The 276959-nt window shown below is 50.5% G+C and overlaps 12 protein-coding genes, 2 long non-coding RNA genes and 1 other non-coding gene across 47 annotated transcripts; 7 read left to right on the forward strand and 8 right to left on the reverse strand.

The window, feature by feature from the left end:
* Nucleotides 1-8415: 8415 nt before the first annotated feature.
* On the reverse strand, nucleotides 8416-24038 carry Dedd2 (death effector domain containing 2). Its single transcript, XM_052762788.1, has 5 exons — nucleotides 23910-24038; nucleotides 22926-23292; nucleotides 21647-21769; nucleotides 17449-17610; nucleotides 8416-9537 (listed from the first exon to the last, which is right to left on the reverse strand). The coding sequence occupies exons 2-5, from the start codon at nucleotides 23251-23253 to the stop codon at nucleotides 9146-9148; spliced, it is 1005 nt and encodes a 334-aa protein (XP_052618748.1). The 5' UTR covers nucleotides 23254-23292; nucleotides 23910-24038; the 3' UTR covers nucleotides 8416-9145.
* Nucleotides 24039-25723: 1685 nt separating this feature from the next.
* Znf526 (zinc finger protein 526) lies at nucleotides 25724-31318 on the forward strand. Of its 3 annotated transcripts, XM_052763526.1 has the most exons (3): nucleotides 25724-25821; nucleotides 28895-28985; nucleotides 29078-31318. In XM_052763526.1, the coding sequence occupies exon 3, from the start codon at nucleotides 29095-29097 to the stop codon at nucleotides 31090-31092; it is 1998 nt and encodes a 665-aa protein (XP_052619486.1). In that variant the 5' UTR covers nucleotides 25724-25821; nucleotides 28895-28985; nucleotides 29078-29094; the 3' UTR covers nucleotides 31093-31318. The 3 variants fall into 3 exon arrangements, with proteins under 3 accessions (XP_052619486.1, XP_052619485.1, XP_052619484.1); XM_052763525.1 differs by having other exon boundaries at nucleotides 28895-31318; XM_052763524.1 differs by lacking the exon at nucleotides 28895-28985 and having other exon boundaries at nucleotides 25754-25821.
* A 2159-nt stretch (nucleotides 31319-33477) lies between these two features.
* Nucleotides 33478-43206, reverse strand: Gsk3a (glycogen synthase kinase 3 alpha). The gene is made up of 11 exons (XM_052763528.1): nucleotides 42813-43206; nucleotides 40999-41186; nucleotides 39231-39314; nucleotides 38962-39072; nucleotides 37134-37264; nucleotides 36938-37044; nucleotides 35995-36092; nucleotides 35816-35911; nucleotides 35072-35258; nucleotides 34709-34801; nucleotides 33478-34154 (listed from the first exon to the last, which is right to left on the reverse strand). Exons 1-11 carry the CDS (start codon nucleotides 43093-43095, stop codon nucleotides 34081-34083), a joined length of 1452 nt encoding a protein of 483 aa, XP_052619488.1. The 5' UTR covers nucleotides 43096-43206; the 3' UTR covers nucleotides 33478-34080.
* A 4774-nt stretch (nucleotides 43207-47980) lies between these two features.
* Nucleotides 47981-55500, reverse strand: Erf (ETS2 repressor factor). Its single transcript, XM_052763527.1, is given in 5 exon segments — nucleotides 47981-49280; nucleotides 49282-50141; nucleotides 50244-50359; nucleotides 50716-50950; nucleotides 55353-55500. Coding segments are annotated over 5 exon segments (1650 nt in total). The 5' UTR covers nucleotides 55375-55500; the 3' UTR covers nucleotides 47981-48863.
* On the forward strand, nucleotides 53164-54778 carry LOC128125803 (uncharacterized). The gene is made up of 2 exons (XR_008223231.1): nucleotides 53164-53462; nucleotides 53693-54778. It is a non-coding gene; the product is annotated as an uncharacterized LOC128125803 (long non-coding RNA).
* A 16515-nt stretch (nucleotides 55501-72015) lies between the features above and the next one.
* Cic (capicua transcriptional repressor) lies at nucleotides 72016-99018 on the forward strand. 11 transcript variants are annotated; one of them, XM_052763518.1, is made up of 21 exons: nucleotides 72016-72130; nucleotides 75223-78028; nucleotides 89561-89710; nucleotides 89794-90028; nucleotides 90117-90246; nucleotides 90364-90546; nucleotides 90628-90793; nucleotides 91576-91778; nucleotides 91870-92095; nucleotides 92530-92633; nucleotides 92882-94106; nucleotides 94188-94375; nucleotides 95403-95524; nucleotides 95626-95792; nucleotides 95879-96169; nucleotides 96274-96596; nucleotides 96955-97211; nucleotides 97311-97465; nucleotides 97547-97678; nucleotides 97830-97961; nucleotides 98041-99018. In XM_052763518.1, exons 2-21 carry the CDS (start codon nucleotides 75238-75240, stop codon nucleotides 98406-98408), a joined length of 7548 nt encoding a protein of 2515 aa, XP_052619478.1. In that variant the 5' UTR covers nucleotides 72016-72130; nucleotides 75223-75237; the 3' UTR covers nucleotides 98409-99018. The 11 variants fall into 11 exon arrangements, with proteins under 11 accessions (XP_052619478.1, XP_052619477.1, XP_052619479.1 ...); XM_052763517.1 differs by lacking the exon at nucleotides 72016-72130 and adding an exon at nucleotides 72795-72920; XM_052763519.1 differs by lacking the exon at nucleotides 72016-72130 and adding an exon at nucleotides 73172-73420.
* Nucleotides 99019-99733: 715 nt separating this feature from the next.
* Nucleotides 99734-102877, reverse strand: Pafah1b3 (platelet activating factor acetylhydrolase 1b catalytic subunit 3). Of its 2 annotated transcripts, none has more exons than XM_052763532.1 (6): nucleotides 102766-102877; nucleotides 102285-102379; nucleotides 102008-102097; nucleotides 101223-101339; nucleotides 101022-101144; nucleotides 99734-100064 (listed from the first exon to the last, which is right to left on the reverse strand). In XM_052763532.1, exons 2-6 carry the CDS (start codon nucleotides 102360-102362, stop codon nucleotides 99777-99779), a joined length of 696 nt encoding a protein of 231 aa, XP_052619492.1. In that variant the 5' UTR covers nucleotides 102363-102379; nucleotides 102766-102877; the 3' UTR covers nucleotides 99734-99776. The 2 variants fall into 2 exon arrangements, with proteins under 2 accessions (XP_052619492.1, XP_052619493.1); XM_052763533.1 differs by lacking the exon at nucleotides 102766-102877 and adding an exon at nucleotides 102488-102616.
* A 190-nt stretch (nucleotides 102878-103067) lies between these two features.
* Nucleotides 103068-109020, forward strand: Prr19 (proline rich 19). 3 transcript variants are annotated; one of them, XM_052763531.1, is made up of 3 exons: nucleotides 103068-105432; nucleotides 107748-108375; nucleotides 108461-109020. In XM_052763531.1, the coding sequence occupies exons 2-3, from the start codon at nucleotides 107754-107756 to the stop codon at nucleotides 108940-108942; spliced, it is 1104 nt and encodes a 367-aa protein (XP_052619491.1). In that variant the 5' UTR covers nucleotides 103068-105432; nucleotides 107748-107753; the 3' UTR covers nucleotides 108943-109020. The 3 variants fall into 3 exon arrangements, with proteins under 3 accessions (XP_052619491.1, XP_052619490.1, XP_052619489.1); XM_052763530.1 differs by lacking the exon at nucleotides 103068-105432 and adding an exon at nucleotides 105439-105804 and having other exon boundaries at nucleotides 107701-108375; XM_052763529.1 differs by lacking the exon at nucleotides 103068-105432 and adding an exon at nucleotides 105439-105804.
* A 1644-nt stretch (nucleotides 109021-110664) lies between these two features.
* On the forward strand, nucleotides 110665-121468 carry Tmem145 (transmembrane protein 145). Of its 2 annotated transcripts, XM_052712676.1 has the most exons (15): nucleotides 110708-110921; nucleotides 111875-111949; nucleotides 112062-112139; nucleotides 112230-112316; nucleotides 112396-112497; nucleotides 112599-112683; nucleotides 112782-112853; nucleotides 113144-113212; nucleotides 113539-113619; nucleotides 113705-113783; nucleotides 113917-114010; nucleotides 114579-114751; nucleotides 116303-116423; nucleotides 119961-120167; nucleotides 120659-121468. In XM_052712676.1, exons 1-15 carry the CDS (start codon nucleotides 110802-110804, stop codon nucleotides 120905-120907), a joined length of 1692 nt encoding a protein of 563 aa, XP_052568636.1. In that variant the 5' UTR covers nucleotides 110708-110801; the 3' UTR covers nucleotides 120908-121468. The 2 variants fall into 2 exon arrangements, with proteins under 2 accessions (XP_052568635.1, XP_052568636.1); XM_052712675.1 differs by lacking the exon at nucleotides 120659-121468 and having other exon boundaries at nucleotides 110665-110921; nucleotides 119961-120652.
* A 662-nt stretch (nucleotides 121469-122130) lies between these two features.
* On the forward strand, nucleotides 122131-180053 carry Megf8 (multiple EGF like domains 8). Of its 2 annotated transcripts, none has more exons than XM_052760855.1 (41): nucleotides 122131-123029; nucleotides 130767-130930; nucleotides 131574-131780; nucleotides 132468-132648; nucleotides 132737-132825; nucleotides 134038-134453; nucleotides 134827-134972; nucleotides 135156-135278; nucleotides 137962-138116; nucleotides 138383-138502; nucleotides 139049-139193; nucleotides 139272-139435; nucleotides 142157-142357; nucleotides 142730-142930; nucleotides 143957-144193; nucleotides 144955-145073; nucleotides 145154-145285; nucleotides 145374-145487; nucleotides 145749-145997; nucleotides 146460-146659; nucleotides 146989-147199; nucleotides 147296-147545; nucleotides 148187-148319; nucleotides 150693-150940; nucleotides 151021-151131; nucleotides 151269-151387; nucleotides 151712-151919; nucleotides 152606-152786; nucleotides 153281-153444; nucleotides 154006-154150; nucleotides 163904-164135; nucleotides 165177-165300; nucleotides 165409-165625; nucleotides 165828-166042; nucleotides 170093-170300; nucleotides 170464-170623; nucleotides 170962-171154; nucleotides 171668-171838; nucleotides 172609-172739; nucleotides 174282-174414; nucleotides 177261-180053. In XM_052760855.1, the coding sequence occupies exons 1-41, from the start codon at nucleotides 122843-122845 to the stop codon at nucleotides 178527-178529; spliced, it is 8373 nt and encodes a 2790-aa protein (XP_052616815.1). In that variant the 5' UTR covers nucleotides 122131-122842; the 3' UTR covers nucleotides 178530-180053. The 2 variants fall into 2 exon arrangements, with proteins under 2 accessions (XP_052616815.1, XP_052616816.1); XM_052760856.1 differs by having other exon boundaries at nucleotides 165412-165625.
* A 1504-nt stretch (nucleotides 180054-181557) lies between these two features.
* Nucleotides 181558-185722, reverse strand: Cnfn (cornifelin). Its single transcript, XM_052760857.1, has 2 exons — nucleotides 182328-185722; nucleotides 181558-182219 (listed from the first exon to the last, which is right to left on the reverse strand). Exons 1-2 carry the CDS (start codon nucleotides 182637-182639, stop codon nucleotides 182130-182132), a joined length of 402 nt encoding a protein of 133 aa, XP_052616817.1. The 5' UTR covers nucleotides 182640-185722; the 3' UTR covers nucleotides 181558-182129.
* A 5870-nt stretch (nucleotides 185723-191592) lies between these two features.
* Nucleotides 191593-191663, reverse strand: Trnaa-agc (transfer RNA alanine (anticodon AGC)). Its single transcript has one exon. It is a non-coding gene; the product is annotated as a tRNA-Ala (tRNA).
* Nucleotides 191664-192459: 796 nt separating this feature from the next.
* Nucleotides 192460-242304, forward strand: LOC128094230 (uncharacterized). Of its 13 annotated transcripts, XR_008212899.1 has the most exons (11): nucleotides 192460-192587; nucleotides 200523-200670; nucleotides 202051-202204; nucleotides 202428-202552; nucleotides 204893-205026; nucleotides 205287-205477; nucleotides 205736-205916; nucleotides 206837-206938; nucleotides 211998-212408; nucleotides 239483-239670; nucleotides 240569-242229. It is a non-coding gene; the product is annotated as an uncharacterized LOC128094230 (long non-coding RNA). The 13 variants fall into 13 exon arrangements; XR_008212901.1 differs by lacking the exons at nucleotides 239483-239670; nucleotides 240569-242229 and adding an exon at nucleotides 242288-242304; XR_008212893.1 differs by lacking the exons at nucleotides 239483-239670; nucleotides 240569-242229 and adding an exon at nucleotides 210961-211142 and having other exon boundaries at nucleotides 211998-212982.
* Nucleotides 196489-217511, reverse strand: Lipe (lipase E, hormone sensitive type). 4 transcript variants are annotated; one of them, XM_052712435.1, is made up of 11 exons: nucleotides 212865-212979; nucleotides 207087-208080; nucleotides 204957-205492; nucleotides 202402-202492; nucleotides 202148-202293; nucleotides 201750-201935; nucleotides 201343-201634; nucleotides 200377-200604; nucleotides 200074-200250; nucleotides 197201-197640; nucleotides 196495-196869 (listed from the first exon to the last, which is right to left on the reverse strand). In XM_052712435.1, the coding sequence occupies exons 3-11, from the start codon at nucleotides 205470-205472 to the stop codon at nucleotides 196657-196659; spliced, it is 2289 nt and encodes a 762-aa protein (XP_052568395.1). In that variant the 5' UTR covers nucleotides 205473-205492; nucleotides 207087-208080; nucleotides 212865-212979; the 3' UTR covers nucleotides 196495-196656. The 4 variants fall into 4 exon arrangements, with proteins under 4 accessions (XP_052568396.1, XP_052568395.1, XP_052568394.1 ...); XM_052712436.1 differs by lacking the exons at nucleotides 207087-208080; nucleotides 212865-212979 and adding an exon at nucleotides 214776-217511 and having other exon boundaries at nucleotides 196489-196869; XM_052712434.1 differs by lacking the exon at nucleotides 212865-212979 and having other exon boundaries at nucleotides 207087-210963.
* On the reverse strand, nucleotides 216581-224945 carry Cxcl17 (C-X-C motif chemokine ligand 17). Its single transcript, XM_052712440.1, has 3 exons — nucleotides 219999-224945; nucleotides 219291-219392; nucleotides 216581-217650 (listed from the first exon to the last, which is right to left on the reverse strand). The coding sequence occupies exons 1-3, from the start codon at nucleotides 220096-220098 to the stop codon at nucleotides 217553-217555; spliced, it is 300 nt and encodes a 99-aa protein (XP_052568400.1). The 5' UTR covers nucleotides 220099-224945; the 3' UTR covers nucleotides 216581-217552.
* Nucleotides 242305-276959: the final 34655 nt, after the last annotated feature.

The raw sequence follows: 276959 nt of genomic DNA on the forward strand, positions 1-276959 counted from the left end.
ACTGAGCCACACCCCCAGCCCCTCACTGGGGGATTCTAGGCAGGGGCTCTACCACTGAGCCACACCCCCAGCCCCTCACTGGGGGATTCTAGTCAGGGGCTCTATCACTGAGCCTTCTTTGCACTTTGTAATTTGAGTGTGTTCATGCACCAGAAGTTGACTTTGGCAGATTTCTTAATCACTCTTCACCATATTTTTTGAGACAGTCTCTCCACTGAACTTGGTACTCACCAATTTGGCTAGACTGACTGGCCAGCAAGCCCCAGGAATCAACCATCTATCTCTACCTCCCCAGAAGTTGGGATTACAAACAGGTGCCCCACTTTTTCCATGGGTGCTAGGGATCCAAGCTCAGGTCTCCCTGTGCTTACATGACAAGCACTTTACAGACTGAACTATCTCCCGGGGCCCCTTGCTTTCTGAGACAAGGTCTCACCATGTAGTCCAGATTGGCCTTGAATTTTCAATCCTCCTGCCTCACTCCCCAAGTAGCCAGGATTATAGCCTGGCATTATCCATTAGCACTGTCTCCTTAGCACCCTATGAGACTCTCCTTGAGAAGCACCAGCGGGACCTTAGAGCAGGAAGATCAGGCGTTCCAGGCCTGTCTCCCACTCCAAGCTTTGTCAATACCTTCTGTCCGACAGAAGTCCCACAGCCCCAGCTCAAGGCTTCCATGGACTCCAGTAACACCATTTCACATCATGTTCCTGACATTTAGATTTAAGGGCAGTGTGGTCCATTTCCTGTGGCCTTGTCCTCCCTCCTAGTTCCCTCAACCCTGCTCACACCTCTGCCTGTAGTTCCTTCATTGAACTATCTTCACAATTCCAGCTGTGGTCACTTCTGTTTCCTCCTGGGGTTCTAGCTATCAGAGGGTTGGTGAGATACCATGTAGTCTGCTAAGACGCTAGCTGTGTGGTGAAGGGAGAAAAGCCAGAGAGGTCTGGCCCACTGGTACACAACAGAAAAACAGAAGGACTGAGCCATGGGCGTAACGGCCAGGAAGCCTTGTCACATCTAGACAGCAGGAGCTGGGATCAGAGGTCCGGATACTGGAGTTTGAAGATATGGAAGACAGTACAGGGCTGTGACTAAAATGAGGAATTTGGGGCCGGTGAGATGGCCCAGCAGGTAAGGTGCTTGCTGCCAAGCCCAATTACCTAAGTTTGATCCCCACGTGGTAGGAGGGTATGGACTTCTGCAAGCTGTTTGTAGACTTCCACATCTGCACTGTGGAATGCATGTACACATCCACACAATGCATGAACACACACAGGAAAGTAATGTAATTTTAAAAAATTTGAGGGACTAGAGAGATGGCTCAGGAGTTAAGAGTACTTACTGCTCTTGCAGAGGACCCAGGTTGGTTCAAGTACCCTCATGACAGCTCAACCATCCATACCTCTAGTTCTAGGGGACCAAATGTATCTTCTAAACTCTGTGGGCTCCTGCACATGTGGTGCACAAACACACACTCCAGTATACACACATATATAAGTTAAATTTTAAAAATTAAGAGAATAAAACCAATAATAAAAAATATATTATTTTAACTTTTTTAAAGTTTTTGTTTCATGTTTTGTTTTGGTTTTTTTTTTGGGGGGGGGGGTGTTTTGAGACCGGTTTCTCTGTGTAGCCCTGGTTTTCCTGGAATGAACTCTGTAGACCAGGCTGGTCTGTCAACTGCTGATACCAAAGTAGACCCTCAAACCCCAGAATATTTGTGTGTGATGCTGAGACTTGAACCCAGAGCCTTGGACATGCTAAGCAAGCACTTATCACTGAGCTACATCCCCAGCCTTAGGAATTTAAATCTGAGACTCAGCTAGTCCTGCCTGTCACCTCAAGGTGCCACTCAGACAAGTGGTCTCACCTGCGTGTGTTTAAATGATGAGGAAATTAATACCAGCCTTACAAGTCTGTGTGAGGAAAGAATGAATGTAAAGCCTTTGTTTGGCATAGTGCCTGGCATGTGGTGCAAGTACTCAGGAAGTGTCCTTCTGTCTGTTGTAGGCTTCCAGGTAATGACTCAGTTCAAAGTGTCGTCCAGGGAGTGGACGGCTGGGGTGGGATGGATGCTGTCAGCAGATGAGAATGTGATGACATGTAACAATAAAAATGGGTCATCACAGAGCAGTCAAGTATGCAACAGGATGCATCCACTGGGGTGGAGAGGAGGGTGGAGTAAATGCTTCCCCTTGCCCACCCTACCCTTCACAGAGACCTTACTCAAGAACAAGGAGAAACTGGGCTGGTGAGATGGTGCGGTGGATAAAGGCTGAGTTCAGTGCCAGGGACCCCCACACAGATAGAAAGAAGAGAACTAACTCCACAAGTTATTCTCTGATCTCCACAAGTGTGCCAAGTGCACATGACCAAATACAACACACACACACACACACACACACACACACACACACACACACACACACACACCAATCTTAGTAATAAAACATTTTCTTAGAAGAGTGGAAATTAATTAGAGAGAAGAAAAATAAGTCACAATGATACACTACTACATACCCAACAAATGAGCAAATTAAAGCATCTACAGCAAGGATTGATGAGGACAGGAAGCAGGGAATTCTCACTGTTGATGAGAACGTATCTGTATATTCACTTTAGGGAAATAGTTTCTAAAAAGAAAATAGTATAGCAAGCATAAAAAATGTCCCTCAAAGATGCTCACTGTTGGGCACTGGTTTTCAACTTGTGGGTCGAGATCTCCTTTAAGTCTAGTGTCAGACATTAACATCAATTCCTAACAGCAGCAAGAGTACAGTTAGGAAGTAGAAATGAAATAGTTTTCTGGTTGGGGGTCACCACAACATAAGGAACTGTATTAAAGGGTCACAGTATTAGGAAGGTTGAGAACCACTGTTATAGAGGCTCGAGGGATGGCTCAGCAGCTAAGAGCACTGGCTGCTCTTCCAGAGGACCCGGGTTCAATTCCCAGCACCCACATGGCAACCCGCAACTGTCTGTAACTCCAGTTCCAGAGGATCTGAGACCTTCACACAGACAACATGTAGGCAAAACACCAATGCACATAAAGTAAAAATAAATTATAGTTAAAAAAAAAAAAAAGGTGCTCACTGTTGAGCTGACAAGATGGCTTAGCAGGTAAAGGCACTTGCTGTTTAGCCTGACTGCTTGAGTTCAATTCTTAGGATTCACATGGTGACAAGGGAGAACACACCCTCAAAAGCTGACCTCCACACATGAACCATGGCACGTGTGCACCTAACTAGATAGATAGATAGATAGGCAGATATAGATATATAGATAGATGGTAGATAAGATAGAAATCGATGATAGAAAGATGATAGATATAAATAAATAGATGGAAGATAGATAAGATAGAAATCGATGATAGAAAGATGATAGATATAAATAAATAGATGGAAGATAGATAGATGATAGATAGATAGATGGATGTAATCTTAAAATTAGGTGCTAAAGAAAAGACTCAGCAGTTAAGAGCACTGGCTCTTCCAGAGGACCCAGGTTCGATTCCCAGCACTGACATGGTGGCTCACAATCATCCATAGCTCCTTCCAGAGGATCCCACACCCTCTTCTGCTGTGGGATGGTCTGTATGTCAAATGTTTTGCTGATTAGTCAATAAATAAAACACTGATTGGCCACTGGCTAGGCAGGAAGTATAGGCGGGACAAGGAGGAGAATAAAGCTGGGAAGTGGAAGGCTGAGTGAGAGAGACACTGGCAGCCGCCACGATGACAAACAGCATGTGAAGATGCCGGTAAGCCACGAGCCATGTGGCAAGGTATAGATTAATGGAAATGGATTAATTTAATCTGTAAGAACAGTTAGCAAGAAGCCTGCCACGGCCATACAGTTTGTAACCAATATAAGTCTCTGTGTTTACTTGGTCGGGTCTGAGCGTCTGTGGGACTGGCAGGTGAGAGAGATTTGTCCTGACTGTGGGCCAGGCAGGAAAACTCTAGCTACACTCTTCTGACTTCCACAGGCACCAGGCATGCACATGATGCACATACAAACATACAGGGAAAGCATTCATACACATGAAAAAATAAAAACATCTTTAGATTTTGTGTGTATAAATGCTCTGCCTCCATGTATGTATATGCACCACATGCATGCCTAGTGTCTACAGAGATCAAAAGAGGACGTTAGCTCCCCTGGGACTGGAGTTACAGATGACTGTGAGTTACCACAGGGGTGCTGGAAATTGAACCTGGGTCCTCTGCAAGAGCAGCCAGTACTTTTAACCACAGGACCATCTCTCTGCCTGGGTAAATTATTTAAATAAAAGAAAGTAAGTAATAGGAATCTGAAGCGGGTAGAAGGTTATGTGGTCACAGGTGGAGACTATGGTAAGGAATGCTGTCTGTGACCAGAAGCTGCAAGGACCCAGGAAGAGATCCCCTAAAGAGGTGGTGGCTCTGGTGACATTTGGTTTCAGCCTGGTGAGACTGACTTCAGAACTGTTGAAAATCTTTTCTCATCACTGAGAGATCCTGTCTCGAAGCAGAAGACAAAAGGCATTAGAGGAAGGACAGTGTCCTCCTCTGGTCTCTGCATGGGCACACAAACCTTGTATGCACCATGCAAAGCACAACAACAAAAGAAATATTAAAACCGGACTGGAGCGATGGCTCAGTGGTTAAGAGCACCGACTGCTCTTCTGGAGGACCTGGGTTCAATTCCCAGCACCCACATGGCAGCTAACAACTGTCTGTAACTCCAAGATCTGACACCCTCACACAGACATACATGCAGGCAAAATAAATAAAAATAAATTATTAAAAAAAAGAAACATTAAAACCAAAATAAGTGAATGAACATAAAATGAGAAAATTAGTTTAGCCAGGCGGTGGTGTTGCACGCCTTTAATCCCAGCGCTTGGGAGGCAGAGGCAGGTGGATCTCTGAGTTCAAGGCCAGCCTGGTCTACTAAGGAAGTTCCAGGACAGCCAGGGATACCCAGAGAAACCCTGCCTTGAAAAACCAATAAATAATAGATAATAAATATATAATAAATAAAGTCTGTTCAGTTAAGTCACCGTGTCTGTGGTTATAGACATATAACCAGGATTATAGGATGCAGTGGTAGACGGCATCTACCAAACCAGAGCCTATTCATAACCACGGCCAGCAATTCTACCTCAAGGGAGATCCCAGTGGAAAAAAGAATGTATTCACGAACAGAACAAATACACAAATATGCTCAAGAATGTTCACAGCAGGGGGCTGGAGAGATGGCTCAGGGGTTAAGAGCACTGACTGCTCCAGAGGTCCTGAGTTCAATTCCCAGCAACCACACGGTGGCTCACAGCCATCTATAGTGGGGTCCAATGACCTCTTCAGGCATGCATGTGTACATGCAAATGGAGCACTCACTAAAAAAAATAAATAAATAAAATGAAAAAAAAAAAAAGAATGTTCACAGTAGCTTCAAGTGGGCACAACACAAAACATGCACCCAGCACATGAATTAGTACCCCCCAGGGTACTACAGAGCAACCAAAACCCATCGATATCTGGTGAACACAACGTGGAAGAACCTCAGAGTATCAGAAAGCAAAATAAACCAGTCACGACACAAAATACATGAAAAAATAAATATATTTCAGCAGCCGGGTATGGTGGAGTACACCTCTAATCCCAGCACTCTAAGCAGAGTCAGCTGGAACTGGTAGGAGCCTCCTGGAAAGATGGTGTTTTTTTTTTGTTGTTGTTTGTCTTTTGTTTTGACATGGGATTACAAGATTTACATTATCATGTAGTATCACATGTACTTTTCTGCATGTGTATTTCATGACTCAGACTTTACTTGGTGATGTGGTGGGTTTTACTCTCATTGTTCTTTTTGATGCAGGGTCTCAAGTAGACCAGCCTGGCCTCAATCTTGCTTTGTAGTTGAGGATGGCCTTGAACTCCTAAGCCTCCTGCTTTCTCCTCCTAAGCTCAACGGGTTAACAGACATGCACCATGCCCGACCTGATGGTGCTAAGGAATAGGCAGTATCTCTCCACTCACTACCTCCGGGCTTCTCCAGCTTATGTTGAGGGCTCACTCAGTCACAGCTCTCTGGTCACTCTGGCCTGTGAGTCACGGAGTCCATGTGTTACCAGAACAGTGGCTCTTACAGCCCAACCTGGAATCCCCTCAGGGTCTCCAGTTCAACCCAGTGAAACCGAGGCTTCATGGAACAGGTGCTGCCAAGCCCCATCTGCACAAGACCCACCTCAGTCACCTTATATTGTCATTCCAAGGGCCCTTGTCTGTCTGTGACAGTTCTCAACTCACCACATACAAGAATGTGGAGGTAGAGGAATGTAGACCAAATGAAGGTGTAGGTGGCTTTATTCTCATTTAATGTCCAGTCTCTACAACTCATTCAGGAATGTTCTCTGAGGCCTTGGGAAGGGCTGTTCTGGCTCCTCACTGGGATCATTCTGGGGAACTCCTTATTCAAGTGCCAGCCCTCAGCTCTGTTCCTCTGTAGAATGGCAGGCCACTAGCCTCAAGCCCCCACAGGGTCCTATCTCCAGAGGTAGGAGTCTGTCCACACTCTGCCACACAAAATCCTGATTCTAGACTTTTGAAGCTCTTAGGCTGTCCCCATGGTCCTGGTCTAAGCCTCTTCTGGGTCTGTCAGTCATCTCCAGTACCCAACATTGACAAGTCCAGGAGGGCTCCATGGAGCATGCACCACTGTGGAAGGTTTCAGGTGCCAGGCAACGCCTCAGGCTAGAGCCACGACAGACTTCCAGGCACACACTGCACCTGTGCGGGTTCCTTCCCTCCAACGTAGGTTCATTTCCTTCTGGTGCACATGCCCGTCAGAGGTGATAGATGGGGTGAGGTGGGGGTGGGGTAAACAGATGGGAGGGGCCTCCTAGAGTGGGGGTGGGGGTGGGGGACACAGGACTGTCAGAGAGAGACATGGAAATAGTGGCGGGATTGGAAACCAGCCCAGGCAGAAGCCACAGCCTATAGTTGAAGGTCAGAAAAGCAGCCTCAAGGCTTGAACAGAGGCGTATACTGGAAGTGAGGTGGGAGCCAGACCTAGGCTAAGGCAGGTGGAAGCTTCCACCTCCAGGCACACTTAAAACTCAGGGAGCCTCAAAGCTAAATTGTGGTAAATTGTTCGCCTATGGGTGTGGTGCCACACACCTTTAATCCCAGCACTGTGGAGGCAGAGGCAGGAGGATCTCTGAGTTGGAGGTCAGCCTGGTCTACATAATGTTTCAGGCCAACCAGGGCTACACAGTAGACCCTGTTCTCAACAAACTAACAAAAGAAAGCCTATGCTCCTCTCAGGCAAGACTTAGGCAAGTCTCACCTCACTGTCTAGTCTACAACGGGCTAGAAATGATCACTTCACTGTTCACGCTCCAGAGGCCCTCCTGGAAGGACACCTAGAACTGTGCTCTGAGATGACAAGGAAGCTGGCTGGACCAGCCTCCATTCCTGGACAGAACTCAACCCCTAAGGTCTTCCCTGTTCACCAACCATCAGGGGTTCAGGAAGGGTTCCTAGGCATGGACAGGCACACTTCTTGCCCCAGAAAAGGGAAGCCCCTGGAATCTGTACCCACCCACCTCCCAACTGTCAAGCCCTTGCTCCTTAGGCCTAGGGATGGAAGCCTTGATTTTGTGTAAGAGACTCAAGCTCTCGAGTCTTCAGGGGGAGAAGGGTGAAAGAACTCACACAGCAGCAAGCGATGCTTCAACTTCAGGAAGATGAAGAGGGAAAACCCAGGTGTGTGTATGGGGAGAACCCTTGGCTGCCTCTCCTCTCCAGTTTCCCATCCCCAGGGCTCTGTCAGCTCCTCTCACTGAGTGGGCTGAAAATCCTGGGGTCCTCTTCCCGAGTTCAGTTCCCAGCTGCCATTTCGGGCAGCTCACAACTGTGGGGAACTTCAGCTCCAAGGAACCTGCCATCTCCGCTTCCATGGGCTGCACTCAGTGCACACCCTCACCTCCACCCCGACCCCACAGCTGAAAGGGCTGGAGAAATGTTCAGTGGTTAAGATCACTGGCTGCTCTTCCAGAGGACCTAGCACCCTCATGGCAACTCAATTAGCTCTAACTCCAGTTCCAGGGCATCCAACTCCCTCTCTGGCCTCCTTGGACACCAGGAACACATCTGGTGCACGCCTACATACATGCAGGCAGAACATCCATACACATAAAATTGAAAAAGAATTCCCCTCTGTGGACATACAGAGTTCTACAAAGAGCATATGAACAGGGTCGGGAGTCAATGACTCCGAGGCCTTATTTCCTTCCTTGACAGTTAAGGATGCCTACAGCGGCAACTAGCAGATGAACTGGCATCCTGCTCTCCTCCAGTCCTAACATGAGACCACCACAGGAGGGTCAATTCTTTCCCCTTGCCCACCAATAAAAAGTACTTAGTCTTGATGCCCACCTATGCCCTTTCCAGGACAGTTTTATTGGTGCGATTTGTAAAACATCTTGCCACCGGCCAAGTCTTTGCCTTCCCTTGAGAGAGTGGCTGGTTCTGGCCCTAGCTCTGTAGACAATGCTGACCTCGAATGGATGTGGCCACAAAACCCACGTGATACTCTGTGTCAAAGAGTCCAAGGGTAAGTCTGTATGGAGCTCCAGGGAGCAGGGGAAGGTGATGAGAGTTGGGTGTCTGTGTGGACAGCAGGCAGAGCCCTGGCTGGTTAGATGGGCAAGGTGAGCAAGCCCACAGGCACCCCAGCTCCAGGGCACACTGCTGTGACTGAAGCCCTGATGGGGACAGTAAAATCTGAGATCCTGAGAGAGAAGCCCTTCGGCTAAAGTGTGTGGGGCCAGCCAGCATCAGCCCAAGGTGAGAGACATGATGTACAGGGAGCTTTGGTGACTCTGGCTATGCCTTTCTGCTTTGGGGCTCAGCAAACCTGGCCCCCAAGGCTGAGGGGATCCACCCAGGAGTGGGGGAGTTTGGGAAGGAAGCAGCTGGAAGTGGTTTATGCCTCAAAGCCCACATCCTACAGGAGAGGCTGTCAAGAACCTGCAAACCTGACGCAGTCCTCAGAGCTGCTGAAGTGACAGTCGTCTGGGGGCGAGATGGTCATCTTCCAGGGAAGAAGGTGGCCCGGAGACTTGGAAGTGGAGTCAGTCCTGCCAGATCCAAGATCAGGATGCCTCTGTCCCACGCCGACTCCCTTCCTCCTCCATCAGCAACAGGCGGCGCCGGCCAGCCTCATAGTCAGCCTCGTCCACACTGACCAGCAAGCGGACAGCCTCCCGGCCCACAGCCTCCCGCAGGGCCTCAGTCAGGAACACGCCCCGAAGGGCCTGCAGCAGGGCACCGCTCAGATAGTCACCCCAGAAGGCGTCCAGGTAGGAGAGCTCTGAGAATTTGATGTCACACACCACAGAGCCCAGGTCCCTTGACCGCAGCACAGCAGTGGCTTGTCCAAACACATCCAGCTGCCGGGCCAGTGCCTGCGGTCTCCGGGATGCCACGCCCTGCTCCAAGGCTGGCCCATGCTCGCAGTATTCTGCTCGAACCCGGAGCCGGATGTCTGCAGAGAAGGAGCAGCTCATCAGTGGACACCACAGTTCCTTTCCCTCTGCCCCGCCCCCTTCCCACAGCCACACCAAGGAAGTCTGGACACCTACTCCTCTCTAGGAGGCCTGGTCTTCTACTTCTGAGATACTGTATCCTCTCTCCAATTTCAACACCTCCTCACCACTCCCTGAATCACCTGGCAGACTCCATCCAGCTCAACACTGCCTCTCCCCACTGAGGGGTATTCTTTCCCCAGTTCCTATAATTCTTTGCTCCAGTGCCCCCTCCCAGCGAGGCCCACCCAGATTAAGCCTACTCTATCTAGATCCACCCACCACCTCACCTCACTCTCCCACAGCACATTCAGCTCCCCAGACCCAGCCTGGTTTTCCCAAAGGTACGTGTCATCTTCTAACCCGCTCTAGCAGCGGCATCCTGAGTTCCCCAGATAGCAACACCCTGAAGGACCTGTACATTGCTCAGGCACACACCCTGGGGTACAGAGCTGGTACTCAGTATTTGTGACTGTTTGTGAATGAACCAGTGCATAAGCCAAAGTACCTGGCTTTCGGCAGCCAGCCTCACACCACCTCTCACACATTGAGAGTCCCTGATCAAACAAACAGCCCATCCTCCCAGAAAGCTCCAGGGAGCAAGGGGTCTCAGCAAAGCCCAACAGACCAGGCTCTGCTGAGGGTACAGTACTCTTTCCACAGACCGTAAGATGACAGAATAGTAAGCCCAAGGCTGCTAAGGGCCACTGGGTTACCCAGGGAAGAGAATGAAGCCCTCACAGGGCCAAAGAAAGAGGGAAGGAGACCCCTGAGTTCATTATGTATCAGGAAGAACCATCAGGAATGGCAGGTACCACCAACAGGACCAGCAGGCACCACCAACAGGATTGGCAGGTACCACCATTAGTTCCCACTTTCACCGAAACACTTTGAGGTGTGTTTCTGTTACGTAGCCACCACCTACATCTGCCCAAAGGAGGTGGCAGCTCTACCCAGGGGACAGAGACGGGGCTTCTACAGACAGTCCATGCTAGCATGAGTTTAGGCTTATCACTTCTCATCCACATCCCCGTGGGAAGCTGTTCAGTGCTGCCTCTTCATACCTGACACAGCTGGGCAAGGTCCAGCTGTGCTTGGGAACCAGGGCAGCCAACACTTCTAGAACACTGATAACTGCCACACATCCTGGACCCCAAGTGCCTAAGTCACAGAACTCAACTCACAAACAACCCTGTGAGGCAGGCCCTATCAACACCCCATTTACAGGTTTGGAAGTGGAAGCAAATAGGAGCAAAGTGACTAGCCCAAAGTCACACAGCCTGGCAGAGCCTCCTAGATTCAGACAGCACGCTTCTCCAAGAACAGAAATCATTGTAGCCAGGAGTCATTAGACCATTGCTGTACCCCAGGGCAAGTCAGAGCCTCTGCAAACACAGGTCCCCACCTAGAGCAGGGCATCTCTGCCTGAAGAGCTGTTAAAGAGAATGGAAAAGAAAAGAGTGGGCAGAAGCAAGGAGCCACTGGGGAGGCCATGGCACATTGGACGCTCCTGAAACCATAGTGGCCAACAGCTGTGAAATACCAAGTGACTGACACTGGGCATGCCCCAACCCTGAGGTCAGGGGCCACCTTCAACCCAACGGGAAATCAAAGCCCTAGGAGGATGAGTCTTAGCATTGTGGGCTCCTGTCACCTTTCACGGCAGTTCAGCAGAGAGCGGAAAGCAGAAGGCGGGTCCCCAGAACCCCAGATGACTTCTTACCACACTCACTTCCTCCCCCCACCCCAAACCCTTCCTCTTTGTGCCTTCAGGGGAACCCAGAGAAGTCAGCCCAGCCTCAGCTCCCAGGCCTCCTCTTGGACCCAGCTACCTCCATCCTCTGGGCCCCCATCCTTGACTCCTATAAGTCTCTGGCCACATCTTCCCAGCTGAGGGTGGGGACTGGAGAAGTGGGAGAAACAGAACCTGCCCAAGGCCACGCAGGGCTGGGTAAAGGCAGAGCCAGAGGCAGCTGGTAGAGTCCCACAGACCTGAAAGTGAGTCCCAGCTCTGCCATACTCTAGCTGTGGGGCCTTGGGCATGTGACCTCACCTCTCTGAGCCTGTTTCCCCATCTGAAAAACACAAGCAAGAGGTCCCTGCTGCATGGTAGTCACGAGGAGTCAATGAAGCAACTGCTACAGTGCCTGACTCAGGCTTCTAGAACACAGAAGGCCACAGAATCAGGAACTGTGATTTCAAAACCCACCTCTCCATCCACATGGCTCCCACCCAGGCCCTCACCTCTCTACTGGGTCTCTAAGTCAATCTCCTCCAACTCTCCCAACTACTGTCCCATCTTCCCACGCCCTGCCTTCTGGCCACCACAAAATACCCCTCATGCCCTCACAGAATGATCACAAAATACCCCACCTCCTCTGCCCAGATCACACACACTCACCCAGCAAAGCAGAGCATAAGGGACCCACTTCCAGCCCAGCCAGGCCCTTCCCTGACCCTTCTCCTCCACAGCACATAGATCACTGAATGGACATTGAAATCATCCATCTACTCAGAGTCACATGTGGGTGGAGGACAGAGCACAGAGATGCCTGCCATACACTCTCACTCAACAGAGTATGAGGCATCCAAGGATGAAGAAGGGCATGCCACAGGTGTGGCAGGGACAAGCTGCCCACTGTTAGCACTCCTCTCATGACAGGGCCACCCTTGGAGGCTTTTCCTGTCTTAGCCCATCTAATCCTCAGGTACTTTCATCACTGCTGTTTACAGATAAGGAAATGCTCTACCAGCCCACAATCCACCTCTGACCTGGAAACAGATCACAGCACAGGAAAGAGAAGGACAGGAGGTACACAGTGAGCTCCACCTGCCACAGTTCCACCCCAGCCCTGAATCACCTGCTCACTACCCAGGCTTCTCCTTGACCCTGAGCCAGTATAAACAGGTGCCACCCGAGTGCCTCTACTAAAGGCTGCCCCAGCACTGCGTGCATCATGTCCCTAAACCTTCTGATCATCTCCACAGCTTTACGAGGCAATGCTGTGCCTCCTGTTTGTGGATGAGGAAGCTGAGTCACACAGGTTGAGTCACCTAGACAGACCACTCCAGAATTCTATCTAAGGTGCCCAGCTCCGTTCAGAGCCCAAGCTCTTAACTACCCAATCCTGTCCACTGCCTCTCACACAGCGCATATAAACACGTAATTAGAAGGCATTCTAAGGCCAGGAGGGAAAATGATAGGCAAGACTAGAGTCCCTTTCTAGGAAATGGCACTTGAAGTGAAATGTGAGGAAGACACACTGGATTAGCCAGGAAAACCAGAGAAACAGGAAGAGGAGTGTTTCTGGAAGAGAAGAGTATTCCAGAATGTGCAAGGAGAAAGAGCTTAGGACGGTCACCAGCTGAGGTGACAATGCAGCTGAAAGGAGGCAGAAGGCCACTGGCAGCAGGGCTGGGAGCTCTGGTGTCATTTAGTAGCAAAGCAACTTGCTGCAGACATCTGGAGGTGACCACACCTCTGCACACATCAGTAGCACTACCCTCAAAGGTCCACGGTGACCACTGGGTCCTGAGCATGACTGACATGTGAGGACAAGACCACTGGCCTCAGTGATGACCACTAGAGCTGCTTCATGTGGGTGCTGAGTTGGTGGGAAGAAGCCGCAGAGAGGCACTCAGGAAGGAAGCAATAGGCCTGGCTCAGGCTGCAGTGATGGCCTGGTGGGGCTGGCTACAACAGCCCTGCCTTGGCCATGGTGGGAACATGCCTCTCACACACACGGACTTGAGCACCTCCTTGTTCCTGCCTCACTTTAGGGGCAGAAAAAGGTGCAGAAATGAGAGGGCTTCTTGGGTGATAGAGGGAGCGGGTTTCAGCTGGAGTGTCTGAGAGCCCTGAGGTGAGTTCCCTTGGGGTTCCTGGGTGGGTGGGCTGGAGACAAAGATCTAGACTCTCACAGCCCACGTGGCGTCCTTGGAAATACACATCATAGTGAGGGCTGGCAACTGCCCTCCTGGAGTCAACCGTGGGCTCCCACTCCAGTTGTCTGGCTCTGTCCTGACTAGAGTCATCCAGTCTTTTTCCAGAGTTATCTTTCGGAATGCCAACTCCTTCATCCCCCCCCTGAACTAGACAAGAGAGGCAGCTACCAAACCTCAAAGAAAGTAAGCAACTGCCTCTTTTTTTTTTTTTTTTTTTTTTTTTTGGTTTTTCGAGACAGGGTTTCTAATGTGTAGCTTTGCGCCTCTCCTGGAACTCACTTGGTAGCCCAGACTGGCCTCGAACTCACAGAGATCCGCCTGGCTCTGCCTCCCGAGTGCTGGGATTAAAGGCGTGCGCCACCACCGCCCGGCGCAACTGCCTCTTGATGGAAGAAAAAACACTGAGACCCCAGGAGAGAGCCTGGAAAATACAAACATCAGCAGAGAGTGCTGGCACATGTCTGTGATCCTAACATGTAAGAGGATGAGGCAGGAGGATTGTCACAAATTCAAGTCCAGCTTGGGCTTGTATATGTATATGGTGTTCCAAGCCAGTCTGAGCTAAGTGTGTTATCCCAACAAAATTTAAAAAAAATAAAAATAATTTTAAAAATCCAAAACTTAAAAAAAAAAAGGACATTGGATCTGTCCATGAAATAAGTAACAAGACAAATGACAATTGGGATGACTGCAAGACACACAACCCATGAGATGACATCAGCCATAATGGACAACTCATGAAGAGCCGCAGAATTATTAGGTCACTCCATCTGTTGTATATTTTTCATATACAACACTGGGCCGGGCAGCGGTAGCACATGCCTCTGACCCCAGCACTCGGGAGGCACAGAGGCAGGCCAGCCTGGTCTACAGAGCAAGTTCCAGGACAGCCAGGGTTACACAGAGAAACCCTGTTTCAAGAAAACAAACACAAACAAAAATGGAAGCTGGGCATGGCGAGACAACATGCTTGGAGACAGAGGCAGGGATGGTCAGTACAGGTCAAACCTTGGCTACATGGCAAGTTCCAAGGAAGGAAGGAAGGAAGAAAGAAGTGAGCAGAGCCAGCTCTGACAGTTCATGTCTGTAACCCCAGCACTCAGGAGGCAGAGGCAGGAGGGCCACCTGCCTAGTCCCCACAGCAAGACCCTGCCTGGCCTGCTTTCCACTCCGAGCAGTTTCTCCCATCTCTCCATCAAACCCTCATGGCCTCTGAGCCAACCGGTGACCACCATAGGCACGTGCACGCGCAGGCTTTAGCCCCTGCTCTCCTTCCATGTGGGGTGCTTCCTGTCTGAAACCTCTGACTTGTCTTACCTTCCCACCAGAAAAACAGCTCAAGAGAAGAAGGCCCCGGCAGGCACTCTGTAGACACAGAGGGGACAGCCACAAGAGTTCCCGCCCAGCTCTGTTGCCATGACCTCCTTCCCTTGCCCTTCATTACATTTGCATAATGGTGGACATAGGCCCTACTTCAGCAGCTATCTTGAGAATTGGAGGTCAGACAAGTATCACACCCAGCACTGTCCACTGGATGGCCCTGAAAAGTATGTGGACTCCTGCAGGGGCCTGTGTCCAAACCCAGGGCCCTGACCACCCTTCTCACTCCCTCAAGCACCCAGTAGTTTAGTTCTGTCTCTCAATGGCGGCAGCTGACTGGGGGTCAATCACTTTAAGTATGCTGGAGCAAGAATGGCCTAGCCCTTCCTTAGTCAGACCTGGAAAGGTTCATTGCCATGTTAAAGGTAAGTCATCCCCATTTTTCAGAAGAGAGAACTGGGGCCCAAGCAGGGAGAACCTAAGCCAGCCCCACCCCTGTTTGGTGACTCAGCATCAGATGAGCATTTCATGGTCCTTCAAATCCCAGCCACACCCTGACTAACAACCTCCTGGCCTCAGGGAAGAGACTTGAAGCCTGGATGGTCCTGCTCAGGTTCTCCCCAACCCTCAGGGCAGTGGCTCCCTAACCTCCCCAGTCAGCTGGGTAGCTGTGGTCATTGCCTGACTCCCTGCACTGGGCAGCCAGCCCCTCGAGCCAGCCCCTCGGAAGGACATGGGCTGGCTATGCTCTGTGCTCCTGGCGCAGGTATCTGCCACCTCATCTCTGAAGTGGGGGCAACACCCACTGCCTGGGAGGCCACACGGCAATGGGAGGGGCAGGTGTGTACACTGTGCTTGCTCTGTGGATGGGAGGGGCAAGTGTGTACACTGTGCTTGCTCTGTGGATGGGAGGGGCAAGTGTGTACACTGTGCTTGCTCAGTAGATGGGAAGAGGCATCCCAGGCCAAGGCCTCCTGCGGATCCTACAGATTCAGAAGAGCCCATTCTCCAGCTTCTGTGCCTACCCCATCCCTGGCCTAAGCATGTCAGCCACTGTCTGTAACCTCCAGCTTCTAGGAGCCCCTTCCGAGTATACTGGCTACTCATCTGACAACATCCCACTGAGGACCCCTACTAGCATCCCTTGGCCTCAGTCTCTCCACAAGGGTGTCCCTGCAGGCCCATCAGAGCACTTGGCCCATCCCTGGCTTTGTGCCAGCTAAGATCCCATGATACCTTGGTGTATTTTGGTTATCCACTTAACACACTACCATGTAAACTCCTAGAAGCCAGGGACTTCCCAACCTGGTCTAATTCTGTGTCCTCAATGCCTGATGAAGAAGAGACGCTCAATGAGAAAAACTATGTGAAAGAAATGGTAAGTGAGCCATTCTGGGGCTGCTACAACCCAGAATAAAATCTAGATCTCCAAGGCCCCTTCTGTCTCCACCCACAAAGCCTCTGCTTCCAACACTCGACCCCACTGGGCACTGCAGAGGTCACACAGGGCCACATCCCAGTTCCCGATCCAGCTTCCTCAAGCTCGTCCTGAAAGCAGTACCTCTACAGAGACTGGAGGGTCCTCCTGTACCCCACTGCCTCTGTGGCACATCAGCCTAGCTGCTGTTTCCCTCACCCGTGTTCCTGCAGCCTAGACACAGGATTCCAAGGTCGAGGCCAGCTTTGGGACTCTATAGTGAGTACCAGGCAAGTATGGGTCATAACAAAAGCCTCTCTCAACACAGAGGGGGAAAAAAATGAAACTAGAAGCATGGACAAAAATCCAAACTCCCAACCATGTTGGAGCTGCCCAGCCTTCTGCTAGGGCCTGGATGGCTTCCCCACCAGCCCTTGACAGCATCTCCCACTGCCTCAGCAATCCCAGTTCCAATGGACTATCACCCAGCTCAGCTGCGAGGTCAGCTCTACAGGGACAGGGCATCCCTGCTACAAGCCCTAGACAGCAAACCACACACACACACACACACACACACACACACACGCACACGGCTTGTACCAGGCACTTTTCCAAGTGGATTATGTGGTTGACTGTCTATTCTGACAGCAGCTCTAGGCAGGACCATTATCATCTCACTGTACAGATGTGAGAACATGATCCTCATGCAGTTACCTGCCCAGGGTCTGGCAGCTTCTTTAATTTAAGCTCAGCACTCAGGAGGTAAAGGAAGGAGGAGCTCTGTGAGTTTGAGGCCAGCCTGGTCTACAGAGTGAATTCCAGGACACCTAGGGCTACATAGTGAGACCCTGTCTCTAAAAAAAAAAACAAGGCTAAGCTATAACTTGGCAACTTGGCAGACTGACCTGGAGTACTCAATTCTCTATCCTCACCACACCCTTCACTGAATCAGAAAAGGCTGCATATGTCGCCCTTCTGTGTGTGTGTGTGTGTGTGTGTGTGTGTGTGTGTGAGAGAGAGAGAGAGAGAGAGAGAGAGAGAGAGAGAGAGAGAGAGAGAGAGAGAGAGAGAATGGATCCTTCACCAAACAGCACCAGAGAAGTCAAGAATCCCAGATGAATGCAGTGTGGCTCACCAACTGTGTAGTCCACCATGGGCACAAGTGCTGTCCAGGCCCACGGGTACTTACCACAGGTCACTTTGCCCTCTGATGAGGGCCTGCCCAGCTCCTGCTGCTGCTGCTGCTGCTGCTGCTGCTGCTGTGTGGCTGCTGGGCCCACTCGTCTCCGCCGCCTGGCACCACTGCTAGGGCGGCCCCGATTCCGACGCTGCCGTTTGGTTGGAGGGGAGCCTGAAGGACAGAGGACAGTCAGCTCAGGACCAGGAAGAAAGAATACCAAGGTGGGTGTTCAGGAGAAGCAGAAGGCTTCTCTTGGTGCAGTGAGCCTGTGGGGGAGCCTTCTATAACTGGTCTTGTCTAGAAGAGGGACCACCTACCATTATCTGTAAGGGTGAACGTGCATATGCCACTACACAGTAGACCCTTGCAGGTCTGACCCTAGAGAGGGGCCGACACGTTCACAGCAGAACTGGTGTGACCCTACCATTTCTCAGGAAAAAGCAGAGTATGGTGGCATACACCTGTAATCTCAGTACTTGGGGTACAAGCAGAAAGATTAGGAGTTCAAGGCCAGCCTGGCTCTAAGAGGCTCTGTCTTAACTTCTTACCCCCAACCCCCCCACCCAAAAAAGAGAAGCTGAGGATATAACTCAGCGGTAGAGTGTTATCTAACACACTCTCGCTCAGAATAAATACAAACCGATCTTGTGCTTCATCCAATGGATGCTGGCAGTGGAGTGTGAGGCTGAGTTAGAAGATCAAGGAATTCCAGTGTGGACTAGACAACAAAATGGTGCCTTACAACCAAAACAACACCAAAAAGAGCTGCAGAGACGGCTCAGTGGGAAAAGGAGCTTGCTGCTCAGACCCGGGTGACCAGAGTTCAATCCCTAGAACCACATGAAGGGGGAAAGAGAGGCCACTCCAAAGAACTGTGCTCTACATTCATATGTGTGCGCCACGAACCCCCACAGCATGTGCATGCAAATGAGCTCACTAGCGCGCACACGGGCACAAACACACACACACACACACACACACAAGCAGTAAGATTTTAAAGGAAAATGGAGTTGGAAAAATTTACAAAAAAAGGAGGAAAAGATATAAAACAAATGTGTATGGTTTGCAACTCTTGGCAGACAAGGGGAAATCAGAACGCTCCTTACATGTTCCTCCTCCTGCAAGTCCTAGAAGAATACATTAGGAACAAATGAACCTCTCCAGATAAAATCTGGTGTCACCTCACTACTACTGGAAAATAAAGGAAGTAAACCCGTTCCAGTATCAACGGCCAAGATTTCCACCATAAAAGAAAAAAGCCAGGGACCCAGGAGACAGCTCAGCAGTGAGTGCGCACATTACTCTTGTGCAAGGCCAGTTCCCAGCACACCTGCCTGAAGAGAACCACAACCACGAGTGACTGCGGCTGTAATCGTAACCAATACCTTCTTCTGGACTCCTTGGGGACCAGCACTCAAGCGCATAAACCCAAAACATACACGTAATTAAAAGCAAACTTAAAAGCCTCGAGGATTATAGGCATGGGCCACCAAACCCAGCTCGGAGGAACTTTTTCATCTGCTTTCCCATGCAGCTGAGAAGCAGGGCACACACCCAGCACCAGCTATTGGTCTCTAAATATTGAGGCTCTAACAGAAACCAGGCTCCTGGACAAGCAGATGACCTTGGGGGTGAGAAGTACCCAGGACACCTTGGAATGTCATAAAGTACAGGGCACTCAGAGAGTGATGCATACATGTCAACAGGACAGAGCCCAAGCAGCCCGAACGCTGGCAAGAGTGACTAATTGACTATAACAAAGTCAACAGAGGCAGGCCGTGGTAGGCAGGCCGTGGTGTGCACACCTTTGATTCCAGCACTCGAGAGGCAGAGGCAGGTGCAGCTCATGTGGGTTTCGGGCTAGCCAGGACTACTTAGTGATACCCTATTGTTAAATTGGAAAGAGAAAAGAAGGGCTGGAGAGCAGCTCAACTGTAGAGCTCCTGTCTAAAATCCCACCATGAGGCTCTGGGGGCAAAGCTTAGTGAGAGCAGCCTTGCTTAGAATGAACAGAGCCCTGGGTTTAGTCTCTAGCACCATAAACACAGAAAATATTTAAAAACAAAAACATTACATTGTTTAAATTACTCAATGTTCCAGCCTCATGGCACAAAACAGTAATCGAAGCTACTAGGTAGGCTGAATGAAGCAAGGGGATCTGGGCAACTGAGAACCTGTTTCAAGTTGATTTTTGTAAAAAAGCTGCCAAACAAACAAGCAAATAAACAAGTGAGTCACCGTTTACAAACATTAGTATGGTAAATGGTTCAGGCAGCGTTCACAGAATGATGTTACACGCCCCCTGCCCCTGCCCAGGGACAACTGAGCACAGAGCAAGCTAAAGAGCATCATCTTATACACTACTAACCATAACAAGAAAGTTACATCTCTTCACTGAGCCTCGCAGGTGGATAATGTGCCTGTAGCCCCAGTGCTCAGGAGGCAGAGACAGGATTCCCAGGGCAAGCGGGCTCTAGGGTCAGCCAGAGACCCTGTCCCAGTAAATAGAGTGTGAATTAGCAAGACAGCTAGTGCTTCTCCACACATTTCTAGCCTCTCCACATACATGCACACAGTGAACGTGGACCTACACACAGATACACATATAAGCACATCACACATCAATACACCCCACCCCCCAAAGCAGTCACTTCACAGCATACAAATTTGGCCAGAGCCAACTGACGACATGTCTCTATTTCAGTGAAAACATGACAGGCGCCACACAAGGAGACCACACTGTGAATCAAGGAACATTCCAGCCAAAAATGTGTAACCCCAATCTAACCAATCCTTTGCACCTAAATCCCACTCCACAGGAAGACGGAGAGACAAGAGACAGGAGGACACCAGCATGTGACAACCAGCAATCGGAATGGTGTACACACCAAGGAGCCCTGTAGGTGGACAAGTCAGAACACTCTGGGCAGGGGAGGAGGGGTGGAGTTGTGGTTTAGTGGTGCAGAGGGCAGTCAGCAGCATATAGGAGACCGAGGTTCCAAGCCCAGCCCCAGAAGAAAAGAAGGTAGACAGGTCCATCAGTCCATCTGTCTGCCTGTAAGGAAGAAGTTTCTATTCTATGGAGGTTAGAAGACCACTGCATGCCAGTTGGGCATGGCGGCTCACAGCTCTGATTCCAATACTGGGAAGGGTGAGGCTGGAGGATCGCCTCTAGTTCAGTGGTTCTCAACCTTCCTAGTGCTGTGATCCTTTAACACAGTTCCTTATGTTGTAATGACCCTCAACTATACAATCATTTTCGTTGCTACTTCCTAACCATAATTTTGCTACTGTTACGAGTCGTAGTGTAAATAGCTGTGTTTTCTGATGGTCTTAGGAGATTCCTGTGAGAGGGTCATTTGACAACCCTCCAAAGGGATAATGACTCACAGGTTGAGAACCACTGCTCTAGCTGTAGGTAACTCTGGGGTACATACAAAGTGAGTTCCAAGCCAACCTGGGCTATAGGACTCCATCTCAAAATAATAATCATTAGGATTTTTTTTTTAGCTGCATACACAACAAACAATATAAACAGACTCTGAAACCTCACAGATCTTAAGAAGTCTGAAAGTAGACCATATGTGTGTGTGATAATGATCTTGAAACAGTAGAGGAAAACTTATTCTCAAATTATGACAGCTAATTCAGAGGCAAGTCTACTGATGTCTGTAATTCACTACCAAAGAGCTCAACACAAACCTCAGAATTTTACACACACACACACACACACACACACACACACACACACACACACACACACACACACAGAGTACAGTGGCAGAATGTTAGTGATCCCTGAATCCAAGTGAAGATATTCCCTGTACCATCTTAACTTCTCTGGATGTTCGAGATTTTACATAATTAAAAATTAGGGGGAAAGGGATTACGTACATAGATTGGAATACAGTAATTGAACTAATGAAAGGCATTCGCCATAAAATAAATCTCAGAAATGTGCCCAGCCGAGGCTGCCAGGTCACATGCCTCAACATGATGCCATCTGAGTGAAACATGAGTCCCTGTGACATAACTCTGCCGCTTCAGGACACATGCTTCTTCCTATAGCAATAATAAACACAGACACACTGCAAAACAGACAGAGTGACCCTTCAGGCCATTCCCTTGATGGGCCAGGACGCAGGAGGTGATCACGGTTTGGGAAGAAGACAGGGACACCATCACCCTACCCACCCAGTGGACTCACCTGTGTCCCACTGACTCGGCTGAGCATCAGCAGAACGGCTTGACTGTCGCCGACGCCGGCAACTGCCCTCTGTCCTTTTGGAAGAAGAGCCGGAACTGCCATAACTGTACCGCTCAGGGGACACTGGGGAAAGAGAATGGAAGAAGTATTCCCACCTTCCCTACCTCCCAGGTCTAGCTCCGAGGAAGAAAGCCTGAACCATAGGATGCCTCGCCCTGGTCCCTCAGAGGTCACACTCAAACACCCACTCCTTCTCAAGCACCTCTCGTCCACAGGTTACTCAGAGGCCTCCCAGGACACAGTACCCATGGGGCTGCCTAACCCATGTCAGCAGCTCCAGCTGTCAGGCTTACTCTGTAGTCCCGGTTCCTGCAACACCCTACCTGCTCCTGGCCTACTCTGCAGCCCCCAAATGCAAGCATGCCTTTCTGCCTCTCTTCTAGAGCCTGGCCCTCAGACATAGTTTTCCAAAATCAGTCTATCCCTAGAGGTGCCCTTCTGTTTACGCAAATCCTACAGGCTTATTATGGGACAGGAAAGCTCATAATCACCCCTTCCCAACCGCCGTACTGTATCTACCAAGAAAGAGCCCAACCGCCTACCTATACACAGGCCTCCTGGTACCTGACCCCTCCCAGCTCTTCCCTTTCTGCCCAGGGATCAAGGGCCTCAACCCTGGAGACAGGACAGGCAGGTTTGAATCCTGGTCCCCTTACTTGCTACATTATGTTATGTGTGTGATGTATTTTCATGCTCCACACCATTTAAAACACCATCTTCTTCGAAGAGAATTCCTTCATCGTTACCCAGTTTAGGGCCACCTCCCCTCTTTTTGATCCATCTCACTCAATCTATGACTGTATCTAAAGCCAAGTTCCTTTTTTTTAATTATTAATTGACTCCCTCTACTAATGCAAGCTTCAGAGAACGGACATCTTGGTCTTATTTCCTTTGTGGCCAACATGAAGGATGCAGTTCTCACATGCAACAAGGTAACTTCTCTCAGCCTGCAGTTTTCTCCGTGCGGTAGCAGGCGATACGGTGACAGTTCACATGGAAGGTTTACCTCTGCCTGGCATACAAAGTGCCACACACAATCATTACTGATATGGCCCAATTCCACAGGTTCGCTCCTACCTAAGCCTGCCTTTTGAGTTTCTCACTTTAGAAAAGGGTTGCGGGGTGGGGGCTGAAATCGCTATCAGGGCACCACAGGGGCCCAGTTGGGAGCAAGGTGTTCTGGTCCCAGAAGTCCTGCAACCTCCCATTCAAACCTTACCTGGCCGGCGCCGCTTGCGGGCCAGATGTGGCAGTAGGTCGTGGCGGGCCAGCACGCGCAGGAGTTGGCTCAGCAGCCGCAGGTTGCTCTCGTCGCACTGCCCACGGCGTTCCAGCTCCAGAAGCAGCTCCAGGCCGCTGCGGGCGCGGGCCAGGCCTCCAGGGGCGCCGGGGGCCTCATCCAGCAGAAAGGCCAGGAGCTCCAGTTCGCACTCGGTCAGCTGCCCGCCCACCACCTCGAACATACGGTGAAGCGACAGCATGCCGTAGTAATCCAAACACTCATCCTCCTCCCAGCTCGGGGCCGGGGTCGACCCGGACAACGCCATTCCCAGGGGAGGGGTGCGGAACAAGCTCAGAACCAGGGCCTAGAACCCACACGGCGGGGAGGATGTCGTGGTCAGCGACGCGGTGGCCCACAGCCCACACAGGCCCAGCGTGTGGCCCCCGCGAGGTGACTCCGGGCAGGGTCGCCCCACACCCTCAACGGTCTCGGCCTCCCCCTCTCGCTGACAGGAATGGTATCGCCCGAGGTCCCCTAGTAACAGGTCGGGACGCCAGATCCCACCGGTCCACTGACCAGTCGGGCCGGCCAAGCCCAGACGCCCCTCTCCAGGTGGTATGTTCCGAACTTGCCACCGACCGACCCAGGACATCAGCCCCAAGGAGCCTCATGGCCCACTGCAGGGCACCTCGTCCACTGCCCGGTGACTCGGGGTGGCAAATGTCCAGCCGTGGCCCTGGGTTCTGACCACCAGTGCCTTCCAGCTAGCCCCAACGCCCCCACCCAAGTGGTACCGTGCAAAAGTGACCCTCGGACCTCTGCAAGTGGGACCCACAAAGACGGCCCCGAGCTCCGCTCAGGTGGTACCGTCTGAACCCGGCCCCTCGCCCGAGAAGGGCGATCTGTCCTGCCCTCACCCCAGCACCCAAGTGGCTCCATCTGCCCGCCACCAAACGCCCGAAGGCCTCTCTGGATCCTCACCAGATTCCGGCGTCCGATGACTCCCGGGCGACGGCCGCAGCCACTTGTTTTGAATCTTTCTGGCACCTTCTCTATTATTACGCCTGCGTCACCTCGCTCCTCCTCCTTTGCCCAACTCGCGCAGGTGCGACCGCCACGCCCCTACGGCGCAAGCGCAGAATGAGGCCGCCAAGCCCCACCCCGCCAGGCCGCCTGATCTGCCCCCCCCCCCCCAGCCCGAGCGTCCCTGGTCGCCCGTGCCGCGCTTGCGCAGCGGCAGCGCTTTGCCGCGTTGGGCACTCGATCGTGTTTTAAGTTTCGCCGTGTGTCCCTTGGATCCCACGACGTGACCTGTTGGAATTATCCCATAGACTACATCCCCCTCCTGATCACGACCTAAACGCCCACGTGACTAATGCCACCAGCTGCCGGCGCAAAGTACAGCAGAAACGACGGTCAGGGCTCCCAGGAGCTCGTAGAGCTAATAATCCGGACTTTTATTAAAGTACCACAACCCACCCCACGCCCCATTCTTAGGAATCTACACCTCAACTCTGCTGTCTCAGATCCTATCTGGAAATCCTCCCTCATCCAGCTCCCCAGCCCCAATGTATAAATCATTCCAGTCGCATGCACGAGAAAGATACCTCTTTGCAACAGACCCCTCACCCCTAGGTGCACATTCCGAAGACGTCCATCAGGACCTCCCATCACAGACACCCACACCCGGGGGTCGAACCGCTCGTCTATACAGTCTCTTTTTTTTCTCTGCCCTCTTGGGTCTCGGAGCTACTCAGAAGCTCCCCTAATCTGCATCTACGAGAGCAAGCCTGTCAGAGACGTGGAGGCTACAGTGTCTTCGAGTCCCCTACACGGGGCCTTGGGCGTGATGGCCGCTCCTCCTCCTCCTATACTTAGGTGACTCAAGGTCAGGGCCGGCACGTGCCTGAGACAGGTCTCTTCTCCGACTGATCTCCACCCCGGGAGTTATCTCCCTGAGAGGCGGGAGACCTTGGCTGGAAGCACCGGCTCTATACTGGCTGTTTCCTTTCTCTGGACCTTAGCTTTACCACCTGTGACACGGACGGCAGTGGAAACATAGTCCACTGTGTGCTGTGTGACTATCATTGAGTCAGCGAAGAATGACAGGAAGGGAAAGCCATTTATAAACGGGAAGGTTTCTATGATAGGTGGGTTATACTGGGTACCCACAGGGTATCGGGCCCTGAGCTGAACTTTTTTTTTTTTTTTTTTTTTTTTTTTGGTTTTTCGAGACAGGGTTTCTCTGTGTAGTTTTGGAGCCTGTCCTGGATCTCACTCTGTAGACCAGGCTGGCCTCGAACTCACAGAGATCCGCCTGCCTCCCAAGTGCTGGGATTAAAGGCGTGCGCCACCGCCGTCCGGCGAGCTGAACGTTTTTACCTATATGAAAATGTCCAATGCCTCGAATAGCCTTCCAGGCGGATGTGATTCAAGCCCACTTTACATATGAGTAAAACTGAGGCGGCCCAGAAAAGTACCTCAAGTGTGTCTGGCTTTGAAGCTATGCTTCAGAGACGCTCAGTCTCTTCCGCCAAGAGATGCTACCTGTCAAAGTCTCGCGTAGCCCAGTTCACTTATGCGACCTCGCTCTACAAGGATGCACACTTCTCTGAATTTTCAAACAGCAGGAGCAAGGAGCGGCACGGGAGAACTGCGCAGGCGCCTCCCCTGGACCCGGGCACCGCCCACAGGGCACTGGTGTCTGCGTGGAGAAACTCTGGAAGCCCCTCCTGAGGATCAACACGCAGGCGCAAGGGCGCGTGCCCTGCGCTACCAGCTCTGATTGGCTGCCTCGGGTGAGGGCGCCGCCCAATGGGAGGCGTGGATAGTGAGGGGTCCCACACGCCTGCTGCGGAGGGTCCGTGTCAAGAGCGGCAGGGGCTGCTTGGAGGTAAGAGAGATGGGTGAGGGCGCCGCGGGGCGGGCGGGGAAGAGAGCGCTAGGCGCAGGGGGAGAGTGGAGGAAGACGGAAGGGCACAGTAAGGGTCGGAGAGCCTTGGGGCCTGCGATTAGGGCTGGAGTAGCGCGGGATGATCGACAGCTCCTTCCTGTGTGCCCTGGAGGCGTCGGTGGAGCCCCTGGTGTGTGCAGGACCCAGCTTGAGCTCACTTGCACACACGACCCCTGCAGGGGGCCCTCACGCTGCAGAGGAGTCTGGTAGGAGAAAAGGGCAGTGTAGCGGGAAAGTTGAACTTTCCGGCCCCTGGTGGAGGTGCTCAGATCGACTTTCTGTATACAGAGGTTTAAGCTGAATTCCACCTACCCTGACTCAGTGTAGAATTGGGGGAAAGGAATGCAGGCAAGAAAAGTGGCAATTTCAAGTTACCTGGGCTACTTCCTAGAAAGACATTTCTTAGAATTGTGTCCGTGTTGTTAAATGAGTTTTGGAAGGGTTTTGTTTTTTAGATGAGATTCGTGGTGGATCGGCTCCTATGCACCATCTTTTTATTTGTGTGATCTCATCGGACTTTTTAAAGTTTGTCCATCCACTCCTTCCTGGTTCAAGCCAAGTAGCATGCTCTGATCCAACCCCCAGAAGTAGTTCTGTCTTGCCAGTAGGGATGTAATCAAGGCAACTTTCCACCTCCTGCCGCCACCACGCCCCATCCCCAGCCCTGTTTAACTGTTTTTAGAAAAATCCTTTTTGGAATGGTTCAAACCTAATGAGGAGCCAGGTGTAGTGGCACATGCTTTCAATGCCAGCACTGAAGAGGTAGAAGTAGGTAGATTTCTGTGAGTTTGAGGCTACCTGCTCTACATGGTGAGTTTTAGACCAGCCAGGGCTAGATGTCGCCAAACAAAACCCACTTAATGGGAGATTAGGAATTGGTAGATAAGGAAAGTTTAGCTCCTGGGCATTTAGCAAATCATTTATTCACAGAGCATTCATTGCGCATCAGCTAAAAACAGGGCCTTGTGCTGGGCTGTGCACTGTGGAAATGCATAGAATGGGAGAGTTGAGTTGGTAGAAGTGCACTGTGCACAGGGATGAGGAAGGTCCCAGCACCTCACTTCCTGTAGAGAGCCTTATTCAGTCACTGAATACTCACTCCTGTGTGCCTACTGTATGCTGGGCATTGAAAACATGTGCCTTTCTTGGCATTGGAAACACCTCAGTGATGAAGAAGCTAAAATTGCTGACCTCTGGGATCTGTCCATGAGCAGCTTCTATACCAGGGCTACCAGCGGAGTCTGCTTGCTTCAGACGCAAACGGAAGTGAGTAGGTAAAGAAGGTGGCCATCGGCACTTGGGAGGCAGAGGAAACAAGACTGAGAACCAGACTCTACTGTGTACATACTGAGGTCAGGGCCAGCCTAGGTACATACAAACTCCTGTTTCAAAAACAAAAACCAAAAGCAGGGGCCAGCAAGATGGCCCAGCAGGTAAAGGTGCTTGCCACACAACCCTGGTAACACAAGTTCAATCCTTGGAATCCACATAAATGTTGCAGGGAAAGGATGAACTCCACAAAGTTGTCCTCTGACCGCACATGTATGCCATAGCATGTACTCATACATACAGGCACACAGTAACATAAGCAAAAAATGGTGGGGGGGGGGCTTCAAGATGGTTCTGCAGGTAAAGGCAATTGACACCAAGGCTGATGACCTGAGTTTCGTCTCAGAACCTGCATGATAGGACCAAATCCTGCAAGTTGTCATCTTTCCTCTATACATTTGCCCTCACCTAATAAATAAGTGTAATAAAGTAAAAATAAACTGTCCTTTAAAAAGATGGGGATTGCCGGGCGGTGGTGGCGCACGCCTTTAATCCCAGCACTCGGGAGGCAGAGCCAGGTGGATCTCCGTGAGTTCGAGGCCAGCCTGGACTACCAAGTGAGTTCCAGGAAAGGCGCAAAGCTACACAGAGAAACCCTGTCTCGAAAAACCAAAAAAAAAAAAAAAAATGGGGATTGAACCGGGGGTGGGGGGGGTGGCGTGGCGGCAGCGGCGGCGCCCTTTAATCCCAGCACTCGGGAGGCAGGGGCGGGAGGATCTCTGTGAGTTCGAGGCCAGAGTGAGTTCCAGGAAAGGTGCAAAGCTACACAGAGAAACCCTGTCTTGAAAAACCAAAAACAAACAAACAAAAAAGATGGGGATTGGATCAGAAGGCTAGTTCCTAGGCTTAGGGAGGATTCATGAAATGGACTGTGAGCTCTGTTGTGTGAAAGGGGTTGAGACCAGACAAAGAGCGGAGAAAGTAGGGCACGGAGTGGCAGATTTGAGAAGTTTGGTTTGTTTTTCTTTCCTTTTTTTTTTTTTTTTTTTTTGTAGCCTTGGCTGCCCTGGAACTCGCTCTGTAGACCAGGCTGGCCTTGAACTCATAGAGATCCACCTGCCTCTCAAGTGCTGGGATTAAAAGCATGTACCACCACCACCCAGCCAGATCTGAGAGTTTTCTATCCTAGGTGCTAAGTGTGATAGTGCACACCTGTGATCTCAGGACTGGGAGGCTGAGGCAGAAGGATCACTTCAAAGCTATCCTCTACTGCATAGCGAGTTTGAGGCCAGCCTGGGCTGCATACAAACCCAGGTATTGGCTTTTGTTAACAAAGCACCTTAGTTTTGTGGTCAGTCCGTCTTTTAGTTCCATTTTACAGGTGAGAAAACTGTCTCAAGAGAGAGGAAGTAAAAAGGGAGAGCTCAAGAGCCAGGCAGTGGTGATGCATGCCTTTAATCCCAGCACTCAAGAGTTCGAGGCCAGCCTGGTCTACAGAGTGAGTTCCAGGACAGCCAGGGCTGTTACACAGAGAAAAAAAAGGAGCTCAGATTCAAGCTGAGGGAGGTGTAGTTTTCACTCTTTTAAATGCTTTGCCATGCGAGTATACCAGAACAGGAAAGGGGTTGCACAGAGAGGAAACCTCATGGGCAAAGGCTGAGAGGGGTGTGTGTGTGTGCGTGCGCGCGTCTCTGAGGGAGCAGCATCAGAGGCCAGGCTCCAGAGTACCCACTCTGTCTTGCAGATACCCTCCTGTAGTAGCTGCGACAGGCTGAGACTTGGGATCATGAAAGACTGAGGTATAAACATTGAAGTAAGACTTGATTGACAGACGGGTGAGTAATGGAATGAGCAAGGGAACGCCTGCAGACATCCCACTCCCCTCGGGCTCCTGGCGTACCACTGGCTCCTGCCCCTCTTTCTCCAGGCACTGCCTTCCCCAGAATGGCAGAGATGGTGGCAGAGGCAGCTGAGATGCCAACACAGTCACCGGGATCAGTGGAAATTTCAACCCCTGTGTCAGGAGCGCTGGCAGAGCTGGCAACAGCAGTGACTGAGATGACCCCTGGGGAGGCCCTTGCCTCGTCCCTCTTCTTCCAGCACCACCAGTTCATGTGCTCTGAGTGTGGCAGCCTCTACAACACCCTGGAGGAAGTCCTCTCCCACCAGGAGCAACACCTGCCCACCATGGCAGAGGAGGAGGTGATGACTACCCAGGACACGGGCCTGGAGCCTGAGCTAGTGCCTGGCACTGGGGAGGGACCTTTCCAGTGTGGTGAGTGCAGCCAGCTTATCCTCTCCCCCAGTGAGCTCCTGGCACACCAGGATGCCCACTTGCAGGAGTCTGCAAGCCAGATCCAGTACCAGTGTGGAGACTGCCAGGAGCTCTTCCCCTCACCGGAGCTGTGGGTAGCTCATCGAAAGACACAGCACCTTTCCAGTACAGCAGATGAGCCTCCAGTACTGCCTCCTTTGCCTCCCCCAACACCGCCACCCCCGCCAGCAGAAGTCAAGATGGAGCCCTATGAGTGTCCGGAGTGCTCCACCCTCTGTGCCACCCCTGAAGAGTTCTTGGAGCATCAGGGCACTCACTTTGACTCCCTGGAGAAGGAAGAGCGCAATGGGTTGGAGGAGGAGGAGGAAGAGGAGGAGGAGGAGGAGGAGGAGGAGGAAGAGTCAGATGAGGAAGAAGCCGCTGCAGAGCTCACTGCTGATGATATGGGAGGTGACAAGTCCACAGCCGATCCAGCTCAGAGCTGTGGGGATTGTTCCCAGCACTCTGCCTCTTCAGGTGCACGCCGCCGACACCGACGGGCGTCTCGTGGCCTAGCGTCTGCCACCCACCCCTACCACTGTAGCCAGTGTCAGCGCAGCTTCAGCTCTGCCAACAGGCTGATGGCGCATGGACGGGCCCATGTGGGTGGTACCCATGAATGTACTACCTGCTCCAAGGTCTTCAAGAAGGCGGCCTCTCTGGAGCAGCACCAGCGGCTGCACCTCGGGGAAGCCCGCTACCTCTGTGTGGACTGCGGCCGTGGCTTTGGCACTGAGCTCACACTGGTGGCCCATCGGCGAGCCCACACTGCCAACCCATTGCACCGCTGTTGCTGTGGCAAGACCTTCAGCAACATGACCAAGTTCCTTTACCACCGGCGAACTCACACTGGGAAAAGTGGCACCCCCACCAGGGTAGCAGCTGTCTCCCCAGCTCCGGCTGAGCCCACGCCCCCACCTCCACCTCCGCCTGCCCAGCTGCCCTGTCCACAGTGCCCCAAGTCCTTTGCCTCAGCCTCCCGGCTTTCCAGGCACCGGCGTGCAGTGCACGGCCCCCCTGAACGCCGGCACAGGTGCGGGGTTTGTGGCAAGGGCTTCAAGAAGCTGGTCCATGTGCGCAACCACCTGCGGACACACACAGGCGAGAGGCCCTTCCAATGTCACTCCTGCGGCAAGACCTTTGCTTCTTTAGCCAACCTCAGCCGCCACCAGCTGACCCACACAGGCGTGCGTCCCTACCAGTGCCTGGACTGTGGCAAGCGCTTCACACAGAGCTCCAACCTACAGCAGCACCGGCGGCTACACCTACGGCCGGTGGCCTTTGCACGTGCCCCTCGTCTTCCCATCACTGGTCTCTACAATAAGAGCCCCTACTACTGCGGAACCTGTGGCCGCTGGTTCCGCGCCATGGCAGGCCTGCGACTGCATCAGCGGGTCCATGCCCGAGCCAGGACTTTGACACTACAGCCTCCCAGGTCACCCTCTCCTGTCCCACCCCCACCCCCTGAACCTCAGCAGACCATCATGTGCACAGAGCTTGGAGAGACCATCGCCATCATTGAGACTTCCCAGCCACTGGCCCTGGAGGATACACTGCAGCTGTGCCAGGCAGCACTGGGTGCCAGTGAGGCCAGTGGACTGCTGCAGCTGGACACCGCCTTTGTGTGACAGAGTGCAAGAGAAATGATGGAAGGTTCGCTTACAAGATTGAGTATGGGCACCTCGGGAGAAGAGGACCCCTCTGGTGAGCTAACCTGGCACCCACATGGCAGAATCCACCCTGCTGGCCTCTTGTAACTGCTGACTCCTCAGAACAACCCTGCCAGGTTTCTCCTGTCACCTTTCTCTGCCCAAGGTGAAACTGAAGCTCTGTGAAGAGATGTGATCTGTCTCAGCCCCTGTTGCTTTGTTGCAGAAACAGGGTTTGCCAAGGCTCTTTGCACAGCATCACCCAGTGCTCAGCAACACCAGGTAACCTTTATGAGCACCAACCATATGCCTGCCAGGCCTGTGCCACACACTCTCATATACCTCTTCAGATCTGCTCGTAAACCCACCCCCACACACACCTTTCCCTGGACTTTGGGTGCCTGGGACTTAGCTCTGCTGGGTACAGGAAGGCACGTAGTTTCTCTGAGCTTGCTTTTTCTCAGTGTTGACAATATGAAAAGAAATCTGTAGGTACCCCCAGTACTCAGCTCAGATTGGGTGATGATGAAGACCTAGGAATGAACCAGACACGGCTCTGAACTCAGGCGTGCTCAGTCCAGCAGGAGCAACAGACTGAAGTACAGTTTGTCTGAGTGCTGCCACTAGTTCTTTCAGCCTCTGCTCAAGGCTTCCCTCACACGTGCCGTGGTGCTACAGGCCAGTGGCAAGTCAGGCCTCAGGATCTCTGGACTGATGGGAAAGTGTAGGGACAGTGGGATCTGAGAATAGGGAGCAAGCCTCCACAGGAGATGATCAGGAGTGAGACTCCTAGTGGCCCAGTTCCTGAAGTAAAAGCAGGAATCTGCCAGTGGAAAAGAACATTCCAGACAGGACATCCAGTTACAGTTGCAGTGAACACCCGACTGCCTGGCATTCTGAAGCAGGACACTTAGCATTGTCCATCAGGCCGGAGGCAGAACCTGTGTATCATCCCTCTTGTATAAGTAAGGAAACAGGAAGTCTCAAATTGTGAGATTTGAACGCAGTTCTTAGGACCATCTGTATTGTTCTGAGTAAGATCTAAAGCCCAAAGATGTCACATGTCCGGGGTTTATTCCCCTGGAGAAGGCAGTGTCATGGAGCATTTGGGATTTGAGGGGCCTTGGAAACAGGAAGGGATCCTGTTTTTCATAGGGTGTCCTTCCCCTCCCTAAGATGAATATAGGAGACCAGTGGCGCAGGGCTCCCCCAGACCTTGGCAGACCATGATGCTCCAACAAGAGAAGCAGAATGTTGCTGGGGCTGGGCATTGTGTGGGAGATATGCCCAGGCTTTGGAAGTTGGGGTGAGTCGTTGAAGGCATGTCACAGAGAGGGTGTCATGTCTCCCTGGATCAGAGCAAGAAGAGTGTGAGGCTGGCAGTGGTCCAAGAGAGGATGAACAGAATTGAGTAGGGACTTTAGGGTCAAGTTGGTAGACAATCCCAGTGACCATTGAACGAGTAGGTCCATCCCTTAGCCCAAGGCAGCCATTCCCACCCTACTTCATAACTGACTTGAGCAAAAGGACAAGGTCTGTGCTGCAGGGTAGACAGGTACCCCTGGGGCTGATGGAAGTGTCTAGCAGAGCCCAGAAATCTTAGAATCCCTCAAGGATATGTTTCAAAATTCCTTTCTGTGCATCAGTAGACTCCATCAGGAGGACCCAAAGTTGTTCCCTCCCTTTCTGGAGCCTCCTACCCACTCACCGCTTGGCACCATGTGGAGATACCATTTCCTTCTGCCCATGGTCCCCACCATCTGGCTCCAGCATATTTTAAAAGTCAAGGGGAAAATCCAGGCAAGGTGGCACAAGCCTGCAATCACAGCATTTGGGAGCCTAATGCAAAATCATCTCCAGTTCCAGGCAGACTTGGGCTATAATTGGAAGACCACCTCAAAAAAGAGAGAAAAACTAAGCTCTCTACCTCCACCCTCCCGAGGCTGCAACATCCCTAAGAGAAGTGAAGCAAGTGTTTCAGAGTTAAGCCCTGGGAATCTGCCTGTCCATACATACCCACCCCACTGAGTTTACAGACAGACATTTAGCCTTAGAGACTCATCATCCAGGGTCCCATTTGGACCCTGCAGAAGACATCCCTTTGTTCAAGTCCTGACTTTGCCTCTTACGTTCTGGGGTTTCAACCACTCTGAACTCCAGTCTCACTGATCACCCAGGACATTCACCCTTCCCCAGCTGAAGCAGCTGGTTTGTGCGAGGTCATGGGCAGGTCCCACATCTGTGGTGGATAAGTACTAGTGCTTTAGGGGTTTCCAGCCTCTTGGTGTCCCCCTGCCTAAGGTACAACTTATTCCAAACCCTGAACCCCCTCACCTCTGTGGAAACAGGCAGCCAGACAGGAAGAAGGGTTTCATGCCAATAATTTATTGAACGGAGGTCTGTACACAGGCAAACCTTACTGTGGAAACTAAGACACCAGGGGCTCTTCCCTACTCCCTCCTTCCAGGATGGGGAGAGGGTGGAAGCCTTGGGAGCAGAGGACAAGAGGGGGGTACAGCTGAAGGGGGGCAGGTTGGATGGTGTGAATCGACGTTTTTCTTTAAGAAAAAAATTATAACAATCTATTTACACCCAGGGGGCCAGGGAAGGGAAGAGGAGGTGGGCTGGGCTGGTTCTATTTACAAGGGACATGGGGGGGAGGGGGAAGGAGTGGTAGCCTGGGGGAGGGGAGGGGATCAAGGGGGTAGAAGGTCCTCATACCCCCAAATCCCCTGTCCATCCTTCTCTTCCCTCCCCACAACCAGTTAAAATCCTCTTTAAAAAGCCCCCCACAAAGGTGAGGCTGGTAAGGGAGGGAGGGCCTAGATGTTGGGGGTAGGAGTTCATTTACCTCTGCCCTCTAGTCTAGGGGCCCAGCCAGGGCAGGAGCTTGATGGGCTATGGCCCCCCTTCCCAGCCCCACTTGGGAGTTCCCAGATGGATGTGGAGGGGTAGTTGGTGGGGCCCTCAAGAAGAGTTAGCGAGGGTAGGTGTGGCATCAGGTGCCTGCCAGTCTGGGCCGGTTTGAGTCTCAGTTAAAGCTGAAGAAAGAGGGGAGGAGTGGACAGTTAGCCTTTGCCTTGTACCCCACCCCGTGCCCATGAGAGCACACCTTCCTTCAAGACACTATGCAAGAAGCTGACAGCTGTCACTTCAGGTGCAGGGCTACAGATTCAGATGCCAAAGGGCCAGCTTGACACTACAGTGGCTCACATCAGGGAGCCACCCTCCACAGGAGAAGGGGGCAGCTGGATAGAGCTCCAGCTGCTGTCAGGAGAAAGGCAGACCAGCGCTGCCTAATCCAATTTTCTTCCCCAAAGGAATGGGAAAGCTGGGTTTTTAACCAAAATGGCCCAGTCTTTAAATGTGGGCAACTTTCTGTGTATTTGTTCAGACCAAGAAATGTTTGGTCGTCTAGTTGGCACTTAAATGTGGGCAGTACTGCCCTATAAAGCTGGCTGCTGACATACTGTAAAATGCGCCTTCTGTGCATCAAATGTCAACAACTGAAAACCTGTAGGAAACTGCTGTCACCAAGGACAGCCCCCACTTCACATGCGCTGCTTTAGCCCTCAACACGTGCTCCCTAGCTTACCTTGTGAGGACGAGGTGAGGGCAGCAGGGCCTGCTGGGGTCCTCAAGTGAGGAGGGATGAGAATGGCGTTGAGAGACGGTTGGATGGAGAGCTCTAGACACAGGGATTCACATGCCCAGTCAGGGAGAGGCAGGGCATTGGAAAGCCAGCTAGGGTTAGGATGGGGTACCAACAGGGACCCAGTTATGGCAAGGCCAGGTGGTTAGCCACAGGACTCTTAAGTGTAAAACTGGAGAAGGCCTTGGCATCCAGCTACAATGTGGAAACATCTGGCTGAGCCCAGGGCCGCCCTATACTCTCAGCTCCCAGTCCTGTCCCTCCACATCCCCCAACAACTCCTCAAGGCCCAAGCTGTGCTCTCACCACCAGGGCTGAAGTTGAAGAGGGGGGGAAGCGGGCGGTTGTTGGGGAGCTGGGTTCCGAGACACCGCAGTTCATCAAAGAAGCTGTGGGCACAGGCCTCTAGTGGGGAGAGCCTCGAGGATGGAGTGTACTCCAGCAGACTCGAGCAGAGCGCGATGGCCTCAGGTGGTGTCCGGGATTTGAACACCTGTGGGCAGAGTTCAGTGGGTGGGTGCTGTGGCACCAGTGTGGTGTGCCTCAGTGCTGCCTGCCTCCCTGACAGTCCAACTCCCCAATAAGGAAACAGGCATAAACACTGAGCTGGGTTTCCTGGCCACTACATAAATGGGAATCTTGTATTTACCTATGGGTTCTCAACTTTTAAAATTCTATAAACTTCAAAATCTCAAAGTGTTGTTGACTGACTCCCTGGATAACTTCAAGACCCCCCCCCCCTCGTCATAACTTATTTTTATGTCTTAGATCTGTTTATTTTACTTTATGAATGTTGTGCCTGCCTGCATGTGCCTTGACCACCTGCATGCCTGTAGGATCCCCTGGAACTGGCTTACAGGTAGTTGTGAGCTGCCACGTGGATGCTGGGACTGGAACCCAGGTCCTCTGTAACAGTAACAAGTGCTCTTAACCACTAAGCCGTGTCTCCAACCCCACAAGCCATGATTTTTAAGCCAGGTCCCCAGAGCAGTTGGCCTCCAAGGGGACCCACCCTTTCAGCCATGCTGTGTATGTCCCTAGTTCTGCTACCTTTGTCCAGGGGTGAGCTTTGATCTGCGGGAACTTGAACTCTGTGTAGTTGGGGTTCATCTCTCGGATTTGTTCCCGGGTTGGTGTTCCTAGTACCTGTAAAGGAAAGGGAGGGGTGTGAGACAAGGGCCCTTTCCTAGGCCCACCCCTGCCCTCCCTGGCTCTGCCCCTGCCTTCACCTTGATGATCTCCACAAGCTGGTCCACCCCACTGTCCCCAGGGAAGATGGGCTGGCCAAGCAGCAGCTCAGCCAGTACACAGCCAGCCGACCACACATCTGAAGGGAAGGGTAGAGGTTCAATACTAGGCAGCCCGAGCCACCAAGCCCACTCCTTTGCGCACACTGCTCTGCATGGCTATCTCAGAGGTGCTGGCCCAAGACCATACCCAGTGTAGGAACACTGGAGCCTGATCCTCAACTTCCAGGGCCACTTGGTTCAGCTGTGCTTAAACAGCCCCCATGCCCTCTGTGAGTGACCCCAATGAACCCTTTAAATCCTTCTCTGCTTCTTAGCTAGGCCCACACAAGGCCTGACCCTGCCAACTGGCACCTGTGTGCTCTGGGCCCCAAGACAGCCTCCAATCTTGGACTGGCTATCCCACCGCCTAGCCTGTTCTGCCCATGGGAAGAGCTGTGGCCTGGCCTGCTCACCCCATTCCTACTCTGTACCTTGACCTGCATGGTTCAAGTTCACATCTGAGGACCATACCAGCTCCTCAGACTGACATTCCCCTTCAACTCTTTCACAGTTCAGCCTTCCTTCAGGACAGAAAAGACAGGCCCTAGGAGCAGGCCATACCCTCCTGCTAACAGTTCCCTCAAGGTTACTGCCATCCCCTTCCCTCTAACAGAACAGGCTGACTGGGAGGGTCTAGAGGCAAGTCAGTTTTGAAATTTCAGCCCTGCCCTGGCCAGCTGTTGAGCCCCTGGAGGGGAGCTGCACAGCAGCCAGCCTTCCATTGCTTAGCTGCTCAAACAAGGTGCACCAGCGCCAGCCTCCTCGGCCTGTGAGGACCAGTGTAGGAACAGACGGTAAGCTTTAATCACCAAGCCTGCAACAGTGCCCAAGAGCTCAAAACCTGCCAAGACTGCCACTCCCCAGTCCCCGTCCCCTAACTGACCAATGGATGAGGTGTAATCTGTGGCTCCGAAGATGAGCTCTGGGGCACGGTAGTACCGAGAACAGATGTAGGAAACATTGGGCTCCCCCCGAACCAACTGCTTTGCACTGTGGGAAGAGACGGCAGGGTTAAGCATAAACCCAAGGCTGAGGTTCTCACCCCTTTAGGCACCCCACAGGCTCCAGGTCAAACCTACCTGCCAAAATCGCAGAGCTTGAGGACAGCAGTGTCGGGGTCCACAAGCAAATTCTGGGGCTTGATGTCACGGTGACACACACCTTGGGAGTGGATGTAGGCCAAGCTCCGGAAGAGCTGGTACATGTACACCTAAGATGGGCAGGGCACACACAGCTCAACTCCAGCCCACTGCTTCCCACACGCACATTGTTGGCCCCATCAGGCCACTGTCCCTGCTGGCTGTCCATGGCCTCAGTTCCTGAATCCTGTTTGAAACCCCTGGTTCTAGAACTTTAGTGCCTGCCACAATCACTTGGACTTACCAGAATAGGCCGGAAGGCCTCATTCCCCATTTCTGATTCTGCAGCTTAAGGATGGCATGCTGGGCTTGGGCCTGGCCCCCACATAGGGAACTGCTGACCCAGTCACCCCCAGCATGAGCCTTAGGAGTGGCACCAGGTCTTGCCATAACAGAGGGTGTGGGCCAGGCCCTCTGCTTCCCTCTCCCCAAAACCACCTCCTGCTGACAGCTCTTCTCCAGCTTCATTTCCTGCCTGCCTTCCTTACACCCACTGACTAGAACCTAAGTGAGGTTTTTAGTTTTGATTTGTTTTTAATTAGTATTACATTTCGATTGTGTGTACATGCCCGCCCCTGGGGGAGGGGGTCACACATTCGCCACAGACCACAACTGGCAATCAGAGGACAACTTGCTGACGTCGGTTCTTTCTTTCAACATGTGAGTCCCAGTAATTGGTTCTCAAATTTGGTAGCAAGCATCTTTACCCATGGAACCTTTCTGGAAATTTTTTTAAAATTTTTATTTATTTATTCATTTATTTTTTGGAGTTAGGGTCATACACTGGCTTCCAAGCTGGCCTTGAACTTGCAACCATCCTGCCTTAGCCTCCTCGGTGCTGGGATTACAGGCATGCACCACTACATGCAGCCAGGACCTTTGAGTTTGCATTCTCCTGCATCCCCTGGGCCTGATGTATATATACCTCAACACACAAGGCTGTTTCTGGGACCCCCCTCCTCCTGGGCCTGTGTCACACTACTCTCCTCCCAGCGTTCCTTGCTCTTTCTCACCCCCAGGCAGGGAAGGGGTGTTCAGTTTCCAGAACTCCCTGTGGCCCTCTACATTAGCAGCAGCTCCTCAGCTTTATCATTGTCTGTGATCGTGCCTAAAAATAACCTCATCAAACACAGGTCTTTGTTTTAAAGACAGCCCTGGCTGTCCTGGAGCTTACTATGTAGACCAGGATGGCCTTGAACTCAAGAGATCCTCCTGCCTCTGCCTCCTTGGTGTTGGGACAAAAAGTGTGTACCACCATGCCCGGCCAAACAGCTCTTCACAGGCAAGGCCTGGGTTTCAGTCAGCTGTGCCTCAGGAACTACTCAGCACTGGCTAACTGCCCTCCCAGTAGAGATAATCCAGCAGCAGCAGCAGCAGCAGCAGCCACAGGCACAGCCCACATCAGCAGCAGCTCACCTGGGTACAAGTGCTGAACCATGAACAGGCCCACAGGTGATACAGGGAGAGGCCTGCCTGGCTCTTCTGTGTGGCCGCACCCTTCCTCTGACTCTAGGCTTTCGCACTTACCCCAACCCCAATGGTCCTACTGTGTGGAGCAGTTCCTTTTCCACCTCCTTGGCAAGCTCTTGCCTTGGCCCTCCCCTGGACTTAGCCAAACCCATCTGCAAGCTACAAGGCTGAAGATGGGGAGCACAGGCCTCCAAAGACCAACCTAACTGGAAGATGAAGGAACCCATAGGCATAGTTGGCCCAGAGCCCCTGGTTTTGTGGGCCTGTGCTCCAGCAGCCTGCCTGCCTGCCTGCCTACCTTGACATAGATGATAGGGATGATCAGCTTGGCCTTGGTAAAGTGACGGGCCACCCGGTACACTGTCTCGGGCACGTATTCCAGCACCAGATTTAAATACAGCTCATCTTTCTGGAGGGCAAAGGAGAGATGAGACATTGTAAGGGAAGAGGGAAGGTGTGCAGAGAACAGTGAGGGACAGACAGGCCCTCCTGGGAAAGGCAGGCAGGAAAATGGACAGCATCTGAGTATGGCAATACCCTACACACCTTAGATTCCCAATGTCTCACCTTCTCCCCACTGGAGTAGAAAAAGTACCGTAGCCTCACGATATTGCAGTGGTCCAGCTTACGCATAATCTGCAGCTCTCGGTTCTAGAGGGCAAAGGGAGACTCTCAGTACATCCGATCCCCTGCCTCCCTCTGGCCCCAGTACCACCACCTCCACCCCACACCTATTTCTGCTAACAGAGCAGGCAGCTCTTCCCTGTGTTCCAAACTCAAGGCTCCAAGGCCTGGGGGAGTGAGACGAGGAGGATTAGTCCTTCACCCCTGGCCCCTTCCCCTCACATGCAAGCTGGTGCCTATAGATCAGTTAGTCCTGGGCCACCAATGTATTTACTTCAACCTGCTTCTTAGAAGTTTTCTAACTACTGCTGACATGTAAAGCTCAATTATTTCCTTCATAAAGCCAGCCCTCAGCATCTCTTGGAAAATTTACTGAAGCTAGGCCTGGTGGTGCTGGCCTATGAACTCAGCTATTCAGAAGGCAAAGGCAAGAGGATTTCAAGTTCAAGGACAGTCTAGGCACACCTTAGTGCAGCTCTGTGTCAAAATAAAGAGAAAAGAGTGCTAGGGATCTAGCTAGCTCAGTGGTAGAGCAATTGCACAGCATGCACAAACCTCTGGGTTCAATCCCACATACCACCGAAACTAAAGAAATGAGACCACATAAACATCACCACCAAACACGGACACAAGCAGCCATAGATAGCCGTGGTTGCCTGGTTCACCCCGACCCCCATCACCCTCTATCACCCTCTCAGTTGTGAGTACTGGGTACTCACAACTCTAGCTTAGACCCTAGGCTCCACACTTCCAATCTCATCTTCCACTCCATGCCTGAGCCTCCTGCCACTGTCTGTCCCCCTCTAGGGCCTCAGAAGATCCCAGATCCCTCTCATCTCTGCAGTTCAGCTCCATCAAGGTCTGACTGACACCCCAGAGCTCCTCCTAAGAGCCTTCACTGACCAGCCCCAGACCCAGGCTGTTACCCCATCTAATCTGGTACAGTCCTCCACTTCCCTCTCTTTCTCCTGTTAGTTCCCCAGGCCTCTGCTAGCTCACAGAGCACCCTTTCCTCCAGAGACAGAACCCTTCCCTGCACCCAGACAAGTGACTCAAGTGAGCATCAAAAGGCTGGATTCCATTGGGCACCTGCCGACACCTGGGACAGAGCACGACATTCAGAGCTACCAGCATCGGCCTTACCAGACCTTTGCTTCTGGAAGAGATGTGACCAAGTGGTTGAGGAGAAGGACTCGGGAGTCAACAGGCCAGAGCCTCCCCCTGAAGGGCCCCTTACTATGCAGCCTCATTTCTGCTGATGTAGGGCAGGAATAGCAGCAGTACCTGCCCTCAGAAATGCTTCAGGTAAATTAAATTAGAACTTGCCTGTCAAGCACTTACACTAAAGAAATGCCCAGTAAACATTAGCTCTCAGCTATTCTGGAATTTACATTTCCCAGCTTCCTCCCAGTTCATTCCCTTCCTTCCTTTCTCCTGAGGCCCATGCTCAGGTCCCACTGAAATCCCAGACTCAGGCTGGTGAGATGTTTCAATAGATAAAAGTGCTTGCCATGCAAGCCTGATGGCCTGAGTTCGATCCCTGGATTCCACAGTAGTAGGAAAACCAACTCCCAACAGTTGCCTGACCTCCACATGTGTATCATGGCACACATTACAATATTAAGAACATTAAGTTCCGGATACCATCTCTATTGCTGGGCACAACTGGCAGTCACTCCCAGTCCCCAAACCTCCAGTCCACCCAAGCTACCTTGAACCTTTTGTCCTGAAGAACCTTCTTGATCGCCACCAGTTCCCTCGTCTCTGCCAGCCGTGCCTGGTACACAACTCCAAACGAGCCATTGCCGATCACTTTGATGTCGGTGTAAGCCACCTCTTGGGAACGCTCTGGGCCTTGGCCTAGAGTGGCTACCACTGTGGTCACCTTCCCGCTGTCACCTAAGGAACAAAGGGGATACAATCCACTGATCTTTCCTCTTTGGCCACCACGGCCCAGGGAGGGAAAGCTGTTCAAAAAGCTCACTGCAGGGGAAGGGACAGCGATTACTCCGTGACAGAGTAACTGTCTGGCACACACCTTGGGTTCAATGCCTAAGCATGGGGAGGAGCTTAAGTACTCCAGTGACTTGGAGCCTCTCTCCAAGGAACCCTAAATTCTACTTCCCACATTGGAGGACACTGACATGCAAACATACTTTCCATTAAAGGGTAAGCACCTCCTAATTTCTCCTTCTAGCAAACATCAGCAAGTCACTTGGTGGTGGGGGCCACCAACACCTCAGGTATAGAATCCAGCCACACTGGGCTCCCCAGCCTTTGGCCCCTTCTGCAGGGCAGGCACAAGGTACCATCTTCCACTCAAAGGAACAGAAACTATGGGGTGTTCTTTCTTCAGGAAAACTTTGGCCATTCTCAGTCAGAGGGCACTGACTTTTCAGTCCTCCCCAGCAAAGTTAGGACCATTACCACTGCTCCTGAGTGACAGAAATGAACTGATCGAAGTGACAATGCCCTGACCCTCCCTTGGGGGTAAGGATGGGGATGCTGTTACTGTTACCAAACACTCTGCATTGGGATGGGCACTGGCCTGGCCTCTCCATCTGTGTGGTCCTGAGGAGCACCTGACCTGAGAATGGAGCAGCTGATCTCCCGGACTGCTAGGGGATATTCTGTCCTGGTGCCCAGTCTCTGAGGAGCAGCAAACCTTGGTGCCATTCCTAGTCACCCACGCCCTTTAGGAAACTTATCAACAAATTCTAATTGGGAGGGAGCAGTGAGTGACATTTTGAAAAATAATCCTATATTGCTTTTTTCTTTTTTAAAGCCAAAGACAGCCACTTCAAACCCATGTTTTATAGTAGGTGTAACCCATGCCATCCTGTTCCATTTTTGTTAAAGGGCCCCGCCCCCCCCCCATTTTTTTAAAAGAACACTGCCGAGGAGCTTGATTTGAAGCCCATGTTATTCCCAATCTGTTCTTATTTATAAACAGCAATGATTATTTGCTGTCCCCATTGGGGACACAAGTCTACACATTTTCAATGGGGTAAAGTGGTAATGTCAGGCCTTATGTTTTAAGCCTGGCCCTGTTCTGTGGGAACATTAGTAATCCTAAATCTGTATTTCGAAAAGAGATTCAATCCAAATCCTCATTTCTGATGGAAAGGAAATGAACACCCCCTTTTTGTATAGGATGGTGGCTGTGATCTTATTCTTGTCTCTTAGGGGACAATAATCCTAGATCACCATTGGCAAGTACTATGACCTCTGATCCTGTTCTCTGGTGGATGGCAACGTCGTCAAGTACCCGAGACCTTGATACTGGATACAGGAAGAATGGGGCCTGTGACCTCTGTTTCTTGGATGTTGGTAATTCTGATTCTAAACTCCAAGTGATGGTAACCCCGAAACTCCTTTATCTGGGAAGACAGAGAGCTCAGATCCCAGCCTGAAGCAGCACGGTGACCTCGAGCTTCTATCTGAGAACATGAAAGAATCTGATCGCCGTTTGATGGGCTTGGGAAACCCAGATCACCACCCCACAGGGCGCCCCTAAGTACTCACGGCCCAGCTTCACTCCGGGCGGCGGGAAGCTAGTGCCCGCGCCGGGGCCACCGCTGCCTCCTCCGCCGCTGCCGCTGGGGCCACCCCCGGAGCTCGAAGCTCCCACGCCCCCACCCATAGCCCCGACTGACGCCTTCCCGCCGCCAGTGCCTCCTGGGCCGGAGGCCGAGCCCCCGGGGCCGCCGCCACCGCCTCCGCCTCCGCCGCCTGGCTCCGCAAACGAGCTGGTCCGCGCCCGGCCCGAGCCCCCAGGGCCGCCTCCCGAAGGCCCGCCGCCACTCATGGCGCCGAGCGCAGGCCCAGGCCGCGGGGCTCGGGCTGCCTGGGCTGCCCCCGCCGCTGCCTCTGCCGCCGCCTCCCCTGGGCTCCGGCCTCTTCCAGGCCGCGCCGTTCGGGCTCCGGCTCCGGCCCAGCGCCCGCCGCGGGGCACGCCGGGAGATGAAGTCCCTCTGCGGTCGGCTTCGTTGTCGCCACCCACGACTCGCACAGCACGCCGGGAAATGGAGTTCTCAAGACCTCAGAGCCGGCAGCGCGGGGGGGGGGGGGGCTCCGCGCTGCACGTCGGGAAATAGAGTCCTGGGTAATGTCATCCGACTCTGCCAAAAGACAACATGAAACACTTCGGAAAACACAGCCAGAGCCACACACTCACTACACAGATGCAACAGCAAGCCCCATCGGGTATCAGAAATGAAACCTTATCTACTTCATTCTCGAGCGGCATCCAAGCCAGAGGCATGCTGGGAAATGGAGTCCAGTTACCCGCCAACTCTATGGGCTGTCGGTGACTTCCTGAGCCGGGTGCATTCTGGGAAATCGAGTCCAAACTCGTGAATACTCAGTTCTTGAACTGTGAAGCACACTGGGAAATGGAGTCGTCACCACGCCCTCACCGCATTGCAGGTGTAGACAGGCTTATAAAGCACGCTAAGAAATGAAGTCTCAAGTGGTCCTCAAACCCCAAGTACATACTGTAACTGGAAAAGATAGGATAGGAAATGGAGTAGGCATCGCACTCTCTCTGCCCAGTTAGCTGCGCCGCAGTTCCTTCCGGGAAATGTAGTCGACACCAAGAGTTAAGCGCGTTGCTTCAGTGAGCCTGATGTCTTCTGGGAAATGAAGTTCAAGACAGTTTTGAGGACGAGGATGGGAGCTACCATCAGCCAGAAGCATGCTGGGAATAGTCCATAGTGGAATCTGACTCTTTGTGAAGCTAGGCGCAGAGGCTTCTTGGGAATTGTAGTCCATAGGGAGCACTATGGCTGGGAGTGTAGGTGAAAGGTTAAGGACGGCAGTTCCCAAGGGAAACTGTAATGAGTTACAATGTCTCCTCCCTGGTCCCTAAGTCGTAAGAATGAGCCTAAGCCGATCAGTGACTGCTGGAAAAAGGAGTCCCAAGTGGTCACATATTGGGAAGAGAAAAACGTTTCCTCCCTGCATTCTCAAAGGATTGAATAAACAGTCCCGTGTCTCAGAACACTTGTTTTCAGATATTCTACCTTTCTCTAGTAATATGGTTAAGACCAAGAGGATGAGCTGCCCAATGTAAAAAAATATATAGGTAGGTAGATAACTATTTCTGTCCTGAACCCCCAATTTTCTAAACTACAGGATCCTAGAGAATCCAAAAGAAGGGAACCGGCTACAAAAAGCAGTTTCAGCTTTCCTGCGCCTGTTGAGGCGCCCCGTTTACCGACTAATACCCGGAAGAAAAGAAGTAGCTCCAAAGGATACTGGGAAACTGTGTGTGTATGATCAAAGTGCTGTCCTCTCTCTGTGCTTTACTCGCAACCTGTGTTCGTACTAATTGTTGGGGATTTTCTGAAGCCTAACGTCCAGTCGACTCGGTCAGTTCCCGACTGCAATTCTCACTGGACACGGAGACAGATTAGGGCTAACGCCTCTTTAGACTACGTTATCCAGAAGGCAAAGCGCGAGTACTTCCGCCCCCTTTGCAAGCCTGCACACTTCATGCTCGACTGGAGAGGGCGTTTCTGGAGCAGCACAGCCGAATGGATGGATGGCTGCCGCCCTCTGACGGCTGCTCGGAGTTGAAAAGTAAAATTTAAGTCAAGCCCTAAGGCATAGGACCAAGAAGTCTCACTCGGGTGTGCGGCAGGATATAACTGATTATTTAACCGCCAGGACCCGTGGGACCTGAGCAGTGGGCTGGTCTTTGCATTGAGCTCCGTGGGGCACTGGACGGAGAATGTCAGAGATGATCTGTAAAATGTCTCCAACTGTCTAAGAGGGTCCTAAAGATGTTTGGAGGAATTGATGGGGAGCCATGAAGAGATAAAAGAAGTCTTTGATAGACTCTAAGAGGCGGAAAACAACTGTTTGGGGCATGATGGAGAAATCTCAAGAGATCTCTGTGAAAGGTATGTGAGAGAATGAGAAATTACGAGGATCTCCGAGCAGCCTGAATAGGTGAAGGATGGCTAAGAAACACAAGGGAGAGACTTTGGAGTTGTGTAGGTTCATGGGAGGAGGGCTATTGTTGCAAATGGGATTTTAGGCGGAATGAATGCATCTGTAAAATGCCCTTGAAAGATTTGAGGACTTTCTAGTTGGAAGCAAAGATCTCAGGACCAAAGTCATGTGTCTTTTGTTTTGTTTCTTTTGAGAACAGGGTCTCAGCTCAGGCTGGCCTCAAGTTCACTACGAAGCTGAAGATGTCTTCCTGACCTTCCTGCCTAGGCCATGCTGGGATTACAGGCGTGTACCACTAAGACGGGTTTGTGATGCTGGGAACTGAACCCAAGGGTCTTGAACATGCAAAACAAGCGCTCTACCAACTGAGCCACATCTCCAGCCCTCCCTTCTTCTCTTCTGAAATAGAGCCTCCTCTGCCATGGTGGCGTACACCTTTAATCCCAGCACTTGGGAAGCAGAGGCAGGCAGATCTCTCTGAGTTCAAGACCAGCCTGGTCTACAGAGTGAGTTCTAGGACAGAGCCACACAGAGAAGCCTTGTCTCAAAAAACCAAAAAGGAGAAGAAATAGGGTATTGTTCTGTGGCAAGGCTAGCCTCGAACCAGAAGCCATCCTCCTACCGGCCTTCCCAGTGCTTGAGGCATGTGCCACTACACTGGGATCAGGGCATTTTGCAGGAAATGTTCCAGGCCTGCAAAGGGATTTAGGTGGGCGATTAAAAACCTGGGGAGAGCTGCTGTCCTTAAGGCCAAATATTACCTGTGACATCCCACACAGTTAAAATCTGGGGTAACAAGTTTGATTAGACCATGATCTGACCTCTGGACAGGTTCTGAAGCTGAACGCTTACCAGTCATGTGATTAGAAGTGCTTTGAAGGGTTCTGCTGAGGCTGCTAACCAGCCCTGCTTCTTTCTTGCAATGACAACATCCGCCTTCCTCTATCACCCCACTAGCCATTCAGCTCCATCTACGTTGCCAGGAGATATGTCTCATCCCAACTTCCAGAAATAACCCAGTGGTTCCCACCCCAGGGAATGGCTTACATCACCCAGGAGAGGGAGCAGTTGCCCACAGGCTGCCACAGGAGCCTGTTTCTTGCCAGTATCCCAGTCCTGGATCATCTCCTCACTGCCAACTGAAAGCATCATCTGGGACCACCCACCCCAGGGTTGGCACAGGCTGAAGTTTAAGTGCAGGAGTAGATAGCAGTTGCCAGTTCAATGTTGGTTCCCCCTCAGGGCTGCACAGGGTGGTGTTTTATAGCGAAGCCAGTCCAACAGGCCCGAGTTCTCAATTCCCACTCTTATCGCTTAGCAACTGTATGGCCTTGGGGGAACCCCTTCCCCCTTTCTGGGCCTCAGGCATCACACCTGCACTGCTCAGGTGGGGTTTGTATCTACCAGCAACCACAACCTGAATTCTTCATGATTGTTAAGAGTTCCTTCAGGACTCAGCTCTCTAATCTGGTTTTCAAGCTTTATGAGCTCATCATCGACCAAATCCTAAGATCTCGGACACCATGATCTGGACTCGGCCATCTTGGCTTGCCACTGGAAAATCCAGTTGTTGCAAGACCACAGGATTTGAAGCCACTTTACTGAATACAGCAGCTCTAGGTCATTGGCAAGTTTAATGAAGCCCTTTGTTGAATGCTTAAAGAACCAAAATGCTTGAATATATGACACACAGTATGTCAAGACCAGCCATCTTTAATGGGATAAAACCCTCGCAGAACCCGCTGGCTAGGGGTATCACTCTGGTGGGACAAAGATTACCAATTATCTTCGAGGGTTTAAGATTTAGTTTTATTGGGGCTGGAGAGATGGCTTGATGGTTAAGAGCATTAGATGCTCTTGCAGATGTCCGAGGGTCAGTTATCAGCATCCATGTGGCAGTTCATAACCATCCCTATCTCCTTCCAGAGCATCGGACACTCTCTTCTGACCTGGGGCACAGTCGGCACACATGATAACACGAATATGCATACAGTCCAAACACTCATACCAATTTCCTAAAAGATTTTTATTAATGTGTCATCTGTGTGAATGTATGCCAATTCTGCATGGGTGCCAGGAGCCAGAAGAGGGCAACAGGTGCCCTGGAGCTGGAGTTACCGGTTGTCATGACCACCCTACATGGGTACTCTGAATGGAACTGAGATTTTTCTGGAAGAGCAGACTCTCCAGCCCAAGATCTGCATTTCAAGACATTGCCGGGCTCGCTGCAGAAGGATCCCCAGCAGTGATAACACGACACTCCCCTTTTGTTATATGGCCCAGGCAGGCCCTAAACTTACCTCATCAAGTGCTGGAATTACAGGTACGGACCACTACACCCTCCTCCTTGTACACTTAAGGGAGATGAGCAGCGTACAAGACCCTCAACTGGGGACCTGATCAGGGTGTGGCTTAGCAGTCAGAGCCGGAGGGAAGAGCAATTCAGCTCAGCTAACAGGAGAACTAGGGACACCAGGCTCAACCCTGCTGAGGGTCCAAGAGGCAGCTTGGATGATAAGAAACCAGTCAAGGAATACAAGACTAGAGAAAGCCAGAGACCTTAATCATCAACTTTGAGGTTTGTGCCACCTGAGAGGAGGAGGCCAATAACTCCCCAGGCCTATTTGACCTGTTCAGATGGAAGCCGGTGTGTCCAGACCTGTCCAGAATTAAGGCAAGCCTGTGGTGATGCTGTGGCCGGCGGCACCCCGTACCTAGGACAGATTACCACATGCAAAGGTCCAAAGTTTTATTGTTCTGAATACATTCTCCAGCAGCCCCCTTATGTCCCACCCCACCCTCCATTCCCAATACAGAATAAGGCTTGACCACAGCCCTCCAGGCCACCCCGGGACCCCAGCTGGGAGGCAGAGAGGGGCTTCCAGTTTGGTTTCAAGGGACCCCCTTCCTGTCCCCTGACCCACCTGCCCATGGGCCAGACCGAGGAGCAGCTGGGGGTGGGTGTGAAGGGACTGGACCAGTACTGGGGCGGAGTGGGGAACAGGCACTTGTAGAGATTTGTGGCCCATAGGCGGCACCCCTCACCTTCCTCTGCCTCCCACCCCACCACCCCCACAGAATTTTTGGTTTATAAAATTGTCCCTCTGGCCCCTGCTGCAACCTTGTGGGGTATAAGAAACCCAGGCACTCACAGCCCCTGGAGGGGCAAGGAAGGCAGGGTTAGGGCTGGGAGGGGATATGAAGGGGGGAGGACGAGGTAAGAGGCAGAGAACAGGGAAGGGGACAAGGCTTTACTTCCTACGATTGTAATTTTAAAAAAAAGTTCCTGGGTGTTCAAGGCCAGAGCCTCTGTTCAAATAGAAATCCCCAGAATGGAGGTGCCCCCCCTTAACACCCTCCTCCCGCCCCCCACCACCACTTTGCCCAGAACTTAGAAACCCAGAGATAAGGAGATTAGCCCCTAGCCCTGGGCACCCACCCACCCTACCATTAAAAAAAAAATTTAAAAGTTTTATACAAAATGTGGGGAGGAGAAAGGGAGGAGGCAGGGAGGAGGCTGAGGGAGCTGCCCTCACCTCCAGGGCTTTGGGGGGGAGGGGGTTAAGGCAGCAAAAGCTCAGGGAAGGGGGGGGCACACGGGGCCCTTGCCCACAGCTCTCAGGAATCATGATGCTCCAGGGAGAGCTGCGCTGTGGCGTGCTGGAGGTCAGAGCTCACCCGTCGTGGGGTGAGGGGCCCCCCGGCCTCCCCAGGGCCTGTGTCCCCACGCACCTTCTTGTCCTCACCCTCATCCTCAGGGCCCCCGGAGAGGCCCCCGCCCCCCTCCAGGCGACAGTCTTCACTCCAGCGCCGCTTAAAGCGAAGTTTAAGGGGCATGCACTGGGCCGCCCCAGGTGCCTCTCCGGGCTCTGGCTTGGGGGGAGCAGGTGGGGCACGGGGGGTCTTGAACACCTCCCCATCTTCCTCATCCTCGTCACTGATGTCAGTCACCTCCACCTCCTCGGACTCGCCTTCTGAGATGGGCTCCACCTTGATCTGGGGTGGTGGCGGTGGAGGGGCCAATGCCGCTGCCCCCCTCAGCCAGCCCACCTGGGCTCCCGCTACACTTGTCGGCGCCTGCTGGAGCCTTCTCTCCAGCTGCCCGCTGCCGGCGTCCTAACGGGGGCGGCTGCAGCTTAAACTTGAACGGGGATGAAGAGGAGGAAGAGGAAGACGAGGCTGAGGAAGGGACCGGCGGGGTCTCGGGTGCCATGGGCGGCAGCGGGCACTTGTCAGGGCGCTGGGGCTGGGGCACCACCAGCCCAGGGTAGTGCAGGAAGGCTCGGGGACTGAGGTGGTAGTTGTAGACGCTTTGGGTGTGGGCCTGCAGGTACCGTTTCATGTCCTCGGGGCTGAAGGAGAAGTGGGAGCCTCCCCCTGAGCCACTAGGGCCCCCACCGCCACTAGGGTACATAGGACTCAACGTGGGTGAGGGTGTGTAGGCCAGGTGGGTGGGGGTCATAGGCAGAGCTGGGGAGAGCTGAGGGGGTAGAAGGGAGCCAGGCCCAGCCAAAGGTGACACAGGGAAGGGGCTTAGGGGTTCGGGGCCACCCCGGGGCCGGGGGTAGACACGGAAGACACCAGGGTCATGCGGGAGGCGGGCCAGGGGGGGCCCTCGGAAGGCACCCAGCTCTGGAGGGCCAGGTGGCCGTGCCCGGGGGTCCTCTCCCAAAGGCTCCTCCAGCTCTGACGTGCCATCACTACAGTCACTGACTGAGCCTCGGCCCAAACGGCGGGCTACCACAGCAGAGAAGAGAGAAGAGGAAGATGAAGAGCAGGCCGGTGGAGATCGGGGATCCTCGGTGGGGGACAGCACCTCGGAGGGCGTTGAGGGAGGGAAGCGAAAATGGCTGCCACCCGATGGCACTGGAGGGGCACTTTGGGGCACGGCACCCCCTGACAAGAGAAGGGAGATTTGGCATCAAGATCTCTGGTCCATGCTGGACACAGAAGACCCACCTCTTCATTCACTCCAGGCCATGCATCCCCCACACTCACCGGCCAGACCCACGTCGATGAAAGGGTAATTAACCAGCACCAGTTTGTTGAAGTTGAACTTGTAGGTGAACCGTTTCCCCTTGGTCTTGTGCAGAATTCGCTTGTTATAATAATAGCTGTGGGCACAAAACACCATGGGGCCATCAAGCTACACTCCACAAGACCTAGGCACCATGACATACATGTGGCTGGGTGCCACTCATAAAGGGTACCCAATAGCCAAAGGCCATAAAAGAGAAATCAAGTAGCCAGAGAGTGAGAACCACACTAGAAGCTCCAGTGTGACTACATTCTCTGCCTAGGATACCTCCGTGTGACCCATGAGCTCCAAGGGTCAGGACTTGCCCAGGGCCCGACTTCACGCAGCTAGAGGATCTTATAGATCAAACCCAAAAACCTGTCCTCATGCACCAGGGGTTTCCAACCATGGGGACCTGCCACATGTCCGCTGGGGTCCACAGCCCCTCCTCACCGCAGGGCCCGGCTCAGCTTGTCATAGTTCATCTGGGGCTTGCACTTGCGGACCCCCCAGAGGCGGGCCACCTCATCAGGGTCCTTGATGACAAATTCCCCGTAGTCCCCTTGCCAGGCAATGACGCCCTGGTACTCCTCCTTCCGTAACAGCTCCAGGATAAAGTGCCACAGCTGGATCTGCCTCGAACCAGGGGAGGACTCCGGCTTGTAGGCCCAATCTGGGAAGGCAAACCCTAGGGACAGGAGACAGGGAGTGGCCTAGGGTCAAGATGCCAGGTTGGGGGCTCTGGGTTGACATCCTAGAGTCCACCTCCTGCCCAGCCCCTCAGCCTTCCATCACCAGGAAAGCCCTCTCCCCTCAGCCAACTGAAGACTCACATCGGAAGGTGACAGTATGTGTGTCTGTGTGAAGGGGTTAGACAGGAGCTGGGAGGAGGGAAGCTGGAGCCTGCTCCAGCGACACCCGGAGAAACAGGAAACCGACGGCGGCGGGTCCCGGGGCCAGTGCCAGGGGGCCAGGCACCAAGCCAGGACGGCGGGCAGGGCTGCCAGTGGGGGAGGGGGAGGGGCAGGAAAGGGCACACGTGGCCAGTAGGATGGGGGTACAGCCCTCTCTATGTACCCCTACTTCCATTTAGAGCCAATAGTGCCCACCCCCCCCACAGCTTTTGTGATCCTCTCCTTAGAAACATATATGATCTTTCCTCTTAGACCCATAGAAGCTCTTCCTCCCTCCCAGAGCTGGAGAAGATTTTTTTTTTTTTTTTTCTTAAAAGGACCAGGCCGGGTGGGGTGGCTGGTTGACGATGAGGTCAGCGCTTGCACACACACAGAGGCTTCTGTCTTCCCTTGAGAGTGAAACCCAGACTGTCTGAGAGAGTCCCCCCCCACCCCCCACAGCACTGGACCCTCTGAGCCACAATGGCCTCCCCCAGTCCATCCTTAGGACCTGGATGGAGGGGACCTGGCCCAGACAGAGCCCAAGCAGGCCCAGAATTGTCACCTTCCTCCTTCTTCTGCCATCTCATCCTCAGTTTACTCCCTGCCCACCTGCTGGCCCGCCCCCAGCATTAACCTTGGGTAGAGGTTGGCAGTGGGCTGACTTGGTCCCTAGAGGGGGGTGGGCAGCCTGGGGTGGGGGGGGCTGCGGTTGTTATTTCCCAAACCCCCGGGTAATCAGGGGCCATCAATAATTCAGCACTAGGCAGCCGGTAATGGAGGGGTGGGAGGAGGGAAAGGGGAGGAAGGGAAGGAAGGAGGGAGGCAGATCAGGGGCCCTAGAGCCACTATAGAAAGAAGACCAAGGTATATGGCTAAAAATGGGTGGGGTCCCAAGCCCTAGCCAAACTGGTGTATGTCAGTACCCCCCCTCCCTTGGGCCCAGCTCAAGCAGAAACCAACTAAGTCTCGGTGCAAGACTGAGCCTCCCCAAAGCCTCAACCCCAATGTGAAATCCAGAAGAGGTCCCTTCCCCTTGAGAAGGCAGGAACCAGTAGTTCCACTCCTTCAGGGACCACGTTTTCCAAATGCGTTCGTTCCTCAGTGTTCCCCTGCACAGACTTCGGAACCCTGGGCCTAGGAAGGGATGGCCAGTTCAGCAATCCCCTCCCCTAGTCCATATGCCCCATTCAGAAATCCCCGCCTCAAACCAGCCAGCCACTGCCAGGTTCCAGGAACCTGATTTCTAGATGTTTGGGACCTGAGCCCAGAGTCCTGAACCAGCAGCCCTACTCAGTTTAGCAGGGGCAGCCCCTGACAAACCCTTCTAAGGACCCAGGCACCCAAGCCTCATCCTTCTCTTGGGAATCCAGGTGTTCACCCCATTATCTCTGTCCTGCTACAGAGAACCGAAGTCCCAGGATATCCTCTAGGGTTCAGGGGTCTTTGTGAACCCAAGTAATCAAATCACCCCTCCATATACCCTGGAGCCACCTCCAAAAATCTCCTGACTCCCATCAGTGAACCAAGCTCCACGCTACTCCCACCTCCGTTCCAATCTGACTCCCAGTCCCAAGGGGGGGGGGGGGGGCTGAAGTCCCTAAGACATCAGTCTGGAGGTGGAGGGGTGTACTGACTTCCACCCTCCCCCCCCAAAATTAAAGCCACCCTTCCCAGCCCACCAGCCCCAGCCTCCGTGTCCCGGTAACCAGGCAACGTGTGTGCAGCGACAGTCCTGGGAGCGGGGGAGCAGGAGGCTAAAAATAAACTTTGCAGAAGAGAGGGAGAGAGACTACATGCAACACAAAGGGAACTCGGAAAGGAGGTGGGGGGGCTCTGGAAAGCCCTCAAGCCCACATTCTGGGAGCTGTCCCAGGCCCCCTTGTTAACCTCCTTCCCTGAGCACCACCACCCCCAGGCCTAGACCTCGGCTGCCACTTCTGGCAGAGACCCCTCCTCAAGCCCAGGCCCACCCCAGCACCACCCTAGTACCAGCTTTCCTCATCAGGACACAGCATACACGAGGGCCTGTTCCCAGCTTTGGGGAGGGGACGGAGTGGGGGTGACGTCAGGGTGTCTCAATGGGGCTCTGTTCCCCAGGCCTTGGAGCCAGGAGCCAGGCACCGGCAAGGAGACCATGTGTGTGTTGTATACGGGTCCACGTGCTTAAATCACGGAAACACCAGCTCTGCAGCAAGAAAGCTTGAGAGTACAGGAGCTCTCCGGCATGGGGGTCCAGTGAGGTTGGAAAAAAGCAGCTGCAACCGAGAGAAGGGCTGGCTCCAGAAACACAGACAGGGTGTAGAGGTGGCTGCAGACAGGAAGGGCTGTGATGGCTGGGTCCCAGAAGGCACACCTGGATATCCCAGACTGTGCAAGCCTGGGTGGGGGCCTAAGTTCTGGGAAACCACCCCCAACTTAACATAAATGCCTAAACTTTTTTCTTATGGGATTACAGGGGTCAGATAGGAGGGTGGGGGGGGTTGAGGAAAAATACGCCTGCCTCCCGGGGGGCCTGAACACCTCCCCCACTCCAGGCAGACCTCGATGGCGCCAGAGCCGGGAAGAAAACAGGAAGTGGGAAACAGCCACGGCGGAGTAGAGAAGCGCCGGGATGGAGGATCGGATGGAAGGGCGCGCAGTGGCCGGCAGTCGGAGAGACAGACCGACCTGGAGGCGTTCTGGTCCCCCGCCTTCCCCTGAGAAGCTACACGCGACCAGGACCCCAGGCAGGGTTGCACTGGCCCTACAGGTCCCGTCAAGCCAAGGCCCGTAACACCGAGGGAAGACAAGGCGGGGTTGTCTGGGCGCCTTGGTCCCCTCCCCGGGCGAGGCGAGGCTCCGGCTGCCCCCAGGGCCCGGCAGCCCGTGAGCCTGTGGGAGTCGGGGAGTAAGTGGGACGCACGTGACTGACCCTACGGCACAGCGCACCCCTGCCCCACCCCCGCCCCCTCCTCGGCCCCAATCCCCTGGCGCCGGAGCCCCACTCCGAGCCCTTTAAGAGCCGCCCCCACCCGCCGAGCAGGGAGGTGGGGTGGGTGGGCCGGTCAGGGCACACACCCGCACATAGGAGCCCGAGCCGCGGCCGCCGCCGGGGGAAGGAAACAAGTTTGAACAGCGGCGCCCGGCCCCCTTCCCCCCCTCCCTCGTCCCCGCCCCGGGCCGGATTCCGACGGGGCAGACGGGCAGGGGGCGGCGAGGCCCCCTCCACCACCACCACCACCCCCCCCGCGCGCCCGGGCGCAAAGTCCAGCCTGTGCAAGCCCGGGGGCGGCGGGGGAGGGGAAGGGGGAAAAGTCCGAGTGGGAGGGGGGTTAATCCTGCTGCCCCCCGCCCAGCGAACGGGGGGGGGAGGGGAACCCTGGCCCCTTAAGGAGGAGCAACTTGGCGGGGAAGAGAGGGGCGGAGGAAAAGACGGCCCGCTGAAAGAGAGGAGCAGGATCGAGGAGGGGGAAGGACGACGAGGGAGCCTCTGCATTCTCCCCCCCCACACCCCAATCTTTCCCACCCTTCTCAACTCCCGGCCTCCGCCCGCGCCGGAGGAGGGTACCCAGGTCTCCCCTGAGCCACCTTAAAGCGGCGCGTTCTAAGGTCGGAAACAAAAAGTTCCTTTTTCGAACGTTCGGGCTGCGCTTTGGAACTTTGCGACTCAGTGCGGGCGGGGGAGCGAGGAGACAGACGGGGGAGGGGCGGTGCAGCTCGGACCCCGAGTCCCGTGCTCCCCACTCACGCCCTGCTCCAGGCTATCCAGTACCCCGCTCACCCGGTGCGGGGCACGCGCCGCCGTGAAGGTCACGGGCCGGACCGCGCAGCGCAGAACCCAGCATAGCGGCCCCTGTACCGAACCCCCACCCCCCGTCCCGCACACGTCCCGGCCCCCGGAGTGCAACGTGACAGAACGGCAGGGAGGGAATCTGCCACCCCAAGGATCCGTGAAAGCCCAGGTTGCCGGGTCCCGGCAGGGAAAGACCAGCACCCGCAGCACCCGCACCATTCCAAAAGGATCCACGGAATTGGGGTTCCCAGGCAGCACCCCAGCTCGCGCCGCGAGAAGCAACAGGTCTCGAGTGCTCGGGGGTCCCCCAGAACTGGGGATCAATCGGGCTCCCTTGAACCCCTTCAGCCCCCGCCCAAAGTTTTTCCTCCCGGTTTCCCGGGGCAACAAGTCTCCCCCACACGTGCTGCCCCCGCCCCCACCTGTGTCCGCCGGGGTCTTCATGCTGGGGGGCCCGGGGCAAGGCGCCCCGACTCCGGGCCGCTGCTCCTGGTGCCCGCGTTGCCCCGTCCCGTCCCGCGCCCGTTGGGACGCCCTCGCCGCCGCACCCGGCCTCGCCTCTCGGAGCCTCTCCCCTCCCCGCCGCCGCCTCCCGGGTTAATATCGCACTCCGGGGCCGGGACGCCCACGCCCCCCGGCCGGCGACGTCACCACCGCGTCGCCATGGAGACACTGTGCCCGCCCCCTCCCGCGCACTCACACACGCTTGCCGGCGCGCAGCCACTAAGGACTGGCCGGCTCTTGGCTTAAAGGGGCCGCGCGGCGGGGGAGGGAGGAAGAAGAGGGCGGGGAGGGGCTGGGGGGTCCTGGGGGTCACGACCCTTCTTGGAGGCTCTAAGTCAGCAGAACTTAAGTCTTCAGCACTCACTACCTGCTGCCTCTCTTCTGCCTTTTCCTGGCTCCAGAGTTTCTTTTGGGACCTTTCGGAGGAAAGGAATTTTATGAAGGGGGACGATCAGAAATTTTTGTGGGGAAGGGGCAGAATCTTCTCCGCAGGGGGCGGAGTCTGGATCTTGGAGGATGATCAAGAGCATAGCCATTTCCCAGCCTGGGTTTACCCAACCCCCCTCAACCCCGAGCCTGAAAGAGGGCAGCTGTCCAGGGGTGGGGTGGAATGGGTGGGAAACATTTCCCAGCATCGGAAATGGGGAGGCGGCTGTACCCTCGGCTCCTGTGGAGATGGGGTCTTGGCCTTCCTGATAGACCCAGTCCAGCTGGGGAGGAAGTGACCAGAGGATGCATTCGGGAGCCCCCACAATCATTACCGTCCTCAGGCTGCAGCTGTCCTGGGAGCGCGGCCGGAGGTACCCCCACCTCCACACCGGAGCAGGGGGTTCCGGAGATAGTGCCAGGATGCAGGGGGCGACCCAAGTCTGAACAAATGTGCTCCGGAGGAGCATTTGGGGGTGAGAGGAAGACAGGGCTTAAGACCAAAGGCCTGAGCGTAGGGGAAGTGTTAAGTCTGTGTTCTCTGCAGCAGATGGGAGGAATGGATGGAGCCTGAGGCTGGGAAACAGGAAATCGGGGTACCGATCGGATGCAGGTAGGCAGCCTGCAGCGGGGTAGAGGGCAAGTAGAAGCTATATTTTCACAAGCTAAACATAAACACAGTCTCAGGGAAAATGAAAAATAAACCGGAGTTAGCAACGCGATGTAGGGCTAGGAGACTGAAAAGATGATGAATCAGACTCAGCCGGAAAGAGGGAGGGCCCATCGGGTTCAGGCTATAGGTTCTTAGTGCTTCAACCCCAAACTTCTCCGTTGCTGGGTTCCTGTTTAGCCTTTAAACTAGCTCACCAGTGCTTCAGAGACGTCTCATGTGCCTCCTTAGGGAGACCGTTGGCCTCCAGGGAAGTGTCACCCCCTTGGGGAATTATGTAACCTTGCCTACGGACAGTGCAGCTCCCCACGGATATGTAACCCTCCGGGAGCAGCGTGGTCCAGCAATAATCACCATTGTTACAATAACAGCTCTCAATTCTGAGTGCTCACGATGTGCCAGGCTCTGAGCCAAGTATTGTCTGAGGCATCTTCATACTCCCAATGAGGGGGTTACTACTGTAACTCCTATCACAGATGAAAAATAAAAGGCTCTTTCTTATAGGGGAAATCATTCTGCCAAAATCCTATAGCAAGGAAGTACTGGGATTAGTATCCAAGCCTGTACAATTAATATCCAGATCTGTATAATTCCAGTTTTGCCTGCACTTCACTGTTTGAAATAGATCAGTAACAGGCCCAGTATCCCCTCTTCCCACCAGGAAAACAGACCTGAGTGGCAACCCTAACTCTGCTACCCTCTCTCTGACCTAAAACAAGTGAACTCACCTCTTTGAGCCTCATCTGTAAAATGGGGCTACTGGTAAACCCTAAAAGATTAAAAATTCTTATTAGAGCCGAGCGGTGGTGTCGCACGCCTTGAATCCCAGCACTCCGGAGTCAGAGGCAGGCAGATCTCTGTGAGATGGAGGCCAGCCTGGTCGACAGTGAGTTCCAGGACAGGTTCCAAAGCTACACAGAGAAACCCTGTCTCCAAAAGAAAAAAAATATTATTAGAAACCAGGATGTGATGTAAATGTGCAATAAATATTGGGCTGGGGTCTAGCTCAGCATATGTTTGGCATGCTTAAGACTCTATGCTACACTGCCAGCACCAATAATTAATTAAATAAAGCTAGGCATGCTAGCTAGCTCACTCCTGTAATCTCAGCACTCAGGATGCTGAAGCAAGAGGACTGGTCCAGTTCAAGGCCAGCCTGGGTTATTTGGGAGTTCAGGGCTAGCTTGGGCTACATCATGAAGCACTGTCTCAAGAAAACCTATAAAACAAGGGGCTAGAGCAATGGCTCAGTGGTTAAAGAACACTGACCGCTCTTCCAAAGGACCCAGGTTCACTTCCTAGCACCTACATAGCAGCTCACAACTGTCTGTAACTCCAACTCCATGGGATTCAACACCCTCATACTGAGTTACTGCTCTTGCAGAGAACCCTAGTTAGGTTCTTTTTTTTCTTTATTAAGAAACTTTTTGTTCATTTTACATACCAACCACAGATTCTCCTCTCATCCCTCTTTCTGCTCCCCCACAGCCTTCCCCAACTACCCACCCCCATCCCCCATCCCCTTCTCCGAAAAGACCTCCCATGGGGAGTCAGCAAAGCCTGGTACATTCAGTTGAGACAGGACCAAGCCCCTCCCCCCTGCATCAAGGGTGCGCAAGGTGTCCCACCATAGGTAATGGGCTCCAGAAAGCCATCTCATGCACAAGGGATAGATCCTGATCTCACTGCCGGGGGTGCCCTCAAACAGACCAAGCTACACAACTGTCTCCCATATGCAGAGGGTCTAGTCCAGTCCCATGGAGGCTTCACGGCTGTCGATGTTCATGAGTTCCCACTAGCTTGGTTCAGTTGTCTCTAGTTTTCCCCATCATGATCTTGACCCTCCTTACTCATAGAATTCCTCTTCCCTCTCTTCCACTGGACTCCTGTGCTGGCTGTGGATTTCTGTATCTGCTTCCATCAGTTACTTGATGAAGGCCCTAGTTAGGTTCTTAACACCTATATAAGGCAGCTCACAACTACCTGTACCTCTAGCTCCAGGGAAATCGAATGCCCTCCCTGTCCTTAGCTGACACTCACAAGCACACACACAATTAAAAAAAGATTTTTTTTAAAAATAGGGTCTCGATTTGTAGCTCTGGGTGGTCTAGGACTCACTCTGTAGACCAGACTGACTTTGCACTCACAGAGATCTGCCTGCCTCTGCCTCCTGAGTTCTGGAATTAAAGGCATGTGCTACCCAGCTAAAATATTTTTAAAGTAACAAAATAAATATACAAATAAAACTGATACTGGAAATAATTATAAACAGTGAAAAACATACATTATATATATGTATATATACATGTAATATATATGTGTGTGTGAATATATTAATCGAGTGATCATATACCTCATTGATGTGAGCACCCTATGCCCTGCAGACACCCAATTATAAATAACACATATCATTGGCAGTATGAAATTGTGCCAGTCATGGTGGTGTATGCCTGTAATCTTGGCATTAGGGAGACTTGAGACAGAAGGATCCTAAGTTCAAAGCCACTCTGAAATATATAGCAAGATCCTGTCTCAAACAAACAAAAAGGTAGGTGTTTTGGTTAACTACAATGCCCACTGCACTCTTACAATGTACTAAGTTAAGTGTTTTTTTTTTTTTTTTGGTTTTTTTGAGACAAGGTTTCTCTGTGTAACTGTCCTGGCTGTCCTGGAACTCACTTTGTAGACCAGGCTAGACTCAAATTCACAGAGGTCCGCCTGCCTCTGCCTCCTGAGTGCCAGGATTAAAGGGTTAATCACCACTGCCTGGCAAGTTGAGTATTTTTTAAAATAATTTTATTATTTTTTATGTATATGTGTGTTTTGCCTGCATGTATGTCTGTGTACCACATGTGTGCCTGGTCCCCAAAAGGCCAGAAGAGTGTGTCAGATCCCCTAAACCTGGAGTTAAGGATGATTGAGAGCTGCCAAATGTATGCTGGGAATTGAACCCAAGTTCTCTGGAAGAACAGCCAGTGATCTTAACCATTAAGCAATCTCTTTACCTTCAACAGCATAATGCTAAATTAAAAGGGGATTGGGCGGCCGGGCGGTGGTGGCGCACGCCTTTAATCCCAGCACTCGGGAGGCAGAGCCAGGCGGATCTCTGTGAGTTCGAGGCCAGCCTGGTCTCCAAAGCGAGTTCCAGGAAAGGCGCAAAGCTACACAGAGAAACCCTGTCTCGAAAAACCAAAAAAAAAAAAAAAAAAAAAGAAAAAAAAAAAAAAAAAGGGGGATTGGGCGCCTGGCGGCGGCGGTGGCACACGCCTTTAATCCCAGCACTCAGGAGGTAGAGCCAGGCAGATCTCTGTGAGTTAGAGGCCAACCTGGTCTACAGAGCGAGATCCAGGACAGCACCAAAGCTACACAGAGAAACCCTGTCTCGAAAAAATTTTTTGAAAAAAGAGGTGGGTGGGCCGGGCACTGCTGAAGGTGTAGCTCAGCTACCCCATGCTTGCCTCTTCTGCACAAAGTCCCGCATTCTATCCCCCAACCCACATGAAACAGGACTTGCACTCACTTGTAATTCCTGCACTTGGGAAGCCATGGCTGTTCGATCAGAAGTTCAAGATCATCCTTCGCCACACGAGTGGTTTGAGAGCACCATGAGCGACCTCAAAGTCACATAGACACATGCAGACGAAACTAAAGCCAAAGTTTAGGCGTGGTAATGCACATCCATAATCTGAGCTAGCCTCCTCCACCAAGCAAGCTTAGTTCAAGGCCAGACAGAGTTGCAGGAGACCTTGTCTCAAAAATAAATAAATGCTCAAGTGGCTGGTGGGGTGGCTCAGTGGATAAAGGTACTTACCACTAAGCCTGACGACCTGAGTTTTATCTTGGAACCACATAATAGAAGGAAAAAGGAGTTAACTCCTAAAACGTTATCCTCTGATGTCTACATGCCTGCCATGCATTCAGGCACACATATACACAAAAGTAATAAATAAATAGTTTGTATTTCTTAATGATTTATTTATTTTTATTTTATGTGCATTGGTATTTTGCCTGTATGTATGTCTGTGTGAGGAAGTCAGATTCCCTGAAATGGGAGTTACAGACACTTGTGAGCTGCCATGTGGGTGGGTGCTGAGAATTGAACCTCAGTCCTCTGGAAGAGCAGCCAGTACTGTTAACCACTAAGCCACCTCTACAGACCTAAATGTTATTTTTTTTTACTATTTTAAAATTTATTTTATGTATATGAGTACTCTATCTGCATGTATGACTTTATGCCAGAAGAGAGCATCAGATCCCACTAAAGATGGTTGTGAGCCATCATGTGGGTGCTGGGAATTGAACTCAGGACATCTGGAAGAGCATCCAGTGCTCTTAACCGCTGAGCCATCTCTCCAGCCCCTAAATGTTATTTTTAAAGAGCAAGAGAACGGGAGCCCAGGTGAAAATGTCTGTGGGTTTTATGACTTTTGCAGTAATTTATCCACGGATCTTATTGTAACTTCTCTCCAATCCATGTAACTACCATATGGTCACTCAGCCTAAGGTTGTACATGGTAATCCCAACGATCACTGGGAGATACCCAAAGAGTCAAAGCTATGTATTAATGACCATTCCTTGCAGGGAGGCCATGAAATCAAGGCCACTGAGTCCTAGTCAGCCAGAGTACCTCCTCACACATCCTTAGTGCCCTGTAAAACCTCTGCTTTCTTCATTTGTTTTTGGTTTTCTTTTTGTTTTGTTTTTGTTTTTTCAAGTCTCTGTGTAGCTTTGGTGCTGTCCTGGATCTCGCTCTGTAGACCAGGTCTCGAACTCACAGAGATCCACCTGACTCTGCCTCCCCAGTGCTAGGATTAAAGGCATGCACCACCATCGCCCTGGTGATCCTGGAACTCAACTCGCTCTGTAGACCAGGTTGGTCCTAAACTCAGAGACCCACCTGCCTCTATTAAAGATATACGACACTGCCACCTAGCCCCACCCCCTCACTTTTTTTTTTTTTTTTTTTTTTGAGACAGGGTTTCTCTGTGTAGCTTTGGAGCCTTTCCTGGAACTCACATGGTAGCCCAGGCTGGCCTCAAACTAACAGAAATCCACCTGTCCCTGCCTCCCAAGTGCTGGGATTAAAGGCTTGTGCCACCACGCCCCCCCCCCATGCCCCTTTTAAAGACCAAGTTTCTCTGTGTAGCCTTGGGTGTCCTTGAACTGGCTCTGTAGACCAGGCTGGCCTCCAACTCACAGAAACTCACTTGCCTCAGCTTCCCAAGTACTGGGGTTTAAGGCATGAGCCACCACTGGGCATGGTGGTGAACACTTTTAATCCCAGCACTCAAGGCAGAGACAGGCAGGTCTCTGTGAGTTCCAGGGCAGCCTGGTCTACAGAGTGAGTAAACAGTGAGTGGACAGCCAGATTTACATAGTGAGACCCTGTTTAAAGAAGAAGAGGAGGGCCGGGCAGTGGTGGCACACGCCTTTAATCCCAGCACTCCGGAGGCAGAGCCAGGCGGATCTCTGTGATTTCGGGGCCAGCCTGGGCTACCAAGTGAGTTCCAGAAAAGGTGCAAAGCTACACAGAGAAACCCTGTCTCAAAAAACCAGAAGAAGAAGAAGAAGAAGAAGAAGAAGAAGAAGAAGAAGAAGAAGAAGAAGAGGAGGAGGAGGAGGAGGAGGAGGAGGAGGAGGAGGAGGAGGAGGAGGAGGAGGAGGAGGACCAGGCGGTGGTGGTGCACAACTTTAGTCCGAGCACTTGAGAGGCAGAGGCAGGTGGATCTCTGTGAGTTTGAGGCCAGCCTGATCTACAGAACTAGTTCCAGGACAGCTAGGGCTGTTACACAGAGAAACCCTGTCTCAAAAACCCAAAAAAAGGAGGAAGAGGAAGAAGGAGAAGAAAAAAGAAAGCTTTGTGTCTGCTGCCATGAAAACCGATGTAAATAACTTCTGTCCAAAGGACAATGAAGATGACCTCTCTCATGGACCTGACTGTGGTGATATGTTGTGTACCTTAATAAATTTGCCTGAGGATCAGAGAATACAACAAGCCACCAGATCAAACATAGATGCCAGGCAGTGGTGGCACACACCTTTAATCCTCGCACCCCGGAGGCAGAGCCCCATCTGGATCTCTGTGAGTTCAAAGACATCCTGGACTACATGAGATCGATTCAGTCTAGGAGAGAAACAGCCAGGCAGTGGTGGCACATGCCTTCAATCCCAGTACTTGTGAGTCACACACCTTTAATCCCAGCACTAGGAAGGAAGTAATAAGGCTGGGCAGAGAAAGGTAATTAAAGCTTGAATAGACAGGTACTAACTTCTTTCATATGAAGCCTTTTCAGCTAGAGAGCTTTTTTGGCTGAGGACTTAGAGACATTCAGTCAGAGGATTTGTGGAGTTGTCGAGGTGAGACGTGGTAGTGGCTTGTTCCTTCGTCTTGCTGATCTTTCAACATTTACCCCAATATCTGGCTCCAGGTTTTTTTTTTTTTTTAATTAAAAGACCATTTTAAATATCGAGCAGCACCGGGCAGACTTTATTCCATTGCCACCTTGACACAGATCACATCCTCATATTGTCAGGGCATGGACAAGACCTGGGCATGATGGCCATAGCCATTGAGAAGATGCGTCAGGAAAATTGTTGCCATAATTGTTTACATAGTGAGTCATGGACAGGAACTCTGCCCACAGAAGTCCCCGCATTTCACACAGACTTGTCCCGTCCCCCACTCTTTTTTTTTGAGACAGGGTCTCTACATGTAGGCCATTCTAGCCTGGATGTATCCAGGCAGGGCAGGATAGGCATAGATAAAGCTCAATGGTTCAGAGCTGTATTCACAATTCCTTCATTAGTATGATTTACAAACCAGGACGACTTCCACATTACTTGGATTCCTCTGTCTTTGGTGTCAACTCTCATAACCAGGGAGACCCCGTGGGAACAATGTGGACAGTCGTAAAAGTAGGAGCACTCCTGTAAGCCATGTGCCTCATGAATATAAACCCCATGAGCAACATGACTATGTGGCTTCAAACAATACAACTCAAGGACACTGTACTCCAACATGGACAGTGCTACCTATCTCCTGGGTAGGCCACCAGTGGTAGTGATACAGACCCTGAACAGCCATCCACTGTGCCTCCAATAAACCACAGAGTATAGCAGTTTCATTACAGTCTTGGTTAATAGATACCTCATGTTCTAATTAAATTCCTTGGGCCTTTGTAACCATACAATTATGTGACCTGTTCCCCTCCACAGATCATTGAGGGAGTAACTCACCTCCCTTCTTTCTATATACAAGTTAACACAGTAGGATTCCCCTTAAAGGTGACATATCCTGTCCTTTCCAATGAGATGAAGGAGGTATGGTGGCAAAGCACCAATAATTAGCACACTCTAGAGGTGGAGGCAGGAGGATCAAGAGTTCAAGGTCATCTTCGTCACATATCTAGCTTGAGGTCAAGAATAATGTGGACAGAGCCAGGTGTGGTGGTGCACACCTTTAGTCCCAGCACTCAGGAGGCAGAGACAGGCAGATCTCTGTGAGTTTGAGGCCAGCCTGGTCTACAGAGCGAGATCCAGGACAGTCAGGCCTATTATACAGAGAAACCCTGTCTCAAACCAAAAAAGAAGAAGAGGAGGAGAAGGAGGAGGAAGAAGAAGAAGAAGAAGAAAGAAGAAGAAGGAGGAGAAGAAGAAGGAGGAGGAGGAGGAAGAGGAGGAGGAGGAGGGCAGAATTGGGGAGATAGGGTTTCTCTGTGTTTCTCTGACTGTCCTGGAACTCACTCTGTAGACCAGGCTGACCTCAAACTCACAGAGATTTGTCTGCCTCTGCCTCCTGAGTGCTAGGACTAAAGGCGTGAGTCACCACCGCCTGCTGATTTGTTGTTTTCAAAGAAGACCCAGGTTTGGTTCCCAACACACACATGGGAGCTAACAACTGTGAGTAACTCCCGTTTCAGTGGAACAGATGCCATCTTCTAACCTCCATGAGCCCCAGGCACACACACGGAACACTTGTATACATGCAAATAAAACACATTCAAAACAATAAAATGTTGTTAAAGAGGGCGTATGAAAAAGGAAAGGCTAGCCAGGCGGTGGTGGCGCATGCCTTTAATCCCAGCACTTGGGAGACAGAGGCAGGTGGATGGATCTCTGTGAGTTTGAGGCCAGCCTGGACTACAAAGTGAGTTCCAGGAAAGGCGCAAAGCTACCCAGAGAAATCCTGTCTCAAAAAAAGAAAAAGAAAAAAAAGAAAGAAAAAGGAAAGGTTAAACATGTCATTTTATCATCACCTCAACTTGATGATAGGGTCACTTATGTCCAATACCACTTCCTGGTGAACTGAAGCATGCCACAAATTTTCTAGGCCCTAGAATCCCTTCACCAGAACACACACAATATACAGATAAGATTGCCAATTAGATGTGACAGCGTAAATGAGATGTGACTCTTTGACTTTGAGACAGTATCTCACTGTGTAGACCAAGCTGACCTCAAATTCAGAGCAATCCTCCAATCCCAGCTACCTGAGTACCGAGGTGGTATGTGTGTGATGCTATGCCTTTTGCCTCATGGCTCATGTACAAACTCTTTAAATAATGTTAAAACTAGCCAGACATGAAGGTACATGCTTGCAATCCCAGCACTCAGGAGGCAGAGATAGGAGGACTGTCATAAGTTCAACACCAACCTAGTCTACATAGTCAGCTTCAGGTCAGTCAGTAGTACATAGTTAGGCCCTGTCTCAGAAAACAGACTTTTTTGTTTGGGGGTTGGTTTTTGTTTGTTTGGTTTGGTTTTTCAAGGCAGGGTTTCACTATGTAGCCCTGGCTGTCCTGGAATTCACTCTGTAGACCAGGCTGCCCTCGAACTCACAGAGATCCTCCTGCCTCTGCCTCCTGATTGCTGGGATTAAAGGGGTGCACCATCACAACCTGGTGAGACTTTCTATAAATGAAAACAATTGCAACACCAATGCTGGAGGTGTGATTCAGCAGTAGAATACATGCTTAGCACTGTGCGTGTGTGTGTGTGTGTGTGTGTGTGTGTGTGTGTGCTCGAGGAGACCAGAAGAGAGCATCAAATCCCCCGGAACTGACATTACAGACAGTTGTAAGCAGCCTGATGTGAGTGCTAGGAACTGAACCCAAGTCCTCTAGAAGAGCAGCAAGCATCCTCAACCACTAAACTATCTCTTCAGTCCAAGATTTATTTATTTATGTATGTATGTATATATTACGTATGTATGTATGTATTTATTTATTTATGTTTTTATGAGACAGGGTTTCTCTGTGTAACAGCCCTGGCTGTCCTGGATCTCGCTCTATAGAGCAGGCTGGCCTCAAACTCACAGAGATCCACCTGCCTCTGCCTCCCAAGTGGTGAGATTAAAGGCATGCACCACCATGCCTGGCTCCTTAAGATTTCTTTTTAAAATTATTTTAAGTTACATGTTTATGTTTGTGCATCTGTATTTGCATATGAAGACAGGTGCTCTGGGAGACCAGAGGTTTCAGATCCTCGGGAACTGGATTGCAGGCAGTTAGGAGCCACCTGACTGGTGGCTGGGAACTGAACTTAGGTCCTCTGGAAAACAGCAAGTGCTGTTAGCCCTTGTGCCCTATCTCCAGAACACTCTTTAAAGATTGGTTTATTTGCATTGCATGTGTAGGAATCTTTTGCCTGTGTTTTTGCAAGTGCATTGTGTGTGAACCTAGTGCCAGCAGAGGCCAAAAGAAGGTGCTGGAAGGGTTGGGGATTTAGCTCAGTGATAGAGCACTCGCCTAGCAAGCACAAGGCCCTGGGTTTGATCCTCAGCTCAAAAAAAAAAAAAAAAAAAAAAAAAAAAAAAAAGAAGAAGAAGAAGGTGCTGGATCCCCTGAACTGGAAATATGGAAATACAGACTGTTCCTGTCTGTCTAGTGAGTGATGGGAACCAACCCTGGTCCTCTGCAAGAGCAGCAAATGCTTTTAAGTGCTAGACCACCTCTTTTCTTTTCTTTCTTTCTTTTTTTTTTTTTTTTTTTTGAGACAGGGTTTCTCTGTGTACCTCTGGCTATTTTGGGACTTGATCTGTAGACCAGGCTGGCCTCAGACTCAGAGATCCTCCTGCCTCTGACTCCTGAGTGAAAGGCATAAGCCACTCTGCCCAGCTGCTAGGCCACCTCTTTAGCTCTCCAGAAATACTTTTAATTAAAAAGTGGTAGCTCATGCTTCCTATAACCTAGCACTCAGGAGGCTGAGACAGGAGGATTTCAGGTTTTAGGTCATACTGAGTCCAGATCAGCCTGATACATGGTTAAACACTGCCATGTTAAGGAACAGCAACAAAGGTGGCTAGAGAGATGGCCCAGTGTCCTTCTAAAGGACCCTGGTTCAGTCCCCAGCGCCCTATGGTGGCTCACAACTATTCATTTCCAGGGGATCCAACAACCTCTTCTGACCTCTATGGGCAGTGTACACAAATGGCATTCCTACATGCATATACATAAAATAAATACATCTAATAAAAAGTTAAAAGTTTAAGAAAAAAGGCAAGTCAAGCCTGGTGGCGCACGCCTTTAATCCCAGCACTTGGGAGGCGGAGCCAGGCGGATCTCTGTGGGTTTGAGGCCAACCTGGTCTACAGAGTGAGTTCCAGAATAGCCAGGGCTGCTTCATAGAGAAACCCTGTCTCAAAAAAACAAAAACAAAAAAAAAAAAAAAAAAAAAAAAAGAGTTGGGGATTTAGCTCAGTGGTACAACGCTTGCCTAGCAAGCACAAGGCCCTGGGTTTGATCCTCAGCTCCAAAAAATAAATAAATAAAATAAAATAAAAATAAATAATTGGACATGTTAGCCCATCCCTTTAACCCCAGCACTCAGAATCAGATGCAGGTGGATGTCTGTGAGTTTGAGCCCAGCCTGGTCTATACAGCAAGTTCTAGGACAGCCAGAGCTATAAAGTGAAACCCTGTCTCAAAAAAATGCCCCAAATTATCTTATTTTTTGTGTATGAGTGTTTGCCTGTATGTATGTCTGTCTTTCATGTGTGTACTTGGTGCCGGTGGAGATCAGAATGCGTAACAGATACCCTGGACTTGAGTTACAAATGTTTGTGAGCTTCCTGGTGAGTACTGAGAATTGAACTCATATCCTCTGGAAGAGCAGTCAATGCCTTTACCTGCCATTTTTCCAACCCCTGGTTTATTTGGTTTTTTTTTTATGTGTGTGTGGGGGACTTAGGGGGTGTTGAGACAGGTCTCATTTATAGCCCCGGATGGCCTAGAACTCAGAGAGATCTGTGCTGGGGACGGGACATGTGTGTACCCCAGCACACAGGATTAGAAGACAATTTGAAGGAGTTGGTTTTCTTATTCAAACATGTGGGTCCCGGGATTAAACTCAGGGACTCAGTCTTGGTGGCAAGCACCTCTACCTGACAGACCACCTCCTTAGCTCTCTTGTCTGTTGTTAATTTATTTATTATGGTGCTGGGGATGAAACCCAGAGCCTTGTCCATGCTAAAAATGAGCTCATCTACAAAGCTACATTCCAAAATCATTAAATAAAATAACTTATAACTGGTAATAGATTATAGTACTAGGTGATATTCTGAAATATATATGTATCGTAATGTACAAATCAGATTAAATAATCTCTCTTAAACATTTAGCTCCCCCCTTCTGTTTTTTCAGATAGACAGGGTCTGTCCATGTAACCCAGGTCTTGATCCTTCAGCCTCCGAATGTTGGAATTTCTTCTTGCCTTACTATTTCTTTATGGTGAACTCAGGTTGTTGTTTTTGTTTCCTGAAATAGGGTCTCATTTAGCCTCGGCTGACCTCCAACTCACTCTCTAGCCAAGGCTGGCCTTGAACTCCTAAACTCCTACTTCCAACCTCCCAAGTGCTGGGAAAACAGACCTGGGCCTGGGTTTCCTCCTCCTTTTTTTTTTTTTTTTTTTTTTTTTTTTTGAGACAGGGTTTCTCTGTGTAGCTCTGGCTTTCCTGGAATTCACTCTGTAGTCCAGGCTGGCCTCAGACTCACGGAGATCTGCCTGGCTCTGCCTCCCGAGTGCTGGGATTCAAGGCGTGCGCCACCAGGAAACAGCTTTCTTCCTTCTTTTTAAAATATAAGGAACTTCACCCTGCTGTGCAGAAAGCATTAGCTCTCGCTGCTCTAACTCACTACCTGGTCCTAACAAAGCCATCAAGTTCTTTTATTCTTTATCTTTTTTCCCCCCCTCTCTGCCGGGAATGGAACCCAGGACCTCAAACCCAGCTTGCAAATGCTTTGCCTCTGAGCCACACCCTCAACCCTATTTACATTTTAAAAGGGGTGGAAATCAAGGGGGCGGGGGTGGGGGGTGGGGGTGGGGGGGGAGATTAAGTGACCTTCCCAGTAGGGCACAGCTGGGAAGAAGAAGCCCAGCTGTGATTTGACCCCAGGCAACCTAAGGCAGTGCTGCCCTACCTCCTGCAACGTCATCCCTCATCCACAGGGGCGTGCAACTGGGTACGTAAGTTAACTACAGTTTATGTAATTCTCCCAGGGGCAGGGTACTGCTCTCTGAACACACACCTTTCCTCCAATAAGGCTTGGTCCATGTGCTTTCCCACTAAGAGCTCTCCTTGAGTGCCTGCTTGCTGTTGACTTTCACAAGAAGTACAGGTGGGTGAGTGCTGGGGGGATCCCCCTCTGTGGCTATCATAATCACATTCTATCCAGAAAGTCTGCACTACAGCAGAACACTTCCTTGGCAGGATGTGTTTGTTTAATCCTCACACCTGATGTGAACTGACTGGGGAACACAACTTCACCCTGACCCATTCACGTCCTCCCGCGCCCGCCCCCCCCCCCCCCCCCCGCCGCCGCCCCCCATGTGCCCGGGTAGACAGTGGGAACTGTGAACTGCCCAGCAGGAGTCTCCCCACAGACAGCACAATCTCCTTTGTATCCAAAGTTAACAAGGGCAGTTGGCATTTGCACACTTGAAGACTTCTCTGTAACTGCTGTAAACCCCTTGGATACAGCATGAACCATTCACTAGGGGCTATCCAAATGGTTTATCTGATTTCTGTCTCTGTTGTTTGTTTGTTTTGGGAACTATATAGTCGGCTGGCCTGGAACTTATGGAGATACCCTTGCCTCCCTCCAACTTCTTAAATCAGTGGTTCTCAAACTTCTTAATGCTGGGACCTTTTAATACAGTTCCTCATGTTGTGGTCGAGACCCACATGTTGAGAACCGCTGTCTTTTTTGTTGTTGTTTTTCGCATGTTTTTTTTTTTGTTTTTTGTTTTTTGTTTTTTGTTTTTTTTTTTTGTTTTTTGTTTTTTGTTTTTCGAGACAGGGTTTCTCTGTGTAGCTTTGCGCCTTTCCTGGAACTCACTTGGTAGCCCAGGCTGGCCTCGAACTCACAGAGATCCCCCTGCCTCTGACTCCCGAGTGCTGGGATTAAAGGTGTGTGTCACCATCTGGCTGATTTATTTTAATGTGTATTTCTTTTTGTTGTTGTTGGTTGTTTTGAGACGGGGTTTCCTCTGTGTAGTCCTGGCTGTACTGGAACTCTCTGTGTATGCCAAGTTGGCCTTGAACTCAAGAGATCCACCTGCTTCTACCTCCTGAGTGCTGGGATAAAGGTGTGAGTCCATGTGTGCATTTTAAAAATGTGCATTGGTGTCTTGCCTGTATGCATGTCTGTGAACAACTTGTGTGCCTTATGCCTGCAGAGGCCAGAAGAAGGTGTTTGATCCCCAGAACTGGAGTTACCCACTGTTTATGAGCCACCACATGAATGCTGAGCATCAAATTTGGGTCCTCTGGAAGAGCAGCCAGTGCCCTTTACCACTGAGCCATCTGTCCAGCACCAGGCATGGCCTTTAATGTTCAAAATCCTAGCATTTGGGAGACTGAGGAAGGAAGACTCCTCGAATTTGTGGCCAGTCTGGACTACTACTGAGTAAGAGCAGAGTTGGGTGCGTGGGGGCGGGGAGGACAAGAAAGTGTAAGATTTTATTAGTTCTACAATAGCAGGGGTAATAGACTAAGTTCTCTGCTCTGTGAACTTTTAAGGACAGTTAATTTTTCCTGAATTCCTGTAGACAGTGGGAAGTTACTATAGATAGTGTGGAACTGCCTCCATGTAAGTGCCACGGACAACTGGTACTTTTTGCATACCCTGTGTGAAGCAGCCATATACCACAGGACTTTTACAAGTCATCCGAATGTTAGGATGGTGTCTTAGTTAAGTTTCTACTGCTGTGGTAAAGCACTATGAGCAAAAGCCACTCAGTGATGAAAGGTTTATTTCACCTTACATATCACTAAGTCCATCTGAAGTGAAGCCAGGGCAGAATTGAAGCAGAAGCCATAATGGCTTTATCTCCATGGTTTGCTCAGGCTGCTTCCTTATACGCCCTAGGACCACCTTCTTAGGGGTGGCATCCACCCACAATGGGTTGGAGCCTCCCATATCAGTCACTAATTAATTAAGACAGTATCCCATAGACTTTCCTACAGGACAATCTTATGGAAGCAGTTGAAGTTCACTCCATCTCAAGACTCTAAGCCTGTGTCAACGTGACATAAAAACCAGCCAACGCCGGGCGGTGGTGGCGCACGCCTTTAATCCCAGCACTCGGGAGGCAGAGCCAGGCGGATCTCTGTGAGTTCGAGGCCAGCCTGGTCTCCAAAGCGAGTTCCAGGAAAGGCGCAAAGCTACACAGAGAAACCCTGTCTCGAAAAAAAAAAAAAAAAAAAACCAGCCAACACTGACAGTATGATGAGCTACGATAGAATAGACGCGTTTTCCTTGCTACTACAGTCTTGAGCGTCCATCACAGGCAAGAGAAACATTCCTCAGAGCCGGTATAAATCGTTCTCTATTATCCTTTGGTCCAAGGGAAACCTGATCCAAGGGAACTGTGAAGCTATGGGAAGAAATTCACACCTGGTGTAAACTCGGCATCTGGGCAACAACCTTCTACGGCCCAGAGGGTATGCGGCACACGGTCTCCTCCTCACCTCCAGTGTGACACCCACCCCAATATCTTTACAAATCTTTCTTCTGGTGTGAACAATCACAGGGCTGTGCGTTTGCCTACGGAATGGAGTGTGAAACCCCAGGAAGCGCTGCATTTCCCCATCCTATGCCTCAACCCAAGTTTGAAGAAGGGTGGGTGCTATCAAAAAAGTGCGCCATCCTAAAATCAATGTCGTGGAGTTGACTTGGCCCCGCGGCCCCAGACCACGCGCGTTGCCTACACCGCAGTGCATGCTACCCCACAACCGCAGGTCCTCTCCTCTCGCCTGGTGGCAACAGGGCTTTCCGCGGGGCCGCGCCAGAGTTTTTGAGACTGTTGATTGGTCGTAGTTCGGCCACCCGACAGCCAATCACGCAGAGGAAAGGTGACATCACTAGTTCTTCTCCCATCCCCCCGCCCCCCCAAACTTCTCTACTCTGGCTACCAGCACCAACAACCTCGTGGGGGAGGGGTAAGAGAGTAGAACCGGTGAGGTCATTGCACCGCCCCAGCCGTTGCTGATTGGCTGCGGGACTCGAGGGTGTCGGTTGGCTGCTCCTCGCACCTCCCCCTCGTGCCGCTACCGCTGCCACTGCGAGGAGCCACTGGCGACGCCAGAGCCGGGAATCCGGGTGAGTCGGGGCCCTGGGTCTAAGATGTTCCCGGTGTCCAGCGAGACTCAGGAGGAACTGCCCTTTCAGACTTTTTCTCCTCGCCTGGGTTCTTTAGTGCTCCAGGCACTCTTGTCACATGGGAGTTGTAGTCTGCCTTATGTTGTCGACTACGGGCCGGATACAGAAGAAGACTACTATTCCCAGCAGGAACTGCGATCAGCTGGTCAACAAACGCTCTGGCCACGCCTCCCGAGCTTACTCATTGGACGACATGTCCTTTAGCCCCTCCTCCCGTCATTTCATTGGCTACTGTCCTTCGCAGGGGCTGTTTTCCTGCCTAAGGTGCATGGTGATTGGGTACTGTATTTGTCATTCGGCACAGAAATAGTTTGTTAATTGGTTAATGCAGGTGTCCATCACTTGTTGTAAGGTAGGGGGTCTAGGCATATCAGGCAGTCGTAGGCTTAGGTTGGTGTCGGTCCCGGAGGGAGGCCGGTCTTGGAATTTGGCCCCGCCTCTTGGCGCTGCCGGAAGGGCACGATTGGTCGCAGCGAGTGTCGCTCGTGGCTGATAGGCGGAGCCGACTAGACTGCGAATATCTATTGGTCTAGGTTGGCGCCGGTCAGCGGGGTTGTGGCCGCCAATTGGCTGGTTGCTCCAGCTGTTGCAGGTCCATTCACCATTTTGTGTGTTGGAGTAAAAAAAAAAGGGAGAATCGAGAGGGAGAGCCGGAGGGGGGGCGGGGAGGGACCGGACCGGACTGAGCCGGGGCCACGGCCCCCCGCCCCGAAACCCCGCGGAGCCCGAGGTGAAGGGCGGGGCCAAGGCTGACACAGAGTAGGGGGTGGAGGGGAGCTGGAGGCCGAGAGGGGACAGGTGGCAGGGACGGGAAGGGGGTACAGGGCAAAAGAGGTGGGCGGAATGATGTGGGAAGGGGAGACAGAGTGGAGGAAGTGGTGGGAAGGGGGGAGTGGCAGAAAAGGAGTGACTGGGGGAAGAGGGTAGTGGGCAGATTACTGATAACAGGAAAGGAGGGGTGATAGGACAGGACTCGATGAGGGTGACGGGGAAAGGGATCGAGTTTGAAGGGGGTGATGAAGAGAGGCGATGGGCAGAGGTGTCATATTTGGAGGTCTAGAGATGGCTGACCGGAGAGTGACTGGGAGGAATAGGTGATAGAAATAAATGGGGTGACCAGCAGGGGGTAACAGGAGGGGGCCTAGTATCTGAGGAGAAAGGTAGAGGAGGTGACAAGATGGGAGAGAGTGGCAGAGAAGACGGTGCCAGGAGGGTGAATGGAAATAGACGGTATGAGACCCTAAAGGACATGGGGTGGCCTGGGCTTCAGGAGTCACCTCTCCCTTCTGTGAGAGAGGTGAGGGCCCACAGGACCCTGGGTGGTAGTTAGCTATGGTGGACAGGAAGAGAGTAGGCCCCAAGAAAGAGAGGTTTGGCTCCGGGGTAAAAAGAGACCGACCAGTTCAGACAACAGGGTTAAGGGATGTCAGATGGTGTGCTTGTCGGTCCTGGGTGGGGTATAAAGGTTTATGTTTGGGCAGGGTTGGTACCAAATCTCAGGCTCCAGAATGGTGCCCTAGCAGGTCAGTGGGGAGATGGCAGTGGAGTCTGCCTAACTCCAGAGCACTTCGGGTGCCAGTCTCAGGCCCTGCAGACTCTGCCTGTGAAAACCGGGCTTGTCCCACAGGAAGAGAAAGCCCCAAGTTGGAGAGCATGAGATCTGGGATTGCTGGTAGACTGAGGACTGTTAGAGGGGCCTCTGATTGTGTGTGACTTCTGGGAGCATCTAGGACAGTTCAACTCATTTTTGGCCTTTCAAGTTTTCCAAGTCACTTCAGAGTAAAGTTTTGGGGGTTTTGTTTTGCTTTTTTTTTTTCCTTTCTCTCCTCAGGGCAGCTCGAAAGGGGGCGGGCAGAATGACTGTTCAGGAAGTGGGTGAGGTTGGCTTGTTAGGCTTGTCCTGCTTTCTTTGACCTCATCCTACTTATCCCCACCTGGAGTTGGAGGGCATATTTGGGTATTTGGGGACACTGACCAATTCAGACTTACTGCCCAGCCACCCCAGTTTGGGTGAGGATGCATGCAGACCAGAAGTGGGGGCTGGGCTTGCAGGCATCACGCTGGGTACTGTTGGGGGAAGGGGAAGACTCCCATGTAGTGGGACAGAGAAATTCTGGGGTGTGCAGTTCTGTGTCCCACTGTGTGATGACGTGTGCCTGTATTTGTGCGCGTGCGTGTGTGTGCTCATGTACGGTCCTGTGGCAGTGCTGGTATGAGCTCTTGCCCCAAACGTGCCCCTGCCTGCTCTCTGCCAGGATCTGGGAAGATGGCTGTACCTGGCACCCTGGGATTCAGAGCAGAGTGGGCAGCCTTCTCTAGGGACTCTCAGCTGCGTACTCCTTCCCACAATACCTGGCCATGCGTGACTGCCTGGAGGGGTGGAGGGAGGAAAGAGGCTCGCATCTCAGCTGTGTGGCCTCCCTTTCTGTGGCTTGGTGCTTATGTATGCTGGTGTGTGCATTTGCCTGTGTGCTCTCTATGTGGTAAGAGTGAGAGCAAGCATGCCCTGTGGATCATGTGACAGGCAGCACATAGAAGTGGTTAGGAGCACTGACTCTGGAGCCCTAGAGAGCTGGGGTTCAGACCCCTGAATCTGCTACTTCTTAGGTTGATGATCTTAAATCACTTTGTCTCTCTGCACCTTGCTTGATAGTAGCACCCATCTCTTAGGGCTGTTGGGAGAGGAAATTAACATGCTTAGCAGAGGGCTTAGGACAGTGTGAGTGCTCTACAGTGTGAACTCTCAATACTCCTCACACTCCTTGGGGCAGTTGGAGCCTGTATGTTCCATGTCCCCTGTGGAGAGAGCAGGTATGCAGATGCTCCCCAAGGAGCCAGGCTGTGTATATTTAGGAGACCCAGGTGCCAGTCTGTGTCTGTGTGCTTGCCAGAGCTCACATGAGTTAGAGATAGCCTTGTGGGTCATGGAATTCAGACAGTCAACTCAGCAAAATAGAAAGTCCCGAGGGACCCTGGGTCTGTGGGTATTCACAGTTGCTTCCGATGATCTCTGCTGCTCTCCTATCTCATAGGTGGATAGACAGACAATGAAGCCAATGAAGAAGGTGTGCCCTAGCCTTGTAGGTTCTGCCAGCGGCAGCAAGTCCCCACCAGCTACCAGGGCCAAGGCTTTGAGACGGCGAGAGGCCGGGGAGGGTGACAAGCCAGAGGAGGAGGATGAGGAAGCACAGCCACAGGAGCAGACAGGGCCAGAAGAGGCTGAAGAAGGTGAGGAAGAGGAGGCTGAGCGGGACCCTGGAGCTGAGGGGCCACCTCCAGAGCTGCAGCCCAATGACCCGACTCCAGGCCTAGCTGAGGACCCCAAGGGGGATGGGGAGGCAGGCCGCTGGGAGCCTTCACTCAGTCGCAAGACAGCCACATTCAAGTCCCGGGCCCCAAAGAAGAAGTATGTAGAAGAGCATGGTGCCGGAAGTGGTGGCATGGTCGGAGCCCCTGAAGAGCGTGAGCGGACCCCTGAGGATGCCAGTGCCCTGGGTGTACCTCCAAGGCCACCCACTTCCACCCGGTCCTCCTCTACTGACACAGCCAGTGAGCACTCAGCTGACTTGGAGGATGAGCCAGCTGAGGCTTGTGGTCCAGGCCCCTGGCCCTCTGGTGGCACCAGTGGTGCCTATGACCTTCGGCAACTAAGGTCTCAGCGGGTGCTGGCTCGGCGTGGTGATGGCCTCTTCCTGCCTGCTGTTGTGCGCCAGGTGCGCCGTAGTCAGGACCTGGGTGTTCAGTTCCCTGGGGACCGGGCCTTGACTTTCTATGAAGGGGTCTCAGGTGGTGGTGTGGATGTAGTTTTGGATGCCACGCCACCTCCAGGTGCACTGATGGTGGGCACAGCTGTCTGTACCTGTGTAGAGCCTGGTGTGGCTGCCTACCGAGAGGGTGTAGTGGTGGAAGTGGCCACTAAACCGGCTGCCTATAAGGTCCGCCTCAGCCCTGGCCCCAGCTCCCACCCAGGCCCACCAGGCACTCTGCCACAAGCCCAACAGCCACTGCACCGTGAGCCCGAGGAGGCTGTGTGGGTCACCCGCTCTAGCCTGCGCCTGCTTCGCCCGCCCTGGGAACCTGAGGCCTTGCTGAGGAAGCACCCTGCAGGCCCAGAGGAAGAGCGGGCTGAGCCTGGGTTCACTTTGCCTCCTTGCCCTTCTTCCTTGGAGTCCAAGCAGCCTGAGGATGCTGAGGTCTCCAATATCAGCTTTGGTAGCAACCTGGGGACTCATTGTGCAGAGGGTGAGGAGAAACACCCTCCAGCCCTGGGCACCCCAGTCCTGCTCCCACTGCCTCCACCCCAGCTCCTGTCACCACCCCCGAAGTCCCCAGCCTTTGCTGGCCCTGGTCGCCCTGGTGAGCAGCCTTCGCCCTGCCAGGAAGGAAGCCAGGGTGGCAGCCGGAGCAGCAGCGTGGCCTCACTGGAGAAGGGAGCTGCACCATCAGCCCGCGCTCGCACGCCATTGACAGCTGCTCAGCAGAAGTACAAGAAGGGTGATGTGGTCTGCACGCCCAACGGTATCCGAAAGAAGTTCAATGGGAAGCAGTGGCGGCGGCTCTGCTCCCGGGATGGCTGTATGAAGGAGTCCCAGCGGCGGGGCTACTGCTCACGCCACCTTTCCATGAGAACCAAAGAGATGGAGGGCCTGGCAGACAGTGGGCCAGGTGGGACTGGGCGGCCTGCTGGTGTGGCAGCCCGTGAAGGAAGCACTGAGTTTGACTGGGGTGATGAGACGTCGAGGGACAGTGAGGCCAGCAGTGTGGCAGCCCGGGGAGACTCTCGCCCACGCCTGGTAGCGCCTGCCGACCTGTCACGCTTTGAGTTTGATGAGTGTGAGGCGGCTGTGATGCTGGTGTCATTGGGTAGCTCCCGGTCAGGCACGCCTTCCTTCTCTCCAGTCTCGACTCAGTCACCCTTCTCGCCAGCTCCGTCACCCTCACCCTCACCGCTCTTCGGCTTTCGCCCTGCCAACTTCAGCCCCATAAATGCCTCACCTGTCATCCAACGCACTGCTGTTCGTAGCCGCCACCTGAGCGCCAGCACCCCTAAGGCAGGTGTGCTGACACCACCAGACCTGGGCCCCCATCCGCCGCCACCTGCCCCTCGAGAGCGCCATTCCTCCGGCATCCTACCCACCTTCCAGACCAACCTAACCTTTACTGTGCCCATTAGCCCTGGGCGAAGGAAGACGGAACTGTTAGCCCACCCAGGGACATTGGGGGCCTCTGGGGCAGGAGGTGGAGGAGCGGCCCCAGACTTCCCCAAGAGTGACAGCTTGGACTCTGGAGTGGACTCGGTGTCCCATCCACCTACCCCCTCCACACCGGCTGGCTTCCGGGCCGTATCACCTGCTGTGCCCTTCTCTCGCTCCCGTCAGCCGTCACCATTGCTGCTGTTGCCCCCACCTGCTGGACTTACCTCGGACCCAGGGCCTTCTGTGCGAAGGGTGCCTGCCGTGCAGCGGGACTCACCTGTCATTGTCCGCAACCCTGATGTGCCACTGCCCTCCAAATTCCCTGGAGAGGTGGGCACTGCCGGTGAGGCACGGGCCGGGGGACCTGGGCGGGGTTGCCGTGAGACCCCAGTGCCCCCTGGGGTGGCCAGTGGGAAACCTGGCCTGCCTCCACCTCTGCCTGCCCCCGTGCCCATCACTGTGCCTCCAGCCGCACCGACTGCTGTGGCCCAGCCGATGCCCACCTTGGGCCTGGCTTCTTCACCCTTCCAGCCCGTGGCCTTTCACCCTTCACCTGCTGCCCTGTTGCCAGTTCTAGTGCCCAGCAGCTATCCCAGCCACCCTGCCCCCAAGAAGGAGGTCATCATGGGCAGGCCCGGAACAGGTAAGAGGGTAGGTGGCTGGGCTACCATCTGAGCTGGGCTTTCAAGAGTGATGAGCCGCCTATCCCAGGATGGCTATAGGGGAGGTTGGTCTGCTCCCTGCACAGGTGCAGTAGAGGCTCACATGCCAAGCAAAGGACTTTTCAGACTTGGTGTGGCATTATCAGAGGCTGCTTGTTAGGGACCATCATCAAGGCTCTACTGAGAATGCACTCCCCAAGTCAGGCCTCTGTGGGGCTGATGGAGGGACAAAGTGATAGTCATGATGACATCTCCTGGGCCTTGGAGGACTGGGCCTCCAAGAAGATAAGCATTATACACGGTTATCTTGCCATGTTTCACACCCAGCCCATAACACAGCACTCACCACATACACCCTGTGCTAACCCATTTCTGATGTTAGCTCATTTTGTCTTTGTATCTCTGATAGGTGGGTACAAGGAATGTGCTTGCTTAGAAGAAACTGAGGCCAAATTAGTGATGTTACATTATTAAGGCAGGCTGGCTCTGATTCTGGTGCTTAGTAAAAGAAGAGAAGACAGACGCCTTTTTTTTTTTTTTTTTTTTTTTTTTTGCTTTTTGAGACAGGGTTTCTCTGTGTAGCCCTCTCCTGGAACTCGCTCTGTAGAATAGGCCGGCCTCGAACTCACAGATCTGCCTGCTTCTGCCTCCCAAGTGCTGGGATTAAAGGTGTGCGCCCCCCCACCCCCCATTAAGACAGAGAAGACTCTTAACAGGCCCTTTTCTAGTATGTGGAAGGCCAGGATTGGAAGGTGGGTACTGGGCACTCCTCCAGCTGTGAATCTAGCTAGCTTGGCTCTCCTGAGAACAGGGTGTAGTAGACAGCTGTCTGTAAACAGGGACAGTCTAAGTGGTTGGGGATTGGTGGTCAGTATTCTGGAAGCCATGCAAGTCTTGAGAAGATGTTTATCCAGCCAGAAAAAGTCAGGAAGGGCTTGGAGAAAGGGCCAGAGGCCTGTGAACGGTGACGCCACGATGGGCATATAGATGGATCAGGCTAAGGCAGGTAGACAGGGGAGAGTGTGCAAAGACATTGAGGTAGAAGCAGATAATCAGAAGGCTAGAGACTGTAAAATTAAGGGCCCTGCAAAGTAGGGGATTATTGGGATGTGCAGCTGAATTGGTGATCGAGAGTCAGACCTCAGAGGGTCATTTTTATCCTGGGGACAGTGGGGAGTCATTGAAGGCTTTGAGGAGATATGATCATTGCTGCACTGTGGAGGGTGAGTTCAAGCCCTGAGGCCAGAGGAGATCATAAAGGCAGGAGTCTGGTTTGTGGATGTGGGTAGCAGTTGCTGTGGCTTGGGCTTGGGGAGGAGCCTCTTTACAAAGGAGCCAGGCCTTGCCCTTAACAAAGCACCAGCCTCGGCCTGCCTCCAGAGCCAGGGCACGGAGACACGGGCTGTGTCTGTCCGAGGTTGTGAGCTGCATGCTTCACCCTTCTCTCCTGCACATTTTGCAGTTGTTACAGAAGCTGACCCATGGATCACCATTTCAGAAGCAGGCACAGCAGGAATTTCTGTTTAGGCAGATCTATAAACTGCAGGTGAAGGTCTCCAGTGACCCTCTTGAGTCCCTGTTTCTTACATGCCCACGGCCCCTATTGCTGAGCTGTATGTCTCTTGGCACACACACGTACTCCAGTGCTGGGTGGGCAGGGTTGGCATCACTGCAGGTAATGCTGAGGCCTACCAGGACAGGCCTAGGAGGGGCTCTTGTCATATCCAGATGAGGAAAACTGAGGCCTTGACCAAAAAAAGGTCCTGATGTCACCTAACAGGGAAGGCACAACTTTACCTTACCCAGGTCTTCCAGCTTCCAGATCATAAGACTCATTACCAAGAGCTCTGGTAGGAAGGGCTTAGTGAGCACCAGCAGTGCTATACTTGGCATACCATGCATGAGCCCTGCTGAGTGTTCACTCAGAGTCCTCACAGCGCCCTGGGAAGTCAGCATGATGATTCCCATTAGATGCCTGAGGGGCCTGCCTGCCGCTCAGAGAGTCTGTAAGTCACTTACCTAAGGTCACCAAGCTAAGAAGAGAGAGGGCTGGGATTTGAACACACACTACCTGGCTCCAGATACCAGGCATTTGAGTACTATCAGTGTAATAATGATGATGATTAAAACAACCCTTTATTGAGCATATACTATGTGCCTAGCCCCAGGGTTGGGGCCATTTCATCAAATCCACCCGATGCTAGGAAACAAGGATTCCCAGCTCTGTTGTCCAGATGTAGAACTAAGGTTCAGGAAAGGGAGGCCCTTTGCTGGAGGCCACCTGGTTGTCAGAACTTGTTCAGCGCCTGTCCTGGCAGTTCTGAACAGTGACTCCCTGACTACACCCATACTGTGGTATCTGGGCTGCCCTCAGGGCTGCAGGCAACCAGCCTTTCATTCTTCTCCCAGAGGCCTCCCTAGCCTTTGGAAGGCAGGTGCCTGGGGGGCCTACTGTCTCTAAAGTTCAAGTAGGGCAAACTGTCTAGTGGCATAATAGGGTCACAGTCCTGGCCCCTTTTGCTCTTCCATGTCAGGGCCTGACCCTCTGTCAGAGGGTAGCAGGTGTGAGGGGGTGGGCCAGGGCAGCCTGCCTGCTCCTGCCCCCCTCCCCAGGCATTTGCTTCCTCTGGGGGACGTGCTGGGGCAGGCTGCCGGCATTCTGTGCATTCTGCTCATGGCATGGCCAGCCAGCTGCCATGGCCACCTCCCTTTGACTCTTCCCGCCTGTTCCCCGGGAAGGGAACACCCCCGCCCCTTACCAACCTGTAGTCCCTGCCCAGGAGGCCAGATGTCTCAGTCCCATTCCTGGCATGGTCTCCTTCCCATGGAGACCATGGCTTTGCAGTGTCGACACTCACTGCAGCTCCTGGTTCTCTGTGTAGTTGTCTTCTCCGGGCTTGTCTCCCTCTTCCAACCACGGTGTATCCATCTTTGCCCTGGGCTCCAGGTGGTTTTCTCTTCTCTCTTCCTGGGTCTTTATTTTGTTTTCTAGACCTCTGACCTCTGCCTGTCTGTCTGTCTGAGGACTGGCTAGGTGCACCTTCATGGTTTTGTCGCTACTTGGGCTTCAGCCTAGCTTGTCAAGCTTCCAGCCTAGCTTCCAATCTTGGCTCCCAATCTAGGGGGTTCTGTGTCTGCCTTGGCCTCCCCTGGCCCTCCCTTTCTTAGCCTTTCATTGACCTTCACCTTTCTTGTATATTTTGTTGGTGGTGGTGGTTTTTTGAGACAAGGTTTTCTATAGCCCTTGTTGGCCCTTGAGTCCTTCCTTCTGCGTTCATTTCCTGGGTGCTGGGGTGACAAGCATGGACACTGTACATGGCACTGGGGATCAGACCCAGGGGTTTTTGCATACTTTTTCCTTTGGAGACTAGGTCTCATTTTGTAGGCCAGACTGACCTTGAACTTAGGGCAGTCCTCCTGTCTCAGACTCCCCAGTGCTGGGATTGCAGATGTGTGCTGCCACAGCTCTCTTATTGTTTAGATCCTCTTGCTGCCTTTGCCCATATTCTGTGCGTGTCAGAGTCTCTGTTTTTTTAAATGTTCATTTATTTATTTTGAGAGAGAGAGAGAGAGAGAGAGAATGTGCATGTATGTATGCCTGAATGTGCCACTGTGAATTTGTGAAAGTCAGAGGACAACTTTTGATTATCATGTGGATTGTGGGACTTGAACTGAGCAAGTTCAAGTAAGTAGCAGCAAGCTACTTACCTGCTCCCTCATCTCACTAGTCCAGGTTCTTTATCTTTTCAAACCAGTGGGCAGTTGCCAAACACTAAGTCCTCCCCCACTCCCTTTAAATTATTAGTGTGAGGGAGCCAGAAGACAGATTGTAGAGTCAGTTCTCTCCTTGCACCTTTACATAAGTTCTGGGAACTTAATTCAGGTTGCTTGTACAGCCTTTGTGTGCTGAGCCTCCCCCACCCACTTCCCCACACCTTTCTTAGAGAGTATGAGGAGGTTGTCCAGGCCTGGGAGCTGCTTCTTGGTCCTTTATAAATTAGCTGTCCATTTTTGCCCTGAAACCTGCTGAGAAATGTTGGTGTCTAGCTTGTATATCCACCCACCATACACCTGTTCCCCGCTGGCAGGAAGAGGAGGCTACATGGGCCAAGCTAGGAGATCCGGGTAGAGGGGGTGGCAGGAAAGCAGGTTCCATGCCCACCCACCCACCTGCTAGAGGGCATGACCCCAAGCACCCCCACCCCAGTCTTCCAGGGGACACATTTGGTGCCAGCTCGATACTGAGCAGCATTTCACTATGCCATGAGCTGTGGGAAAAAATGAGGCCTAGAGAGGGGCTGAAGGGGGTTGAACCTGGGTCAGCCAGACTCCCAAATTCAGGTTCTTCCCAGTGCAATGTCCACTTTCTCTCCAACACTGAACTGGTACCAATTCCAGTAAGAGGTAGCTCTTTCCTCATCTTTCTGCCAGGTGCAGGGCTGATCCGTCCTGGGGTAAGTGAGTGGAAAAGGCCGATGCTCCGGGATGGGTCAAGGGAGAGCCAAGAGAGTTATTTCATCTGGGGAAGCCAGAGGCCAGGGACAACTCTGGTTCTTGTAGGCTTGAGAAGGAAGTTTAGGTAGGGCTTTCATTAGCGGTAATATATGAAGTATGAGGAGTAAACGGAGTTCAGGGGCATGAAAGAAAGTGTGAAGGTGCATGAACTTTTGGCTGTCTAGGGCTGGAGATGTCAGTAGACTCCAGACTTGGAGGATGGGTGCCATGGAAGAGAAGCCTACCCAGGTGGGGCTTGAGACCAAGGCTGAGAAGCTAGGGCAAATGAAAAGCCTAGGAACGGTTTAGAGCAGAGGAGGAAGGTTGGCTCTCAGTGTCAGAGATCAGCAGATTATCCGAGAGAGGAAGAATCATGGGAAGAGCGTTACTTGGGGGAGACGATAAGAGAAGGAAGGAACTTTCCTGAGCCTGTAGGAATCTTCCTAAGAGACCCCCAATTCTCTCCAAGCTTAACAGCCTCTAGCACCGGATACTTAGAGGGGTCAGGCTGCCTCCTCGTGGCAGCTGGCTGCAGGGCAGTAGACGTACGCATGCGCAGCAGAGGGGGCGGGGGGGGGGGGGGAGGGCCTGCATCCCGGAGACCCTGGCGCCCGGGCATTAATGGCTCCATTAGTGGCCGGGAGGGAGGCGCATTAGCAGAGGCGGCGGCGTCTGGCTCCCATTACCACCGGCGGCAGCGGCTGCACCGCAGGCGGCTGGACCCTAGCCCGGTGCGCCGCCTCCTCCGCCCGCACTTCGTCCCTGGTTCCCGCTCCACATGAGGGCGCGGGTAGGAAACCCGGGTCTATTTCTGCTGAAACACTGGAGTCGCAGCTTGGGTTCAGATGTCGGCTGTGTCACCTCCTGAATGCAAGATGTCTCTCCCCCGCCACCTCAGCCTGTTGCTTGAGAAAAAGACAGGAAAACGGTGCACCTGGGGCTTTGTGGACACAGGCCGTGCCCAACCCCATCCGCACCTGTGGGTGCGTGTTCCCGCGCACTCTTGGGGGTAGATTACCACCCCCACAACCAAGGCGGCGGGTCTCAGTCCTTTCTATTGGTTACTGTTGCACCTTCCGACCGCCGATTGGCAGAGCACCCCCCCCCTTTTCTGTGTAGTTAACCCCTGCGAGGCCAGGTCCTCCGGCTGGGTGATCCTCCCCCCCCCATCCCAGACAGACTGGGTGCCAGCTGGCCCGCGCCCCGTCGCGGCCCGCGTGGGTGTCAGGCCGGTCGGGCACCCGCCTGCCTTCCAAGCACAAAGCGGCTTTGTAGGGCCTGCCGGGGACTGGCTGGGGGCCAGGAGGCTAGTGGAAAATCTCGTGAGCGCTTGAGAGAGGAGGGGAACGCAGGGCGGCGCCCCCTCCTCCGCCGGGCGGTGGCGCCTCCCTCAGCTCGAGCGGACCTGCTCGGGAGCCTGCACACAACCATTCACTTCCCGCCCTCGCACCTTTCCACCCCCAAGCCCCCATCCTGCTTTCCACCTGCATCCTGCTCTTCTCCCAATCCCTGGGGATCCCCCCCCCACTTATCCCCCCCCTCTTTTTTCCTTGCTCCCCCTGCCTACCCTACCCTAGCCTGGCTCACACTGACTCACCCTGACGCTATTTTTAGCCCCCCATCCCTGTGGAGCCTTGCCAGCCAAATCCTAGGCTCGTTCCCCAGGCAACCCTGGCCGTCGCCGACGCCTCCTGGGATGGGTGGGTGGGTAGGTGGGTGTGTATGTTGAGAACGGGTGAGGGGAGCTGGGGACACCGGGGTGGTGAGCCGAGCCCGGACCGGGCTGGAGAGCAGGGTAGGGAGCAGCCAAGGGCGGCTGGTGAGGGCGCGGTGCCTCGCGGGCTCAGTAAATGGGGCCATGAGTTCCGAGTGAGTCGGCCTGTCCCTTGGTCTGTCAGCATCCCTGGCAGCTTGCCGCAGGCGGTGGGGCAGGCCCTAGCCTGCACCTCCCTAGGTGGCTGTTGATGTGTCTGGGCTCTGTCCCCAGGCCAGGATGGTGTGTTTTGTTGGGAGCTATGTAGTTTTGGGCTAAAGCTCTTGTGGAGTTGATGAGGGGTGGTGCGCGGGTGGCTCCCGTCATAGCCCTGCCCAGTGCCTTCCTTGAGTGAAGGGATGGCTGTGCCTTCCCCTCAGAGAGGGCTGGGGCCCTGGTTTAGGGAAACCCTCAGCCCTTTCCAACTTGGGAGGCCCCAGTTAGGGCTGGGTATGGCTGGAGGGGAAGCTGTTTGGGGGATAGGACCCGCTCTTTCCCTTTCACTCACAGTCCACCCCCACCCAGGGTTCTTCCACTCCGAACAATAGAAGCTAAGTATAGGGCTGGCCCAGTGCCCAGGGCAGGGGGGGCCCTTCCCACCCGGATTCCAGCCCCTCCCTGCCAGTCAGGGCCCCCACTTGGTTGTACCCTGCCCTGAAAAGGGCCTCTTCCTAGCCTTTTTCCATGGGTACTGTGTGTTCTACCAGATGTGCAATCGCCCCAGATGTGAGGCTCTCTTTCCCTGCTGTGCTGCGCTTGGCTTTTTCTCACCCAACAGTGGTGGGGAAGAGGAGCTTCTCTGAGCTCTGTCCCTGGGCCACACTAGAGTGGGGAAGGGGTTAACTTGCCAGTAGGTGACTCACTCAGACTTACCGTTGGAAAGAGGTGGGGGCAGCAGTGGGGAGATAGTGGGCCACATTGATTTCAGCCTCACATTGCAGTCCCTGGGGCAGTGAGGTAATGGAGGGTCTGAGTCTGGGGCTGCATAAAGGCGGGGGTGGGGGTGGGGGTGGGAGTCACCTAATAGTCCCGCTGGTAGTCCCTCCAGGCTGTCAGCCAAGTGTCTGGCCCTCTGGAGGTCAGAGGGTCACAGACCTTCCTGTCCCTTTAGGATCAGGTTGCTCAGTTTTTGCCCGCTCCTGCCTTTAGCTTTGTTGGTGACTGGGGGCCAGCTGAAAAGGAGGGTTGCCTGCTCTTGTTAAAGACCTCTCCTTTATAGAGTCCCCCTCTTGGTCCACCTGACCCTGTGTGACTGTTCAGCCTGTCTAGTTGTCAACCCCAGACCCTCTCCTGTGTGCCGCTTACCTTTCTGTACTATATTATCATGTTTGATCTTGTTTCTGGGCCTCTTTGGAATTCCCTGTTTGTGTCCACCTTGAGTACTGACAAGAGCACTTGAATTGGAGTCCTGAGTTGTTAAAGCCCTGGCTAATCATGCATAATTTATTCAGTCTCTTTGAACTTCATTTTCTCACTTAAACAATGGGTGTAAGGCTGATCTCCCTCCCTGGGTGGTTGTGAGACTTCTGAAAAAGGTAACACACAAGCTTCCAGCGCGTGGTTGCTCCAGTCTCAGTCCCTTTTCTTTCTCCTGGTCCGTTTTCTGGGGGCAAGATGATCCTAGAAGGTGGGCAGTGGTGTGACCCACTGCCTTACACTGTACAAGCTCCAGAGTAGCGAATAGCTTCCTAGTGGAATGATGGTGGAAGGCCATAGGACTCTGGATACTGAAGGAGTCGGTGCCCAGGAGTGTGGGGTTAGTGTCTGTGAGTTGGTGTGGCCGGGGATGGGAGTACTGAATGGGTGCTTAGAAAGGCTGTGTGAGAGTGAGTCTGGGTATAGTGGACAAGCAATGTCTGCTGAGGTTGGCCTAATTCACGTGGGCTGGTGGAAGTATGAGTGTTACTAAGGCATGAGGGTGAGGAATGTGAAGTGATGGTGGGTAGGGAGTTAAAGATCATGTCCTTTTGAGGTAGTAGTACATCTATGCCAGCAGGTGTGTGGAGTATGACTTCGTGTGTGACAGTATAGGTGTAAGACGTGTGGTGTCCATAGTGGTGTGTAAGCGATAATGGGTGTGGCATGGAAATATATCTATGAGGAGTCTGCACACGCCTGTGTACTTGAGTTAGGGCTCAGGGATGATTTTGCCCAACCCTTCACCTCCCTGCAAGACCCGGCTCGCCACGTCGGCCACGCCGCGAGTGAGCGTGTTCCTCGCGCGCACTGGACACAGCACGGCACTCAACTTCGGGCCTCTGCAGCGCGGCACCCTGAACCGCCCCCCTGGCTTGCTGCCTTTGCTGCAGTGCGCCCTCCCTGCCACCCTGCTGCGGGCCCGCCCCCGGCCGGCTTGGAGCCAACCGTAGTCCACCCCGCCCCGCCCTTATTTGCATATGACTGACGTTCCCCCGGGGCGGCCAATGGGGGTGGGCGCGGTGGGGCCTGACCCGCGCGCGGCGTCAGCAGCCAATGGGCTCAAGCGCAGGGGGCCGGGCTTGCGCGGAAGGCCGCGGGGGAAGCGGGGAAGGGGCGGGGGGAAGGCGCGGCGGGGGGAGGGGAGCGCGTAGTAGTGGCGGGGCGGGGAGGCGGCGGTGGTTCGGCGCGGGGCTCGCTTGGAGCGCACGGACGCAACCACGCTAGTCCGTCTATCCGCCTGGGACCCGAGGTCGACCTGGTGCCCAGCCGCCGGCCCAGGGCCCGGAAAGGCGGGGCGGCGGCGCTGTCTGCCGGGCGCGCGGGGCCAGAGCCGTTACCCGCCGGAGCTTCGAGGGAGGGAGGGAGCGAGCCAGCCAGCCAGCGGAGAAGGGAGGGGGCCGCCCCCGCGCACGCGCGCCGCGCCCCGCCCCGCCTGCCCCGCCTGCTGGGCTCTGCGAGGGAGGAGGGAAAGGGAGGGGGCGGCGCCGATGGCCCCCGAGCCGCGCGCCCCGTGACGGCCCCCGCGCGCGCCGGGGGGCGGGGCGGGGACGACTCGCACTGACCTCCCCCGCCCCCTGGGCGGCGGGAGGCAGGCGGCGCTTTGCGCAGGCGCGTCCGGCGAAGACCCCCGCGTGGGGCGGCCGGAGGGGGCTGCGGGGGGGGGGGCATGCGGCGACGGCCTCCCGCTCCCCCCGGGCCGGAGCGGCGACGGCCAAGGAGCGGGCTACGGGCAGAGCGGCGTCGGCCGCTGAGGAGGTGCGAGCCCCTGTCGGGCTCCCGCCGCTCCGGACCATGTACTCGGCCCACAGGCCCCTGATACCCGCGTCCGGCGCGGCCTCTCGTGGCCTCGGCATGTTCGGTCAGTAGCGTCCGGCGCTGGGACTGCAGGGGTCAAGATGTCGGGGTGCTAAGTGCGGAGTATCGGTTATGGGATGTAGTACCTGCGCGGTTGAGGAAGAGTAAAGGGATGGCAGAGAAAGTTTAGAATCTAGGGGGGCCGAGTGGTTAGTGTTAGGCAGGTGTGAGTGTAGCCGAGCGGTGGGAGTGAGGAGTGGGGTGTACATGGAGACAGGTGTGGTGCTTAAGTGACGGGCTGGAACAGATCCGTTGTGATTGGTGGGTCAGGGCTACAGAGTAACAGGCTGTGGAGTCTGGGTTAGAATAGGAGCAGACCGAGTCCTGCTGGTGGAAGATGTGGAATGAGGGCAGTGAGGGGGCATAGAGTAGTGATCTCAGAACAGGTTTTGTGAGAAGCACCATTGCTCAGAACAGACTGTGGGTAGCAGTATTTATGGTGTGATTTGTTGGGAGGGCGGGAGAGAGGCACACCTACCTGGAGGGTAGGTACTACACAAGGATGAGGGTAGACCAAAGGACTGCCCCATTGTCTGCTTGGCCTCCATTCCCTCCCTGTTTCCAAGAAAGCTAGGAGGTCTTGATGAGAAAGGTTTTTGTGGAGATGGAAACACATCCAGGGCCTTGCAGGCTGTCTTGGGGTTGGAGTCCATAGCTGGTTTTGGAGTGGGGGGCAAGGATGTTGGGAATCTTGAGTGCCTTCCAGTTTTGTTTCCCTGCTTCCCTGTTCCCTCTTTCCTTTAGGGCTCCTTTCCTTTGTCAGTCCCTCAGAATCAGGTCTCGAGGCCAGTTCTTCATATAGTGCTCCCCCAGATTCGATTTCTGAAGGTATTGGGGTGGGGTCACCTCAGGTCAGGTTGCTCTGGAACAGGGGGAGGCAGGGAATGATGGATATCAGAGATAGGGCGTTTCCCTCCTTCCCTCTCCCCCTGAGCAGGGGCCTCTCTTCTCTGCTGGTTCCACTTCCCCTGGAGCCTGCGGCCTGGCAGTGTGGGGAAGCTCACTGATAGCCTTGCTCCTCAGTCCGGCAGGCGTGGTCCCAGCTCAAGGATCACCTACTTTCCCACCCAGCTTTCAGGTGGAGCTGGGCCTGAATGTTGGACCTTCTAAAAATCCCACTCGTGATGGAATTATCTTCCTGTCTATCACCTCAAGGAAACACCTGGCACTTTAGCTTTCTCTGGGCAGGCTTACAACAGTTCTCTCCTCTGTCCCATTGTCCCTGCCTCTTCTTCTGGGGAGTTTACCACACCCTCCATCTTTCTGGGCAAGGAGACTGGACACTGGGCATGAGATAAGCCCTGGGGTTCACAGGGAGGGAAGCTTCTGACTGGGTATTGGAGTCTGTTTAGGAGACAAAAGAGGAGAGCCACCTGGACCCCACCCAGGAAGGGCAGGTCTAGCTCTCTGGGGACTGGCTGGGGGGCGGCAAGGAGGGTGTTACTCACTATGGGGCTGTTTGAGATTCCAAGCTCTGGGAAATGAGTGGAGACAGAAGGGGAAATAGAACCATTAACCTCAGGAATGGAGAAGGGGGAGTGAGGCCAAGGTGAAGGGGCTACGTCAAATGGCAGCATAGTTGCTGAGAATGTGATGACATGGTTGTGGGGAGGATTGTCCAGCCTTGCAAAGGTCTTAGGACATCAGAGTGGGGAATGGCAGCTGAGAGTGACCTGGTTTGTGGCAGGAGCCAGTTCCTCTGGCTTGGTCCCTGGTGGCAGGGCTGGTGGAGGTTGGGAGGGAGGAGTGGGACATGAGTACTATTTCTCTTTCCTGCTTCTGTTTCCTTTTTTTTTTTTTTTTAAATCTAGAAGCCTTTTAGGGATTTTTTTTTTTTCTTTCCCCTGACTGATGTCTTACAGAGCGACCTAAGAGGCACAGGGTATAAAGACTGGGTGGAGCCACTTCACACAGGTTGGGGATGAGCTTAAGTTGTGGTGGAGGCTAGGGCCAAGCGCTCCTGGCACCCAGCTCACGTGGCTCCTTCCTACAGTGTGGACAAATGTGGAACCTCGTTCTGTGGCTGTGTTCCCCTGGCACTCTTTGGTCCCCTTTCTGGCACCCAGCCAGCCAGACCCCTCTGTGCAGCCTAGTGAGGCCCAGCAACCTGCCAGCCACCCTGTGGCCTCCAACCAGAGCAAAGGTAAGGGGTAGGGACTATGGGAAGGCTTGGGGATGGGGGTCCAGGTAGCCCAGGAGCCCTCTGATTGACTGTTCTGTTCCTAGAACCTGCTGAATCAGCTGCTGTTGCTCATGAGCAGCCACCAGGAGGGGCGGGGAGTGCTGACCCTGGGCGGCCCCCTGGAGCCACATGCCCTGAGAGCCCAGGGCCTGGACCTCCACTCACTTTGGGGGGTGTGGATCCTGGTAAAAGTCTTCCTCCCACTACTGAGGAGGAGGCCCCTGGCCCCCCAGGAGAGCCTCGGCTGGACAGCGAGACAGAGAGTGATCATGATGATGCGTGAGTCCTCAGGGCTTGGCGTAGGCTAGGGAGCTGGGGGTTGCAGAATCAGACACGTGCTCTTCACTGTCCCTCATGCTCCCCACAGCTTCCTCTCCATCATGTCTCCTGAGATTCAGCTGCCTCTGCCACCTGGAAAGCGTCGGACCCAGTCCCTGAGTGCCCTGCCCAAGGAACGAGACTCATCTTCTGAGAAGGATGGACGAAGTCCTAACAAGGTGTTTTCCCTTATACCTGAGCTTTGCTCCCCCCCCCACTGCCCCCCCACCCCACCCCGGGACTCCAAGCCTGTGTCCCAGCCCTAACTGTCCTTCTCTGGACTCTGTTAATGGCAGCGGGAGAAGGATCACATCCGTCGGCCCATGAATGCCTTCATGATCTTTAGCAAGCGGCACCGGGCCTTGGTCCACCAGCGGCACCCCAACCAGGATAACCGGACTGTCAGCAAGATCCTGGGAGAGTGGTGGTATGCCCTGGGGCCCAAGGAGAAGCAGAAATACCACGATCTGGCCTTCCAGGTAATTCTTCCTCTCCTTGGCTCTTCCCAGTGTTCTCTGGTGGGGTGGTGAGTGAAGGGTCGCCCTGCCCTTTCCTGCCAGGTGAAAGAGGCCCACTTCAAGGCCCACCCAGATTGGAAGTGGTGCAACAAGGACCGAAAGAAGTCCAGCTCAGAGGCCAAGCCCACGAGCCTGGGGCTGGCAGGAGGGCACAAGGAGACGCGGGAACGGAGCATGTCGGAGACGGGAACTGCTGCTGCCCCTGGGGGTTAGTCAGCTCCTTGGCTCTCCCCCTGCCACCTCTCCCTGAGGGCTGCCAGCCTTCCCCTTGCTTGCTCAACCCCTGCCTGAGCAACTTGTCTCCTTCGTTGCTTTTGAGGACTCATCCACAAAGGAACTGGCAGTTATTTTATCTGAATGAGCCAGGGAAATGCAGAAAAAAGACCCAAGTACAAATCGTTGCCTACTACTATTTATTGAGCGTTTACTACATGCCCAAAAATCAGATCCCTTTACCAGATGAGGACATAGCCTCAGAGATGCCAAGTTACTTTATTAAAGTCCTAGGCTAATAAGTGCCACAACCAAGGTTGAAACCCTAGCTTGGTTGGCTCCCCGAAACCATAGTTGGAACCACTGCCACTCAGTATGCCCTGGATTGGTTGCCTCTAGGAGTTCTGGGGTACTTTTGGGGGTATAATGCTGTGGATATGGCCTTCCGTGAGAGTGGGGAATCTTACTGCTTCTCTCACATAGGAACACTAAGGCTCAGAAAGGCCAGTGGTTAACTAACCAGCCCAAACCTCATGGACCAGTGACCAGGTTCGCTCATTGAGAATGTCTGCTTCTAGGAATGGGCTTGTCCCAGAGGACAGAAACTTCAGGGAGGAGATGTTGGGCTGGAGACTGGTGTTTTATCTCTACCAAGCGGCTCAGGGTCTCCAGCCTGTTTCCGCCCAGGACCTAGACACACCTGTGGAAAGTTGGGCCGGTCCAGGTGCTGGTGGAAGGCTTCCTGACTCTGACAGCCCGACACCTTGTGCTTTACAGTGTCTTCTGAGCTCCTGTCCGTTGCAGCCCAGACACTCCTGACCTCGGACACCAAGCCTCCGGGGAGTGGCCCCTGTGGAACAGAGCGACTGCACACGGTTGGGGGACCTGGTTCAGCCCGACCTAGAGCCTTCTCCCACAGCGGAGTGCACAGTCTTGACGGTGGGGAAGTCGACAGCCAGGCACTACAAGAGCTGACCCAGGTTTGAGGCACAGGTCACCAGGGAGGTAGGGTAGGGAGGGCTGCGTGAGGCAGCAGACCCAACTAAACCCTCCCTGCCACCTGTCCCACAGATGGTTTCTGGCCCCACGTCGTACTCCGGCCCAAAGCCTTCCCCCCAGTATGGCGCTCCAGGATCTTTTGCAGCTCCTGGTGAAGGAGGTACCTTGGCCACTAGTGGGCGGCCCCCACTGTTGCCCTCTCGAGCCTCTCGTTCCCAGCGTGCTGCCAGTGAGGACATGACCAGTGATGAGGAACGTATGGTCATCTGTGAGGAAGAAGGGGATGATGACGTCATTGGTGAGTAGGGCAGGTTCATAGTCCTGGTGGGGCCTTGTATCAAAGGCCAGAATGCAGATCCCTGGGCTCCAGGCTCCTTCAGCCTGTTCTTTTCCATGTTTGTTTGTGGCTGTAGATCGTCAATTCTGCTTTGGCCAAGGAAGCTGCCAGCCGTGCAGGAAACCCAAGGACATGGGTGTCATTAGCAGAGCACTAGATGCTCTTCCCAGTGTATGTTTCAAGTGCTGCTCTGGGTAGATGCACATAGCCCTGGGCCCAGGACTATCCTCCAGGGCCCCCTCTGTCCCGCCCTGCTGCTGCCATGGTCACCATCTACTCACTAGTCTGCTTGGCACAGAGCTGAAGCCAGAACTCAGATTCTGTTGCAGGCTGTTTCCTCCTGGGTAGTTAGTTCTGTACGCATTCCCTTCCTCACACTGTTCCTGTCCCCTCAGCTGATGACAGTTTCGGCACCACTGACATTGATCTCAAGTGTAAGGAACGGGTGACTGACAGTGACAGTGGAGACAGCTCTGGGGAGGACCCAGAGGGCAACAAGGTGAGGCTGGGGTATAACGCTGTCCTGTCACTCCCAGAACACTCCTGGATGGTTGACCCAGGGGAGGATTGGGGCTGAAGAAAGCAGGCTTCTTGGCTCGTGGGCAGTTGGGTCACATCCAGAATGAGTTGACCTTCAGCTGGCAGAGGTGCTTTTGGTTTTCCTGGCTTACAAGGAGGCAGGGGTTCCTGGCATCGGGGTCCGGCTGTCTACACTCCCTGACTTGGGTTTCTTTTTCCTTAACCCAGGGCTTTGGCCGTAAGGTGTTCTCACCTGTCATCCGCTCCTCTTTTACCCATTGCCGTCCAACCCTGGACCCTGAGCCTCCAGGGCCCCCGGATCCACCTGCAGCCTTCGGCAAAGGCTATGGTCCCACCTCATCTTCTTCCTCCTCCTCACCTGCTTCCACTTCAGTCTCAACCTCCTTTTCACTGGGCTCTGGAACCTTTAAGACCCAGGAGTCTGGTCAGGGCGGCACAGCAGTCCCACTACGGCCCCCACCTCCTGGAGCTGGGGGTCCAACAACACCTTCCAAAACCACTCGGTTTCTTCCTACGGATCCTGGCACCTTCAGGCGCAAGAGACCTGAAAGTGTTGGTAGCCTGGAGGCACCAGGCCCCTCAGTAATTGCAGCACCTCCTAGTGTGGGAGGAAACATTCTGCAGACACTGGTTCTGCCTCCAAGCAAGGAGGAACGGGAGGGCAGTGGTACACGAGTGCCCTCAACACCGGCCCCATCACTGGCCTATGGGGCTCCAGCAGCCCCTCTGTCCCGCCCTGCTGCCACCATGGTCACCAATGTGGTACGGCCTGTCAGCAGCACTCCTGTGCCCATTGCCTCTAAGCCCTTTCCCACCTCTGGCCGGGCTGAGGCGTCTTCAAATGACACAGGTGCCAGGACTGAAATGGGCACTGGGTCTCGGGTGCCTGGGGGTTCCCCATTGGGTGTCAGTTTAGTGTATTCAGATAAGAAGTCAGCAGCCGCCACCTCACCTGCCCCACACTTGGTAGCTGGTCCCCTACTGGGCACTGTGGGGAAGGCACCTGCTACTGTCACCAACCTGCTGGTGGGTACCCCAGGCTATGGGGCTCCTGCATCGTCTGCTGTTCAGTTTATTGCCCAGGGAGCCCCAGGTAGTGTGACCCCTGCAGGCTCAGGAGCAAGTCCTGGGAGTGGCCCCAATGGGCCAGTACCCCTGGGCATCCTGCAGCCGGGTGCCCTAGGCAAGGCTGGGGGAATCACCCAGGTGCAGTACATCCTGCCCACACTGCCCCAGCAGCTTCAGGTGGCACCCGCCCCAGCACCACCCCCTGGGACCAAGGCAGCAGCTCCCAGTGGCCCTGCACCCACCACCAGCATCCGTTTCACTCTCCCTCCGGGCACCTCGACCAACGGAAAGGTCTTGGCTGCCACTGCGCCCACTGCTGGCATCCCTATCCTGCAGTCTGTACCTTCCGCCCCACCCCCTAAAGGTGAGACCTGAGCCGGGTATTGCGAGGATTTGGGTCACTAGCCTGTTCGATTGTCTTGTAACCTTTTGTTGCCTCTTCTAGCCCAGTCAGTTTCTCCTGTCCAGGCCACACCTTCAGGTGGCTCAGCCCAGCTGCTTCCTGGGAAGGTGCTAGTTCCACTGGCTGCCCCTAGCATGTCAGTTCGAGGTGGAGGGGCTGGCCAGCCACTGCCCCTGGTTAGCTCACCTTTCTCAGTACCTGTCCAAAATGGTGCCCAGCAACCCAGCAAGGTAAGGCACTCTGGTAGTGGCCTCCCCTTGCCTCACTGTTGGGTGTCATCCTTGTATCATCTGTGTCACTGTTTGCCTTTCCTGTTTCCTCTTTTTTCCCTCTGGGACTTAGACTGGTGTTTATCTGAAGCTTGGGGATTAACATTTATTAAGAGTGTGAGAGAAAAACAACAGGGCAAGTGCAAGCTGTAAATCCTGGCAGTTGCTGGGAAGGATGGGGATAGGAATAAGGAAGAGAAAGTCATGCCTTTTGAGTAAGGGCTAGCAAGGGAGGTCTGTAAGCTGATGCAGAAAATGAGTTGGGGCTGGGTATAATGGCACACCCATTTACTTCTAATACTCAAGAGACAGAGCCCATGGACATCTGGGTGAGTTTAAGGCCAGCCTTCTACATAATGAGTTCCAGGCCCACCTGTCTCAAAAAGGGGGCAGGGAAACTGGAGAGCACTTGCTGTCCTTTTTTTTTTTTTTTTTTTTATTTTGCAGTACAATTCAGTTCTACATATCAGCCACGGATTCCCTTGTTCTCCCCGCTCCGGAGGACCTGGGTTCCCAGCACCATGTTAGTGCACAACCACCTCTAACTCCAGTTCCAGGGGATCAGACGCCCTCTTCTGGCTTCCACAGGCACTGCATGCGCACAGTGGACATGTACATGTGCAGGCAAAACACTCATACATAAAAGTAATAAGAGTCTTCAAAAATAGAAGAAGAAAAAAAGCTGGGGATGTCCAGAGAAAGCCCAGAGTGTCTGCAAACACAGGCTTAGGAGTTTGCTCAGTATCCCAAGAGGGAGAGGTGAAAAGGAAACATTGACATTTTAGTTGGAGCTGAGGAAAGCAGGCAGGCTTAGCAGTGAGGATCTGTGAGCAGCTGCCTGTTTTTCTTACTGTTTCTGGGCAGCCCACTGTCCCCTCGGTGCTCAGTATCTCTCTGTACCTGTTCATTAGCTGGATCCTCCTGAGCCTTAGTCCTTAGTCCGCTCTCCTCCTTTGGGGTCACATCTCACTCTAGCTTTTGCCCCCAGATTATCCAGCTGACTCCTGTGCCTGTGAGCACACCTAGCGGTCTGGTGCCACCCCTGAGCCCAGCCACAATGCCAGGACCCACATCACAGCCTCAGAAGGTCCTGTTGCCCTCTTCCACAAGGTGAGTCCAGTTAAGCCCTTTTCCTCGCTGCAGGGCAGTCCAGGGGTGGGGTAGGGCCAGCCCACCTCACTTGACTCCTCCCATTTCCTCTCCTGTGGCAGAATCACTTATGTGCAGTCAGCAGGTGGGCACACTCTGCCTCTGGGTACCAGTCCTGCATGCAGTCAGGCTGTAACAGTGACCTCATACGGGCCCACCAGCTCTGTAGCTCTGGGCTTCACATCGTTGGGGCCCAGTGGTCCTGCCTTTGTACAGCCCCTGCTCTCAGGTGAGGGCTGGCCTGGGGACTTGGGGTGGGGTTGCGACAGCTCCAGACCCTGACTTGGTTCCCCGCCTCTTCTGTCTTCCTCCCAGCAGGCCAAGCTCCATTGCTGGCTCCTGGCCAGGTGGGCGTGTCACCTGTGCCTAGCCCCCAGTTGCCTCCTGCCTGCACAGCCCCTGGAGGCCCTGTCATAACGGCGTTTTACCCTGGCAGCCCTGCACCCACCTCAGCACCCCTGGGCCCACCTTCCCAAGCTCCTCCAAGCCTGGTCTACACTGTGGCCACCAGCACCCCCCCACCCGCTGCTGCCATTCTGCCCAAGGGCCCAGCAGCCTCTGCTACTGCCACTCCAGCCCCCACTAGTCCTTTCTCTAGTACCACAGGTGGGTTTTCAGGGAGACTCTGTGGCAGGGTTTGTGCAAGTTGGGGAATTCAGGGAATGGGCTTCAGTGAAGCCTGGCTTAGTAGATGTTCCTTTCCTTACCAGCAGGCTCCATGACCTACAGCTTAGTGGCTCCCAAGGCTCAGCGGCCCAGTCCAAAGGCCCCCCAGAAGGTGAAGGCAGCCATCGCCAGCATTCCCGTGGGGTCTTTTGAATCGGGTGCCACTGGGCGGCCTGGACCTACATCCCGACAGTCTCTGGACTCTGGCGCAGCCCGAGAGCCAGCTGCTCCAGAATCTGAGCTTGATGGGCAGCCCACACCCCCAGTCCCCCCACCTCCCCCAGAGACATGGCCTCCTGCTGCCCGGAGCAGCCCACCCCTACCCCTGCCTGCTGAGGAGCGGCCTGGCACCAAAGGCCCCGAGACTGTAAGTATCTAGCTGGCTGTGGATTCCCGTAGTGCTGGTCTGGTTGCTGGCCACTTTTAACTGTTCTTTTCCCTCTGTGAGTCTCATGCCTATCTGCTGTATCTCATTGTATTTGGGGTCTGCATTCAGGGTATCCTGGCCTTCGGAGGGAGGCCAAGGGTCTGTCTCATCTTCCATCTCGCCTCATCTTGTTTCTGGCTATTGGCTCATCATCTGCCCTACTCCACCCCCTTTTTGAGTCTCCTCTCTCTGTAGCCTAAGTTGATCTACTACTTGTGGCAATACTGAGTGCTGGATTACAGGCATGAGCCCCCATGACTACATCTAAGCCCAGTGTTCTTGCCTATCCCCAACCCAGGCCAGCAAATTCCCCAGCTCATCTTCAGACTGGCGAGTCCCTGGGCTGGGCCTGGAGAGTCGTGGGGAGCCTCCCACTCCTCCCAGCCCAGCTCCTGCTCCAGCCACAGTCCCTAGTGGCAGCAGCAGTGGCAGCAGTGAGGGCAATAGTGGGAGGGCAGCTGGGGAGACACCTGAGCGCAAAGAAGTGACTGGTTCTGGCAAGAAGATGAAGGTGCGGCCCCCACCCCTGAAGAAGACCTTTGACTCTGTGGACAAGTGAGCAGGGACTGGGATCTTGGTGGACTACCTAGGGCTGGTGGGAGAAGGGGCAGCTGCAGACAGAGACAAAAAGAGGTGACCCTGCTGGCCCTCCAGCAGGGTCCTGTCAGAAGTGGACTTTGAAGAACGGTTTGCTGAGCTACCCGAGTTTCGGCCAGAGGAGGTGCTGCCTTCACCCACCCTGCAGTCTCTGGCCACCTCGCCTCGGGCCATCCTTGGCTCCTACCGCAAGAAGAGGAAGAATTCCACTGGTAGGCAGCCCTGGCTCCTAAGTAAGTGGGGGACAGGCCAGAGGCCACCTCCACTAAAGCAGAGTCTGCTTGTTTGGCTAGACTTGGACTCGGCGCCTGAGGACCCCACCTCACCCAAGCGCAAGATGAGGAGACGTTCGAGCTGCAGCTCAGAGCCCAACACCCCCAAGAGTGCCAAGTGCGAGGGTGATATCTTCACCTTTGACCGCACAGGTGCCAGTATTTAGGAGACCAAGGGCTTCCAGGAGTGGTGGTGTCCTGAGGGTAGTGAGTGGGGCAAGCCTTGGTGGGCACTTGGATGATGACAGGGAGTATGGGGTCTCCGCTGCAGCCATGACTGAACTCCTTCCCTTTACCTGGGCAGGTACTGAAACTGAGGATGTGCTTGGAGAGCTGGAGTATGAGAAAGTACCCTACTCATCACTGCGGCGCACCCTGGACCAACGCCGGGCCCTGGTCATGCAGCTCTTCCAGGATCATGGCTTCTTCCCATCAGGTGAGCAAGTCTTATACTCCTGGGAGTCAATCACTCATGGGGACTTGACCACATCTCTCACCATCTTTCTGTCCCCCAGCCCAGGCCACAGCAGCCTTCCAAGCCCGCTATGCAGACATTTTCCCATCCAAGGTGTGTCTGCAATTGAAGATCCGAGAGGTTCGCCAGAAGATCATGCAGGCGGCCACTCCCACAGAGCAGCCCCCTGGGGCTGAGGCCCCTCTCTCTGGACCACCCCCTACTGGCATGGCTGCTACTCCTGTCCCTACTCCCAGCCCTGCTGGGTGCCCTGACCCCACCTCTCCAGACTCGGACTCTGGCACTGCCCAAGCTGCCCCGCCACTGCCTCCACCCCCAGAGCCTGGGCCTGGACAGCCTGGCTGGGAGGGGGCTTCCCAACCCTCCCCACCTCCCTCTGGCCCCTCTACAGCTGCCACAGGCAGGTGAGGCGCCCTTGAAAAGATCCCAGGACCCACAGTAACCCCCTCAGGATATGGACCGTATATAGATGGCAGGAATTGGGGGCCAGACAGCGGGATAGTTACCTCCTCCCCAGTGAGCCATTTTGTCCTTTCCGGTTTGGCGTGGGATGTGGCCTGTTCCCCTTGTATATAGTCCCTCCCTGTGCTTGGGGGGAGGGGGCAGCTGAGGGGCAGCAGGGGCACAGACTCCCTCCTCTGAGCTCCCTTCAGAGCTTTTCACTTGTACTTTATGCAGAACGGCTCCTGTGAGGGCTGCGAGCTGGAGGGTAGCATGAGCCTTGGGCCACAGGGAGAGGCCTGTGGAGTAGTGGGGAGTTCATGCAATCCCCCCTTTTCCCCCAGAGGGGCTGGACTCAGGTTAGTTTGGGGTGGGGTGGGGGGGGCTCCTGCACTTTGCCACAGGCATGGGGAGGATTTTCCCCACCCTCTGCCCTCCCAACTTGGGTTGTACTTTCTAAGAAGGTGATTTCCCCCTTCCATTGTCCCCATTCCCAGAACAAAACATGTTGATCATGTGCAATATTTCTTACTGTGCCGAGAAGCCGCAATGACCGAGATTAAAGCTGTTTAACACACCTATGGCTGCTGACTTGTTTCTCAAGTATTACTTTCACACTCCTTTTCCCAGGTGATCATGGGGCAGTTCCAAGACTGCCACTATGCCATCAATACCCCTTTATGGTCAAGGGACTTTGTGCTGACATCTCTGCCTCTGTGAGTGAGGCAGCCTGAGCAGTCTGGGAACGGTGCCTATGCTGACACCTTGAGCTGTGAGGAAGGCAGTTTACCACTTGGTGGTAGTTACTTCACTCAATCACTGCAAGAGGCAGAGTGTGGGGCCATGGGCTATCCTCAGGGACTGACTCAGTCACCACTGCTGCCAGTGGAGAAGAGTCCACCTAAGACAGACTTAGCCTTCTTGTGCAAAGGTATAAATCCTGGAGGGTGTAGAAGGTCTAAAATGGCATCTGAACTTGGGCCAGACCACCAGAAGTTAGTATCAGCTGGGACAGCTCCCTGAAGGGACAGCTTGGGGGTGGTGATGGTGGGATTTGATGGACACTGATCCAGAGATTTTCTGACCTTGACCCTGACAGTAATGATAGCAAACCAGTTCCACCCAGAACTTCCCCAAGCACACTACTGAAATTCAACTGACTGCCAAGAACCAGAATGCTTTGATGGACTAGTGATCTCTACCTCAGTTACAAATAGAAACACCCCGCCTAACTATGGGGTCAAGGATCTGGCTGATGGTGGTACCCAGACAAGCCTAGCCATAAAGCAAGAAACAAGCAGAAGGAGAATTTAATGTCATGGGAAGGAGAGACGCTCAGGGTGTGGTCTCTGGCAGAGGGACACCTTGGCCCTGGTCTTGAGCCAGGAGACGAAGAAGCAAGGAGTGCAGGGCCCGGCAAACAGGTGTGTACCCCAAGCGGCTCAGATGTAGGTAATCATACATGTCATGGTGGCTTATGGTGCCGTCAGAATGCACAAAGCCAGGGTCTGCATCTAAGAAGTGGGCTCGGGGGTGGCCAGCTAATGCTGCCCGTACCAGCTCGTTTACCTGTCGGTTTTTCTCCCGAAGTGGGTTGGGGTGCTGGCCCCTTGGAAGCAGGCCCTGAGGAGGCACACCAATAGTAAGTTGTCAGATCAGCATTCCTGGACCAAACTGAACTGTCCACCCCCCACTAGGAAATTCTCAGCTATAAAATGTTTAGGGATGTGAAAATAGGAGGGCAGAAGAATAGTTCTGGATACCATGTCCCAGCTCCCAGTCAGTAAGAACCTTCCAGGTGGCAGCCTGTTTCCAGAGATCACTCATAAAAGACATCATGCCAATGGGTCAGTGGCCTCTTTAAGAGGTGGAAATGTCTTAGCTAGAAGTGATGAAGCTTAATTTATTCCAGGAATGACCGACAACTTTTTTGAGTTACCCTACACTCAGCATTCCTTTGGGCAACAGGCTAACTGGTCCCTGAACATATCCTCAATCACAGCCACTCTTTGTTTGAAGACAGGGTCTGTAGTAGCCCTGACTGTCCTCACTGGTAGACAAGGCTAGCCTCTAATTCAGAGATGTCCCTGCCTCTGGAGTACTGGGATTTAAGGCGTGAGCCATCACACCTAGCTCACAGCTACTTTTTTTTTTTTGGAGACAGGATTTCTCTCTGTGTAACTGGCCTCAAACTCACTCTGTAGACCAGGCTGGCCTCGAACTCACTGAGATCTGCCTGCCTCTGCCTTCCAAATGCTGGGACTAAAGTCATGTGCCACCGCTGCCCAGCTCACAGCCACTCTTAAAGAGTATGGAAATCTCCTACCAGACAGACAGCCATTGTGCCAAGTTGTCCAGAAGCGTGCTAAGCATAGCTAGTACTTCTTGGGGGTGGGGGTGTGTCCCACATCATAACCACACTTTTTTTTTTTTTTTTTAAAGACAAGGTCTTGCTGTGTTGCCCAGAATAACCTCAATCTCAATGATCCTCCTGCCTCAGGCCCTAGAGTGCCACAATTACAGGTATTTGCCACTATGACTGGCTGCCACATTTCCTTTCCCACCCTTCCAAGCTCTCACCAGGACAACCACCCGTGCCTGGGGCTGCAGCTTGTTCACAAGTTGTACAATGGCTCTGATGCCACCCGTCACCTGCTCTGCTGTGTGGCTGTGGTTGTTGGTGCCCACCCAGACCACCACGATCTGTGGAAAGAGTGACACAAAGCAACAGTAAGGAGGCAGGCAAAGGGAGTGTTAACTCGCCATCCAAGCCTTGCTCACCTTGGGTCGGATGTGTTCCAGCTCCCCATTCTCCAGCCGCCAGAGTACATGCTGTGTGCTGTCCCCACCAATGCCAAAGTTAAGTGCGTGCAGAGGAGAGAAGAGCTCCCGCCAGATCTGTGGGCAAAGAATGATGTAGGCACTGGCCAACAACCAATGTCAAGGTGATAACTAAATGCCACTATGGATAAGCCTTACTTTATGAACGAAGTCTGGTTAAATCTTACCTTGAACAAACTCCAGTAGGGAAAACTTCATTTCACAGAACCTACTAGTGTCTTGCTTTAACCAAAATCCCACCGAAGGTACACTCATTTTATAAAAATCCTGTCTGCTTGAACCATACAGGGAGCTAACAGCAATACAACTGAATCTCACTGTGAAAAGAGCCACTGTGGCTAAACCTGTCTTAGGGAAAGATTTTGTGACTGGCAGTCTTTGCAGACTACTATTACAATCGACCTTCACTTTCTGTAAAGCTATTACAACTTTGTGTAAATCCAATAGGGGCTGTGCTCTATTTCAAGCAAACAGGAAAGAGCCTCATCTTCGGCCATCTCGAAGGAAAGCCTCAATTTAAGTCTTGAGCTAGACAAACCCAGCCTGACAAACTCAGGGCGCACACTATATTCCTAGCAGACTATTGCATTGACATGCGATTCTTAGATTCCTTCTACCATGGGCATTTCTGTACCCCCTTACTTTGTCTGGCTTGGGTTCTGGGCCCAAAGTGCTAGTGAGGGTATATGCCTGGATGAGGAAGGAGGAAAGGGGCGGACCCTCACCTCACACTGGTGCATTAGCTGGACCAAGGAGTCCCCGATGAAGACAACTTCTGGTTCCTTGTCTTTGCTGTCGGCCACAAATCGATGGTGCTGCAGGGAAACCAGGAAAGAGTCCATGGCACGCATGCTCCAGGCCCCGCCCCACCCTGCTTCCTCACGCTGGACAATCGAAACAGGCTTCCCACCCAGGTGAAGACGAGGACGCCACGAAGCTGGGGTTCTCTAGAAGCACCCGCCCCTACGTCCCTAACCCTGAGGACCGCGTGGGGTCACTCACCAGAGACATCCAGCGCCCGTCGCCCTGCACGTCCTGCACAGGCGTGGGCTTGCTGGCCGGGTTCTCTTCCCCGCTCATCCTCAACACCGCAGCCCCTGCGGAGGAGAGTGGAGTCCGCCCGGGAATGCTCCGCGAGGACGTGGATCCGCCACGCCCACCCCTACCTCCCGGGCCAACACAATGGACCGTCCCGCCGCGCTCACTCGCGCGCAGGGCGAAGGCCAAGCCCGGACGCCGCCTCCTCTCGCAGAATGGAAACCGTCACATAGGAAGGAACCCTCGCTCCGCTCCCCTCCCCTCCCCTCCCCTCCCCCGACGGAGGCCGCGCAATGGGCTGTCGCTTCCCGCTGGGACCCCTCGCGACCACAGCGGCCCAGCGCAGGGGGGAGGGGCAGGCGAGACCACAAAGCACGCGTGGCGGGGGGTGGAGGGGTGGAGAGGGGGAGAGACAACCCGGAGTTGTCGGGGAGGGGTAGCGTACCTGAAAAGCCGACAAGGAGCAGGGACAACCTAGCGCACTTCCTCGGGGGAGGCAATCATTTGCTGCAGGGCCAGAAAACTCCGGAACAGACCACCTACGGGGGGTGTGTGTAACCCATTCACGTGGGAGAGGGAGTGGACGGGCTCATTCTTGGATCCCCGGAGGGGGTGACTCGTAGGCACCGGGAAGGGACGCTCCCATTTCCTACTGGTGTAGGGGAGCTTGAAAGAAAGCCAGCCAAGCTGGGCAGGGGTGGCTCACACCTTTAAGCCCAGCGCTCAGGAGGCAAAGGCCGACTGATCTCTGAATTCGAGTCCAGCCTGGTCTACATAGTGAGTTCCAGGATAGCCAAGGCTACACAGAAAAACCCTTGTCTCAACAAAAACAAAAAAAGGAAAGGAAAGGAAGCTGGAGGTTAGAGGTTTCTAAGGCAGCACCAGAGTGGCTTTGAGGGGGTCTTCCCTACTTAAAGCTCGAGATTTTTGTTTTGTTTTCAGATGAGGTCCCAGACTGGCTTTGAACTCACAGAGATTCACCTACCTCTGCCTCCCGAGTTCTGGGATTAGGTCCAGCTTCAACATTAGGTTTTTAATTGGTATAAAATCTCAAATACATAACTTTATGCCTTCGAGGCACCACAGGACCTACGTGGACAATAGAAGGTGCAGAAAGAGCAGAAATTGGAGATGGCTGCAGGGCCCTGCCCAGGTCCAACCTGGCACCGCTCCTGCGGATCCTCTTGCACATGCGTGGCCTCTGCTCCTCTCTCTAGATAGGAAGTGCCACCACTCACTCCGGTTGGGTCGGTCTGGACTCCAAAACCCATATTCCTAGCCAAGGCCATTTTCAAGCCATGTTCCTTCTGTCCCTGGCTCTAATACCAAAGCTCGATGTTTTGCGGTTTCCCCAGGGTCTTACTCTCTTCCCTGAATGGCCTAGTTGTTTTCTTGCCGCCCCACCTCCAGGTTGGACTTTCGAATCTATCCATTTATTCTGGGTAGTTTGATATTGAAATAGCGAAGAGTTTTATTTATTGTGTGGTACTGGCATAAAGTCATTACTGAACAGGTACAGTGCTTGCCGAAGGAATATTAATTATATTAATAGGTCAGAAGCTGGCTGTTTCCATGTCTGGAGGAGGCAGATTCTGAGGGTTTGGGTTTTTCTTGAACCGGGCTTCTTTTCTATTTGTTTGTTGTTTGGAGGTATGGTGTCCCATGCAGCTGAGGATGACATTAAACTCTCCATCCTGCCACCTCTGCCTTGGTGAATAGGGCTTCTTAAACTTCTTTTCTGCTTGAACCTCCTGTTTTTTGCCTGAGAAAGGTTTTTTTTTTTTTTTTTTTTTTTTTTTGGTTTTCTTAAAGACAGGAGGTCTTACTTCATAGCTTAGACTGACCTGGAACTCACTCTGTAGACCAGGCTGGCCTTGAACTCAGAGTTCTACCTGCCTCTGCCTCCCAAGCGACTTTTTTTTTTTTTTTAGATTTCCAGCACTGTGTTTCTATAAGAGGAGGAAACTTTTTGTTTACAGACAAAACATTGCAGTTCATAGCATATAGTCTTGGAATAGACTCTGAGGCAGGCTCACTGGCATTGCATAGACTGATGGTGTGTATAGTTCAAATGTGTACACTGTATGTTCCCAGCTACAGCTGCCATGAGGTATTTTGTTTTGTTTGTTTTTTGAGACAAGGTCTATGTAGTTAGTCCTGCCTGTCCTGGAACTTGCTATTGTAGACCAGGCTGGCCTTGAACTCACAGAATTCCTCCTTCAGAGTGCTGGGATTAAAGGCTCTCACCCCACAAGTTTTGAGTTGCAAAATGGATAAGCACTGTTAGAAACACCTTAGGTTTATTATGTTTGATTTTGTTGTACTTTCAGAAACCTTTTACTATTGCCAAATTTTTCATGGCCACCCTCCTTTGTTAGGTAACCCACACGAGCCTGTGACCCAGAAAGCGTGTGAGCAAGGTTTGAGAGCCACTAAAGACTAGAGGAGCAGAAAGAAAAGTCATAGATTATTAACATTTTGACAGGGATATACGCTGGCATTTAGTTTGACTTGGAAGTCTGAGGGCCACCCGTGGTGGCGCACCCTGTAATCCCAGCGCCTAAGAAGTAAGGCAGGGGAATAGAGTTCCAGGCTATCCTGAGCTACATACGTAAGGACACTACCTCAAAAGCTAAAAACTAGTCAGCTGAGAGACAAGAGGCCAGCCTGGGCAAATGAGCCAGCTAAACAAAACAACCCTAAAAACTAAAAAACGCCTGAGGGGACACGTGTTGGTCAACAGATAAATTGGAGCAAGTGGGGAATCAAAACTACCAAGCATTCATTCACAAACGTGCTGGTGGTTCAGCCAACCTTTTTACAAACCGCGTGGGGGAAGTCCTACTACCAACCGATTTTACAGATTAGCAAACAGGTGGGAGGTGGTGGCGCACGCCTTTCGTCCCAGCACTCGGGAAGAGGCAGAGGCAGGCAGATCTCTGAGTTCCAGGCCGGCCTCTTCTAGAGTGCGAGTTCCAGGACAGCCAGAGAAACCCTGTCTCGGAAAAAACAAACAACAAACAAAAAGGAAACAGGCTCAAAGCAGTCACGAAGTTTTCTGAAGTCGCACAGCTTGAATGCGCGGGTTGGAGCGTGTCTCCATAGAGCATCGGTGAGCACCGGGCCTAAGCGCCTTCCTTTTGGACCGGTTACGCAGTCCGCCAGTAGCTAAGCCAATCAGCATCGAGTAAGGGGGCGGGCCTAGAGGCCTCGGAGGCAATCCTTAGCCAAGAGGAGGGGGACCAGAGGCAAGGTTGGGCGGGGCTATAACTGTCACTCTTGGTGCCTCGTGCTTCTCTTGGGAAATCTGAGGCGGGGGGCGTGGCCAGGGGCGCGCATGCGTGTGGCGTGCTTGCTGGTTTAACCCGCGCTCCAGGGCCGGAAGAGCGCGAGCCCCTTCGAGGCCTGGGTCTCTACAGGAAAGAAGCCATTGCTCTCCACGGCCACGAGGAGTCCAGGGTGGGGTTCGTTAGGAGAGAAGAGGGTGAGGCGCCCCTCCCCCGCCCTGTCCCCACCAGCCGTCCCCGCCTCGTCGTTCAGCCTCCTGGGCCCTCCTCAACTGTTTGAGTTGCCCCCCTGCCTTAGGCATCCCCTCAGGAGTAGACCCCCCACTTTGAAAGCTCTTGTGAATTATGTCCCGCCCGAAGCAGGCCCTTCGACTTCTCTGGGTGCCCTCACCTCCTGCCTTACGTCTTTCATCTTTTTGAGACGAGGTCTCATGTAGCCCAGGCTGGCCGCAGTCGTAGGAAGTTGAGGATGACCTTGAGCGCCTGGTTGTCCTGCCTCCACTTTCACCACCATTGCGAGCTCCTCTTTCCTGCCCTCCCTTACTGTTTCCACTTCCTGTGTCTTGTGTACCTTGCCGAACCGTGGACATCCTCTCTGTCCCAAATCTCATTCTAGTCCGTCAAGTTCCTCAGTTGCTCATGATCTTGTTGTTCCCAACTTCCATTGGTTTGTGGTGTTCTTTTTGAGACACTATCTGGCTGTGTAGTCTTAGCTGGCTTCAAACACATGTTGCAAGGGGGATGAATATATCAGGTAGCATCCTACTTGGTCCATCATTCATGCATTCATTCACTCACTCATTTTGTTCTTTCGTTTGTTGGCTTGTTTTTCGAGACTAGGTTTCTCTGTGAAGCCCTGGCTGTCCTGGAACTTGCTCTGTAGACCAGGCTGGCCTCGAACTCACAGAGATCTGCTTGCCTCTGCTTCCCAAGTGCTGGGGTGAAAGGCTTGTGCAAACACCACCCGGCTTATTTATTTTTAACATTTTTTTTTTTTTTTTTTTGGTTTTTCCAGACAGGGTTTCTCTGTGTAGCTTTGTGCCTTTTCCTGGAACTCACTTGGTAGCCCAGGCTGGCCTCGAACTCACAGAGATCCGCCTGGCTCTGCCTCCCGAGTGCTGGGATTAAAGGCGTGCGCCACCACCGCCCGGCTTATTTTTAACATTTAATATTATATACACACACACACACACACACAGGTGGTACTGGCCACTGAGTATAGGAACCTAGGTTCATGCAGTTGTTAAGCAGGTGCTCTATTACTGAATTGTATCCCAGCTTTTATTTTTTCAGTGCTCAGGGTTTCATGTGTGCAAGCTCAGACTTTTTTTCTTGTAAAATTTATTTTAAATTTGTGTGTGTGTGTGTGTCTATGTGGGAGTATGGGGAATGTGATTGCAGATGCCTACAATAGCCGGAAGAAGACATCAGATGCCCTGGAGCTAGAGTTAGGCTGTAGGGCTCATCTGAGATGGGTGCTGGGAACTGAGCTTGGTCCTTTGAAAAAGCATTGAATGCTCTTAACTGCTGAGCCAGCTCTTTAATCCCCTAAAACACAGGCTTTTTAAAATTTTTTATTTTTAGACAGGGCCTGTTACTTAGGTTGGTTTTGAATTCACTCTGTAGTCCAGGTAGGCCTTAAACTTCTGATTCTTCTGCTTCACCCTTCTTGTACAGATGAGATTAGAGGCTTGCACAACCAGGCCTGGCCATCATCTTTTTTTTTTTTTTTTTTTTGGTTTTTCGAGACAGGGTTTCTCTGTGTAGCTTTGCGCCTCTCCTGGAACTCACTTGGTAGCCCAGGCTGACCTCGAACTCACAGAGATCCGCCTGGCTCTGCCTCCCGAGTGCTGGGATTAAAGGCGTGCGCCACCACCGCCCAGCTGGCCATCATCTTTTAACTGTTTTTTCCATGTTCTTATTCCCTGTTATTTTGTCCCCATTTCCTGATCTCTTTTCCTATTAACTATCACTACCTGGACCTCATTTTTTACTCCTGTGGCCCGGCCTTTTCCAGTGGCTCTCTGTCACTTCTTTTTCTCATCTCTTTAAATAGTATTCTTTCTTTGCCCTGACCATCTTTTCCCACTTAGCTACTGTCCCTGATTTATCTGCATCTGATGACCACCATGCCTTCTAGGCCATCATGGACCCTCGGGGACCAGTCTCTCAGCCTTTCCAGCAGCTTGAGAAATCTGGTCGTATCCGGCGTCGCAAAACTAGGAGGGAGCGAAACAAGGCCCTGGTGAGTGGCTATCGTCCATTGGCCCGTCAGGATCCTCTCGTGTCCAGTCGGGATCCATCTGTAATCCTCCAGGATCCTGTGGCGTCTGCAGCCCCCAAGCTTGTTGTCATAACTCAAGGCAGATTGAGCCGGGAGCACCGGGGTCTCTTCAACCATGAAGTGAAATCCCTGGATGTGGCCCGGCTGCTTAACAGTGGCTCCTTGGAACCATGTACCCCCCCACTACCCACAAAGTCCTCCTGCAGCCCAAGCAGAGTCCAAGAACCAGCCTTAGAGTCAAGAGGCAAGGAGAACCAGGTACCGGGAGGTGTAGACTCAAACCCACCAAGTTCCCCAGAGCTCCCTGTGTTGGGACGACTGCTGGAGGAGCTGCAGTGCCAACTGATTCTGCCACAAGCCTTTCCCACGAGGGACCTAGTGCAGGAGTCCAGAGATGCCATCCTCAGAACCTTACAGGGCTGCCATGGCTGTGTGCCTGATCTTGCCCTGGTGCTCCGAGGTTGCCAGTCACCCTTGTTGCTTGGTGAGTCCACTTCCTATCCCCATCCTTCCCTTTCACTTCTCTGCTGTGGTTCAACTGATCTCCATGCTTCTTTCTTCTGTGCCAGAGACGAAGCCTAGGGTGCCTGAGAGACGGAGGAAGACACCTTCTGGTATGGATGTTTCTGAGCATGCTCCAAGGGAAGAGAGGCAAAGGACTCAACAGGGGACAAAGGGGATTAACTTTGCCGTGCCTCATACTTGCAGCAGCAACCCTTCACACAAGGTCAGCCTGGTGCCACCTGTAGATCACCAGCTGCCAATCTTGCCCTCAGTATCTTCACCATCTGGGGTAGCATGTGGTCCCCCAACAGCTTTTGATATGCTGAAAAGCATCTGGCTCATAGCCACACCACCCCAGCCCCAGCCCCGGGATGTCTGCCCACCTCAACCCCTACCTCAGCCACCATCACCCTTGTTGCCCCGAACATGTAGCAATAAGGACTTGGACTGGAGCCCCGACCCTCCTGCCCCACTGCTCAGCCTCTCCTGGGTGGTGACTCAGAGAAGTCCAGAGTCTTGGTCCTTCCCCCCAATGAAACTATACTGAGGAGACTATGGGTAGGGCTGGGGGCAGGCATCCCACACTCCGAGTCACCTCAATAAAACACCGTCTTGGTCCTCTTGATTTTCAGTGAGTGGCTGTCTCAGGAAAGCAGCTTTTTAGTTTTGTTTATTTTATTTTATTTTTTTGTTTTGTTTTATTTTATTTTTTTGGGGGGGGGTTGTTTTTGTTTTCTGAGACAGGGTTTCTCTATGTAACCCCGGCTGTCCTGGAACTCACTCTGTAGACCAGGCTGGCCTCAACTCAGAGATCCCTCTGTCTCTGCCTCTGGAGTGAAAGCAGCTTTCTTTAGGTCTGAATTCTAAGGCCAAGATGGAGAAGTATATGACTTGTTACCTTGCTGGAGCCTGAGGGACCAGCAAGCCTCTCAGTGCTTGGGATGGTGGAGACAAGAGGGCTAAGAGTTCACAGTTATCCTTTGTTTGAGCCAGCCTGGACTATGAATCCAATGAACCCCAACAAAGCAAAACAACTCTCCCCTCTAGTACACACAGTAAATTAATAATTATCCCAAGTCACATGGTAAAGACCTCACACAAAGTTTTCCCATGCATTTCCTGCCCCCCCCCCCCGCCCCCGTGTGTGTGTGTGTGTGTGTGTGTGTGTTTTGAAATAGTCTCCCTCTGGTAGCCCTGGCTGACCTGAAACTTGGTATGTAGACCAGACTGGCTTAGAATTTGGGGCACTCTACCTCCGTTTCTCAAGTGCTGGGATTAATTGCTTGTACCGTATCTCACTCCAGGAATGGTATTTATTTGCCACTTTGGGAATGTAATTTAGGACCATGCACATGCTAGGCAAGCACACTACCACTGAGCTACATCCACAGCCAGAAAGCTTTTTGTTTGTGGCTCTTTGTTTTTAAACAGATTCTCACTATGTGGCCCTGGCTGGCCTGGAGTTCAATGCATAGACAAGTCTGGCCTTGAACTCACAGAGAACTGCCTGTCTCTGCCTCCCAAGTCCAGGGGTTAAAGGTGTGCACCACCACCACCCGGCCAGAAAGCTTTTTAAATGGCATTTTGAGCAGCAGTGAATTTTCTGCAGTGGAGGGTGAAGGATGAAACTAGGAATGTTGGAGTCTGAGAAGAAAAATCAAGTTGGACTCTGACGCTGGAAGGCCTTCCCAGGGCTCTCAGTTGCCCCCATGGAAAATGATAGGATTAATAGCAGCTTGGGAGGGAGGAGGAAGCTACACTGGGGTCTTGGCCTAGGTTTTCTGGTGGGGAAATGGCAAAGCCAAGATTTTCACCCTGGCAGCTGGTATGCTAGCTCCTAGATATCTCACACTGCTGTCTCGGGGCAGCTGGGGTTCACACCGTAGGGGTTGGGCAGGCAACCATGGTGGTTTTGTTAGAGTGCTTTACCATGTGTGTGACCCAGAACAATGTCTCACTCTCTATGTGTCTATGGGCACTTGACAGGGTTTGTGGACTCTAGGGAATGGGTAATAATAGAATAATTTGGGATCTAAATTGGGTGGGAGTGGTCAGGGCAGAGTTCACTTTTCTGGGTTGTGGGCATCCTGAAGTCTGCAGTCCGGAGGATGCCCTGCTTGTGGGGATGTGAGTTCAGTTTAGGACACACACATCTTGAGGTATCTTGGAGACTCCTATAGAAGAGAACCAGAGCTGGGGCGAGGTGACAAGAGAATGGGAAACGGTGTTCTTTCTCGGGTGGGAAAGGTAGAAGACAGTTTGGGTTCGTCCCGGAGGTGGGCGCGGAGACCGCTGAGTCCGGCGGCCCCTTTAATCGGGGGCGCGCGTTGGCCAGCCCGCGCGCTCTCGTCACCGGGCCGGAGCAGGAGCGGGAGCCGAAGCCGAGCCGAGGCCAGAGCGGGAGGAATGGAGTCCTCGCGCGCGCCCGCGCTGCGCCGCTTGCTGCCGCCGCTGCTGCTCCTGCTGCTGCCACTGTCCCCCCGCGCCCGGGCCAAGTACGTGCGGGGCAACCTCAGCTCCAAGGAGGTGAGCGCATCGGGCCATCCCCTAGCGTTCCCGGCCGGGGGACCCAAGAGGGGAGGATACCGCCCCGCCCCCTGCGCCCCTCCCGGGCCGGGGCCTGGGTGGTGGGGGACTGGGTTAGGGCGGAGGCTGCGGGCTGGGGGTTGCATTGTGGTTGTCGAGGTCAGGCTGGGTGGGGAAGGGTCGGTTGGGAGTCGGAGTTACTGGGAGCATAGCTGCACCGTGGTGGTGCTGTGGTGCTGAAGGGACAGCACCCCTCACTCCACCAAGTGGAGGTCGCTTGGCCTGCTCAGGACCAGCAGGGAAGGTTCAGAAGATTCCTCAGGATGACATGGTCTGTGGGACCACCTGAGAGAAAGAGAGAGAGAGAGAGAGAGAGAGAGAGAGAGAGAGAGAGAGAGAGAGAGAGAGAGAGAGAGAGAGAGAGAGAGAGAGAGAGAGAGAGAGAGAGACAGAGACAGAGAGAGACAGAGAGAGAGAGACAGAGAGAGAGAGACAGAGAGACAGAGAGACAGAGAGAGAGAGACAGAGACAGAGAGAGAGAGAGAGACAGAGACAGAGAGAGACAGAGAGAGACAGAGAGAGACAGAGAGAGAGACAGAGAGAGAGGCAGAGACACAGAGACAGAGAGAAACTGGGGGAATGCCGCTGAGAAAGAGTCCAGGACATATGGCGGCAGGAATGTGGACCTGGCTATCTGTGGTCTTTTTCAGTGTGTCTGGAAGATGGGGAGGAGGAGGGAAGGAAACTTGAGGGACATCTGAGAAGGAAAACCAGGGAGGCAGGAATTCGGACACACAGCAAATGGATCTAGAAAGAATTCTGGAGGTGACTTAGCCACCTTGTGGTATTTGGGAAGCCAAATAGCCCTGGGTAGAGAAGGAGAGTTGAGGGTCTCTGGGTGGGGTCGAGCTGAGTTCTTGAAGAACTCAGATCTCACTGGGTCATTTTGCCAGGACTGGGTGTTCCTGACAAGATTTTGTTTCCTCTCCGATTATGGCCGACTGGACTTCCGATTCCGATACCCGGAGGTGAGTCTCCCTAGCCACACTCCTGAGGCTAGACACTACCTTGGCCCTCCAAGGCAAAAGCTGTCCAGTTTCCCGTAAACACCCCCAAACCACCAAATCTCTGGGTCTCCAGGCCAGGTGCTGTCAGAACATCCTCCTTTATTTCGACGACCCCTCCCAGTGGCCAGCTGTGTACAAGGCAAGGGACAAGGTGAGGGCTGTGAGGAGTGTGTGGGGCCTGTGTGGAGGGGCAGAAAGCCACAGCCACTCAGAGGGTGACCATGTCCCTGCCCTGCCCTAGGACTGCTTGGCCAAGGAGTCTGTGATCAGGCCGGAGAACAACCAGGTCATCAACCTCACCACTCAGTATGCCTGGTCAGGCTGTCAGGTTCGAGGGGCACACAGGGGCTACCGGTGGGGGCTGGTGGCACCAAGGACAAGGCTTCAGCCTCCTGCCTCCTCCCCAGGTGGTGTCAGAGGAGGGAACTCGCTACATGAGCTGCTCCAGTGGTCGCAGCTTCCGCTCTGTGCGTGAAAGATGGTGGTACATTGCACTCAGCAAGTGTGGGGTAAGGAGTTGGGGCAGCACCTGGCTTTTTCTCCTCTTTCCCTTCCTATTGACCTCCCCTACCTGCCCGGAGCCCTTCTTAGGCCTCTCCACTCCCCACAGGGAGATGGGCTGCAGCTGGAGTATGAGATGGTCCTTACCAATGGCAAGTCCTTCTGGACACGGCACTTCTCAGCTGATGAATTTGGTGAGCAGATATTGGAGGAACAGGCCAGAATGGAAGCCAGGCGTGGGTAGAGATGCCCGCTCAGAAAGCCTTCTCCTACCCTTCCCATTGACTCCTAGGGATCCTGGAGACGGATGTGACCTTTCTCCTCATCTTCACCCTCATCTTCATCCTCTCTTGTTACTTTGGATGTGAGTACAATGTATGTGGTGGAAGGGTTAAGAGAAGTGGGAGAAGCTGGGCGGTGGTGGTGCACGCTTTTAATCCCAGTACTCGGGAGGCAGAGGCAGGCGGATCTCGGTGAGTTCGTGGCCAGCCTGGGTTACAAAGCAAGTTCCAGGATGGCTAGGGCTACACAGAGAAACCTTGTCTCAAAAAAAAAGAAAGAAAGAAAAGAAAAAAGAAAAATAGAAGCAGGAGAGAATTTATAGGGAAATACCCCTCCCCCACTTGTGTACAGCTTTTCCCGTTTCCTTCTTAGATTTGCTGAAAGGCCGACAGTTACTCCATACAACTTATAAAATGTTCATGGCTGCAGCAGGAGTGGAGGGTGAGGTTTGGAAGTATTCCAGATTTTGGGTTCTCTGAGAAGACAGCCTGGGGAGGAGGGCATGGACTCCTGGGTCTGAGGGAGGAGGAGGTCCATCTGCACTCTTGGGTCTGAGGAAAGTGATGCTGTCGTCTGGCCTGATGGGTTTGAGGGAGGAGAGGCTGGGGCCAAGGCCTCCGCAGTTTCCTAGCAGGGCTCAGTAACACAGATTCTGGACTTCCGATGGGGCGGGCAGAGGGTCTGACATTGGATCATTGTGCTCGAGGATGGTGAGATCCCAGAGCTGCTTTTTGTCTTTTCTTTTCTCGGTCTCTCATCTCTCCCAGTCCTAAGCCTCCTGTTCTTCTGCATCTACTGGGGCCAGTACGCCACAGATGGTGTTGGCAATGGGAGCCTGAAGGTCTTGGGTGAGAATAGACTGGAGCCGAGGGAGGACAGAGGTCTGCGCCCTCTCTGAGCCTATGCCTGAGCCATCTTCCCTTCCCTTCCCAGCCAAGCTGCTCTTCTCCTCCAGCTTCCTCATCTTCCTGCTCACACTCATCCTTCTGGGGAAGGGATTCACGGTGACACGGTGCCCGGGCAGGGATCGCTCAATGGGTGGCTGGGCTGGGGAGCAGGGCAGGGAGGCAGAGGTGGGGTGTGTGGTGCTCCCTCCTCCCTGACAGCATCCACCCTGCTGTCTCCCCTCACGGGCTGCTTGCCAGAGGCCGCATCAGCCACTCGGGCTCCGTGAAGTTGTCCGTGTACATGACCCTGTACACTCTCACCCACGTGGTGCTGCTCATCTACGAGGCGGAAGTGAGTGTCCAAGGCTCCTGCCAGCCCCTCTCCTTCCTACCCTGTCTGCTGCCCCTCCCACAGAGCATCCACTCTCCCACTCTGAGTTTCTGCCTTCCCATCTGTCTTTCAGTGACTCCTCCCTCTTCCCCATTTCTGATTAGCTTTCCTCCTCCTTGTCTCTCACTGTCTATCACTGTTAAGCTCCATGTCCAAGAGTCAGAGACCTAGTTCTATTTAAGCTCCCCCACTTCCTAGCTGGTCACTCCCACCCCTACTAAGGGCTTGTTTCCTCCTGTGAAAAGTTACGGGGATCTTAGCCACCTTCAAGGCTCTTTAGAGGCTCTATGTCACCTGTGTGGGGTGACAGTAGGGCGTCCTTCATTGTGTCACTGTGGATGGAATAAGTCACACATGGTATGAGTTACAGCTGTAGGCTCCTTATGTATCTCTGTAGAATTCTAGCCCCATCCCTAGCTGTCCCGATACTTCTGGCTTGGCCCTTATCTCTGTCCCTGTCCCTGGTGCCCAGGTATAGGATCCAGGCTCAGAGGCCAGGGCTATGACAAACCCTGTCTTGTGGGTCCAGTTCTTTGATCCAGGCCAGGTACTGTACACATATGAATCTCCGGCTGGTTATGGGCTCATCGGGCTGCAGGTGGCAGCCTACGTGTGGTTCTGCTATGCTGTTCTGGTGTCCCTTCGTCACTTTCCTGAGAAGCAGCCCTTTTATGTGCCCTTCTTTGCTGCCTATACTCTCTGGTGAGACATGGTGGGGGCCCTCAATCTGCCTCTTCCCACAACCTAGAGCATTATTAGAAAGGAAAACGGGATTTCAAGAGAAGTGGTTGGAGCTGGGCAGTAGTGGCACACACCCTTAGTCCTAGCATTTGGGAGGCAGAGGCAGGTGAATCTCTGAGTTTGAGGCCAGCCTGGGCTACAGAGCAAGTTCCAGAACAGCCAAGGCTACACAGAGAAATCTTGTCAAAAAAAAAAAAAAAAAAAAAAAAAGGAAAAAAGACAAGTAGTTGTTACCTAGAAGCTCTTACTTCCTAAGTAAGATATAGAAAAAAGTTACTCTCCCAAATCTCCCAAAGTAAAATGGTGAGAAAGTTTAAAAAAAAAAAAAAAGTCAAGTTGAGTGGTGATTGCAGCACGTCTTTAGTCCCAGTACTGGGGGTGGAGGGGAGGGCAGAGGCAGGCAGGTCTCTGTGAGTTCGAGGCCAGCTGGTCTACAGAGTGAGTTCCTGGATAGCCAAGGCTACACAGAGAAGCCCTGTCTCAGAAAACCAAACCAAACAAACAAACAAACAAACAAACAAAAAACGTGGAAAAATCTCAGCAGTTTAGAGTGCTCAATGCTTTTCCAGAGATTCAAGTCGGTTCCCAGCACCCACACAGGGCTATTCACGATGACCTATAACTCCAACTCCAGATCCTATGCCATCTGAAGGCATCTGCGTATATGTGGCACACAAATGTACACACACACACACACACACACACACACACACACACACACACACACAGAGTGATAAATAAAATCTTTAAAATAAAACTCCAAAGCCGGGCGGTGGTGGCACACGCCTTTAATCCCAGCACTCGGGAGGCAGAGGCAGGCGGATCTCTGTGAGTTCAAGGCCAGCCTGGGCTACAGAGTAGGTTCCAGGAAAGGTGCAAAGCTACACAGAGAAACCCTGTCTCGAAAAAACCAAAATAAATAAAACTCCAAGCCCAAAAAACAAAAACAAGCAAACAAAAAACCCAACCAACCAAACAACAGCGAAAAAAACAAACAAACAAACCCCCAAACGAACAAAACCCCTCAGTTACTATTATCCAACAATGTTAATGTAAAGTAGGCAGATTCCAAGCCAGACCGCCTGGGTTCAGACCCCAGCTTTGAAGCGTGCAAGATGTAAGACGTCAGACAAGGCCTTTGCTTTCTCTTCTGCTGTTGGAATTGGAAACCATGCTTGTTTCCTGGACTCAGTGTGAGAATTAAATGGGTTCATATATGTAAAATGCTTAGAAATACACAGTTAAGTCCTTAATTGTTACTGTCATTCATTAATTCAGCCACGGGATATCTATGGATGTCCTATCAGACGCCAGGGTTGGGGTGGTGTGGAGCTGAGTTAAATTCAGCCTAGACTTTGCCCACTGGAATTTCAACATCTGGCTTTCAAAGGCTACCCTGGCCATTCTCCATTTTGGGATCTGCTTGGGGCCTGTGAGTGATGGCAGGGGAGGTGGGGACATGGGATAGAGTGGAGAGCAGAGGTAGCTATCTATTCTAAACCTCCCCTGCAGGTTCTTTGCTGTTCCTGTCATGGCCCTGATCGCCAATTTTGGGATCCCAAAGTGGGCCCGAGAGAAGATCGTCAATGGCATCCAGCTGGGGATCCACTTGTATGCCCACGGCGTGTTTCTGGTGAGAACGGCGATCCAAGTGGGGTGGGAACTGGAGGCTGAAGGATGTGTGTGGCCTGAATGACCTGTCCTGTTTAGTGCTCTTGACTCATCACTCCATTATTTTTATTTTTGAGATGGGCTTGCTCTGCGGTCCAGTCTGACTTGCAGCTAGTGATATCCTGCCTCTGATTCTTGTGTGCTGGGATTACAGGCCTGTGACACCACAATTGGTCCCATCTCCCTAGCATTTATTCCTTAGTTATTAGAAGGCACTGTCTGCTTGCTGGGTATACTACCATGTCTCCCAGAGCCCTGCCTTCTCTGCGCTTGTCTCCTGGCTTCTTCACACACACCCTCTTTTTTTGCACCCCCCCCCATTTTCCATTTTTGACTCTGTGTCCCAGGCTTTAACATTTCTGTTTGCACCATCACTATCCGCCCAAAGCCCTTGGTCTCTTCCCCCACTCTCTCTCCCTTCCCCATTCACCCAGCTAGAGTCGACAGGCTGGGGCTCTTGGGAGCCTAGATTTGAACAGTGTTTACACCAGACCTAAGCATGAGGACGATCTTCGCCGTACCCGTTAGTTAGGTTTTTTTTTCGAGGCAGGGTTCCTGAAACTTGCTCTGTAGATCAGGCTGGCCTCGAACTCACAGAGATCCACCTGCCTCTGCCTCCCAAGTGCTGGGATTAAAGCTGTGCACCACCACCGCCTGACTCGTTTTTAGTTGTTATTTGTCCTGGTTCACATCCTATCTCCTTTTTTTATTCTTTTCTTTTTTTAAAAGATTTATTTACTTATTATGTATACAGCATGTATGCCTGCAGGCCAGAAGAGGGAGCCAGGTCTCATCACAGATGGTTGTGAGCCACCATGTGGGTGCTGGGAATTGAACTCAGGACCTCTGGAAGAACAGTCAGTGTTCTTAACCTCTGAGCCATCTCTCCAGCCCCCCATCTCCTTTTCTTGGTGACAGTCCTCATATTCACTTCTTTATTAGTAGTGTGTGTGTGTGTGTGTGTGTGTGTGTGTGTGTGTGTGTGTGTGGTTTTTTGAATCAGATGCTCGCTCACTGGCTGACCTGGAACTTGCTTTATAGACTAGGCTGGTCTCGAACTCACAGAGATTTGCCTGTCTCTGCCTACTAGTGTTGGGATCAAAGGTGTTTGCCACCACATCTGGTTGGAGATTTGTTTATTTATCTATTTTCTGGTTTTTCGAGACAGGGTTTCTCTGTGTAGTTTTGGTGCCTGTCTTGGATCTCACTCTGTAGACCAGGCTGGTCTCAAGCTCACAGAGATCAGCCTGCCTCCCAAGTGCTGGGATTAAAGGTGTGAGCCACCACCGCCTGGTCAGGAGATTTATTTTTTAAGACTGTCTCACTGTCGTTCAGGCTGGCCCCAAGTTTGCCATGATTCTCCTGCCTTGGTCTTTTGAGTATTGAACTTGGGTTCCACATATGCATCACCGTACCTGGCTCACAGTATTAATACATGCACCCATCAACTATGCCCTGTCTCCAAACAGTCTGCTTCTTCTTTCTTTTCTCTATTTTCTTTCCTTTCTTTCCCCATTCCTCTCCCCCAGTCCCTATCCCCCCCCCTTTTTTTTTTGAGACAGGGTTTCTCTGTGTAGCTTTGCGCCTTTCCTGGAACTCGCTTTGGAGACCAGGCTGGCCTCGAACTCACAGAGATCCGCCTGGCTCTGCCTCCTGAGTGCTGGGATTAAAGGCATGCGCCACCACCGCCCGGCGCCCTATCCCCTTTTTGAGACAGAATCTTGCTACATAGCCCTGACTGCCCTTGACATCACAACAATCCTCCTGTCTTGGCCTTCTGAGTTCTGTGATTAAAGGCCTTTGCCAGTACACCAGGCTCTAGCCTGATTCTCGATAGAAATATCCATATGGATTTTTTTTTTGTCTTTCTTGTTCAATTGCCAGACAGCCCAGGAGTCACTCTATGTACTATACAGAAGGTAGGAGCTGAGCCCTGAAAAAGGAGATGAGTTGCCAGGGTTTCATGGCTTTTGGGAGCAGAATGTGCACTCTGAATCCCGTTCAACTCTGGCAGATAGATCTCACGTGGGGGATAGTGCACAAACAGAAACAGGTATTGTTAAATTTGGTGTGATAGCACATGCCTGTAATCTCAGAACTTGGGAGGCAGAGGCAGGAGGATCAGGAGTTCAAGGTCACCCTCCCACAGAAATATAGCAGAAAAAATTAAATAGAAAAATATAATTTTTGAGGTTAGCCTGAGCTATATGAGACCTTGTCTCAAAAGAAAACAAAAAACAAAACAAACAAACAGGTACCCTTAAATGCTCTAGGTTTAACCCTGGGGACCTACAATCTACAACACACTCAGCTCCCAGGGAAGGGTCAGGTCTGCCATCCTTCACCTCACTCACTTTCCTTGGGTGGTGTATCTTGAAGCTGAGCAGGAAGCCAGAAAAGGATAGAAAGAGAAGAAACACTGAGAACCCACATGCAGAAGGTCTGCACCAGTGGTTTTCATTTCCACCCTCTCGTATTTCCAGATAGGCACTGTAATCTTGGTGGCTGGTGAGGCTCAGGTTGTTTAATCAACATGCCCCAGATCCCACACTTAGCGAGCCAAGAGTAGTGATGCTGGCTCTGAACTCGGGCTGCCCACTGCTCTCCATCCAGCACAGCCTCAGTGTGGACTACGTCAGCGGGAGAGACAGATCTAGAAACATTACCAGTAGTCTGGAAAAATCCACCCAGTATTGAGAGCTGGGCAATGCTCTAGATTCATCTTGGGATTTAACAGGGAATAGAAAAGTCAAGTTCTGAGCTAACTGTGGTGGTAAATGCTTAAAATTGAAACACATGGTGGCCTAGGTAGGAGGATGCTACATAGACTGTCATTAATTTCTGCCTGTGTGGAGCTGACATTCTAAACAGCCCATTAACTGAGGTTTAATTGAACTTTCTGTGTTTATGGACATATTCTGAGGTTGGGCATGGTGCTGAACATCTATAATCCAACATTAGAAGGTGGGGGAGATCAGGAGTTTGGGAGGGGCTCAGGAGTTCAAGGTCAGCCTTAGCTACATAGCAAGTCTCAGGCCAGCCAGGACTACATGAGACCCTCTCTAAAACAAAACAAAACAACCAAAAGAATGGTAAAAAAAAAAAAAAAAATTTGTTTTCTAATCTTTAATCTGTGCTCTCCGATAAGGTGCCTAGTGAGCACTTAAATTAGGTAAGGTAGTGTAAAGGAGAAACAACTTAAATTTTGATTCAATTTAAGCCATATGTGGCTAGTGGCTATCGTATTGGACAGCACAGGACACTGTCCTTAACCCATCAGTTAGGACCTACTAGTCAGGATTATGATGGAGGAAACACTGAGCAAAGTAATTAGAGGTGCGTTCGTTGACGGGAAAGGTCAGAATGCAAGGAGACACCCCACTCCTGGTGTCTAAGGTTCTGGAGGAATGTAGAGAAGTCAAGTGGAGGGCGATCATCTAAGTCTCTGAACTTTATGTGGCCTGGACACCGCTTCTCTAACCTGTCTTCTTTCTTTCAGATCATGACTCGCCCATCCGCAGCTAACAAGAACTTCCCATACCACGTGCGAACTTCGCAGATCGCCTCTGCTGGGGTCCCCGGACCCGGAGGGAGCCAATCCGCAGATAAGGCATTCCCGCAGCACGTCTATGGAAACGTGACGTTCATCAGCGACTCGGTGCCCAACTTCACGGAGCTCTTCTCCATCCCCCCGCCCACCTCCTCTGTAAGCTCCGCAGCCCCAGCGCCAGAGGAGCTGCTGGCGCCGCCCCTGGAGTACCTGACCCCGCTCCCCGCCCCGCCGCCGCCCCCTGCGCCCTGGCGCCTGAGCCCACCCCTGGCCTTCCGTACTCCCCGCGCCCCAACGCCCCGACTTGACCGTCCCCCGGCGCCTGCACCCACCCTGCCCGACTGGGTCCTGGCGCTATTGCGCACGCCCCCAAGGACGCCCCGCGCCGTGCCCCCGCCGCCCGCCTTCGGAGGCTGGTCCCCATCTCCCCTACCGCCGCCAGAGTTTGCCCCGCGCACCCCGACGCCACCCCTTGAGTACCTGGCCCCGCTGCCCAGGCGCCCAGCCACCCACTCCTTCCCTGACTGACACGTGCGTCCATACTTGGGGTGGTAGGAGTCCTCTAGGGGGAGGGGGACGGGCCTTCGGGGCCGCATTTGCTCCCCCGAGGGTCCCAGACGGCCTCTGACCCTGACCCCCCATCCCAGGCCGGGAAGCAGGTGGAGGAGACAGCGGTGGCGGCGGCAGCGGCCCCGAGGGGCCGCGTGGTGACCATGGCCGAGCTGGGCGCAGCCTCCCCGCCCCCTCCTGCTCGGTACCCCAAGGCGGTCGACTCGGGCTGGGATGGCCCGACGCCGTCCTACCAGCCGCTCGTACCCCAGACGGCTGCGCCGCACACCGGCTTCACCGAATACTTCAGCATGCACACGGCCGGGGGCCCTGCACCCCCGGTCTGAGCATCCCTGCCCCGCCTCTGCCCCACGGGCGGTGCACCGGACCCGGCTGGGCTCCGGAACCCCCTCTCTTTCCCGGCCCAAGGGCTCGGCCATGCCAGGCATTCCCCCCACCCCGCCCCTCTCACCCCGCACCCAGGTAGGGTGCGCTGCGTCCCGCCCCTTTCCCTCTTGTGCCAAACGGTCCCGCGGGAGCCGCTCTCCGCGTCCCCTCCCTCAGCCCCTGCCCCGAACGGCTCCGGAATCTGGACTCCCGCTGTTCCGTGATCTCCGCCCCCCTGACCCCCTCCGAGACCTCTGACCCTGCTGGACTCCGGAACACCCGTGACGACCGCCTGGACCCTGCCCGTGACTCTCCAGGACCCTGCGACCCACGAGCCACTCTTCGGGGACGGATATTGTGAAGTTGGTCTCTACTTTGAAACCCTCTCTGGGGTTTGTGACCTCGGACCCGTGCTTTGTCCGTCCCTATCTGCATGTCAGGGGCCTTCCCATGGTCCCTGGCAGAAAGACGTTTTCTCTTCTTGCCAAAATAAAGAGGATTCGTTGAGTTTTTATCTATAACATGGCTTCTTTTCCATCTTAAATTAAAAAAAAAAAGACATGAGTGTTTTTTCCTGCATGTATGTCAGTGTACTATCTGCGCACCTTGTGCAGGAGGCCAGATCATTCTAGTAGAAAAATCTACTGGATCCCCTAGTAGATTGTTGTGAGCCACCATGTGGGTGCTGAGAATGGAACCCAGGTCCTCTGCAAGAGCAACAAGTGTTCTAAACCACTGAGTCATCTCTCCACCTTCTTTTCTGTCTTGATGGTGCTTAGGAACATTTTAAGCCCTACGGGTTTCAGTGTGTCCATCTATGAAACAGCATTTGGGGTCTGGAGGCCCGACCCTGCATAACTTGATATTTATGTTGATCCTGAATCTGGAGCACAGAAAAATAACCATCTAGCGCAGCTAGCTTTCTACCACTCCTTTATTTTGTTGCCTCCACTTTTCCTATCAGAGATGGAGGCGCCCTCCAGTGGCACAAGCTTTGCTCAGCCACTGACTGGCAAATGCTTTCTTTTGAGGAGATTTGGGGTTACAATCTTAGCAGTACGCATGCGTAATTCTCTCCGTGCTGGATTCCTGTTCACTGCTGCGTAAGCGGCTGGGAACAGATGGGAGGGAAAGTTTCCGGAAGTCTTCCTAGGAGAAGGGGTGGGGCTAGGCGCTCCACAGTCCTCCCGGGGCCGCTCTTACCCGCAGCTCTGCATCCTCTCGCCTCCTCCTAGCCTGGCCTCCTCGCAGAGGCTGCACGGCTCCCGCCCCCTTGCCCTCTCAGCGGGTCTTCACCCCACCCCCCCAGGCCTCTCTGGCCCGGGAGTCCCCAAGTCTCTCTGATCTAGCCCATCCGGCTCCGTAGGGAGGCTCGGGTGGGTAAGCAGAAGAGTGAGCCCAAGGGATCCGGACCGGGACCCTGAAGGCAGGCCCCGCCCCCGCCTGGAGGGGTCGCCCCGGGAGTCTCCGGACCAGGCGGGTCTCGGCCCCGCACCCCCTATGGAGGACCCTGCTGGGCTATAGAGCACGTCGCCTCACTGTCTATACGGTCTGTTTCGGCCTTGCAGCAGCCTGAGTCCAATTGTTGGACACCGTTTATGGGGTCGGCCCCCCTATGGGGGCTCGTGACTCTAAGGGACCCCTACGGTCCCCAGGGGTCGGCCCTATCCACAACGACTCCGTGTCCAAGGCCTTCCGTGGATCTGTAGGGCCGGCACCTCGGCTTCAAGAGCCCATCCACAGCGGCCCTTTCCTTGGCCCGGACTGCGTCGCCGGTACATCCCTGGTCTACAAGGCCATGCTACACCTATAAAGGTTGCATCTGCAGGGCTGCACTCCCGTAGAGGGTCCTCTCCGGGTCTTCACCGCCCTCCCGTCCCCGGCGGGAGGCGGCGATGGCCTTGGGCCGAGCTCTGGCCGTGGCCCTGGCACTGGCCTTGGCGGTGCCAGGGCCGCTGTCCCTCAGGGTCCTGGCGGGTGACTGCAAGGGGCAGCGGCAGGTGCTACGGGAGGCTCCAGGCTTCGTGACGGATGGTGCGGGCAACTACAGCGTCAATGGCAACTGCGAGTGGCTTATCGAGGGTGAGTGGGGCCGTGTGGGTCACTCACTCGTTTGCTAGTTCATTCATCTGTGCGTTCATTCACTCAGCACATTCCTAGAGCCCAGCTCCCTTCCAGGACCTTTGCTGTAAAATGTTGACCGCACAGGGTTGCAGCCAACCTGGGCCCTAACTCTGATAGGAGGGATTGTGTGAAGAGTCAGATTGACAGTTACAAACCAGGAGTATTAGAGAGGGGTATTTTTCCTCACTTGAAAAACTTGGACTCTAAGTCCTCAGGGTCTAGGCTCTATTTCATACTAGTTTTGTGACTTTGGACAGATTAATTTTGAAAGCTCAGTTTCCTTTACTCCAAGTGGGCATGACATTAGTACTTACCTCTTAAATGAAATGAAAGGAGTCAGATATTTAACACGCCCGATGTCTGGTATAGTGTATTAGTCAGGGTTCTCTAGAGAAAGAGAACTTACAGAGTGAATCGGTATAGAAATAGAGTTTATTAGAATGGCTTACAGGCTGTGGTCCAGCTAGTCCAACAATGGCTGTCTCCCAACAGAAGGTCCAAGGATCCTGTCGCTGTACAGTTCATGAGGCTGATGTCTCAGCTGGTCTTTAGTGTATGCCAGAATCCTGTGGGCTCTAAAGCCAGGGAAGGGATGGATTTGGTAGTGAAAGCTGTAGCAAGCAGGCAAAGAGAGCAAGCTTCCTTCTCCCGTGTCCTCTCTATAGGCTGCCAGCAGAATGGGTGGCCCAGATTGAAGGTGGATCTTCCCACCTCAAAAGACCTGGATTAAAAGTGGGTCTTCACACTTCAAATGGTTTAATTAAGAAAAAAAAAAATTCCCTTACAGGTGTGCCCAGCCATTTGGGTTTTAGTTAGTTCCAGATATAGTCAAGTTGACAACCAAGAATAGCCATCACATATAGTAAATGTTCAGTAAATGCCATTAGGGTTATTGTTGTGTTTGAATACTTCAATAAAACCATCTTTTCAGTCATAATCAGAAATTATATATGCCACCATGACATGGCAGAAGACCAGAGACCTTCTTCCCAGCAATCCTGTGAGGGAGACCAACATATTAACAGTTGACATACCAGAATGCTCCCCTGAGAGAGCCCAGAGGAAGTCCATGAGCTGGGAGTGAGGAGAGCAGAGAAGCATTCTGGAAGAGATGTCAGAGCTGAGACCTAAGGGATCTATGTCTATCAGCTAGGAAGTGAGAGGAAGAACATTCTAGAAAGAAGGAACAGCCTGTACAAAGGCCTCTGTCCTGTTCTTATGGGCTTTCAGGGAGTGGGGAGGCCCCGGGAAGACATCTGTCTCAGGGGTCTGGTTGATACAAGGGCATGGATGGGAGGGAACAGGAGCGTGGGATGCTTTTGAACAAGTGTGTGTGCTAAAATCTAGTGTGCTAAAAACAGGTCCAAGAAGAAGCCAGGGCTGGTGGCAGAGGCAGGGGGCGGGGGATTGTGAGTTTGAGGCTAGCCTGGGCTACAGATTGAAAATCTTTTTTTAAAAACTATTTATTTATTTTTATTTTCTGTGTAAGAGTGTTTTTGCCTGCATGTATGTCTGTGCACTTTGTGTGTGCCTGGTGCTAAAGGAGGCCAGAAGAGGACGTCAGATCCACTGGGACTGGAATTACAGATGGTTGTGAACTACTGTGTGGGTGCTGGGAACTGAACCCTGGTCCTCTGAAATCATCTTTCTAGGCTGCAGACAGAATCTTAAGTATCCCAGGTAGCTTGCACTGGATGAATATGTAGTTGAGGCTGGCCTTGAACTCATCTTCCTGCCTCTACCTCCCTAACTCTGGGATTCTAGGTGTGCACCACCATGCTTTATGTGGTACTTTGGGCTTGAATCCAGGCTTTCATGCATGCTAAGCAAGCACTCTGCTAACTGAGCTACACCCCTAGCCTGAGACCCTGTCATCACCTCCTCTTTCCTCTTCTCCTCCACATGTGCACGAGCGTGCAGGTCTGGATAACATGTATGTTGCTCAAATTTTAAAAGGTCTTTAAATAAAAAACCTGGAACCAGATATTGGGGTAAATGCTGAAAGATCAGAGAGACAAAGGAACAAGCCACTGCCATGTCTTACCTTCCCAACTCCACGAATCCTCTGTGGAAAGCCTCTGAGTCCTCACCTGAAAGGCTCCAGCTGAAAAAGCTTCTAGCTGAAAGGGACGCGTCTGCTGGGGGTCAGAGGGCAACCTCTTGTATCAGTCCTTGCCCCCCATCTTGTTTGAGGCAGGATTTCTTGTTCACTGTTGCCTGCCTGGCCCAGGAGCTTCTGGCCGTTCTCTCTTCTGCTCCCCATCTCACTGTAAGTGTGCTGGCATTGCAGCCATGTACCTCTGCATCCAGCTTGATGTAGATTCTGAGGATCTGAACTTGGGTCTTTTATTACCTGAGACATCTCCTCAGCTTTGAGGGTTTGGTTTTGTTAACAGGCTCTCATTGTATAGCTCAGGCTGGTCTGGAGTTGGGCATGGAGGGATGGGCATGTTTGTCAGCACCCAAGGAGACAGGGTTCAGGACTGAGGTAATGGTGGGAAATGGGAGTTTAGTGATTGGGCCTAGGGGAAGGACAGGAATCTGCTGGAAGGTACATAGGAAGGGCCACTGAGTACATACAGGAGTTTACTGGGGAATAAAAGTGACCAGCCTCTATGAAGACATGAGGGAGGTGAGTATGTCTTAGGATCTATGTCTAGGTTTGTCTGGTATGTCTGTACAATAGACTGGGAGTTGAGAAGGAGCCAGAGCTGGTTCTTGAATATTACATTGGCAGTTTGGGCATTTCCGTGGGGATGCCAGAGAGCTACTGAATGGTTTTAGAGCAGGCATTTTTGTTAGCTAGAGCCTGGGTAGAGGAGGACAGACTAGAGGTTTGGTATGTGGAAACAACGGAGTTCTGAAGTGGGGCAGAGGCTAAAGGGGTTGAGGTGTGAACCCTGCTGGGAGATGTTTGTGAATTTTCCCTAGTGAGATGGGAGCTAACTGGTTGAATGTGGGGTGTGGGAGGCTTCAGACACCTCTGAGAACCAGCATCTTAGGTAAGAATGTTGGTGTAAGCGTGTAATCCAAGTACTTGAGAGGCTGAGGCCGGAACATCCCAAGTTAGAGACTAGCCTGGGTTATATAGTAGACCCTGTTTCAAAATAACCCCAGAAGCCTAAGTGGATTGGTTGCTTATGTTTGTAGCCCAAGAGGGCATGAACTGAGAATTCCCCTACCTCAGCCTCCCTAGTGCTGGGATTGTAGGAGTACGCACCATGCCCAGCATACCCATTTTTTTTTTCCTTTTTTCAGTGCGGAGGACCGAACCCAGAGCCTTGCACTTGTTAGGCAAGCGCTCTACCACTAAGCTAAATCCCCAAACCCCTCTCATACCCACTTCTTATACCATGATTGTATTTTGTCTGGTCTCAGACTTCCCAGCATCCTCTGGAGTAAGAGCATCGGGCTTCCACCAGGGGCAGGGCAGGAGGTGGGGTTTGGGATCAGATTTCTTTCTGGAATAGTGTCTGGTAGAAACCTGAGACCTTGAGCTTTGGGAGGGAGGCAGAAGGTGAGCCATCCTCCAGCTGACTCTTGATAAGCTGGTACTTGGTTTGGGTCCCAGATGGAACAGGGTGTTTGGTGAAGGCTGGTGAGATTCTGGGAGATCTGGATTCTTGGTTCTGCTGAATGGTTCTTGTGCAATTTCCAAACCCTGGTGGGAATCTGTATGTTATATCCCTAGGCTCTGGTCAGGAATCTGTATGTGGTATCAAAGCTAGAGAGAGTGGTCAGCTTCTCTGTCTGTCTGTCTGTCTATCTGTCTTTCTTTCCTCCTTGTCCTCCTCTTCTTCTTTGGTTTTTTTTTTTTTTCTTTTTTTTTGTTTTGGTTTTTCAAGACAGATTTTCTCTGTGTAGCCCTGGCTGTCCTGGAACTCATCTGTAGAACAGGCTGGCCTTGAACTCACTGAGATCCCCCTGCCTCTGCCTCCTGAGTGCTGAGATTAAAAGTGTGCACCACTGCTGCCTGGCTTGGTCTATTGTTTTTTGAGATAGGGTCTCACATAGCTCAGGCTGGTCTTGAACATGCCATTGATGACCCTAATTCTGTTTCCCAAATGTTAGGATTATGGAGATGCCTCACTACACCTGGCTTTGTGGTGGTGTTTTTTTGTTTGTTTGTTTGTTAATTTATTTTAGGTTTATTTTATATGTTTGAGTATTTCACCTGCGTGTATATATGCATAACATGTGTGTGCCTGGTGCCCAAGGTCAGAAGAGGGTGTCAGATCTCTGAAGCTGATGATTGTGAGCCCCCATGTGGGGGCTGGGAATTGAACTTGAGCTACAAGTTTTCTAAGATGATGAGCCATCTCTCTAGTCCAGACTTTTTCTTTTAGTTTTTGAGATTACAATTATGTTTCCCTGTTCCCTTTCCTCCTTCCAAACTCCCATACACTCTTCTTGCTCTTGTTCAAATTCACGGCCCCTTTTAAAAATTAATTGTTGTTATATGCATATATGTATATAAATGTATATTGCTCAATACATAGATACAACCTGCTTAGTCTGTATGATTTGGCTTTTGTTTTGTTTTTTATTTGCTTCTGAGGCAAGCTCTTGTTGTGTTGCCCAGGATGGCCTTGAACATAGTCTGTCCACTCCTGCCTAACCAGTGACAGAATTACCTGTGTCACCATGCTTTTTTGTGTCTCTTCATTCTCTCTTCCAGCAACTGCTCAACCCTTGCTCAGTGCCGGCCCTTGTGCCAAGGCAGTCTTTGGGAAGAAATCAGGCCTGAGCCCAGGTCCTGTCCTGTGGTCCTCCTAGTCTTCGTGGGGGTGGGGCATAGTCCTAGACACAGATAGTGCTGACACAGAAGATGGAAAGTTATCCTGGGGTATGTGACTCGCAAAGAGAGGCTCCTAACCCAGCCCTGAACCATCACGGCAGGCTTCCTGGAGGAGGCCTCCAAACATAAAGCAGCTTGTGCAGAGGCCCAGATCCCCATGGAGCTGGGATTCCAGACATGATTCACTATGCCTGACTGCTCTAGTGACAGTATGAGAGATGAGGTCAAGTTCCAAATACCAGGTCAAGGGGCTGGCTTTTCTCCTCGACTCAACCGTGAAAGCCTTTTGAGCAGAGGAGGGCCAGGGCCACGTGTCAAGTTGGGAAGAACCATTAGAGACCGTGTTAGGGCGAGACCTCAGGCTGCATGTGGAAGGAGGCTGTATCATTGACTCTGGGAGAAGAACAATGACAAGGACAGTGGCTGGGCAGGGCTCATTACTGAGCATCCTGGCTCTAGGCTGGCAAATTATAGTTATTTTGTTGAGAGTTCACACCAGCCTTGGTGGGTGTGGAGAATTATTCCCATTTCATAGGACGGAAGCTAAGGCTCAGAAGACCCATAAAACCGAGGCAGGATAGATAGGTAAGAGAAAGAGAGGGCATGAGAAAAGAGAGCACCCTCATCCTTCCAGGGTTCTGTGTTGTTTTTGAGATGGTCTAGTCACGCAGTTCTGCAGTCCTGGAACCATGACTCTCTTACCTCAGACTCCAGAGTGCTGGGATATCGGCAAAGGTTCCTTAAACTTGAGATCCTCCTAAGTACTGGGGCTGCAGGTGTGGGCAGCTAAGTCCTTGTTTGTGCGGTTGGGAGCCCAGGGCTTTGTGCACGCTAGGCAAGCACTCTACCAACTGAGTCACATCTCTAGCTCCCCAACTCTATCTCTTCTAAGGAGCTGTGTGCTTTCCAGCTTCTTGGCCTGTACTCATGCTGTTTCTGCTAGAAACAGTCTCCTGCCCCAGAACCTCTTTGTGCATGATAGGCACAATCATTTTACAACTGAATCCACCCCCAGCCCCTCACTGGGGGACTCTAGGCAGGAGCTCTACCACTGAGCCACACCCCCAGCCCCTCACTGGGGGATTCTAGGCAGGTGCTCTACCACTGAGCCACACCCCCAGCCCCTCACTGGGGGATTCTAGGCAGGGGCTCTACCACTGAGCCACGCCCCCAGCCCCTCACTGGGGGATTCTAGGCAGGGGCTCTACCACTGAGCCACACCCCAGTCCCTCACTGGGGGATTCTAGGCCAGGGTTCTACCACTGAGCCACACCCCCAGCCCCTCACTGGGGGATTCTAGGCAGGTACTCTATCACTGAGCCACACCCTCAGCTCCTCACTGGGGGATTCTAGGCAAGTTCTACAGCAGAGCTGCTCCCTTGGCTCACCTTTGGTCATTTGTATTTCCACTTTTGTCAGATTTCCGAAGAGGTCCCTTTCAGAATTGCCCTTTCGTGTTGGCTGTCAGCTGAAACACATAGTGGCTTTTCCTTGTTGTTCTGGCTTTTCATGAATAGCAGCTGTGTTCAGAGAGGGAGCTAGCTGTCTAGGATGCAGAGGCGAATTGTGGATTGTGGAAGGCCTCTTAGTTTCAGGAGCCCTAGACAATCACTTCTGCTTTTTATTGGCCAGTCAAGTCACTGAGGCCCTTCCTGGGTACAAGGGGCAGGGGATTTAGTGCTCACTTAAATATCCCCAAGACAGGGTTTCTCTGTGTCGCCTTGGCTGTCCTGGAACTTGCTCTGTAGACCAGGCTGGCCTCAAACTCAGAAATCCGCCTGCCTCTGGTTCTGAATGCTGGGATTAAAGGCATGAGCCATCACTGCCCAGCTTTAAAAAATATATATGATTTAACAAGACCTGTACAATTTCAAGCCAGCATTCCCATTTAAGTTTGGGAAGCATATGTGTGTGTGTGTGTGTGTGTGTGTGTGTGTGAGAGAGAGAGAGAGAGAGAGAGAGAGAGAGAGAGAGAGAGAGAGAGAGAGAGATGAATGTGGTGGCACACATCTGTAATCCCAGCACCTGGAAACTGAGGCTTGAAGCCAGCCTATGATACAGGAAACACTGTCTCTAGGAAGAAAAAAAAAGTTTGCTTTTTTTAGTACAGGGGATGGAACCTGGGGTCTCAGACACTGGACAGTGCTCTACCACTGAGCTACATCCCCAACCCTGGCCTAAAGATCTTGCCAGGCAGGGTGGTGCACATCTTTAATCCCAGCACTGAGGAGGCAGAAGCAGGTGGATCTCTGAGTTCACGGTCAGCCTGGTCTACAGAGTGAGATCCAGGACAGCCAGGGCTACACAGAGAAAAACCCTGTCTCAAAAAAAAAAAAAAAAAAAAAAAAATCTTGGCTCCACCACAGTATCATTAGATCTGTATGTTACAGGTGAGAAAACAGCCCTAGAAGGCAGGTGGTTTGCCCAAGGTCACACAGCTAGTAGCTGTTCAGAAGCAGAGCCCAGATTTGAGGACTGGCACTATAGTTTTCTTGTGTGCATATAGAACCAAAGTAAGCAGAGACAGAGTCCGTGCAGATGGGGGCCCTGGGGTGCTCTAAGATGAGTTCTTTGTTCATGGGGAGGAGACAGGATTCTCTTGACATACCCTGCCTAGGGCCTGGCCTGGTATCAAGACCACTGTACTGTGCTGTGGCTGAGAAGGGCTTTGTGAGTTTCTACAAATTAATTGATGGTGGCCATCCAGCCCCAAAACAGAGCTCAGGATGTTGTTCCTCTGAGCTCCTGTCCTCTGCCTGCTCAGCTGTGTGAGACAGGAGCTCCTTGGAGCCCTCACATTGCCCAGAACAAGGTGTGGTGGTGTCAGTGGGTGGGCTGCATGGGTCCTTGCAGAGAAGGGTCACGTCGGAACCTGGCCCCCTGTGCTTGTTTCCCAGCCCCGAGCCCTCAGCACCGAATCCTGCTGGACTTCCTTTTCCTGGACACGGAGTGTACTTATGACTACCTGTTTGTGTATGATGGTGATTCGCCCCAAGACCCGCTGCTTGCTAGTCTGAGTGGGAGCACGAGACCCCCACCCATTGAGGCTTCCTCAGGCAAGGTTAGTAGTGACGGGGATATGGGACCATGGTCACAGGATCTCTTGGGAATGTGAGGGAGAGGAGCACACACCTAGGAAGAAATGGAAAAGATCAGAAGGGACAGAAACAGCCAGTCAGAAGAGATCAGGGAAGACACAATGGAAAGTGGAAAAAGACAGAATGCTGGGTTTGGTGGTGCATACCTATAATCCCTGTGCTTAAGAGATGGAGGCAGAAGGATTGCTGAGAGTTTGAGACCAGCCCGGGCCTCATAGTGAAATCCTGACCAAGCAGCTCCAACAGCCAAACAAAACCCTCCACATACACATAGAAAAGAGACGAAGGGTGTGGGGGGCCGAGGATGTAGTTCAGTGGGTAGAGTGTTTGCCTAGCATTCACAAAACCCTGGGTTTGATCCCCAGCACCCCATAAAATGAATGTGGAGGTACACACTTGTAATGCCAGTACTGGGGAAGTGGAGGCAGAAGGATCAGAAATTTGAGGTCATTTTTGTCTCTAGAGTGGGTGTGAAGCCAGCCTGGGCTACATGAGATCCTTTTTCCAACACACCAAAAGGAGACCAAGAAAGGCCATGGGTTCCTGAGGGGTGGTCCACCGTCTGGATGCAGCCCACCCATTACACCCAGCCCTCTTGTCTTGTAGATGCTGCTCCACCTCTTCAGCGATGCCAACTACAACCTGCTGGGTTTCAACGCCTCCTTCCGCTTCTCCTTGTGTCCTGGGGGCTGCCAGAACCATGGACAGTGCAAGTCACCAGGAGTGTGCCTCTGTGAGCCAGGCTGGGGAGGTCCAGACTGTGGCCTGCAGGAGTGCTCAGCCTACTGTGGCAGCCATGGCACCTGTGCCTCGGTGAGCTGTCCCCCATTGAGCCTCCCTGGGATCCTGACCTGTGACCATACCTGCCACACCTGGCTAAGACAGGGCCTTGTTCCATCATGACACTCCCCTCCCCGCTGCTGTGGGAACCAGTCCCCGCTCCTTCCAGGTCTTTCCCCGACATGTGACTTTAACCCTACCCCACCGCCACCTGCTCCTCTCTCTTTGAGAGCTCACTTCTGGCTCTGTCCTCATCTCGAGCCAACCTTCACCTGGGGGTAATGCTCCCTGACCTCTGTTTGGCCTGGGGTCCCTGCCATGATTTTTGTTTGATTGTTTTTGAGACAAGAGTCTCATTGGTAACCAGGCTGGCTTCAAACTTGAGATCCTCCTCCCTCAGCCTCCTGAGTTCTGGGGTTACTGGTATATGTCACCACACCTGGCTCCCGGCCAGGACTTGTGCCCTTTCACCCCTAACCTTACATGTCAGCTCTGCACCCCCAACTTGGGATCTGTATTGTGTTTAGAACCCTCCTTACCCTCATCCAGCCCAGACCTCACTAACATGTCCTTTTCTGTCTGTCCTTGCCTTTTCTGTGGGTCTGTCTGCTCTGCCCAACCTCTGTCTCCCTCGGGTTGGACCTTGTGTCTCCTGCTCCTTTTTCTATGTCCCCTGGTCCATATCTCGTTCTCTCTGCCTTTTTGTCTCCTTCCTCCCAGACCCTGGGACCATGCCGCTGTGAGCCCGGATTTCTTGGACAAGCCTGTGACCTGCACTTGTGGGAGAACCAGGGGGCTGGCTGGTGGCACAATGTGAGTGCTGGGGACTCTGCCTTCTCTGCCCGAATTGGGGCAGCTGGTGCCTTCCTGTCCCCACCCGGGCTGCTGGCTGTCTTTGGAGGTAAGCAGATGGGGAGAGGGTGAGTTCGAAGGGTCTGGAGGCCTGTCATCCTGTGCCTGGGGTCTGAAAGCACTCATCTCATTTGCAGGCCAGGACCTTAACAAGGCCCTGGGTGACCTTGTCCTGTACAACTTCTCCACAAACACCTGGGACTCCTGGGACCTGAGTCCTGCTCCGGTACGCACCCTCCTCTGCCCTGACTGGGGGCCTGCCCACTCATGACCCTGTCAGCCTGCTACCTCCGTCCCCGACAGTGTGTCTAGTGGCCTGCTTCTCCCTGTTCCTGCTCACTCAGATTCCTCTTCTTGCCCCTCCCCCTTCTTTCCATATGCTCTTGCCCCCCTTCCCTCTCCGCATTTGTTCCCTCTTCTCTTTCCTTCCCTCTCTTTCTCTTTTCCTCAGCCTGCCTGCTTCCCTTCCTTCCCTCCATCCATTTTTTTGAGACAGGGTCTCAGACAGCCCAGGGTAGCCTTGAACCCCCGATTTTTCTGCTCCTTCTCATGCTGGGATTGTAGGCATGCATTAGCATACCCAGTATGTGTGTCTCTATCAATCTGCCTTTTTCCTCTGTCTGATTTCTTGGTATCCTGTTCCATCTTGGTCTCAATTCCTCTGAGGCTGTTGCTCAGTCTTGCTCAATTCGGTTTTTCTGTCACCATGTTTGTTTTTATTCTCATGTCTCATGTGTGTGCACCTTCCTTCCTTCCTTCTCTTCTTTTTCTTTCTTTCTTTCTTTCTTCTTTTTTTTTTTGTGAGAAAGGGTTTCTCTGTGTAGTCCTGGCTGTCCTGGATCTCACTCTGTAGACCAGGCTGGCCTCGAACTCACAGAGATCCGCCTGCTTCTGTCTCCCGAGTGCTGGGATTAAAGGTGTGCGCCACCACCACCTGGCTCCTTCCTTCTTTCTTTTATTTTGTGTTCAGGGCTTAGGCTGATGTGGGTCCCAGTCTGTAGCCCAGGCTAGCTTTGAATTCACAGCAGTCTTCCTGCCTCAGCCTCCTAAGTGTGGAGATTAGAAGTGTATGCCGCCAGGCCTGGCTTCCTGTTTGCTTGTTCTTTATCTTCTCCTCCTCCTCCTCCCCCTTCTCCCCCTCCTCCCCCTCCCCCTTCTCCTCCTCCTCCTTCTCCCCCTCCTCCCACCCCCTCCTCTTCCTCTTCATCTTTTTGTTTGGCTTTTTTGTTTATCTGCTTGAAGTAGGGTCTCATGTAGCCTAGTCTGGTCTCAAATTCACTATGTGGCCCAGGCTAGCCTTGAACTCCTGATCCTCTTGCCTTTGTCACTGCCTCAGTTGTTTCCCAGTCCCTCTCTGCATGTCTGTCTGTCTTTGCATCTCTCTGCTCTGGCCCTCTCCATGTGTCACCATCTGTGTCTCCTTGTCTCTTTCCCACAGGCCGCCCGTCACTCCCATGTGGCCGTGGCCTGGGCTGGCTTCCTGGTGCTGATGGGTGGCGAACTGGCCAATGGCTTGCTCACCAATGATGTGTGGGCCTTCAGCCCCCTGGGTGGAGGCCACTGGGAGCTTCTGGCTCCACCTGCTTCCAGCTCCTCTGGGCCCCCAGGCCTGGCAGGCCATGCAGCTGCTCTGGTGGATGACGTCTGGCTGTATGTGTCTGGTGGGCGCACTCAACATGACCTCTTCTCTTCTGGCCTCTTCCGTTTCCGCCTGGACCACACCAGCAGGGGCTACTGGGAGCAGGTGATCCCGGCAGGTGGACGGCCCCCTGCTGCCACCGGCCACTCTATGGTGTTCCATGCCTCCTCCCGTACCCTGCTGGTCCATGGTGGACACCGACCTTCCACTGCCCGGTGAGTTTCCTGTCCTACACTCCTGTCCCAACACTCTAGTGACCTTAACCCTTAGAGGTTTTGCTCACTGACCAACTCCTGTACTCGTGTCGTTACTTCCTCCTTTCATCCTTCATTTGTTCACTTTCTTATTCCTTCACCCTCATAGACACTCTCTGATCCTTTACTCAGGCTCTGACCAGTCGCTCCCCACACTTCCACTCATTCACCTGTTGTCCGGCTCTTGCCAGATTATGCAAGGTATCAGACCCTGCTCAGACCTGGGTCCTGCCCATGGTGAATGTCTAGTCAGGATGGGATATAGACTGGTCGTGGCCAGAGGAGGGAAGGAAGCCCTTCTTGCCCTGAGCCCTGGCCTGTTTCTTCCCTGTAGGTTTTCTGTGCGAGTGAATTCCACTGAGCTCTTCCACGTGGATCGTCGTGTATGGACCACGCTGAAGGGCCGGGATGGTCTCCAGGGTCCACGGGAGAGAGCCTTCCACACAGCCAGTGTTCTTGGAAACTACATGGTGGTCTATGGTGAGGCGATTTCCCTGATCATGTCTGCCTGCTAGGGGCCTGAGCCCACCCTGAGCCGAGACTCAGCCTGGATGTTGCTTCCTCTCCCAAGGCTTGCCTGAGCCCACCCCGTGTTAAGACTCAGCCTGGGTGGTCCTCCCTGCCCCCAAGGCTTGCAAGCTGTGCCCTTTCCTCTTCTCCCAGGGGGCAATGTGCACACCCATTACCAGGAGGAAAAGTGCTACGAAGATGGCATCTTCTTCTACCACCTTGGCTGCCACCAGTGGGTGTCAGGGGCTGAGCTTGCCCCACCAGGAACCCCTGAAGGTGAGTGCTTCCTTTGTTTTCCTGAGGGCTTTTGAAGATGTCTCAATTTTTTTAGCGGGAGCTGCCTCAGTCATTACCTTGGTGGGCAAGGCATCTTGTTAGAATGGCCTCTGGAGGGAAGCATGGACTAGGACAGGGTGGGTGACCAGGAAGCAGATGTAGGGCACTGAACTTTGGTTTTATTTCTTATTTTTAAATGTGTGTGTATATGTGTGTATGCATAGGGCACACGTGAAGGCCTGAGGACAACCTCAGGTATCGTCCTCAGGAATACTGTCCGCCTTCTTTGAGTCAGGGTCTCTCCTTGGCCTGGAGCTCACCAGCCAGGATAGTCTGGTTGGCCAGTGAGCCCTAGGCCTCCTCTTGGCTCTGTGTCCACAGTGCTGGGATACAGGTGTTCTGTCATGCCTGGAACTCCAGTCCTAAAGCTTGTGAGGCAAGCGCTTTACCAACCGAGCCGTCTTTCCAGCTGCAGAACCTAGGGTCTCGTTGGGAGTTTGCCAGTTTGCAGCTGCCCTAAGTTGCTTCTTAAGAAGCAGTGACTTCATGGTCATAATGAGCAAGAGGTAGAGACAAGATGGCTGACTTCAAACAGGCATTTCCATAAAACCACGCCTTGATGTCTGCACCTTATTCTCCTCATCCACAAAATGGGCTTCTGATATGGCTGTGTGACCGGGCTGCTGTGAAAGTGAACTGAACTGATGTGTGACTCATGAGTAGCACAATGAAGGGTTCAGCACATTGTCTTCCTCCAGGGCTGTTCTTTGTCTTTTCTTTCTTTCTTTCTTTCTTTCTTTCTTTCTTTCTTTCTTTCTTTCTTTCTTTCTTTCTTTCTTTCTTTCTTTCTTTCTCTCTCTCTCTCTCTCTCTCTCTCTCTCTCCCTCCCTCCCTCCCTCCCTCCCTCCCTCCCTCCCTCCCTCCCTCCCTCCTTTCTTTCATTTTTTGGAAACAAGGTTGCTCCATGTACTTTTGGTGCCTGTCCTGGATCTCGCTCTGTAGACCAGGCTGGCCTCAAACTCACAGAGATCCGCCTCTGTGTGGATCAGGAGGCTCTGCCTCCTGAGTGCTGGGATTAAAGACATGGACCACCATAGTTCACTTTTTATGAGCAGAAAAGGGGGATTTCTTGGTTCATTTTGGGTGAAAGCATCAGGCTGGTGCTTGGTGATGGACGGCCTTGACCATTCCTCTCTGGTTCTCGGCTGGGCTCCCTTCCTTTCCCACTTGTTTGTCTTTTTGTTTTGTGTGTGCTTGTGTATATGGGCTAAGCCAGAGTGAGTGTGTGGAGGTTCACAACCTGCAGGAATCAGTTCTGTCCCTCCACCATGTGGGTCCCAGGGATTGAACTCAGGTTGCCAAACGTGGCGGCAGGCGCTTTTCCGAGATGAGCCATCTCAATGGCCTCTTGCTTGCCTTTTGTAGATGTCACCAATAACTGCTGAATTGTGTCTATGCACTTCCCATTCTCAGAGGGGTCTGTAAGCCCATCATTCAGGAGGCTGAATTTGAGACTAGCCTGGGACTACAGATGGAGAGCCTGTCTCAAAAAAGGGGTGGGGCTAGAGAGATGGCTCGGGGGTGAAGAGCACTAGCAACACCCACATGTCAGCTCACAACTCTGTAACTCAAGTTCCAGGGGATCTGACATCCTCACACAGACATGCATTCAGGCAAAACACTAATGCACATAAAAATAAATAAATCTTAAAAAAAAAAAAAGCGCACTGTAGTGGCACACACCTTTAATGCCTTTAATCCAAGCACTCAGGAGGCAGAGGCAGGCAGATCTCTATGAGTTCAAGGCCAACCTGGTCTACATAGCAAATTCCAGGAGACCCTGTTTCAGACCCCACCCCCACCTTCCCCCCCCCAAAAAAAAAGCTGGGCGTGGCGGCACACATCTTTAATCCTAGCACTTGAGAGATTTAATTCCAGCATTTGGGAGGTGGATCTCTGAGTTTGAGGCCAGCCTGGTCTATAGAGCAAGTTCCAGGACAGCCTGGACTGCACCCTGTCTCAAACAAACAAACAAACAAACGGAAAAACAAAAACAATCAGGAAGCAAAGCAAACTAAAACTAAGATGCCCAGAAGGAGACTCCCCTTTCCCAGGAGTTATAGGAACCCGGTCCCCCATCTCGAGCTCTGACTGGCAGATCTGAACTAAGGCCCACATCTACCAGAGGCAGGACAGCTCTGCACAGGTCTCTTGGGCTGGGGATGGGAAAGGGTGGTTTTCCTCAGGACATCAGAAGCCACCAGAGAGGAGCCTAGTGCTGCTGGATGGACACGAGCGGGTGAGACCCAGGCAGCCTTCTAGGGCTCCCCGTTGTCTTTTCCTGGCTCCGCAAGGATGGGCGCTCATTCTGTTTATGGGGAAAGAAACCAAGACCTGGCAAGGTTGAGTCTCCCGCCTGAAGCCATACAACAGCTCCTAGTGGATGTGCGATTTGAATCCGCATCTGTCGCAAAGATCTCACTTTGTTCGAGATGATTTGAGCAGGGGCATTGGGCCTCCGAGAGAGGGGAGAACATAAGCCAGGGCAGAGCCTGGCAGGCCAGGAGAGTTTCCTTGCTAGGTAGGACCTAAAGCAGCAGCAATAAGCTGGTTAGGCTGAGGGAAGGGCGGGAACCAGGAAGGCAGAAGCCAGGAAAGGTCTGATCTTCTGACTGTATTCCAGGCCGAGCAGCACCTCCTAGTGGTCGTTACTCGCATGTGGCAGCTGTACTTGGTGGCAGTGTCCTGTTGGTGGCAGGGGGATATAGTGGCCGGCCTCGTGGGGACTTGATGGCCTACAAGGTTCCCCCCTTCGTGTTTCAGGCACCTGCCCTGGATGTGAGCACTGGGGTGACAGGGAGAGGGTGGCCTTGGGAGGAGGGAACATGGTCTCTACAAATGAGGGGTGAAGTGGAGAGAAAGTCCCTGGGAGAGAAGTGGGAAGAATGGGGTGTCCTGTAGTACAGGGTTTTCCAGGGCTGAGGGCAGAATGGAGTGGGGTCCTCAAGGTGCTGAGCGGCTGGGGTTAACTGGGACAATCACAGGGGGTGAGAATTGGCAGACAGCTCCAGGTTGGAGAGTGGTCCCCTCCTGTGTCTCTGCAGTACCACTTGGACTACTGTTCCATGTATACAGACCACAGCGTCTGCTCCCGAGACCCAGAATGTAGCTGGTGTCAGGGGGCTTGCCAAGCAGCACCCCCTCCGGGGACCTCCTCAGGAGCTGTGAGTGACTCCCCCAGCCCTCTGTCCACTGTCACGGAGGCCTGCCTTTAACTTGCCCTGCCTAAGTGGTCAGCCTTCTGAGATCCTCATTTCCTGCCTCCTGCCAGTCCAGGGCCTTGACCTCTCCTAACACCTGAGCCCCTGTCCCTGGATACCTGAACCCTTGCTCTTGATTTCCTATAGACCAGTAGTTCTCAACCTTCCTAATGCTGCGACCCTTGAATTAGTTCCTCATGTGGTGCTGACCCCCAGCCATAAAATTTTTTTGTTGCTGCTCTATAACTGTAGTCTTTATAAATGTAGTTCTGAATTGTAATATAAATATCTGATATGCATGATGGTCTTAGGTGACCCCTGTAAACGGGTCATTTGACCCCCAAAGGGTTTGCGACTCACAGTTTGAGAACCACTGCTATAGGCCAATCCTGCTCCAGTTTCCTGTTGGCTACTTTGCTGACACTCCAGCCCAGACCACGTATCCACAGCTCTTCCCAGATCCCCTGAGTTCCAAAGGACAGTATACATTGACTCTGATTTTCCTTGCAGTGTCCAGCGGCCAGCTGCCTGGGCCTAGGCCGCCTCCTAAGTGACTGCCAAGCATGCCTGGCCTTCAGTAGCCCCGCAGCTCCTCCCCGCGGACCTGGTGCCCTAGGTTGGTGTGTGCACAATGAGAGCTGCCTTCCTAGGCCTGGTGAGTATCAAGCAGCAGTGGGGGAGGGGTTCAGACTTCCCACTGACCCTCCAGCTTCCCACACTCCTGTCCTCTCAGAGCAGGCCCGCTGCCGAGGGGAGCAGATCTCAGGCACCGTGGGCTGGTGGGGGCCAGCGCCTGTCTTCGTTACTTCCCTGGAGGCCTGTGTCACCCAGAGCTTCCTGCCTGGCCTGCACCTGCTCACCTTCCAGCAGCCACCCAACGCCTCTCAGCCTGACAAGGTGGGGGCCAGATGGACCTGGGGATGGAGTTGACCTAGGGTTGCTTCTTTTCAAATGAGTCTTTCTGGGGGGCAGTACTGGGGATGGAACCCAGGGCTTTGTGTATGCTAAATATTCATGCCACCATGAGCCACATCCTAGGCCTCTCTGGCATTCTCTAGGCAAGTGCTCAGCTGCTGAGTTAGAGTCACAGCTTTTTTTTTAACTTTTTATTTTGACACAGGGTCTCCTTAAGTTGCCCAGGCTGGCCTGGAACTCACTCTGTTCCTAACAGACCTTGCGTTTATCTTTCTCCCTAGCTCTCCTGTAGGTGAAAGGGCAATACTGTGCCATGAGGCCCTACAATTTTTTTTTTTTGGTATGAGTGTCCTGTCTGCGTGTGTGCCAGAAGAGGGCACCAGATCCCACTACAGATGGCTGTGAGCCACCATGTGGGTGCTGGGAATTGAACTCAGGACCTCTGGAAGAACAGCCAGTGCTCTTCACCTCTGTGCCATCTCTGAAGCTCAATTTTTTTTATTTGAGTGAAATAACACATAAAATTTACCATAATAACTTAGTACATTCAAAAGATTGTAGAACAAGCTGGGCATGGTGGTGCACACACCTTTAATCCCAGTACTTAGCAGTCAGAGGCAGGTGGAGCTCTGTGCGTTTGAGTCCAGCCTGGTCTACAGAGGGAGTTCTAAGGCACCCGGAGCTATATAGAGAAAGCTTGTTTCACACAAACAAACAAACAAAACAAAACAAAGATTGTAAGAACAACATTTTTGTCATTCTCAAATCAGTTCTAGATTTATTTACTAATTGCTTCCTGCTCAGTCTTCCCTGAACCCCTTGGCCAGTGAATTTGCCAGCTGTGGACATTGGATATAAATGGAGTCATGTAATCTGTGGCTTCTATCAGTTATGGACATTGGATATAAATGGAGTCATGTAATCTGTGGCTTCTATATCTGGCTTCTTTGACTTAAACATGTCTTCAGGGCTCCTTTGTGCTGTAACTTCACTTGGAAATGGATTTCATGCCAGACATGGTAGTGCACATCTGTGATCCCAGCACTTGGAAAGCTAAGGCAAGAGAGAAGAATTTTGAAGTCCAAGTCAGCCTATGCTATGTAGTGAGACTCTGTCTCATAAACAAAACAAAAATCCAAAGAACTTCATTCCACATTGGTGGAGAAGGCATGGTGGCCGAAATGTGAGGCAGCTGGGAAGTGACAAGGCGAATTCTGACACTCAGCTTGCTTTTTGATTTTGTTTCCTCTGGCATCATTCACATTTTGAGTGGGTCTTTCCACTTCAGTTCACTTCGTCTAGCAGGTCCCTCATGCACGTGCTCAGAGATTTGTCTCCTTGATGGTTCTGAATCCTGTCAAGTAGACAATCATTAGCCACCACAGCAAGCCAAGTTACGGCAGTGCTCTTGCCTCTGCCTCCTGAGTGCTGGCCACGTGCCACCAGACTCAGCCTGCTTTTTCTTAATATCCAAGCAAGCTTTCCCATGACAGAACTCACACTTCCACTCTTTTTCATTGGTTGCCCAGACTGGCCCTGATAGCCTAGGCTCCAGTGATCCTCCATGGGCTGCCTCCTGAGTAACTGGCACTATAAGGCACATGTTCCTGTGTGCCTTGTCTTCCCTCCCTGAGGAGCCTAGGCAGGCCTTGGACTTGCTGTGTGGCTGAGACTGATCCACTTTCCTCCACCTCCTGAGGACAGGAGTTATAAGCCTCTGCCACTGTGCTAGCTCACACTTCTTATTTTGGACAGTTATATAATATTCTATTTACATTTAAATGCTATACTGCTATATGTTTATTTAGTCATTTGTTTTGGGGATAAGGCCTGGCTATGTAGTCGAGGCTGGTCTCAGTCCTGCCTACGTCTCCCAAGTGCTGGGTTTATGGGTGTGGCCCAACAAGTCCAGGTTTTGTAAATTACATAAATAGTCTCCAGTGATGAATACTTGGGTTGTTCGGTTCTGCTATTACAGAATCACACCCTAGCAAGTAAATCTTGTGCTGCGTCATCACTGGGAATGTCGGGCCTAGCCTTGGAAGGGCTGGTGAGAAGGCAGGGAGCTGAGGACAAAGATACCAAAGGGTCCAGTCTTCAAGTTTAAAAGACATTTTTTTTTGTTTGCGATAGACTCTTATTATGTAGCCCTGGATAGCCTGAAACTCCCTATGTAGACCAGGTTGGCTTCGAACTCACAGCTAACTGCCTGATTCTGTCTCCCAAGTGCTGGTATTAAGTCGGTGTGCCACCATGCCTGGCTAGTTTTGAGAAAAATTTAAATTCACTGTTAGTGTGTGTGTACATGTATGTGAGAGGACAGCTTCATGCAGATGACTGTCTTCTTCCAACTTCTGTAGGTTCTGAGGTCTGAACTCAGGTGCAGGCTTGAATGGTAGCCACTTTACCCCCAAGGCATCTTGCTGGCCCCTCAGTCTTTTGAGTTTTACTGTGACCTAAAGATGGGATTGGGTTGGGGGCCCAGGTGGAAGGAACCTGTTTATACTGTCTGAATTTGGTCTTGACACTTTTTCTAGAGGGATGATGGGCAAGCTTCCTAAACTCAGTGCCTTATCTCAGTTTCTCATTGGTGAAGGTGTTTTGGCCTATCTTCTCTGGTTCTGGTGTGGCCAGAGGGGTGTGGGTACTTAGTGACAGTCCAGAGAGAGACTTACATATATATCCCATCTCTGGATGGCACAGGTCTCCATTGTCCGAAGTACAACTATCACCTTGACGCCCAGCCCGGAGACAGATGTGTCCCTGGTCTACCGAGGCTTCATCCACCCCCTGCTGCCAGGAGGGCCAGGTGGCCCTGGGGCTGAGGATGTGGCTGTGTGGGCTCGGGCCCAACGCCTCCATGTCCTGGCCCGGATGGCCAGAGGCCCGGACACTGAGAACATGGTGAGGGATTCTAGTATTCTGAGGTGATTTTTGGTAAATATGGTCATGAGTGTGATTCAAGGCAACTGTGGTAATGTCAGCGTTCTGGGGGACAGCGGGGAGCATTCAGGCATGGGTATATACTTAGGGGCTTTGGGGTTTTTAACTGTGAGCAGAATTTGGGGAAATTCTGGGGAGTACAAGAAAGGTTTGAGTGACAAGTCAGATTTCCCTGAGGAGGAGGTGGGTCATGGGGAGGGACGGCAACTTTATAAAATCCAAGGATCCCTGAGGCCCTCTTCCTCCCTGGGGTCCTTGGAAGGAAGGACTGGGTGCTTAAAGAAGCAGAGTGGAGAGGTCTGAGGTCCTGTCTGGTTGCTCACTCCACTGCAGGAGGAGGTGGGTCGCTGGGTGGCTCAGCAAGAGAAGGAGACAAGACGTCTGCAGCGCCCTGGCTCTGCTCGCCTCTTCCCACTGCCTGGGCGAGGCCACAAGTATGCAGTGGAGATCCGAGGCCAGCTCAACGGCTCGGCAGGCCCTGGGCACAGTGAGCTCACTCTCCTGTGGGATCGGACTGGAGTGCCAGGAGGCAGCGTGAGTGTCTAGCCTCCTACTCTATTCTTGGCTCTGGCCTCAGATCCTCTGGGCTTTTCAAGTTCCAAGTGACAAAATCTTAAGTCACTTGATCCTGACTGTGACTCCTGCCCTCAACTTTGGACATCACTTTGAACCCACCAGACTCTAGCATTTGATCTCAGGCCCTGATTTGATTTCCATATTCTTTTTTGAAGATGCTAGGATGGAACACAGGGCCTTGTGCTTTCTAGCAAATGTTCTACCACTGAGCCACGCCCCCAGCCCCTCACTGGGGGATTCTAGGCAGGGGCTCTACCACTGAGCCACACCCCAGCCCCTCACTGGGGGATTCTAGGCAGGGGCTCTACCACTGAGCCACACCCCAGCCCCTCACTGGGGGATTCTAGGCAGGGGCTCTACCACTGAGCCACACCCTAGCCCCTCACTGGGGGATTCTAGGCAGGGGCTCTACCACTGAGCCACGCCCCCAGCCCCTCACTGGGGGATTCTAGGCAGGGGCTCTATTACTGAGTCATACCCCCAGCCCCTCACTGGAGGATTCTAGGCAGGGGCTCTACCACTGAGCCACACCCCCAGCCCCTCACTGGGGGATTCTAGGCAGGGGCTCTACCACTGAGCCACACCCCCCACCCCTCACTGGAGGATTCTAGGCAGGGACTCTACCACTGAGCCACACCCCCAGCCCCTCACTGGGAGATTCTAGCCAGGGACTCTATCCCTCAACTGTATCCTCTCCCTCTTAACCTCTTATTTGTGGATCCTAGGCAAGTGCTTTACTCCTGAGGTACATCTTATCCCCACCTGTATTTTGTACCCTGTCCGGATCTGACTCCTCCCTTGACCCCTGCCCTCCATACTTTGACCTCTAGTTTCTAGAGTCCTTCAGACCCTGGCCCCTTTCCTGTGCCCCTTTCCTGAATCCCCATTGTAGCTTTTATGCTGTGTCCAAACCCCTAACTGAAGTTATCATCTCCAACTGACTCTTCCCCCAAATCTGACTCTGTCGTGTGTGCCCTGCCCCAGGAGATCTCCTTCTTCTTCCTGGAGCCCTACCGCTCTTCGGCATGTGCCTCCTACTCCTCCTGTCTGGGCTGCCTGGCTGATCAGGGCTGCGGCTGGTGCCTCAACAGTGCCACCTGTCACCTGCGTCAGGGAAGGGCCCACTGTGAGGATGATGGGACTGGCGAGTCCCTGCTGGTACTGGTGCCTGCCCTCTGCCCACTCTGTGAGGAGCATCGTGACTGCCATGCCTGCACCCAGGTGTCTACTGGGATAGGTCCCTTAGAAGTGACACAGACAGTAGAGGGCCCTGGTAAGGGCAGATAGCTAGGACGATCGTCCTTGGTGTCTAAGAGTTAACCGGGAAGTAGAGGAAGTGAGGGCTGGGAGTCAGAGTGTGCCCTGTGGCAGAGGTCAGAAAAATCATTGAGCATTCTTCACCAAGGGCAAATGGGTGTTTATCTGCTTGACCATCGTCAGCCTGGCGTAGGTGGTCAGGCCTGCCAGCTCCAGCTGGGGACATCCAGCTTCCTCTGCTCTGCTACCTGTTTCTGGGGAGAGTTTGTTCCTGTGACCTGCAGGGAGGCCATGGACCCCAGACTCTTCTTGGCATTCAGTCCTAAGCAGAGTTGTGTTTCATTGGCTAGAAATTGATCTTTTTTCTTTTTGACACTCAGTCTTGCTATATAGCCTGGGTTGGCCTCCAACTCATGATACTTCTGCCTCCACCTCCCAAGTGCTGGGATTTCTGGCATGTGGCACCATGTCGGACTTCCAGTTGGGTCTTGTGTCGGGATCTGGTCTAGTGACTGAGGTTGGGAAAGTATATGCCCCTTTGCCCTTCTGTCCCCTTACTTCCCCCACCCCCCAACTGCTATTATCCGAACAAGGGCTGAGAGCTAGTAGACAGACATATGTCTGTGGCTGAAGGTGATTGCAAGTGGACTAGAGGCAGGAAGGAGAGGCAGCTGGATTTGGGGTAGGTGAGGGCTGAGTTCTGGCCTTGTCCTCCCACACCCCAGGACCCCTTTTGTGAGTGGCATCAGAGCACCAGCCGCAAAGGGGATGCAGCATGCAGCCGGCGAGGCCGGGGCCGAGGTGCCCTGAAGAACCCAGAGGAATGCCCCCCACTCTGCAGCCAGTGAGCCTAACTAGGTCTGGGAGGGGGCGGGTGTGCATGGGGTGTGGGCTGCAGTGACCTGGCCCTGCTTTCACCCCCAGACGCCTGACCTGTGAGGACTGCCTGGCCAATTCTAGCCAGTGTGCCTGGTGCCAGTCCACTCACACCTGCTTCCTGTTTGCTGCCTACCTAGCCCGGTACCCACATGGAGGCTGCCGTGGCTGGGATGACAGGTATGCTCCAGGGAATGCGTTGATGAGATGGAGTTCCCAACCAGAAGAGTGTCCTGGGCTCTGACCCCTAACACTTACCACTCTGCAGTGTGCATTCAGAGCCACGGTGCAGGAGCTGCGGTGGCTTCCTGACTTGTCATGAGTGTCTGCAGAGCCACGAGTGTGGTTGGTGTGGCAACGAAGACAACCCCACTCTGGGACGGTGAGGGACTTGGCTGGTTGGGTGGGGAACCTGGCTCTCCCTGCCGAGTATTTTAATGACGTGTTTCTCTGCCCCATTGCCCTGTCCTACATCCTGTAACTGCCCTTTCGGTTTCCTTACTGACGTTTACTGTTTTCTCCTTTATTTTCCCTCTCTGTTTTCTTCCATCTTTCTGTGTTTTGTCTGTCTTCATCTCTGTTGCTGTTTCCCTGGCTGTCTCCTACTTCAATATTGTACCCCCTTTGATCTCCCACTCCACAGGTGCCTACAAGGGGATTTCTCTGGACCCCTGGGTGGGGGGAACTGCTCTCTGTGGGTAGGAGAGGGCCTGGGGTTGCCTGTGGCTCTCCCTGCCCGCTGGGCTTATGCCCGCTGTCCAGATGTGGATGAGTGTCGCCTGGGCCTGGCAAGGTGTCATCCACGGGCGACCTGCCTGAACACGCCTCTCAGCTATGAATGTCACTGCCAGCGTGGCTACCAGGGCGATGGCATCACACACTGTAACCGCACGTGAGTGAGATGTGGGTTGCCGTAGGAATGTTGCCTCAGGGCTGGAGCTCAAGATGGAGGAAGCCATCATGGTAGTGGGCTCTCAGTAGAACCGGTATCCTGGTTAGCATAAAGTTTTCACCTTGCAGACAAGACCTCAGTGGAATGGCAGGGTGCTCAAGGTAACCCTTTTACCATAGGAACAGGGTACTCCTGGGTTGTGGGCCATAGCCTTCAGAATTGCCATGGAGATGGAAGAGGATCTAGTTGGAAGGGAGTTTTCATAGTGGTGCTATGTGGTTTCTATGGAGACAGGTATCACCACGTGTGATAGGGTTGCCTTGGAAACAGGTTTACTTGCACAGCACAGGACCATGGGAAGAAGCAGCCACTTGTGAGAGTGTTGCAGTGGGTGGAGATGATGGGGTGCTTTGAGGCCTCTTGATCACCAGCCTTTTCCCCACCTCCGCCATGATTCTTCAGGTGCCTGGAAGACTGTGGCCATGGTGTGTGTAGTGGTCCTCCGGACTTCACTTGTGTGTGTGACCTAGGTTGGACCTCTGATCTGCCCCCACCCACACCTGCCCCAGGACCCCCTGCCCCACGTTGCTCTCGAGACTGTGGCTGCAACTTTCACAGCCACTGCCGCAGGCGGGGACCTGGCTTCTGTGATGAGTGCCAGGGTAAGCCACCATGGTCTGAGTCTCATGGTCAGCTTTGCCAGGACCAGAGGGCGGGGAGAAGGTGTCTTCTCAGGACTCCAACTTCTTCCTTTCTGAGTCTCCCCTCAGGTCCTGCTGCACCCCCCTGCCCCAGTCTCTGCTCCTGTCCCAGCTCTCTGGTCTGGCCTCTCTCCCCTCTTTAGGGGCTTGCTATTTCTTCCCTGGCCTAGGCCTTGTGTGACTCTTTGAAGCAGCTTGGGAGGAGGTCTGGGATCAACTGAGTCAGGTGGTCTGGGCCCCTTCCTGTCCTTGCTCTTGACTTTGTGTCCCACCTGCTGGGACCTCCACAGATTGGACGTGGGGGGAGCATTGTGAACGGTGTCGGCCTGGCAGTTTTGGCAACGCAACGGGCTCTGGGGGCTGCCGACCTTGCCAGTGCAATGGGCATGGAGACCCACGCCGTGGCCACTGTGATAACCTCAGTGGGCTCTGTTTCTGCCAGGACCATACTGAGGGTGCCCATTGTCAGATCTGCTCTCCGGGATACTATGGGGACCCCCGGTAAGTCAGGAACTGGTGGGGCTGGGCAGAGAGGGCTTAGGGACCCCACGGGGTAAGGCAGGACTGCTCTGACACTATCTCTCCTCTATTCTGCAGAGCTGGTGGCTCCTGCTTCCGGGAGTGTGGGGGTCGTGCCCTCCTCACCAACGTGTCCTCAGTGGCTCTGGGCTCCCGCCGCTTTGGGGGACTGCTGCCTCCAGGTGGTGGGGCAGCCAGAGCTGGATCCGGCCTGTCCTACTGTGTGTGGGTTGTCTCGGCCACAGAAGCGCTACAGCCCTGTGCTCCTGGGACCCTCTGTCCCCCACTCACCCTTACTTTCTCTCCAGACAGCAGTACCCCTTGCACAGTGAGCACTGAGGGGACTAGGGTTCAGTTTATCAGCCAGAACCATGTCCCCTTCCCAATGTGGATCCCCTAAATAGATCCTGACCCCCATGTCACTGTTGGTTTGTTTGATCCTACATGTCTAAAACTGTTCTAGGCTCTAAGATCCTCCCATTTCCCAGTTCATTTTCTATTTCCTGAGTTCCTGCCTCTTATTCTTCAGATCCTCTAGCACCTCCTCCCAGACCAGCCGTGGTCAATTCTTATACCTCGGGTGCCCACTCTGATGCATTAGTAGTGGCTCCTACTAATGTACTACTGCATGTCGAGGAAGAGGTTTGGTGCCCGAGTGTCTGGTTGATTAGCTGTGTCTGCTGTGGATGCAGGATGGGAGGGGCAGCCACCATGGTACAAACATGGTCTGCCCTGCATGTTCAGATAGCCCATCCCCTAGACTTAGGTTACTCTCTCCCATTCTCTCATAGTCTCTCTCTGGTATAGGCTCTTATCATGGAGCCCAGACTCATAGTGAACTCAGTCCTCCTCACCCTCCCATGTAGCTGAGATTAGAAAGCGCGTCCACTGCGTTCTGCTCTCTCCTCGTGAGCGCTTCTCTCCCAGACCCCAAGCACATCCATAACTCTTGGGTCTATACCTTTTCAGCTGAGCTATGTCCTGGCCTTTGATGGATTCCCGCGCTTCCTGGACACTGGTGTTGTGCAGTCAGACCGGAGCCTCATAGCTGCCTTCTGTGGCCAGCGGCGGGACAGACCCCTCACTGTGCAGGCCTTGTCTGGTATGGGAGTTTGAGAGAGTGAGATTGGTTCGTCTGGGGCTTCTCCCCATCTCATCCTTCAGTGTTGGGGATGGAATCCAGTCTCGGGTCACTTAGGTGCTGGGCACATTCTCTCTCACTGAATCCCTTAGGTGCTGGGCACATTGTCTCCCGTTGAGTCCCACTTCTAGCCCTCACTAGTAGATTCTAGTCAAGCATTCTCTTTCCAGCTCCATCCCAACCCTCGTTCTGAGCTTTGAAGATTTTTTTCTTTTTAAACTGGGCTTTGTGTCCTGTGCTTCTGCACCTATCACTGATTGGGTGTAGGACCCAGGTCCCCAGCTCAGGGACTGATGTGGGTTGCGGGTGACACAGTCCTTTGCCTAGGTGGTATGGCTTCTCTCCTGGACTGTGGTTGAGAGCAATAGGATTTTGCTGGCTAGGTTGGTTCTGGAGAAAGGGATGACTAGGGTATGTCTGTAAGGGCCGTCCACTGTAGCTGGTGTGAGAACCCTCAGCCATCTCCTTACCCTTACACTTCTGAACCAGGGAGTTTTGTCCCTTGGGGGACATTTGGCAATGCCTGGAGACATTTTGTGTGACAATGAGGAATACTTCTGTCATCTGGTAGACACAGAGATGCGGCTGTTCATAGTGTAATACATAGGAGTACTCACACCAAAGAATTGACCAACCCTCAGCATCCACCTGGCTGAGAGGATGAGAAACTTAGGAGAGGGAGTGCCAAGGAAGAGCTGGCTTCCTGGGGTGCTTTAAGCAAGCTTTTAGGAAATGCAGAGCAGTTGAGGCTGGAGACAAATGGTGAGTTGGAGGCAAATGGGTGAATTGGAGCCATTTTGCTGTAGCATGTGTGAAACCCCAGGCCATGAGGGAGCCGCTAAAACTGAGGGGGCTCTCACACTGAGCTGGCCTGAGTCAGATGTGGGTACAGTGATGAGCCCAAGGGTACATGTGCTACCCTCATGGACTGGGAAGGGGACAGACTGCCTCTTTCACTGAGGCAGTGGGAAGGAGTGGACCCTATTGTGTCTTGGGAGGTGGGGCCAGGTGAAATGTCTTTAAAGAGGGGAATTCGGCTAGAAGCGAGGTCAGAGGCATGGGAGGGCAGCTTCTCCAGGCGGAAGAGTAGCAGGCGCCAGGCCCTGAGAGCAGGCTGGAAGGCCAGTACTGGGGTGTATGGGATGGCAAAAGTGAGAGATCTTGAGTTCAGAGGAGTCTTTAGGGCCCTATGGGTACCAGAAAGGGAGTTTCTTTTTATTTGAAAACTCTTTGCAGTCCTATTTCCTCAACTTCCCTCGTAATGGAGTTGTTACAGGGGTAAGCCACTGTGGCTTCGCTCATTCCATTCCTTCCTTATTTGAGCCAGGGTCTCATAGCCTAGATCAGCCTCAAACTGACAGTGTAGTTGAGGATGACCTTGGACTCCTGATCCTCCTGCCTGCATCTTCCCAGTGCTGGGATAATAGGCGTGTACCCCCATGCCAGGCTTTATGTAGTGCTGAGGACTGAACCCAGGGCTTTGTCCGTGCAGCCAAGCATTCTGCAAAAACTGTGCTAGTTACATCCTAGCAACTGCAGAATGGCCTTGAACTCCTGACCCTCCAGCCTTCTCTCCTGGGTGCTGGGACTGCAGGTGCGTACCACCACAGTACTCTTTCTCAGGAGAGCGGCTCTTGCAGAAGCATGCTGTGAGTTTTGGAAGGCTTGCAGTTGCCCACGGAAGGGTCAGATTCATGCCTGTAAAGATCACAAGGGCAGCCAGGAGACAGTGGGCGACGGCGCTGGTGTTCAGTGAGGCGGGACACTGGTTTGATGGCAGCCCGGAACAGCAGGCAGTGGCTGAAGAGAAGGATCTAGGCATGTGCTCAGTACATAGAGCTAGAGCCCTAGCCTAAGAGTTAGGTTGAAAATGGCTGGAATTTAGAGCCAGGTGTGGTGGCACATTCCTGTAACCTAGCACGTGGGAGGAAGAGGCCAGAGGATCAGGAGTTCAAGGTCATCCTCAGCTACATAGTTCAAGGCCAGCCTGAACTAGGAGACCTTGTTTGAAAAAACAAAACAAAACAAAACATCCCCACTGAAAACTAAAGTGTGTTGTTGGACGGTGGTGGTGTACGCTTTAATCCCAGCACCCGGCAGACAGAGGCAGGTGGATCTCTGTGAGTTCTAGACCAGCCTGGTGTACAGCCAGGGCTACACAAAGAAATCCTGTCTTTAAAAAAATAAACAAAAACCTAAAGTGAGTGGAACCTGATAGACTGGGTAAAGGAGGCTGTGCTGTAATGGCTGGTTTCCCTGGTGGTTCCTGTCCACCAGCATAGGAACGGTGCCTAGAGGGGGCCTCCAGCCAGCCCTCTACCTCTTTCCCCACAGGGTTACTTGTGCTGCATTGGGAGGCCAATGGCTCCTCGTCCTGGGGATTCAATGCTTCTGTGGGCTCTGCCCGATGTGGATCAGGGGGTCCTGGCAGCTGCCCCGTCCCTCAGGAATGTGTGCCCCAGGATGGGGCTGCAGGTGCTGGGCTCTGCCGCTGTCCTCAGGGCTGGGCTGGCCCTCACTGCCGCATGGCTCTGTGTCCTGAGAACTGCAATGCCCACAATGGGGCAGGAGTTTGTAACCAGGTACAGGTGGGACAGGATCTGCCAGCTGGGATAGGGATGGTATTCGGGGCTCCTCTGAGCTTCTTTCTGCTGTTCCCTAGAGCCTAGGTGTATGCATCTGTGCTGAGGGCTTTGGGGGCCCAGACTGTGCCACAAAGCTGGATGGCGGACAGTTGGTCTGGGAGACACTCATGGACAGCCGCCTCTCAGCTGTGAGTTAGAGTGACAGCTTTGTCCTGTGGCTCAATCTTCCACCTCCACTCTTGAGACTACCCGTAAACCCTCCACCTAGGCCTGACACTTTGTCATGACCTTGGCCTGACCTCTAGCATCCTCATTCCCACTTCAGGACACTGCTAGCCGCTTCTTACACCGCCTGGGACACACTATGGTAGAGGGACCTGATGCCACCTTGTGGATGTTTGGGGGCCTGGGCCTGCCACAGGGCCTACTGGGAAACCTGTACAGGTAAGGACTGCTCTAGGGGTATGGGATACTTGTACAAGAAAGCTTACTTTAGGGACTGCTGAGATAGCTACTACCTGGCTCACCCTAGGTATTGCAGAAAAGCCTCTTGGGTAAGGGACACCCCAAAGGTGGTTGGGACACTTGTTATAGGAAGCTCACCTGTCTGTGGGCACCAGGAGGACTGTTTGGGAGTGTTAACCTTCCTTGCCCCAGAGAATGTTAAGATGATTGTCATAGGGAAATCAACCCAAGGGTTGCTAGGACATCTTTAAGGATGTGGGAACCACTGCTTAGTAAGACTGATATTTTGCATCTTGGCTCCAGGTATTCAGTCAGTGAGCGCAGGTGGACACAGATGCTGGCAGGAGCTGAGGATGGGGGCCCAGGCCCATCACCCCGCTCCTTCCATGCAGCTGCCTATGTGCCTGCTGGCCGTGGTGCCATGTACCTGCTTGGGGGCCTCACAGCTGGGGGCATCACCCGTGACTTCTGGGTCCTTAACCTCACTACCCTGCAGTGGAGACAGGAGAAGGTGAGCCTCTGTCTCCACCCTAGCCCTGTCCTCACAACAGGTCCAACAGATGGCCATGGCAATTCCTTTGAGTTTATCACCAGAGGTATCTGTCCTCAGAGTTCCTACAGAAGTGTGGGAATAGGGGCCTGGAGTGTATCTTAGTGATAGAACACCTGCCTAGAATGTACCAGTGAGGACTGGGAGTGTGGCTTAGTGGTAGAGCCCCTGCTCAGAATTCCCCAGTGAGGGGCTAGGGGTATGGGTCAGTGGTAGAGCCCCTGCCTAGAATCCCCCAGTGAGGGGCTGGGGGTGTGGCTCAGTTATAGAGCACTTGTTTAGCGTATACCAGGTCATGGGGTCAATCCCCAGCACCACAGTAGGGGAGGGAGTTGTAAAATTGAATTTTACTGGCAACCTAAATTATATATTTGTAGTTACAAGCTGGTCCTTGAACAAGGGCCTGTGACACTCCAGTTGACCTAAATGGGATGCAGTTCTGTCCAACAACAGAACAAAGGAATAAGGACTTCTCATTGTGCCTAGAGAAGTGGGTGTGGAGTAGGCAGAACCTACCTGGGCCCTGGCAGGCCAGAGTCTACGCAGCCCTGTGGAACTCTACTCCTTAGTTGGGGCTGATCTTACTTCTCTCCATAAAGTGAGTCTTCCTCTACCCCTTTGGGTGACACTAGCTCTCTGTCTTACAGGCCCCTCAGAACATGGAGTTGCCAGCAGTTGCTGGCCACACCCTCACTGCCCGTGGAGGCCTGTCTTTGCTCTTGGTGGGTGGCTACTCTCCAGAAAATGGCTTCAATCAGCGGTTGTTGGAGTACCAGCTGGCAACCGGCACCTGGGTGTCTGGAGCCCAGAGCGGGACACCTCCGACAGGTGGGCTGCAGTGGAAGCTGTCTGGACTCTGCTTGCGCTTCCAGTCCACTCCACGGTCTGGTCACTGCCACTGAACTAAAAAAAAAAAAAAAAAAAAATCTCCTTGTTGTCTTCTGACTCCAGCTGGCTTTCCAGGGAGGCGTCTCTGGCATGTCCAGTTTCTCTGCTTACCTCCCTTAGTGTTGCTGCCGTCTCCTTCCAGGTCCTGATATCTCCACCTCTCTTCCGCCCCTCCTCCCCTCCATGTCTCTCTGTCAGACATTCTGCCTCCACCCCTCCTCCTACCCTGTCACATCTCCCCAACCGTTGGCTGTCCTTTCTGGGCTTGTCTCCTAGACCCGAAGGAGAGGGGAGGAATGAAGGGCTCCCCAAGTCTGGCCACAGGGCCGGCCATTCAGGAGGGGATGTAGTCACTAAGACGATCCCAGGAAGTCAGGGGACAGCATGGCTGCCAGCCCTTCCCTGCCATCTCTGTGGTCTTTCTGCCCCTCCAGGTCTCTATGGTCATTCTGCAGTCTACCACGAGGCCACCGACTCCCTCTATGTGTTTGGGGGTTTCCGCTTCCATGTGGAACTGGCAGCGTCTTCTCCGGAACTCTACTCTCTGCATTGTCCTGACCGCACCTGGAGCTTGCTTGCACCTTCTCAGGGGGCGAAGGTTAGGACAGCTGGCTATCACCACAGAAGGGAGGTTCCCCAAGCACTGGCTGCCCCTACCCAGATTCCTGCCTCCTGTCCCTTCCTTTCAGTCCCCTGTGCTAAACTACGATAACGGCAATGGCTTCTTTTTCCATCCCTGGTTTGGAGGAAAGAATCCTTGGCCAGGAAATCAGAGGCATGGTTTCTGTGCCAGCACACCCTGACAGATCCCCTCCCCTTCTCGAGCCCACCATCTATGGCTACCTGTAACCCTTGCCTTATAAGGTTAAGGAGACAGGTATGGGAAGGACAGTTAGATGTGATGTACACACACCCCTAAGCCCCTCTGGGGAAGAAGGCCACAGAAGAGATCAAGTTTATAGGGGATAGAGTAGGTTGTGGGGCCCAGGGGATGGTTCTGTGGGCTGCTCTGCAGGACCCAAGAGTTTTCCTTCAGAAAAAGGTGAAGATGGGATAAGCTGGCTGAGGTGGGGTGGGGGATGGTTTTATGGGTGGCAGGTGGGTTGGGAAGGAACATGTGGAACCAAGGGTAGACCTCCCTACGTGTGTCTCCCAACAGCCCCGTCCCCGGCTTTTCCATGCTTCAGCTCTGCTAGGAGACACCATGGTGGTCCTTGGGGGGCGCTCGGACCCTGATGAATTCAGCAGTGATGTTCTGCTCTACCAGGTCAACTGCAACACCTGGCTCCTGCCCGACCTCACACGTGAGTCCCTGTTGCTATACCCAGGGGAGACAGCCATGTGGAGCCTTGTCCACGGTCTGGGGATCCTGACCCTCTTTAGAAGTCACTTGGGCCTCTGGTGATCCATCAGCAAATTCCTTTCCCTTCCATATATCTAGAGACCACGGAGTTACTGTCTTTTTCCTTTCAACAATTTTTTTTTAGATTTTATTTACTTTATTTGTGTATGTGGGGGTTTATATGCACATATATGGTAGTTAGAGATCAGCTTGAAGGAGTTGGTTCTGTCCTTCTGCATGTGGGTCCAGGGAATTGAACTCAGGCCATCAGGCCTTTACCTACTGAGCCATCTCATGGACCCTTTCTTTTTTTCTTAGAATGGTTTATTTTTGTCTACATACTGTTTTATTATTTGACATACAGTCTCACTATGTCAGTTTGGCTGGCCTGGACTCACTCTGTAGGCCAGCCTGGCCTTGAACTCACAGAAATCCACCTGCCTCTGAATCCTGAGTGCTGGGATTAAAGGCCTGTGCCACCACAGAAATACTTTATTTATTTATTTATCTATTATCAGCTTGATACAGTATAAATTCTTATCCTAATTGTGAAATGTTTCATTGAGGCTTGCCCAGTAATTGAGTAAAACCAAAACTTATTATAAGCCACAGTCATCCTAGGGTCCCCCCTGCTATATAGCCTCCCTGGTTCTGTGGGTTGCAGCCTGATTGTTCTTCACTTTATGTCTAGAATCCACTTATAAGTGAGTGCATACCATGTTTGTCCTTCTGGGTTTGGGTTACCTCACTCAGGATGATATTTTCTAGTTCCATCTATTTGCCTGCAAAGTTCATGATGTCATTGTTTTTCTCTGCTGAGTAGTACTCCATTGTGTATATGTACCACATTTTCTTAATCCATTCTTCAATTGATGGGCATCTAGGTTGTTTCCAGGTTCTGGCTATTACAAATAGTGCTGCTATGAACATAGTTGAGTATGTATCTTTGTGGTATGACAGAGCATTCCTTGGGTATATGCCCAAGAGTGGTATGGCTGGGTCTTGAGGTAGATCATTTCTCAATTTTCTGAGAATTCGCCATACTGATTTCCACAGTGGTTGTACAAGTTTGCATTCCCGCCAACAATGGAGGGAATTCCCTTTGCTCTGCATCCTCTCCAACATAGACTGTCATTAGTGTTTTGATCATAGCCATTCTGACAGGTGTAAGGTGGTATCTCAGAGTAGTTTTGATTTGTATTTCTCTGATGATTAAGGATATTGAGCATTTCTTTAAATATCTTTCAGCCATTTGTGATTCTTCTTTTGAGAATTCTCTGTTTAGCTCTTCAGCCCATTTTTTAATTGGATTGTTCAATATTTTGATGTCTAGTTTCTTTAATTCTTTATATACTTTGGAGATCAGTCCTCTGTCAGAGGTCCCATTTATTAATTGTTTCAGTGTCTGTGCTGCTGGTGTTATATTTAGGAAGTGATCTCCTGTGCCAATGCGTTCAAGAGTACTTCCTACTTTCTCTTCTATTAAGTTTAGTGTAACTGGATTTATGTTGAGGTCTTTGATCCAATTGGATTTGAGTTTTGTGCATGGTGACAGATATGAATCTATTTGTAATCTTTTACATATTGACATCCAGTTATGCCAGCACCATTTGTTGAAGATACTTTCTTTTTTCCATTGTATAGTTTTGGCTTCTTTGTCAAAAATCAGGTGTTCATATGTGCATGGATTAATGTCAGGGTCTTCAATTGGACTCCATTGGTCTGTATGTCAGTTTTTATACCAGTACCAAGCTGTTTTTATTACTATAGCTCTATAGTAGAGTTTGAGGTCAGGGATGGTGATGCCTCCAAGGGTTGCTTTATCGTATAGGATTCTTTTAGCTATCCTGAGTCTTTTGTTTTTCCATATGAAGTTGAGTATTTTTCTTTCCAAGTCTGTGAAGAATTGTGTTGGGATTTTGATGGGGATTGCATCGCATCTGTAGATTGCTTTTGGTAAGATTGCCATTTTTACTATGTTAATCCTACCTATCCATGAGCATGGGAGATCCTTCCATTTTCTGATATCTTCTTCAATTTCTTTCTTTAGAGATTTAAAGTTGTTATCAAACAGGTCCATCACTTGTTTAGTTAGTGTTATCCCAAGGTGTTTTATATTATCTGTGGCTATTGTAAAGGGTGATGTATCTCTGACTTCTTTCTCAGCCCTTTTATCATTTGTGTATAGGAGGGGTACTGATTTTTTTGAGTTGATCTTGTATCCTGCCACTTTACTGAAGGAGTTTATCAGCTGTAGGAGTTCCCTGGTAGGGTTTTTGGGGTCACTTATGTATACTATCATAGCATCTGCAATAGTGAAAGTTTGACTTATTCTATTCCAATTTGTATCCCCTTAATCTCCTCATGTTGTCTTATTGCTCTAGCTAGGACTTCAAGTACTATATTGAATAAATATGGGGAGAGTGGACAGCCAATCCTTGTTCCTGATTTTAGTGGAATCGCTTTGAGTTTCTTTCCATTTAATTTGATGTTGGCTGTTGGCTTGCTGTAAATTGCCTTTATTATGTTTAGGAATGTTCCTTGTATTCCTGATCGCTCCAAGACCTTTATCATGAAGGGGTGTTGGATTTTGTCAAAGGCTTTTTCAGCATCTAATGAGATGATCATGTGGTTTTTTTCTTTCAGTTTGTTTATATGGTGTATTACATTGACAGATTTTCGTATGTTGAACCATCCTTGCATCCCTAGGATGAAACCTACTTGGTCATGGTGGATAATTTTTTTGATGTGTTCTTGGACTCGGTTTGCCAATATTTTGTTGAGTATTTTTGCATCAATGTTCATGAGGGAGATTGGTCTGTAATTCTCTTTCTTTGTTGCATCTTTGTGTGGTTTGGATATCAGGGTAACTGTAGCCTCATAAAAAGAGTTTGGTAATGTTCCTTCTGTTTCTATTGTGTGGAACAATTTGAAGAGTATTGGAATTAGTTCTTCTTTGAAAATCTGGTAGAATTCTGCACTGAAACCATCTGGTCCTGGGCTTTTTTTTTTGGTTGGGAGACTTTTGATGACTGTTTCTATTTCTTTAGGGGTTAATGGTCTATTTAAATAGTTTATCTAGTCTTGATTTAACTTTGGTATGGGGTATATATCCAGAAAATTGTCCATTTCTTCTGGATTTTCCAATTTTGTGGATCCAGGTTTTCGAAGTATGACCTGATGATTCTGTGGATTTCCTCGTTGTCTGTTGTTATGTTTCCCTTTTCATTTCTGATTTTGTTAATTTGGGTGTTCTCTCTTTGCCTTTTGGTTAATTTGGATAGGGGTTTATCTATCTTGTTGATTTTTTCGAAAAACCAACTCTTTGTTTCATTGGTTCTTTGTATTGTTTTCTTGGTTTCTATTTTATTGATTTCAGCCCTCAATTTGATTATTTCCTGGCATCTATTTCTCCTGGGTGAGTTTGTTTCTTTTTGTTCTAGAGCTTTCAGTTGTGCTGTTAAGTCATTGGTATGAGATTTCTCCATTTTTTTTTAAATTTAATTTTATTTTTTTAATTTTATAATTTGATTTAATTTTACATATCAGCCATGTATTCCTCTGTCCTCCCTCCTCCTGCACCCCCCCCCCCCAGCCACCTCCCATTCCCATCTCCTCCAGGGCAAGGACTCCCCTGGGGATTCAGATCAACCTGGTAGATTAAGTCCAGGCAGGTCCAGTCCCCTCCTCCCAGGCTGAGCAAAGTGTCCCTGCATAGGTCCCAGGTTCTAAACAGCCAGCTCATGCACTAAGGACAGGTTCCGGTCCCACTGCTTGGGTGCCTCCCAAACAGTTCAAGCTAATCAGCTGTCTCACTTATCCAGAGGGCCTGATCCAGTTGGGGGCTCCTCAGCTATTGGTTCATAGTTCATGTGTTTCCACTAGTTTGGCTATTTGTCCCTGCGCTTTTTCCAATCTTGGTCTCAACAATTCTCGCTCATATAATCCCTCCTCTTTCTTGCCGATTTGATTCCTGGAGCTCTGCCTGGGGCCTGGCCGTGGATCTCTGCATCTGCTTCCATCAGTCATTGGATGAGATTTCTAGCACAACAGTTAGGGTGTTTGGCCATCCTATCACCAGAATAAGTCAAGGGTCGAGGGAAAGAGAGCTTAGGTGAGCGTGAGATCCTAGCTGGATAAAGAACAGAGAGGGAGAACAAGGAAAAAGAGACCATGATAAATGAAGACCCCATGGGAATTGGAAGAAGCAAAGTGCTAGAGAGGTCCCCAGAAATCCATAAAGATACCTCCACAATAGACTACTGACAATGGTCGAGAGAAAGCCCAAACTGTGTGCATTTAGAACTATGAATTTTCCTCTTAGCACTGCTTTTCAGCACTGCTTTCATAGTGTCCCATCAGTTTGGGTATGTTGTACTTTCATTTTCATTGAATTCTAGGAAATCTTTAATTTCTTTCTTTATTTCTTCCTTGACCCCATTGATGTTTCAGGTGGGCATTATTCAGTTTCCATGAGACTGTAGGCTTTCTATAATTTTTGTTGTTGTTGAAATCTAACTTTAAGGCATGGTGGTCCGGTAAGATTCAGGAGGTTATTCCAATTTTTTTGTATCTGTTGAGATTTGTTTTGTGACCAAGCATGTGGTCAATTTTTGAGAAGGTTCCATGGGGTGCTGAGAAGAAGTTATATTCTTTTGTGTTAGGATGGAATGTTCTGTAGATATCTATTAAGTCCATTTGAGTCATAACATCTGTTAGGTCCTTTATTTCTTTGTTAAGTTTCAGTCTGGTAGATCTGTCTTTTGATGAGAGTGGTGTGTTGAAATCTCCCACTACTAATGTGTGGGGTTTGATGTGCGATTTAAGCTTTAGTAATGTTTCTTTTATGAATGTGGGTGCCTTTGTATTTGGGGCATGAATGTTCAGAATCAAGACTTCATCTTGGTGGATTTTTTCCTGTGATAAATATGTAATGTCCATCCTGATCTCTTTCGACTGATTTTAGTTTGAAGTCTATTTTATTAGATATTAGGATAGCTACACCAGCTTGTTTCTTAGGTCCATATGCTTGGAAAGCCTTTTCCCAGCTCTTTACTCTGAGGTAGTGTCTGTCTTTGAAGTTAAGATAAGTTTCTTGTATGCAGCAGAAGGATGGATCCTGTTTTCTTATCCATTCTGTTAGTCTGTGTCTTTTTATAGGTGAGTTGAGACCATTGATATTGATGGATATTAATGACCAGTGATTGTTAATTCCTGTTATTTTTTTTTTGTGGTCGAGTTGTGTTGTGTTTGTTGGTGTGGGATTATCTATTGCCTGAGTTTTCATGGATGTGTTTATCTTCTTTGGGTTGGATTTTTTCCTTCTAGTGCTTTCTGTAGGGCTGGGTTTGTGGTCAGGTATTCATTAAATCTGGTTTTATCATGGAATATTTTGTTTACTCTGCCTATGGTGATTGAGAGTTTTGCTGGGTATAATAGTCTGGGTTGGCATCCGTGGTCTCTTAGTGTCTGCATAACGTTTGTCCAGGACCTTCTGGCTTTAATAGTCTCTATTGAGAAGTCTGGTGTTATTCTGATGGGTCTGCGTTTATATGTTACTTGGTCTTTTTCCTTTGTAGCTCTTAATATTTTTTCTTCCTTCTGTATGTTTAGTGTTTTGATTATTATGTGGCGAGGGGGCTTTTTTTTTTGGATCCAGCCTATTTGGTGGTCTGTAAGCTTCTTGTATCTTCATAGATATTTCTTTCTTTAGGTTAGGAAAGTTTTCTTCTGTGATTTTGTTGAATATATTTTCTGTGCCTTTGAGTTGGTATTCTTCTCCTTCTATCCCTATTATTCTTAGGTTTGGTCTTTTCATGGTGTCCCAAATTTCTTGGACGTTTTGTGTTACGACTTTTTTGTCTTTAGTGTTTTCTTTGACGAATCTATTTTCTCTATTGTGTCTTCAGTGTCAGAGATTCTCTGTTCCATCTCTTGCATTCGGTTGGTTATGCTTGCTTCTCTAGTTCCTGTTCCTTTAGTCAGGATTTCTATTTCCAGCATTCCCTCAGTTTGTGTTTTCTTTATTATCTCAATTTAAATTTTCAAATCTTGAATTGTTTCCTTCATCTGTTTAATTACCTTTTCTTGGCTTTCTTTGATTTCTTCCAACTTTTCGTTTGTTTTTTCTTCCATTTCTTTAAGGGCATTTTTAATTTCCTCTTTAATGGAGTTTTTTATTTCCTCTTTAAGGGCCTCTATCATCTTCTTAAAGTCATTTTTAGGATTGATTTCTTCTGTTTCTTCTGCCTTGGTATGTTCATGTCTTGCAGGTGTAGAATCGCTAGGTTCTGATGTTATCATATAGGTCTTTATGTTGTTGCCTGTATTTTTGCACTGGCGTCTACTCATCTCTTCCTCTGCTCGGAGTAGGCAGTGTCTGTGTCTGGAGGTGCCTCTCTTGTCCTAATTGTTAGTCTTGGTCCACTAGGAGTTCCTGGTTAAATTGGTGGTGTTGTGCTCTGTTTCTTCGGGAGCAGCTTACTCAAGTCAGCGTTAGTGGGTTCTGTCTCAGGGAGCAGTTGTTCCCAGTTGGTGCACCGTGTGCTTATGGTTTCAGTGGTTGTTAGGTTCATAGGGTTTTTTTTTTTTTTTTTTTTTAGTGGGGGAGCAGGGAAAGGTAGCTGTCTGGTCCCTGGCACTCCGATGGTTAGGACTAGGGGCTAGAGACCTGATGTGCCAGTCCGGAGATGGGGGCTTACCTGTTCCCGGTCGGTGTAGTTAGGCCTATGATTCTGGTGATATGGTTCAGTGGTTGGGCGGCGCCTTCTTTTGTGTTCTCAGGTCACGTTTTGCTCATTTGTCAACTCCTCAGCTGATCTTGTTTCTTCAGACTGCAGACTGTAGGATTCTGAATCCTCTCCCGAATGGATCTCAGCTGAGCAGGTTGTTTAGTAGGGTAATCTCACCAACACCTCCAAGTTGTTGGGTTTCGTAGGATCGGCAGCTGGACCCTGGGTTGGCCTCAGACAGAGTGTTCAGATCTCTTCTGGTCGCATCTCATGGAGATGGCTCCTTCCCTGGGTGCCGGGATTAAAGGCGTCCCTGTTCCAAGCTCTTTTTTTTTTTTTTTAAGATTTATTTATTTATTATGTACACAGAGGAGGGTGCCAGATCTCATTACAGATGTTTGTGAGCCACCCTGTAGGTGCTGGGAATTGAACTCAGGAACTCTGGAAGAGCAGTCAGTGCTCTTAACCTCTGAGCCATCTCTCCAGCCCCTGTTCCAAGCTCTTAATCACCTTGTTTTCACTAACTCCTCAGTGGGTAATAGCTCAGTTTTTGGTCTTTATGACGACCACATCTCTGCCACCCGCTCTGCCTGCCTCTCCAGAAATACTTTTTTATTCTGGCTATAAAAGTAATGGTAGTCATTGTACATAATTTATAAAATAGGAAGAAAAACAAAAGGCTCTGTAGCAGCAGCCACTGTTGTAAGTGGAAAGTGTCCTTCCAGGCTTCCTGTTCACGGGTTAGAAATGGGCTTAAAGAGTTGGAAATTGTAGGACTGGAGAGATGGCTCAGCAGTCACAAATGCTTTCTGTGTATTCGTGAAGACTAGAGTTCAGATCTCAGCACCCACATAGTGAGTTGAGTGTCCCACACATGCTTGTAACCCCAGCTCTGAGGCAAGCAGAGACAGCAGGGTCACTGGAGCTTGGTGGCTTCCAGACTAGCTCAGAAAACTCAGGTTCCAAATTCAGGGAAAGACCCTCACACACACACACACACACACACACATTAAATAATCTTTTTAAAAATTGAATTTAATATATAAAAATGTAGAATGTACTATAGAATAAGCTTTACTTTTAAGAAGTTCAAAAGAAACTCCCAAAGTAAACAAACAAGCAAACAAAAACCACAGTGCTATTTATTTACTGACCAGTATATCCTTAATACCCAGACTGCAGTAATTACGTGTTAGTGGAAGAATACAAAAGGGGAGTCTAGATAGTTTAGAACTGGAAAGGAATTTGTATTTTGTAATAAGCAAAATGTTGACAGAGAGAGAAAGAGAAATAGGCATATGACTTGTTTTTTTCAATGCTTCTGAGACACTCAGGCCTTGCACATACAAGAAAATTGCATTACCGCTGGTAGATTTAGGCAAGTGTTCTAGGACTGAGCTATGTCCCACACCCCTCATTTGTGGATTCTAGGCAAGCACTCTATTCCTGAGCCATGCCTCCAGCTCCCAGCCCTGGAATCTCCACAACTGATATTGCTCCTTGTAACCCTGGGCTCATTCTCCTCCTCTGCCTCCCTCTCCCCTGCAGAGCATAGGAATGTACTGTACATCACATACTACTCTCTTCCTACCAACAGACAGGTCCCTGTTCTCCCACATCGTATCTCCTTGGCCTTATAGGTAGGATTCTGGATAAATGCTCCACCACTGAGCCATGCCCCCAGCCCTCACTGAGGAATGTCCAGTGTGAGCGCTATTGCTAAGCCATGACCTCAGACCCCATCTAGCCTTTTCATTGTGTACTGGGATGGCTTGTATTCCTAGGACCTGTGTTCTGTGTGTTTTCTCTTTTTCTTTTCCCTTTCTCTCTCATGCTCTCTAATTCCCTTTTACTCTGAATCAGCCTTCCTAATATTCATTCTGTCTTGGATTTAAAAAAACCCAGATATTAATTTAAATTTATATGACATTTAAACCATTATATGTAATATGAAACTTAAACCATTTAAAAATGGTCAATAGAGCTTTGTGTGTAGCCAAATGGCAGAGTACTTGCTTGGCATGCACAATGTCCTGGCTTCAGTTCCTAGCAAAACATACACATACGCACATGCACATGCACATACACAATCACATACAGATAATTTATTATTATGGTGGCATTTAGAGCTTTTACTGTCACATCGTTTTTAGTGCTGTGTGACCACCATCTCCATCTGGGTCCAGAATCTTTGTCTTGCTCCTCTCCTTTTGCTTCTTCGTTCTGTATAGTGTTCTGGGTAGAACCCATGCCTTGTGCTTGCTAGGCAGCACTGTGCCACTCAGCACTTCCCCAGCCCACTGCTAATCTTGTCTTTTCCTTTTTAAGCTTTCTTGATATTTTATAATACAGGTATGAGTGTTTGTCTGTCTATATGTCTGTGCACCACGTGTGTGCTGGTACCCACAGAGGTCAGAAGGAGGTATCATATCCCCTGGAATTGGACTTACAGATGGTTGTGAGCCACCATGTGGGTGCTGGAAACCTGACCTGGGTCCTCTCCAGGAGCAACAAATGTTCTTTTTTTTTTTTTTTAAGATTTATTTATTTATGTATACAGTGTTCTGCCTGCATGTGTCCCTGAAGGTCGGAAGAGGGCACCAGATCTCATTACAAGTGGTTGTGAGCCACCATGTGGTTGCTGGGAATTGAACTCAGGACCTCTGGAAGAGCAGTCGGTGCTCTTAACCGCTGAGCCATCTCTCCAGCCCGCAACAAATGTTCTTAACCACTGAGTCATCTTTCCAGCCCCCACCTCTGTTCTTGTTCCTCTCTTCATATCGTTTTTCCTTTTTGTCTACCTTTCTGTTCCTCTCTTTGCTGCCTGATTCTCCAGTCCATCTGTCCGTCTCCTCTCTGCCTTTCTCTATCTGCCTCCTGTCACTCTGTCTTCTCCACTTGTCCCTCCTGACCGGTCTTCTGGTGGCTCTCTTCCTTGTGTTTCCTGCTCTCTACCTGTCTCTGAACACCCCATCTTTCTTCAGGTCCAGCCTTTGTGGGATCCCCAATGGAGGAGTCTGTGGCCCATGCAGTTGCAGCAGTGGGTAGCCGCCTGTACATCTCCGGAGGATTTGGGGGAGTGGCCTTGGGCCGCCTGCTGGCATTGACCTTGCCCCCTGACCCCTGCCGTCTACTGCCTTCACCTGAAGCTTGTAACCAGTCTGGGGCCTGCAGCTGGTGCCATGGTGCTTGCCTGTCTGGGGACCAGGCCCACAGGTAACCATAGTGACTGACAGTCCATTGCACAGTACATACTGGTGTTCTCTGAGGGCTTTAGGAGGTGGGCTGGACCTGAGGGAGGTCTTGAAGTTTGACTGTCTGGTTCTGGTTCATACATGGGGAAGTGAGTGATCTTGAGAGGTGGAGGTGGTTGGGACTGCTCCAGTATGAGCCCTGCTTGTACCCTGAGGTCTCCCTTCTGGAGGAGCTGGGTGGGAACTTGGTTCTAAATGATCAGTGTAATTTGGACCAGCAAAGATGGAAGGTGGTGCTGCGCCTAGGGTATTTGCAATATCGTCTGCGTTGGCAGACATTGAGACAGGAAGGGCAAGTGGGATCAGCTCAGAAAAGGCTTCCAGTACCTGCTGAGACCAAGCTCTGACCAACTCTACAGTTTCCTCACCTGCAGTTCAGGAATCCACACACCTCTGGAACCAATAGCTCCTTGGTTAACTCATTGTCCTGCTCTGTTGCTATGATGGAGGCCTGTTTATGGGTTTTGTTTGTCCCATTATAGACAGCAGAGCATGTCACCGTGCATCCTGAGGTATTGTTAATGGATTTGATTATGGGATGCTGGCACACCCACCCGTGAGCCTGTGCGTCATAACAGGAGTACCAGTTGTTTTTTTTTTTTTTTTTTAATCTGAATAATGCTAAAAATCCATGAGCTTCCAAGGAATTATAGACCTGTGCTGTGGATGAGGCAGGGGGATGGAGAGCTTCAGTTCAGAGACATTCCTGGGGTGTCTCTGAGGGACTGAGAGGCAAGAGGAGGTGGCACAGGGAGACCTGACCTCTATCTGTGTGAGAGGAAGGACACTGTTTTGGATAGGGATAGGGAGCAGGGGACAGTTGGTAATGTCTCAGTCCAGTGGCAGGTGGACATCAGCCCATGTATCACCAATGGGTGGGATTGACCAGGATCCTGAGGTATCGCTTGGGACATGGTGTAGGGTGGGGTTCTGCTGGACCATGTTTAAGAGACAAAGCATGAGTCCTAGATGCATGTGAGTGAGCCAGTCTCATGCCCTCTAGGTTGGGCTGTGGGGTGCCTCCTTGCTCCCCAATGCCTCGCTCACCTGAGGAGTGTCGGAGGCTGCGGACCTGCAGTGAGTGCCTGGCCCGCCATCCTCGGACCCTGCAGCCTGGAGATGGAGAGGTGTGTAGTGCGTAGAGGTACTGGTCTCCACTGTGGTTGGTTGGGTAGGAAGAGCTATGTCAGAAGGGATGCTGAGCCCCACAGAGCCCACCGAGCCCATGTCTCCAGCAGGAATCCACTCCCCGCTGTAAGTGGTGTACCAACTGCCCAGAGGGTGCCTGCATCGGGCGCAATGGGTCCTGCACCTCAGAGAATGACTGTCGAATCAACCAGCGAGAGGTCTTCTGGGCTGGGAACTGCTCAGAGGCTGCCTGTGGGGCCGCTGACTGTGAGCAGTGCACACGGGAGGGCAAGTGCATGTGGACACGACAGTTCAAGAGGACAGGTGAGTCTGTAGACATGGTTTCTAAAGGGGGCCTGGACGCCTAGGTCTTGGAGGGAAGCTGGGGTCTGAGGGAGGAAGGCTGGGGACTAGACTCTTGAGTCTAGGAGAGCAGGGCTAAGGCTTCCACCCTTGGGCCTGGGGAAGAAGAATGGCGGGGGCTCCTCGGGGAAGCCTGGTGACTACCCTGTGCCTCCAACACCAGGGGAGACGCGCCGTATCCTGTCAGTGCAGCCCACTTACGACTGGACTTGCTTCAGCCACTCTCTGCTGAATGTGTCTCCTATGCCAGTGGAGTCGTCGCCCCCACTGCCCTGCCCCACCCCCTGTCACCTCCTCCCCAACTGTACCTCCTGCCTGGCCTCCAAGGGCGCAGATGGGGGTTGGCAGCACTGTGTGTGGAGCAGCAGCCTTCAGCAGGTAATGCCCATGTCCTGCTGCCCAACCCTGGTGTCCCCAACTCCAGCCCTTCTGCCCTTTCTCCTTCCTCTTGCCTGCTCTTCATTTCCTCATCTTGCATGCCTCCTGCTATTGTGGTCACAACTCAGTCCCTCTCTGCTCTACTTCAGCCCCTGTGTCCTTCTAGCTCTTATTTAGGGCCCAGTGAGATACTGTCCGAGAGGGCCGGGAGGGCCTAGTTCAAACAGGGTGGACGAGGACCTTGCTTGTCCAGGGGTTGACGATGTGTCTGGTGGAGGTGGATGTACTTGACAGGCGCCGGTGGTTAGGACTTAACTGTCTGCCACATGGTCTGCTCCAGGAAGGTCCAGACTATATCCACCTAGCACAGTTTAGCTGTCCCAGTAGCAGACAAAAACATTTGCTTGGCCTGCCTCAGTGGAAGCAAGTCAGATCCCCCTCTCTTGTCACCTCTCAAGAATTGTCTGATTCCCACTGATGTCTGCTCATCGTGCATACCCTGATGGCACAGGACCCAATGGCAGTGTGACAGCTCAACAAGCCACTGGGAACTGTGATTGGTTCAGCCATCCCCTCACCTTTCACCCATTAGACTACAGTGTGTGTGTGGAGGGGGGCGGGCAGGGATGGGGAGAAACTTCCATTTTAAGAGGTGATATTAGAAAGATTCCAGCAGCTTCCTGCATGTCCCAGCCCATGAGGGCCCAGCACAGAGGACTTCCAGCTTCTGGAGCTAGATGCCTCACCTAGGGATGACATATTGGCTTATTTACCTTCTAATCAAGTTCCAGGCTCTGGGTCTGGGGAGATGGCTCACTCAGTAGAGCAGTCCCCTTTCAAACACAAAGACCTGAGTTTCATCCTCACAGCCCACAATAAAAACGTCCAGGTATGTAGGACTTGCTTGTGATCCCAGTGCTAAGGAGGACCCTGGAACTGTGTGGCTAGTCTAGCCTCCTCATGAATTCCAGGCCAGCGGGAGACTAACTCAGAAACAAGATGGACAGCCACATATGTGCACACACACAAAAGCTCAGCTGGGCCTGGGTTTGGATCTAGCATGGGTGCTGTTATCCACATGAATCCTCTGCAAGAGCAGTATGTGCTCTTAACCTCCTTAGAGCCCAATTATTCTGAAGCAGGAGAATGAAGCTGTAGTGTGGTGATGTGTGCCTTGTAATTCTAGTACTCAGGTGGCTGAGGCAGGAGGGCTGCAGGTTCCAGGTCAGCCTAGGGTATGTAGAGACCCTGTCTGAGGTGTTGGGGAGAACAGAACTTATCCCATGGCTAGGGCACAAAAGTGTTGGGCTCCTTGACTGAGATCTGCTCCCCAGGCTCCCCTCTCAGCCGGCCCAGGTCTCAGTGGGCTTGGAGCTCTGGCCACAGCCATCAGGGTTTCTATTTCAGGATTTCACAATTGCTTTGTTTCTTCCTAAGTGCCCTTGGGCAGCCAGCCCAGATTAATCTCACCCATCTTATATTTCATGTAAGGCCAAACACTAAATAAAATGCTCTTGTACCCCATGGTATATTCCCAAGGGCCCAGACCTCATTCTGTAAGCAGTCTGGGTCCCAACCAGCAAGTGATGGCTTATGAATTGCAGACTGGCTTCTCATCCAAGACAACTCCTCCACCTGCTGGATGAGTTGGAAGTAGCCTGTTTGCCCTGAAGGCAGGCCCAAGCTTGGGGGCTGGAGAGGTACCTGAGTGGTTAAGAATATACTGACAGCACTGGGCTGTGGTGGTGCATGCCTTTAATCCCAGCACTTGGGAGACAGAGGCAGGCGGATCTCTGTGAGTTCAAGGTCATCCTGTTCTACAGAGTGAGTTCTAGGATAGCCAGAGCTATGCAGAGAAACCCTGTCTTGAAGAAATAAATAAATAAAAACTTTAAAAAAAAAAGTCCAGGTGGTGGCGGCTCATGCCTTTAATCCCAGCACTTGGGAGGCAGAGGCAGGCGAATCTCTGTGAGTTCGAGGCCAGCCTGGTCTACAAAGCGTGTTCCAGGAAAGGCGCAAAGCTACACAGAGAAACCCTGTCTCGAAAAACAAACAAACAAAAAAAACCCAAAAACCAACACTAACAAAAGGCTCTGGCTGCTCTTCCAGAGGACCCGGGTTCAGTTCCTAGCATCCACACGGCAGCTCACAGCTGTCTGTAACTCCAGGATCTAGCATTGTCACGCAGACATACATCCAGGCTGTAGCTAGAGTTTTCCTGCCTGGCCCACAGTCAGGACAAATCTCTGACACCCACCAGTCCCACAACCATTCAGACCCAACCAAATAAACACAGAGACTTATATTGGTTACAAACTGTATGGCCGTGGCAGGCTTCTTGCTAACTGTTCTTACAGCTTAAATTAATCCATTTCTATTAATCTATACCTTGCCACTTGGCTTGTGGCTTACCGGTACTTTACATCTTCCTTGTCCTGATGGCAGCTGGCAGTGTCTCCCTCACCCAGCTTCCTGTTCTCTCAATTCTCCTCTCTGTTAGTCCCGCCTATACTTCCTGCCTGGCCACTGACCAATCAGTGATTTATTTATTGACCAATCAGCAACACATTTGACATACAGACCATCCCACAGCACCAGGCAAAACACCAATGCGCATAAAATAAAAATAAACAAGTTCTTGAAAAGAAGCAGCAATAGCAGCTGTGGTTTGTAACCCTGCTGCTCATGACACTCACTCTGTGTCTGTCCACTGCCTTCTTTCATGTGTAGGAGACAAGTGTCTAAGCCAGTAGGGGACAGAGACTCTATCAATGTAATGGGATCTTTGGGACACAGGAGTCTCTTTCTTTTAATCTTTAAAAATTACTTATTTATTTGGTTTTTCAAGGCAGAGTTTCTTTGTGTAGCCCTGGCTGTCCCAGAACTCTGTAGACCAGGCTGGCCTTGAACTCAGAGATCCACTTGCCTCTGCCTTCCAAGTGCTGGGATTAAAGGTGTATGCCACGACCACCCAGCTCATTTATTTCTTTGTTTTATTATATGTGTTTTTTTGTTTGTTTGTTTTTGGTTTTTCGAGACAGGGTTTCTCTGTGTAGTTTTGGTTCCTGTCGTGGAACTCGCTCTGTAGACCAGGCTGGCCTTGAACTCACAGAGATCCGCCTGCCTCTGCCTCCCAAGGGCTGGGACTAAAGGGTGTGTGCCACCGCTGCCCAGCTTATATGGGTTTTTAAAATACTATTATGTGAGGAATTTTTTTTTTTTAGTGCACTAGGCTGGCCTAGAACTTATTCATAACATTTACTTATTTATTCTTTTGGGGAGGGGATGCATGTATGTAGAGGTCAGAGGACAACTTGTAGGAAGGAGTCAGTTCAATTCTTCTACCATCCATATGGGTCTCAGGGGTCAAGCTCACCATCAAGTTTGGCAACAGGTACATTTATCCTCTGAGCCTTCTTGCCTGCCTTGGCCTTGAACTCTATATTTTCCGACTTCAGCCTCCCAAGTACCAGGATTGCTCAGCTCCTTTTGGGACATGGGTAGAAAGTTCAACAGGGCTTCCCAGGGGTTCATCGTAGCCCTAGAAGCTGCCGCTATCTGTGCCTCACTCTCCTTGGGATGTGGCTGATGGCTGGTGGCTACCTCTGTGTGCGCTTGCTCTCTTCCTGCCATTCCTTTCACCCCTATTGACTCGTCAGCTCCTCTGTCCAGTGTTCTCCCAGCCTAGGGCTCTGTGATCTTTCCCATTCCAGACTCCTGACCCCATTTCCATTGTTTTTAAACATAAGGTCTCATGTAGTCTAGGCTGGTCGTGAACTCATTATGTAGCTGAGGATAACCTTGAACTCTTGATCCTCTTGCCTTCACCTCCTGTCTGCTGGGATTGCAGGCATGAGCTTCTGTGCTGGGCTCATCCAATTCCAATCATGATGTCTGGTTAGAAAGGCTTTGAGGGAGCTTATAATGGCCTAGCTTCTGTTCTGAGGTAGCTAGAGCCAGGTAGGGTGGGGCCTGGGAGAAAACGGTACAGTCTGGGAAGTGTATTTAACTCCCTTTGCCGGTCTCTCTCTTCCTCACTTCCCTGGACAGTGTCTGAGCCCCTCCTACCTGCCCTTACGGTGTATGGCTGGAGGCTGTGGGCGGCTGCTTAGGGGGCCAGAGAGCTGCTCCCTGGGCTGTGCTCAGGCTACACAGTGTGCCCTATGCCTGCGACGACCCCACTGTGGCTGGTGTGCCTGGGGGGGCCAGGACGGAGGTGGTCACTGCATGGAAGGCGGCCTCAGTGGTCCCCGAGACGGTGAGAAGGGTTTGGGAGCTGGGCAAGCTGGTCGGCCAGGGGCACAGAGAACAAATGGAGAGTGGTTCTGATTTGGGATTCAGAGGTGGGGTGGGGGGGATGGCCCAGGTGTCTGGGGCAAGTGGTCATGCCCCACGTGAAGCCCTGTGTCCTCTGGGGTCAGGGCTAACATGTGGACATCCTGGGGCATCCTGGGCCTTCCTGTCCTGCCCCCCGGAGGATGAGTGTGCTAACGGGCACCATGACTGCAATGAGACTCAGAACTGCCACGACCAGCCCCACGGCTACGAGTGCAGCTGCAAGACGGGCTACACCATGGACAAGTGAGCCTTAGTTGGGGCATGACAGGAGGAGGGGCCGGGCAGACAGATAGGGAAAGGGTTGTGGGGGCAGTGAGGATGGGATGAGATATGATATGGAAGAAAATGGAGCCCAGGTTTATAGGTGGTGGACCAGATCTATGAGACAAGAGGGCAGTTGCCCAGCCCAGTATGCAGGGGACAAGATGGCTGGAGAAACCAGGAAAGAATGAGTCTCCAGGAGAGGATAGTGAATAGGAGGGCGGGGGTAGGGAAGACTCAGGGTGAACAACCTGTTGAAAGGGTGTGGGGCAGTGGGTGAGGTCTGCGTGCCCTGCCCTGGTCTCTGCTTGCCCCCACAGTGTGACTGGCCTATGCCGCCCTGTGTGTGCCCAGGGCTGTGTGAACGGCTCCTGTGTAGAGCCCGATCACTGCCAATGTCACTTTGGCTTTGTCGGCCGCAACTGCTCTACAGAGTGTCGCTGTAACCGCCATAGTGAGTGTGCAGGCGTAGGGGCACAGGACCACTGCCTGCTGTGCCGGAACCACACCAAGGTATGTGACCTGCCGCTAGCACCTCAGGCCCTGGCCTGGAGACTGAGCCTCTCAGCCTGTGTGTAGAAATGGTTTTTACTGATTTTTAAAGTATATTTTGGTGGTGCTGGGGATGGAACCAGGATGTTTGACATGCTAGGCAAGTGCTGTACCCCTGAGTCACACTCCAGCCCCTAACTGGTGGATTCTAGGCAAGTACTCCACTGATAATGCTCCGCCCAGCCCTTGTACTGAGGCATCTTGAGGTTTATTTCCAGTCCTGAGAAGCCATGAGTAGGGAAGGGATGGGAGAGTCCTATTCTGGGGAGATCTGAAAAGATTTGGGGGGCAGTGTGGTAGTGGATGGGGATGTATGGAAAGCTTTGTCACTCAGGGCTTAAGGGCTGGGGTAAGCGAGTTAAGTGGGGGCTGAATTGCAGTGCAGCTGGGATGGGCCAGACCAGGTGCCTGGCCCTTGTGTCCCCTGTTCCATGTTTCCCCAGCCCTTTTGATGGCACTGTCCTGTGTTACCAGGGTACCCACTGTGAGCAGTGTCTCCCACTATTTGTGGGTTCAGCTTTGGGAGGCGGGACCTGCCGGCCCTGCCATGCCTTCTGTCGAGGGAACAGTCATGTGTGTGTCTCCAGGAAAGAGCTAGAAATGGCCAGAAGGGAGCCAGAGAAGTACTCACTGGATCCAGATGAGGTGAGGGAATGAAGTCTGCACTCCTAAGTCTGAGGGAGGAGGGCTGGGCCTGGACCCCTGTGTCTGAGGGAGGAGGGCTGGGTTCTGGACCCCTGGGTCTGAGGGAGGAGGGCTGGGCCTGGACACCTGGGTCTGAGGGAGGAGGGCTGGGCCTGGACACCTGGGTCTGAGGGAGGAGGGCTGGGCCTGGACCCCCGGGTCTGAGGGAGGAGGGATGGAGCTCGGACTGCAGAATCTGAGGGAGGAGGGCTGGGCCTGGACCCCTGGGTCTGAGGGAGGAGGGCTGGACCTGGACCCTGGGTCTGAGGGAGGAGGGCTGGGCCTGGACCTCTGGGTCTGAGGGAGGAGGGCTGGGCCTGGACCTCTGGGTCTGAGGGAGGAGGGCTGGGCCTGGACCTCTGGGTCTGAGGGAGCAGGGCTGGGCCTGGACCCCTGGGTCTGAGGGAGGAGGGCTGGGCCTAGACCCTGAGTCTAAGGGAAGAGGGCTGGGCCTGGACCCCTGGGTCTGAGGGAGGAGGGCTGGGTCTGGACCCCTGGGTCTGAGGGAGGAGGGCTGGACCTGGACCCCGGGTCTGAGGGAGGAGGGCTGGACCTGGACCCCTGGGTCTGGACCCCTGGGTCTGAGGGAGGAGGGCTGGGTCTGGACCCCTGGGTCTGAGGGAGGAGGGCTGGACCTGGACCCCGGGTCTGAGGGAGGAGGGCTGGACCTGGACCCCTGGGTCTGAGGGAGGAGGGCTGGGCCATGTCTTTCTATGTCCTTGCTTGGTCAGATTGAAAAATGGGTGACAGAAGGTCCTAGTGAAGATGAAGCCGTGTGTGTCAACTGCCAGAATAACAGCTATGGCGACAAATGTGAGAGCTGCCTCCACGGCTACTTCCTCCTGGACGGGAAATGCACCAAGTAAGAGGAAGGAACTTGACCCTTATCCTTCTCATTAGGAGGAACGCTGGGAACGAGACCTCCCTTGCCTAGCTGTTTGTCAGTCAGAAGCCAGTGAAGTTTAAGAGAGCTGGAGGCCAAACAAGGGGTGAGGAAAATGAGGCAAACCCAGTTGAGAGGTTTCTCCCATCAGAAGTCTGAAACACAGGCTTCAGAGAAACCTGGAAGGAGACAGTGGGTCAGAAAAGGCTGCTGGGAGGGGAGCGGAGCCCAAGACCACCTCCCTTCTGTGCCTGCCCATCTACAGTTTCCAAAAACTGTGGAGTCCAAGCTGATTGTCACCTAAGGGTCCTGTGGCCTGGGGCAGTGGGCTTGACCTCTGAGAGCCTTGGAGGTCGTGGGCATTCGGCACAGGCCACGGCACAAGGGATGGCTCCAGCCCAAGGGTGGAGGGTGCTGCTTGACAAAGTTCCAGCAAAACTTCGCCAAGAGGTTAGTTGCTGGTATCAGGCTTCTGCTTTCACTGTGAGGAGCAGTTGTTGGCATAATGGGGACTTCTCTGCTTATGCAGCCCCTGGGGAGATACGTTCATGTTCCCGAGGGAAACTGAAGACAGGGGTCATGGCCTGAAAGGAGAGTCACAGAAAGAAGAGCAGTCCTTGTGCCCCAAGGACTGTGGCACCACTAGGGCAGATTCTAAGATATGTCTCACTCAGCTCTGAACACAAGATGTCACAAGTATATCTGTTGTGCTTTACTGGAGCCTATATAGAGGGACTAAGAATAGTGTGAGTTGCCGGGCGGTGGTGGCGCACGCCTTTAATCCCAGCACTCGGGAGGCAGAGGCAGGCGGATCTCTGTGAGTTCAAGGCCAGCCTGGTCTACAGAGTGAGTTCCAGAAAAGGCTCCAAAGCTATACAGAGAAACCCTGTCTCGAAAAACAAAAAAAAGCATAGTGTGAGTTAATAAAAAAAAAGAATGAGATACCAGAGTCTTCCTTTTTGGGAGCATATAAAAAGAACAGGCCCCTACTAGAAAACTGAGGAACAAAAAAATGCTATAATCAGCCAGTTAAGTGCTTATTATGAGATATTTTGTAAAGCTTGTATTTTAGGAAACATCCAATGATTCTACACATAACTTGGTTAAGGTAAAAATAATTTCAAACTGTCTAACGTATTGTAACCCTGTGAGCAGGCAGCCTAGGCATGGGCTGTAAAGGCAGAAGGTCTATGCTGTGCTGAGAAACTTTCTGATATGACAGAGCGGTCTGAAGATGTTGTTTCAGATGAGACTGTCTGTTTTGTAGTTGACCTTTTCACCCTGGACATTTAGTGGGGAGTGAAAAGGAGACCCGGGGCTCTGGTGCTTGCCAAGTGCCTTACATAGTCAATATGCTACGTACATAAAGAATCCCTCTGGTTGGGAGAGAGAGGCGCTGAACCCTCAGATGTCCATCTGTCTCTTTCTTCCCCTGCCAACTCCACACCTCCTCTTCGGGTGCTGAACCCTGCTGAAGCTGGACTTCGCAGGCATTCACCCTCTACTCTCTTCCATCCTCAGATGCCAGTGCAATGGCCATGCTGACACCTGCAATGAGCAAGACGGGACCGGCTGCCCGTGTCAGAACAACACAGAGACGGGCAGCTGCCAGGGCAGCTCTCCCAGTGACCGCCGAGACTGCTACAAGTACCAGGTAGGTCTGGAAGAGCCAGCTCCTGTGTCACGGAGCAAGAGGCTAGAGCTGGGCTGAGGGGACTCAGGACCAAGCATGTGGCTGTGAGTCTGGTTTGGGATGGAGAGCATCGTGTAGACTTGCTGAGCCCTGGGCAGTCATGCAGAGTCCAATGTGGGCCTCGGGTCTCTGACCGTGACAGTCAGATTGCAGGCTGCAAGTGCCAGAAACCACCTAGAGTAGCTTAAGGTCTGAAAACAGGTCTGACTGGGCACAGTGGCACATGGCAGCTATTCAGGAGGCTGAGGCAGGAGGATCTTGAGTTCAAGGGTTATAGAGAGATACTGTTTCAAAAACAGTACAGTCTGAGGATGTGGCTTAGCTAGTAGAGTTTGCCTAGCATATGTGTAAACCCAGGCTTTGATCTCCAAAACAGCACAAACTGAGCATGGTGGCATGCATGTGACTCCAGCACTTGGGAGGTAGAGAGAGGAGGATCCGAAGTTCAAGGTTAGCCTCAGCTACATAGAGATTGTGAGGTCAACCTGGGCTACATGAGACCCTGTCTCAAAGCAGCAGCAGGAAGAACAAGAAGAGCCTGTGTGGTCCGGGGCCTGTGTTTAGGAATGGCTGCATCCAGGAGTTCCAAGAGTGATGTCAGGATGTCCTGTGGCTGACTCCGCTCCCCTCTGTGCTAGCTGTGCTTGCTTTCTCGCACATGGCTTTCCCCATGAGGTGACCCCAGGCTGACAAGGGGCTCACTCATTAATTCTAAACTTAGATTTAAATCCCCTTTGGGAGCAGGTCTGATGGCTCCAGCCTGTAATTCTAGTTCTTAGGAGGCTGAAGCAAGAGGATTATTGTCAGTTCTAGGCCTGCATGGTGCAAGACTCAGTCTAAAAAAACCTAACACAAAACCAAATTCCCCTTCGGTCCATTTCTCTTTTCCGAAGCAGCGAGGCTGGCTGGCTGCTGTGTCCTGCTCTTCCCGCCCACCCTCTGCAGGCCCTTTCTGTCTCACTCGGTCTTCTCATGTCCAGGAACATAACTGTCTGTCAGTGGAGTTGTAGCTCCACCCCAAACGCAGCAGTTTCACAAGCCTCGTTGATCTCCGCCCTTTCCATCCCAGACCAGAAACTTTGCTTTACTGATGAATGATGATTGAAAGGTCCATTGGGGATGCTGGGGAGATAGTTCAGTCAGCAAGTGCCTGCTATACAGGCATTAAGACCTAAGTTTGTAGCCAGACACGGTGGCGCACGCCTTTAATCCCAGCACTTGGGAGGCAAAGGCAGGTGAATCTCTGTGAGTTCAAGGCCAGCCTGGTCTACAGAGTGAGTTCCAGGACAGCCAGGACTGTTACACAGAGAAACCCTGTCTCTGAAAAACCAAAACCCAAACCAAAAAGGACCTAAGTTTGGATCCTTAAATATGCTTGCACATACATATGCACATGCAAAAAATTCACTCACACATATACTACACACACACACACACACACACACACACACACACACACACACACACACACAGAAAGCCCATTGAGGGCCTAGAAGCACGCCTCTATGATGGAGCACTTGCCTAGAATCCCCCAGTGAGGGTCTGGGGATGTGGCTCAGTGGTAGAGCAGTAAGTCCCCTTATACTAGGTTTATAGATGTATGCTGCTGTGTCCAGGAAAAGGAAAACCAAAAAACAAAAATAAAACCCTCAACAGTGTCAGAAATATCTATTGGTCTTTGCTAGAGTGGGCTGGAGATCAGTACAGACTTTCTCCATTCTCTGTTGACCTCTCCAAGTAGTGTTTATTTGGTTCTAATAATTATGGCAGTAATTGCCAGTATGTGGTGAGCTGCATGCTGTGCTTTGGAGGCAGTAGCTTAGCCCAGGTGTGGAAGGCTTGTCAAGGCCTCGCAGGGCCTTTGGTGGAATGTAGACATGAGAAGAAGAGGCCCAGGGACACTAAATGTCCTATCTCGGCCACAGTGGCTAGTTGAGGAGAGCCTGTATGGACTGGAGTGGTTCCTGCTGAGTTACAGGAGTTGTGATAGCTTGCCTCTATCCCTCCATCCTTGTATTCATTTCACATATGCTCATTAAGCATCCAGTATATGCCAGACACCATGCAAAGTCCTGGAGCCCCTGTAGATAACAAAACAAGCACAATGTCTGTCCTCTGGGAGTAACATTCTGGAGGAGGAGGTCAGGTGGTGGCCAAACAAGCAAGAACATGGTGTTTAGGTGATGGGGTAAGGTTAGAAGAAAAGCTTCAGCAGAGGGGGGTGTAATGCCTCATGCCTGTGAACTCAGTGCTTTGGATGCTGAAGCAGGAAGATGAAGAGTTCAAGACCAGCCTGGGCTACACAGCAACACTCTGTCTCAAAAAGCAAAACAAACAGATAAAAACACTAGAAGTGATAGGTATGATGTCAGGACTGAAGAAGGCCTTGGTAAGAAGGTGACACTTAAGGCAGAAGTGACTGTGACAGGTAAGTGGACCTGTGGAGCCATCTAGGCAGAGAGGATCAGCTGGTGTAGAGACCCCGAGATGGGCGTGTGCCTGGCAGTTCAGAAGAAGCGGGTGGTTGGGCTGGCTGGCCCCCTCTAGGCCAGGGGCCATGGATATGATTTCAGTTCCCCGAGCAAGCCTTGGTTCCTATCTGAATGCAGAGGACGCATCTCAAGTTCAGTGCGGTCAGGTCACTGGCAGAGGGCCATATAGCTAGTGAGGATATACAGCCAGGGTCTCACAGAACTCTTTATGGCTGAGGGTGCTGCTGGGAGCACAGTGCAGTGGCTGTTGGGAATTGAGGGTCTCAGCACTGAGCTCAGCCCTCATGGCCACCTCTACTCCTGCCCTGTCCACAGTGCGCCAAGTGCCGGGAGTCATTCCATGGGAGCCCTCTAGGTGGCCAGCAGTGTTACCGACTCATCTCAGTGGAACAGGAATGCTGCCTGGACCCTACTTCCCAGACCAATTGCTTCCATGAGCCCAAACGCCGGGCCCTGGGTCCTGGCCGCACAGTACTTTTTGGTGTGCAGCCCAAGTTCACCAACGTGGACATTCGCCTGACACTAGATGTGACCTTCGGTGCTGTGGACCTCTATGTCTCCACCTCCTATGACACCTTTGTGGTCCGAGTGGCCCCTGACACAGGTGTCCACACTGTACATATCCAGCCTCCTCCACCTCCCCCACCTCCTCCACCTCCTGCTGATGGTGGACCCAGGGTGGCTGGGGACCTAGGAGGACTGGGGACTGGGAGTGGACCGGGTACTCCGGTAGAGCCACGAGTCCGGGAGGTGTGGCCCCGGGGCCTGATTACCTACGTGACAGTGACGGAACCGTCGGCAGTGCTTGTGGTTCGAAGTGTGCGGGACAGGCTGGTGATCACCTACCCCCACGAGCACCACGCCCTCAAATCAAGCCGCTTCTACCTGCTGCTGCTGGGCGTGGGAGATCCCAGTGGGCCTGGTGCCAATGGATCGGCAGACTCACAGGGCCTGCTCTTCTTCCGGCAAGACCAGGCCCATATTGACCTGTTTGTCTTCTTCTCCGTCTTCTTCTCCTGCTTCTTCCTCTTCCTCTCACTCTGTGTGCTCCTCTGGAAGGCCAAGCAGGCCCTGGACCAGCGACAAGAGCAGCGTCGGCACCTGCAGGAGATGACCAAGATGGCCAGCCGCCCCTTTGCCAAGGTCACTGTCTGCTTCCCTCCAGACCCTATGGGCCCAGCCCCTGCTTGGAAGCCAGCTGGGCTCCCACCTCCTGCCTTCCGCCGCTCTGAGCCTTTCCTAGCACCCCTACTGCTGACAGGAGCTGGGGGGCCCTGGGGACCCATGGGAGGGGGGTGCTGCCCACCAGCCCTCCCTGCTACCACAGCTGGCCTACGAGCTGGACCCATCACTCTTGAGCCCACAGAAGATGGCATGGCTGGTGTGGCTACTCTGCTGCTCCAGCTGCCTGGGGGCCCTCATGCTCCCAATGGGGCCTGCCTTGGATCAGCCCTTGTCACGCTTCGGCATAGGCTGCATGAGTACTGTGGGGGCAGTGGGAGTGCTGGAGGCAGTGGGCATGGGGGTGGTGGAGGCCGGAAGGGACTGTTGAGCCAGGACAATCTCACTAGCATGTCCCTTTGATCTGTCAAGGGTCCTCTTCCACAGCCGCCAAGTCACCTGTTGGGGCCACTCTGGACAGTCCTCAGAAACCTCTGGCTCCCTTTTCCCAGGGTTCCCCTTTGTTTCTGCATTTAGTGACGATTTATTGAGCTGCTGCTTTGTGCCTAGCACAGAGAAAAGCAGTAGGTGAGAGGACCTTCCCTGATGTGGTGGGACTTGGGTTCTTGGAAGGAGACACACACACACATGCACACGTACACTTATGCACACACTGGTTCAGAGAAGAAGAATATTAGCAAGGTCTAACACCGAGGGATTGTGGGTAAAGGCAATTAGGCATTTGGAGAAACCAGGCTGAGAAAGGCGACGGTCTGAGAGAAGACCTCTGGGAAATGAATTCAGAGTTGAGGAAACTGTAAGGCTGAAGGTCCTGAGGCTGGAACCAGTTTGTTCTATTAGGAGAACCAGAAACGTGGTCACTGCAACCCAGATCAAGTGTCAGAGGAGGCCGGGCACAGTTGGGACCTTGGGTTTTATTCTCAGAGCAGTGGGAAGCTGTTGGGCAGTTCTGTGGTGGGGAATGAGGAGCTATGTCTATTCAAGAAGTACCCCGGCTATGGAGTGAAGAGTGGGCTGGAGGGACAGGAGAGGCTGCAGGTGAGTAACGGTGGCAGGAGGAGGGTGGTGGCGGCGATGGTGAGTCAGGATCAGGTGCAGGGTGAGTGACAGGGTGGGACAGCAGTACAGATGGTAGGGTGAGGAAGAGGACATATCCAGAATGGCCACTTTATAGCCTGGGCCATCGGCACACAGTGAGGCCATTACTAAGATGGGGCAGGCTGGGGCTTGTGGGAAAAACAGAAGAGTCTGGTTTGGGCTTGAGTCAGGTCTACCTGGGGCTTCACACAGAAAGCACTTTGAGTATTTCAACAGGAGGGATCCAGGGTAGTGAACCAAGGCCGGCAGCTACTGAGAAGACACAGTGTAGTGTCCTTTCGTGTGTAGGGGTAGGAGCAATCAGCTGCTACTGCTTTCCCTGGGCTGGAGGGACAGAGTTCAGTGGTGACCTGAGTGAGACCCGGATCACCACTGAGGCTGGAAATTCAGGCTTGTTTCAAGGGAGCCTTAGAGGAAAGTCCTCTGCCTGAGATGCCTCACAATCCTCTCTGGCAGGTGTGGGGTGGCAGTGGGATGGGGGACCCTGGAGGGACCATCACTTGGCTCTCTTTCTTGAGTCTTTGGGGCTCTCCCCACAGGCCGCTCCCACCTGGACCTCCTTTTTGGACAAAGGAGCTCTTCTAACCCTTGAGGACTCCCTTCCCCCAATCCTAGGCAGCTCCCTGAGCTTGGGACTCTTGCTTTCCCAAGACTGCAACTTCCAGGTGCTGTTTTGGCCCTGGGGTGGGGCTTGGGCCCAGCTTCTTCCCCTTGCTGGGGTTCCCCTAGTCTGAGAGGCCCCTGCTGCTGTGTGCATGTCAGATAGCAGGGGTCAACATCTCAACAACAGGAGAGCAGCTGAAGCAGCAAATAAAGTGTGGGGAAGTCTTGGTTGCCTTCTCTGTGCAGGGGAGGGAGGGGTGGGTTCTGGGTGAGTGGAACCTGTGTCCTTGTCCCGGTCCCACCTCAAGACCGTGTATCCTGAGCCTGGCTCTGCCCATCTTTGGCAACGGAAGCATGCCACAGCGGGATCTCTGGTTCCCCAGAAGCGAGATGAGGGAAACAGTGGGCAGGGCCATCTTTGTCCCTGACACAGGTTGGCTCAGGAAGAAACAGACAGCTTGTGTCCAGGCATTGTCATTAGACAAGAAAAACCTGGGGTATAGAACACAGAAACCATACTATTTCAACTGGAGGAACTGAGCATGGAGAACTGGTAGTGCTGGTGAGGGCAGCAGCTGGGAAGACACTGAACAGTGTGACAGCTGGGTGCGGATGGGCATTCTCTGATTGAAGCATACCCAGCATCAAAGCTGTAAAAGCACCATGCTTAACCATCTTAGCCTTCAGCCCCTGGCTTTGCCAAAACCTCAGTATGAGGGCAGGTTTGGACCTGAGATCTCTGCCCTCAGCCTCACCCCGGCATGGATCTTTTGCTGCAGGTGCTCAGCAGTGCACCTTCTCTGTATGCTTACCCCAACACAAGTCACTTCTTCAGTGCACAGCCAAGGACATGGCAGATTAGACTTGGGAGATGTTCAAGTTTCCCATGTGGCTCATGAGTGACATGGGGTTTTCAGACGTCACTGGCCCCATGAGTTTTGCCTTTATGAGAAGATGGTGACTCCTACCCTCTGAGGTGTGAGCATAAACTTGACTTTTTAAAAATTTATTTATGTGTATGTATAGATGCACGTGAGTGCAGGTGCACAGGCAGGCCAGAAGAGGGCCTCAGATCCCCTGGAAGAGTTACGGGGAGTTGTAAGCTGCCATATAGGTGCTGTGAACCAAACCCAAGTCCTCCCCAAGAGCAGCCAGTGCTCTTAACCGCTGAGCCATCCCTCCAGAATAGTTTTTTTTTTTTTTTTTTTTTTTTACAAATTAGGAACCGCTACCCTCAGAGGAGAAAACAGGCTCAGAAAGGTTTACAAACTCAATAAAAATAACACAGAAGTGGCAAGGTTAAGACTGGATCCAGGAACTCTGAGACCCAAGCATGTTCAATTAGTTCCTTTGGCAGTGAATATCACCATGTTGAGTTAAGGAGTATGATGGGTTAGCTTGTCAGGACAACCTTTGGGGGTCTTTTCCCCAAAGGCCCATCTTGTATGGAGGCTGATTATAGGGGACTCAACGTCCTCTCCTGCTCTCTGGGCATCATACATGGTGTGTGCAGGTACAACACCCTTGCACATACACATAAAATTAACACCTCCCCCCGCCCTGAGACAGTGTTTCTCTGTGTAGCCCTGGCTGTTCTGGAACTAGCTCTGTAGATCAGGCTGGCCTTGAACTCGGTGATCTGCCTGCTTCTGCCTCAACGAGTGCTGGGAATAAAGAAGTGCACCACCACCACCTGGCCTAAAAGTCTTTTAAAAAGAGTCTATAGATCTTAAACAGGGGACAGCATTGTTTGAAGAGTGTCTTTTTTTTTTTTTTTTCTCTTCATTTTAAAAGCTTTTTTATTTGAGGCAGGGTCTCAGTGTGTGGCCAGGCTGGCCTCATACCATGCACCCCAGGCAGCCCGGTTCCTAAACTTCCTGTCTTAGCATGCTGCTGGGATTAGAGTAGGCTCCAGCACCTTGCTTTCTTGCTTTGAATATTTTCAGGATGTAGTAGAGGTTCAGATAGGCCATCTGCAGCTTCAGGGCTAATGGTTTCACTCTGTGAGATGCCTACAGGGAGACTCAGCAGAGTCATCTCTGCAGCCTGTCCTATTAAACCAGTCTTGTGTGATACACCTAGACATCCTTCATGCATCCCACCTCCCTCAGCAAACCTCCCACTGCACCCAGATTCCTTTCCTGCGACAATAAAAAGCGTGTAGGCGGGGTTGGTTTTCCGGTTTTTATTGTGGGTGTATTTTTTTTGGCGGTGGCACAGGGTCAGTGGGACAGGCTTTCCAAAGAGCACCCCCCTCCCCAGGAGGCCAGGCGTGACCAAGGACTCCCGGAGAGGACGTCCTTACTCGCGGATCTTCAGTTCCCGTGCCATCTGACAGAGGGCGCAGGGCAGGCAAAAGGTGAGGGTAGCCCAGTCGTGCCCGACGGAGCCCTGGAGAGTGGCAAAGAGAGAAACCGATAGAGGTCAGGAGCTTTGCTTTGGGGTCCCAGGCCGCGGGTCCCCAGTGCTCAGTCCCGGTGATCCTGGATTGGCACGTACCTGGATGTGGTAGCGCTCCCGCATGCCTGTGCGCAGAGAGTGCAGGCCTCCGGGCAGGTACGGCGCGCAGCAGCACTCCCCGAAGTCGTCAGAGATGCGACAGGCGAGGCACAGTGGAGCAAAAGTGCCGCACAGACCTGGACGGGGCGGGACGGTCAGGGTCCGGACCGCTGTGCTAGTCCCCGGGGGAGGGCACACGGAGGGGATGAGGGTCCCCGGAGGACAGGTGTAGAGAAGGAAACCCAAAGAACCAAAGTAATCAGGGTCCGGAGTGGGGAGGACTAGCGGCTGGAGAGGGAGTGAGGTCACCATGAGGAAGGAGGCTGGGGGCTAGATGGTGAGATCCCAGGCAGAGTGAAGATTGCAGAGCCCCACAAAGGCGGAGGTTGAAAGGCATAGAAAGGGTTTGGAGGAGTTTGGGCACTCACAGACGGGCATGTCGTTGCAGCAGTCGGTGAGGCCCGTGTGCCAATCGCTGAGCTGTGTCTGGTAGCAGGTATTGGCACACTGAGGCTGACTGGTCACTGGATAAGACATGGCTGTGGAGGTAGGAGAAGAGGGTCAGCAGGCATCCTCGCAGGGCCTTCCGGCCCACCACATCCCTGCCACCCTTCCTTCTGCCGGGCAGTCTGGGCAGGCCACCTGGCCGCCCACTTGAGGAAACATCACTGTACCCCTCCCATTCCCATCTGTCACATTTGGTCATCATCACCCCTAGTCTGTCCCTGTTGCTGTTGCCAACTATACATCTGGTTGAGCCAAGGTTGGGAGAAAAAGTGGGCACCACAGTTGGGCAGAGCCTGGACTTGCGACCACCTCCTCCTTCACGACTGGGCTCCAGCATTTCAGGGGCCTCTGGGGTAGAAGCAGGTGCCATTTATCTTCGAAGCCAGGGTGCCCAGGGGAGGGAGGTAGCCAGGTTCCTGCCTGGCACCTGGAAGGTTGTTGGTCCATCCAGTGATCCCACCTTTGCCTTTCACGTTGTCGTGCATCTCAAACTGCATTTCGCTGGCCCTGAGGAGGTGGCTGCTGTGTGGACGGCTGCAGGGGATGGCTACGGCAACAGCTACCGCAACGGAGTCTGTCCAAGGGATGCTGGATACTGGGCAAGGGACTAGGGCAGTGGGGCTGGGGTGGGGTGGCTGGACTCTCGAGGGAAGGGAGCTGAAGAGAAAGAGGCTGTGTTAGCCTGTTAGCTAGGAGGGATAGGGTGGGGCGAACAAGTCGCCCATCTTTTAAACCACTGCCCGACAGACCCCAGAGGACTCTTCTTGGAGCAGAGGCAGAGAGAGCAAGAGACAGGGACAGGTGTGGCAGAGACAAGGTGGGAAAGAGCTCTGAGCCAGGTGCCCACGAGACATTGCTAGTGAAACCCACAAGTGTAAAGTGCTTTGTTGCCTCTGCAAGCCAATTTCACCGAGGGCCATAGGCTCAGAGATGAAGACAAGTGTACTGTGTCTGATAGACCAAGCCAAACAGGCTAGGAGATTGGGTGCTGCGCCCCAGAATTTCTAAATTCAGCTCAGTACCACTTGGGTTTGACAGGCAAGACTGGGAAGATGGGGCGTTGGGAGAGAACAAGATTCCCAGTTACTGACAGTCAAGAGACTGAAAGTCAAGAGACAGAAAGGAGACTGTGAACCAGGTAGGTGGAGGAGAGAGCGAGCCAAGGGGCCCTGCCTGAGAGCAGAGGCTTTGGGGAGAGAAGGTGCTCCTACCTGCAGACCCACGTGAGGAGGTGGAGACAGAGGTTCTTGGTGACTCGCAGACGCTAAGTTCTCAGTGTCAGGCCAGGAGCTGCTTATATGGGCCAGGCCACACAGCCTTGGGCGGGGCTCTGACAGAGATGCCTAGGGAGCCCAGCCGGTCTGCCTGACCCTCTTCCTTTCCGCCTGGATTTTCCACCTTCTCTCCATTCCCCACACCCCTCTTCCCTTCTTGTTCCATCGTTCAGGACTGAAGACCTGGGGCAGATGTAGAAACCAGAGCGGGGCGAGATAGAGAGTCAGGGATGGAGGATATTCGAAAAGCATGGAGGTCCCAAAGAGAGGGAAGATGGAGATGAGGAGGGTGTGGGGACACAGGGACCGAAGGGAGGCGGGGAAATGGATGATGGGAGAGAGGAGACTGAGAGATGGAGATGGGAAGACAAAGATGTTGAGAGATAGACATGTAAGATCTGGAGAGAAATAACGTGTAAAATCTGGAGAGAGAGAGAGAGAGAGAGAGAGAGAGAGAGAGAGAGAGAGCACAGAAGGACCTGTGGCTGAGGGCAGGGCTAAGGGACCAGTGAGGTAGGGAAGGAGTGAGGGGCTAGGGAGGTGAGGGGAAGGCCTGGTCTGCTGTACAGAGTGGGTTTTCCTTTGAGTACCGTCTCATCTTGCTGAGTGATTTTGTCGTGTTGAGGGGGAAAAAGGGGCATTGTTCTTTCTGTTCAAGGCCTGGAGACACGGGGTTTGGGGTGGGCAGTGTGTTTTAGGGAGTGATTCATATGGGGACCAAAGTAAATAAGCACACCTCATCTCCACTTCAAATGGGAAGGGAGGAGGCTGGGGACTGACGAGAAAGGCCAGGGTGTGCCTGGCTCTGTTTCTAACCTGAGGGGGTGGTCTGGAATGTGAGTCTGAGGGAGGCAGGCTGGGGCTTTGGCTCATGGGTCTGGAGGAGGAGGGCTGAGATCTGAGTACAAGGCGGGGAAGTTGGGATCTGCATCATGGGTCTGAGGGAAGAGTCTGGACCCCTGAACTGAGGGAGATGGGCTGGGTTGGGACCTGTGTGTTTGAGGGAGAAGAACTGAGCCTGGGTGTCTTAATCTAAAGGAGGATCTAGACCCTGATGTCCCTTGTCTAGACTGTGTGTTCCTAGAGAGCTAGATCCAAGTTTCCAATGAACTGGACTTCAGGGGTGAAGGGTATGGATACTTGATTCACCAAAGTTTTCTCCCAACAGGCCTGACAGGGTTGTGGGTGACTCAACAGGGAAGTGGCGTTAGAGTTGGGTGGGGTTCCTACCATGGGTGTCACCCCCAAAATATAGGAGGCACCAGAAAATTGGGGTGTCACCTCTAGAGAAGGCTGTGTCACCACACCACAGTGTATGGCGATCACCCGACGCCTGGCCTGCGATCCCAGCTTTCTCCACATACCCAACACTCTAGGGCCCAAACCTTTGTCTCTTGGCAGCACCCAAATGGCCGACTCGCTTTGTCCCCAGATCCACAGCAGCAGCGAGCATCATTTTGCTTGTGCGTCTCTGTCTTCTGGTGTGGGGCCTACATATTTGGTTGACATTTCCCACTTCATTTTTGAGTGCCTGTCTCCTTATTGCCATGTCTTTGTCCAGCTCTAAATTAATCCTGTGCTTTCTCCCTCCCTCCCTCTACCTCCTTCCCTCCCTCCCTCCCTCTCCCTCCCTCCCTCCTTTTCTCCTTCATTCCTTTTTTTTTTTTTTTTTTTTGCTTTTGAGACAGGCTCTCATGTAGCCCAGGCTGGCCTCCAACTCCCTGTGTAGCTGAGGATGACCTTGGATTTCTTGCCTCCACCTCCAAGTACTGAGATTATGGGCATGCACAAACAAAATTATGGAGTCTGTCTGGGACTGGGCATCAAACCCAGGGACTTGTCTATGCTAGGCAAGCAGTCTGCCAGCTGAGCTATGTTCGCAGCTAGCTCCCTTCCTCCTTTTTATTATTTCTTTATATTTATTTATTTATTTATTTTTGGTTTTTTGGAGACAGGGTTTCTCTGTGTAGCTTTGTGCCTTTCCTGGAACTCACTCTGTAGACCAGGCTGTCCTCGAACTCACAGAGATCCGCCTGGCTCTGCCTCCCGAGTGCTGGGATTAAAGACGTGCGCCACCACTGCCCGGCCTATTTCTTTATTTTGAGGCAGGGTTTTACTCTTATGTTGCTAGACTAGCTTCAACTTACGGTGATCCTCCTGCCTCAGCCTCCTGAGTTCTTGGATTGCAAGCACCAGCCGTCACGTCCCTTCCTTTCGTTCCCCATCTTTGCAACCATTTTGACTCGTGCGTGTTTGTGTCCCCATTTCTTGGTCTCTGTCCTCTCAGAGCCCGTGCCTGTGTCTCCCCATCGTGGGGCTTCTGTCTTGGATCACAGGTCTTCTCCCTCTCTCACTCCTTTTTTAAGGCCCCTTCCCCATACTACAGAAAATGGACTGCAAGTGACTCAGGGTCAGTCATAACCGAGGACCACAGGCTCCCAAGGGGACAACCTGAGTTGTCCCTGGGTTTGCTGATGTAGCCTGAGGACCCCCAACTAGATACAGCCACTCATGCAGACGAGGACACTGGGGCTGGGGAAGTTGTGACGTGGCTGGAAGTGGGAATTCGGAGGAGAGAACCAGAAGCAGGAAGAGAGGAGGTGCTTGACCTTGTCCCCCCTTAAGTGGTGGACAGATTAAATATACAGTGCTTGGTTCCATTTTTAATTTTTGTTTTGTTTTGGGACAGGGTTTCTCTGTGGAGCCCTGGCTATCCTGGAACTCACTCTGTAGACCAGGCTAGCCTCAAACTCAGAGATCTGCCTGCCTCTGCTGAGATTAAAGGCATGCCCCACCACAGCCTGGCTTTCTTTCTTTCTCTATTTATTTATTTATTGATATAATTCTATATTTACTTATTTGTGTGTGTGTGTGTGTGTGTGTGTGTGTGTGTGTGTGTGTGTGTGTGTAGATATTTTGCCTGTATGTATGTTTGTGTACCATGAGCATGCCTGCTACCCACGGAGGGCCAGAAAAGGGTGCTAGATTCTTCCTTGGAGCTAGAGTTACAGATAGCTGTGAGCCACCATGTGGGTGCTTGGAATTGAACCTGGGACCTATGAAGGAACGGCCAGTGCTCTTAACCTCTGAGCCATCTCTCCAGTACCCCCCTTTTAAAATTGTATATGTGCACACATTAATGTGTGAACTGGGGTCAGAGGGCCACTTGGGGGACTTGGTTCTCTAGGATTGAACTCGGGTTGTTAGGGTTCAGCAGTAAGTGCCTTTTCCTGCTGAGCCATCTCACTGGCTCCCGAAAGTCCAGTTGTGTTTTGAGATAGCATCTCAAAATGAAGCCTAGGCTGTCCTTGAATTTAGGATTTTCCTGCCCCAACATGAGGGCTGGATTATGTGTGTGCACCACCACACTTGGCTTCACTTGGAATTTCAGAGAAACGGTGAATATATTGCCAATGTTGTTACATGGGAACATACTTCTGTTAAAACAGAATCTTATTATTTACTGGAAATCCAGATTGCATTGGGCTTCATGTATTTTATTCACCATGACTGGAGCTTTGCCTTCAACAGCAAAACCCAGTAGGGGTGTGGCCCTGCCTTCCCAGAGCCTGGATGCCCAGGTCCCAGTCTCCTCCCCTCCCTCAAAGTGTGCCTGGCACCCCAGCCCCCTGCCCCCTCAGGACACCAGAGTCAGGTGTTCCAACTCATCTCTCCCCAGAATTCAGGCATCCACATTTGAGCCCAGTTGCCCAACATGAGTTTCACAAGCCAGACAGGTTAGGCCATCCATGGCCCTGGTGGAACCAGTCTGGCTGAGAGAGCAAGTGGGGGCCCCCCTTTCCATCCTAAGCCTACTGTTTCCTTGAGGACCAACCCAGCAGAACAGGAGGGACTTGGGGAGCTTTAGGTGTGCCACTCACTGCCTGGTTTGGGTGTGTTGTGTCTCTCTGTGTGGTTATGTGACTGTATGTGACTTTTAAAAATAACTCTTTTAGGCAGGATTTTTTTCTTTTCTTTTCTTTTTGTTTTCAATACATTCTGATTGCAATCTCCCCCCACCTTCCACTCCTCCCAGTCCCCATCACCCCCAGATCCACTCCTCCCCTTTCCCTTCAGAAAAGAGTAGGCCTCCCGGGGATATCAGTCAAACACCATACAAGGTACAATAAGACTGGGCAAAAACCCTCAGATCAAGGCTCGACAAGGCAAACCAGTAGGAAGAAAAGGGTCCCAAGAGTCAGAGACACCCCCACTCCTACTGTCAGGAGTCCCACAGAAACATTCAGCTAATAACCATGGCATGTATTCAGAGGACCTGGAGCATACCCCTGCAGGCTCCGTGATTGCCCCTTCAGCCTCTGTGAGCCCCTACCAGCCCTGCTTAGTTGGTTCTGTGCACTACCTCATGTATCCCAGGCTTGTCTTAAACCCACCAGTGTGGCTTGAACATACTAGGTAGCCTGAGCTGGCAATAGGTTTCCTGCTTCAGTCTCCTGAGTGCTGGCGCTGTGCACGGGTACCACCACTCTCTGCTTTTGTTGGTTTGTTTGTGGGTTTTTTTTTCCCCGAGACAGAGTTTCTCTGCGTCGTTTTGGTGCCTGTCCTGGACCTTGCTCTGTAGCTCAGGCTGGCCTGGAACTCACAGAGATCCTCCTGGCCCTGCCTCCGGAGTGCTGGAATTAAAGGAGAGCACCACTGCCGCCTGGCTGTTGGTGTTTTTTTGAGACAAAGTGCCACTACTGTAGTGTAAGCTGTTTCTTTGACTCTTTTAGAAAATTAATACTGGACCAGTGAAATGTCTCAGCGCTAAGGGTACTTGCTGCCAAGTCTAATCCCTAGGATCCACGTGGTAGAAAGAGAATTAACTCCTATAAGTTGACCTCTGACCTTCATATGCTTGTTCCGTGCACAGCGCACTCATACACACACAAATAATAAAATAAATAAATAAGTGTACATGCAGAAGCCAGAGGGCAGCATGTGTTTCCAAGGATGGAACTAGGGTCAACTCAGGTCAACTCAGGTCAACCCAGGTCGGCAGGGTCACTCAGCAAGTCTCTTTACCAGATGAGGAACTTCGCAGACCCTTCTTCGAGTACTGATGTGCCCATTGCCATCGTGGAGCAGAGCAGCTGCGGTGACCTGAGACCTTGGCCGGATGTCATGGCAACGGTAGTAGACATCTAGGCCTAAGGGAAGGGGGTTATTAACATTCCCTTTGCGAGGGTGAAGAAGGTCACAAAACTGTCATGAGATCACCCCAAGACTCCCCTGAAATTCCAGTCACCATTCCCTCTTGCCCCAGCTCTACATACCCCTAGAAATGCTAACATATGGAAGAGGCAGGCATTGACGGAGGGTGGGACTTTCAATGGTTCTCCTCCATAGGCCACTCTGGACATGTAAGTAACCCCACTAAATTTATCTATTTTTGCCAAGTTATTCCTGGTAGAATCGTTCTTTGGTCTGTCTGTGCTCTCTCAATTGAGGAGTAAATAGATAGTTTTCTTGCCTTTCCTCAGGAAAGTCATACAACAAACAGCCATATAGCCCGGTGGGGGCGGGGTGTGTGTGTCTAGAATTCGCCGTACAGCCCCGGTTCATCTTGAACTTGCAATCATCTTGCCTCGGTGCTGGGATCACAGCCATGTACCAGTGTACCCAGCTATGATATATCTTTATTGATTGGCACATGACCTTAGGTCATAGACTGTTGAGCTTGGGAGCCTGGGTTTTAATCCTGATCGCTTCTTTATTTTATTACTTTTATTTATTTGCTTGTGTGTGCCATGGCACATGTGTAGAGGTCAGAGGACAACATAGGAGAGCCAGTTCTTTCCTTTTGCCATGTGGGTCCCAGGGATCAAACTCAGGTTGTCAGTCTCCCCTCCCCCACCATTGCCGCCGGCTATGATAACTTGGAACACGTTTGTCAAACTTCTCTTGACCTCAGTTTTTCCATCTGTGAGACTGATTGTGTCAAATAGCATTGTTGAGAGGTTGGAGCAAAGATGTTTGGTGTGAAAGGCTTGGAACTGTACGTGGACACAGGCAGGAAACACCGTGCTTGTGGTAATGACAGTGGTGCTTATGTGTTCAGCCTGTTGCTCTGGATACAACAAGGAACACAACCAAGTCTCTTGCTCATGCTCCTTCCAGCAAGCTTATTGGTGGCTGGTCACGTAATTGCACCACTGGGGTGTCTGTTTTGCCTGTGTTAGGAGGATATTTCTGTCAGTGCAGCTGATTCTGTGGTTGTGGGGCCATGTTTTGTTTGTGTTCATAGGATGCTATATGTGCTCTGTGGGTGCTGACATAGTAAGTTTTCACACCTAACTTGTATTGTGAGGGCTCACATTTGGTGTGATCTTGTGTCTCTGACTGAGGTGCTGGGAGTGTGTCTGAAGCAGGAGTCTTGGGGACACCTCTTTCAGTCCCTGAGGACTGCTGGAAGCTGAGTGCTCCCAAAATAAGCTCCAGTTTCTGCTCACTGGGGTTGGTTGGTCCAGTGGCTTATGGAGAAGCACAGGATGAAAGGGAAGGGGAGAAAAGATGGTGTGGCCAGGGAGACTCTAAGGAGTATGATGGCAGCACAGGGGGTAATGGCAGGGTGGGGAAGAGCTTCCTGGAGAGATGTGGACATCTGTCCATCCGTCTGTCCGTCCATCCATCCTATGCATCTATGGAGTCTCTGAAGTGTGTTGAGGTCTGAAGGGAGGTCCTCACATGTGTTCATAATGTGTTACAGCAACAGTTCTAAGTGATGGAGAGACAGATTAGGAGAGGGAAGGCCTGTCCCTAGTCCTCTCTGAGGTATGAGCTCTATCCAAATTAGAGAGCAGAGGCTGTGAGGCAAAGGCCCCTCCCAGACTGAGGTACCCCCATGAAACATTTTCTTATCTCCTGCTGGCATAATGACATACTTGCCTGTTCTTAATCACTATTTTTGACCCCAACTTGGCTCAGCACCAACAGCAAGAAGGCTTGGACAAGGCTGAAACCATGGGAGTCAGGGAAGAAAAATCCTTGGAAGTCTTCATCTTTTGGCTCTGTCTCCCTTGAGTCCTAGTCTCCTGCGGTGGTATTGTCTGCCACTTCATGGAGCCCTAGCTCTCACATTCCCTCCCCTTTGTTTGCTGTAGGTCATTTCCTCTTTCTTTCTGGGCCTGCCTTATCCATTCATCTTGTTTTCATCTGTGTTGTGTTCTTTTTACATCTGTATTTTTTCCCTACCTATATCTCTATCTTGATTGTCCTGCACTGGACTTCAATTTTCTCACTTGTAAAATGAGGATAATAATAATAATGACAACACTAATTAAGCTCCAATCGCTTAGGACTATGAGGAAGACACGGAATAATTATGTGAATGCTTCAGTACAGAACCCAGGCTTCAGTAAACTCAGTACAAGAGAACTGTTATTATTGTTTTATTGTTTTTATCTCTTCTTTGGTGTCTTTGTGTTCCTTTTTCCTTGTCTCCACATTATCCTCAAGGCTCCTCCCATTCTTTTTTTTTTTTTTTGGATCTGAGGATCGAACCCAGGGCCTTGTGCTTGCTAGGCAAGCGCTCTACCACTGAGCTAAATCCCCAACCCCCTCCCATTCTTTGTTTCAGCAAGCTCTGCCCCTGACTTTCTTGGTAGGGACACAGGTAAGAATGACATCCAGGCTAGAGATCCCCTCCTACCTCCCTTGTAGTCTGTGCTCCACCTCAGGCCTCAGAAATCTTGCCTGGGGGTGAGGCATGGCCCCAACCCCACAAACAGCCTCATAAAATCCTGAACCCCAGATCTGTCATCCAGAGCAGGTAAACCAGAGTGACTCATAGGACCCTGGAGTTCAAATTCCTGGACTCCTATTTTTTAGGTTCCTAATTCTCTGGACCCTCAGACACAAAAATCCTGACCACGAATTTCTTCCCTCTTGGGTCCTAAGTGCCCTTGCTCCTTTAGGATCAAGGAGTGTGGCTTCTTTTTACCAAGACCCAAGGACTGCAGCTGGGTATGATGCAAGTCTACAATCCTAAACGCAAATCAGAGGCCACTCTGGGTAACATAGTGAGTTCAAGCCCTGTCTGTGTAATTTAGTGAGATGCTGTTTCAAAATAAGGAAGGGTTGAGGTTCAGTGCCCGGTAGTAGAAACCTTGTGTAGCATACGGAAAGGCCTGGGTTCAATCCCCAGTACTGGGGAAAAGGAGGGGAGAAAAAAGAAGAATTAGAACGCCTGGAAACACCCCAGGTTCCAGAGGCTAAAAACCCTATTCTTGGCCATTCCGATTATGCCCTCAGCAGCCTTCGCGCTCTCCAGAGGAGGACCTGACGCTCCCTATGGGCGCTTTTCTGAATGGGCGGGGCTGCAGTCCAGGTTGGACAGCGATAGGCTCTGAAAGACGTCATTCTCCGCTAGTTTAGGCCAATCTGCCAATAGACAGGGAACCTGCCTCGTAGGGCTCGGGTCGGGTCGGCTAAAGGCCGAAGGGGTTCCCGAGGAAACGAGCTCATCTGGTTGGTCCCGGTAAGTCCTTTCCCGAATGACCAGTACTGGGGTTCTGGACATAGCTTGCAGCGGCGGCGTTGAGGGAGGTCGCTATTGGAGAAACTGAGTTCAGGGATGCGCAACCTCAGAAATGCACCTATCGATTCTATGTTCCTTACCTGTCCTGCGCATCCCTCGGTTCGTCACTTCCTGCTGTCGTGAATTCACTCGCGGTTCTCTTTATAGTCATCTATTCACTCAGCGCTCACTCACTCACCCACTCATCACTTAACAAACATTTCCTAGGCTTCTGGTGTGCCAGGCCTGAAGCTGGGGACTGTGGTGATCAAGATGAGTCAGACCTGGGCGCTGTCCTCAAGGGAGCTCGGGTTAGAGGGAAGGACAGGCATTGGTGGTCAAGGGCGTGAAGGGGTAGGGAGGCACAGGAATCTTTTTGGGGGATTGGCATGGTCAGCAAAGAATTTCCAGAGAAGGGGCCACTGGCGCTGGTCCTTGGAAGAGCACTAGGTGGCAGTACAGGTTGTGAGAGGGTTTCAGCCTGTGCAAAGTCAGAGAGGCCTGGAGGTGCATCACCACGTTTAGGTGCCCAAATAGAAGACCCACGCTGTACTGTACCGCCAGGGGAGCTGTAAGGCTGGAAGGAGATGAGGAGGTGAGCCCCAGGTAGAGTGAGGAACTTGGTGTGTACGTGCGTGCGTGCGTGCATAAGTGGAGGACCACTGGCTGTGTTAGTGCCAGGGATGGGCTAAGGCAGAGCAGGGACCAGAGCTGGAGGTGTGAGACTGGAATTTCTGTCAGTACACCAGGTGGTGGCCTCTCCAGTGCCTAGGGAGAACAGGGTGGAACCTGGATCTGGCCAGAGGCTAAAGGGATGAGACAGGAGGTAGAGGCAGAACTTGTGGTAGGTGGGCTGTAGGGACAAAGGAGTCTCCAGGACAAGACCCAGGGCTGTTGTTTATCTCGGGGGCTGTACTTGATGAGCTGGGAGCGGAATGAAGGTGTGTTCAGTGCATGGATATAAATCCTTTCGGGAATTCTAGGTTGAGGGTTTTGTTGTTTTTCAGGGTCTTACTCTGGGCCACAGTTTGGGGCCAGCCTGGGCTACATAACGACCTCACTATTCACTATATATCTCAGAGGGACCTCAAACAGATGGTACTCCTGCTTCAGCCTTCCAAGCACTGGGGTTCTAAGTGTGAGCCATCTTGTATAATATTGGAGGGACTAGCCTTAATATTAATACTTCCCAGGGGCTCAGGAGAGAAACTTCGAACGGCGAGGACTATTTTTGGGAAATAGAATCTCAGCACACCGAGCTCTTTAGTCCACTTGCTTTAATTCCTCTGGGATAACATCCCATTTACACAGCTTCAGTTCTGTTCTTGTGCCTAGCTCCTTTCTTGCCTGATTTCTCTCTATATTTATCTACTGTTCCCTCTAAGTTCTATCTTAATTCTGCCTCATCCAGGTCCTTTTCATTTTGTTCTTACCCAGCTAGTACTTCCCCATTTGACTCTTCCTCATCTTCCATCTCGTCCACATGTTCTCTCTGGTCAAAATCCTCCTTATCCCTCTCTGTTCTCCATCTCTAAGTTCTCCATGTTCCTCCTAAGTCTCCCAGGAATCCAGTTATAAACCCAAGCAATAGCAATCCCCTGGTCGAGCAAGGTCACCAGGCTTGAGTTCTACAGGGTCATAAAGGCAGGTAAGAATTTTCCTCAGGCAGTGACCACCAGGCTTTCTTTTACAACCCAAAAATGAGAGTGGTAAAAGAGGAGGTCAACTGAGTGCTAATGACCGATTAGTATATCAAAAAGGGGGTCTATGTGCTCAGTCTACATTCCTAGAAGTGGTTAGGTAAGAAGTTAGGGGTCTATTAGTAAGGTTGTATAAGGAAGGAGGGTCTCACCCTAAATTGCACAAGAAATAAAGCTATCTGCTGACCTAGGAGACAGGTGTTGTTTCATATGGCCTTGGATGCTTGATAGGTACTTTAGATAAATACACTGTTAGGAGTTCTTTAGAAGCACACAAGAAAATCATTTTAGGAACCAGCTAATATATATATATAAGCTAAAATATCACCAAGACTTCTTAAGCCATGGATTGACCTTTGGAGAAGTCCTTGACTTTTCCAAGTAGTAGCTTTTGTGATAGTAGCTGAATTCCATTACGTTTTCCTGCAGCTTGCAGCACCACACCTGGCTTTCCATGTCAGGTTTTGATTCAGAAGTTACCTGGGTAAATTAGGATCCCTGAGGTAGGGGGTCCCCTGCTACCCTTTCCTTTAAGAAACCAGTTGTGGTTCTATGTCTGTCTCTCCATTTCTGACACGATTAAAACTGGTCCATCTTCTCTGCACCCCACCTCATCAAGGTCCTGTCAGTCACCATCTCATCCCTTTAACTTCTATAGACATGTGGTGTTCACTGGCTCAGCCCCTTATCTTCCATTCCCTCTTCAGCTCACCACATTTGGATGCCATGACTCTGGCCAAGGTCTGTGGCAGCACGTGCTCATTCATGGGCGAGGCCCCCAGGATAGCATTTCAGTCTGTCATGGACCACTCCCTCCTTCTGGAAACTTCCTTTACAGCCTCTTCTCTCCTGCCTCCCTTCTTCTCCAGCTGATCCTCAGAACATTCCAACAGGGGCTTCTCATGACCCCTTCCTTTATTGTGGGCCATAAGCTTCAGGGCTCTGTCTGTTCTGGCCCCTTCCAATCCTACCTTGCCTATTCTTTCAAGAATGATCTTAGTTTTGGGTTCCAGCTAGAGTGAAACACATACCCCTCTCCAGTCTCCTGGATGCCTCCGTGAAGTGTCTCATGGAATAACCTCTGGGCATCCCCTGTCCCCAGTCTCTCCACAGGCACTTGAGCTCTCCTCCCAGTCAACAGGCTGCCTCATTGTCCACTTGCTTTATGGCTAGACCTCAGAGTCATGCTTGTATCTTTGCTCTGTTATAATCCAATCCCTACCTTAACTGTTTCACTCATGCAACCTCATTGCTGGCTCTGGGATGCTCCCTACCCTCATGGCCTCTACTCCAGCCCAGACCTTGCCTTAACTTGTCCCCAGGCCTCTCCTTTGCCTCCAGGGTTCCAGTCCATCCCCAGTGCCTTAGCATATTCTTCAGCACTTTGACCCTCATGAGGATCCTAGCTGCTCTTCAGCTGTTACATACAATTTCCTGGTATGGAAGAAGCCTCGATCACTACTTACTGTCATGGTTCTCTGCCGAGCAAGTTTGTGCTCCTATTTTTTTTTTTTTAATTATGTGTGTGTTTTGTCTGCATGTCGTCTGTGCACCATATGCATACCTGGTGCCCTGTGGAGCATCTATGAGCTCCCACATGGGTTCTGTCAATTGAACCCGGGTTCTCTGGAAAAGCATTTAGTGCTCTGTCTTAACCACTGAGCCAGCTCTCCAGGCCTGTGCTTTTTTAAGGTCAAGTCCATCTCTTCTGTGAAACCTTCTCTGACCATCATTGCACAGACTCCCTGAACTACGGATCAGTAGCCTTAGGAGCAGGCCTTGGGTTTAAATTGCCTCACTAGACTCAAGGTCTACCAGGGGGCAGGCCTCTGAGGCTTTAAGGACTATCTCAGGCAGGTAGAACTTGCATCTTAAGTGGTTTTGGTTGCGAGCAAAGCTAGTCCCGGTCCACAAATCCTAGTTTCCCCCTTTAGCAGACGCTTGAACCCAGTGCTGCCACCTGCTGGGCAAACACATTCCGTATTTTTAAAAAGGCCTAACTAATTAAATAGCTTTTATTTACAAAAGACAAAACCGACTAGCCATGGTCGGTCTCAACAGCAGTAGAAGGCAGTGGTGGAGTGAAGGTCCAGCTGTCTTGGTGACAGGTGTGTGTGCGTCCCCCTCTCCCAGGCTCGGCTTTCGGTCCCCACCCCGCCCCACTTACGGTTCCCAATTAAGGCACAGCCCGCCCCCTCCCGCCCAGCCTGACCAAGGGGCCCCGCTGGGCCTAGAGCCCGACCCGTCCCGGAGCGCACTCATCACGGAGGCCCGCGCAGATGGGAGCAAGAGGTCTTTTAGTGCCGCCCCCCGCCGTCCCCAGCTCCGGCTCAGCTCAGCGGTGCGGCAGGCGGGGTGAGGACGAGCCGGATGCGCTGCACGCACAACTCCGTGGCCTGCCGGGTCTCGCGGCACAGCGCCGCCAGGCTCAAGAAGCCATGCGGCAGGTCCTCTACCACATTCAGCGTCACGGGCTGGCCCAGGTCGCGCAGCCGCCGCGCGAACATGACTGAGTCGTCCAGCATGGGGTCCAGAGCGCACGCCTGGAGAGAGTGGGGGTCAGGGTAGGAGGGAAGGTTAAGCACGTGGACACGGATATGGAGTGAACAGAGGCCGGGCGTGGGGAATGAGGAGTCGGGGAGAGAGTGGGCGGAAAGGGAAACAGGAGGAAATGAGGTGAACTGAATCCTCAACCTTTACCCAGCCCTGCCCCTATCTTTTCCACCCGCCCAAACCTTGTACCCAATAAAAGTACAAGATAACAGATTCCCTGGTTTGCCCAGCTACCGGGGCACTTGCTAGTTCTTTTCCCCAGGGCACCCATGTCCCACCCCCACCACCCTCCAGCGGCACCCTGCCCGGCCTTGTTCTCACCACAATGTGCACAGGCGGCAGGGTCTTCAGCATGCTGTCAGGGGCCAGCAGAGGAGACATGAAGGGGTTCTTGACGATGGGTGACGAGTAGAGGGGCATGTGGAGGATACCCTGGCTTGAGCGCCTGGGGTGGAAACCCTCAGGGAACGCAGCGCGCACTCGGGGGGCTCTGTCCATGGTGCCCACATCATCTTTGGCTTCACCCTCTTCGTGGAAATTCTCAGGCCTCAGAAAAAAGTTGACATCGGAGGGTGTGGAGGGGCCAAGTGTCTCCATTGACATCGACATCTCGGGGGTGTCTGATGTCTCTGAGTTGCCTTTAAAGCTCAAGTCCTTTATTGTCAGGGTCTTTAGGGTATCTGTACCCAGCAAGCCCTCGGGCTGGGCCAGGGCTGCTTCAGACACACTCCTGCGCATTGACTCCGTGGGGCGAACGACCTCTGTAGGAAGGGCAAAGACAGAGGCTGCCTGAGGCCAGAAGATAAGCCTGGCAGTGAGCAGGGTGTTCGGATGGCAGATAGGGTAGGTCAGTAGAAGGAGAGTGGCCTGTGTGGGGAGGTCCAGGACATCCCCCTCCCCCCAGACTCTAGGGTGAGTGTGGGTGGGGCGTTTGTGTCCAGGATTGCAATTGGAAAGCTGGTAGTCTTGGAGATGGGGCTGTGTTGTAGGGCAGGGTGTGCATGTATAGACTGGGAAGTGCAAATCAGTTGACTTCTGGGAGCTTCCATCTTTCCCTCTGTATAAATGATATATAGTTCTTAGCTTCTAAGTTATAAGAATATAAGAACTCAGAGGGATAAGATAGGAATAGCTATCATTTCCTCCAGAGGGATCATGATGTATCAGGATTTTTTTGTGTCTGTGCTGCTGGGGATAGAACCCAGAGCTTTGCATATGCCAACTCCCAGCCCCTCACAGGTGGGTTCTAGGCAGATGCTCCACTGCAGAGCTGGTTTTTACATCCCCTGGCGGGCATTAAGGTTTGACTGCCAGGCAGCATGCTCTGCTGTAGCTGCCTCTGGGCTCCCCAGCAGGAGGTTCAGCCAGCCTTTTATGACCCCTTGACCAAGGGGCATGAATGAACTCATATAGCTGGACAGGGGCTTCTCTTAACAGGCAGCTAACAGTCTTCAGGGTGTGTTACTCTCCCAGAGAGCTTGCATCTATAGCCAGGTGGATCTGCTCTCCAAAATGTCTTTCATGTCTCCATTTTATCCCTTTCCACTGAGCAAACGGGCAAGCAAGTGCCCAGATGATGTGTGTCTAGCCCACATGGCACAGACATCTTGGAGGCACTGGGCCTCCAGCCTGTTAATTTAATTGGATCTTCACTGCTTCTTGTTTTACGGCTTATGCTGTTTTATTTCGGACAGTGCTGCTCTGTAGCCCTGGCTTGCCCAAAATGGGATCCTCCTGCTTCAGTGATGCAGCACTACACATGGTCCTACCTTTCAGTTCCTACAACTTGCCTTTATCAACCTATGAGGGCAAAGTGCAGAGCAATGTAAGAATAATCACTTAGGTGCTGTGTCACCCAGAGTCACTGGGACAAAACTGTAGACATAGGACATGGAATTCTAGTATGTTTTGAGAGCACCTGTGTGCCAGGCACTGTGTTGGCATTTGACATAATGTGGGTAGCAGTCCTCACTATGACTCCACAAGGCAAATAATCTCATACCCATTTCACGGAGTGACAAACTAAGGGTTATAGATGCTAATATTTGTCCATTAACCCAGCAGTGAGTGAGGCACTGATGGAGTGAGAAGCTGGGCTGGAGGGTGTGCCTCCCAGGACACCTTTTGGGGACCTTTCTCCTACAGAGAACCCCACCCCCAGGGCTCAGTGGTCCCTTGCCTCAAATTCAATTCCCTTTTAACTTGTGTGTGTGTCTGCATTTCCTGAAGATTCTAAAATTAGAACCTTAACTTACAGTAAAACACATGTGAACTGAAAAAACTTTGTGTGCGTGTTTGTGTGTGTGTGTGAGAGAGAGAGATGAGAGAGACAGAGATAGAGATAGATAGATAGATAGAGAGAGAGAGAGAGAGAGAGAGAGAGAGGGAGGGATATCACTCTCGGGTGTTACTCTTCAGGGCACCGTCCACCTTGGGCTTTTCTTTATCTTTCTTACATTTTTATTGTGTGTGGGTGTGCACGTGTGGAGGTCAGATGACAATGTTTAGGAATAGACTCTTGCCTTCCTCCATGTGAACCCTAGGATTGAACTCGGGTCAGGCTTAGCAGCAGGCACTGAGTCACGTCAGCAGCCTCCACTGTGGCCTTTCACTGCCTTTGCCCAGACTTGCACTCCAGTAAGTCCCAGGGACTCGCCTGACTCTGCCCACCCAGGGCTGCGATTACGGCATGCACCACCACAACTGGCTTTATATGGTTTGGTCCAAAACCATATATATCAGGTTCTCATACTTGCCCAGCAGGCTCTTTGCTTCTTGAGACATTTTCCCAGCCCCCTGAAGAATGGGTTTGTTGTTGTTGAGATAGGGGTCTCTCTGTGTAGCTCTGTCTAGCCTGGAATGGGAACCAGGCTGGCCTCAAACTCACAGAGATCTTGTCTCTGTTTCCCAAGTGCTGGGATTAAAAGTGTTCATCACTAAATCTGGCCATGAGAGAGTTGTTTTTTTTTTTTGGGGGGGGCAGTTCCTGGGATTGTGAAATCACTTGGGGGAAGCAGAAGTAAGTCTGGGAATTTTCTGGATGGCATCTGCTGGGGAAAACCCAGGGCTTGTCTTGTTGTAGGGACAAGGACAGAGCCAGCCAGAAAGGTGTCTTTGTAGCCCCATTGTGTCCTGGGGCTCTTGCTTTGTCTAGGCTGTCCTGGCTCGGTGCCGTGGAATACGCTCTAACTCACCTGCTGTGGGCGATGAGGCCTTTTGGGGCTTCCGTCCGCTTAGCTCCAGGAAGGAGTTGAGCCATGAGGAGGCACCCAGGCGCAGGTCTCTGAGGAATAGGGATGTGTCCCTCTGCACCAGCCCCATCATGCCCAGTGCCTTCTGGTCTGAGTCAGAGTGGTCCTCTATCTCTGTACCTGCAGAATGAATGCATGTGAGGGGCTGAGTTGGTCTCTCTTTCTAGGTGCAGTTCTAACACCCAGAACTTGGAGTAGCTGAGGCATGTAGGCATCCAGCTGCCATGCTGAGGGTATGGATCTTACCTGAATAGGCGCTGACACACTTAGAGAGCACGCTCAGTGGTAGAAGTGGGTCCATGAGGCTCAGAAGACGAGAGGGAGAGGCAGAGGGCTGTAGGGTGGTGACTGGGTAGGCTGCCATGATGCCATCTGGCACCCTCACTCCGTAGGCTGCTGCCCGAAGGGACACAGTGATGCAGAGGTTCCCGCCTGCACTGTCTCCTGCAAGGCATATCCGCTCTCCTGTTGAACCTGTTGTGGGGAGAAGGGTCCGGTCATAGCCTGGCATGACCTGGGAGAACTGGGCTCTCAGGTGGGGTAAGTAATTCCTAAGATCAAGCAGAATGCTATTTTAGTTACTGGCAAGAAGAAGCATGGATTTGGATCCCATGTGGTACGTAGTGGTTAGAGGATCGAGACAAAGTGCGGGGAAGCTGGGGAGCCTGAGGGGCAGCAGCAAGGGCAGGTGGTGCAAAGAGGGGCTCAGAGCAGTTTTCCCAAGACAAGGACATCAGGAGTTGGGAAACCGAAGGTCAGGGGGCTTCAGGCTGGGTACAGCCATGCTCTACTTTGTGCCCTGGTGTCTTCCTGAGATGTTGACATTCCAAGGGGGAGGTGCGAGGACCTGGCAAATAGGTAGGCATGTGAACCAGCAGACTGGCAGTTCAGGAGAGCAGGAGGTGGGCAGCTGGGGAAGAAAGGAGAGACAGCAGAGGAGGGACCAGAAATGAAGGCTGGAATAAGGAAGCAGGAGGCAGAGATGACGTGGCCAAGATGGGAGGTGGGCAGCAATGGGGCTAGCCCATAGCAGGGAGGAGGCAGATGGAGGGAGGGTGGGCTGGGTAGAGATGAGGCTGAGGCTTTAGGACCTAGGGACTTAGTGCCTCTGCAGGACAGGCCTGCAGGACAGGACAGGGGTTGAAGAAGGGTGGTTAGGGCAAGGATGGGGGCACGGGGTAGAGGCTGTGAAAGCAAGGACCTGGGTCTTACCGAGCAGGTCACAGTGCTTGACAGCCCAGCAGTAGGCATAAAAACACTCTTCCAGCGCTCTGGGGAAGGGGGCCTCAGGGGCCAGGGAGTAGTCGATGGAGATGATGGGGACACCTAGCTCCTGGGCCCAGTTCTTGAGGTAGGGCTCATGGGATTTGGAGGTCTGTGCCACAAAGCCACCACCATGGATGTGGACTACTAGGGCCCGTGAGCGGGGTGCTTGCTGGGGCCGTGGGCGCAGCTCCAGGCGTGGGCCCTCAGATTTCACCAGGCTGTTGAGCATCTTGCTGTCCTGGTGGTGAGGAGGGAGGAGGGTGGTCTGTCAGGGCCTTCTTTGACCCAGGGGGAAGGCTTGGGGGTTCAGGGTACTGAGGGGACGCTGCCACTGTCTGGGGCCAGGGGCTTACCTGTCCTTCCCGCAGGTCATAGGAGATGAGCCTGGCAAGCACAGGCCCTGGGCCCGTGTGTGCCAAGGGAGGTGAGATGGTAACTGTGAGCTTGGGGTCAGAGGTTAGCGGCATCTCAAAGGCCTCAGGTGGCAGGCTGAGCAGGCGGCTTACCCTCACAGTGGTTGATGCCATGTTAGCCAGGGACTGGGGAGGAACAGAAGGGATGCTAGCGAAGGGTTATGGAGGTGGTGGGGGTACATACCACATTCTTCCTGTCCCTAGCCCAGTCTTTCCCCTTATGTGCTATCCTTGAACCCAGGGCCCTGTAGTGACCGGCAGTGACTTCACTGGATGTCTGGGACTCAGAATCTCCATCTGGAAGCATGCTGGAGGCTCTCCCCTGCCCCCCAGCTCACCGACAACACCTCAATCTCAGTGATGTTCCAGAAGGCTTTCCAGAAGTGCACATCCAGGTTCTGTATGATCCGTTCAAACTCAGCCCCACGCAACTCTGGGTCTATGGCGAACCGGCCACCAGTGAAGAGGGAGCTGGCAGTCACACCTGGGGGTCAGGAGGGGTGTCAAGGAACCCTGGTGGAGACCAGGCTACTCAGCTGGGCTGGGAAAGGGGGACAGGAGAGGATGTGGGTAGGGCCCGGCCACCACTCACTGAGGCCTGTCTCGTTCCGTTTGTAGTGTTCCCCGAAGGACACCAGCCCGATGGAGAGAGTTTGCAGGAACGGCCGGATGGCAGGTGTGAACTGTGAAGGGATGCCTGTGTCACCCAACCACCCAGGAGACGGATGAGGATGGGGCACAAGGTGGGACAGAGACAGGAGTGGGCACATACATTTAGCAAGCTTTTAATGTGTTCCTATGGTGTGCTGTAGGCATCCCCCTGGGCCCCTTCATAGACCTGGTACCTTCAAAGGGAAGGGAGACAATGAACAAATAAAGACATGTGCAGGGTAATGTCTAAATCAACTAATGATCTGAAGAAAGGCACTAGGTGGATGGGCTGCTGTGATGACCACGGGCCAGGCTACCCGCCCAGGCTGAGAGCAGGGGTCTGAAGGAGGAGAGGCCAGAGCAAGTGCAGAAGCTGAAGATGCAGTGGCACACACGGGGAGCAAGGGAAAGGAGGCATACTGAAGGGGAGCATGGGACAGAGAACACAATGGTGTGCCTGGAGCAGAGTAGGCCAGGAACAAGAGCAAGGGAGGTCCTAGAGGCAAAGAAGACTCTTGGAGGGCCCAGGCTGAGGGACTGGGGAGTACGAACACACGGGAACTTCCTGAAGTCAGAAAGAACAAAGGGTTGAGGCAGACCGGTGGGGCTGGGCACAGGGCAAGTGAAAGCCAGAAATGGGGAAATGACCCAAGACAGGTAGAGAGAACTTGGGGAGATCAGCTGAGGCCTAGACAGGGATAGATGGTTGTCAGGGAAGCCACCCGGCAGGTGGCAGAGGGGAGGACAAACAGGAAGACAACGAGAACAGCAGAGGAGACTCAGCCTCAGGAGGCTAAGGCAAGGAGTTAGCAGAGTTCTTGTTCACTCTCAAAACTGTTCCACAACATGTGGGCTTTGGGAGGGAACAGGGACTGAGCAGCCTCATCTGAGATCTAGGGGCTCTGCCTTCCTGCAAGTTGACATTTTAGAGGGCGATGCAGTCTTGCGCTCTAGCAGAGCTGGGTCCTCAGGAGCTGGCAGGTGGCCCAGGCCGTGCTCTTGGCCAGGGACCCAGTAGGCCAAAGAGCACAGGAGCTCCTGGCCTTTGTGGCTAGGACACTGATTCAGGCAGCCTGGAATTTCTTATTTCCAGTGTTGATGCCAGGGCATGAAAGCAGGGAGATGGCTGGCTATGCTGGCCAGATCAGTGTTTGTAGGTTTATTCGGGTGAGGGGAGAACCCCAGAAATAACTGTGTTGGGCTGCTCAGGCCCAGGAAGCCTGGAATGGTAGACAGGGACAGGGAAGCTGAAAGAGTGGTGGGCTCATCTCTCGGTGAAGTGAGAGGGGGCCCTGAGAGGGCAGAAGGACCAAAGCATCACATAGCTCCTGGAATCCTTGCTGAGGTTCCTTCATACAGCTGGTTGGGGCTGCCTGGAGCTAGCATGACCCCAGACAGGGGCAACTTAGGCCTCTATTCTGATTTTAGTTTTCTATGTTCCCCAGTTTTCTAGTCCCCAAATCAATTATTTAGTTATTTATTTTTGAGACAGGGTCTTTCTATGTAGCCTTGGCTTGCCTAGTACATATGATGTAGCTCAGGCTAGCCTCTATCTCTAAATAATTCTGAGGGTATTAGATTGCCTCACTTTCCATGTGGTGACAGGCTGCATCTCTCTGAGGTGGTTTGGGATGGGCAAAAGGTAGGAGAAGGTCCACAGCTAGGGTCAGAATGTCTAGTTCAGGGAAGAGATTAACCACAACCAGGTCTTCGTTGTCACCAACTCTGATGGATGTGTTGGTCCTGTCCTAAAGGCTGCCTAGAAATCATGTGGTTTCTATAGTGACAAAGCTCAGGTGCCAATCTGCCATCTGTGTGCTGGCACCTTCTTCCATCTGGTCCAGAATCCCAGGTGCACTCACACAGAATGGACCTCTGAGATCAATACTGATTACCCTCCTAGGTGCTCAGACTCAAATGAACCTCAGGGTTCAGTGGGCTGGAGATACAGCTCAATGGTGTGCTCACCTAACACTTGTAAGGCTCTAAGTTCAATCCGTAAGACTTGAAGGAAAAAGAAAAAGAGCAAATGAACCTCTTCTTCCCCCTACCTTTTGCTGGGTTGAAGCTCTGGCCTCATGCATGTTTGACAAGTGTTTTATCACCGAGTTGTGGCCCCAGCCTTCTTGTTACTTTTGAGACAGGGTCTCCCTAAGTTGCCAAGGTTGGCCTTCATCTCACTCTGTAAGCTCAGCCAGGCCTTGGACTTGCAATCCTCCTGCCTCAGCTTCCCGAGTAGCTGGGATGTAACAGGCCTGAGTTACCAGATCCAGCTGGTGAAGAGGGTTTCTGATACATGGTAGGTCTATCTAGTCGTGGCTCATGAGCTGGAGACCTTGGAGTCCAGCTCTGAGTTCCTGCCAACTCTCCCTGCCAATCTGTGCTCTGATTTCTGACTCCAGTAACTCTGATGGCTGTGACTCTACTTCAAGGACAGGTTACCAGCCACCAGTGCCTTCACTGTGAGTCCAGGAGGACATGGGGCAAGGGACTCACCTGGAAGCCCAGGCAGCGGCCATAGAAGCAGCCTTTATGTAGAGTGACATACTCTTGCAGGAAGTCAGCGGTAAGTCCTTCATCACCCTCAAAGAAGAGCACCCCTGGTCGGTTGATAGCCAGCAGGCGCTGAGCGTAGTAGGCCAGGGCACGGAGCTGGGTGAGAGCAGCCAGATAGGCCTCCAGTTCTGCTAGGTTGTGACTGGCACGGAAAAAGATACTTCGGCGATTGGAGGCCACATAGCGGGATTTGTGTAGTAGGTGTGCTAGGCAGCAACGGGCTGTGTGCACCAAGCTACGGTATCCATTGGCTGGTGTCTCTGTGTCCAGGTCAAAATGGTGTGCCACACCCAGCAAGTGGCCTAGGGTTGGCTCCAGCCCCAGTGCCTGTTCTCGAACACCGGCAAAGACATTGGACAGCCGCCGAGCTGTCTCTCCGGGGCCCTGGCTTGAGAAGAAGGCCATGTTGTCTTCTGCAAGTGTCACCAGTGACTGTGTCATTGTGCGGAGATCCATGCTGTGTGAGAATGCCGAGGCTGTGGGAAGATGGGAAGGTCTGGGATTACCCTTGCTGTGTCAGGCCCAGGAGTCCAGGTCCTACCTTTCTTCCCTCAGGCCCAAGTATTCAAACCTAGGACCATCCTTGCTTCGATCCAGGAGTGCAAAGCTGTAGCCTCCTCCTTCAAGGCTCAGGGGTCTATTCCAAACCTCCTAGAGATTCAGGGACCTTCCATTATCTTCTCTTTCACAGCTAAGGTTTTTATGTCCTTGTCTTCCAGAGGTCTGGGGACTCATCCTCTTTCTGCCTAGCTGCTGGGAGTTGACACTCTCAGACTTTTCCCTGCTCTACCCTCTCCCTCCCGGATCAAGGACTCCAGTCTCCTAAGCCCCAGAGGACTTGGTTCACCAGTGCTGCTCTCTACCCCAGAAGCCGGCCCACCCTCTTCCTCTTCCTTCCAGGTATTCAAGGGTGAACTCTATCTTTGTTTACTCTTTAGACTTGTCCTTCTTGTTCCCGGAAATCTGGATGCCCAACGGTTCCCTTTCTCAAGACCCACGTGCTCAAGCCCCATCTCCGTTCCTTTTCAGTCTCCTGGTGTTGCCCACAAGCCCTTCCTTTCTAACAGTGGTGGGGATGTTATTCCCCAGTCCAGCCATTACTGTCTCCTAGGACTTCCCTCCACACCTAGCCCTCCTTTTGAGCCCCAACCATAATCCAGCGTTTCTGCGCCAAGAATTCACTCCTGGTTACTCCAGCCTGCCTGTGGAATCCCCTACAAACTCCACTCCCTCTTTGTTTCTCTGTGGGGGTTTCAAACTCAACATCCCTTCTCTAGATGGTTGCCTGGCTTTCAGCCTTGGTCACCTGTCTTAGATCGCATTGTCTCACTCTCTTGCCTGAAACAGCAGTTCCAATAGCCAATACTGATCACTAGCCAAGCCCATGCTAAGGTTTACCCCAAAGATCCAGAATAGTTCAGATCTCTATTACTGCCAGCATCCCCTTTTACAGGAGGGCAAGCTGAGGCTCAGTAAGAAGCTGGAGGTTGTACGGATAATGGCAGAGCCCATTTAACCCCGATTTCTAGGTCCAGAGTTCCTATGTAGGCATCGCTCCTCCTAGGGCTCTCAAAGCTCAGCTTCTGTCCCTCAGAACCCAGCTCCATGCTTTGCTCAGCTTCCCAGTCAGGGTCTCCTATGATCTCCCTCCAGAGTCCGTGTTATCTAGCACATCTTGGAGAAGTTGCCCTTGACCCTTTGGTGAGGACATTACAACCTTCCCAAGTGATTCTTTCCCTCCGGAAGCCTAGGGCCCTGCCTGGCTCCTGGGTTTGCAACCTTTTGTTTCCATAGAAGACAATGTCTCCTCTCCCTTCCAGATCCTGGGTTCTGGTGGCAGCAGCCATTTCTGTCTCTCAGCTGGCCCTGCACTCACCCTCCCTGGCCTCTTCGGACTGGAGCTCCACAAGCTGGCACAGCAGGTCTGTGGCTAGTGCCAGTAGCAGCCTGTGGCGATAAAGTGGGGGAGGGACCAGCCTAGTCAGGGTGTGGCCATTTGATTCACCTCCCATCCAGAATGGATAGTGAGAACCACATGTTGTAAACGGAGCCCAGAGTTCAACTCCTTACCCCTCCTGCCTGCTTGCTTCTCTAGCTCAACAGAGAGTCCTCGTGCCAGGTTCCTCTTCCTTAGAAGCCTGAAGTCCCAGCCCTGCAGGCCCTCCTTGCTTAGACCCCGGAGCCGTGCCCCAGTTCCTCCTTGTTGAGAGGGCTTAGCCCCCAGCCTCTCCTCCCTCAGACTCCCTCATCCAGTCCCAGTCTTCTCCCCTAGGACTTAATCCTGAACACACTGTCCCTTCTCACTTAGCCAAAATGCCCTCCCTCTCCCCCAAGTGCATTCAGGGAGCCAAAGGCTCAGTGATGTCAGTTCCCACCCCCTAGACTGGCCCTGGCACAGATGTCCCCAGCTGTTAGGGAAAAAGAGGTGGCTAGCCCTGCTTCTCCCTCCTGGGAGGACAAAGGCCGATTAAGGGCAATACCAAACTCAGCCAGGGGCCTGAGTCACAGGCCCTACTGTGTGGTATTCCTACATGGACATCCTTGGTTTACCTCCTAACTACCACAGCCCACCCTGCTGTGACAGTCAACTCCATGTTACATTATGGGGAAACCAAGGCTCTTTTTTTCCCCAAGGTCTTCCACATGCTCCTTACCCAGCCAGCTCTTTCTCACCCTCAGGCCTCAACTGGAAGTGGTCCCTACCTTGTTTCTCCCCATCTCTCAGGTCCACCCTCACTTACCCCCCAGGGCTTATTTCTGCTCTAGCAGGTACACAGTGTGCAGTCATCCCTTTACTTGTTTTTATGTCTGTCTCCACTAGGACAGAAACAGATTTTTAGGGAGGCGCAGAGCTCATAAAGTGGAATATGGCTACTTAGGAAGAACATGAAATTACAAATAAAAAAAATCAGATGTCGGGCTTTTGAAAGAGCCTGTTGCAAACGAGAGGCCCTGAGGCTTCAGCAACATGTCTGGCTGTGGGTGAGTCCTCAGTCTCTGTCCCTGGACTTGTCATCTTGATGAAAGAGAGGGCGGCCCCGAGGCCTAGCACACTCCAGCAAGTCTGTGAAGGGAAGAGGGCATGAAGGGTAGAGTGAGGACCAAAGGTAATGGCTGGCCACTTGGGAGAGAGCTGTACCTTCCCAGGACCAGCAAACAGATAGACAAACGGACCAGAGCCTCGGGGGCCAGTTAAGGTAAGCAACAGTTATGGTGGGATACTGGCCCAGGTCACTTGCTGGTTAAGTGCTGGTGTGACTTCCTCATCTGGAAACTGTGCTGGGCCAGTTTGCTCAGCAGGGTGGAACCCAGATACTCCCATGTGCTAAGCATGTGCTACTACTGAGCTACATGCCCAGCTCAGGGAGGTATTGCATGTGCATGCATGGTTCATTCTGTGGGCTCCCTCAGCTCAGCCTTGCTGAGATAGTGTGTTTAGATCATTCTTACTGCACTCCTTGTCACTATTCTAAACAGTGTATGGCTTTGTCTCCCCATGAGACCCTAGGCATCTGGAGTTCAGGGCCTTGTCTGTTGTGTTCAGCTCTTAGCCAGGGCAATTTCCCACTTTCTAAACCTAGCTTCATCTGCTTCCCACACTGGGTACCTTGTATCTGCCATTTGCCTTTCTGCCACAGCTCACCCTGCGACTCTCCCCCGACCCCAACATGTGAGGAACTCGGGGTTGGGATACTTATTGAAGAACGCTTTTGGAAGAACAAGTGACTTGGATGAAGCAGCAGGGAAAGGGCTGGATCCCTAAGCCATTGTGACTTCGGGGCCCTGCTCTTTGCCCCACTCATGGTAGCTCCCTGAAGACTGGGCTGGCTAGGGCCAGGAGTAATATTGGGATTGCTAGAATCCTAGGCAGAGGGCACTGGGGTAAGGGCATACCCAATGGTGCCATGAGTGAGCATGGCAGGAATGGGGCAAAGGGTAGGGCTGAGGGGGGCATGGCAGTGGGGGAGAGGTACCTAGACAACTAGGTCCCAGCCCTTTGCCCTGGGAGATGTTTTCCTCCTTTGGTTCTGGGAATCAAACTTGTCCATGCTAGACAAACGTTCTGCCATTGAAGCATGTTCCCAGCTCCTCCGGCTCTCTGCCCTGAGAAGCCGCTTGTCAGCTGTGTCAGGCCTGGACTTTGGTTCCAGGGGATGAACCCTGCCTCCCTCTGCTGCACTGTGTCACCTTCACTTGGCAAGAAACTTTCATGGTTCTTCATCTGCCTGAAGTATGTGTGTTTGTATGCAAGTGTTGTGACCTATGTGTGTCTATTGGCCTGCAAGTGTATGCTTTTGTCCTGGATTTTCAGCTTGTATGGGGATGTGTTCATGTTTTTAAGGATCCATGGACTGGAGATGGAGCTCTGTTGGTGGAGTGCTTGCCCACCTTGTGCAAACCCTGGATTTAGTCCCCAATACCATATAGACTGTGTGGGGGGGTGCATACTTGTAATCCCAGCTCTGTGGAGGTGGAAGCAAGAGGATCTGATGTCATTTTGGAATACATAGTGAGTTCAAAGCCAGCCTGGGATATATAGGACACCCTGCTTCCAAAACAAAACAAAAAAATAAGAATAAAAACAACAGAAAGAATCTATATACATGTTTGGGTGTGTCATGGTGCGTACGTGCGTTGAGAACAGAAATCACTATTTGCTCAAGCAGAGACTTAAGGCGTTATCATGCCCATCTCCCTCACCTATCCATCCATCTACGCCATCACCCAGGCCTGTCCCACCTATGTCCTATGGACCTCAAAACTTGGCATGTCCCCACCTCCCCTGCCTCCCCCTGCTGCACTGTATCACCCTCACTTGGCATGTCCCCACCCCCTGCCTCCCCCTGCTGCACTGTATCACCCTCACTTGGCATGTCCCCACCTCCCCTGCCTCCCCCTGCCACACTGTAACATCTTCATTTGGTATGTCCCCACTTCCACTGCCTCCCCCTGCCACACTGTATCCCGCTCACTTGGATGATTGTGAAGCTCTCTGTGTGCCTCTGATTTAAGTCTGTTCCCTGCAAAGCATCTAGAGGATCTTTTGAAAACACGAATCTGATCACTCCTTCCTCTCAGGATAAAGCCTCCCAACCCAATCTAGAGCCCACCCTCCTGCCTCAGGCTCCTGTTGCCAGCCTTCCTCCAACCATACGCTGCTCCTTCCAGCATCAATGGTTTTTTGTGTGCTTGTTTTGTTTTTCCAGACACGGTTTCCCTGTGCAGTCCTGGCTGTCTTGGTACTTGCTCTGTAGACCAGGCTGGCCTGGAACTCACAGAGCTCTCCCTGCTTCTTCCTCCCGAGTACTGGGATTAGAGGCATGTGCCACCACCGCCCGGCTAGCATCAAGATTTTTTGCTCATGCTGCTCTCTGTTTTACCTACTTTCCTTGTTCAGCAGTTAATTCTTGTCCATCCATGAGTCTGACATCACCTCCTTGGAAAAGCTTCCCATAATCATGTTCTCAGAATTTTCTCTTTTTGAAGACAGGATACACTTTCTCATGTATTCCAGGCTGGCCTCAGACTATATAGTCAAGGATGACCTTAAACTTCTTTCTGATCCTCCTGCCTCCACCAATCTACTTCTGAATCCTGGGCACATGCCACCAGGCCTAATTGATGTGGTCCTGGAGATAGACCCTAGGGCTTTGTGCGTGCTGGACAAGTACTCTAGTAACTCAGCTACATCCCTGATTCCAAGATTTTCCCTTTTATTGTATTTATCACACTGACTTGTTTACAACAGGCTTTTTAAAGTGGGTGGGTGGGAGAGGCTGAGAGTCTCACTCTGTAGTCTTGACTGACCTGCAACTCACTACATATCCAGGCTGGCCTTGAACTAATGGTGATCCCCCTGACTCAGCGTCTCAGGTACTGGGATCAGAGGTGTGTGCCACATGCCTGGCAACAGCAATAGTCTTATTAATATTTGTGTCCCCAGCTCTACTGAGTCTGTCCTGCTAGTCACAGAATGCCTAGGTGTTGAGCAAAGGTCTGGAGATTAAATCTTTCTGATGAGAGCCTTTTAGATCCAGAATTAAGGTTGGGGCACACAGCAGTTGTCAACTCCCACATTCCCTGTCCTGAGAAGGCTGAAGGTGTCTCTCTGCCTTTACTGGCCAGGTAAGGAAGGCCTGCTGGCTGAGTGCCTCTGTGTCATCATTTGGGAAATGGGCTGATCATAATGACAGCAGTCTCATCCAGTTACTGGCAAGATCACATGTATAAAAAGACTGCTCCAGCCAGTCAGGATACCCTTGGGGCAGGGGTGGGCTCTGATTCACAGGTCTGAGGCCTGGCACCAGGAAGGGCCTCAGGAAACGACAAGCAATTCACAGAGCTGAGCCTTTGCCTTTGTGAGTAGGTTTGACTGTGCAAGAGTCTTACTCAGGTAGATTCTTTCTGACTCCTCAGGACACTAAGGACAGCTTGGCTATTAATAGCCCCATGACACGCTTGGCACATTCCTTTACTCATCAATCTAATAAATATTTGAATGTCCATGTGTCTGGCATCCTAGGTAAACAAGGCAGACACAAGCCCACTCTTCGGGAGCTCAATGTCTAGTAGAGACAGTATACTCACATCCACCTCTCCCGGCTTATTGTGTGCCAAAGAACATGCATTGGAATCTTACAACAGTCTTACAAGTCAGGTACTGCTGTCGTCATGCCTGCTCGGAGATCAGAAAAAAATCAGGGAAAGGAGCCTGTTGTTTATTCCTTCACAGATCTTAGCAATTTGGTGAAATGGCTCTCTAAGAAACAGGTTCCAAATGGTATCTTTGTTGTGGGACAAGAGGCTGTCTTTTGGCTCCAGCTTGAGTTCAAACCTGTCTTGGCCAGTATATGCACTCTAGAGTTGATTATAATGCTATCCTTGTTTACCAAGAAGATAGGGGGAATGATGAATTTGGGGTTACTGGGGCTGGGGAGCCATGTCAGGTTTTTTTTTTTTTTTTTTTTTTTGCCTGCACAGGAACCTCTCGCTGGGACTGATAAAGACGCATGGACTGCAGGTGGAGATGCATGGTGGAGCACTTGTTAGCATTCACCAGACCCTAGGTTTGGCTATAAGCAGCGCCGCAAAATAGACAAGACTCATAACTGAGCCCGGACTTAATGCCTGCTCTGACTGAGCCTTGCAACATCTTTTGCTGGTCTGCTACTGTTTCTCTAGGTCTAGGGAAGCTAGACAACAGCCCTCTCATCTCCCTAGGGAAAGTGTGGAGGTGCAAAGTCAATGTAAAAGCTCTCTTTTTGGAAGTCGTGAGGATCGGGAGCTTCGCCAAAGTGTTGCTGGGCTGACGAAGGTCGATCGCCGAAGAGCAAACGGATGGATTGACTGAGAGTGGAAGCAGGGGCTGCGAGGAGTTTTTCCAGTTACCAGGTACTCCTACCACCTACCTCTCACAAGCCTGTACTCGTTCCTCATTTGGTAAAAGCGGCTAAAATCCTTCCCCATTATCCTCTTAAGAGTGCAGAAGACATGAAAATCAGCGTTTGAATCATTTCCAAGGCCGAAAACACTTAGAGCGAAGCTGTTGCTCTTGGCCACACAGAGAGTAACGAACCCAAGCGGGAACCCTATTCCGACAGAGTCGCATTCCCAAGACCGCACTAGGATAGCCGGTAGTCCTCACGTCTGGGTGGGACATTCTACTCTCACATCACCCCCTTCTAATAATGGATGGTCTCCGCCCCCCCCCACGCCCCACGCAGGACGGCAGTGGGTCAGTCCACGGGTCGCCCTCCCCCCTCCCCGTTGTGGAAGTGGGTCAGTCCACCCAGTCCCCCAGTGCCCCGCAGGATGGGCAGAGTTTGTTCCGAGCTGCTCCCGGCTCACCTTTGACCTTGCCTTTTCGCCACCGCCTGCGACTGCGGTTCTTCGACCCTTCTTTGGCCTGCTTGGAGGCCTGGGCCCCCACGATCCCCGATTCCACGGCTGGCTCCATCAATTCTTTCCAGTCCCGGCGCGGGGCCCAATTCCAGCGGTCGAGTCCCTCCCCTAGAGTCCATCCTCTTTACACACCACCGCCAGGCCCCCAAACCATCCAATCCTGGGCTTGCTCCTCGCTAGGCCCCGCCTCCAGTGGGTGGGTCTGAAGGCCTTGGCCCGCCCATTCGCTCAAGTTAAAGGAACCGCAGCCAACCACAGCAACGATGACAAAAAAAATGCAACCCCGGAGGCGATGAAAAGTGTCCACAGAGCCGAAATAGGGAGGAGTGGCGCTAGAGTCACCCCGACAGAGAATGAGCGTCGCCACCCCATTCACCTTCCCATGAACTTGGCCCGCCCACCTGCCCCAGGAGTGGCAGGAACCTGCGGGCAAGGAGCGGGCCAGGCCCTCAGGCCACCTAGAGCGTGGGCGGGGCCGACTTGGGGGCGTGGCCGCGCTGGGGAGCCGCTAGGGAAGCCCCGCCTTTTCTCCGCGCCCCCCACCCCCACCACCCCCGTTTGTTCTTCCCTTGACTTTGAGAAGGGGGTCTGTACACTGTAGCTGAGGTTGGCTTGGAACCCACCATGTAGCCTAGGCTGGCCTTGACCTCTCAGCAAAAACGACTGCTTCCAGTCAGACAGCCTTTCTCTCACACATTCTCTCTCCCTGCTGGTTTTCATGGCTGTCTCTTGAGGTTTTTCTCTCAGTCCTGTCCTCTTGCCCAGCATCAAAGGGATGGGGGAGGTGGGGTGGGAGTTGGGGAGAAGAGAACGTTCTGCGCCTGCCCAGCAGCAGGTCGACCTAGTTGAGGGAGCCCACATGCCGGGGGGAAAAGGCGGGAAGCAGAGCAAGCCCAAGGCTCCCTGCGTTCTGCTCAACCGCTTCTGGGCCAGCGCATGCCAGAGGCGTCTGGAACCCCGGGGCAGGCAGTGTTTCTCCCGCACTGGGAGAAGTACACCTCGACTTCCTCACAGAGCGAGAAACAGCTCGGGCCTTTGAGGAGGAGGGCCGGCTCCCTGAGGTGAAAGACCACCACTGCCCGCTCTCAGGACTGTGACTTTCCTGTCAGGACGGGGCTCTATGGCGTTACCTGTCATTGCTTCAGAGGAGCAGCAGGAAGAAGGGAGCCTTGGCCGGCACCCTACCATGCTGTTCCCATTCAGCCTTGACTTGGCCACAGTCTTGGGCGGCCCTATCCAGCCTCCTCTCCTAAGCCATGAAACAGTCATTCCATGGCACTGAGCCCCTGTGGAGGCACCCGGCTGGGGAGCGAGTGTTCCTGGCGGCAGATGCAAGTTACCTGCTGCTCTAAGCGTGGAGGCTGGGAATGCCCCGATGTTGAGCTTGTCTACACCACTCCGAAAGGTGAGGCCCACACTGAGCATTGTACTGGTGTTGCTTAGCTTGATGTCTGCCCCACGGTTAGTAATCCGCCATTTATTTATTTATGGACTCATGAATGAATGCTGGTGGGAGGGTGGTTTCTTTTACTTGACTCTTGAGTTAGGGCTCTTTCCTACCTCAGTTTGCTTTCCTCCAAATCTTTTTTTTTTTTTTTGCGGGGGGTAGGGTGCTGTTTCCAAACTGCAGGGCCTTGTGTAGCATCATTTTTATGCCTCAGCATCCCTCTCTACAGATTGGTGTGTGTGTGTGTGTGTGTGTGTGTGTGTGTGTGTGTGTGTGTGTGTGTGTGTTACTCTCTATTTAACACTATTGTTGAAAAATGACCCAAGTGTAATAACCCCAGATACAAAAAATTCTTAGCACAAATAAGTGACTGGCCCTGGAAGGCTCCAGTCTTCCAGGTTCAGACTCACCTGTGTCCCAGTAGTGTTTGTGATTCTGGAGACTAGCTTTCATCCCATGTGGTGATTTCCCGCCATATCCTGGCAGCTTTTCACAATCAGGTTTCTTTTTGAAGGGTTGTAGCATTTCCGGGATCACTGTTCCACTCTTTGGCTCTGAAAGATTTGAGTTTGAAGATGAACTCAGATGTTCCTCTGTGTCAGACACTGTAACCCAGTTAAAAAATGTCTTCCACTTGTGGGCCGTGTGCGGTATGGAGAGTTCATGTAGTCTTGTTAAAGACCCAGATTCCATCGAAGATCCCTGATTGGATTTGGCTTCTGGAACTAGAGGTGTTTGCTGGGTTGTAGGGTCTGACCGTTCAAGTCTCTCTCGGAATGAAGAGTAAGTCTCAGCAGGGGATTTCTTTTGGGGTCCAGGTACAGCCTGGGTTGTAGATGTAGCCTCCACTTCATGTGGAGCTAGAGGTGGTTCTGCTGGTCCAGATCCTGTCATCCTCACGTGTTCTTCTCTGAGTTGTGGCTCCTGTTGAGTGGTAGACACTTTTCCTGTCCCTGGTCCCCAGTGGGAGGTGGCTTCCTGTTGATCCAAGTGCACTTTCTGCCGGGGAGGTGATTGCTGTGGTGCAGGGGAGGCTAATGGGGCAAGGATTTTCTGGAGCAGAGCAGATTTTTGTGGAACTCTTGGTACCTGCTGGAATTCAGCTTCATGTTGGACAGCGGGCTTCAGGGTATCAAATTCCTGCAGCATCTTTGCTCCTGGATGGTCTGTGAGGGTTGTTTCTGGCTCAGGATCTGGCTGGATTATAGATCTCTGTTGTGTCTCAGATTTCCATTCTGGCCTAGATGCTGAGGTAGAATCTGGCTCCGCAGTTGGTATTTCCCTTGTGAAAGAAGTTGGTCTCCTAGGCTTCATCCTTCTGCCCCTACCCCTCAGGCTTCCCTCTTCACAGATCTTTCATGATGGCATCTCCCTTTGGGCTCTAATCCTGCATCCTGGCATTCCTGGTCTTCCTTTATAGCTGGCCTGTTGGTTGATCACTGCCGCCCCCTGCCCCTTCGATTCTTGCCAACTGATTACTCTGTGCCTCTTACTTAGGGAGAGGGATTAGGACTAAGTAGGAGGCTCATGTGCCCTCTACTGTATAACAAGAAGGGAGGGGCTTGTCCTCTTGTGTCATAAACAGGTCCCCACCCCATTCACCACTCAGTTTAAATGACTACCCGTCTCATAAGGCAAACATCTTAACTTAGTCTTCTGTTTCATCTGGGATAATTCTAGATGGATGAGTGTTCTCTGCCCCCAGAGAGGGGAATCTCATGTAGCCCAGGCTGGCCTCAAGCTCCTGATCCTCTTGCCTCCATTTCCCAAGTTCTGTGACCAAAGGTGTGTACCACCATAGTTCAGTATTTTTCCCTGCTACTGATACCAGAAGAATACTTGAGGAGTCTCTATATTTATAATAATAATTTCCTCTTCATTAATTCTCACAACTAGTTGCCAGTTGAATTGTTTTAGATTATTGCTCTGATCATTTTATACCTATGCTAAAAAGTAAAAAAAAACAACAACTGTGTCATCCTATTTTTGTAGGCTCAAAACCCCTCTTGAATTGCAGCTGAGATTCTTCATACCATCTTTATAGCCTTGAACTGTGTTTCTACATTTATATCTCTTGTATTGCATTAGAAACCCACAGAATGCAGTAATAATGATGGGAATAATGATGATGGTAGGAATCATAAACACTGAAGGCTGTCTAGATCCTAAGAAACCAGAACTTGTAAACCTTTACTATTTTTAATCAGGCAGTGTCTGATTCAGTGTTTTACCTGCTTTCTATGCCCCATCCAGATGTTGCACCTTAGAATGAGTGAAAGAATAAAGAATTAGGCAATGGAGAGAGAAAGAGGGTCAAGGAAGGAAAAGTGTGTGTAGAATCTGGGATGGGTTTCCAATGAACAGGGCAGAGGGTGACATGTGGATTGAATGTGAGTAAGTCAGACCCCATTTGATTGAAATAACTGATACTCATATATCATACATTTGCATTATATATATGCATTATTTATTTTATTTGCTAAATTCCTAATGGTCAAGTGAGATCAATAGGAGGCTCAGGTTTCCTTGATTCTTTTAGGGTAAACAGAAGAGATAAGTGTCCTGGTGCCAAACATCAGGAGTTAAACACCGAGATACTGCAGGGTAAAATTTATTCACGGCTGGGCCTAATTTACAGTCCCCTCCTTGGGAGTAGGAGAATGTAAGCTGCAGCAGAGAGAATCTTATATGGGTCTTCCATGACCTCTGCAAGCAAGCAAAGCTTAAACAAAAGCAGAACTTTTTGCTGTTAGCATTTAGCACAAACACATTGTCCAAGTTTTTGACATCATTGTGATTGGCCAGTTTCAGAAAGTCTATCAAACTGACCTGGTTTCTCAGAAGGTCTTTGTAGTCTGTTGGTTTAAAAAAACACACAATAGGAACATGAATCTTATTTCACCTAAGAAATAAAAGTACCAACATCAAGATTCTGGGAACAGACCTGGGAGCTAAATAAAAAGAGGAAGGGAGACTGTCATTTTAAATTATTTAACCCATATTGAAATCAATAGTGATGAGAGAAGATGGCAATAGAGAGCACAGTAGCCAATATGCTGGGCAGTGCCTTCTGAGAGCACTGGGATGCTTTTGGTGAGAATGGGGGTGGGGAGAACAAGAACATGCTCGAGGGTTGATCACCTCTTTTTCACCGAGAGTGTTCACTTGAAAGAGTAGAGTCTCAGAACTATAAGGGCAGAGCAAAACTTGCTAGTTGACATCGTTTGAGAAATTGTTGGCAGGTTCTGGAGGGCTTGTTTGGCTTCCTGTGGTGCTTTTGGTGTCCTAGAGCACAAATAAAAGGGGATGCTGTCATCAAAAACTTACAAATACTTTGTTTTATTTTTATTTGTGTGTGTGTGTGTGTGTGTGTGTGTGTGTGTGTGTACCTGAGTGGGTTAGAATAGAATTTCAGATCTCCTGGAGCTGGAGTTACAGGTGGTTTGGAGCCACCTGACAAGTGTGCTGGGAACCAAACTATGGACCTCTGATTTTATTTCGAGACAGGGTTTCTCTGGGTAGCCCTGGCTGTCCGGGAACTCACTCTGTAGACCAGGCTGGCCTCAGATTCAGAGATCTGCCTGTCTCTGCCTCCTGAGTGCTGGGATTAAAGGCATGCACCACCACTGCTTGGCTCCTCTGGTCCTCTGAAAGAGCAACGAGTGCTCATAACTGTTGCTCTGTCTCTCCAGCTCCTTTAAAAGCATTGCAAAGTGCAAAGTTTAATTTTTATGTAAACTTTTGAAATTATGAGATGCGACTGGCTGTGGTGGTGCATGCCCTCAATCTCCGCACTCAAGAGGCAGAGGTTGGTGGATCTCCGTGGGTTCAAGACCAGCCTGGTCTGCAAAGTGAGAGATCTAGGACAGTCAGGGCTATATACAGAAACCTTGTCTCGAAAAACCAAACCAAGGGCAAGGGGGCGGCACAAACCAGAATCAAAAAGCCAAACAAGGGTGGAAGAGATGGCTCACCAGGTAAGACATTTGCCAGACTTTATGACTTGAGTTCAATCCCAGAGACTGATATGGCAGAAAGAGAGAACCGACTCACAGTTTTCTTCTCTGACCTCCACACATGTGATGCTATATGTAAACACACACACACACACACACACACACACACACACACACACACACACGCATACATTATAAAATAAAGTGATAATTTATAAAACAATGGTTTATTTGTGTGTATCTGTGATGTGCATATATGTAGGGTTGCACTCATGCCATAGTAGAAATTTGGAAGTCGAGGGCAACTTGCAGGAGTCTGTTCTCTCTTTCTGTCATGTGGGTCCCAGGGAATGAACTCAGCTCGTTAGATTTGGCTGTAAGCACCTTTACCTTCTGAGCCATCCTTTTGGCCTTTGATTTACTTTTTTGTATAATAACATTTTAAAACAGACTGTGGGGCTGGAGAGATGGCTCAGCGACTAAGAGCATGAGTTTGCCCCTTTAGAGGCTCCAGGTTCAATTCCCAGCACCCACAGGGTGGTTCAAAGCCATCTGTAACTCCTGTCCCAGGAAATCTGATTCCCTTTTCTGCCTTCAAGGGCACTGCATGTAGGTAGTGCACTTAAATACATGCAGGCAAAATACCCACACACATAAAATGAAAACAAACAAACAAAACAACCAACTGCAAGATGAAGGAAAAGCCCAAATCCTGTTCCACACTGACACTGGTGTCGTCTTCAGATATCAACGGGCAGGTCACAGCCTCCCAGTTTCCTTTTTCTTTGATAGTTTCAGAATAAGTCTATCTTGATGTTTTTGCTCTTTCTGTTTTCCTACAAGCTGACATTGAATAGAAAGGGGCTGGCTGATGCCTGTGTTTATTTTGGTCTTCTCGGCCTTGCCTCCATCCCTAGTGAGTCCATAGAACTGAGTGTGGTTTAAGCAAGGCCATCCTCTTGAACTTACTGTTTTTTTTCTCACTGCCCTTGACATGATCACAGGGACACTGCTTCCTTTGTGGCTCCAGCACTGGTGTGGATTTTCTCTTTGGGGTTCTCAGGAACCAATCTGTAACAACAACAGGCTACTGCTTAGACAACAAGATTGGTATGTTTGAGAGTAGGATTTGGTAGGGCTTTTTGAGCACTCTGGTGACTCTTTCTCACAGACTGGGGAAAAGGGTCAACAGGGAACAATGGAGACCTCAAGCTATGTGAACCCCAGGATTTCTATGTTGTTTTTGTGTGATCTCTGTGGGTAGGGATTTGCTGACATGTTTAGAAGGGACATTGGGATATCCCTGTGGAAACTGAAAAATGAAGAAGTGAGGCCCAGGTGTCTTTTTAGGACTACGTTTCTTCTGCTTTCAATCCTTCCTATAAGGAACATCAGGTTAAGACCAGGATCTAAGATGCTTTTAGGGAGCCAGGAAAAAGTAAAAACCTTCCAAGAAGGTACAGGGAATTTGGGGAAAGGTTGGTGGGGGTGCACAAAGATCCTGGTAGGCATCTAGCTCCTGTCTGACTCAGGGAGAAAGCAGGCATTAGTGCTGCATCTGGTGGGAGGCTGAGGTTAGCTCAGACAACATCTGTCCTGGTCTCGGAGGGGCTCAAGGGAGATGAAGGTTTAGGGTCACAATGGCACCAATTCTGTGGTTAAGGCTGAATTACTGACCTCTGCATTCACATTCTTGGCCACCTTCCCGGAGCCATCTTCTAGAAGCCTGGCGTTGGTCACCATGGCTTCTGGCGACTCCTGTTGGAGGCAAACACATGTGGTTAACTTCCAGATACTGGAAAGGGAAAGCTCTCTGTGCCCCTATCCTCCATTGTTGTGCTACCTGAGTACCTAGATCAGCACAATCTCTGTGTCTATGTGTCTCTGTCTGTTCTACCTTCCACTGCAGAGCTCTAGGGAACTCCAAAAGAAGGATATTGTAAATGGGTAAAGAACTGAGACTTAAAAATCTATCCTAAACCCTGGAGAGATGGCCCAGTGGTTAAAGGCACTTGCTGCTCTTGCAGAGAAAACTCAGTTTTGAGTCCCATCACCTACATGGTGACTTGCAATCATCTGTAATCATCTAGTGCCCTCTTCTGACTTCCACAGGCACTCATGTACAAAGCAAAAATAAATCTTAAAAGAAAAAAAAATCAGGCCTACTGAAAACCTTAGCTGAGAAAGTGAAGAAAATGGCTTCTGAATCTAAGGGAAGACATGATGGGGCTATTGGGACTGCAACCTCCACATCCCTCATTAAAATACTGGTAACTTAGGTGAGAGCAAGGAGCAGATAACTGTAAACCAAAATTTCCACCTGAACTCTAAGTTGATGTGTTTGAATCCACAATTCAGTTGACTATTAAGAGAATGGTATTTGTGTTTGTTCCTCTGGGACAGACACGTTGTATCCAAGCCTATGTTGTTATCTGATTCTACCACCTCCATGTATTTGAGACAAGGTCTTGCTATACAGCTCAATGTTCATCTGGCTCCTGGCCTTTAGTGATCCATCTGAATCTGCTTCCTGGTAGCTGTGATTATTGGTGCTTTCCACCAAGCCCACCCCTAAAATATTTGGATGACAACAGAAGATGAAGGTTTAAGGGCTGGTGATAGCTTAGCTGGGACCTGCTGCCAAGCTTGACAACCTGAGTTCCATCTTTGGGACTCATATGGTAGAAGAAGAATATTGGCTCCTGAGGTCTGTCCTCTGACTTTCACACATTTCCTGTGTGTTGCATGTGTACCCACCCACGGAAAAATACATTAATTAGATACAATACAAAATTTGTCTTAGGGTTTCTATTGCTGTGATAAAACACCATAAACTAAAAGCAACTTTGGAAAGAAAGGGTTTATTTCACCTTACAACTCTCAGGTCACACTCCATCACTTATTGAGGGAAGGCAAGGTAGGAACTCAAGGTTGGAACCTGGAGGTAGAAACTGATGCAGATGTCATGGAGGAAAGGCTGCTTACTGACTTGTTCCTCTTGGCTTGCTCAGTTTGCTTTCTTATATATCCCAAGACTACCTGCCTAGGGGTCTCACTGCATATAGTGAGCTGGGCCCTCCCACATCAATCATTAATCAAGAAAACACTCTACATCTTTCCTACTGGCCAATCTTTTTTTTTTTTTTTTTTTTTTTTTTTTGGTTTTTCGAGACAGGGTTTCTCTGTGTAGCTTTGCGCCTGTCCTGGATCTCACTTGGTAGTCCAGGCTGGCCTCGAACTCACAGAGATCCGCCTGGCTCTGCCTCCCGAGTGCTGGGATTAAAGGCGTGCGCCACCACCGCCCGGCCGCTACTGGCCAATCTTAAGGAGGCATTTTCTCAACTGCTTTTCAGATGACTTTAGTGTGGTGATATATTTTTGTAATCTAAGAAATAAAGCTAGCCTGAAGATCAGAGGACAGAGCCAGCCACATAGTTAGCCATAGAGATCAGGCAGTGGTGGCACACACCTTTAATCCTAGCACTCCGGAGGCAGAGATAGAGATCCGCCTGGATCTCTGTGAGTTCAAGGCCACCCTAGACTACATGAGATTAATCCAGTCTAAAAGAGACAGAGCCAGGCAGTGGTGGCACACACCTTTAATCCCAGCAGTAGGAAGGTTGAGACATAAAGTGATATGGCTGGGCAGAGAAAGGCATGTAAGGCAGGAGGAGACAGGAACTGAAAAGCCCTTTGGGCTGAGGACTCAGAGACATTCGGTCAGAAGATTCGTGGAGTTGTTGAGGTGAGAAGTGACTGTGGCTTGTTCCTCTGTCTCTCTGATCTTTAAGTATTTACCCCAATATCTGACTCCGGGTTTTTATTATAAGACCATTTAGGATTTGAGCAGCACCCTAGTTTGTGTCAAATTGACAACACACAACTAGGGCAAAATTATAAAAAAGAGAAAGGCTTATAGATTTGAGAATCTCAAGCTAGAACTGGGCCCACATGACACCTCCTCTAGTTTTAGTTGGCAATGTTTCCTGTTAAAACCAATAATGACAGATGAGAAATATAGCTAAGTTTATGTGCTCGTCTGACATGTATGATACCCTGGATTTGATCCATAGCACCATGAAAACAATAAAATATGCCTACATATGTTTCTTACTGTGTTTACACTATTCTTTCTTTGAGACAGGGTCTCCATATTATAGCTGGGGTTAGACCAGCTTCCACCTGATTCCCCAGCTTTCACCTCCACCAATGCCCAGCTCATTTTTGTTGTTATTTTTGGTTGGGAAAGGGTCTTGCTATGTGGTCCAGCTGTCTTTGAACCTTCAGCAATCTCTCTAACCCTGATTCCAATTGCTGGGATTACAGATGAGTACTGTGCTTGAATTATTCTTGTGTAATTTGTGACTTGAAATCTGTTATGGCCTGAATGCTATCCTCCCAAATTCACATACTAAAGATCTAACCTCTACTTCCTCAGAATGAGTATATTTGGAGATAGAGTTTTGAAAATGGCAATTAAGCTAAAATGATGCTTTTGTGGAGTTGTTTAATCCATTTTTATAAAAAATGAGCCATTTTATAAGAAAAAGGTTGTGGTGGCACACACCTTTAATCCCAGCTCTAGGGAGGCAGAGGCAGGAGAATCTCTGTGGGTTCGAGGCCAGCCTTATCTACACTGTAAGTTCCAGGACAGCCAGGACTACACAGAGAAAACCTGTCCCTGTCTCAAAAAACCAAATAAAACAAAAAGGTCTTAAGGATGTGTACACACAGAGGAAAAACCATGTGACTGATGATATGGCAAGACGCTAACAGAATATGTCTCCTTAAAGCCTCTGTGTTGGGGCTGAGGAGACAGGGCAGCAGTTAAGAGCACTTACTGCTGTTGCAGAGGACCTGGGTTCGGGGCAGTTCATAACCTACTGTAACTCCAGTTCCAGGGGACCTGACTCCCTCTTCTGGCCTCCGGGGCACTGCATGCATGTGGTGCACATACTAGATGTGGGCAAAGCATTCATATACATAAAATACAATAAATGAATCTTTAAAAAAAAGCCTTCTATGTTGGAGTTCTAGTCCCTAATGTGATTATATTAGGAAGTGGGGCCTTTGTGGGGTTAATTAGGTCATGAACGTAGAACTCCCAGGAGTGGAACTTGTGTCCTTGTGGAAAGGGATCCCCGAGAACCCTCAGCTTCCACTGTTTGAGAATTGTTTGCACACTGTGAGATAAATCTTACTTGAATTCAATCATGCCAAAACTCTGATCTCAGAAACCCTACTTTTGAAACTATGACAAATAAATTTCTGCTGGTTCTAAGCCATCCAGTCAACAGTGGGACTCTATCACAATCTCAACTAAGATTGCAGCCATTTGTCAGCCAAAGACAGAGGCTTTAGAAGAGATTCAGACCTTCTGGTACCTCAGTCTTGGATTTCCAGTCTCCAGAAATGTGAGAAAATCAAATTTGTCCCTAAAGCCACCCCAACTGTGGTATCTTGTTATAACACTCCTAACAAATATAGACAAAACCTTTTTCCTGTAGTCAGAAGTTTCTCTGGTCCTGTCCCGCCCCATGGTCAGGATGGATCTCCCCCATGGTTAGGATGGATCTCTCCCACCTGCAACCGGCAGCTGCTTGGTCCCAAGTAAACACACAGAGGCTTATATTAATTATCAGCTGTATGGCCTATGGGTCAGGCTTCTTGCTAGCTAACTAGCTATTATAACTTAACTCAACCCATTTATATTAATCTATATGTTGCCATGTGGCCATGGCTTTACTGGTCTGCTGGCATGTTGCTCCTTGGGCAGCAGACTGGCATCTCCCAGCTACTCTCCTTTCTTCTTCCTGTCTCTCTCTTGGATTTCCTGCCTGGCTATAACCTGATTGCCATAGGCCAGAGCAGCTTCTGTATTAACCAATCATAGCAACACATATTCACAGCATACCAAAAGACATCCCCACAGCATTCTCCTCCACTAACCTCAGAATCAGTGGTTCAGTACTGACAGAGCTCATTACTCCTGACACATGGTAGGCATTTAATAAGTGTTTGTTCAGTAGGTGCATGGACAAGCATTTGGAGAGGGCCTCCTTTAGAGATCATCTAGTTCAATTCAGGCCTCCTGCTCCCATACTTGTGCCCTTTCTGCCACACAGATGGATGGTATTGCATCATTTCCCAGTGCTGTTTTCTAATGTTCTCATGTGCTGTTTTGAGCACTATTAAAATTAGTAGGGCACAGCCTTTGCCTTCTAATTTTTTTCTAGCATTTTCTCCTTGTGTGGCCTCTATTCCTCATTTCATCAAAAAGTCATAAAACATTAAAACCAGAAGAAATCTTATAGATGATTTAGTGGATTCCTAAAGATAGAAGTTTTTAAATTCTAAGTGATCACATTTAGATATGTAGAAATGGTAACCCAATTGGAGAAAAAAATTGAAAGTATAATAAACTTCATCATCATCACCATCGTCATCATCATCATCATCATCATAATTCTGAGGCAAGGTCTCTTGTAGTTCAGGATAGTCTTGAACTTACTACAGAAGTGAGGATGACATTGAACTCCAGATCCTTCTGTTTCTATCTCCCAAGTGCTAGAATTACAGGTGAGTGGTGTGATGCCCTGCTCAAGAACACATTTTTTTTTTTTTTTTTTTAAGATTTATTTATTTATTATGTATACAGAAGAGGGCGCCAGATCTCATTACAGATGGTTGTCAGCCACCATGTGGGTGCTGGGAATTGAACTCAGGACCTCTGGAAGAGCAGTCGGTGCTCTTAACCTCTGAGCCATCTCTCCAGCCCTTATTTTTTATTTAATTTTATTTTTTTAAGATTTATTTTATTTTTTTTGTGTATGAGTATTTGCTTGCATGTATGTATGTGCACCACTTGCATGCCTGGTGCCCATGGAGTCTAGAATAAATCCTTGGATCCTCTGGATGGTTGTGAGCCGCCATGTGAGTGCTGGGAATCAGTTCTGATTCCTCTGCAGGAGCAGTCAGTGCTCTTAACCATGGAGCCATCCCTTCAGCCCCAACTTGTACCAGTCTTTATGTTTATTTACTTCTTAATTTTCCTCTAAATTTATTTTACAAAGTAGTCTCACTTTGTGTAGAATTATAAATTTAGTATATTCTTAGTATTATGCTTGTCTTTATTCCCCTCTCCTCCTCTTTCTCTGTGTTTCTGTCTTGTTGAGTAGCCCAGATTAGTCTAGCAGGCCATACTGGGATACTTTCTTTTCTAATGGGTTAAAATAAGCATGTTATTATTAAGGATATTAAAAGCAAATTTATGTTTCATCAAAAATTAGTCTTGGCTAATGCTTGCCCAGTGGACTTTCTATCCAGATAGACCTGGGGCTTCCTACTGGCTCTGTCACTTAACTGTATGATGTATACTTCTTGGATTTGTGAGTCTCTGACTTGCAAAACAAGGATAAGTAATGCCCAACTTGCTGAAGAATAAATTAATTACTGTGAATGTCCTGTGCCCAGACATATGTTCAGGACATGAGTGTTATTATAGTTGTTACTGAGGACTACTAGTTGTTTTCTTCCTTCCTTCCCTTCCCTCTCTCTCTTCCACATCTCCCTACCCCTTTGCCCCATGTAGTTCAGGTTGACCTCAAACTTGATAAATAGCTGAGGATAACCTTGAACTCTTGACATTTCTACCTCAGCCTCTGGGTGCTGGGATTTCAGGCATGTGTCAACATACCTGGCTTCTAGTTGTTTTCTGAAGACAATCTATCATTAGCTCCTGGCTTTGTACTGGCAGGCTGAGCAAAAGTTAATTCTACTTGTTAAGACACTAGCAATCTGTCTTCCTCTTCATTCTCCTTTTCCTCCAGACAGGGTCTCACTATATAGCCCTCCTTGCCTGCAGCTTTCTGTGTAGACCTGGCTGGTCTTGAACTTGCAGAGATCTCCTTGCCTTTGCTTCCCACATACTGGGATTATAAGTATGTGCCACCATGCTAAGCTGATATATCATTATTTTGATTTGCCAGGTCTACCACATATTTACTTTGTGACTTTTTTTAAAGATAGGTTACTTAACTTGCTGTAATTTGTAAAATATGGCTAATAGTGCATTGGTATGTGTGTGCTGTTTCCCATCTCTGTCTTCCACCAGAAGGGCTACATAGAAGCAACAGCTCCTCCTAGCAAAGGACATGTTTCAGCACCCATGACAAGAACCAGGGATTCTTGGAAATAGCTGATTCCAGGGAGCAGGAAAGTATAAGATAAGCCTGAAACTTCTTATGTCAGAAAGTAAGGAACTGCCAAAAAAAAAAAATGATGAAGACATTAAAAGACTGTGGAAACCAACTTGAAGGACAATGTGAATAACATAATAAATGATGGTACTAGTGGGTTACCTGTGAGTTTCTGAGTCTATACAGGTATAAACAAGTAGGTGAAAGGAAGAAGGCCTGAAGGCCTGGAGAGATGGCTCAGTGTTTATAAGCCCTTACTTCTCTCCCAGAGGATGTGAGTCCAGTTCCTAGCTCCCACATCAGGTGGCTCATAATTGCCTTTAATTTTACCTTTAGGGATCTGACATTTTCTCTGGCCTCCATAGACACAGGCACACATAAATAAAAAGAAAAATAAATCTTAAAAAATAAATAAAAAGTGGCGCACGCCTTTAATCCCAGCACTCGGGAGGCAGAGGCAGGTGGATCTCTGTGAGTTCGAGGCCAGCCTGGGCTATAGAGTGAGTTCTAGGAGAGTCTCCAAAGCTACACAGAGAAACCCTGTCTCAAAAAACCAAAATAAATAAATAAATGAATGAATGAATAACTAAAAGGAAGAGCCTTTTCTTTTTTCTAAGATTTATTTTTATTATTTATGCATATGTATGTGTATGCATGTGTGTGCATATATGAATGTAGGTGTAAGCATTCCCATAGGCCAGAAAGAGGGCCTCAGGTCCTTGGAGGTGGTGTTGCAGGTGTTGTAAACTGCCTGGTGTGGATGCTGGGAACTGAACTCAGGTCTTCTCTAAGAACAACAAGTTCTCTTAATGGCTAAGCCATCACTCCAGCCATAGGAGCTTTTTCTTATAGTGGAATTCTGGGTAGCAAATAATCATTATTTGACTAATACCATAGTCAGAATTTTTATAGACAAGAATAAATGGCTTCTGAAAATTAGTGCACAAAAGTATGTTGACAAGAAGTGGGATATTGGGGTTGGAGAGATGGCTCAGTGGTTAAGAGTACTGACTGCTTTTCCAGATGGGTTCAATTCCCAGCACCCACACGGCAGCTCACACCTGTAGCTCCAGTATCCAACACCCTCACATAGACATACATGCAAGCAAAACACCAATGCACAGAAAATAAAAGTAAATAAATTATTTAAAAAAAGAGTGAGGATATTGGCATGGCTTCAAAGCATCTTTCCACAAGATGGTTGTTAATTACAACATTAGGAAACAGTAACTTTACAGCAGACAAGACTGCAGATGCCACTTTTACCAGCATGGTCACTGGTAAGGAGCAAGAAAGGCACTTGGGACTTTTTTCCATGTGCTGTGCTGGGAAGGACACATCACTTTTGTGATGCTTTACATTTTAAATTATCATTTGTGTACGTGGTGTGGGTGTGGGAAGTGTGACTGCCATAACACATATGTGGATCTTAGAGAGAACTTTGTGGAGTTGTCTGTTCTTCCCTTCCACTTTTATGTAGGTTCTGGGTATCAAACTCAGGTCACCAGACTTCCACTGAGGCCCCTTGCCAGCCCTTCTGTGCACAAAGTGAATAAGCAGAATTTAATCATGAGGAAACACTGGAAAAACCCATACTGAGGACATTCTACTTTCCAGTACTCTTACAAAATATACCAAGAACTCCTGGGAAGGAGGGGGAAAGACTTAGAAGCGATGCTAGCTTGGAGGACACCAAGGTGTCATGACAGCTTTATTCACTGTGAGTTCTGAAGTGGTCTCTGTACCAGGAAAAGGATGTTAGTGGAATAATTAGGACACTGAATATTTGAGGAATTAGCCAATGTGTTAATGACAGTTTCCTGGTTTTTAAATTTTTGATTTTATGTGTTTGGGTGTTTTGCCTGCATGTACATCTGTGAACCACTGGTGTGTCTGGCGACTGAAGAGGCCAGAAGAGGGCATCAGATGCCCTGGAACTGGAGTTACAGACATCTGTAAGCCACTATCAAGATGCTAGGATTTGGACCCAGTTTCTCTGAAAGAGCAGACAGTGATTTTAACCACGGAGCTATCTCTTCAGCCCCTTTTGTTTTTAAAGATTTATTTTTATTTTATGTATATGAGTCTTTCATGTATGTCTATGCACTGTATGTATGCAGTGTCCACAGAGGCCAGATCCCGAGTTACACAGAGTTGTGAGCAACCACATGGGTGCAGGGAATCAAACCCTGGATTTTCTGGAAGAACAACTGCTGTGGGATGGTCTGTATGTCAAGTGTGTTGCTAATTGGTCAATAAATAAATCACTGATTGGCCAGTGGCCAGGCAGGAAGTATAGGTGGGACAAGGAGGAGAATAAAGCTGGGAAGTGGAAGACTGAGTCAGAGACACTGCCAGCCGCCATGATGACAAACAGCATGTGAAGATGCCGGTAAGCCACGAGCCACGTGGCAAGGTATAGATTTATAGAAATGGATTAATTTAAGCCGTAAGAACAGTTAGCAAGAAGCCTGGCATGGCCATACAGTTTGTAAGCAATATAAGTCTCTGTGTTTACTTGGTCGGGTCTGAGTGGCTGTGGGACTGGCAGGTGAGAGAGATTTGTCCTGACTGTGGGCCAGGCAGGAAAACTCTAGCTACAAACAACCAGTGCTCTTAACGCTGAGCTATCTCTCCTACTGTTTTTTTTAATTTAATAAAAACATACTTATTTATTTATGTGTGTGCACACACACATGCAATTCCTGCCTTCGTGTGTGAATGTGTCATAGTGCATCTGTGGAGGTCAAAGGACAACTTTCAGCAGTCTGTTCTTCTTCCACCACGTGGCCTTGGATTTCAAACTCAGGTGTCATTCTTGGCAAAGCAATACTTTACCTGCTGAATAGTTCCCTTCCCTTTTGTTTTTAGTTTTTTCAAGACAGGGTTTCTCTGTGTAGCCCTGGCTGTCCTAGAATTAAGTATCTCTGTAGACCAGGCTGGTCTTGAACTCACAGAGATCTGCCTGTCTCTGTATCCTGAGTGCTGGGATTAAAGGTGTGGGCCACCACTTCTCAAGCAACTCTTTTTTAATTAAAAAAAAAACAGTTTTGATCATGGTATTATGGTATAATGTTAAATGAGGGCAATGAGATTGCTCAGTGGTTAGAGGTGCCTACCACCAGGCTTGACTACCTGAGTTCAGCTCCAAAACATGATAGAAGGCAAGAACTAACTCATAAAAGTTGTCCTCTGACCCACATACTCCAAGCACCATGGACCCCCAAATAAATAAATAAATAAATAAATAAATAAATAAATAAATAAATAAATAAATAAATATATAAATATATAAATAAATAAAAACTTTAAAAAAGTTATTTAAAAAACCTGAAAAATATATTGGAACTCTTTTCTTAACATTTTGAAAGCATGAAAAATTAAAAAAAAACAAAATGTATGAAATTAAATATTTATTTTATATGTATGTATGCTCCTGGGGATGTGTGCACCATATATGTGCAGGTGCTTGAGGAGGCCCAGAGGAGGATGTTGAATCCCCTGGAGCTGGAATTACAGGCAGTTATGAATTGCCTAATGTGGCTGCTGGGAACTGAAGCTGAATCCTCTGTAAGAGCAGTCAGTGCTCTTAACTGCTGAGCTATCACTCCAACCCCCATTACATTAGATTTTTGTAAGTACAAAATGAGATCACAGTGTATTCATTATAACACTTAAAACAGTGCCTGCAGAACAGAAATTCCTAACACATGCCACCTATTATCCTAAGTAGTATAATTATGTAATATCACAGCTAGTGAGTAGTCTATTATAGTTTATTCATAATATTCTCATATATTGTTATGTATTCTTTTCTTCTTTCTCCTCTTTTAAAAGTATATTGAGTATAAATGTAGCTATTAAGAGGTAAAGTAAGATTAGACTAAAAAAATTTGTTATGTGTACGAGTGTTTTGCCTGCACATATGTATGACAGTTGTTAGCTACCATGTGGGTGATGGGAATCAAACCAGGTCCTTTGGAAAAGCAGCTGGGGCTCTTAACCACCGAGCCAACACTCTAGCTTGTAAGATAAATTTTTTTTTTTTTATTAATTTATTTTGCAATACAATTCAGTTCTACATATCAGCCACGGATTCCCTTGTTCTCCCCCCTCCCGTCCCCCTCACCTTCCCCCCAACCCCCCATTCCCATCTCCTCCAGGGCAAAGCCTTCCCCACAGACTGAGGTCAACCTGGTAGACTCAAAAATTTTTATTTTGAGAATTGATTTAGAGATTATGTGTGGGTCATTTCCTCTGGCTACTAATTGGCTCAGACCTATGTGAACATTGTGAAACTTTTTGGTTTGGAAAAGCCCATGTGGTTTGTGACAGCGCCATCTGGAGGCTCAAAGAAGTTACATGACTTTAACTACTTTCAAGGTTGCAAAGCAAATGGCAAGTTCAAGGCATGTGTAAGTGTCTGGGGGAGTTTAAATGTAGATCCAAGTTTGTAAATGTTGCTGTAGAGCTATGTTTATCAACTTTGAGTGGTCCCTTGCAGGGGTATGGTATTTTTAGCTTTCTTAACTGAAGGTTTTAGCTTTCTTAACTGAAGGTTAGTGGATAGAGGTCTACACAGCAAAGAATTGTTCAGCACCAGACTTAAGTAGAAAGTTTGGGACTGTAATTCCAGTTGTTTGGGAGGCTGAGGCAAGAAGATTACAAGTTAAGGCAAGCCTGGGAAACTAAGAAACAAAACAAAACAAGAATAGGGGCAGGGCTGTGTCACTCAGTGACAAGGTGCTTGCTTAGAATGTGTCTCAGTTAGGATTTCTATTGATGTGAAGAGACACTATGACCATGGCAACTCTTATAAAGGGAAATATTTAATTGGGCCTGGCTTACAGTTTCAGAGGTTTGGTCAATTATCATCATGGCAAGACATGGTGGTGTGCAGGCAGACATGGTGCTGGAGAAGGAGATGAGAGTCCTACATCTTGACCCAAGGGCAACAGGAAGTGCTCTGAGACACTAGGTGTGGCTTGAGCATATATGAGACCTCAAAGCCTGCCCCCAGTGACACACTTCCTTCAACAAAGCCACACCCACTCCAACAAAGCCACACCTCCTAATAGTGCCACTCCCTATGAGCTTATGGGGGCCAATTACATTGAAACTATCACAGCTTATATGGGATTCTATGTCTAATCCCCACTGATACACACATATATACACACACTAGCAGCAACAAGAAAATTACCGTCATACCCTGGCATAGAGCCATAGAATCACTGTGAACTTAGAAACCTAAGCACTTAGCTAATAGTTACTGAGTGCTATGCTAGATCGTGTGAGGGTTATGGAAATGATACAACAGTTTGTGCCACCAAGGTGATTAAGGTTACAGTCTGCAGGGCAGGAGGATCGGTAGAAGAGCTGAATCCTTACAGTGTGAGGCAGAATATGATACATGCAGAAAGAGTCTTGTTTGGGCTGAACATAGTCAGCAAGGGGAGAGCTGTGTGTGGTTGTGGGAGGAATCAAGGGAGGAGTGGGAAGGTGTTAGCTTTGGAGCTGGATGTGTGAGTAAAGTTGAGCTGGTTTGAAAACACAGGACCTGTTGGGGATCAGCCATCTAGTCTGAGTGGAGCATAGAGTGTATCTTTTTTGACTGGAAAAGTGGGTTGTGGCTAGAGCTTTGAGTCCATGGGGAGAACTCTAGCCCTGTGTCCATCATAGTGATAGAGATGCCTTTCCTTCCAGAGGGGTGCTTTGGGCCCCAGGATTGTAGAGCCCAGAAATTTCCAAAGAACTTTCTCTAGAAAGGAGAGAAGTTGGACATTGCAGAAGGCAGTTGATCCTAAATTTAGGATTGATGCTGAGTATGCCATAAGTTATTTCACCCCCAAATAGCTGAGGGGTTGAGGGGGATGGTGTTCTCAAGTAGAAAGGCACATGGACAGAGATGATCTTGCTTCTGTGTGGTTGTTCTGTGAAGGACTGGGCTGCCCTGGCTCTCGTGAAAACTGGAACAGATTTACAACCACTCCTAAGGTCTGCCTCCCCAAAGGCAAACCATTTTAACAGTGTGCAGTATGAGCAAAGTGTCTGCATGGGCACTACCTAGTGATAGGACTGCCCTAGTTTGTATCATTGGTGACTTAACTGGCACACTCTAAAAAATATAGGACTCTTAATTTCTTTACTTTCCACCACAACCCCTCTAGTTGAGCCCTGAGGAAATTTGTGACTTTTCTAGGACAGGTTAGGGGAGGGAAGGGACAGGGGTCTTGTCTGGGCTCTGTACATGTGTGTATGTTGCTAGCTACAGTTGCAGACATTAAGACAATGTGTCTTAAAGTTCACAGACTCTTTCGGGATAAGTAGGGTCCTTCCTTTTTGTTAATGAGGATACTGGCACCAAGAAAGACGAACTTAATTGGCCCAACGAGTTGTAGCTAAAAGAACATTTTAATGCGGTGTGTTGTTGGGATTGCCACATTTTCTACTCCTCTCCCCCCATTAATATCAATTTAATCTTTGGTGTGTGCCTGCTGCAGGTGAGATGTGAATTAATCTTGAGCAAGGCATGGTGACACATCCTTATAATGCTGGTACTAGGATACTGAGGTAGGAAGAGTGCAAGTTTCAGGTCAGCCTGGGCTACATATTAAGATCCTGTCTCAAGGGGGAAGAAAATTAGAAGGGGGAAGGAGGGAAGAGGTAAAGAGGAAGGGAGGGAGAGAAATAAAACAGAGAATATGATTTCATCTTATTTACCTGGATTTGGACTGCTGGAGACCATGGACATGAACATCACTGGCAGCAACAGAAGGCAGGAAGAGACTAGAACCTTCATTGTGGCTGTCTGTTGGTGCTCTTGTTGCTTAAAGACTGTGTGGAGTGTTTTCAGTTAGAGACTTTTGATTTCTTGGAACGGCTTGGGTGGGGTAGTGTCTACAATTTAATCCCATGCCAGAGCACCCATTAGAAGGCAAGAACAAGAAGGCGGTGTTGGTGATGTTGGTAACAGATTGGACCAGGTGCTTTACAGGAATGTGGGAGGTAAAACTGGTCAAACAAAAGATATGCAGCACTCTCGAGAATGAAGGAGTGATTGACAGCTTGGCAGTGGTCCTTGACTCCTCAACCCTTACTGTGTTATGATTTTGCTCTCTTAGCCTTTTTTCCCACTTGAATTTCCTTGTACCTTTTGGCTGTTTATAGCAAGAAATGGGGCATTGCAGGCTGGCAGAAGAGAGGCTGGCTGGTGTGTTTCCTCTGTCAATCTGCTTGTAAAGTACCAGCCATGGAAGTAGTACTGCCTGGGCAGTTACCCTGTCCTCAAAACTGTTGACAGTTCCCTCCAGTTCCCTAACCACATAAAGGGGAAGCAGAGCTGGAATAAGAAGAGGCAGTTCAAGTTGATTGTGGTAGTGTATGTCTGCGATTCCAGCACTGGGGAGGGAGAGGAGGACTTTGAGTTTGATGACAGAACCTATTTGAAAAACAAAAAGGAAGGAAAGAAAGAAAAACTAACAAAAATGAAGGGCTGGTGGCTGGTAAGCTAATGATCTGAGCTTAGTCCCCCAGGACTCACAGGGTGGAAGTAGAGGACTAATAAGTTGTCTTCTGACTTTCATATTCATTTGGTGGCATGCACACTCCCCTCATCCCTAAATTATTAAAAATGGAGGGTTGGGATATAACTTAGTGATAGACTGCTTGTCTAGCATGCACAAGGCTCTGGGTTTGATTCTTAACACCACAAAAAGCAAATAAAACAAAGCAACAACAAACAAACTAACAAAACCAGAGACAGTTATCTTTGTTCCCAAATCCTTCCCTGGAGCAGTGGGGGAAAATTAAGCCTTCTTTTGTTCATCAGGAAGTTGCTATGGTTTAGTTGCTCCAGTCTACAGGATGGGATTTTATTTGTGGAGGATCACCAGAGCTTCAGGTCCGAGATTTGAGGAGTATGGGAACTATAGGCAAGAAGGAACTCTTGAACTGTGTTTGCCTACGGTGGTGGGGATCTTGGCTCCAGTCTCTGGAAATGGCCCAAGGCAAAAGGAGAAAGCTGATAATGCTCACAGTCAACATTAGAGGTGATGATGCCAGCCAGCTTCCTTCAAACATGCAACTCACAAAGGAAGGGAGTTGTATTTCTGGCTTGCAGTCTGCCCTGTCACTTTGGAGCCTGTGTTGAGATATACATCATGGAATGAGTACATAGTGGAGAACACTGCTCATGTCACAGCAGCCAGGAAGCAAAGAAGACAGTGAGAAACATGAATCTAATATTTCCTTTAAGGGTGTATATACCACCATGATCTAATTATTTTTCTACCAAACTCTGTCTCCTAAAGGTTCTTCTGACCTCCCAGTAGGTTAGCCACTAAGCCATTAGCTCATAGGCCCTTGGGAAGAATTGAAGATCCACATTATAACAATCTTGAAACATCAGCACTAAATTTGGTATCTATTCCAGAGACTTTAGGAATGTGTCAAAGAAAGAGGGATTGCTCAGCTTGAATGCTGGGTGACATTTCTCAGGGCATAAGGGATAGTGAACAAGGAAGTCTTTCCTAGAGCCTCCAGGGGTGAGGGAGTGTATGAATTTGGTCCTCCAAAAGAAGTGAATTGATAAAATGATTTTTAAAAATAGAATATTAATCTGGTAACTTTGAATTCATAACAATTCTGCTTCTGCCTCCTGCATTTTAAATTCTTTTTGGTCATTTCTCTTCTTCAGTTTGTCCAAGCTCAGTATCATGCTGGAGGGTTGTGTTAGGTAGTGAGCACTCTCCACAGATTGATAGCTTGATCTTAGTCTGGTAGCTGATGTGGTTTCTTTCTAGAAAGTTCTAAAGACAGTCCCTATTTTCAGGAGACTGATGTCTAATCAGGGGATGGTATATACTTCATAACCCTGAGATGCAAATGGAGTCACTTTTCTAAGGTAGCAGGTGTTCACTGGGGACTGAAATGGTAATTAGGTAAGGTGTGGATTTTTTAGATTTTTTTTTTTTGAGATTTCTTTTTACTTTATGTGATGAGTGTTTCACCTATATGTATGTCTGTGTATCATGTAGTGCCTGAGGAGGCTAGAAGAGGGCATTGGATCCCCTGGGGCAGGAGTTACAGCCACCATGTGGGTGCTGAGAATCAAATCCAGGCCCTCTGGAAAAGCAGCCAGGGCTCTTAACCACTAGGCTATTTCTCTAGACCCCTATTGTTTTTAAATATTTAATTTTAATTTTTATTTTGTGTGTGTGTGTGTGTGTGTGTGTGTGTGTGTGTGTGTGTTTGTGCACGCTCCTGTGGCATATTTGTACAGAAGCTGGAAGAGGTCTGAAGAGAGCATTGGATTCCCTGGAGCTGGAGTTACAATGTGAGCCACCCAATGTGGATGCTGGGAACTGAACTTGGTCTTCTGGAATGGCAGCAAGCAATCTTAACCACTGAACCACCTCTCTAGCCCTGGAAGCTTAAAGAAAATTATAACAACTTGATTCTGTGCCACTGTGTTACTAATAAATTTGAATTGATGGATATGTGAATGAATGTGATAATACAAGAACACCCCTTTTAAAGATTTTTTAAATATAATTTATTTATTTGTATTTTATCTACATTGGTGTTTTATATGCGTGTATGTCTGTGTGAGGGTATCAGATTCCCTAGAACAGGAGTTACAGACAGTTGTGAGCTGCCATGTGAGTGCTGGGAGTTGAACCTGGGTCCTCTGGAAGAGTAGCCAGTGCTCTTAACCACTGAGCCATCTCTCCAGCCCCACCCCTTTTTATATTTTAGCTAATAAAATCATTTAAAAATTTTAAATTTTAATTAAAATATAATTATATCATTTACCCTTTCTTTCTTTCTTTCTCTCCTTCCTTCCTTCCTTCCTTCCTTCCTTCCTTCCTTCCTTCCTTCCTTCCTTCCTTCCCTTCCCTTCCCTTCCCCTCCCCTCCCCTCCCCTCCCCTCCCCTCCCCTCCCCCCTCCCCTCCCCTCTCCTCCCCTCCCCTCCCCCCTCCCCTCCCCTCTGCTCCCCTCCCCTCCCCTCCCTTTCCTTTCTTTCTCCTTTTTTTTGTTTGTATTTTGAGAAAAGGTCTCACTCTGTATGTAGTCCAAGCTAGCCTTGAACTTGGGACTCTGCCTCAGCCTCCTGAGTTCTGGGTTTACAGATACATATACCACTCACTTCATTAGGCAGAACTTGAGCTGGGTCTCACAGGGGAGGTAGAAATTGGGCTGGTAGAGGGCAGAGAGCAGGTGAGTGCAAAGGGTGTGTGGGCATAGAGAGTGGATTGGGTGGGGTCTTTGGAAACAGGACTTGTTGACTCCATTTTTATATTCTCTGAACTCACACAGGGCCTGGCACCATGGAAGTACTCTACAAATATTTGATGAATTGAGCAATAGCTTTCCAACCCCTTAACTTGGTCTGATAAGATAGGAAGTTTGTGAAAATTCAGCCTATTAAAAGAAAGAAAATTTTCCTTTCTTCACATTGAGCTGCCATCCCTCCAGTCTGTGTTGAGGCCACTGCAAGATTGGGGAACTCTCTCTCAGCTCTCCTCAGAATTCTTCAGTCTGTTAGCCCCTGCTCCCCTAGGTCCTGGCTGCCGGTCAGTTCCATCTATCTGATTTTCCCTTTTTTAGACCTGGGATAATGAATACCATAGGTTGGCTGGGTCCTTCAGCTTTGTTAATATGGAACACTCTTAAGACAAATGGAATTTTGAATTGGGTTCCTTCAGTAGCCCAAAGCTCTGAGGGCAGAAAAACATTTGATTTTGTTGCTTCAGTGCCCAGTGGATTGTGAGTTCAACGCCAATCTGTGATATACATAGTGAGTTCTATGATTTTGAACAATTTGGTGCTGGTGAAACACCTAGGTTCCAAGCCATACTCTAACAATATCACCCATGAAATCATCATGACATTTCATGGGTGGGAAAAGGAGGGGCACTTGGAGGGTGTTCTCTGGTACCTGCCGGCTTCAGTGCCTGTTGAGATCAGGACAGGACTGAAGAGAGAGCACAAGATGAGACAGCGCCTCAGAGAGCAAGCGCCCGGGAACCCATACACTTATTTCCTGGCAGTTCAGGCAGGGCTAGATGTCTGAAAACCCGTCATGATGATTTCAAGGGCGACATTGTTAAAGCGCGGCTTGGAACCTAGGAGTTCCACTGACACCAAATTGTTGGGAATTATAAAATCTTCACTTTCAGAGCCAGTAAAATGGCTCTTCAGTGCCCATCCCTAAGCCTACGGACTGGAGATTGATCCCTGGGACTGGCATGCTGAAAGAAGAGAGCGGACCTGCAAATTGTCCTCCGACCTCTGCAGGTGCGCATGCACACCCTACCTGAAACAAAAATGTAATAAAGAAAAAACTTTCCTTTTCAAATGTGACAATGCTCTGTGATGTCGGCTGAGCTGTTTTTGATAGTCGGTTGCAGTTAATATGAGTGGTTACCACATCTGTGGCCCTGTCTTAAAAAAAAAGATAGAAAAAGTTATGTGTTAAAGTGCACATCTTACCACATCGGTGATTGGACTTCACTTTCTACCAGCACCCAGCTCTCCAAGTGAATTGTTAAGTATGTTTTACCAGTCATGGTCACAAGGTGACAGCACTGCCTCATTGATGTTTCCTAGTGAGCAAATTAGACAGACTGTTAGGATTAAGAAAAGGGTACATTAGGTGACGAGGTCAACAGCGCTCTTCAACCCCCATCCCTGTAGAGTGACAGACTTTTGGTGTGTGTGAAACGCTTGCATTTAGAATTGGAAGACACTTTAGAGAAGAGTTTGTCAAACTTTAATGTGCTTACAAACCACATAATCACCACACGAGTTTACTGTTTAAATACAGGTTCTGATATTTCTAGTGGGACCTGAAAGCCTCCCTCCCCCTCCCTCCCCCTCTCCTTCCCTCCCAACATGCCTGGACTCTTTGCTGCTCTGGTCAACTGCTGCTAAGATCTGGTAATGCATCACTGCTGGTTGGTGGATCACACTCAAGTAACAAGGGTTTAGAGATTACTTTAGAGATGAATTTTCATTGCACCTGCTTTGATTGATGGATGAAGTGAGAATGAAGTCTGGAGGGACAATCTAACTTGTCTGGTGTAGTTACGACTTTATCATACACCTTTCTCTTTCTTTTTTTAAGACAGGGCCTCAGTGTGTAGCTCTGGCTGCCTTGGAACTCTCTATGTAGATCACAAAGATCGCCTGCCTCTGCCTCCTGAGTGCTGGGATTAAAGGTGTGCACTACCATGCCCTGACTAACATGACTTTTGCTTTTATATCCAGGGTGTGCTTCTAAGTGCTGTTCTCACTCCCATGGTCTCCTCTGTCATGTTCAGCAACTTCTCTTATTTAGAATTCAGAATTCCTGTTTTCACCTTTGGTCTTTACTCAAGTGCCAGCTGATGACTCCTTTATGTTAGTTATTTAGCGGCGCTCTTATCCTGCAAGGAAATGTCACGAAACATGACAGAATACACTAACAAGAGTTTTATTAAGATAAGAGAAAAGGACAGACAAGTGCTCAGGCCTGCGGAAGAGACACGTGTGGAGGAGAAGAAGGAAACTGGGAATATGGTGCCGGCTTATAAAGGCTGGGTGGTGTCAGAGACCAAATATGGACCATGGAAAAGTACTAGCTAGACCAGAGAACAAGCCCCTACCCTAAACCAGATGCCCCCAAAGATAAAGAACAGGTCAGGCAGGTCAGGTAGCATAGCAACAGAACAATGGGCCCTGACCAGTGACCTTACCACCTAGCAGCCTCACGACTTGCACGACTTGCACGTAGCCCTTCACCTGCATGTCCCCCTTCACCTGCAGGTATGGCACGTTGTGCACCCCTTCTCTCCTTCCTGCCCCCTCTCATGCTATATAAGCCTTGCTGAGGAGAATAAAATTTGCAGCTTGATCAGAACACACTGTCTTGCTGTCTTCTCTCGTGTCTCCCCCATCCCTCTCATTCTCTCCCACAGGTGGGTCACCCCCGTTGATACCCCACTGGCCGGGGCAACTGGCACCCAACGTGGTGGCTTGACCCTCGCCTTGTTGGGAGTTGAACGTCCTTCTCCAGGAAAGCCCAGACGTCTGGTGGAGATATTTTTGGTGATCGCCTGACTCGACGCCCTTTCTTGATGATCCGGAGGAGAGCGGGAAGGACGAGGTTAGTCTAAATTTAGGCTTATCCATGGGATGGGGAAGTTCTTCCCATTACTTTTTTCCTTAAGGGCTTTAAAGAGGCCCTCAAGACACGAGGGATAAGGGTTCATTAAAAAAAAGACCGCCGGGCGGTGGTGGCGCACGCCTTTAATCCCAGCACCCGGGAGGCAGAGCCAGGCGGATCTCTGTGAGTTCGAGGCCAGCCTGGTCTACAGCGCAAGATCCAGGAAAGGCGCAAAGCTACACAGAGAAACCCTGTCTCGAAAAACCAAAAAAAAAAAAAAAAAGACCTCAACAAATTCTTTAGTCACTTAAGAGGACTGTTCCTGGTTTCCCCAAGAAGGGACGATTGATGTTAATGATATCCTAAAGGTTTATTAAAAAAAAAAAAAAAAGATTTAGGAGACCCCTAAAAGCTGCCAACCTTATGAAATTCATTTACCTCAGACTATGATAAGCGACAGAGATTCTAACCCCTCCCTTTTAGGGAGAAACCTGCCGTTACTTCATTCAGGGTCTTACAAGGAGGTAACACAAAATTATCACACTACTAGACCTCCTGAGAGTGTAAACTAGAGTTAATGAAGTTCATTATGTTCTCCGTAGCAGCAGTGTCCTGCTACAAACAGTTTTTTTGTGTGCCAAAACTAAATTGATCTAAGGACCAACTTGAGCCTAAACTTCTAATTGCTAGCTAGGAGCTCACTCCAGCAGCCATCATTTAAATAACAATGCAAGCGCCCCAGCCAGAGCCGGTTTAAAAACTAATGGCAACTCCCAGCTCTCCTAAAAAAATGTCTTTTTCTCTCTCCTCTTTCTGGGTTGACTTTTAAGTTCTTGGTAATTTACAAAAATCTTGACCAAGTACAAGAACTTCGATTAACCCATTTCAAAAAAAACAGGTCCTGCTTAGGGGACGCCCTGCTAAGACCTGTATGGATTCATCAGACCCCCGAAGACGTTTGGAGGTTGAAATCCTAAACATCTGCTTTCTTCCCTCTGAACCTAACTATCTGCTATCTGCATCTCAGCTCACTTCTGCCTGTGAGTCATCTCCACCCTTCTCCTCACCTTGCCATTTCCGGTGGCTATCTGGCTTGATACAGACTGGGTGCAGCTGCTACAAAAAAAAAAAAAAAAATCCTCCTTTGTTTTACTGTTTTACTGTGCTTATCTCATTTCATGATACTCCTTAAAGGATTTATTAATGTGTTACTCTCCTCATATATTATATTTTTGAATAAGAGTTCCTGTTTCTGTATTAAAATAACTTCAGTACAAACTTAATATTTTTAAGGCTAAACCTGACAGGTATAAAACCTAAGTTCTAAGTTTATAAAGACAACTAACTTATAAATTGTTAAGAATAAGTTTACTTTAATTAAAGATAATTAAGAAATAAAACTTATTGATTGATCGGCCGACCTAAACTGTAAACTGTTAAGGATAAGTTGTACTTAAGCTATAGCTATTAGAGATAATTATTAGGATACAAATAAAGGGTTAATCATCATAAATGATCAAATCTTCTAATGTATGCAAAATTGTATTTATATACATGCTGAGTATGCTAAATTTCATATAATCAATTCATTACTTAGCCCCCTAGCATTTAAAATGTTTAAGCTTTGGACAAAACTGCCATACCCCTTACTGCCAGGGTTTTGTCCAAACTATGCATTGAGATCATTTAGATTATATCCCCATTTACCAGGCCTAAAAGATAATTGCCTTGTTATCCAAATTCATAGAAAAGGTAGCTTGCCAAACAGATTTCAGAATATACTTTGACTGTTCCTTTGTTTAAAGGAATTCACCACATTGGCTGCTCTCAGTAATCAATCACCTATATCTCCTGATGAATTAAATACAAAAATGCTTTTAGATGTAAGTAAAGTTTTTATAAGGATATAAATGATTAGATATAAAGAATGTTTAAGAACATTAAGAAATAGTTTATTATATGTGTAATGCAAATAATTGGGATAGAGAAATATAACATATAAACATCTAGGTATGTTATAAATGATACATAAATCTCAATAAGTAACCTAAAGATATTGAGGATGTATGCCTAAGTTAGATCTATGGATAAGGTTTTTATTGAGGTCTGAGATAGATATATAGGCTTTAAAAATAAACTTATGTATACCTTAATACAAGATAAGGGAAAAGGACAGACAAGTGCTCAGGCCTGCGGAAGAGACTCGTGTGGAGGAGAAGAAGGAAACTGGGAATATGGTGCCGGCTTATAAAGGCTGGGTGGTGTCAGAGACCAAATATGGACCATGGAAAAGTACTAGCTAGGCCAGAGAACAAGCCCCTACCCTAAACCGGATGCCCCCAAAGATAAAGAACAGGTCAGGCAGGTCAGGTAGCATAGCAACAGGACAATGGGCCCTGACCAGTGACCTTACCACCTAGCAGCCTCACGACTTGCACGACTTGCACATCCCCCTTCACCTGCACGTATGGCACGTCGTGCACCCCTTCCCTCCTTCCTGCCCCCTCTCATGCTATATAAGCCTTGCTGAGGAGAATAAAATTTGCAGCTTGATCAGAACACACTGTCTTGCTGTCTTCTCTCGTGTCTCCCCCATCCCTCTCATTCTCTCCCACAGGTGGGTCGCCCCCGTTGATACCCCGCTGGCTGGGGCAGGGTGGCAATGGGTACACAGGTCAATGTGGCTACTCCACGCATGCGTGTAGATCACATGGTTGCGTTGCGCGCTCTTACGCAACCATGCAAAGCCATGGGGTCCTGGTCACGCAAGACGCCTTGGCCCGGAAATGGCTATTTTGACCCGGAACTGGCTAGGCGGAAGTGTCTAGGTCCGCCAGACATGTACAACCCTGGGGACGTGTTGTGAATCTATCATCCCTGACTCTTCTTTTTTTAAAAAAGAAAGAAAAGTTGTGATTGAGTGGGAATGGGGCAATGTTTCTCTCAAAGACTGCTTCCGGCTGAATGGTGGGCGTCGGTTGGCTCTTGGGGGGAAATGGGGAGGGTAGCTTGTCAAGTCCTGGGATGATGGTGGGGGGGTCCTGGAATAAAGTTCTGCCATCCCCTTGTTCTGCAGCTGTCCGTCCGTCCTATGGCTGGGAACCTTTTGTCTGACAAGATACTGGTGACATAGAAAAAGCTTAGAGAAAAAAGAATCATTATTTTATTTTTGGAGTTAGCATTTATCTAAGGTAGATCTGACCTGCCCAGATGGAGACATGTGACATTTATCTGAGGTAGATCTGGCCTTAGTACTCTGCTTAATTTTTATCTGAGACAAGCCTTATTAGAGGTAGTTTATTTAAGGCACCCGTTTCCTTTATTAGTTTAGCATTTAGGAAACGCAGGTGATCAGTTACTGAGTATTGAACAATGATAGATTATTGTATTACATTATTCCTTACCGCCTGGGTATTTTTGATGGTCCTTTTTGCCTCTGGCTCTGTGTGGCCCTAGTTGGGAAAGGAAGGGGTGATACCTTATTCCTCTGGAATTGGTGACAAGGCAGTGGATCCTGATGTCCTCTGGAGCTTGAGAGTACAAGGCCCTGTTTGTTTCACTGTATATGAAGAGAGATTTTTCTGGGATGGAGGTGAGATAAAAGGTTTTAGATGAGACAGGTGGACCCAGTGAGGAAAGCCCTCGAGTTTAGCAGCTGTAGGAGTCACAAGAATGACCTTAAAGGGTCCCTGCCACTTAGGGGAAAGGGGTGGAAGGTGCTGGCCTGGAGGGAAGAGAAGAACCTGATCCCCGATGTGTATTGGAGGTGGACAATTATTGTCACACGACTGAGGTAATGAACAGTCTGCGTAGCTCCATAGAATAGAACTTAGGTGACATAAAAGGGGAGTTAACAGGCTATCTGGAACAGTTGGAGGGTTGGATAAAAGACCTGGTGTTAGAACTGGCCTTTCATACATTAGTTCAAATGGAGAAATTGAAAGAGGCTTTTTAGGAAGAGCCCTGAGCCTGAGAAGAGCTAGAGGCAATAATCTTACCCAGTTGAGATGAAGTTCCTGTGACATCTTAGTAAGAATCGTCTTTAAAGACTGGTTGGTACGCTCCACCTTTCCTGAGGATTGAGGACGGTATGGGATATGGAAATGTCAAGGAATGTTAAGAGCCTTAGCTAGTGTCTGAGAAATCTGAGAGGTGAACTCTGGGCCATTGTCAGACTGAAGAGAAGCAGGAACCCCAAATCGAGGAATAATTTATTTGAGAAGGAGGTCTGCAACTGTCTGAGCCCGCTTATTAGAAACCGGATATGCCTCCACCCAATTTGAAAATGAGTCTACTATCACGAGGAGATATTTAACTTTCCTGATGGTGGGCATATGGGTAAAATCGAGCTGTCAGTCAGTTCCTGGAAGGGAACCTCTAGCCTGGTGGGTGGGAAAAGGCTGACTCCTATACTTGGTATTGGGATCTGTTTTTTGGCAGATCTCACAAGAGGCAGTAATAGTTCTTAAGAACTGTAAGTCCTCAGAGGTGGGCTGCAAGTGAGCTTTTATGAATTGAGACAGAGCAAGATTATTAGGATGAAAGAGCTGGTGTAGATAGGAAAGAATTTGTCTAGTGTCTGGAGTTCCCTGTGAGGGTGTGAGCTGTACTGTATGGATTCCCTGTGGTGGGTGGGGTGAGACTTGGCCCTGGAGGGCCGCTGTCCTGGCTGCCTGGTCAGCCCGGTTGTTTCCCTTAGAGATGATGGAACTGTCGGTCTGATGAGACCGGCAGTGGACAATTCCTATAGCCTTGGGGAGGTGGGAAGCCTCCAGCATGGCCATTATTTGGCCTGAGTTAGATATGGATCCCCCTTTTGCTGTAAGAAGGCCACACTCCCTCCAAATAACAGCGTGGGACAGGAGGATATGAAAAGCATATTTGGAGTCTGTGTAAACATTTAGAGATTGTCCCTGTACCAATTGGAAGGCACAGGTGAGAGCTATCAGCTCAGCCTGTTGGTTAGTGGTGTGTGGGTAATGCCTGTGCCTCTATTATCTCAGTATCTGACACTATGGCATAACCCACTTTACGGGTCCCTTCATATAAAAAGGAGCTGCCATCTGTGTACCAGGTATAAGTGGCCTGAGGCAATGTGCGCTCCTGTATGTGTGAAGGGTGAGGTAACAGTTCCTCTAAGGTTTCAGTGCAGGAATGAGAAGGAGAATAGTCAGCATTAGGCTGAGGGAGGAGGCTTGAGATGTTAAGAGGTGGACATGTCCGGAAAGTAAGTGTGGCATCCTCTAGTAATGCCACCTGGAGAGAAAGAACCTGGGAAGGAGGTAAAGTTTGTAAGCCTTTATAAGTTAGAAGATGGGACAGATTATGATGAGAAAACCCAATAATGGGTGACCCAAAGCTTAGCTTTTTTTATTCCCGAATAAGGAGCTCTGCAGCTGCTAAGGCACGGATGCAAGGTGCCCAGCCCTGACTGGTAAGGTCTAACTTCTTTGACAGATAGGCTACAGGTACAAAGGAAGGTCCCAGCTGCTGCCTTAGAGTTCCCAGGGCAAATCCCTCCTTCTCTGCTACATAGAGCGAGAAGGGATGGGTTAAGTCTGGGAGATGAAGCGCTGGGGCCTGAAGAAGAGCCTGTTGGAACTTTTGGAAAGGTTTAGTGACAGGATGGAGGAGGGGCTCATGTGGCGAGCCCTGAGCTGCCTCGTATAAGGGGCGAGCAAGGAGAGAAAAAGATGGAACCCAAGACCATAGGAAGCCAGCTATTCCTAGGAAAGACAGAATCTCCTGTTTAGTAGAAGGTACTGTAAGAGACTGGATTAGATGCTTTCTGTCTACAGTAATACCCTTGTGAGTTGGAGTAATGGATAGACCCAAATAGGTGACCTGGGGAGTTGACAGCTGAACTTTAGAAGGAGATACCCTGTAACCCCGGCTGGATAAGAAATTTAGAAGAGCAGAGGTGTTAGTTTGGCTAACCTGTAAGGATGGGCTACAGAGTAAAATATCATCTACATACTGTATTAGTTTAGAGCCAGGGAGAGACAGAGAAAGCAGGTCAGAGGCCAGAGCCTGAACAAAGAGGTCTGGACTGTCTCTGAATCCCTGTGGCAGAACAGTCCAGGTCAGCTGTGTAGACAGGTGAGTGTCAGGGTCAGTCCAGGTGAAGGCAAAGGTATTTTGAGACTGAGGACTGAGAGGAATAGAAAAGAAGGCATCTTTGAGATCTAGAACTGAGAAGTGAGAGGTTCCCGAAGGGATAGTGGGCAGGAGAGTATAAGGGTTAGGCACTACAGGATGGAGGGGGACCACTGCAGAGTTAATGAGCCGGAGGTCTTGAACCAGGTGGTAGGTTCTACTAGACTTTTTAACTGCAAGTATGGGAGTGTTAAAAGGTGAAGAGGTTAGGCAGAGCAGCTTTTTCCTGAGAAGGTCAGAAATGATAGGCTTAAGTCCTCTTAGGCTCTGGAGTGAGAGAGGGTACTGAGCTTGGGTGATATATCTGGTAGGATTTTGTAGCTGGATAATAATAGGCTGATGGTGTCTAGCAATAGAAGGGTTTTGGGTATCCCAGACTTTTGGGTCTACCTGAGAAGCTGGCAAGGGAAAAGAATTGTTAGAGTCAGTAGAGTGAGTGGCTAGGAGAAGGAGGAGGGGAGCTGCTGGCGCATCCGGGATGAGGCGAATGTGTGGAGCAAAAGAAATGGATGCTCCTACCTTAGCTAGAAGATCACTTCCCATTAAAGGTACAGGGCAGCTTGGCACCACTAAGAATGTGTGTGTGAGAGGGATGCCTCTGAAAATGCAATTAAGTGGTGGTGTCTGATGAGGCAGGTAAGGCTGTCCCCCAACCCCGACAACAGGGAGATGAGCAGGAGAGGTGGGCCCCCAAAACTCACTCAGGACAGAGTAGGTAGCTCCGGTGTCCAAAAGGAACGAGATGGGGCGCCCATTTATTTTTATTATTACCCTTGGTTCCCTGTGTGAGATGGGAGTGGCCGAGGCGGGAACTGGGCAGCGTCAGTCCTCGCTGTAGGCCAAGCCTAGAAAGTCAGCTGGAGGGTGGTCTTCGTCTGGTGTTCCTATGTTGCTTGGGACATTAGGACAGTCAGCTGACCAGTGACCCTTTGAACAACATTTTGGACAAGGCCTTGTCGGTGCCCTTCGTGGGGTGGTGGTGCAAGCCCGGGCCCAATGGCCTTCTTTCCTGCACTTGAAACAGGGACCAGATGGCTTTCGGGAAGCTGGTCGGATGGTGCTTGCCAGCATCTGGCAGTTCCTTTTTTGGGCCTTCTCATCTCTCCCATGGTACACCTTAAATGCTATCGCCAGCACATCTGCCTGTGGAGTCAGAGGGCCGTTCTCCAAACGTTTAAGTTTATCCCTCATGTTGGGGAAGTTCTGTGAGACAAAGTGGGTCATCAGGAGCTGCCTGTCCTCAGGGCTCTCCGGGTCTAAGCTAGTGAACTGAAGTAGAGCCTTGGTGAGCTGCTCTAAGAAGTGAGACGGATTTTTGTCCTTATCCTGAATTATCATTTTTAGTTTTTCATAGTTTATTGGTTTTAGGGCAGCCTTATGGAGGCCTGTCAGGAGACAGGTAATAAACCTATCTCTGGCTAGACAGCCACCCTGGGTGTTATAGTCCCATTGTGGTTCTTGGTCAGGAACCGCCTCACCTCCTGGGGGGATGTGAAAGGTTAGTCTGGTGAATTTCGTCTGCATGGGTCCTAGCCTGTTCTCATACTCGCCTGCGCTCCTCAGGAAGTAAATTATTAGAAAGTATCATGTATTTTTCATGAAAGGTGAGACTATAAAATTGAGTTATATATTAAAACTGTTTAATAAAGGAAGCAGAATTAGAAGTATAAGAACCCAGGTTAGTTTCTATCTGAGAGAGTTCTTTGAGAGAGAATGGAACATGAACTTTAATCAGTCCATCCACACCAGCCACCTCTCACAAAGGGAGAACAGTGGAAGGGTTTGGATGGCTGAAATAAGGCAATTTAGCAGTTTGAGAATGGGTGGTAGGAGGAGTGAAGGTTGGAGCTAGGGCTGAGCCTTTGGAAACGGCCGCTGCCGAGGGAGGATCAGCTTTAGAGGGAGAAGAATCTGGAAGAGGAGCCGAAGGAACAGTCGCCCTAGGAGCAGGGGTAGGAGCTGGAGGTCGGATAGGTGGAGGTTTGTTAGCAGGGTCTAGAGTTAGAGATTCCGGAGTCAGAGAATCCTCCGGTTTAGGCATAGCTAGGAGCATATGAGCAGGAGAGAAGGAATCCAGAAGAGACGGTTTAGCACTGAGAAAGAAGAAAGCTATGATGTAGGGCAACTCTTTCCATTTGCCTGCTCACTGACAGAAATTAGATAACTCCCGTAAAATATCGGGATCTAAGGAGCCGCTCGGCGGCCATTTTTTGTTATTTTCTAAAGCATATTTGGGCCATTTCTTAGTACAGAGATGGGTCAGCTTAGGAATCTTTAAGTAAGGCATTAAGCTGAGAGGTTTTAAAGCTTCAAGAAGACAGCCTAAGGGAGAGGAAGGACTAATAGGGTTGGAAGCCTTGTTTCCCATGTCTGCAGCAGAGAGGCAGAAAAATAAAAAAAAATAAAAAAACAAATGTGATCTGGAGTCAAGGCCCCAGGCATCCCCAAGGCCAAGGATGGATACCGGGCACAGGCTGCTAAATGGCTCATCAGCCGAGAAGTGGGGGGGGGGGGGGGGCTTCACCATGTGAGGCAAGGATTCCCCGGGATTCCGGACAGTGTCTACCGCTTCATCAAGCCGGAAGAACGTGTCGCCCTCACACAGCCCCCAGGGTGCACCCAACGGCAGTGGTCCAACCTCGAGGAATATCTCAGGCTGCAGACATGGGAGATGGCTAGAAATTTAAGCCTGCGATAGGGGCCGACCTTAGCCAATAAAGACTGTGGCCAGGGGTTCCCCCGGTTTCAAGAATACTTAGTGAGGTGCCAGACTCTCAACTGTCATTCTTACAGATTCAGGAAGCTGTTTACACTGGCTGAAAAGTGGAGGACTCACCAATTGGAGAAGCAGTGTTGGATAGAGTTTTGTGAGGCCAGGCTAACGGAGGTGGTCTGTCACGTCCGGAGCAGAGTCCTTGGTTTGTGTGGAGCAGTCCCCGGTTTATGGGTTTCCAGGCACAGGGTGCCCAGAAGTGCCCACTTGGGCACGGCACCAGATGTTAGTTATTTAGCGGCGCTCTTATCCTGCAAGGAAATGTCACAAAACACAACAGAATCCACTAACAAGAGTTTTATTAAGATAAGAGAGAAGGACAGACAAGTGCTCAGGCCTGCGGAAGAGACACGTGTGTGTGGAGAAGAAGAAGGAAGCCGGGAATATGGTGCCGGCTTATAAAGGCTGGGTGGCACATGGGTACACAGGTCAATGTGGCTACTCCACGCATGCGCGTAGATCACATGGTTGCGTTGCGCGCTCTTACGCAACCATGCAAAGCCACGGGGTCCTGGTCACGCAAGACGCCTTGGCCCGGAAATGGCTATTTTGACCCGGAACTGGCTAGGCGGAAGTGTCTAGGTCCGCCAGACATGCCCAACCGTGGGGGTGTGTTGTGAATCTATCACTTTACCCAAACCTTCAGTGGTTCTTTGGCAATCACAGGCCTTGTTCAAATGTCTCTGCCTAGTTTTCATGGCCCTGTAACATACAGCTCCACTTTAGCAAGCTTACCTAACTTCTGGTTTCTCAATGACATCTTTCTGCCACTGTGATCCCTGCTTCTTCCCCTTCCCTACACTGTGTTCGGTCTTCTTCACTGGCACTGACAACAATGTGGGCTCTAGCGTTAGACACACATAGTTTCTAGTTCCACGTGCACCATCAGCCTCGATAGATTGATCACATTCCTCTCTAGGATCAGCATCCTCTGCAAAGTAACCCCGTGTGCTGTCTGAGATGAATAAATGGGAAAAAAATCAGGCTTCTTCCCTGAGAACATTGAAGTCAGCATCTACAACAGTGCTTACGTCTGTCCTTGTGTCTGTTTCCCTAAGCCTACTGTTCAAATGACCAATCCAAAACCCTCCTCTCTCTGGAAACTTTCCCCAGCCATTCCTGACCCACTGACCCCACTCTTTTGTGAATTATTTCACCCATGTATTAGCATCTAGTGTGCCAGCCCAGCTCTCTCAAGAGACAGTTGAAGGGTATTAGCTAAGTGAGGGGTAATCAAAATTTTCATTATTTATTTATTTTACATCCTAACTGCAGTTTTCCCTCCTTCCTCGATCCTCCCAACACCAACCCCCCCATCCTCCCCATCCCCATCCACTCCTCCTCTGTTTCTATTCAGAAAAGGGCAGACCTCCCATAGACATTGACAAAACATGGTATATCAAGTTGTAGAAAGACTAAGCACCTCCCCTTGTATTAAGGTTGAGCAAGGTGACCAATATGAGGAATAGGGTCCCAAAAGCCAGCAAAAGAGTCAGAGACAGCCCCTGCTCCCACTGTTAGGAGTTCCACAAGAAGACCAAGCTACACGACTGTCCCATATATGTAGAGGAACTAGGTGAGTTCCATGCAGGTTCCTGGTTGTCAGTACAGACTCTGTGAGCTCCTATGAGCCCAGGTTAGTTGATTATGTGGGTTTTCTTGTGATGTCTTTGACCTCTCCAGCTCCTACAATCTTTCCTCCCCATCTTCTGATGGATTCCTTGGACTCAGCCTAATGTTTGGCTGTGGGTCTATGTCGGTTTTCACCAGTTGCTGAATGAAGCCTCTTTGTTGACTATTGGGCTAGGAACCAATCTATGAGTATAGCAGAATATTCTTAGGTATCATTACATTGAAATTTTGTTTTCTTTTTCCTCCAGTCCAGTTTGGTTCTGTCCTAGGTCTCTGGGCCATCCAGCCTCAGGGTCCTGGCACTCCAGGCAGTCACTATTGAGCTGATTTTCTTTTTAGTCTTTTGTGAGAGGTTTAGAGTTACTTTTAATGCTGCATCAGCTCCTGCAATCAAGTGTCATTCAGACCCTGGTAGACTGTGAATAGCTTAGGGTCAGCTCTCATCGGGTCCTTCTCAATTTTGGTGTTCTCTTTTGCATGTCATGAGATGGTCCCTCTCTGAGAGGGATTGATGAAAACATTTAAGTTATTATCACTTAAAATTTTTTAGCTGGGCATGGTAGTGTAAGACTTTAATTCCATCACTTGGGAGGCAGAGGCAAGTGGATCTCTGTGATTTCATGAATATCCAGGGCTACATAGTAAGACCCTGTCTCAAAAAAAGATTAAAAAAAAAAAGGTTGTGTGTGTTTGTCTGTGCATGTGAATGAAGATGCCTAAGGAGACAAGAGGCATCAGATTCACTGGAGGGGGAATTACAGGCAATTGTGAGCCACCAGATGTGGACTCTGGGAACTGAATCCAGGTCCTTTGCAAGAGCAGCAGGTGCACTTAACTGCTGAACTATTCCTTTAGCCAGGATGAAATTTTTTTTTTCCTTTGGAGACAGGGTTTCTCTGTGTAGTTTTGGTGCCTGTCCTGGATCTGTAGACAAGGCTGGTCTCGAACTCACAGAGATTCGATTAAAGGCATGCACCACTACCACCTGGCTCCTGATGAAATTTTTGAGTGAAACTCTAAGAAATGCTTTAAGGAAATTGAGCACAGTAAGAACTTAAACACAATGAGAATTTCTTCAACAGTCAGGTGATGGGTAATGGGCATACCTTCCTATTTTGTGAGCTTATAACAGAATCCTTACTCTCTTGCTTCAGAAGACACTGAGGACAGAACATCAACTGGTGAGCAAGGGAGGCCCTGTGCTTCTGACCTGGGCTCCATGGATTGTGTTTTCAGCCCTAGTCAGAAGCAGGACCTTGGTAGGTGAGGTTGGGTGTTTACAACAGGAGTTGTAGTTCTTTCCTGACATCGGTGATCACAGCCATTATGTGCTGTGCATGTTCAGTGTAGCAAAGCTTTCCCTGAGGCCTGGAGAGGAAGAAGAGCAGGAGGACCAGGCGTGCTCGGGGCTGAGCTTCTCTTTTCATTGGACAGCTGTCTCCTTCACTCACCACTTTCCCAATGGGGAATTTTGGCCTTTTCTTCTGCCATGGGTCCCACCAAAGTCCATGGATGGAAAGAACAGCCTCCTCCGAGCTGTCTTCCGACTTCCACATGCTTGCTGTAGTTTGCTCGCCCCCTCTCCCAATAAGTAAGATACAATAAATAAAATAGAACAATGTTTCCAAGTGATATAGTCATTTTATAGGGGAGAAGTGTTAGTCAAGTGCTCCAAGTTTCCCTGAGCAGCAGTGAAAAGCCTGGCCGCCTGGGCTCCTCACAGCTGATCTGGAGGCATAGTGCCATCCCTGTGCTGTCTGGATAAAGGGTACATCCTGAGCTTAATCATGAAGAAATATTAGATGAGCCCAAATTGAGGGTTATTAAAAAAACAAACACCTGGCTAATACTCTTCAAAAACATACTTTCAGCAGGTATTGGGGGTAGCATTGAGGGGACAGGTAGGAGGCTTACAAATTCTAGGCCGGCTTAAACTATGTAGTGAGACCTTGTCTTAAGCAAAACCAAAACCAAAATGTTAAGCAGGGCATGGTAGCTCAGGTCTATGAGCCCAACCCTTGGGAGGTGGGGGTGGGAGGATCAGGAGTTCAAGGCCCACCTGGACGGTGTAGCAAGTTTGAGAGGAACCTAGACTAAATGAGACCTGGTCTAAACAACAACTAAAAGGAGGAAGGGCGCTGGTTACCGCGTGGAAAGGTCATGGTCACGACAGAACCCAGTGTCAGGACTCAGAGCTTTGTTTGGAGGAAAAGGTGGGGTGGGGGGAGGGGACCAGGCCTGGTGGAGAGGGGGAGGGGGTGAGAGAGAGAGCAGAGCAGAGAGAGCAGAGCAAGCGTGGGGTCTGCATCTGGCTTTTAAGGGCTCCTGGTACAGAGCTACACCATGCATGCACTGATTGCATGACCACACCTCGCGCATGTAGTCGCCAGCGCACACTGATGATGTAAGATGCAGGACCCTGAACTGCACATGTGTAGCTGGAGTAAGGGCAGAACTCTAACATTCTAGACTTTTTGCTTATAAAAAAAAAAAGCGAGTGAATAGGAATAGGGGTGTCATTTCTCCCGGAAAAACTGCTTCCAGCTGACTTGGTGGGCGTTGGTTGGCTCTTGGTGGGGAGGGAAGGGAGCTTCTGAAGTCGAACCAACCTGTCCAGATGGATTTAAGCTGGTTTCTGGAGCTTGGGAAAAAATTTAAACATGTTAAGAAGCAGCCATGAGAAAATTAGTGACCATGGTAGTGTTTAGTACTCTGCTTATATTGGTTCGTGTTAATGAGAGAGACAGAGAGATTGGAACTTGTTTTTAATTCTCATAACCTGAGATAGGTTTTATCAGAGACAGATTATTTAAGGCATTTTATTGAAGTTTCCTTTACTAGTTTGGCATCCAGGAGACAGGTGATCAATTGTTGAGAGCATTTAACAGTAACGGATGGTTATATTAAAGTCTGTTTTTGTAGAGCCCTTTTGGGTCTGGAGGTGTAAATACCTTTTAGCTGTTGCAGTTTCTTATTTGATGATCTCTGGACTCCAGTTCTGTGGTGATCCTGTAACCATTAGCTGAGCAGTTAATTAGAAGAGGGAACTGGGAAGAGAAAAGCTTGTGGTGCATGAGAACTTATTTCTGTGGAATCAGGGACAGGGCAGAGATCAGGGCCCTGTCTGTGTGCATGAGGAGGAGAAGCACTGCTGACAGGTCTGGAGTGAGGCACATGGAGGGAGCAATGAAATGAAAGTTCCTACCTTAGCTGCAAAATCTTTTCCCATTAAGTAACCCTGAAAGTGCAATTAAGTCTGGTGAGGTGGGTAAGGCTGTCCCCCTACCCTGACAATAGGGAAATGAGGAGAGGTGAGACCCCAAAACTCCCAGGACTGGGTGAGTGGCTCTGGTGTCCAGAAGAAAAGAAACAGATCACTGCCATGCTGCATTCTGGGTTCCCTGCAAGTGAGCCTGTGGCCAAGCCTAGGTCTGCTGGAGGTCTTAGTTTGATGTTCCCATGCCCCTTGGTACCTGGGGGCAGTCAGCTGACCAGCTGTCTTTCTAGGTGGCACTCTGAACAAGGCTCAATTGATGGCCTTGCAGGGGCATGCACTATCCTGCGTGCCCCCCCCCCCCCCCCGACACTTAAAACAGGGACCCAGAGGCTTTCGGGAACCAGCCGGAAACTCGGGCTTTTTTTCTCTCTCCCCTGGTACACCTTAAATGCCACAGATGAAACTTCCACATGTGGGTACAGGAGCCTTGCTCTCTAGATGCTTAAGTTTTAGCCCTTAGGCCGGGGAGGTCTGGGAGACAAGAGACAGACCTTATTCTGTGTCTTGATTTTTTTTTTTTCTGATGTCTTCTGGCTTGAGGACAGCTTTAGGAAGACTCACCAGGAGGCAGGGTATGAACTGATCTCTGGCTAAAGAGCCAGATTACTGTGATCCCCATGTGGTTCTTCATTGTAAACTTATTTGCATGTATCTTAGCCTGCTTTCAGACACCTCTGTGCCTCTCAGGGCAGCTTGAGGACGAGTGGGAGGAGTCAAGGTGAGTTAAAGCCCGCCCAATATCTGAGAGTGGGCAGTGGGGAACAGATCAGACAGGGTTCTTTGGGGTCAGAGACTCCTTAGGTTTAGGAATGCATGTGGTCAGGAGAGAGAGAGAGTCAGAAAGGACTTAGCTTAGGTAAAAGCATGGGGATAAGGTAACTCTTTTCGTTTGCTGGCAGAAGTTACATAATTTCCGTGAAATATTGGGGTTGAAACAGCCAAATTTACTGGTATCTGGGGACATTTAAGGCATTTGTCAGAAGAGGAATGGAACCACAAGAAGGAAGCCTCTGTCCCATGACAGCGGCACCAAGAGAGAAAAATAAAAAATTAAATTAACAAATGGGATCCCAGGCTCCTATTTCAAGCATCCTTGAGAACAGGCAGTCTGTGGACCAGCATTAACAGCACAAATTACCTGAACCATTGTCACAATAAGGTTAAGGGCTGGGATGTACGTACTGGAGGAACCCCCAGGGGCCTGGACAGCATCCTACAATTTGTCAAGATAGAATGTGTCATGGTACACAGCCAAAGACCCCCCCCCCCTCCGTGGGGGTCTGGCACAAGGGATATAGCTCAAGCTGCAGCCGTGGGAAACAGCGGGAGACTCACCAATCTTGGCGGCACATGTGGTATGCAGGTCCAGTGGCTGGGCAAATGAAAAAAGCATATCCGGCAGTTGCAGGTTCTTGGTATAGGTTTCCGACATCACTCAGCCCCGGACTCAGAGTGAGCGGAATTTCCTATCCAAGTCATGGCACCAATAAGGGCAGAATTCTAACAACAACTCCCCCCACCTCCCTGCAACAGCAACAATAAAAACCTAACCCAAAAAAACCGACCAACTAGATTAACCTAAATCTCATAAACTCCCAAAGGTTAGCTGGACAACTTCCAAGTCCAGCCTTAGCTTCACAGCCATTTTCAGGCCAGCCTGGGCTACAAAAGGAGACCTTGTTTCAAAAAGAAACCAAACAACAGTAGACCAAAAATCAAAATGTTATGGTCATAAAGACAAAAATTCTGAAGAACTCTTCCACATTAGAGAAGACTAAGGGGGTTGGGGACGAAGCTCTGAGATAGAACACTTCCCTAGAATGTGCCAGACCTTGGGTCCAATCACCAGGACTGAGAAGCCAGAAACCAAACTGAAACAAAAATACCCACTACTAAAAATAGCCATAAAAGAAACAAAACAATTAAATGCAATGTCTAATTGTAGTGATAACACCTGCGCTACCACCACCCATTCACCATGTCCAAGCAAGGTGCTATGGATCAAAAAACAGAGACAAAAGACAGCGGGTCATTCACCACAGCAGAATGCCGAATGCCATTTATTGAAAGAGGGTAGAAACCTTAAATACAGGCTTACAGCACAATGGAGAACCCCAGAGGGCAGAAGTTCACTACTGATGTTTACAATCTTGCATCTAAGCTGTTAATGCCCAATATGCAGGATACACAAACAAGGAACTTCCCTTAAGCATTCAGGAGGGTGGAAACCAGCAGGGAATCGGCATAGGGAGGACATCTGGTCAAGGTCGGCAAGCAGGCAACAGTTACCCAAATTGGGAGGAGGCTAGGGCCCTACAGGTCCCCCCCTTTATACTAAAAAATGAGCTTCTGCCTTAGGTTGCATGGGACGTCAGCAGGTCACCTTACCCGGCATGGAGACACCTGCCCAGGCCACACAAGTGCTCTGTCTTAGGTTGGTGAGTGCCCCCCAGGCATTACCTGTCTCTGAATACTCATTATCATATAGGCTCAACCATGTGAGCTGTAGTTAACTGCTGCCAAAGATCTCAAAGTGGCGCTGGGCTTGCAATCTGTGCGTTTGACACAGAAAAGACCAACAGAAGTCCTAACCCACCCATAGCCAGGAGGCTAAAGGCAACTGAGCCATTCCCTTCCTTCGAGCCTTATGCAAATTGGAGTCCTTGTGAGATGGTATCCCAAAAGCAAATGGAACTTGAGTTTTATAAATTTCAAAGCCAATTGAAATGTATATAACTACTGAATTAAATTTATCATGCCCAATAGAATGAAAGATTAACTAACTGTGGTAGCTACTTTTGCAGCCAGGGTCTCCACTGTGCTAGCTGTAGTAACCAATTATGAAATAGCAATCCCAGAAACAGTAGCAGCAGTAGCCACCACCGCTATAAAAGCAACAAGGCAGCAGCAATGTCAAGTTCTCTTCTGGAGTGTGTGAGCATCCACTGGCATGGACACAACTCCAGGAACATGACCCACCAAGGCCCATATTTCTTGATCCCAGCATGACTTAAGCTGGCAGCTCTGCAAAAGAACAACTAAGAACCATAAAGAAAAAACAGCACACAAGGAGCAGAACTAATGGTCTCAATAATGGCTACATTCAGGCTAACAAATTTTAAAGGTATCTTCCTAGGAGGCTAGATGAATTTCAGGAGGCCATTAAATGTTGCATAGAGCCACTCCTGAAAAGTAGGTACTACACCAGCTTGAAGAGGGTTGCAAAATGTGAAAAGTCTTAGCTGGCATGCTATTGTTAACAAATGCAGGTCAGTGACCTTAAGGGTTATCCTTAATCTCCAAGGTGTCTGGGTGACACATTCTCAAACATACTTGAAAGAGCAGTTACCATACATTACCTTCTGAAGAATCCAACCACATGGCTACAGTTCCTAGACTTACATTAATGCTTGCCAAGGCTAGCAGTATTGGGCTCTTAGTCCCCACTGGCATCAGAAGGGGAGAGTTCTTCATGCCCAATAGGTCTCTGCCATGTTGCAATTCAGCAACAGCCACAGGGTGCACAAAGCACTCGGGAACCCAAAGAGGAACCTCATTGTCCTGCGGAAAGCCACAAACAGATCCCCGGGCCCACACCAACACCGGATCGGGTCCCCTCCAAGTGCCAGTAGAAAGATCCTTCCATTGCACCAGAGGATGGATTTGCAACAGGAGCCCTCCAATGCTTATCTGCAGCAGATACTCCAGCAGAATCCACTGATACAAAATTTAAAATATATAAAATAAGGGAAAGAATAGAATGTGGAGAGGAGAGTTGAGCCCCTAGCTCCCCCCTTTTTACTTTAGCAATATATGTTTTTAAGGTACGATGGCAGCATTCTACTATAGCCTGTCCTTGAAGGATTATAAGGAATATCAGTCTTATTAACAATAGAAAAATCTTGGCAGAATTTTGAAAATCCCGTACTGCTGTAGGCGGGACCATTATCAGTCTTTATGCATTTTGGCACTCCCATGTAAGCAAAAGCATGAAGACAATGATTCTTTACATCTTTAACCTTTCCCCCTGAATGGGCAGAAGCACAAATTAGAGAGGAATATGTATCAATAGACACATGGACATATTGTAATTTTCCAAAGGAAGGCACGTGTGTGACATCCATTTGCCACACACATTAGGTAAAAGTCCTTGGGGATTAACTCCCACATGAGGAACAGGCAAAAATTCAGCACAAATAGGACACTGTTTAACTATCTGGATGGCTTGTTCCTGGGTTATGCCTGTGTGATGATGAAGAGATCCAGCATTAAGATGATAACGTTGACGCAATTGAGTAGCCTTTTCAAAGGCAGAACAAACTAATGTGACAGCCATACGAGTAGTGGCATCAGCCCTCTGGTTACCTTCGCTTAGAGATCCAGGCAATTGAGTATGAGCTCTAATATGGCCCACATAAAGGTTATGTGAACGGGACCATATAAGTCCTTGCACTTGCAATAAATATTCATGAATGGGAGAAATGGATGGTATGTAGGCTGCTGTCTCCAAAGGCATAACGGCATGTGCCACATATTGACTATCAGTATAAATATTTACACTTTCATCAGAAAACATCTGTAAAGCAAGCAACAGTGCCTGTACCTCTGCCATCTGGGCAGAAGTGCCCTGGACTTTCATTCTCTTCACTGTGTTACCAGAAACCACCACAGCAAAGCCACGTGAAATGCCATCAGTAAATACCACACAGGCCTGAGGAATAGGAGTCATCTGTACTATCTTAGGAAATATAACAGGATGCAATTTAAAAATTTTACACACATCATTGGAGGGGTAGTGAGTATCAAAATGACCCTGCATGGAGCATGTCAATATGGTCCAATCATTATCATTAGCTTGCAACCATGCTATTTGAGACTGGGTGAATGGGGTCACCACAATATCTGGCTCCTTACCAAAAGTTTGAACACTGATCTTGATTTCCTTAAATATAATTTGAGCAACAACCTGAGGATAAGGAGTAATGGTTTTCACTGGAGAAGCTGGGGAATGTACCCATAGAATAGGACCTGTTTGCCAAACCACTCCAGTAGGTGAATGAGAAAAACAAAATATCAAATACAATAAGGAAGAAGAAAGATCTATATATTGCACGTGAGCCTGCTCCAGGGCCTCTTGCACTCATTGTAGGGCTGTACGCCCTTCAGCTGTTAATTCATGGGGAGATAAAGGGTCAGGGTTGCCCTTTAAGACATCATACAAAGCTGACCTGTTGGAATTTTTAAAGTGGGCCAAAGCCATTGGATATCTCCCAGAAAGGTTTGGAAATCATTAAGTGTGTGTAGCTGATCCGTATGCAGAGTACCTTTTGTGGATGTATGCCTGTTCGTAACAATTCATGACCTAAATAATGATAGGGAAAAGATACCTGTACCTTTTCTGGGGCTATCTGTAAATTAGCCAGGCTAAGAATCTTGTAATTTAGAAAAGGCATCGAAAACAAGTTTTTTATCTTTATCAGCCAATAAAATATCATCCATATAGTGAATTATATAAACATCTGGAAAAGCTTTTCGAACTGGAGCTATGGCCAAAGACACACAAATTTGACATATAGTAGGGCTATTGGCCATTCCTTGAGGCAATACCACCCACTGATATCTCTGATAAGGTTCTTTAAGATTTTCTGAAGGAACACTAAAAGCAAAGCGAGGACTGTCCTCGGGATGCAAAGGAATGGTGAAGAAACAATCCCTCAAGTCAACCACAATTAAATGCCAATATTTAGGAATTGCCACAGGGGCAGTCGAGCCAGGCTGTGTTCCTCCCATGAGAAGCATGGTTTTATTTACAGCTCTAAGACCCAGTAATAGCCTCCATTTTCCTGACTTCTTTTTAATGACAAATGTAGGTGAGTTCCAAGGTGAAGTGGAAGGAATGATATGTCCAGCATCTAACTGTTCCTTAACTAATGCATTTGTAGCCTCCAATTTTTCTTTAGTAAGGGGCCACTGTTCCACCCATATAAGGTCATCACTTTTCCAAGTGATTTATATCAGTTGTATAATCGAAGGCTGCTGTGCAGTGACCCCTATGGAAAAGACCCTAATCCTCTTGTATCCCCAGGACCTCTAGTGACACAGCTTTTGTTTGCCACAGGGAGTGGGTCTCCTTGCAACATTTTCCCTAAGCCTCTGCCCGGGCAGTAGCCCTGACTCTTCAGCATCTGTTGTACAGGCTGTGTAGTAAGCACTGCTCCCATACCATCTAACACATCCCATCCCCACAAGTTCACTGGAATGTCAGGTAGCACAAAGGGTTGAAAAGTTCCTGCATGACCTTCCTCATCCTTCCAATTTAAAAGTGTGCCGATACCTTGTAGGTTAGAGGTGGAATTTTTAAGGGGCCAATTGGGATCTCAGGATTCTTGTGAAATTATAGATATATCCAGCACCAGAATCCAATAATCTTCCAATCTCAATCCCATATCATTTTGTTTTTAATTTAGGCTGCTTATTATTGATAATTGTTTGTCAAAACACCTTTTTTCCTGTACTTTCAAAGCCTGTAGTTCTACATATAGGGGCCATTTTGCATTTAAAATATGAAAGCAATAATAATTGAGCAATTCTATCACCAGCTTCTATTTCCATGGTCCTTTTTACATATGCCAATTATAAAAGCATTAAATACAATCTCTATAGGATTTGAAGAGGTAACTTTAGGTAATACTCTTCTAGAGTATTTTTATGAAATCTTAAAAAGAGGATCCTTTTTTATAGATTCCAAGTAACACATTAATGCAAATATCCAATTATTAACAATGTGGACCAAACAATTTACCTGTATTTTATTTATTGGAAAAATAATTTTGTAACCTCTTTATCAGTAAGAGATTATTATTTATGGTTTTATCTCAACATTATTTAATAAGCTAACAACCCAATCCATTTCAGGTGTTATATTTCTATAGAATTAAACCAAGAATTTCTAGAAAGCAACTAAAAGAGCAGAGCCAAATTTTCAGGAATGATCAACAGACAAGAGCATACTTAATATATAGTTCAAAATTATGAATTCTCTTCCTTTAGTTTATCTACCATGAAAATCCAAACATTTATCCAAACATTTATTAAGACAATCAAAAGAACAGAACATCCTTTATTCACACAGCATTGACTTAGCATTCTATGTCCTGACCAAAACTATTTTTCACCAGAAGTTGGGCCCATTTAAACTTTTAGCGCTAGTCCCTTCCCGGCCTCTGCTTGCTTGGCGGGAGCTGAGGCTGCAGCTTAGCTTTGCTCCGCCCACTGCTTGGGCTCTATTGCTGTTGCTCCATCGCAGCTCCGCCTCCCACTGGTGCATACCTGCCTGCTGGCTGCTCAGGGCTATCTCATGTATGCCTTTGTCCGCTGCTGCCGCTGGGCGTGCACCCCCCCCACACACACACACACAAACTCACGTTTAAACTTCCTACTCCCATGAAGGGACTACCTAATAATGAGTTATTCCCACCATAAGGGAAAAACAGAAAAACATTTTCCACGAAGGGATCCTAAATATTGAATTATTCCCACTCTGAGGGGAAAAAAAAAAAACAACAAAAAAACATTTGAACCAAAATTAGCAAACAGACAACAAAACTTTAAGCTCTGGACTCGCTTGCTGTTCAGCCAGCAGCAATGAGGCCCACCTGTCGATTTTTTGTAATTCAGATGCTGCCGCTCTGTGCTGGCAGGCAGAAAGAGCTCAGAGTTTCATCTATCCTGAAAATTCTGCAATTGGAAAAAGTCTTTTCTTCCTCCATTACCACTGGGAAGAGGCTTTTCTCTTCCCTTCATCCTTCCTCTACAGGGCCCCAATCTTTAGGCCTAGTTTCAAAAAATTTTCCCCCTTTTACCAGGAAAATCCTTTTCTGTTGATTAAATTTTTTTCTCCCTTTTCTAAGGGGAAATTTCCTTTTCTTCCCTCTTCTCTATTGGGAAGGTTTCCTTTTTTATTTAAAATCTTCAGCTGTCTTGCCCTTCTTAACTTCGGTGGCTTCCTGCTTCAGCAGTCCAATCAACTGACTGTGAGCTAGCTGCACCCATTTCAATTCACCCTCATCTTTTCTTTTTTCTTTAAATTGCTGGCCAGCCTTACCTTTCAGGTGTCCATCAGCAACGTCCCTTCTTTCTCGGATTTCGGTGGGAACCTCCATTTGCTGAGGTAACGCCCGCATTACCGATACCTGTTCACCATGTCCGAGCGAGGGGCTGTGGATTAAAAAATAAGAGACAAGAGACAGCTAGTCATTCGCCACGGCTGAATGCCGAATGCTGAATGCCATTTATTGAAAGAGGGAGGAAACCTTAAATACAGGCTTACAGCACAATGGAGGATCCCCGGAGGGCAGAAGTTCGCTACCTGAACGTTCTACATTCTTGCATCTAAGCTGTTTACACCAAATGCAGGATACACAAACAAAGACTCTCCAGTGAGCATTCAGGAAGAAGGAAACCAGCAGGGAATCTGCATAGGGAGGACATCTGGTCAAGGTCGGCAAGCAGGCAACGGCTTTACTCAATATGGGAGGAGACCAGGGCCCTACATAAAGAGAAGGACTGAAGGAGGCTCCCATAAAAAATTAATGTGTATGCACCAGAGCAGATTCCATGGGTTTTATTTGAACATAAAAAGGACTTCTTAAAGCTAGATCTCCCCGTATAAACACAGTGGGCAACCTGAGATGACAGCCGATTCCCTGGAGAAAACACTGAAGTGGGGTCACAACAGGCAGTACGAAGGTCTTTGCTACATGGTAGGTTAGACCGAAGGCGTCATTGAAGACGAAGGAGAAAAGGCCTGGGGAACCGGATGTCGTGAGGACAGGACTGCAAGGATGCTTACGTGGGACCATCACAGGCCAGGCACATGCCACACCTTGCATGGCTTTATTTACTCTCTTTCTGTCATTTCCTGATGCGGGTAGAGTTATCCTTGTGTTACAGATGAGAGAGGAGATGGAAGGGGGTGAAGATTCTGCCCAGGGTCATCCAGCCAGAGCTACAGAGTCTTGTCTGGAAGTCTGCCCTGCCTCTCTATCGGACAATCAAGTGAAAGGTAGCGGAGGAAAGCAAGGTGAGGTCATGTCCTGGTGAAGATTAGAAAGGGCACTTGTGGGGCCCAGAGTGGTGGCGCACCCCTTTAATCCCAGCACTCGGGAGGCAGAGGCAGGTGGATCTCTGTGAGTTTGAGGCCAGCCTGGTCTACAGTGTTTGTTCCAGGACAGCCAGGGCTACACAGAGAAACAACAACAACAACAACAGAGAGAGAGAGAGAGAGAGAGAGAGAGAGAGAGAGAGAGAGAGACAGAGAGAGACAGAGAGAGACAGAGAGAGAGAGAGAGAGGGTACTTGTGTTAGATAGTATAATGGCTGCCTAATAGTCACATGCCATTGAAACCTGGGTGTGGGCCCTGGCCCCCCACTGTGAGTGGCAGCCGCCTTGCTTGCCGACCTTGACCAGATGTCCTCCCTATTCAGATTCCCTGCCGGTTTCCTTCTCACCTAACATTCTACCGGAGGTTCTTTGTTCCTGTATCCTGCATTTGGTGTTAACAGCTTAGATGCAAGAATGTAGAACATTCAGTAGCAAACTTCTGCCCTCCGGAGATCCGCCATTGTGCTGTAAGCCTGTATTTAAGGTTTCCTCCCTCTTTCAATAAACGGCATTCGGCTGGCACTCGGCTTTCAGCTGTGGCGAATGACTCGCTGTCTCTTGTCCCTTATTTTTTAATCCACAGCCCCTCGCTCGAACATGGTGAACGGGTGGTGATAGCGCGGACGTTATCCCTACACCTGGGAACACTGCTTATCTGGTGAGAAGGACATTTCAAATGCAATGAAGTCAGTATCTTGGGATGGAGATCTCTCTGGATATATTAGTAGTCCAAATGAAGTTGAGGGTCCTTGAAAGTAAGTCAGGGACAGACCATAAAGCATAAGGAAGATTCTATTGCTGGCTGTCACTGATTTTGAAAAATGAAGGAGCTGTGGGTCAAGGGATGCAGAAACCTCCAGGAGCTATATCAGGCAGAGTCAGATTTAGCTCTCAACCTACAAAAGGATTTGTTTATCCTTCTTGATGCCTTGATTTTGGCCTAGAGACTCATTTGAACTCTGACCTCCAGAACTGAAAGAATTTGGGAACAAATGCCTGTAGTTTTAGTGTTCCAGAGTGTGAGCTGTTGTAATTATGAGAGCAGCAAAGGTGCCAGAGTGGGTGTCTAGGCTGGGGCGGTTGTCTAGCATGTGGGAATAGTTGTTTCCTCTTCTAATTTCATATTCAATTTTCATCATGTTCTAAGTAGAAATGTGTTCAGTGCACCTCAGGAACATCTTCCAGGCCTCTGAGAGTCATCTTTTGATAATGGGTTCAAAGAGCCAGAGGAAGGTTGTGGCAGGTGGAGGGGTGGCTTGAGTAAAGGAGGCGTTTGTCCTTAGCATAAATAAGAGACCTTGTCAGTCTAAATGGTCCATCACATGAATGTCATCAAAGAAAGTGGTCAGTAGATTTTTGTCTGATGAACTGACATGTTATGGCAACCTGGAATCAGTGTCCAGTAGCTTCTGGACTTGCTGGCATGGGAGAAAGTTCTCCTGCCTTTCGTGCTCTTCCGACTGTCTCCTGCATTTATGAGGTGGGCAGGCACCCAGTCTCCAGACAGGCACCTCACACTTTGCTCAGGGATGGGTTTGCAGCTCAGGGTTTGGCTTTTTTGTTTTCTTTTCCTGGCAAATAAACCAGTGATAAACCAGCTGTCTCTAAAAGCCTCATAATGGAGCCATCCAGTTCCTTGATGCTCTGTTGACTCCTCTGTCCTCCAGGAAATCACACCTTTTCCCAGTCTTCCTAGATCCTGAGACTTACAATGCCATACTGGGCACTACATGGGGGAAAGATAAACCCAAATCAAATAAAACCAGGGTCGTGGGTGGGGGTGGGGCAGGTGAGTAGGGCCTGTTGTGATTGCTCTATTCTTAAAAGACACAGCCTATTCTCCCCTCCTCCTCCCTCCACTCTTACAGTTCACTGCTAAATCCTCAGCTCTGGCCACAAAGAAACTGGTTTCCTAGCTCCTGCTGTGGTTTGGTCTCACCCACAGAAACAATGGGGCTATTTTTTCACTAGTCAAAAGCCCTTGTGTCTGGCCCTGAAGCAGTGCCAAAGCTCACTTCTTCCTGTTCTGTTCTGGGCCAGCTCAGTCTACAGGCTTGGGGGTGGGGTGGAAGTCCTGGTCAAAGTCCAGCCAAAGGGAACACTGGGAGTCCTGGACAGTTGTGTACAGGAGAGCCATTTAGATTGTTGGCAGGTGAAACAAGATCTGTGGGCCAGGATCTGGCCGACTGAGTTCTGACCTTGAATGAGTAGATTTGCCTCTCCAGGCCTTAGCTGTGACTTTTGTATTTCTTTTCTGTTTTTGTTTTTGTTTTTGAGACAGGGTTTCACTGTGTAGCCCTGACTGTCCTGGAAGTAGCTCTGTAGATCAGAGCTGACCTTGAACTCACAGAAATCTGCCTGCCTCTACCTCCTGAGTGTTGAGATTAAAGGCGTATGCCATCACCTCACAGAGCTGTGACTTTTGTAAGATAAGACTGAAGATGAACTCTGGACCCAGTACACACTGTCAGTGATACTTGCCCTTCCTCAGTGAGGTGTGCACATCCTCCTAAAGCCAAGAGTTCACCCTCAGTTAGTGTGCTGCCAGTGGGCTGCCTTGTAGATGGATGGAATGATATTTTTGGACAGGTCTTACTCTGGACCTCTTAGGTGGAGTCTTGCCAGATTGTGGAAATTCTATCGAGGAGTTTGGACTCTTAGGAGTGGGGAATCATCAGGGGTTTAAGCAGGAAAGTGACCTCTTAATCTGTTTTTGTGTGTGTGACATTTCTGGCAGCTATGTTCTACAGACAGTTTATTTGAGAGATTCGGCGCCCAGTTAGGAGGATCAGGAGCCATGAAGCACAGGGGAAGGGTGAGGGCCATTTGGGGACTGGCAGGTCTTTGTGACTAAAGAGGAAAGGGGAGGGAGGGGCTGTCTCTGCGCTGTCTGCTCTTCACTCTGGGCTGGGTCAGATAAGGATGAGGGCGAGGATGGCTGGGACTGAGATGCTGAACTGCGTTTGGGTCATACTGGATGGGGAACCCGTGGGCTATCTACTTACGGAGCTACCCAGGCACCCAGGAGATCCTGATCCTCCAGGAGGCTGAGGAAGAAGAGAGTGAGCACAGAAGAAAGTGGGCTGGCTTTGTGGGAATTGCAGACTTGGCCTCAGTCACAAGGCATGTAGCTGTGTGCTTCTCTTTTTTCAACTATTTCTTTAATGACTTAGAGTGATTTTTCAGGGACCAGCTATTATTAGCCCGACATCACACATAAATTACCAGGAAGAAGCAGGGAGAGGATGAGAAGGAAGGATGAAAAAAAACAAAAACAGAAACAAACCAAAAGCAAAAATAGGTGTTCTAGGAAAAAAAAAAAAAAAAACAAGGAAGAGTGGGAAGATGAAAATACACACTATAAAAATTTTAATGTTCTTTATAAACCATAAAAAGTCCAGTGTAAATGTAAAAGTTCTGTTGAGAACACAGTGTCCATGACTCAGAATCAGGAGGGTGTGGCTAGGAGGACAAAGGGAAGTCACTTAGAAGGATGATGCTGAGACCTGGAAAGACACCTTGCCTTTGTTACTTGGTTCATTCATCCTCTTGTGGAATGAGTTTCATAGATTCATATTACTGTAAAAAAACCAGTCAACAAATGTTGTGAGTGCAGCACATGCCTACTGAACATTGTGCTACACCTCATGATCTCATGTGGTTCTCCCAGTTGCAAATGGACATTTGATTAGCCTCAGTTTACAGAGAAGAGCACGAAGACAGAGTCATTTACTGAGGCCTCACAGTTTGTGTGCTCTAGCCAGAACTCAAAGTTAGGCTGTCTCGGAGACATAATGTCTCAATAGTTGTAGATGGTTTGGCAATTCTATATTTAATTGCTTTTTTTTAAGATAGGACAGGTGGGGTGCAATATGGGTGCAGCAGTGTGTGTGGATGTGAGAGATAGATAGATAGATAGATAGATAGATAGATAGATAGATAGATAGATAGACAGGTAGGTAGATACATAGATAGATAGATAGATAGATAGATAGATAGATAGATAGATAGATAGATAGATAGATAGACAGATAGATAAATAGATAGATAGACAGATAGATAGATAGATAGACAGATAGATAGATAACACCTCCTGTTGATGGCAGGAAGGCTGTGGGGATTGATGAGGTAGGACTTCTTCAAGAATGGGCCTTACATATAAGATATGGAATGTTTGTGAAAACTGAGATCTGTGGGTGTTGCCTTGCACCAGCTGAAAGCAGGGCTCCTCAAACACTGATGTTTGAGACTCACGGAGCTGGTTGGCATCTGGGCTGGGAAAGGCAGTGGGATCTGGGCTTCTTGGGTTTCATTCCTCTGTGAAGTCACCAACAGGGTCAGGTCTTTTAATGTCTGGGCTATTAAAGGGGTTGGCGGACTTAGTGGGTGGACCCTGCAAGCACTTTCAGATGGCATCTCTCATTCTTATTTTCATTTCACTCTTCATTTGCTTCTCTACATTCTTTCCTGCCCACTCTCCTTTATGAGCAGTTTCATTTCTCTGTCCGAGGGGCCTTACCACCTGGGTAGGAACAAGTGTGGGGGAGGGAGTGGAACTGTAATGATATGGAGTCAAGAGAGGAGCCTTGACAGGTTTGGAGGCCGGGTGCCCCACAGCAGGTGAGAGACAGAGATGCCATGCAGGCAGTGCTCAGTGAAGAGTTTTATTTGGTGGTGGGAAGAGAGAAGAAAGGGGGAAAGAGAGAGAAAGAAAGAGAGACAAAGAGGGAGAGAGAGAGAGGGAGAGGGTGTACACCTTATGGGAATGGAAAGGAAGAGGGGGGAAGGGGAATTTTCTTTTTTAAAGGGGACTTTACATCAGGACGCAGAGTGGGTCCCCAAGGGGTGGGCCAGAATGCCAACATTCTTCCATTTTGATTATTATAAAAAGTGGATTTATGGATAGCAAGAAGGGGAATAAGGGTGCTGAATTCTCAAGACTGTTTCCTGCTGACCCTGGGGTGAAGTGGGAGAGGGAAGTTGGGAGTCATGGCAGGAGATGTGAGTGAAGAAGCATTCCATTAGCTGTCATTGTGGGGATCTCAAACATCTGTTCCTTGAGGAAACAGAAGGCAGGTTGCAGCAGTGATGTTCTAGGAGGTTGGGGGAACGGCACGCCAAATCAGGAGGACAGGAGACATTGCATCTGCTGTTTCTCTGGAGGTGGAAATGCCTCCATTCATTCTGTAAAAAGTGTCAAGGAATTAGGAAATAACAAAAATTTTCATGAGTGGGCATGTGGATGAAGTTAACCTGTCAGTATTCGCCTGGTTGGCACCCTTGGTTGGTGGTTGGCATCTTCAGAGCTAGTGCAGGGCCTGGCATATCTGGAGGAACCTCTGTGGGTTTGCCTTGGCCCAGGTGGGAGGAGTGAAACTCCAAATTATGCTCAAAAATGGGTGGAGTCAGGTATCTGTCAGACAGCTGGAACAGATTTACATCTTGGTGTCATAGAAAATGGGTTAAAAATCCATAGAAATCTAAGGACTCTTAAGAACTGTTTGTAGTCAGTGCTGTATCAGTTTATCAAAACTGCATTTATCAATATTAAAACTTTGAACCTCGAGAGCTATATCTGAAACCAGTCTATCCTGTACCATGAAGTCTGTGAATGAAGCATGCCTGTTTGTATTTTTAATGGGAAACTTATAAATGAGCTGCCAAGGTGCTTGCAGTCTTGGGATGACTGGATGACTGGTACCCTAGTCATCAAACACCATTAGATCTGGGAAGGATAAATTTAAGAAGAAGAAGTGAGACAGCTTTTCAGCTACTTAAGGCAGCAATCCCAAGTCTCTCCATGGTCGTAGGGGACAGAAGCCCCAAAGGCAGCACTTGTTCAGCAGCTAAGCCCAGAAGATCTGACAGATTTTTTTTTTTTTTTTTGGAATAGGAATTTGGGAAGACTGACACACCTTGGCTTTGCAGCATGAGGCAGTCAATCCTCCATTGTTCCACATATTCACAGTCTGGACAGGATCTCAGCTTTTAACTGTGTGACCAGCCTTGCCATAAGCTTCCAGGTGGAAGATTTTCTGTGGCCATCCATCTTCTTGGAGAAAATACAGGATGCTGCCAGGAGCTGACATGTATCTCTATCATAAAAAGCCTTTTATATTAAATTCCATATTCTCAGATCTCTAAAGGTGATTGAGGACCGGGGGAACAAAATCTGTTAGGTATATCTAAATTAATTCCAAGAGCATATATAAGTTAAAATCTGGATATACAGTTTTTCCAATCAGTTACAGCTTGCCAATAGTAGCAAAGACAAGGAGGCTAGACATATATTCTTGTACTGTTATTTTTTTTAAGGCCCTGTAGTTCTGATCTTTGAGTAAGCCAGATTATAATTCTGAATGATTTCTATAGAAATAACTATTTCTTAAGGTCATATAATACCTTTTTGGTTTTGCGTAAGAAAGGTCAAGTGTCTTATTGTATTGCAGAACCATTTAGTTAGTAGATCTATCAATTGATAATATTGGGTCCAGTTTCCTGGTATATCAATGGGTATTAGGTAGCCATTTGGTTCCCTATGGCAGGGCATTTACCTTTAACTTAGCCCTCTAGTCTGTCCTGGGAGCAGGGAGCACAGGACAATGTATTTTTCTCCACAACCTCTTCAAGCTGAAATGGGGCACAGGTGATCAGAGCCCAGGGAGGCTAAAATGCTGGTCAAAGGTAAGGAGGAAATTTATGCAATGGGATATTAATCAGAAGTATGTGGTAATCTGACCTGACTGTAGAGACAGGGAACAATTATATTTGGTTGGACTGGTCCACATTACATCAGCCTTCAGCAAGTCTAGAACTCATCCTTTGGAGCAGATTGCAATCATCAATTTATGCTTGGATGTGTCTGCCAGCCAAATGGAAAACCTGTTGAAGCAGATAAGAGACAAAAGTTAAAATTTATGAATTTATTTGGAATTTTTAGGCTCATAGTCTTAGGGAAATTGGGAAAGGGAGACCAGGAGAGAGAAAAATACCATCCTCAGGAATAAACAGGTGAGGAAAACTCATTTATATCTGGAGCTCATTTGACCTCTGTGAAGTGGATCTAATGTGATCCAATGTGGATCCAATGGATTCTTTTGGTCATCTGAGGCTTATAAGAATTCTTATTTTATAAAATGGCATAAAAATTTTAGATATATTAGTATTATCAATCAGTATTGAAATCCAAATCATAGAAAAGCAGGTGCAGGTAATGGGTATCAAGGACCTTTGTGTCCTAGCAAAATTACAGATTTTGGTTAAAAGATATGTATAATTTTTGTTTAGAGAGAACCCAGATACAGATTGGACAGAGATGTCATTGGCCTGATGAGAAGTTTAAGTTTATATTTATAAGACAACCAAGAAAAATTTAAAATTCTGAGCTTGTGACCCAAACTGCATCAGAACTCTATTAATATTAAAAATCTGAAATTTTAAAATCTTAATATAACAATATTATAGAAGGGGAAAGTAATCTGAAACATTTATTTATTTATGTCAAGAGACCTAGTAGCTTTAGAAAAGTAAGGCTTTTTTTTTTTAAATCTATAAAATGAGTTGACAGGTTGGCCGTATTGCCTGTATGTGTCTCTGCCGGTGCCCTAGAACCCAGGATAGGTCTCCGGGCCCTGACCACAGGAGCCAGTGAGCAGCAGCAGAGGAACAAACTCCACAGAGCATGCTGTGACCAGAGTCCCCCGCCCTAGTGAAACAATGCATGAGGTGGGGCTTTCCTGACTTCCCCCTACACAGATGGCCTGAGCGCTTGGCACCCTGCCCATGCTTGAGCCACTGACAGGAAGTGACTTTTTGCTGCCCCTAGCAAAGATGGCGTGAGGTCATATGACCAGTGTGTCTTTGACCTTATTTAAGATGGCTCCTGACCACATGATTGCCCTTATCAAATATGGCGATTGAGCCATATGATCTGTCTGTTTTGACCTTAGTAAAGATGGCGCCTGCCTAGCCACTTGAGAGAAAGTAGGCTTGTTACAGGCAGGAGGGAGTCTCAGGTGGAGGCAAGTAAGTGGGTACCTTTGGGCAGGACCCTGCCAAGGTATGCCCCTAAGCAGGCATGCCACATGAAACAGAGTTAGTGGAAGAGGTTTGAGGGAGGAAAGGAAAAGAGTGAAAAGACCGTGTCAGAGTGGGGGAAGGCCCTGATTGCTCACAAAAGTCATAAATGTCCCGAAAAATCACGTTTCCCATGGATGAGAGGGGAAAAAGAATTCCTACAGCCTGTAGCTGTGGGCATTCCCAGGGCTAGTGGGGGAACAGAATGAGGACCATCACCACACTCAACAGGGGTCGGCTTAGCTTGGCTAAGCAGGAGTCTCAGCACCTAGTACTAGGATTTTCAAGGTGACGAAAATGAAAACCGAGTTCCAAGGGAATCTCATCCATAGGAAAAGGTCAGGGATCATGTCGCAAAAGCCAGAAGGGCCTAAAGGAGTTGAGGGCAGCTTCTGAAGGGGTGTAACAACTCAATTTAAATTTACACAATTGCCGCTGGTGGATGAGGTGGTAAGCAATCTGGTGAGCCAGAGCCTGTTGTGGGTAGACTGGATCCAGGATCCTGGCATGCGGGGGACTGCCAGGAGGGTCTATCTGAGTCACGCAGCACCAATGTAATGATGCGGTGGCAAGAGAGGGGCCTTGGTGGATTTGGAGGCAAGGTGCCCCACGGCAGGTGAGAGACAGAGATGCCATGCAGGCAGTGCTCAGTGAACAGTTAATAAAACTATTATTAACTATTAATAGTGCGGGGGAAGAGAGAAGGAAGGGGCAAAGAGAGAGAAAGGAGGTGAGGGTGCACACCTCGTGGGAACGGAAAGAAAGTGAGGGGGAGTTTTCTTTTCTGTTTTGGTTTTTCGAGACAGGGTTTCTCTGTGTAGCTTTGCGCCTTTCCTGGGACTCACTTGGTAGTCCAGGCTGGCCTCGAACTCACAGAGATCCGCCTGCCTCTGCCTCCCGAGTGCTGGGATTAAAGGCGTGCGCCACCACCGCCCGGCTAAGTTTTCTTTTTTAAAGGAGACTTTACGTCAGGATGAAGGGCGGGTCTCCATGGGGCCGGCCCCCATAAGGCGGGCCAGAATGCCAACAGGAACCATCCTGTGGCTTGGTATTCAGTGGTGGATTCCAGGGCAGCTCTTTTCAGTGGGTTTTGCTGGGCTCCTCTGCCCTCCTGTGGAGCTGCACACAAAACTAGCTGCTTCTCAGCATAGGCAGTGCAGAGAGCAGTGGGTGGGGAACAGTGACATTGCAGTCAGAGATGTAAAGCACAGGCTATGCCCACAAGGTCCCTGGCCAAGCTGTGCAGAGGAGCAGGAGGAACAGATGTCTTTTTCCTGCAGCCTTGTCCATTAGCAGTTTGGAGGACAAGGGAGTTCTGTTCTCTACCTTGGATGAGGACATTATCTTATGCAGTTTATTTTCTGAGGTGTTTACCACTCTTGTTTTAGGAGATCCAGAAGTAAAGGGACGCCTGGTTCCATGTCAGATGAGCTACCAGTTTCCTTTGCCACCATAACAGAGTTCCTCATCCTCTGGAAATGATTGGATCTGGAGATCTATTGGAGTGAACTTCCCCGTTCATTTAGAACTGTGGTCAGCTGTGAATAGGCAGGGGCAAGTGCCAAACCGTCCTAAACATTGTTCTTCTCACATGCGCTGCTTCCGTCTAACGAGAAGATTGAATTCTATTAATATTTGTGGCTCTTTGAACAGTTCTGTCTCAGTGAACTGCAAATGACCCTTCTGGTATGCTGAGGTGTCTCCAGAGGTGGATGGGTCACTCTGACCCTGAGAAAGGAAGAGGCCATTGAAGGTTCCCATTCCAGTGTGTAGACTCCAGATGTTTGATATACACATGACCTGCCTTCCTGTCCTTAGACGTCTTCTACAGCCCAGCACTGAAGCACGCTCAGTTTCTAGAGTGAGTTGTGATTGCTTTTCAAATTTCTTGGCCATATTCTGTCTGTGGGTTTCCCAAAAGAAACATCAGGAAGCTCTTTTCATAACCAACACGGCCTCTGTTTCATGTGTTTTCCTTCCCTTTGAGCCCAGTACAGATACCAGGTTTCTAGCATTCATGCACATTGAGAATGACAGTTAGGCTTTTTTGAGTTGGCTAATATTTTCTGGGGATCCTCAAAACATGTATGTGAACCCACATAGTGTCCTAATGTCTTCCATATCACAGCCACTTAAGAGTTTAAGGTGGGTGTCTGGGTGTTTGTGGGTTGGTCAGGGTGTGGAGTTAGTGGTAGTTGAGGTGGAGAGGAAATGATTCAGGAGCTGTTTCTGCATTTTTGTGCAACTTCCTTATAACTTGCAGGTGTCAGAGGCTGATGTTCAAAATTTCCTTAATTCAAACTGAAATCTACCTTGTTTCTTCTTGGTTGTGTATTGTGGGAAGTACCCGGAAGGTAGAGTTGAAATACCCAAACCTTCCTGAACATTCTGAAATCTCAGAAACTGGGCATTAACTGTTCTGATCTCACTATCTCTAGGTCTGGGAGTAGGATGTAGAAGATTTGACAGTTTCCATGGCAGAAGGAAGATTGGACAAGCAGAAAAAGAGTTGGATTTGTGTGCTTTGTTTCTATATGCTTAATATTTCGGCATACTAATCTTTAAAAAAAAAAGTTTAACGGTTGGAAAGATGACTCAGCTGCTCTTACAGACTTGGGTTAGAGTATCAACACCCACATGGTGGCTCATAACCATTTACAACCCCGGTTTCAGGGACTCTGATGGCGAAACACTCATAAACATAAACTAAACTAAACAATTTTTTTTTTAAGTTTCACTAGGGCTGGGAGTATCTCTCAATGGTTAGAGCACTTGCTTAACATGCATAGGTTCTTCAGTTTGATCCCGACATTATCATAAAGTAAAAATTTTAGCCTTGAACCTTGAAATATGACCTGGTACCATGGTTTTGTCTGATGTTTTCACACTGAACGCCCTCTACCACACTGAGGTACCAAGAAGCTGGGCACTCCCCCCCACACCCCCCGCCTCCAATTTAAGGCTCCATGATGCTATTTGGTGACTTCATCCTTCTTTTTACTTCCTTAGATACTCATTTTAGCTTAATATCACTTAGGTAAAATCATGGAAGGCAAGGTAGATAAAAACTTCCTGGACTTCATATTCTTTTTCCTTTTGTTTTTTTTTCGAGACAGGGTTTTCTTTCGCTGTGTAGCCATGGCTGTCCTGGAACTCACTCTGTAGACCAGGCTGGGCTCAAACTCACAGAGATCTGTCTCTGCCTCCAGAGAGCTGGGATTAAAGGCGTGCACCACAACTGCCCAGCTTTGGACCTCATATTCTTGTGTAGGTTCTTTGAATTCCCATGTCTCTAGGGTGATCCTGGGAATTGGTTCTAAGCTGAGTCTGTTGTAACCCTTTGACCAGTGTGATTGCTCCTTAGTCAGGCTCAGCTTTGGGAAAGTAGGGAGTCCACGAACTGGGTGTTGAGGGCCTTTGAAGTCAGGTGGACTGCACGTGGATTTAATTCCACTTAGTGCTTTATTAACTGTGGACAGTTGGTATGAATTCTCAGAGCCTGGGTTCCAGTATCTACAACATGATGAGGAGACCCCAAACAGTTCTGATAGCTGACTGGTAGCAAGCACTTGACACCAAATGAATCATCAGCATCTCTAGAGATTAGCTATAATTGACATCATTTTTCATATAGAGAAGTTGTAAGCAGCAATGGTCACATGGATGTAACTCATGATTGTCAGAGTTGGGGTTATGAACAGGCGTGGCCCACTCCAGAGCCTGTGTCTGTGTAACTTGTGACAGTTTAACAAGGATTAATGGAAGAAAGGGTTTAAAGTACCGGGGTTGGTGCTTGTGAAACAGCAGTCACTCATCAATGGCAGCATTACCACCAGAGTAGAGGGGCCTGTTTCCATGAAGTGACTGGCTTTGACTTTATGTGTGGAAAATGCTGCCCTCAGACAGAGTGAGGTGGGAGTGAGATGGGAGCTTTCCACTAAACTAGGGTTTGCAAGGTGTCAGGGTTTCCTATAATCCTCTTCTGTCAGACAGGGTTAATTGGCAAACATCTTGATCCCGAAGTTGCCTGACAGGCCCTGAAAAGAAGATATGGGCACTGCAACTGAGCGGCCTTGGGGAGGGGCCCCCACTCCAAACCAGACGCCCAAGAACTTCTTTCAGAGATTCTGGCCTAACATCTTGCCTCTTTGCTTAGGGGTGAGATAAGCCATCAGTGGAGCATAGTGAGGCCTCTACCTGAAGCAGCACAGGGAAGGAGGAGACCTGCGGGAGGGGGGGGGGGGGGGGGGGGGGGGGGGGGAGGAGGAAGCCCTTTGTTGGCCTCAAAGGAAGCAAGCAGAAAGCTGCCTGTTTCCCTTGCCACCTGTGCTTTGGCTCTCTGCCCTGCCAGGTAGACATCTTGGCCGGTGAGTCGTCTGACACTTCTGCTCCATCGCAGGCACTGGTCAGGTTATGGCTACTAGCCTGGTTTGTCAGAGTCTGAGAGACCTGGGTTCCTATCACTCATACCCCCACTTTTCAGCTGTGTGACCTTAGCAGTCGTCTCACCTTTTCTGAGCCTCAATTTTCTCACTTCTGAGAGATTTGCAAGGATCAAATGAAATGAAATGCACAAAGCCCCTAGAAGGGCAGCTTCCATACTGCAGTGCTCAGTGAACACCTACAGTCCGGTTGGTATAGATGAGTGGAGAAATATAAGATACCATCCCTTCTCTTTAAGGGGTTATGGTCTAGAAAGGGTGCAAGCTAACACGTCAAGCACGGCATACCTGGCACAACCCTAGCCACCATGTCACAGGCAGTGAGAGCTTTGGGGTTTGGAATAGCCAAGCTACTTAGGGACTTCTTTCTGACCAAGTGATCATGCCCATGTGCAAAAGCTGGAAAGAAAGGTGAGCAAGCCCTTTAGGGTGTTGGAACAAGACCAATATGTAGGGTGGGGTTAGCTTGTAAAGGGCTTATGCCTATGTCATGTTAAGGGGCTTGGAGTTCCTTAGAAGGTTTTTGAGGGGAGAATGCCATTGATTTGGAGACTTATTCTGACACTCGATTATAAAGTAAGACGTTTGAACTTTGTAAACTGAATAATGATTGTAGAGGAGTTTCCATACTAATAAGTGTGACTTTATCTATCTATCTATCTATCTATCTATCTATCTATCTATCTATCTATCTATCTATGTATCTATCTATGTATCTATCTATGTATCTATCTATGTATCTATGTATCTATATCTATGTATCTATCTATGTATCTATGTATCTATCTATTTTTTACAAAATCTTACTATATAACCCTGGCTGGCCTGGAACTTGCTATGTATACAGGTTGACCCCAAACTCAGAGAGATTCTCTTGCCTCTGTCTCTTGATTATTGGGGCTAAAGATGTGCACCACCATGTCCTACTAAAACACAGGTATTGAAATTTTTCCAGGGGCCTGCCCTGAGAAGATTTCTCCCAGAGTCCTGGGGAAGATGGCTGGCATGGGTTAATCTGAGGGAAAAGAATCTAGGTACACTATGCTCTTTTGTCTGTCCACTTTATTTCTCTAAGGCAAAGTTCTATCTACACAGCTTCAGTTTTGCCCTCATATTTAGCTTCTCTCTGTCCCTTTTCTTTTGTCCTCTCATAGGCCTAACTAAGCTCTTCTGCCATCGATCTCATCTTCGTCCTCCGTCCCTCCATTCCCTATCTGTCCTTCCTCTTCTACTCTCTGGACTTGGCTCAAGTCCACCTGCAATCTCCAAACACTTTTCCTTGGGCTGAGCCACTCTCACCCTACCCTGGACTCAGGAATTCCGTCCCAGTCTTCACTCCACCTGATTATGCAACAACCCTTTTGTCCTGAGTCAATAGCTCTGGGGTGCCACTAGGTCTGTAAGAGAAAGGGATGGTCTGAGAAATAAAGCTATGCATTTACACATGTGCCTAGGCGTAGGAGACAGGCGTTGTCTCTGTAGGGGTGTTACCTAGTACAGATCAACCATAGGTCTGAGAGGCTTATAATGTTTGCTGTTATGGCCTAGGAGTTATGGGTGCATAAGAAACTGATAGTAGGAAACAGCTGATATATTAAAAGCCAAATAGCATTAAATATTCCTTGATAGTTGACTTCTCCTCTAGAAGGATTCCTTGATCTTTCAAGGTATACTTTTATCATATGCAGTTGAATCTCTATTTCATATTCTTGCAGCCTGCAGCACACAGGAATTTTTTATTTTACTCATAAAGTTAAAGAATGCATTTGA

The sequence above is a fragment of the Peromyscus californicus genome, unplaced genomic scaffold, assembly GCF_007827085.1.
Source record: "Peromyscus californicus insignis strain IS unplaced genomic scaffold, ASM782708v3 Scaffold_4__1_contigs__length_199733344, whole genome shotgun sequence".
Classification (NCBI taxonomy): domain Eukaryota; kingdom Metazoa; phylum Chordata; class Mammalia; order Rodentia; family Cricetidae; genus Peromyscus; species Peromyscus californicus.

What these genes read in the sequence shown, in the direction of transcription:
- Dedd2 (XM_052762788.1), bottom strand. Translation starts at nt 23,253, where the DNA reads ATGGCGTTGTCCGGGTCGACCCCGGCCCCGAGCTGGGAGGAGGATGAG. An exon ending in GCCGAGTCAGTGGGACACAG is followed by an intron (nt 17,611 to 21,646) that starts GTGAGTCCACTG and finishes TCTGTCCTTCAG; the next exon opens with GCTCCCCTCCAACCAAACGG. An exon ending in AGAGGGCAAAGTGACCTGTG is followed by an intron (nt 9,538 to 17,448) that starts GTAAGTACCCGT and finishes CCTTCTCTGCAG; the next exon opens with ACATCCGGCTCCGGGTTCGA.
- Znf526 (XM_052763525.1), top strand. Translation starts at nt 29,095, where the DNA reads ATGGCAGAGATGGTGGCAGAGGCAGCTGAGATGCCAACACAGTCACCG.
- Gsk3a (XM_052763528.1), bottom strand. Translation starts at nt 43,095, where the DNA reads ATGAGTGGCGGCGGGCCTTCGGGAGGCGGCCCTGGGGGCTCGGGCCGG. An exon ending in TCTACTCCAGTGGGGAGAAG is followed by an intron (nt 39,073 to 39,230) that starts GTGAGACATTGG and finishes TTTGCCCTCCAG; the next exon opens with AAAGATGAGCTGTATTTAAA. An exon ending in CTTCAACTTCAGCCCTGGTG is followed by an intron (nt 34,802 to 35,071) that starts GTGAGAGCACAG and finishes CCCTGTGTCTAG; the next exon opens with AGCTCTCCATCCAACCGTCT.
- Cic (XM_052763518.1), top strand. Translation starts at nt 75,238, where the DNA reads ATGAAGCCAATGAAGAAGGTGTGCCCTAGCCTTGTAGGTTCTGCCAGC. An exon ending in AGGACCCAGAGGGCAACAAG is followed by an intron (nt 92,634 to 92,881) that starts GTGAGGCTGGGG and finishes TCCTTAACCCAG; the next exon opens with GGCTTTGGCCGTAAGGTGTT. An exon ending in GCACCAAAGGCCCCGAGACT is followed by an intron (nt 96,597 to 96,954) that starts GTAAGTATCTAG and finishes TCCCCAACCCAG; the next exon opens with GCCAGCAAATTCCCCAGCTC.
- Pafah1b3 (XM_052763532.1), bottom strand. Translation starts at nt 102,362, where the DNA reads ATGAGCGGGGAAGAGAACCCGGCCAGCAAGCCCACGCCTGTGCAGGAC. An exon ending in AGCTAATGCACCAGTGTGAG is followed by an intron (nt 101,340 to 102,007) that starts GTGAGGGTCCGC and finishes CTTTGCCCACAG; the next exon opens with ATCTGGCGGGAGCTCTTCTC. An exon ending in AGGCACGGGTGGTTGTCCTG is followed by an intron (nt 100,065 to 101,021) that starts GTGAGAGCTTGG and finishes GTGCCTCCTCAG; the next exon opens with GGCCTGCTTCCAAGGGGCCA.
- Prr19 (XM_052763531.1), top strand. Translation starts at nt 107,754, where the DNA reads ATGGACCCTCGGGGACCAGTCTCTCAGCCTTTCCAGCAGCTTGAGAAA. An exon ending in CCAGTCACCCTTGTTGCTTG is followed by an intron (nt 108,376 to 108,460) that starts GTGAGTCCACTT and finishes CTTCTGTGCCAG; the next exon opens with AGACGAAGCCTAGGGTGCCT.
- Tmem145 (XM_052712675.1), top strand. Translation starts at nt 110,802, where the DNA reads ATGGAGTCCTCGCGCGCGCCCGCGCTGCGCCGCTTGCTGCCGCCGCTG. An exon ending in TCCGATTCCGATACCCGGAG is followed by an intron (nt 111,950 to 112,061) that starts GTGAGTCTCCCT and finishes CTGGGTCTCCAG; the next exon opens with GCCAGGTGCTGTCAGAACAT. An exon ending in CTTCTCAGCTGATGAATTTG is followed by an intron (nt 112,684 to 112,781) that starts GTGAGCAGATAT and finishes ATTGACTCCTAG; the next exon opens with GGATCCTGGAGACGGATGTG.
- Megf8 (XM_052760855.1), top strand. Translation starts at nt 122,843, where the DNA reads ATGGCCTTGGGCCGAGCTCTGGCCGTGGCCCTGGCACTGGCCTTGGCG. An exon ending in GAGCTGCCTTCCTAGGCCTG is followed by an intron (nt 139,194 to 139,271) that starts GTGAGTATCAAG and finishes CTGTCCTCTCAG; the next exon opens with AGCAGGCCCGCTGCCGAGGG. An exon ending in CTTCTGTGATGAGTGCCAGG is followed by an intron (nt 146,660 to 146,988) that starts GTAAGCCACCAT and finishes GGACCTCCACAG; the next exon opens with ATTGGACGTGGGGGGAGCAT.
- Cnfn (XM_052760857.1), bottom strand. Translation starts at nt 182,639, where the DNA reads ATGGTGACCTCACTCCCTCTCCAGCCGCTAGTCCTCCCCACTCCGGAC. An exon ending in GGGAGCGCTACCACATCCAG is followed by an intron (nt 182,220 to 182,327) that starts GTACGTGCCAAT and finishes GCCACTCTCCAG; the next exon opens with GGCTCCGTCGGGCACGACTG.
- Lipe (XM_052712436.1), bottom strand. Translation starts at nt 215,679, where the DNA reads ATGAAGCCTAGGAGACCAACTTCTTTCACAAGGGAAATACCAACTGCG. An exon ending in GTGTGTCAGCGCCTATTCAG is followed by an intron (nt 200,251 to 200,376) that starts GTAAGATCCATA and finishes TTCATTCTGCAG; the next exon opens with GTACAGAGATAGAGGACCAC. An exon ending in TGCCGCCTGTGCACATTGTG is followed by an intron (nt 196,870 to 197,200) that starts GTGAGAACAAGG and finishes CACTCTCTCCAG; the next exon opens with GCGTGCGCTCTGGACCCCAT.
- Cxcl17 (XM_052712440.1), bottom strand. Translation starts at nt 220,098, where the DNA reads ATGTGTTTGCCTCCAACAGGAGTCGCCAGAAGCCATGGTGACCAACGC. An exon ending in CCAAGAATGTGAATGCAGAG is followed by an intron (nt 219,393 to 219,998) that starts GTCAGTAATTCA and finishes TTGTTGTTACAG; the next exon opens with ATTGGTTCCTGAGAACCCCA. An exon ending in GGGCAGTGAGAAAAAAAACA is followed by an intron (nt 217,651 to 219,290) that starts GTAAGTTCAAGA and finishes TTTGTGCTCTAG; the next exon opens with GACACCAAAAGCACCACAGG.